This window comes from Myotis yumanensis, unplaced genomic scaffold (assembly GCF_028538775.1).
Source record: "Myotis yumanensis isolate MYYU_CA2020_CCGP unplaced genomic scaffold, mMyoYum1.0.hap1 SCAF_3, whole genome shotgun sequence".
Lineage (NCBI taxonomy): Eukaryota > Metazoa > Chordata > Mammalia > Chiroptera > Vespertilionidae > Myotis > Myotis yumanensis.
This window is the reverse complement of record NW_027223754.1, coordinates 17666386-17954743: the sequence shown is the minus strand read 5'-3', so window position 1 is coordinate 17954743 and position 288358 is coordinate 17666386. Positions and strand designations below refer to the sequence as shown.

At 38.8% G+C, this 288358-nt stretch overlaps 3 protein-coding genes and 1 pseudogene across 9 annotated transcripts in view; 3 read left to right on the top strand and 1 right to left on the bottom strand.

Annotated features, from left to right (window-relative positions):
* Positions 1–107361: 107361 nt before the first annotated feature.
* WRN (WRN RecQ like helicase) lies at positions 107362–237030 on the bottom strand. 6 transcript variants are annotated; one of them, XR_011470731.1, is made up of 35 exons: positions 236856–237030; positions 213507–213623; positions 212452–212564; positions 206564–206709; positions 205947–206095; positions 205073–205222; positions 203757–203826; positions 198575–198689; positions 193980–194352; positions 192610–192690; positions 189454–189589; positions 180875–180950; positions 179297–179364; positions 178290–178398; positions 177644–177712; positions 176212–176294; positions 171764–171870; positions 166208–166395; positions 162936–163110; positions 158482–158663; positions 156207–156308; positions 155835–155927; positions 151355–151496; positions 148018–148188; positions 147841–147941; positions 147005–147065; positions 146148–146221; positions 139808–139883; positions 139453–139565; positions 137374–137488; positions 132919–133050; positions 129552–129714; positions 122507–122721; positions 113285–115187; positions 107362–111203 (listed from the first exon to the last, which is right to left on the bottom strand). XR_011470731.1 is itself a non-coding variant. In XM_070408353.1 (34 exons), the coding sequence occupies exons 2-34, from the start codon at positions 213597–213599 to the stop codon at positions 115068–115070; spliced, it is 4161 nt and encodes a 1386-aa protein (XP_070264454.1). In that variant the 5' UTR covers positions 213600–213623; positions 236856–237030; the 3' UTR covers positions 111213–115067. The 6 variants fall into 6 exon arrangements, 4 of the variants coding, with proteins under 4 accessions (XP_070264454.1, XP_070264455.1, XP_070264457.1 ...); XR_011470730.1 differs by lacking the exon at positions 107362–111203 and adding an exon at positions 111213–111647; XM_070408353.1 differs by lacking the exon at positions 107362–111203 and having other exon boundaries at positions 111213–115187.
* On the top strand, positions 132019–132587 carry LOC139004870 (ATP synthase F(0) complex subunit C2, mitochondrial pseudogene; annotated as a pseudogene).
* A 603-nt stretch (positions 237031–237633) lies between the features above and the next one.
* Positions 237634–268819, top strand: PURG (purine rich element binding protein G). Of its 2 annotated transcripts, XM_070408352.1 has the most exons (3): positions 237634–237703; positions 238002–238877; positions 267960–268819. In XM_070408352.1, the coding sequence occupies exons 2-3, from the start codon at positions 238008–238010 to the stop codon at positions 268062–268064; spliced, it is 975 nt and encodes a 324-aa protein (XP_070264453.1). In that variant the 5' UTR covers positions 237634–237703; positions 238002–238007; the 3' UTR covers positions 268065–268819. The 2 variants fall into 2 exon arrangements, with proteins under 2 accessions (XP_070264453.1, XP_070264452.1); XM_070408351.1 differs by lacking the exon at positions 267960–268819 and having other exon boundaries at positions 238002–241232.
* An 18241-nt stretch (positions 268820–287060) lies between these two features.
* Positions 287061–288358, top strand: part of LOC139005857 (F-box only protein 31-like) — a 1647-nt gene continuing 349 nt past the window's right edge. Inside the window, exon 1 of the mRNA XM_070408065.1 lies at positions 287061–288358. This exon is cut by the window's right edge and continues 349 nt beyond it. Coding sequence (XP_070264166.1) covers positions 287061–288358 — 1298 coding nt within the window.

Here is a 288358-nt window from a genome sequence, read left to right as displayed (position 1 = left end):
CAAATATTCTGTATAAAAAAAGTGCTGCCCTAGCCAGTTTGGTTCAATGGATAGAGCATCGGCCCTGGACAGAAGGGTCCTGGGTTCAATTCTGGTCAAAGGCACGTACCTCGTTGCAGGCTCGATCCCCAGACCCTGGTCAGAGTAGTGTGGGAGGCACCGATTGATGTGCCTCTCTCCCACTGATGTTTCTCTCTGTGTGTCTCTCCCCCTTCCTTCCACTCTCTCTAAAAAAAAAAATCAATGGAAAAATATCCTCGGGTAAGGAGTAACAACAACAAAAAAAGTGCCTCTTTTAGTTTTCATTTTGCTAAATATTATTTACGTTCATATATATCCTTAACATATTGAACAGTTTGATTTACATTATAGTACATATTCTTTGCAATGAAGGAGAAATATCTAATTTCTATCCAACACTATAGAGTGTTGTTTCATAAAACATACAAACATATCCGCTTATGATATTATCAAATGTTAGATAAGTAGTTGGTGCTTTAAAAGCCTTAAAATTCTGGTCCCATTTCTCTATAAATATTTAAGAATATTTTAGTAATATTTGAAGAAATGGTTGGAGTTTTTATATGGGCTAGGAACACATTATTACTTCCTCATTTAAAATAATGAGATATGAGCTCCTGGAATTAAAAAAATTTTTCAAGAATGGCAAATATTTCAAAATGTTCACATTGATAATATATGTTATTAAATAAATTATTTCTGTTCTTTATAATTTTTCTGTTTTAGAGCACTCCCATATTAAATGATTCCTTTAGAATTACAAAAATAATGTGTTTTAAATGTATAGTACAAAAGCTTTGAAATAATTTTCACTTATATTGTTGGCTATACATATTGTTGGTGTTGTTATTCTGTAACTATTGTGTGTATGAAGGAAAGGAGTTGGAAATGTAAGTTTAACACATTTGTGTAAAAACTCTAGCCCTGAATTTGAATTTGGAGCATCACTATAAACTCTAGTTTTAAACTCTAGTTTTGTTCATAAAAAGACCTAGTAATAAGGAAAACCAGGGAAACCTGAGAACCTCCGGTGTCCATACTGGGGTCTCCAAATACTCCAAAAACTATTAGGAAAAGACACACTACCCACAGACATACACAGTTAACATATTTGAAAAGGAAATGAACAGATGAGAAAAACCCACCTAACTAATAAACATGAAAAGATGTTCAACCTTAATCAGGAATGTATGAAAAGAATAACATTTAATACTCATCACTGAGGGGAAAAATTCAATCTGACAATAAGAAAGGTTGGCAAAGGTACGGAGCAACACACTGCTGGTTTTGATTTAAAAATTTAAAAAACTCGGAGAATCAAAGATGGCGGCATAGGTAAACACCGGAGACTGCTGCCGCAAACAACCACTTCAAAAATACAACTAAAAGATGGAACGGACATCAACCAGAACCACAGGAAGGCTGGCTGAGGAGAGACTCTTCAACTAGAAGGAAAAACAACAGCATTCCGAGGCTCAGAGGAGGCGCAGTGTGGAAAATTTAAAGGTAACGAGGTGCGAGAGCAAAGCAGGCTGGTGGCTGAGGGCGCGGTTGTCGTTTTCAATCAGGAGGGAGTCTCAGACTCTGGGCTACAGATCCGGGCGAGTCTCTAGGGACCCAGACTCAAACGGGAGAAGCGGGACTGTCTGGCTACGGTCCCTCTGAGGTTTGCAGCGGTTGCTGGGACAGAGAGGCAGAGCCTCTGGGGATGGACTGAGAGCAGCCATAGCTGCTCCCTCCCCCCGCCCTGTTGAATCCGCCCCGCCCAAGCCCTGCGCAGAGCCATTTGCTGGATCGCCTTAGGCAAAGGCTAGATTAGCACCTCCCCAGAGGACAGAAGTTTTCCCACAGCTGATTCTCACAGCCAGTCGGCCTGGTGGTCAAATCCCTCTAGTATTAACTACAACAATTAAGGCTTAACCAGAACAAGACTGCGCACAAAGACCACAAGGGGGTGCACCAAGAAAGCATAAAAGATGCGGAGACAAAAAAGCATGACAGAAATGGAGGATATGGAGCTAAAAATCGCAATTTTGAAGGCTTGCAATAAACTTGAGCAGAGCCTCACGAAAACTAATGAGACCCTCGATGCTATGATAAAGAAACTAGAAAGTAAGCATACACGGACTGAAATAAAGATTATACCCAATAGCAGACCAGAGGAGCACAAGAATCAAACCAAAGATTTGAAATACAAAGAAGCACAAAACACCCAACTGGAAAAGCAAAATGAAAAAAGAATCCGAAAGTGTGAAGATAGTGTAAGGAGCCTCTGGGACAGCTTCAAGCGTACAAACATCAGAATTATAGGGGTGCCAGAAGATGAGAGACAGCAAGATATTGAAAACCTATTTGAAGAAATAATGGCAGAAAACTTCCCCCACCTGGTGAAAGAAATGGACTTACAGGTCCAAGAAGCGCAGAGAACCCCAAACAAAAGGAATCCAAAGAGGACCACACCAAGACACATCATCATTAAAATGCCAAGAGCAAAAGACAAAGAGAGAATCTTAAAAGCAGCAAGAGAAAGAGGCTCAATTACCTACAAGGGAATTCCCATACGACTGTCAGCTGATTTCTCAACAGAAACTTTGCAGGCCAGAAGGGAATGGCAAGAAATATTCAAAGTGATGAATAGCAAGAACCTACAACCAAGATTACTTTATCCAGCAAAGCTATCATTCAGAATTGAAGGTCAGATAAAGAGCTTCACAGGTAAGGAAAAGCTAAAGGAGTTCATCACCACTAAACCAGTATTATACGAAATACTGAAAGGTATCCTTTAAGAAGAGGAAAAAGAAAAAGATAAAGATACAAATAGTGAACAACAAACGCATCTATCAACAAGTGAATCTAAGAATCAAGTGAATAAATAATCTGATGTACAGAATGAATTGGTGATTATAATGAATCAGGGACATAGAAAGGGAATGGACTGACTATTCTTGGGGGGGAAAGGGGAATGGGAGATGTGGGAAGAGACTGGACAAAAATCGTGCACCTATGGATAAGGACAGTGGGTGGGGAGTGAGGGCGGAGGGTGGGGCGGGAACTGGGAGGAGGGGAGTTATGGGTGGGGGGGGGAAAGAGGAACAAGTGTAATCTGAACAATAAAGATTTAATTAAAAAAAAAGAAAGAAATGGTCTAAAAAAAAAAGAAAGCACATAGGAATTGGTTGAATAAATGTTTTGAAGTTTTCACATTTAAAAAAAAAATTTAAAAAACTCATTAAGATAAAAAAATTCACATATTCTACAATTCACCCATTTAAAGTGTGAAGAGATTTTAATATACTCACAGATTATGCAACTATCACCACAGTCGATTTTTGGACATTTTCATCACCTTAAAAAAAACTCCATAACCTTTAGCTGTCACTCTCCCATCCTTCCAGCCTCCCCTTCTGACCCAACTACTCATCCACTTTGTCCCTGTGCATTTCCCTTTCTGGACATTTTATAGATGGAATCAAATATATGGAATTTTGTGACTGGCTTCATTGTTGCTTTTTGTGACCAAATAATATTCCCTTTCATAGATATACCTCATTTTGTTTACCTATACATCCATTGATGGATATTTAGCGGGGGAGAGTTCACCTTTTATATGATAAACTGGCCATTATGAATAATGCTGCTATAAACATGCACATACAAGTCTTGTATGAACATGTTTTTATTTCTCTTATGTACATATCTAGGAATGGAATTGGAAGGTCATATGGTAACTATGTTTAATCATTTGAGGAAGTGCCACACTATACTGACAAAGAGGCTGCACCATCTTACAAGCCCACCAGCAATGTATAAGAGTTCCAATTTGTTGGCATCATTGCCAACACTTATTATCTGACTTACTGATTCCAGCCAAACAAAATCTACACAATTAATCTAATTACTCATAGCAATTAATCTAATTGGCTAATCAGATGCTATTCTATGTATCACCAGGACACAGTGAACCTAAATGAACTCTCTTGACAGGAAACAATTTCAGAATCAGAGAAAAAACATTCCCCTTTACCGATTACTAATAGGAAGAATGAGGAAAAAAACAAACCCTGCTACACAAGCTACCTCCAAGAGAAATAAACACACGCATGTATGCTCAGCTTGAATTTCCTCTGCATCTTTGCAAACATGATTCACTATATCTATTGAGATAGACCAAACATTAGGGTAGCAAGCCACATGTTCTTGGTCTTGTTAGTTGTCATTCATTTTGACCCGAAATTGGGAATTCTAATCTCGCTGCTGTCTAGGGCTCCTCCCCACACCTGCATAGAACACCCACTCCAGGAATTTCCATTTTCTTCTCATGAGTTTTTAATGCTCAGTAATAAAAAGTAGGTGTTCTCCTGACTGCATTCAGCAAGAATCTGAAAGCTTCGGGTGTGGGCAATCGCTGCACAGCCAGATGAAGCATTCACGGGATTGTCACACATTTTGAAAAACACTCACAAGGGAATGTCCCATTGCAGTTGAACTGTGACAAATAAATCCTTTTCTAAATGTCACAATCTTAGACTTAATGGGGTGAAACACATGCAAAATGGATAGGGAAAGCAACCAATTCTACCGCCCTCGGAACCAATATTCCCCCTCACCCCCAACAATTGAGGCATAAATAAATACTTTGCAAAGATTGTTTAGAAAGCTCAGATGCATACAGATAAAATGTGGCTCGTCATGCAAAATGCTGTTTGGCAAACTTGCTGCTGGGTAACAGCACAGCCAGAAATAGCTGTATGGTTGAATGATCAGTAATTCATCACCAAAAGACAGATCAAAAATTGCCCAGCCATATCGCATTCTAAATTTAACTACTAAAAGAACAAACCAAAGACCATAGCTTTTAAAAAAGATAGAGGGAAAGAAATAACAAAATTAATTGTTTGCATGGCCCTTGGTTTGGTGAGCTTGAGCAAATCCATCATTTCCAAAGAGGATACGTTGTAGTTGTTTATGTTTTTGTGACTGTAGGTAAAATTCATGGAAGAGTTGGCAAGAGATTCAAGAGAGAAAGAACCAAGCTCTCTGCCCTGTCGATTTTGTATTCTCAAAACTACGTACCAACTGTGGTACAAATTAGGTGCTCAGTAACTAGGTCTCCCCATCCATTTATTTTCAACTTAAAGCCAGACATGGTCTGTCTGCTGCCCCGTTCTCCCCCAACATCTCCTCCTCTGTCCTCTCTGCTACAGCCACATTCACAGCCTGCTGGTAGCCAGGCACGCAGCACACTCCCATCTCAGGGTCACTGCACTTACTCTGCTTGCAGAAACCATGTGGCTCCTCTCAACCATTCAGATGTCTTTTTCTCGGAGAGGCACCCCTCAAGAGCCCCTCTAAGAAATCAATGCCCTCCCACCCACCAATTACTCAATCTCTTTATCCTACTTTATTCCTAGCCACACTAATCACTCTCCATACTATATGGCTTATTTTTTATATTGAACACCCCCACTGTAATGTGAGATTCATGTGGGCAGAGACTTTGATTTGCTAACTGAAAGTCTTTGAAAACTAAATATCTGGCACAAACATTAGTTGAATGATTGCAATCACGATGTAGGATGTCAAGGGACTACTAGACTTATCAGGGGCATCACTTCCTTAAGTTATAGAAATGTCCAACCACTATGCTGTATACCTGAAACTCATACAATATTGAATGTCAACTGTAATTGGGGGGAAAAATGTTAAACATTACTTGAATAAATGAGTGGGTAAATCTTTCTGTATCACTATATTTCAGGGGCACTCTATAAACTGCATGAAGTTAGATTGCAGTTTTTAACCCAACCAGAGAATCTCTTCCTATTGATAGCATATTTAATAGTGAACATTTGTGAGATTACCAATAAAATTGGATTAATTTTACCATCTTATTTTTAACTGTGTAATTTATTTGTTTTTCTTTTTATTTTTTCCTAAATTTGGGGGTAGATTGAAATTTTTATTTTCTTCCCCCCAGTCCCTGGTTTATTTTTTTCTTTCTAAATTAATTTATTCTGTTTTTCTACAGATTACAAGAGCAATACATGACTATTTTATTATTGAATATATGATACAACACAAAGACGTGGTAGTAATCAGAATTCTAAGATGACCCCCAGTTTCCCAACCCCTGGTGTATATGCCCTGGATAATGCCCTCCTGAGTATGAGCAGAACCTGTGAATATGATTCAATAATAACTTGTTGGATTTGGTTGCATTCAATGGCAAAGGTAATGGGATGGTCACTCTAGTGATTATGTGACATAAGAGTCCGTCTTAGCGGTCTGAAAATAAAATCATCCAGCCAGCTCAGAGAAATAAACTGCCATGTTGTAAAAGGGCTAGGACCTGGGAAAATCCTCTAGGAGCTAAGAGTAAACTCCAGCAGACAACCAGCAAGAAAAGGGGACTTCAGTTGTACAACCACAGGTAACCACATTCTGCCAATTATCTGAATAAGCTTGGAAGAAAATCCCAAGCTCCAGATGAGAATGCAGCTGGGTGACACTTTGATTTTGGCCTTGCGAAATTGAGCAGAGAACCCAGATATACCATGCCCACACTTCTGATCTATAAAATGAAACTATAGAACAAATAGATGGGTCTTGTTTTAAGTCACTAAGCCCATGGTAATTTGTTATGCAGCAATGATAACTAATATGAACATCTACTAGATGTTCATCTGCCCCCTGGTTGTCAGTGCATGTCATAGTGACCTGTCGTTCCACCCATCATTCAGCTTTTCAGTCGATTTGCATATTAGGCTTTTATTATATAGGATAGTCCTCAGGCATCAAAAGGCAGGTGCTAAATTTGGTATTGTGTAGTAAAGAATTTAACCTTGCTCAAAGAGTGGTCTTGCTTTTGCCCTTAGCTCCTGAGAAGTAAGCACTAAGGAATGTCCTGTCTGAGAAGAGTGCCTTTGGCCATGTCAGATATTCCCCCACTCTGATTTATGGTAGAGGCTTTGTGTCATTCAACTGGTGGTTATCAGCTCAACTTCCAGGAGAGCTGGACACTGAGGTTAACCAACCATGTCCACATAACCAAGCCCCAATAAAAACCCTGGGCACCAAGGCCTGATGTCACATAGGAACATGTGGCACTATTCACACAGTTGGCAATACTATGTGTGTAGTGTTCACATCATCACAGGTGAAATTAATGCCGTCCATGACTGTTGGGAGGACAGCTGAGAGCTCCATGTTTTGAGCTTTTCTGTATTCTGTGTTCTGTCCTTTGTGTCTGCCCTTGGATGACTTTAGTATGTTTTCTTTTGCCGAAATAAACTATAACCATGAACATGGCAGCTTTTAAGTAAATTCTGTGTGTCCTTCTAGCAAATTATCATAGCTGAGAGTGTTCTGGGGGACCCCCAAACTTAAAGTTGATTTCAAAAGTGAGGGTAGTTTTGTGGACTACTTCCCTAATTCCGCAGGTATGAAAATATAAGCTACAAATTATTTGCATAGAAATTAGTCTTTATAAGAAACAGTAAAAGAATACCATTACCTGAGAATACTCCCTTGGGTGAAGTCCAAAAACATAAACCTCTTACTTTTTAAATTTAGAACTTATCTTGTAAATATATATATATATCAGGCCTTGACTAGTTTTGAATTAATGTTGGAAAACAAATTCTTTTTTTTAAATATTTTTTAAAATATTTTTTATTGATTTCAAAGAGGAAGGAAGAGGGAGAGAGATAGAAACATCAATATTGAGAGAGAATCATTGATCAGCTGCCTCCTGCACACCCTCTACTTGGGATCAATCCCACAACCCAACCATGTGCCCTTGACCAGAATCTAACCCAGGACCCTTCAGTCTGCAGGCCGATGCTCTATCCACTGAGCCAAACCAGCTAGGGTGAAAAACAAATTCTTATAATTCATTTTTATTTCTAAAATTATTAAGAACATACAATATAAATAAGAGATGAATCAACTAGAATGTAAACAACATCATCTGAAGCTGGAGTATTTCAACTTTTAAAGTCCATCATTTGGGACAGAGAGCTGTATTTTGACAAGCTTACTTTCTAAGCTTAAGAAGTAAATAACCCAAAGACACAATCTTATAGTACAAAAGGATAACATGACTGGATCTTTCTACTATTAATTTCAATTTTCCAAGTTTGATATACATTTCTAGGAATTATATGTATTTTTTCAGAATGTTTCAAGTAATAGAATAAAATAACCCAAGAAAAGATGTTTTCTAGGATTATGACCCCAAAGATAGATCTAAAGTCACTCTATAACCATCATCAAAGATTCAAGGAGGGCCTGGCTGGTGTAGCTCAGTGGTTGAGCATTGACCCATGAACAGAAGGTAATGGTTTGATTCCCAGTCAGGATACATGCCTGGGTTGCAGGATCAATCACCCCCCAGTAGAGGGTGTGTGGGAGGCAAACTTATCAATGATTCTCTGTCATCATTGATGTTTCTCTCTCTCCCTCCCTCTCCCTTCCTCTCTCTAAAATCAACAAAAACTTTTTTTTAATATATTCAAGCAGGAACGAATTTTTTTGATTAGTACAAATGAAGGACACTGTTGATCTAAACTCACCAACTTGGTATGAGTTTGAGACCCTCAATATTGTCAATATTTTAAAGTTAGACCCGAAACTCATATGATGAAAGTCTTTGATGTCCCCTTTTATGTTTCAAAACAGTGAGAGGCCTACAGTAAGAAAGAGTGCCTTGCAAAAATAGAGAGAGTGCCTTACAATATAAGAGAACAGTGAAGAAAATCTATAAAGATAGGGAGGGAAAAAGGCAAAATGAATAGTTACCTTCATTTATGTTAGTTCTATTTCACCCTCAATCTTGCTTTCTAATAGCTAAAGATAAAGATTAAATATTGTTTAAGTAATCCATAAATAGTTTGGTGGGTAATTGTTCGTTTATGTCAGAACCAATATTATGATCACGGGTATTACTCTTTAAATCTATTAGTTGAGCCAACTTCTCTCCTGGTATTAAGTACTTACATAGCAATATATCTGTGAAAATAGAATAAAAGTCAGTAAAAAAAACTCTTAACTTAAACCATATTATTAACTTTAATAATAATAATAATAATAATAATATGAATTATATTGGACTTATTAAATTGCTTTTCTTTATGAACATGAGTTTAAATGTCATTGGGATATCTAGGCTTAAGAAAAATAAGAAGAAAACAGGAAACTAGTTAATGAGATCTGAGTAAATTGTCAAATTAAGTGTTTCTAAAACAGAAACTATTTTTAATTTCTAATAGCATTTTCATCCACGATATCTAAGCAATTACCTCATTCATTAAAGGCCCTGTCAAGTGAAAAGCTTAGTGAGGTCTCAAGGTCTCAGAAAAACACCTAAAACCCATGGCAAGTTCATAGACTAATCCCTTAAAACTCAAAATATATGTCAAAAATACAGAACTCTAGTAGATACTCTCTGAGGGAGGAAATAAGATGAGGATAGGTCACCTTGAGAAATAAAGTAGTCAGGGAAAGAAAATCTGCAGGAAAAACTAATGAAAGGAATTTCTAGTTTAAATGGTAATGACTCCCAAATTTTGTACTAAAGGAAGATACACTCCTGGTAGAAACATAAATTGATACCTATTTCCGGGGGGGGCGGCAACTTTGTAATGTTCAACTTAGCCTTCAACTACACTGGACTGGCCATTGGCTCAAGGCAGATGCGCTGTGCATACTGTGCAGAGACTCAGGTCTTCGCAGCTTACCTCTCCTAGCATGAAACCTCTGCCTTACATGCCAAGACCCAGGAAGTCAGGGCTCTGTCATTGCACTGGGCATCGCCCCTGATAGAACCTCTGCCCCTGAGTGAGGTCTTGGCAGAAGAAAAGAAGAAGTGGAAAGGAAGACCCTGTTGAAGAAGTGGGACTTAGAGAATTAAAATAGATTATCAAAACCTGAGCAGATTTTAACTCTATTTCAGCAGCTATTCTAGAGGGCTCTCAGAAAAGGCCCAGAAAGGGCCTTGTATCCAACATGGATGCCCACTGTCAAGGAAGCTTTTAATAATAAGGTAGACAGCGAACCTCTCCTCCCCAGCTATGTATGAAGGAAGCTATGTGTTTATCAACATTCAATGTGTTTATCCCATTACAAAGGCCTTCCAAGCTACTGCTATTTGCTCAATATTTCCACTAAAAGAGCAATATAATACTACTAGAGGCCCCATGCACAGATTCGTGCACCGATGGGGTCTCTTGGCCTGGCCTGCGGGGATTGGGCCAAAAACAACTCTCTGACAAAGGGGTCCCGGATTGTGAGAAGGTGGCTCTCGGGTGAGGCACCCCGGAATCGGGCTCCCTCCTCTCTGGTTCTGGGTGTGTCACTGGAGAACCACAGCTGCTAAGTCACCATAGCTCAGCAACTCCTGCGTTGAGCATCTGCTGGTGGTCAGTGCACATCATAGCTACTGGTCGGAACATCTGCCCCCTAGTGATCATTGCGCATTATAGCTGATGGTCGAACAGTTGGACAGTCGCTTAGGCTTTTATATATATAGATCTTCATGGGCCAGCCAGATGCCTAGTAGAAGGTTAACTGTATTGGAAACCTTCCTTCCTGGGAAAAGTAGCCATTTGACCTCACTTATTTGGATTTGGATTTGCTTTTCTCCTTACCCTACTGCCACAAGGACCCCCATTACTGAATATACAAGCCTTATATACAAGCGTGGTGTCCCAAAAAACGTTGTTTCTGACCAAGGAACTGAGATTACAGTGAAAGAAAAGGCCGTAAAATAACTTTATCATGTGTCCCATCATCTGAAAGCAGCTGGACTTACAGAACATTATAAGGGGCAGTGGAAGACTGAGCCACTCTAGGTGGGAGAGAATATTTTGCCAGGCTAGACTGCAGTCTTTAAGGAGACCATGAATGTTCTGCTTCTTCCAGAGCCAGATTGCGGGTCCAGGAAGCAATGGGTGGAAGTGGGTGTGATACCTCCAAGAATTAAACCTAACAATATACTTGGAAAAACTTCAGACATTCTCATCGCATAACTCTATTATTCCCTCGTGTTGAAGTTTTGTTCACAAGGAAGGAGCGAGCCATCCTGTTGAGTTGCCATCAGGTTATTTGTGCTTCCTATGCCACAGGATGAATATATAAACTAAGGTGTTATAATATTTCCTGGTAATTGACACTATTTATAAAAAACAAATAAGGATGGGTGTGTTTTTTTCCCATAAGAATAGAGGAGAATGTAGCTGGACCCTTTCCTAACAAGTTTCATGGTCAATTTTAAGCAGATGACTAATGAAGCCCTACATAGACAATGTTTCAGGGTTATCCTGAAATTGGGTAATGAAATTGGACTGGGAAAGAGCCCAATTCTCTAAAGTATGGCTGAAGGCAAAGGAAACAACATCATTTTATTTACAGTTGTGTAATAGTGTAGCCATCTGTCACGCATAACTCTTTAAACCTACATTTCATTAGAATCAAATAAAATGAAAATATTAGGTCCTCCCCTTAACTAGCCACATTTCAAGGGTTCCCTGACCACAGGTGACTAATGAACATTTCTACTATTACAGAAACTTTTAGTGGGCAGTGCTGACCCACAGCCATATGACCAGTTGAAGAAATAAGGATCATAACCTCTATCCACACTTCCTTGCTATGAATATACAGGGTGGGGCAAAAGTTGTTTTACAGTTGTTTGTATGGAAAATAATATGATCTATACTAATAAAAGGGTAATATGCTAATTAGACCAGACATCTTCCAGACATCCTTTCTGATAAAGCAGGGGGTGTGGCCAGCCTGCAAACCGCCCTGGCCCCTCGCCCAGGCCAGCCCCACCCCAGCAAGGACCCCCATCCTGATCAGGGGTGGGGCTGGCCTGCAAATCTCGCGGCCCCTGCCCTGGTGGCCCCGCCCTCCAGTGGGGTCCCCCCACCCCAATCCAGGGCCCCCTTCAGGGCAGGCTAGCCAGCTCCCACCTGTGCACCAGGCCTCTATCCTATATAATAAAAGGGTAATATGCAAATTGACCCTAACGGCAGAACGACTGCTGGACCAGTCACTATGAGGCGCACTAACCATCTCTTGGTTCCTTTCCCCAGCCAGCAGGCTCCAATCACCTGATGGCCACCCGCTGCAAGGGCAGGGCCAGTGAGCAGGCGGGAACAGCCGACCTATTGGTCCCTTCCCCTGGCCTTCAGGCACCGATCACCCGATGGCAAACAGGGAACAGAGGATGGGGGGCAGGGCCAGCTTCAGGCAGCTGGGGAAGATGGCCCTGATCGCAGGCCAGGCCTAGGGACCATACCCATGCACAAATTTCGTGCGCCGGGCCTCTAGTAATTAATAAATACTAATACAGGAATATACTCTGTTTCACATACTCACAACAGTAAATCTACTTTTGCTCCACTCTGTATTTTAATCAAACTCCCTCTTCTTTCCTCTCTCTTTACTACTGTATGGTATTTAGTGTTTATTAATGGTAATTAGTCATTGTTTATAAAATATTGAGAAGGGCCAGGCTGGTGTTGGCTCAGTGGATTGAGCATCGTCCCATGGACCAAGAGGTCCAGGGTTGGATTCCTGGTCAGGACACCTGCCAAGGCTGTGGGCTCGATCCCCAGTAGGGGGCATGCAGGAGGCAGCCGATCAATGATTCATTGATGTTTCTCCCTCTCTCCCTTCCTCTCTATCTAAAAATCAATAAAAACATTTAAAAATAAATAAAATATTGAAAAGGGGTGGTGATAAAACTAGAGAAGATCTGAATATTATGCAGAGATCTGGGACATGGTGAGCGGTGCCAGCAGGGCCTTGCCTCATTATAGAAGCAGAAAGGCCAGAAACTTGCCTTCCCAAATACCTTTTAACTCTGTGAGAGGCTGGAAGTGTAAGCTTAGTCCATTATGTGGTCCTGCTTGGGGTGTTAATGTGAAGCACATGATGCTCCAAAGCAGAGACCATTCAGAAGCCACCTGGAAGGGATAGCATTGGAGCCCAGTGACAGAGCAGGAGCAGTCCAGGTGACTGAGGCAGTGTCTGGTGCAGTGTCCATGGGACACAGAGACCATAGCAGCAGCAGAGGCATCAGAGAGCTGCTGTTCCTGGGCATGGCCTGCCCTGTGACATGGATGCTAATGGCTTCTCTCTGTGTACCTGTCTTCCTTCCTATCAATTATGTGAACACCTCCTTATCCTTCCTTTTCTGACTAATTGAACCAGAGTCCATTTCTATTGTTTACAAATAAGAACTCCAATTTGAAAAAAAAGAATTAACAAAAGACTAAATATCATTTTCCAAAAACCAAAAGACAAAAATTTTAAGAGGGATGTTTATCTTTCAAAACATTGGAAAAAGTGAAAGAAAACAAAGCTTAGCATACAAAGTGGAAGCTATAAATCCAAAGAAAAACAAGGAGGTAGAAACTCTGAAATCATAAAATAAGATGACAGAGGCCAGGCCAAGCATACAAGTTATGATAATAAATTTTAATTATTTCAACTCCCCATTAAAAATAAGATTTTGAAAATCTATTCATATGCTCTTTAAGCTTAAAGAAACGCATTAAATTGACAAATGTTTTTTAAAGGGTAAGCAAAGTCTTGTCAGATAAATGAAATTAAAATAGAGAGGAAATGAGGCCCTTTTTATTTCAAACAAAATTTAATATAAGACAGAAAATTTCTCATGGAAAAAGAAAGGTCATTTTATACTCATAAATGGCAGAATCTACATAAATTTGTAATAGCCATGAACATTTATGCTTCATATAAAAGCATCAATTTATATAAAACAAAAATAGATTTGCTGCGAGAGATTGTAAAGTATCTCTTTCCACATTTTATAGATCTATTAGGGGGGAAGACAAATAGAGAATAAAACTGGGAAATGGAATAAATTTGATAGAATGAGCACAAATATGTCCATCTATTCCTCTTCAAATCCACTGAAATAACAATAAATAAATAAATAGTTAAAATAAATGTACAAAAGTATTAAAAAACAAATAATAGTGTTAATCAGGAGATCAGAAAAATTTTTTTCTCTATGGGGGATAAAAAACATTAATTAGTTTCCTTATACCTTGTCAGTTCTAACAACTGGACTAATAATAAAATTAACATAATCCGATTAACCGGAAATATTCAAAGTTTAATACATACAAAAAGAGAATTCACATGCAAATGAATGCCAAAGACAATGAAGTAATGTTGGATATATAGGATGTTTTGGAAAATGGGGAAGCAGGGTCTTAGATTTCAGAGATGAAAAGGAGCGATATGCACTTAATTTAGGAAAAGTGCAGCAAACATGGCAGGTGAACTTTTGTTCGGCGTCCACAAAAGCAATCAAACTGTGTGTATGGGGGTCAGACCAAAAATTTTGAGTAATCTTGGAAAGTGAAACATCGCTGATGACAGAGAATGGAGAAAGAGGAATTTCAAACCAAAACAAGTAAGAAAAATAAAAACAACTATGGACATAAAAGCAATTCTACATACTTCAGGTTAAGTTGAAGTCAGCAGATACAAAAGAAGGAAAGACTATGGGACAAACAATAGGATGATCATTCTAGAACTATGTTAGAAAATGATGAAAGGCAGACTCCTTTCAGTGAGCAGAAGATAAAAATGGTTTCTGCCCCCCAAGAATTTCCTCTACACTTTTATAAATGATATTCCTGAGGCTGTTTCTTAGCACTGTGGTTTGCAGTGTGGCTGTAAATTATAATCAGTTTGGGAATCTCAAAAAATCTCAGTGCCCAGGTTGCTCCCCAGACCAAGTAAACCAAGATCTCTGGGGGTAGGACAAATTCTTCAGTAGCTCCTAAAGCCAGCTGCCCAGGAGATCCCACTGTGCAAACAAGGCTGAGAACTACAAGCTGAGTAATAATGTGGGCATAGAGCCCTAGCTGGTTTGGCTCAGTGGATAGAGCGCTGGCCTGCGGACCGAAGGGTCCCTGGTTCAATTCCAGTCAAGGGCACGTATCTTGGTTACAGACTCCTCCCCAACCCTGGGGCCTGGTCAGGGCACCTGCAGGAGGCAACCAATCGATGTGTTTCTCTCACATCAATATTTCTCTCTTGTCTTTTCCTCTCTCTTCCACTTTCTCTAAAAATCGATGGGGGAAAAAATGTGGAAGCAGAAAACAGAAGAGCAGAGACCAAAATAATGCTATATTTCCACACAGACAGCAACAGAAAAAAAAAAAAAGAAAGAAAAAAGGAAAGGAAGCAGATGGCTCTGTCCTTAGTCTCTAAGTAAAAGCAGTGAGCACAGCTGTCTTCCGTGGAAGATCTGGTTGCCCCGACTTTGGGTAGATTCATTCAGTGAGTACGCCCCATCTGCAACATAATTCACAAACCCTCAGTGACGACACCCAGAAGATTATGGCCTCACACAACCTGCCTGTCAACCTACCCCATCTCCCCACAAGCCACCTAAGTACAGGATTCTGTACACAAAACCACCAGTAGGCAAAAGGAGAATTTCAAATAAAAACAGGAGCGACCAAGCAGAAATCTATGAACATTTGAGGAAAATCAATACCCATGAACAAGAGGAGGCAAACTCAACAAACAGCCTAACACAAAGGAAAAAAACTGTTTTCAAATGAGAAAAGTTAATATCCTCAAAGATATGAGAAAATGCTTCTATAAAAACATAAAAAATGAAAATCCTTGAAATTAAAAACATATATTTAAAAGCTCAACAAATAAGAAAAATAACATAATAGAGATTAAAATCAAATTGAATGATGGACCCATTTCTATAACTAGAACAAATATTCCTTTCAAAATCTCACATTATGAAAATGAAGCATATTATACTACCCAATAATCTAGAACCAAAGAAATATACTATATTCATATATGACAAAAAAATAGATTATCATTGAATAGAAAAACTATACCTCAAAAGCAGCTCTTTTTTTCTTGTATATTTCTAAATAATGTGGATATAGCCAAACTGGTTTGGCTCAGTAGATAGAGCGTCGGCCTGCGGACTGAAGGGTCCCAGGTTCGATTCCGGTCAAGGGCGTGTACCTTGGTTGCAGGCACATCCCTACTGGGGGGCGTGCAGGAGACAGCTGATCGATCTCTCTCATCGATGTTTCTAACTCTCTATCCCTCTCCCTTCTTCTCCGTGAAAGATCAATAAAATATATTTTTTAAAAAAATAATGTGGATATATACCCATATATTAGTCTATTTTACTCTGCATTTTAACCACAGCATTTGTTTATAAGTCTATATCCACTCCCTGACCATAAAAGAGCAGCACCCATTTGTGGCTCATCTTAGTACTCCAAGTACTCAGAACAACTTTCTGGCACAGAATGTATTTTTGAATGGTGAATAAAGGAACTTAAAGAATAGTATTATAACATATCTCCAAGTCCACAAAAGAATAAAAAATAATTCTATCACCATCTTTTGAGGCTGCATACTTACTTTTTAGTTTTATAGTTCTAAAATATCAAAACATTAATCTTTCCCCTTATGTCAAATCGTTTACTCAGTGAATAAACTGTCAACTCAGGGATTTTTTAATGTAATTTAAAGATTATCAAGGGATATCCATTAATTCTATCACAGTTCTTTTTGTGGATGGCTGAATTCCTAAATCAGAAAATGGAATAATCTAGTTTATCATTTAGAATCCCTTAGACTGCAATTTAAAGGCACCTCGCTAGAAATGGCTTCACTTTAGGAACTGATGAGCCCATATAATAAAAGTCTAAAGGTAGGTGGTTCCAGATTTGGCTAACTCAACCTTCAGTGATGTCTGGGCCTCAATTTGGCTTCTGTATAATTTTTGGCTTTTCTTTCATGAGCAAGATGGCAACTACAGTTCCAAGCATCATGTCATTGTACAGCGTCCAATGGCAGGAAGGAAGGGTAAAATTTCATCCTAACTAGGTGGTTCAGTTGGCTGGAGCATCGTCCTGTATACCAAAAGGTTGTGAGTTCAATTCCGGATCACGGCACATACCTAGGTTTCGGGTTCAGTCCCAGGTCTGGGCACCTATGGGAGGCAGCTGATCCATGTTTCTCTCTCTACTCTCTCTCTCTCTCTCTCTCAACCATTAAAACAGCATCCTTGGGTGAGGATTTTTTAAGAGTGGAATTTCTCCATGGATCTCTATATCAAGGAGAAATATCACTCTCAGAGCCTTAAACAGATGCCCCTATGTATCATTGGCTAGAACTTGGTGTTATTTCCACTTCAATTTAATCACCAGCAAAATAAAATTGACTTCTTAGGTTTAAAAAAAAGAGGGGGCAGGCAGAATCAATAATCTCAGTTCCACTGAGATGGAATAAGCATACTCTACCCTATCTCTCTCATAAATTACAATAAAAATCCTTGGACAGGATATATACAACAAACATTTGGATCTGTGATCCAGTTAACTTTGGTTTAAAGTCAAGCTTGAGTTGATTTTTTGCATCTGACTACCTGCTTGACTCTTGCCTTAGCTCCAGCCAAGGTGGCCCCTGGTTTGTCTTACTGTTTGGTTACTATTGCATTATCCTAACGGTTAGGACCTAACCCATTGCTAATTCAAGCTGGCCCTTCCAAACAATATCTCTTCTCCAGCCCTATTATGAGGTGGTCTGGTGCCAGCCTCCAGTTAGAAGCAACATATCACCGGTTACTGTTTTCCTCAGTTTCCTCAAGGCACCTAAATTTTTTTCCTCTAGCCAACCAAATTTTCTAAGAGTAAACCTCTTGTGTTCAGGAAAGACAAAAGTATCCAAATTCTTATTCTGAATATTCATATTATATGTTTAGCTTGACAAACATTTATTGAGCACCTATTCTATGCCAGAAGCTACTCTGCATCTTAAAGAATGAGGGGGGGGGGGGGAGACAAGATTTGTTTTATTTTTATTTGCCTTCTTGGTAGTTTTTGCTATTTACATTTGGTCTATTTTCCTGCTCCAAAAGAAGAGAAGAAAGTGGGAGAAAGATTCATTGCAAAGCAATAGACAGCTTTGAAGATAGTTCTGAAACGGGGTTGCAACTTCTGGTTAGAACCGGAATCTAAATTATTGCTGTTTCATTGGCCTTCTCTCACTTCACCATGGGTAATTGAAAGTAGACTGTTACCCTTTGATGAGAAATTACTTGTGCTATTGATCTGACTAGATTTCATTTTCACTTTAGTGTAAAAATGATTTCAGATCCAAGGCTGAAGAAGAGAATAATCTCTCGAATTATCTTTGGAGAACACAGGGTTTTAAATGGAGCTGGTTATTATTTGTTCATTCACATTACTTGTCCTCATGGAGTAGTTATCAAACTATGTAGAATAATAAGTTATATAGTTATTTCCAAAATACCCTGGCTATGGAAAATACAATCTGATACTGAAGGGGGCTGTTTCAGTTGATTTTCTGCAGAGTCACCGTGTTAAGGATGTCTTCGTTGTGTTAAACCTGGTTGTCTAAATGCCTTTCAAAGCCCATTTGACAACAGCAAATCACTTGTAACAGTGCTCTGAAGTGGAGAAGCTTGAAAGCAATGAGACCAGATGTCAAATTAAGAGGGCAGGTGACTCACAGTTTCTGACCTTCCTGCTCACAAGTTGCCTAAGAAGGTTAAAAAAAAAAGCACTAAATCACAAGAACATTGGAAACTCAGACTATCAAACAGTAATATTCCAAACTCTGAGGAAGAATTATGCACAGACATCTAAGTGAGCAAAGAGACCAACAAAAAAAAAAATAGTTAACTATTTTTATGCATAATCTACACTAATAAAAGAGAAACATGGTAATTGGCGTACGACCGCTACCCTTCCCATTGGCTAATCAGCGTATCCTTATGCAAATTAACTGTCAGCCAAGATGGCGGCCGGCAGCCATGCACTGAAGCGAGCAGGGAGGCTTGCTTCCTCCAGGGACTGCAGACTCCAACGTTCCCCGCCTCACTTGCGGGCCTCTCAAATGCAACTCTAAGCAACTATTACTATGTTGCAAATAAGAAGCTAAACAAAACCCGCTTTCAGTCAGCCCCAGACTGCAACATTGTATCCATGTTTTCAGCAGCGAGGCCTCAGAGCTAAAGCTGGCCCAGAATAAAAAAAAAAAGAAAAGAAAACAAGGAGCAGTTGGGAGCTTTTAGTCAACTGCCAGCGGGAAAACAGCCCTCAGCCCCTCAGCCAGCCTGGCCAGGCACCCCAGTGGGGGCCCCCACCCTGATCCAGGACACCCTTCAGGGCAAACCAGCTGGCCCCCACCCATGCACCAGGCCGCTATCCTATATAGTAAAAGGGTAATATGCCTCCCGGCACCGGGATCAGCGGAGCAGCGAGGCTCTCGGCACCGGGATCAGCGTGACGGGGGCAGCACCCAAACCTCCTGATCAGCCCTGCTCTGTGCCTGATAGGGGGGAGCTCCCCAATCCCCCAATTGCCCTGCGGCTCTGTGTGTGACAGGGTGCAGCGCACCAACCCCCTGATCGGCCCTGCTCTGTGTGTGACAGGGTGCGGCGCCCCAACCTCCCCCCCTCCACGGGCCCTGCTCTGTGTGTGACAGGGTGCGGCGCCCCAACCCCCCGCCCCCACGGGCCCTGCTCTGTGTGTGACAGGGTAGAACCATAACCTTTCCATCGGCCCTGCCCTGAGTGTGACAGTGGTGGCACCCCAACCCCCTGATCAGCCCTGTTCTGTGGGTAATAGAGGGTGGCGCCCCAATCCCCCTCCACGGGCCTTGCTCTGTGTGTGACAGGATAGAGCCATAACCTCCCCATTGGCCCTGCCCTGAGTGTGACAGGGTGCAGCGCCCCAACCCCTTGATCGGCCCTGCTCTGTGCGTGACAGGGGGTGGCGTCGCAACCTCCCCATTGACCCTGCCTTGAGTGTAACAGGGGGAGGTGCCCCAACCCCCCAATCAGTCTACCCTGAGCGTGACTGAGGGTGGCATTGCAACCTCCCGATCCGCCCTGCTCTGTGCATGACGGGGCAGCGCCCCAACTCCCCAATCGGCCCTGCTCTGAGCCTGACCAGGGGCTGCACCTAGGGATTGGGCCTGCCCTCTGCCACCCGGGAGCAGGCCTAAGCCAGCAGGTTGTTATCTCTCGATGGGTCCCAAACTGTGAGAGGGCACAGGCCGGGCTGGGGGACCTCCCCCCCCCCCCCGAGTGCACAAATTTTTGTGCACCAGGCCTCTAGTGTAAATAGTAAAAAATAAAGAAACTGCAACTCTTAGGTGAATGACTTGTTTTTCCCACAGGCAAATCAAAGCCAAATTACCATGAAGACTCATTGCTAGGTCGAAGGCAGTCTCAGTTGAGATTCTAAAACTATAGAAGCAAAAGGAATTTTTTTACCAGCTCTCTAACCAATGAAAATAATTGAGAAGCATAATTTATGGCTTGCCAGTCTCATATTCACCTAGAAGCCAAAGAGGCCAGATGTAAGGCCTATGGGCAACTTCTTTGTATGGCCAGCAGGGACTGGTCTTATGGAACTAGTTAGGCCTGTGTATCAAGGTCCAGAGTTTTATTGGGCAGGTATTTTACCTGATGATGTCTGGGATTGGTGAGTGGCCAATATTCTATTCTGATGTTTTAGATTCTAGAGTTTCAGACTAGTGACCTTATCCAGGGTCTGGTGACTTTAGAAAGGCAATGATTTGGAAAGTACGACAGAAGATATATCACCTCTTACTGGGCCCTCAAGGGCATGCTCTTGAGACACACCAAGTGCAAAACCAGGGATCAGAAAACCTTGCAAGTTTGCTGGTCTGAAGACATACAGAAAGAGGAAGAAAGTTTAGAGTTGGGAAATGCAAGGTCACGGTAAACGTGGGACACTCACTCTGCCACTCGCAAGGGGTTAAATCTGTGTCCCTAGAGAGATCCCACAATTAACTAAAGATTGGGGATCTGACACACAGGGATTAATGGAGATGGAAAAAATTAATTGGGAAATTGGAAATATATGATGTGGTCAATAAAAGAAAAGCTCAGACAGGTCCTGATGCTTGCCGTTCCCCATCAGGAGCTCTGAGAGAGAAGGCAATTTGCATGGTGGTGAATGAACCTTTTTTTCAAAATATGGAAATGTGAGTGTCACAATTCACCTATTGATGGGAGAGCTCTCCCTGTGGGGTTTAAAGGTGGTGGGACCAGAACAACTGGCATCAATTAACTCGTGTGCTGGCAAAGCTGAAACCGTACAGTATTTTTTTTCTCTTTTGGTTGGATGTTTTCTCTGCTTATCCCTTTTCAGGGCAACAGGAAGTCTTGGTGATGGTCTGTGACTGGTAACAGTAGAAAGGTTCCAGATCAGTAGTTCTTGACTTTGTTGTTTTTGTGGCACATTTTCTGAATGTTATAATTTCTTGGCATTCAAAAACACCAATGCTAACCAAGCCAGGAATGATTATAACACAAATACTACTGCGAGAAAATGTCTCACCCTCTTTGAAAGCATCTAGTTATTGCACTGCTCACATGGTCATGCTTCAGGACCGTGTCACTTTAAAACGCCCTCTTTAAGTCAGATTACGCTGTCAGCAGGCAAAGTCCTCACATGTCCCGCTTTGGCACCAACTTGACAAGGTGCTACCACTCATGCCCCTAACTCCCAGCATGGAGCTCTGCTCTCCAGCCCATTCGAGGGCCTGCTTAGCTCAGTGACTGACACAATGGACCGCATTCTTGCAGGGTGTATTCACAGTTGTAGCAAAAATAAATCAAAGGATCATAATACAGCAATGCAATGCAGCACACGTGGTTTGTGAATCTCTGTTCTACATTCATGTATCAAGAGGAACCAAGCGTAGGGCCCCCTGCTTTAGACACTGTTGTTCGTCTGTTTGTTTTGTTCTTTAGTGTTCTAAACTTTTTTTTTTTGAAAGTTCAGTAATTTTCTGAGCAAATGAGCTTATGGGGGAGGAGCATGGCACAAGCTGAACTAGGTCCCGCAGCTGGAGACGCAGGACTGAGAGCCGAGCTGTGCTTGTTGGGGGAGAGGGAAACGGACAGCAACTCCCAATCGCCCTGCAGTGGGTGTCTGAACAGGTCTGTTTCTAACATAACTAAGTCCCTCCCCCCATTTGCTCTAGAGGTGAGTTGTTGGAAAGCTTAGAACTGTCTGGAAGTCCTAACCAGAAAAGTGGCGTGTGGAGAAGGGGAGCACACCCTGGCTCCCTGGGCACTTGATTGAGTCACTCAGTCCCAGTGTCTGGTCCCACTGAGGATCGCGGCTCAGGCCCACTCCCACCCGCCCTCACCAGCATATCTGAAGGCAGCAGGGCTGGCCCTGGAGGGGGAGTCTCCTTTGACCTGTGGATCTCTAAGGAAATCTGAGAGGAGCCACCCACGGGGGCCACAGGGTGACTGTGGCTTGAGCCATGGACCCATCTTTGAAACATTTAGACACATCAAAATGAGACTTCACTTATAGTCTTGCTCCAGGTGCCACAAATCCGTGGGCCTGATTTTATGTATGGCGCATGGGAACAGGTCTAATGTGTTTGTAACTGCATTACAAAGGCTCTGCCGTGTGGTGATAAGAGCTTGAGCTTTACAAGCCTGCAAGTTCCGCCTTAAATACACCCATGGGAAACTGCCTGCTCCTACCAGTCACAAGACCCAAGTGCTGGGTGACGCGCCTCAGTGCACGGTCTGGGACCTCCTACTTCCAAGATCCATGCCTCCAGAGAACTGAGAGCGGGCTGAGAGCACTTCTTACCCCTATTTTCCTCCAGCCAGCCATAAAGTATTTCCTACCTGTCAATCCGTCTTCATATTTATGTCATGGGCATACAGTTTCCTTTGACAAAGGAGCTTTTAAAAGCTGCATGAAAGATACCTGCTGGGATTGCATGCTTACTGCCTTGATGGGGAAATTTATAAAAACTCAAACTGTGACAACCACACAATTGTTCCTGTGTTTTAATAACCCGAGAAGCAGCTTTACACCAAACCATCCATTGTCTGGGCGGCTGCATCAGGACTGGTATGAGGGAATCTGCACTGGGACGCGAGTGCCCCTGTCCGAACTCTGGCTCTGTGACCTGGCACTGGCTGGGTGATATTCATTGCTAGGTGCTCCTCCTATCGTGGCCTCAGTCTCCTCAGCTATAAAATGGAAATAAAAATACACTCTCTGTTTCCATCAGAAGGCTGAAACCGGAGTTAAATACTGTCATGGAAGTGAGAGTGTATTGTTTTAAAAGCAGATATGAAGTTTGGGGCAATTAAAGAAATTATGCAGATTTTTATTACTACCATATATAGCGGTGCTGTGCAAAAGAACTTCCCATGGCAATAGGCTGCACAGAAGCCACTTTATCGCACTGCATGTGGCCCAGGTGCAGCCAAAGATCATGTGCCAGGACTGGATTTGGAGGGAAGTTTTGCAAGAATGGGGAAAAACAAAAGTGATTGGAGCTCATCGAGCCAGTTATGGCGGTACCTCTGAGGGTCTTAATTCACTCCTGCTACTAATGCTTCTGGAATTCCCCAGTTCCCACCTTTTCTGAAGGCAAGGTCTTCAACGATTGCTTCTCTACTGGCCACCCTACATCGTGTCAATTAAATTATCTCCTTTTGCTTACAACCCAAAGCCTAACCAAAATGTATGACAACATAATTTCAAAATATTGTTGGTTTCAAAGCAAAGATCATGTGACTTCAAAGAACAGTTTCACAGATCTTCCAAGGGTAAAAAAATCTCTAGATTTGTTCAACTGTGTCCAAAAAAGATGTTTATCTTGTCTTCCAGTATGAAAAATACCTCTTTTTTAAATATTTGTTATTTTATTTCAATATTTTTTATTGAAACCAGAGAGTAAGGGAGTGGGAGAGAGAGAGAATAACATCAATGATGAGAATCGTGGATCGGCTGCCTCCTGCATGCCCCACATTGGGGATGGAGCCTAAAATCCAGGCATGTGCCCTGACCGGGAATCAAATCACGACCTCCTGATTCATAGATAGATGCACAACCACGAAGCTATGCCAGCTGGGTGAAAAACACCTCTTGAAATAAAAGTGCTTAGAGACATTGGTGAGAGAGATCCATGTCCAGGTACCTCTGGATCTTCTAGCTGAGTAGCAAATGGGTATAAATCAGGCACCTGTATAAAATGTTCCCTTTGGCCCGGCTGGCATGGCTCAGTAGTTGAGGGTTGACCTATGAATCAGCAAGTCAAGGTTTGATTCCCAGTCAGGGCATATGCCCGGGTTGCAGGCTCAACCCCCAGTGTGGGGCGTGCAGGAGGCAGCCAATCAATGATTCTCTCTCATCATTGATGTTTCTCTCTCTCTCTCTCCCTCACCCTTCCTCTCTGAAATCAATAAAATATATATTTTTATATGTCCCCTTTGTGGAGAGTGCTATAATGAGGACAAGATAGGTGACACTAACAAATGCCACTTGGTTCACATAATCATTTGCCGTTCCCCTATAAGGCCCAATAATTTTTGTCTTTTGTTTATTTCATCTCATCACATCTTTATTCAAAACCTTCCAATGGCTTCCTATTGTACTCAGAGTAGAAATGTAAATCTTAAAAAAAAAAAAAAGGCATGCAAGGCCCTGTAAGTATGCCCCTGGCTTACTTTATGTATTCTGAGCTTTCCTCTCTCATCCTACACCCTTCCATTCTTACTCTTGTTCAGCTGCTTCAGTCACATGTCTCCTTTGCTGCTCACCCAATTTGCCAGGTGAAAATAGCAGAATATGCCACCCCAAAATATGACGTAGGAGTTCAGGATACGCCACCCCAAAGGATGATGCTTTGGTATATTATTTAGAGCTATAGTCACCTGAAAAATAGCAAATGCAAGGAGAGAATTTCTCTGAACTCCCCTTATCTGCCTTAAAAGTAAGATCCCCCAAAAGGAACTCAGGTGTCACAGACCCCCTTCTAAGGGGTTTCATCCCAAAAGAGGAGATTAGAGGTCAGCACCGCACCCAGACAAACTTTGTCACAAACTATCATACCTCCCACCTATTCTTCCAAGAGCTCATTCATCTTCCCTAAAAATCATTTACTCTCCCTTAAGAGACCTACCTTCCCCCTTCCCCCTGCCCTTTCACTAGTAAGATGGTATTTAAACCTCAATTCTAAAGTCACTTCTTTGGGTTACTCGTTTTTCCTGGGTTCTGTTTATATTTCTCTTGTTAATCTGTATACTAAAGGGGTCTCAGCCAAGAACTCAGAAAGGTAGAGTGAAAACTAATTTTCCTCCCCATAAAAGTATGTTCCTGGATTGGGATTTTGCCCCTGCTGTTCCTCCACCTGGAATGCTCCCTGCTAGATACCTTCAAGGCTCCCTCACGCCCTTCTTAGTGCCAAGCCTATTTAAAATTATAATACTTTCCTAACCCCACATTTCCTAGTCCCCTCTTCTGCCATATATTTCTCCTTAGCACTCATGATCACTAAGCACACTGTAAACTTAACTTATTTATCTCCCTAACAACCTATCTCCTTCTCATTAGAATACAAACTTCATAAGGACATAGAATTTTGTGACTTTTATTCACTGTTCTGTTCCCTGCAATTTAGAGCACTACCTGGAATATAATAGGTGCTCAAAAAACATATTCTGAATGAACAAATCTTTTTTATACTATAGAAATTCACTTTCTATTTGTATTTCCCTCTTTCTCTATGTTTTCCTCTCTATATCGCCTCTTTAACAACTTCTGCCCACTTGGACTGATCACTTAGCTTTAAACTTCTTCATTCTAGATTAAAACATTTTATATTGTTGCCCTAGCCAGTTTGGCTCAGTGGATAGAGCATCAGCCCTCAGACTGAAGGGTCCTGGGTTCGATTTCAGTCAAGGGCATGTACCTCGTTTGCAGGCTCAATCCCGGAAACCAGGGACTGTGTGCTGAGGCAACCAACGATTTTTCTCTTTCCGTCTCTCCCTCTCCCTTCCACTCTCTCTAAAAATCAATGGAAAAATATCCTCAGGTGAGGGTTAACAAAACAAACAAAAAACAAAACATTTTATAATGTTTCATTTTATAAATATTTCTTGATCCCCTATTATTGAGAGGATAATACTAGGCCCTATTCTAAATACAAGGCTGTAGTCACTGTTAATGCCTCAGACCATATCCTCTGACCCAACTGAGTTCACCTACTGATAAGGGTAACAATTGCTGACCCGCAGACAACTTCCTACCTCTGTTTAGCTCCTGGGTCTCTCTTCTCAGCCAGAGGGCTTTCTCTGGCACCAAGAGACCTAGACCTGCTGCACTCAGTTATAACCAGAACTGTGGGACTAACACAGCTGGAGGCAACCTTCACCCAACGGGGGGCAGAAGTTCGTGGATCAGTGCCCCAGCCTCCCAGTCCTGGGACACACACTTTCTTGAGTGCCCACAGTGGTCACCCATTTATTAATATACCCATGTTGGGTGTCACCTTCTCTTCCTCACATTGCCATTTCCTCACTTGTGTTTCCTGGGGTCATCTCCCAACTCAACTACCTGCACCCAAGTCCTGGTCTCAAGTTTTCAGGAGCAGAAAGGAGGCAGGTGAAACCTGGTAGTGTGCTGTCTTTGGTTGGATTGAAAGATCCATAGGGTCTAAGAAGTACCTGAGCCCCTGTCTCTGAACAGAGAACTCACACTGTGACCTGAGAAGCAGCTGAATGGCAATACTGGAGAGGTTTCCTAGGTAACCCTGCAGCAAATTTGCCTGATACTTGTTTCAGCTGAAAGGGACATTCTTGGCCAGAAAGAGAATCTGAAATACATCTTTGTAGCTGTCCGTCTCGAGACGACTAATAGCTTACCGGGGCCTTCCACCTTCTCCTGCTCCACGGCATCAGCATCTCCTTGCCTCCTTTCCTCCGCTTCTCATTTTCACTCTTCCTCTAGAAGAGTGGGGTCAGGATGGATGAAGAGACTGAAAATATCTCTTAAACTTCCCCTGACTGCAGAGGATGCTGATCTCTAAGTGGGTCAGTAACTTGATTGGGATTGGTGCCTGAGGTGGAGTACACATCAGCTCAGCAAAGAGAAGAACAACGAAATCATTCAAAGCACATCTGAGTGGAGTTTGCCAGAAATGACATAATCACTGGGTGATGTCAAGCCCAGTACCTGGACCTGAAGTTGCTGCTCTCTATAAAATGCAGTGAAGTCTGATCTTTCATCATATCACATATTATAAACACAAATCACAGTTAACATGCGACAGAGAAGATCCTATCTTACTTGCAACCTCAATGGAAAGTTGCTTTTACTTAGGGTTCTTGTTTTTTGTTGTTGTTTTTTTGGTCCACTGCCATATGGAATAGAAGAGAATGCCAGTTTTTCGTTTTTTGTTTTGGGATTTTTGACATTTGCTTTATTCTCTTTCTGTTTTAGTTTCATCCAGTGTAAGTCGGGTGGGGGAGGGTGGTAAGAAGACAGAGAGTTAAATGACACAACACATCAGAAATCCAAGGTCTTACTCAAAATCACCATCCTGATGAGTAGTTTTGAAACCATGGTCCAAGAGTCCTAGTCTCATGACCACCGAGAATTGGGAAAGGATGGTATTAAACAGCAGAATTCTGGTCCCACACCTGCTTCACCAGAACTATTCTATTTGATGTATCAGAGACCTCTAAAAGATTTCATTTGAAAAAAAAATTCCACTGCTAACCTTAAATTTAAAAATATATATATTTATCTTATATTGTAATACTACCTTTATATATTCACTGCATGATACTCAATTAGGCAGTGTTGTTCCTCCATTTGTTATGCTAGGGAATCTACGCTTTTCACAGGTATTCTGGTTTGCTAATCAAAATGATAATTTATTTGCACTTTTTATTGTTTACTGGCTAGCTTTGTTGTGAAGGCACCTTCTTCTCCCATTTTCAGGAAATTCTCCCAGTTCACTGTGTACAGAATTGGTAAGGCCCAGTGCCATGCTCCCCTCAATGAAATATAAAGAAAGGAATCCTCTTTTTTCCCACCTCTGGTGACCACATGATGACATGGGTTCACTCAATAGGTGCAGAGATAAGTTTTGTGCTCATACTTGATCTAAAAATTAATACACACATGTTTAGTTTTTCCTATATATACAAAAACCTGATTTAGATTATAAATACTGTATAGCATTTATAATACGTAACATAACCAACTAATATCTGTATGTTTTATGCTTGCTAAACTTACAAACCCTCTAAGTCATGCTTCATGATCAATATGATTGGTCAAGATTTTTGTATGTAGATTTACTCTTACGTAAAATTTTTAGGGATAAACTTTGGATGGGAGTTGGGCAGCTGCAATTTTCTGTGTAACAACATCTTAATTAGAATTTAAAATTTGTGTAATTACCCTGAAGCTTCTAAAAGTTACTGACACAAACATCTCAAAACACAACTATCTTGATAAAAGCACAATGAATGACAACTGTTATTTATTAGAATTAACTTGGCTATGGGGTTTTTGGTGCTTAGCTTATGAGAAATATTAACAGCAGAGATATGAGTGACATGTGAGCGGTACATATCAGTCCGGATAGTTTATGCTACACTAATTAACAAACAAAACCCAAAATCTCAGTGGCCTAACGCCACCAAGATTTATTTCTCACTCATGCAGTTCTGATGTAAGATGGGCACCTATCCAGAGGAGTGAGCCCTGTCTTTCTGTCTGCCCTTCCAGAAACCCCTCGCATTGTCACGTGTCAACTCCTGTGGCCAAGTGGCATTCTATGACCCCAAATTCTTACAAGTCTTGGAAAATTTTTTAAATTTTGTAAATAAGAGTCTGAGCAGCATAAATACCAGCTGCTGTAGTGCTATTGCTTTATATTATTTATGATTGCTATTATTATCAGAATTTATAGCAATCATTAGCCAACAGCCATCCTGACACTCTCAGCCAGCAATCTGTCACCCTTCTCCTTGGTGGAAGGCAGTGGGAAGGACATGAGCAGTTACCCAGCACCCAAAGCTGTGGATGACGCAATCCTCCTGGAGAGCTGGTGAGATTGTGATTAAAAAAGAGAGAGAGGGAGAGAGAGGAGAGAGAAAAGAGAAGCAAAAACTAATGAAGGAGATCCGGCACCCTGTCAGAACTTGGAAGCCAAAGCCAGGGACCAAGCATTTGAGAGATTGGCTGCCCCCTGAGCAGCCATCATTCACAATAAACAACCAAAGAAGATACACCACAAAGGTGTGTTTTTTGCAAAGCCAGAAGCAACTTCACTTCCTTAACCCTGATTTAGTATTCACAGTGCAGCACCCATGCTTGCCCTATGACTCATAAACTAATAAAAGGAAGACCTCATCTGGTCAAGAACATAACTGCATAAAGCCAAAAGCCATCCCTGTCAGACACCGAAATTAACTTCACAGGTTAATTTTAATGCTTGTCAATTTACGGGAAACATTCTTTAGGAATGCAGATGCTCCCGTCTTACCTGAATCACTTACAATCTTCCCCTTAGCCCAGATGCCAAGGAATAAAAGACACAGTAAGTTAATTGCCATCCTGGTTTTGTGATGACTGTGATATCGATATTAGTATAGAGTCGGGTTTCTTATCTTTTTCAAAAGGCTTACAATCCATTATCTAATTTGATTTTTATGAGGACTCTTTACAATGGGACACTGTGTTTCATTTTCAGGACCATGAGGTAGCTGAGGAGAATAAGGTCCTATGTAGGATACAAATATCCAGCCCTAGCACAGTGGCTGGCACAAAGTAAACACTCAAAAGATTTTATTAAAAAATTAATAAATTCCAATTTGAATAATGCTGATAGAATCTAGGTACGGTGTCTCCTGGCTTTGTGTTCTTTTCACTTATGGAAATGTCAGTGCAGAAATACTGCTTTTTATGTATAACTTCAAATAAGAAAACAAGATCCAAAGTACACAGAGAGAGAGACAAACTAATCTCCTAATGCAATACATTATGCTGTCTATTTTTCAGTCCTATTTGCTGTCAGCTGATAGTACGAGGACTAACTACAAACAACTCTGCTTTTCATAGTTGAAACAGGTGTTTTAATATCTTTATAGGAAAGTGATAAACAAACTGCCAAGGCTCACAGAAGTGTCCCGAGCCTTCTGAATAAACTACCTATGGATAAAGGAGTACAGAGTCACCAGGTTAAAGGAGAGAGAGGAGAGATGGTAGAGAGATGGGGTTAGAGGAGAAGAAAAGGAGGGAAGGAGGGAGGAAGGGAAGGAGGGAGGGAGGGAGGGAGGGAAAGAGGGAGGGAGGGAAGGAGGGAGGGAAGTATTTAGGCTCTTCTGGTCTTGCACTTGCAGTCCACACTGGCCAGAAGCATGTGGGACACTCAGCAGTGTTTAACAATAGTAGTTTCTGTGGGACTTCTTGTGGGCACCTACCCCTGATAAGTTACTTCCCAGTGCACCACCCTCATGAGTAGCTTTCCAGCAAGTTCCATGGCATGATGTCTATGTCCATGAGTCTTTCTTTTTTTTCTTTGCTTAATCTCTTCACCTTCTCACCCAGCTACCTACCCCTTCTCCTCTGGCAGCTGTCAATCTGTTCTCTGTATCCATGGATCTATCTCCACTTTGTTAGCTTATTTTGTTCATTAGATTCTACATATAAATGAAATTATATGATACTTGTCTTTCTCTAACTGGCTTGTTTCATTTAGCATAATACTCTCCAGATCCATTCTTAAGTTCAAGGAATAAGCTGTCACGTAAAATATCTCACAGGGCAAAAGGAAACAGAGATTATAAAATCTAAACTATCGTTGAAGCTGCTCTTTGTATGGCAATAGTTACCCCACAACTTTCAGATGTTTTAGGTTCTTAAAAAATAGTATTTGGTTAAACCTTTTATCCTTAACTTTGCCTCTTGATTTTCCCCAATATAACTGTTATACTAGTATTTTATAATAATACTAGAGGCCTGGTGCATGAAATTCATGCACTTGTGGGGGAGGGGGGGTGTCCCTCAGCCCAGCCTGTGCCCTCTAGCATTCCGGGGGCAGTCGGATATCCTTAGCGCTGCCACCACCTCCGCTGCGCTTGTGAGCCATGAGCCTTGCTTCTGGCTGAGCAGCACTCCCCTGTGGGAGCTCACTGACCACCAGGGGGCAGCTTCTGTGTTAAGCGTCTGCCCCCTGGTGGTCAGTGCACATCATAGCAACCGGTCATTCCACCATTTGGTCAATTTGCTTATTAGCCTTTAATTATATAGGATAGACGTGAAGAATACTAGTAAATATCCAAGTGGGTAAGTGTTTTGCTAAAGGTCATCTAACTAATGAGTGTTGTTCTGGATATTTCCACTGCTCTCCAAATCCATTCTCCATCCTTGTCCACCTTTCTGTGCATCCTGGGCAGTTGGCCTCCATGGACCATGTAAACTGGTTTGCTTTGTCCTCTAGCTCCCAGTTGAGTTAAGTCAATGGGGGAGAAAAAGAGGAAATTACAGGGCAGAAGTGGGGGACTTATTCCCAAGCTTTCTTTCTGCCCACAGGTTGACAGAAGCTGTTTTCCCTACTGAAGTTCAGAAATGAAGACCCCAGCTTCTTGTCACAAAGCACAGAGGAAATATGGTTACAGCTCATACCACAGCTTTCTCTGGTTTCTCAAAACCATTCTCTTTCCTTGCTCCTTCATAGGCAGTAGTGATAATGGCTCTATACTACTGCTAGACTCAAGATACTTTACCATCTCTTACTAGTACATATCAGCCACCTCTGTGACTGCCCTCAAAGAAATTGAGGTAGAATGGGGTTTGAATTCAGGAGGTGTAATGGTACTCAGCTCAGTGCTCTTTCTACTGGACCACACTATATCCACATGCATCCTATGTTCTTGTTATACTACAGTGCCCCATACATGCTATATACTCCTTTCACACTGCCTTCATTCATAGCAATCCCCTTTTGCATTCACTTCTTCTGCCTATCCAACTTATATACAACTCCAAAGACTGTACTCAATTTCCATCTTCACTATAAGGTTTTCTTTGACCCGTCATTCCTTATGGGCCTGTCTTTTCTGATAATCATAGTCAGTATGATAACAATACTTAGTTTGACATTTAGTCATAGATTATCTTGAAATGTTTCTATTCATTCATATATGTGAATCTCATTCCCCAGCTACCTTCTAATGTACATGAATATGTTTTTAATATGTTGGGATAAAAGGGCAAAAAATAAATAAAGCTTGTTTTGTCAGATCGGTCAGGCTTTTCTTACACATATTCTTCTGTTTGAAACTGTTTCTTTGCCATCCAGAAGTGTAATATTTATTTGTATTGTCTTTTGTTTTTTTATGACTTATTTTTGAAAATATTCAACTCTTTACCCATTTTAGAATTTAAATGAGAACTTAGAAAATAAGCTGACCTTAAGGAATACAGAAACTACTGGTTGAACTCATTTCTCATTCAGCATTTGGAAATAAAATTCCTAGTGAGCGTAAAATGCTCAATGAGGAGAATGCACCTTTAATTGGCTAATTAGAAGTGCAGTCAGCATGCTTCACCCTCAGAATGAGAGAGAAGCATTTCAATTGCCCTGCTATTCCCTGAGCGTGTCGCAATTAACTAATTATTGAAGCCATTATTTCTGTGCTTGATTGGTCAGGCAGTCATCATGAAAGAGGCTACCAGCCTCAAAAACCCAAACCCAGAACTTTAAGTTAAGTTTAGTTTTCATGTTCAAGAAAAGGAACAAATGTTAATGATGGGGGGAGGGTATATATTTCTAGTCACACTGGCTTATGAAAGTTTTGTTTGAATTAGGAAAAAAGAGTCATAGTCTTTGCAACTTTTTTCAAATATTCTGTTCTCTTTTATTCATAAATTATCAAAACTTTTCCACATTTTAAATTTTATCCCCAAACGTTTTCTGCAAAGGCACAAAAATCTAAGTAAAATAGCTAACACTAAATATAATTTCTTTGTAAAAAAATAATGGTGTGTATAAGGAAAATCAGTTTTAAGCTCCGTTAAAAAAATCTCTCGAGAACAATATATTATCTGACATTTCTTGGAGCTAGGTATCTTCCATCTTATCACTGGTCATTACTTCTGATAATAGCATTAGGTCTTGAAAAATTGAAATTAGATGTAGTTTATGACCTTTCCATGGTGAGCTGCACCATCAGAACAGTGTATTGTAATGAGAATATTTTAGAAATTGACATCAGACAAAACAGAATTAAACTCACAGTTAATTCCTTTCCTTTTTAAAATAAGTTTAATCATTTGATTCTTAGAGTTTTCTCATCAAAAAATGGATATATTAATGCCTACTTTGCAATGTAAGTATTCAAACTAGGATAGTGGTCCATTAATGAAAATTTATTATATTAAAATTCATAGACAGAAAGCATAGTTTCATATATCTCACCTTCTCCAGCATTTGTTGATCACTGACTACTTTGTTATTAAAAAATTAAAAAAGACTCATGTCCTGGCCAGCGTGGCTCAGCTGGTTGAGTGTTGTCCCATGAACCAAAAGGTTGCCAGTTTAACTCATGGTCAAGGCACATACACCAGTTGCGGGTTTGATCCACAACCAATCAATGTTTCTCTCTTACATCAATGTTTCTCTCTCCCTCTGTCTTTGTCTCTAAAATCAATAACAACATATCTTTTAAAAATGTTTGTGAATAGTGCAACATTGAAAATGGCATTTTAAAATTCATTTTTTTAAAGACTCAAGATCCTGTCCTATGTGACCACAGAGAGCCCAGTCCCATATCAAGTATTTCAAGTAATTCCCTAGTGGCAAGGACTACCATTCCCTCTGTTGCTGCCTGAAGTCTGTTCTTTTGAGGGCCCACTCTGAGCTTCCCCTTGACCACTTCCCTGTTCCCACTTCCTACACTTAGTGTCCTTTCCCACTAGTCTTCACCTTACATCCAAGTGGAATGTACTCCTGCCATCAAACACTGCCAATACTGTTGTGTGTTAACTTTCATTTCAGTTTTAAGTTTTCAAGTATTAAGTTGTTATATTTATGAATATATTCTCAAATGCAAGTACCGTTAACTTCCAATCTCATAATCATATCTGAAAAATACTCCTAATTATAATTGACGTTGATGTAGTATTTGTACTCGAAGATTGTAATAGAGTGATTGATTCTCAAGGCCTGCTCTGTGGTGTTAGATTGGTGCCATCACTCCTTCCTTTTTATAAAGAGGTATAGGGAAACCATAAGACATAAGCCCAAGTCATAAAAATCCACTTTGTAGAAGCTTTTGTTGTTTGGGACTTGGAAGGGTGCTGGGTGGTGCTGTTTAGGTGCAACAGAGAAGGGACTTTCTTTTTATTTTCCCTTAGAGAGAGAAGAAGGAAAAGGGAGAGAGAGAAACATTGATGTGGGAGAGAAACATCAATTGGTTGCTTCCCATACACACCCCGACGGGGGAGCAAACCCGTAACCTGGGTGTGTCCCCTGATCGATAATCAAACCCACGACTTTTGGGTGTACAGGAAGAGGCTCCAACCAACTGAGCCACACCACTAGAGCAGGAAGGGACATTCTGGAATGGAGTCCTGGACAAGTCTAGCTCACAGAGGCTCCTGAAATCACTTAGTGGTCATTTCCCCATTTCTCAAATACTTAATTAGAATGGACACACTTCTAAGTAATCCATGGGTCAAATATTAAATAACAATAGAATGTAGGAAATAATTCAAATTGAATGATAATGGAAACAAAACACAGCAGAGTTATAAGATGCAAGTAAAGCAATGTTTTGAGGAAAATGTCTAGCTCTAGATGCTTTTTTTATTTGGGGAAAAAAAAGAAAGGTCTCATTGGGATAAACATACTTGGAAGCTGGTAGCACTATAACATTGGTTTTTTGGCTTACAGGTTAAGAGCTAACATATGGGGAAGACCAAGTGGAAGCTTCAGAAATTGTCCTATATCCTGGGGAAGAGCACTCTAGATTGAGGGGATAGCAAGTATAAAGGAAGCATTATACTTGGTAAGAAATAATAAGAAGGCCAGGCTGGAGGAGAGTAGGAAAGAGGGTAGGGTAGGAGGGGATGGGTGGCCAAAGCTAACTGTGGTTTGTAGACTTGAGTAAATGGGGAGCCAATGAAAGCTTTGAGTAGGGAAGTGACATGATACGGCTTAAATCTTAGAAGAATTGTTTTTGGATACTCCGTTGAGAATAGACTGCATAGAGGCAAGAATAGATGCAAGGGGGTCAGTTAAGAGGTTTTCAACATATTTTGAGGGAGAGATGATAGCGACTTGAAATAGTAGTGGTGGAGGAAGTCAGATGTGGATATATTTTGAGTATAAAACCAACAGAATTTGCTAATACATTTATTATGGTGTGTGAGAGAAAAAGAGTAGTATAGATTGACTCCAAGATATGTATTTTATATTTAAATGGTTTTCTCCATTTTATTGAGATACTAGAGGTCCAGTGCATGAAGTTGTGCATGGGTGGGGTCCCTTGGTCTGGCCGGCGATCAAGGCCTATCGGGCGGCCAGCCAGCCAGGGGGAAGGACCCTGGGAGGTTGGCTGGCCACAGGAGGTTGGCTTCAGGAGCGCACTGACCACCAGGGGGCAGCTCCTGCATTAAGCGTCTGGCCCCTGGTGGTCAGTGAGCATCATAGTGACTGGTCGACCAGTCATTCCAACCGTTTGGTCATAATGGTCACTTAGACTTTTATATATATAGATGTTTCACATATAACACTGTGGTTTATTGTGTATATATTGTGAAATGATTACCACAAATGTAGTTAACATCCAATACCTCACATAGTTACATTTCTTTTTTTGTTGATGAGAACTTTTAAGATCTACTTGCTTAGCAATTTTCAAATATACAACATAGTATTATTAACTATAGTCACACCTGGGAAGTGAGTCATCATGTTGTACATTACATCCTCAGAATTTACTTCATTTAACTGAAAGTCTATATATTTTAAAACCTTTACCCAATTTCCCCACTCTTCAGCCCCCACCTCTGGTAACCACAAATCTGATCTGAGTGTTTTTATTCTACATATAAGTGAGATCATACAGTATATTTGTCTTTCTCTCTTTGACTTATTTCACTTATCAAAATGCCCCTCACACATGATAGGATTTTCTTTTTTTGACTGAATAGTATTCCATTATCTATCTATCCATCTATCTATCTATCATCTATCTATCTATTTCCATATCCATATCCAAGTCCTTATCTGTATCTATCAGATTGTCTTTATTCATTAGACTAAGATATTTGGCTTGGGCAATTGAAAAGATGAAATTGCCATTTATTCAGATGGGAATATTATAAGAGAAATAGGTTGGAGGAAGTATACTAAAATTGGGGGCTTGGTTTTGATCATGTTAAGAGTTACCTACTGGACAGCTAAGTAGAGATGTGGAGTAGACAGTTACATATACACATCTTGAGGCAAGAATTTTAAAATAAATATGTAAGCCAGCAGTATAGAGATGGTATTTAAAGCCATACACTAGATGAGAACACCTGGGGACTGAGTTCAGATAGAGAATATATGTAAATATGTAGGTACTAGGCAGTGTGCATGTCCAAAGAACCTTTTAGAAACTCAACCTTAATGTCTGATGGGATTAGTATACTGTCCTGAAGCAGAAAGAAATTTCAGAGAGAATTACAGAAAAGTTTGCAGTCTTCAATATTCTATTAAATGGCTAAAGTGCAAAAAGTGAGAAACCATGGACGTAGTTACTATGGAGACTTCAACATTCCAGGACTAGTAACTGACTGGACCTAACTGTGACCTGGGAGCCCTATACAAGAGTTGGGCTGGCAACCAAAGCAGACTTTCCCCATAGGACTAAGCAACCTCTCTTGATGGGAAAGAGCCAGGTGGCTTTGTTTTTGTGTTTGTTTTTCAGAGAACCACCATCAAATTCAAAACATACTCAATTTTACCTTGTCTGATTTATTTATTAGAATCTGAAGTCCAGAACATTTTCCACAGAAAAAGATTAATAAGAGATCAAGATTGGCAGGATGAGAGAAGAATGGAGGTGGGAGTGGACCACATGGACTAGAAAGGGAACAAGCAGGAATATGGGGAGCTTGGAAAACAACTGTACAGAAATGGTACCTTTGCTAGAAGGATGTGATTAAAAAGGTAAGGATGGAAGTGCTGTTAAATGATGGGTTGAAGACATTGATTTATCTTTCTGTCATTCCCAGTTCTCACCGAATTGATGGTAAAATAAGTAAAACCATAAGGTTTTATAGAATAGGAGGAAGGTAACAATGGATAGGAGATGTCAACGCATTTTTGGAAGACTGAAAGCATAATAGAGGAAGATGGAAACAAAGTGTTGCTGAGGAGAATTTAGACCTCTTCAGGATTTGACAGCACAGGTACTGGAAGGATGAAATTGAGTCAGGGAGCTAGAAACAGGTGAGAAGGTCACCTTAAAGTTTCTATATTATACAGTCTGACCACATCCCCAGTCCCATGCGAGAAGTAAGACCTAAACCTCAGAGATTTAAAAATAGAGAGGGTCTGATTTAAGAGACGTAGAATATATATAAATATATATACATAAAGTATATATACTATATATGAGAAAAATTTATTTCATCTGTCTTATATATTTATCATGTACTCCTTAAATGTCTTTTAAAAATGTATGTACAATTTACTTTTTTCTATACTTTGTTTTCCTTATTGAGCTTTTCATAATAACTAATCTATATTAAGGTCCTCTTTGAGAGAGACATCCACAGAAGGGGCCTTTGGATTAGCAGTTTATTGGGATACAAATACTCTACACTCTGTACCCACAAACTTCTCTCCAAACCTTCTTTTTATGTACACTTCCCAACTAGATGTCCCTCACCATCTGGCCAAAACCATCAGCCATTTCTCATGAATTGAGAAAGATTCATACCTCAGGCAATCTTTCCATCTCAATAGAGTTGGCAACTCAATGTTCTTGGAAGGTCTGACTTACTCATATAATTCAGAGCTATTTGTAAACCAGGAAAAAATATGTTCCTTCTCTATCAACTTAATGTAGGGACCTCCTTATGAAGTCATAAATATGTGTTGATGGCAACATGTTAGAACAGTATGAGTAAGTACACTGGGAAGAGAAAGCAAACTCATACATTTTATGCCTTAATGTCTAATTGGATTCAATCCTATTTAGACCTCTTTCACTTGATTGTAGAATACTCTTGGGCACTCTAGTCTTTATGGCTTAGGGCAGGGGTGGGCAACCCCTGGCACGCGTGCCAAACATGGCACGCCAGTAACTTTTGCTGGCACACGAAACCCTCTCTTATAATCTTCCATTTACAATTTTTTTCTTAATATAGACTTTTTTCTTTTTCAGATAAATTCAGCGTAGGTGCATCTTAGATAAATAAATAATTTTACATAACAAAAGAAGTTATCTTAAACACCATAGACATGGATTGACGAGAGAGGGGAAGAGCAATTTCTATGCCTCTGCCTTAACTCTCCCTGCCTTCCTAGATCCGACCAGTGTTTTGGTTTCATCCACATACGCTTGTGAATCTTTGTTCTCAGTGATGAATTTTGTTAAGTCTCATAATAGGAGTAGCCTGACAGATGAAAGTAGTAGCTCGTGCATATTTCTGAAAGTCACGAAATATAAACCTGATGTAAATAAAAGCTCTGTCATCAGTGATGCAGCAGCAAAAGTCCCACTGATAATATCAAACAGAGTCATAAAGTTTTCTGTCGGACTATCAGTGTACATGTATACATTAAAAAATAAATGTATTTTTCATCATCATATACTGTGTTTTTGTCGCTCGAATGAATTTTATTATTTCTTCAAGGTTCTTCACATACGTACACCTTAAGAGATATCAAGTAGGCATAACATGTTCTCAAAAAATTAGGGTTGGCACGCAGAAGAATAATGAGTCAGAGATTTTGCTGGTTTTGGCACGCACTCACAAAAATGTTGCCTACCCCTGGCTTAGGGGATCAGATAATAATATCCAATCTAGGATGAGTCACTCCAGTTGCATGTTTACTTGATGTTTCAAGGTCAAGCATGAACTCTCTCCTGAGGTCTAGCAGCCACCTCAAAGTTTGCATCAAAAGAATATTTATTAAAGCTCTATAGGATTTTGCTGGGTTTTCCCACTGGGATTTGCTACAATCTTCACATAGTAGAGTGGTTGACAGTGCACATTTGAGAACTTGAATTTGTTGGATCCAAAGCTCAAGTGAAAGAGTTGCTCTGCATCTGAACAGTTAGAGAGCCTTCTCTTGTTCCTCGCCCACTCATGTTTGATAGACTTTTGAGTCACTCACTAAATAAACCAGTGTAGCCCACCCAGGTAAGTTATGTTTTCCATAAAATCCAAGTGAATCACAAAAATTGGTTAATGCTGCATTGGTGAGATTAATGTGCAGCAACTTATTTTTCATGTTGGAGGAGATAACCTAGTATGGCTCAGACCACTAAACTCCCAGAAACTTTATTGAAATTGCCTCTGAATTGGATTTATTTCTCAGTTGCTGACCAGCATGTATCTGGTACCTGCTTACTTCCTGTTCACTAGGTTCAATCAGCATGATATCAACATAGTAAACCAATGAAATGTTACTAGGGATGGTAAAGCAATCAGTTGTGGAAAGGTGAAATAACACTGTGTCAAAATTTTGAAAAGTTATTCAAATGAAAGCAAAATGCTTCTGGTATTTTATTTTTACTTGGAGGGTTAAATAAAAAGCATTTCTCAGAATAATATCAGCTACTAGATAAAATGGGGTTTGTTGATCTATCACAATGAAGAGACCACATCTGGAACAGCAGCTCCAATAAAAAAGTAAGCAATGATTCAGTTCTATCTTCCAAGACCCAGTTGTTTTCTGGACTAGACCAAATGGTGAGTTAAAACAATCACCAACCCTGTATCTTTCAAGTTATTCTTTGTAGCATTAAACTCAGAATTTTCCAATTTTAGTAAATGTGCTGCTAAGCAAGCACTAAACTCAGAATTTCCCAAAAGGATATAGTATTACTTTTGGTTTCCTATTTTGGTAGGGAAAGGTCGATCCAGGGACTTTAACTTGGCCCTTAGCATAATTATTCTTACTCAGTGGGTCAAGGAGCCAAATGTGGATATTCTGTCTGAATATATCTATTCCAAACATATACATAGAAACTAGAAAAATATCCCCGGAATAGATTTAGCATTCCATTGGACTAATCATGTGGGGACTTAGGTCATAACTCCATTTGCCACATGGCTTTCATAAACTCCCTCCCTGATTTGAAGATTGCACTAAGTGTGCTCTGGTTCTACAAGGATTAGCCTTTGGTCAGAACCAGTGGATAGGGAGACGCAACATCATAAAGATTCAATTGTGACTCACATATCATTGACCATTGTGATAGGCAAAGGTACTCCATTGAAGTGCAAATAAATGACATTCGTTTAATTGCATATCAATAGAGAAAAATGGATCTTGACACTTACCTAACCTGTTGCACAGAAATAAATTCCAGATGAATTGCAGATCTTGCCATGAGAAGTAAAACAATAAATTGCTTAGAAAAAATAGGAGATTTTTTTATAATCTGTGAGGAGAGAATTTAGGATAGATTCTTAATGGTGCACATAATAGTACACAAAAAGGCCACGATAAAGGAAAAGTTGATAAATTAGACCATATTAAAATTAAGAATGTGTTCATCAAAAGAATGATTAAGAAACTGATTGGGCAAGCCTCAGGTGGGACTTGTATTCATAATATGTAAGAATGCTACAAATTAATAAGGAAAAGGCAGAATTATCAATAGACAATAGCTAAAATATATGAACCCAAAAGAGCTTATCAAATAGTAAGAAACATAGGAAATGGTGGTCAAATAACTAGCCATCAGGGAAATGCAAGTTAAAATCATGATGTGACATTTACATATACACATATATAGTAGAATGGCTACATTGAAAAATATTGTAGAGGGTAAGTGTTGTCAAGGATGGGGTGGGTGGATAGGCGGCAATTGGAATTCTCATACACTGCTGATGGAAGTATAAGGTGGTATGACTGCTTTGGAACATTGAATATACAAATAGCCTATGACCCATTCGTTAGTCTACACCCACAAAATGCATACATGTTTTCATCAAAAGATCTGAAAATAATAGTAATAAAAATAAATTATGAAAATTGGTGAGCAGATAATATGTTCCAGTGAATTCTGAGAGTGGATCCTAAACCCCCATGGACTCATATTCATCTCATCACATTTATTTTTAATTCTGACCCTTTTTCTCCATATAATAGGACTCTCTTATTTTATAGTGGAAAATTTAAATATTTTACTGAGGATGCTAAATAGTTTTTTGGAGTTTCTTGCTTGATTCTCTATTGAATAATTTCCAGATATTTGCTCATTTGATCTTTCAGAAGGACAATTCATTTCACTGCCTTGCTATTTTTCCCTCAGAGCTTTCATGCTATTTTTTCTACCAGTATTTGCTGGCTGTCAAATGTGCTGAATCCTTTCAATTTGACCAAAGTATAGAGATAGCACTTGCCCCCGCTCTCTGCACTTGGTTTATGGTTAATTCCCTCTAAAATCTAACAGGTATTCATGTATGCTCTCCTCTACCATGAAGGCATCCAAAACACACTGCTTATTTCTTCAATATGTTGAACCAATGACACACAGCAAGTCCCAGGATGTACAATATCATGACTAGATTTCTTCTGGTCTTTATACCCATCCTGCACCGCTCCCTCCCTGACATGGAGCTAGTAGAACTTCGAAAAGCTTACATTCACAACTACCACGATATGTACCTATAAAGTATCCATAAACTTTCACTTTTGTGGCTTGAGGACTTTCATTTTCTTAGCCTTCCTCGTGTATGTGTTTTTTCTCTTCTATCATGATCACTAGCAGGTGGTTTTCCTTTAGGCACCATTTTTATATAATCACTTTATGAATGTTGCTTCATCTAGAAGGTGAATAGAGAAATATAACGCTATTTTGAGATGTGGGAGCTGGACCGTCAGCTGTGCTCACTCATTACTTAAATGAGTCATTTCAGTTCACCAACTTCACAGAGTGTGCAATACCAATTTGTACTTCAGGAGACTTTTTAATTTTAGAATTTCAAGAGTCTTACTGTTTTGAAGTTAAAACATTAATTAGGTTTTCCTTAATGATCTATCACTCTAATTAATGTTGATGCTTTCTCAGTGGAATCCCCACATTATTCAGGAATAGGAGATACAGGTATTTTGAAATACACCAGTCCAAAGGAAGACTAGATCCTCGGTAGAAAATTATAACCATCATTTCTCGCAGTATCTGGTTCCTTTATGTTAAAAGTTACTTCTTTGATTTACTTTTGTTAGGTGCTATTTCTTTGAATCTGTCCTCCAGCTCTATTTAGACCAAAGGATCAGCTGTCATGGTTTCTGTTCTTCACTTTTAGAACTCTAGGCTTTGTTTACATGGTCTTCTATTTTTGACACATTTTGTAAGAAAATAACATGACCAGGCTTAGGAATAGCTGTGAAATAAAGTATGTCTTCAGTGCCTCCAATCGTATTGTCTACAGTGCCCATACTTTCCCTTTCTATATTATTTCATTAAGTACAGTTTCTTATCATGAGATCCCTCTACCAGGAGGACTGAGCCATTTTGATGGTAGAGTATGATGTTACAGGAACATCACAATAACCATCTGCTAATGGAAGTGATGTTAGAGGAGCTGATACTAGATTGCTAGGGTGTGGTTTCTCAAATGAGAAAAAATAGGTAAGCTGATGAGCACATCTGATTTTTCATTTAGAGATATGTTCTTATAAGAAACTTCCAAAGAAGTAAGTACATTAAGATTTTCAATTCACCATGCCTTAAGCCAGTGGTCAGCAAACTTTTTCTAGCAAGGGCCAAATAATAAGTATATTAGGCTTTACGTGTCATATGATTTCTGCTGCAACTACTCAGCTCTGCTCTGGTAGCATGAAAGCAGCCATAGACTAAATGGAAACAAATGGAAGTGGCTGAGTTCCAATAACATTTTATTTAAAAAGCAGGTGGCAGGGGAATTGGCCAACAGGCAGTAGTTTGCCAACCCCTGGTTTAAGCCCAAGATGATCTATTCTCTTGGGTCATTTTCGTTTCATTCCTCCCATGTGTTCCAGTTCCCCTAAAGAACGACACTGATTAAAATAAATTATAATGAGTGTCCCACAGCATTGGCATGTAAAAACACACACACACAACTCTGAAATTTTGGGCCTCTTAGGAAGTTATTCTCCTGCTACTGAATCTAAATCTTAACTTTTGAATTGAAGTTATTTCTCTAGTCTCTGTATATGACTTTTGTTACTGAAGACAAGACATCCTCAAGCGAGGACAGATGCCCTAAAATTGTATCACCATCTGGTCAAACACAGTGGGAACCAGTTGTCTTTGAGGGCAAGGTGTGAACACCTGTTCTCTCTAGCAGATTGAAGATTTACTGTTTCAGGTATATAAAGTTGTATTTGCCCACAGCTATGGCAGTTAAGCCTATTTTTTAAAGCTTGAGCAAATACATCCTCAAGTTGGGCCATGGTCGGCTGATTTATGACTCAAGAACACTCAATTCCCACATTGGAATCTGACCAACAGTTACATTGTTCTGTACACTGCCTGCTGCTTCCTACACAGATAATTACCAGTGGCTAATTTACAGATGCCAGCAGGAACAGAAATGGAGTGAATGGCTGCCCACAGAGCTAGGAATTGGATTTTATCAGGAGTCATGGTGAAGAACGATTGCTCTAAAAAAAAAAAAGTTCAGAAAAGTGACTAGTTAAGAAATATGACAGCAAAACAACTTATCCAAAGGGCCCTGCAGTATTTAAAGGCATCGCTTTAGAGTTAGATAACCTGGATTTAACCCCTAATTGCTCCACCTAACAGACGGAAACTTGGCCTAGTTACTTAACCTCTCTAAGTCTCAATTACTCGCCTGCAACAAGAAAGCAATTGCAGGGTATGTTTCAAAGTTGTGAGGACTAAGTCAAATAAACACATGTAGACCATTTATCTCAGTATCTGGAACATAGTAAATAATGAATGTGTTAGTTATTATATTCTAATTCATGCCTTCAATCTAGTGTTTATTAAGTTTTCTTCTGTATTCAACAATCATAAAATCTCTACCTTCCACATTCATTCAAAGTTATTGGAGATTTCAAGGGCATTTAATTGCTTATCTTACAGAATAGAAAACTCCGCTTTGATAGTCAGTAAGAACATCTCACAATCACCCTCAGAATTGAGATGTAGATAAACAAAGTGGTAACGATAAAGTTATCGAAAGTTAATGCAAACAGATATGAAAACTGTTTACAGTTAATATATAATACAAATAATTTAATGTGTGGAAAACAGAATAGTGTCTACACATATGTGCTTAATGTATGCCAGATATTATTATTACTATGATGATGGTGGTGATGATGATGATGATGATGATGTCAGAGGAGAATGCAATTAGGAATAATAGAAGAAAGAGTGGGTTTTCATATGTATTGGATAGCATGACTTTCATTTTCACTTGATTGATAACGCTTAGCAACAGGTGCTATTACAATAAAAATATTAGGGACCTAATTTACTGATAAGAGTGCAAATGCTGGCATATTTAATAGGGTTCAGTATTTTTTCATTTGATTAAGAAAATGAGTATGTACCTTTTATCTTTCAGAGAAGCAACAATCCACAAAGACTCCAAAAGAACAGCAAATACATTCTGCTCACCAATATGATAGGTTATTTTATTCAATTGTTGACAAATTTGTGAAATCTGCATACCAGAGATGTTCTCTATTTTAAGAATTTTGACTGCTAGCCTGATAGGGATTTGACTTTCTATCTAGTACATGGTCAAGAAAAGGAGTCTCTTTTTCAAATGCAACTTCATGATTGCCATTTAATATTCAGGGAGGCAACGAACCTTATAGTAGCGATTCTTAACATCCAGGGAGAGCTTGAGAGTCTACAAAGAGCCATTATATCCATTACCCCATTTCCAGATGAGACAGGCTGCATGATTTCCCATATGGCTGTACTTCAGAGAAGCTGCTCACCCCGGGTCCCTCTAGTGGCAAAACCCTGAGGTGACTGCTCTTTCTACCACACCATCACGGCATTCTGTGGCTTTAGCTGAATACATTTCTTCTGCGCTTACTGGAAAGCACAGGGAAGATACTTCCTCTTCCCTCAGTGTCATCTGAAGGTGGAAAGATGAAGGCGGGGAGAACAAAGAGCAATGCTCCCTCACTTTTTTTTTTTAATTTACTAGAGGCCTGATGCACAAAATTCATGCAAGAGTAGGCCTTCCTTCCCCCGGCTGCTGGCACCAGCTTCCCTCTGGCACCCGGGACCCAGGCTTCCCTCGCAGCCCCAGCTTTGTCTGGAAGGTCATCCGGAAGGACATCTGATCTAATTAGCATATTATGCTTTTATTATTATAGATTTATTGAGCCAGGCTAGGCCAGCTCTTTATTTTTTTACCTTTTTTTAAAGAATGCGATTGCTCTCCTGTAACTAGATGCATTGGCACCCAGGTAAATCATAATAAAAGCAAGGAGCTGGCAATGATAAGGAAGACATCACATGGGGGACATTTGGGGAAGAGCCCTCTTTGGCCACTCTTTTTGTTTCTTTTTCTAAACTCCTCAGTCACACACTGAGACAATAAGGCAAGTCAGGAGAGCTGTTCTTGGCTTCTTAACAGCAAGCTAGGCTCTAGTTCATTTACTCTAACTGAGCTCGTTGCTGGAGGTGTCACCTGTTTGGAGGAAGGTCATTTCAATCAGACGGCTGCACCGAAAAGCCCATTTCCTCTTATTCCGCTAGCTATTGTGACAGTCTCAATTTTGAAGGAAACTAAACCCCAGTACAGAATGTCTGGCAGAATTGCCCAAGGGTCATGGCAAGGCCAGGGAAAATTTAGTGATCACATCACTTTTCTCTGGTAGAGGTCACAGCTCAGGAAAGCAGGGTCACGGAGTCAAGGAGTTACCGGTACACAAGTGTTTTGGTTTGTTTTTTATTTCCAGGGCACCTTATAGCCACCCATTTCCCTGTAGGCGGGTCCTGCTAGAGGCTCTCATGTTTTCTCTTTCTTTGACACTGCTTTCTAACTTCTTACACTATTTAAAAAAATACACTCCCTCCTCCCCAACATTTTCCCATTGCTGTTATAAACATTAAATCGATGGTCCTAGAATTTACCCCATTTTGTTCTTCCTTTGTTCTCTTTGTAATGTTATTTAACTTCATCTGTTGTCCCCTGTATTTTCTATAATAGGACTTAGTTTGTCCAGAGGATCAATTTGATTCAAATTCAACTTTTGGGGCAAGAATACTCCACAGGTGGGTCTGTGTGCTTCTGATCGGGCCACACCAGTAGGCACACGATATCTGGCTGTTCCCATCTCTGAGTCCCTAAGTAGCTTGCAGAACTTTGGACCTCGCCGTTTGTCATCCACTTGTGTGAGCTACATTGAACAGAGATCTCAAATGAAATAAACCTCTGTGGCCAAATACCTGGAGAAAGGTAACTTGAGAAAGGTTTTGCGGTACCTTATATGAAGAATACCTAAAGATATCATTAGAATATTAAGATACTGTAATGAGGATGGGGTGGGGCAGACGCTGATATGATGTCACAGTGGCGTGTGAAAACTGAACAGGAGACTGAGGCCGAGGAGGCAACTTATAACAAGAAAGCTACTAGTGTCCTTCAGCAAATGAGCATGCCTGTAAGTCTCTGGTTGAGACCAGCCCAGTGGCTTCTCTGTTTCTTCAGATGTTGATTTTAATTCTGCAACATCTACCAAAAGCCTATATGTTCAGAGAATTTGCTAGGTTTCATGGAACACTTAGGAAGGTGAACCAGTCAATTTCTATCCCTCAAGATGCTCATAATTTACTAGGATGACACGCAAAGTTGCTTCAATCTAGGTCAGACGGTGTTAAGTGCTGCAATAAAAATGTTTATGTCGGGGCCAAGGAAGCACGGTGGAAAGAATTACTAATTTCTGACAGACAGGATAAGGGAATTCACAGAGGATTGGGCATTTGAATTGGATTTGAAGAAGATACATGGATTTCACTCCATGGAAGGGAGAAGAAAGGGAATTCCAGTTCGCAGAAATAGCTTGAGCAAGATAAATATTTTAAAGTGTGTGATGCTTTCAAGAAATGGTCGAAGGTTCATTCTAAGGAAACCCACGGTACATGTCAATACATGGAAAGGAAGCCTAAAAGCTACATAGAAACACACCAGAAAAAGAAGGCAGAGGTTCAGATTGGGAAGAGTTTTAGAAGCCATGCTAAGGATTTTTGAATTTTAAAACGTTTTGGGAAACTTTTTAAGAAACATTGCAAAATTTATAATGCAATCAACATGAAAATTTTAAATTTTTCATCAACACCCGCAATCCTATACCTCCTCTTATTCTTTAACCCGATAGATGGCGCCATGCAGTTGGTCATGTTACAGATCTGGTCCTCAACCTCATTTCCTTTTTCCTCTAACTTACAGCAGTGGGCAAACTACGGCCCGTGGGCCGGATCGGCCCGTTTGAAATGAATAAAACTAAAAAAAAAAAAAAAAAAAAAAAAAAAAAAGACCGTACCCTTTTATGTAATGATGTTTACTTTGAATTTATATTAGTTCACACAAACACTCCATCCATGCTTTTGTTCCGGCCCTCCGGTCCAGTTTAAGAACCCATTGTGGCCCTCGAGTCAAAAAGTTTGCCCACCCCTGCATCTCCCACTTCCTGTCACCTATCCGGTGCTTTTCCCTCCCAAATACTTCTCAACCTACGCTACTCTTCTCCATTCCTGCTGCCACCCCATCTGGCTGAGCCACCTAGTGCAGCTACTACATTCATCACTTTCTGGTCCAAGGCAGTGTTCTCAGAAGCCAGGGCACATTTGGCATTGTCTGACGACAGTTGTGATGATCACAACTGGGGCTGGGGTGCTACTGGCATTTAGCAGGTAGAAACCTGGGATGCTGCTAAACATTTTACAATGCATAGGAGAGTCCCCAGACACAAAAAGAATTATCTGGTTCAAAGTGTCAATTATCTGGTTCAAAGTGTCAATTATCTGGTTCAAATGGCTGTTGAGAAACCTTGGCAAAGGGACATTCACTCTTCCCATCTGCCTTTTCCCTGATAAAATTTCTCCAAAGCAGTCTGTGTAATCTCAAAAATAAACATATTTTTAAGTGACATTTCTCCACAGTACTGAAACCCAAAGTGGACATCCATTTTAAACTAAAATGACAAATCCTATCAAATAAACCCAATTATTCCAATAATTAATTATTGTCTCAATGGTTAACATTAGGAAAACATTTTCTTAACATACACTAGTAGACAACTTTCTCTGCATTAATTTCTCTATAATGTGGCTGTATACCTGCTCTTGTTAATTTCTTTATAACTATTGTTTTTTACATTTAAGAATATGCTCACTATTAGAACCTGCATATATGATATTCAGTGTTTAGTAATCAAACTTAATTAAAATCCCAAGAAAGTAAAAACAATGCAAACAATATCACATTCACTAAACAAATTGACATCACAAAGGGAACAATAAAATGAAATTATCTCTGTTATAAACAGTGCTGCTAAAATTAGCTAAGCACAACTACTTCAAAACAAGCATTAAAAAATAAAAAAGTTACCTGCTTCCCAGATCTCCTCTCCTGATGAGATGGTGCAGGACCAAACTCCCAGTAGATGTGGGGGAAATGTTCCTTAATCTGAGGTAGGATTTCAAATGAAACTCCAGAGATAGTTGGTTTCTTCTGTGGGAAATGGATATAGTGGGGTATAACTATATTAAATTTATATAGTTTTTATGTTAAGCAACAATATAACAATGAAAATAATTGTGTCATATCCTGCTTAACATCCTCAATGGTTTTCTTTGCCACTGGAGTAAGTCTACATTCTTGCCTAAAACTTAAAAAGCCATGCAAGGTCCCATCTCAACACAAGCCATTCTCTCTGATCTTACGATTTGGCCTTCCTGCACTTCTTCCAGGTCCTTGCACATGTGGTGCTCACTCATCCTTTTATCTCTGCTACTTTACATGTGCTTTTTCTGTCTGGAACATTTATCCTTCCCCTCCTCCTAACCTTCGTGCCAGGTTTCTCTATCCTCCTTACTCTATTTGCTTTTGGCTATAGAGTTTACGTTTGTTGTTTTATCTACAGTGTTGGGAATTCCCAATATTTCTGTGAGGCTCATTTAAGTTTTCCAGAAAGTATACCCCCACCCTACCCTCAATTAAAAAACAGAACTATTAGAAGCAAAGTAGTAGTTTATGAGTTGTAAGTGTTGTGCTCCATCGAGACCATTTTCCTTCACTTACAGATTGTGTTTTTCATAGCACAATTATGATAGCATACACCTGAATGGAGCCCTCACAAACTATCATTCATAGTAAAGTAAATGGAATCAACAAGAAATGAAAGCAGAAGAGTACATCAGTAGGAAGCCGGAGGCCAGAATAGAGTTAAAACTCCTTGAAGATTCCACACAATGTTTTTAATCATTCTTTGATACTTCCATAAAATTTCCTAGGGGTGATCACTTTCTTTGTATGACACTAGATCCCATAGTTCAATAAATCTAGTTAAGATATTATCATCTCCAAGTTAATTATTTCTGGATTATTTTAAAAACTAACTCTTCCAAGGTGGAATATAATTTTCATCCTGAGAATAATGCTTTGACCTTCTCTTTAGAAAATTTAAAAATCATCTTAATGTTTAGTGATTGGGAGGCTGTGTTGCAAGACTCACCCTATGATATCAGGAAGTCCATTTTGGCTCAGTTTGAATTCTGGTTTCCGACAGAGCTGTGCCCTTGCTCTATAAGTCTTCTGAATTTTTAGCTGATACTATTAGGGAGTAAAATATGATAATCTGTCAAACTGTCAATGAATGCTTTCCTTAAATATAATAGGAGCTTTATGACCAAATAGCAACATTATTTGAATTTTACATTATTTGAATACCAAGTCTGCATTTATGTATAAGATACAATATTGCCCTAGCTGGTTTGGCTCAGCGGATAGAGCATCGGCCTTCGGACTGAAGGGTCCCAGGTTCCATTCCGGTCAGGGGCATGTGCCTGGGTTGCGGGCACATCCCCAGTAGGGGGCGTGCAAGAGGCAGCTGAATCGATGTTTCTCTCTCTTCGATGTTTCTAACTCTCTATCCCTCTTCTTCTCCCTTCCTCTCTGTAAAAAATCAATAAAATATATTTTTAAAAAAAAGATACAATATTATGCTATATATATATACAGGGGTGGGCAAACATGGGTTTGCAGTTATAAATACACAAAAGAGAGTTTATTATTGTGTTATTATTTATTAATTATTATATTATTTATTTGTATTAGAACTATAAACCTACGTTTGTCCACCCCTGTATATTATTGATTTTAAAAAATTATACCTGCCCTGGCTGGTGCTGCTCAGTGGTTGAGCATCGAGTCATGAACCAGGAGGTCACTGGTTTGATTCCAGGTCAGGGCACATGTCCTGGTTGCAGGCTCTATCACCAGTAGGGGGCATGCAGGAGGCAGCCAATCAATGATTCTCTCTCATCATTGATGTTTCTATCTCTCTTTCCCTCTCCCTTCCTCTCTAAAATTAATAAAACAAAATAAAATAAAATTTTTAAATTATACCTGGCTATTCAACTAGATGGTCCGTTTATTTAAGGGCAAACAAAACCTCATAGAGTGTGCTCTGAAATGTTTTGAATATTTGAATTCTTAGAACTAATACTTTTAAAATTCTGGGGGAAATGGGGTAGCATAATTGTTGGGAGCTCATTTGGAGTAAACTGTTATTTTGACCACAGAGAGAACAATTATGTTTAATACTGTAATTTCTTAGCTCAGAGAAACATATGGTAGCCAAGAGGGCTGGAGAGGTGTCAGAGTGGAACCTACTTAGGGTGTCTTTCTACTAATTATGGCATTTAACTAAAAAACAAAACAAAAACAAAACAAACCCAAAAAGGGTACACAGTGTGGACATGGCCTCCATTATTCAAAGGGATTAACATTAGACAGATGGTGAGCCTGAGAGAACTGCCCAGCAGTCAGTAGTTTTGCCTTGTGAGATAAGCCACAAGTGAATACTATGCTAATATATTACTCATGAATAGAATTAGTTTGGTTTGGCTAGAGTTCAACACAAAGTTGGGTGCTTTAAAAAAGAACATTTTGTCTTTTAATGTTGCAGATTTTATTTAATAATTCTGATGTTGTATGTCACCTTTCTCACGTGTTAAAGCCTCTTGAACTATACACTTTGATTAGTTAATTAAAACATCTAGAATGGGGCCATCTAGATAATAGGAGCAGACAATTTGGGGGCGAGTCTATATTCTAAGAACTGTATTAGATATTTTACGTATATTACCTCATTTCCCTCTCAACAAGCTCATACTGTGTATATTTATTTCTTCACTTAATAATATTCTTCCATTTTACAATGAGAAAACTGAGGTTCAGAAAAATATATTTAACTTTGCTAAGGTTACTGTTGTAGGTCTGCACATATAACTATTTGTTAAGATCCAAAATATATAGATATGATCTGTGATTCAGTAAGAAAAGATAAATGGTAGAAAAATGGACAAAATGCCTCTCTAGCCATTTTACAGAACAGTAAATATAGACCGATGAAAAAATGTAATCTCATGAGATATTTATAACAATAGGATTCAGGAGAAAGCAAAAGTGTGAGACTTTAGCTTTTTTTCATAAATAAGTTTATTTTTCACTCTTGCACAACATCATCCTTATTTCACTCTTCATTCGCCATCTTTATCTCTATCATCCACTGCTTAGCTTGATGGGCTGGTAAGTAAAATGTACTTTTGAAAGTCTCAAGTGGGTTTGTTTTCTTTGTTAAGGGTATAGTGCACCTTCAAGACACTATTTGGGTCAAATTCCTAATTTTTGCCATTATTCTCAACAGCAAATGAGTCATGCTTGTCAGTTAAATGGGAAAAATGAAGAAATTGATCAATTCCCCTAATTTAAAAATCATCAAGTTTATAATTGCACATCTTGAGCTGATTTTTAACAATAGAGACTTAGGTTAAGAGAATGAGTTGGCTTAGTTTATAGATTCATGCCTCTGGCCTTTAATACACACCCTCGTTTCCTATGCTACCATTTGTCATTTTCTGTATGTGAACAGTCAGTTCACTTTTCCCCAAACACTTGAAATTTTGACACAAGCCTGACACCATGGCAGCCACTTAAATTTTATTATCAAGGACAAAAAAATTCTGACTTAGCTACGAGAAGAAATAATGTTTCTATGTTTGCTTACTTAGAGAGTTCCAGTTCACCGGAGTGCCTTGTCTTTTATTGCTTGAAGCCCTTGGAATAGAGTAAATCCCCTGCCTCCCAGAGAGTCATTAGTTCCAGAGAATAAGGTTGTATGTTGTCACCTACATGCTCAGGAGGAATATTGCTAAAGGTTAGTTATTTTCAAGGGGAAAGTACAATGAGGTCATGGAGAAGTTTGCGAAAGAAGAAAAATATTGTATTGCATGATTGATAGTCCATATCGGACATAGGCTATTTTTCTTTTTGTTTTATATCACGTGATTTTTGCCATTCACAAATTCTGTATTCTATCTCGTATTCTGATTCATCATTCATTCAGTTTCCAACACATTTATCAAGTGCCAATTACATGCCAAGTCTCCTCTGGGGATTTATGAAACACGAGTGAACAAAACTAACAAAAATCCTTGTCTTCAAGAGCCTGGATTCCAATGGGGGGGGAAACAGGCAATAAACATCATGAATACGTGAATTAAATGGAATTCTGGAATCAGACAGGTAACATAGAGAAAAGGAACAGAGCAGGATAAGGGAAGGGATGTTGGATTGTTGACAGGGGATGGCTGCAATTTTGAATAGGGCTTTCAGGCTGGGCCTCCATAGGGAGGGGACATCTGAGCAGAAACTAGAGGAGGAAAGGGAGTGTGCCAGGTTGTCATATGGAAATTGCGCTCTAGCTAGAGAGAATAGTCAGTGTAAAGGCCCTGTGGCAGGGGCATGCTTAGTGCACTTGAGGGACAGCAAAGAGCCCAGAGTGGCTGGAGTGGAGTGGGCACAGAGAAAAGTGGTAAAAGGTGAATTCTGACGGTGAATGGCAGAAAGTGGTGGGAGAGTCAAGGGTGGGGCAGAGGTAGACAATCAGAATTTTGCAGACCATTGACATAAAACGAGCTTTTACTCTAAGTTAAGTGGGTACCTATGGTGAGAACAGACTGCTAAGGAGCATGTGAGCAAGAAGAGAGACCAGTTAAGATGTTGCGTCACCAGGGAGAGATGTAGGACTCAAGAGAAAGAGGTTAAGCATGACTTCAAGGTTTTAGCTCTGAGCAGCGCAAGAATGTTGCCACGGACAGAAATGGTGCTGACTACCTGCAGAGCAGGTTTGGGGGCTGGGGAAAGATCAAGAGTTTGGTTTTGGATATCTTAAACATGTGTTACCTATTAAAACTTTACATGGAGTTGAAGACAGAGGTTTGGGCTGGAGATATACATGCAAGACCTAATACACATTGTTGCATTACAAGTTGGCTGTCTGATTGAGATGGCCAAGGGGTGAGTACATATAGAGAAGAGATATTGAATGTGAATTACAATTTGGGGGGGGGGGTGGATATGTGAAATTGTATGTTATATGTGTTTTCATCACAATAAAAAATAAATAAAGTATAGAGAAGAGGTGACAGAGTGCCCGGGGCCCTCCAGGGTTAGGAGATCCAATAGAGAGAAAATTGATGATGCAGGAGAGTTTTCAATGCCTGCTTCAGTTTCCTTTTCTATCATGAATTTTACTCTCTTGTTTCCTTCGATCATTTCTCCTTACAGTGCATTTGTTCCTTGGCTTATCTGGCTGATACAGGCTTTGGAATGCCACCAATCAGCACCTCTGCTCATAATAGAGCAAAAGTGATTCAGAAGTAAAAAGAAGGCTGTGGAAACCGACAGCACATAATGGACGAAGCACTTCAGATTTTAACAGTCAAGCTTTGATTAAACATGAAGACCTGCTTTTTAAAAAGTTAAAGAGTTTGTGATTTACAATACAATTCTAGAAAGAAAGCATGGAAATAACGAGGCTGTCTGCTCCCCTGATGTTTTAGGGAGGTTTGGAAAGGGCCTGGTCAAGTGTGGGACCGTAATTTATGAAATGTAGAATTCACCTTCAGTGCTAGTGGTTTCTGTGGCCATCAGTTACCAGAAGCCAGAGATAGAATGGATACTCTGTAGAAAATGTCAGAGAGTGGAGACAAATGCTTGAAATACTCTAATATTGTTCCTGCTTTGTCGCCTCTTCTGTGACCTTCATCAAGTCATTTAACCTTCATGCTGAACTATTCTTCAAGTCCACACTTAGACTTGAGTTACCCAAGCTTTCACATCCCTGTTTGATTTCCCATACTAATGGTGCTCAACTTTTGGCACTCCTTAGGACACCATTGTCTTGTAATCATGGCAGGATTTTAGTTGTGGGATATTTTATGTTTAGGTTATTTGCTAAACAGCTATTTAAGTATGTGTGTGGAGGGGGGTGTTGTATGGGTGTGGAGGATTTCTTGCTTTTTCTCTTCCTTTCCTCTGAAGGAAAATGAAAAATATCTTCAAGTTGAGATCTCAGTTATGTAAGAGTGGCTATTCAGTGACTATGATACAGGAGATGCCTTAGAAAGAGCTATTTTGCAATTTTCAAAAAAAATTCTAAATTTCAATGCTGTTTCCAGTATAAACATCTCAAAGACTCAGAGTCTCAAAGTTCCTGAGCATTAACCAGTTTCTGGTGCCATTTCCTGCATATTAGTAGCACACCTTGTATTCTTAAGCTTCAAGTTTGAAGTGCTAATTAAATAAGAAAGACATAAAGACTATAAAGAAATAAGATACACTTGTGTTAATAACTATTGTTAACATTATTTTGTGAAAGCAAGTTTAATGACACATCATCTGTTCCCCAGCCATCATTTTACCATTTAGGTATGCTGGGAACTATGAGGACTTTTAATAACCTCCGATGCTTACTGATTTACATGCTTATAATTTGATACCAGCAAAGTATATCACTAGAGAACCCAGCAATGAAGCCATAAAATCTTCGATTTACATCTTGGGGCTATCGGAAATGAAATTGTTTTTCCTTTGTGGGCTGGCATTGAAAAAGAGACCTCAGCATTGGTGGGAAAGAGATTCGAGCTTGGTAGTTTCCAAGGAAGATCAATTTTCATTTATTAATAATATCTCCTTATGTGGTACTTAAGTGGAGGATAAATAATTCTGTCTGTACCATGGGTATTCTGTGGCACTTTTAAGTGCTTTTGTTAAGTGCTTTCTCATTTAGTTAGAGAACAGAAGTAGCTGCTAAAGAATCTTCGCTTAAGATCTGGCTGTAAATTATTGCTCCCCTGTAGCTTTTCTGTGCATATGTTTAGGGAAAAGGGGATTGTTAAGGGGAAAAAATGCAATTGTATTCTGCTTCCTTGGCTAGGAAGCACCGGTGTGAGACGTTTCTTGTAAGTCTGATTCTCAAACAACAAAATAAAGCTTTGTGGCAAGGAAATTGATTAAGAGGAAAGTACCGAGGTTAATGCCCTTTCCGCGGTGACAAAGAAAAATGAAATTGGTTTGCGGTTAAAAAAAAGAAGAAGAAAAACTAAACAGTCATTAGACCGTTATCAGGTTGCTATAAAAGCTGATTTTTTTTTCCTTCCCTAATGATGAAAAAATTCTTAGCAATTCATAGAAATGGCCAGTTCAGTTATTGATGGAATGGTTACCAAGTTCTTGAAGACAGAGAGGAGAACAAATGATCCCTTGTGGTTTCTACCAGCCCAGATCTAGTTTAGAAAACCAGGTAGTGAACTCAACTTTATAGAGCTCTAGAAAAATGGATCCGCAGTGGACAACTTGGGTTTAATCATCAGGTTACATAGTTCGTGAGCAATCGGATTTCCTTTCTTTGCCCTATATGACCCTAAACGTTTTTTCTTCTGAGCCCAGGGTCACAACTTTGAGTAATAATGGTGTCTGTCTGTATAGGGAAGGATTCAGAGGTCATATCATTGGGAAGAAAGATCTTAATTGATTAGTGATATCAGGAGGGAAGGGGAATGGCAATGTGTGAGGTGTCCATCATCCAAATTCTAGACCAGAGGTTGGCAAACTTAATCTGTAAAAGGCCACATAGTAAATATTCTAGACTTTCAAGGGCATACAGTCACTGTTGCAACCACATAGCACTGTCATGATAGAGCAAAAGTGTCCATAGACAATATGAGAATGAAAACGTTGATTATGACTGAGTTTCAATAAAACTTCACTTACAAAAACAGGCAGCAGGCCCGGTTCAGCCCATGGCAGTCATTTGCTGACCTCTGTTCTGTAGACGATTAACCAAGAGCTCCCTGAGTCAGAGTTGCTAGCCCTCTGCTGATGCTATCACATCCTCTCCAGACTCTCTCATCTTTGTGTAGGCGCTTCACACACTATAGAATCTATCATGCTTTCACCAAGACTGTTGGACAATGTACTTTCCCCAAGGGTAAAGGCTGCAAAAGGAAGAAAGTTGTGTTAGAGTAAAAGCTGATGCTTTGTCAAGGGAAGTATTTAGGTAGCATGGCTCGAAATGCATGTGTACAATCTGGCTACATTGGAAGCTAACTTCTGGAAGAATTGTCAGAGCATAAAATTAGGTCTAGCCGAGGAGGAATGCAAGCCCCAAGGTCTGACTAAATTGAGACAACAGGATGAAGGAAATTAACAGTGTGATAACTGATAAGCTTCAAAAATACAATGTTTTTCATAGCAATCAGTGCCTCTTGAGAATAAGAGTTTATGTGGTTTATTAAACCTTTATTGCTTGAATAGATTAGAAACTCATCCTGCACAATCGGAATGAAATGACTCCAATTGTAACAATACCTTCTATGATGCCTCCCAAATCCTGCCAAGTCACTCCTGCCCAGGCCTGACTCGGAACAGACTACCATTGTCAGCATGCTTCTCAGAAAGGAAACTTCAATCCACTCCTAGTCAGAGGGAAATTCTAGTTTCCTGCCAAGACAGTCGTACATTCTGGCCCAAGTATAAGCCAAACCGATGAGTTCCTATGTTACAAGATTTGAGTAATGCAGGCTCACCTGTTGAAAAACTTCTTCCTCTAAAATTTACTAAATTGCTGAAGCCGGTTTGGCTCTGTGGATAGAGCGTCAGCCTGCGGACTGAAAGGTCCCAGGTTCGATTCCAGTCAAGAGCATGTACCTGGGTTGCGGGCACATCCCCAGTGGGAGATGTGCAGGAGGCAGCTGATCGATGTTTCTCTCTCATCCATGTTTCTAACTCTCTATCTCTCTCCCTTCCTCTCTGTAAAAAATCAATAAAATATATTTAAAAAAAAATAAAATAAAATAAAATGTACTAAATTGCATGAGATTTCCAAAACTATAAAGCACCTTATCTCAAGTATGCAAAACAAAGGCACAGAGTACAAAGGAAAATAGGAAAAGGTGTTTTAGGATTTTTTTTTTCCAGTTATAGCAGAGAAAGAGTGGGAATAAAAATAAGGCTCTGAATTAGGCACATCAGTTACAAGAAAGAAGCCAAGATTCTTTTTGAAAGGGGGGAGACTTCCAGTTTCATGAAAAATCTGAAACCCAAGGTCTTCAGTGTTACTAATTTTATGGAACCATCTTTCCAATCTCAATCATTCAGAGTTATTGAAATAGTAATCACTTTTGAAAAGAAGGATCTAGTTGGAACTACTATAGAGAATGTATATAGTCATTGAATACCATGGAAGTATGGCAGAGTATAATTTTTTACATTATGGCTCAGGTGTACATAAAAAGTAATAATGCCCTTTATCTACAGTTGGGGACAAATGCAACTGGAAAAGGCAACTGGAACCCTTATTTTTGCTGCTGATAGAAAAAAATATAAAGTTATTCCTAAAGGTCTTTAGTCCATTTCAAATTAATTTAGTAGTCAGATTTCTTTTCAGGCCTGTTTGTTTCATTTCTCCAAAAATCTCCCCTGATCTTCCTTTCGTGCCAGGTTGGCATCAGGGGCACAGAGAAGCCTCGCAGCCTCTTGGTATCCTTGGTACAGTGTGGTCTTTCGCTCTGGCATCCTGCTGATATCTGCTTCCCCTCTAATCTCTGGGTTTGGGTGTCTGTTTTTATTTCATCCCCTATGAAAGTAAAGGTAGCTATCGTTACTTGAGGTTTATACTATCTACTAGAGGCCCAGTGCATGAAATTTGTGCACTGGAGGGGTTGTCCCTCAGCTCAGCCTGCACCATCTCCAATCTGGGACCCCTCAGGGGATGTCCAACTGCTGATTTAGGACCAATCCCTGCAGTCGGACATCTTTCTCAGAATTTGGGACTGCTGGCTCCTAACTACTCGCCTGCCTGCCTGCCTGATTGCCCCTAACCTCTTCTGCCTGCCAGCCTGACCACCCCCTAACTGCTCCCCTGCTGGCTTGATTGACACCTAACTGCTCTGCTGCCAGCCTGATCGCCCCCAACTGTCCTCCCCTGCAGGCCTGGTCACCCCCAACTGCCCTCCTCTGCAGGCCTAGTTGCCCCCAACTGCGCTCCCCTGCAGGCCATATTGTGACAACGTGGTGGTGGCCATCTTGTGGTGGCCATCTTGTGATGACGTGGGGACGGCCATTTTGTGATTATGTGGAGGCAGCCATCTTGTGATGATGTGAGGGTGTGAGGGTCAATTTGCATATTACCTCTTTATTATATAGGATATGGTTAGAGACAACCTTCTCTGCCCACCTGCTGATAGGAGCCCACCTTGGTTCTTGTTGGGATAGAGCCTCTGAGTCCTAACCAAGTCCTCTCTCCAGCCCCTGATGTAGGCCCTCGACTCACTGCCTCAACATGGGTGTGTGGTCTCCAGGCCTCGCCATTACACAGCAAACTGCCATTTCTGTCCTGTTGCAACTGCACCGTGTTGGCCCAGAGTCATCTTGAAAGGTGGTCCCCTCCCAAGAAACCAAATGGGAAGAGGAGCATTTCCTGTACTTTACCTCCTCCGACCTCTTTGGAGCTTCTGTATTCTCAAAGGTCTCCTTAATTCGGGTCTTAGAGCAAAGGCCTTAGGGTTGGGGAGGTCAGATCCTTGAAAGATCCTGGCACAGTCCTACTCCTCACGCTCACTCTGAAACCTCTCTTCTTCCTACTTATGGGATTTCCACTTTTCTCACTTGTCTGGTAGTGGCTGTCCTATGTCTATCTTCTGCACATCACAACAGACTGTTATCCTCATTGTTCCTACCCTCCCATACCCTTTAGCAGGGGTGGGGAACCTTTTTTCTACCAAGGGCCTTTTGGATATTTATGATATCATTCGTGGGCCATGCAAAATTATCAGTTTAAAAAGTAGCCTGCTTATATTTGGCCAAACATTTAATTAACTCACCCCTAATGCCTTGTCAGGACCAACCCAAATGGCTTTGCAGGCCTTATATGGCCCGTGGCCTGATGTTCCCCACCCCTGCCCTATAGGCTTAGGTGACTGACTATCCTGCTTCACCTGGGACTATCCTGATTTTAGAACTGAAAGTCCTATGTCCTTGGAAACCCCTTGGTCCTAGGCAAACTGGGATGGTTGGTCACCCTACCTGTGATAAGTTAGCCTCATGGCCAAGCTTTAGTAGCCAAAGAGCTTTAGGGGAAGGAAAACTGATTACTCAGAAAGGAACCACATGTGCAGAACTGAAAAATATTTTTCTTCACTATAGAAATAATAGCAGAAAGTTTGTTTCTATTACACCTAGCAACTAATTTGTTGAAAAGGAGCTGAAGTCACCGCAGAATTAAAATCTGGCTGGAAGCTGATTTGTTGAAAGGAACATGGCTGCCACATTTGTGAAAACTTTTCCTCTCACTGTAGATGTTTTTGATCCAGAATGCGGATCAGGTTCAAAGTTTTGAGCCCCTTGAATCATTTAAGAGAATATTTTACTGCAAAATAAACTGAGTCCTGAAATAAGTCTTAAATATAAACAAAATGGATATTTTCATTGTGTTAAAGCACTGTTTGTTCATTTTATAATAATGTTTGAAATTGAATTAAAGACGAGGATAGAAATGAAAACTATCAGTTAGTTACTAAAACCACACTTGATTTGGGGCAAAGGAAGTAAAAGGAAGCCCCGGCAGCGTATCTGGTTGTGGCCATGAGGAATCTTCATGTTGACGGGCAGTAGGCAGCCTGAGATGGGCTGGCCTGTGAGTGTCCTGGAGGGACCTAGAGGCAGAAAACATGGACCAGCATCTCAGGCCTGGCAGTGTCTTAAAGGCATATCCCAAACCCAATAATGATTCAGGAAACAGCAATGATTCAGTATTTCTAAGAGATGGTAGCTGCGTTCCAGGTGGGTGTGGATGAAGCCCAGGTGAGAGGACGAGGATACTGGGAGAAGGATGTCTGAGCCAGGTGGACAGCTGTTCAACATGGGGAGGGCAGGCAGTAGAATAACAGGGCATGGTTTATAGCAGGAAATAACCAGTAAAAGCAAGAAGAAATTAATACCCTAATACAAGTTGTTTTTCATGGGCATAATGGAGCAGAAAAGTGATAACCTGAGAGCACTTAGGAGCCCAGTGACATTCACTGGGGCTGCTGACATAGGATATGATCAGATGCTATAAAGACTTAGGGTATAGCCCTAGCCTGTTTGGCTCTTTGGATAAAGTGTCAATCTGCGGACTGAAGGGTCCCGGGTTCAATTTCAGTTAGGGGCACATGCCCGGGTTGCGGGCTCAATCCCCAGTTGGGGGCATGCAGGAGGCAGCCAATCAATGATTCTCATCATTGATGTTTCTATCTATCTCTCCCTCTCCCTTCCTTTCTGAAATCAATAAAAAAAATTATTTAAAAGACTTAGGGTACAAAGTGGGTAGACTTATACTATAGATTAACAGAATATGAGGCCACCATGTTCAAGTTCAGTTGGTCTGGACCCTGAGACTGGATGAGCCTTCAGTTGGAGAGAACTTGGAGGAGCAGGAAAAGTAAAGACAAGTACATAGGATTAGGAGCATACGGGGCCCAAGTGCTATTTTACTAAATTGCCTTCGAGGCTGCTTACATCCACCAGAAATATGTCACCAGAGTATTTGATTGAAGTATGAAATTAAGGGCTGGAAGGAATCCATTTGTTTACATATTCAGGTTTTTTAAACTATTTTTATTGAATTTTTTTTAGAGAGAGAGAGAGGAAGGGAGACGAGAGAGAAAGAGAAACCTAGATGTGAGAGTAGAACATTGATGGGCTGCCTCCTGCACACCTCCTACCAGGAATCTAGCCCAAAAACCAGGCAAGTGTCCTGACCAACAATCAACAATCAAACCAACAATCCTTTGGTGCATGGGATGATGCTCCACCAGCTGAGCCATCCAGCCAGGGCTACATGTTCATTTTGAATAAATAAATATGTGTTGGTTCTCTATTACTTGCCTATGTTGGGTGCTGGGGATACAATGGTGAAAAAATCACAGCAAGTTGAGGGAAGACTTGGATTCTTGAGAGAAGAGTCGGACAGATACACAGCTTCTCGTGGAGCTGTGCTAAGAGCATCAGAGAGGCTGTAGAGACCCATCGGAGGGGGCACCCAATTAATTGGAGGGTCACCCAATTAATCTAGGCTGGGTATGTGTGCGTGTAAAGGGCTTTCAGCTAGTATAACCTCATCTTACAGCGGAAGAGCAGAAAGATTAAGTAAATTATTTTATGTCACCTAACATCTTCTGCAGCGAGAACAGTCCTCAAGGACAGTGGTCACCAACCGGTGGTCCACGGACCACTAGCGGTCTGTGAGGTCCGAAAGGCTGGCGACCGCTGCTCTAGGAGATCCTAGACACCTGTTAGGTAAGGCCTGGCAAAGCTCTCGATGGGACCAGCGGCCCCAGCTCCTTCCTCCACCAGGGCGGGGAAGCACATATTCCCATCTCTCAAGGCCTGTAGGTGATATGAGCTCAGGCATGCAACTCCCAAGAGTGGCTGGCATGTGAGCTCAGCTCATTTCTCCATTTGAAAGGCCACTGTCTTGCTTGTCCTGTGGAAGACGACGGAGTTACAGCGTGGAAGGGAACCCCTCCTGCAGCACAACCCACGACATGGCCTGGCCTCCATGCACCCTCCATGGGGATGCTGACAACTTGGAGGACGGCGTGCCTCGTCTTGTCTTACACACCCCCTGCTGTAAGCTTCCCTAGTAAACTTATCTTCACGTCTGCACTGCATGATGTTGTGCTGTTTGCCTTCATCTATCCTGTCACACTTCCCTGCATCTGCTATGCATCCAACACAGATGCAAACGTTCAGGACAAAACCTTGAATGGGTGTAGAAACAATCCAGCACGAATCTAGAATTCAGTAAGGACAGCTCAGTGTCCTATGCAGATTGAAAAGCAGAGGATTGTGGCCCTACTTCATATGGTAACCTCCATCGGGAAATGAAGTAACTTACAGAGTAGGTGCTAAGTGTTCTGGTCACCTTAGGTGAGAAGACAAAATTAGAGAGGTAACACACTCTAGTGGAACGCCCATGCAGTGCTGGGAATAGGAGACCTATGATTACATTTCAGTTCTGCCACTCTGACTTTGAGTAAGTCACTTTTCCCTTTTGTTGTTAACCCTCACCCCAGGATATTCTTCCATTGATTTTTAGAGAGTAGAAGGGGAGAGAGAGAGAGAGAGAGAGAGAGAGAGAGAGAGAGAGATGAGAGAGAAAGATGAGAGAGACACATTGGTTGCCTCCTGGTTGCCCCCCAACCAGGGCCGGGGATTGAACCTGCAACACAGGTACAGGCCCTTGACTGGGAATCATACCAAAGACCCTTTGGTGTGCAGGCTCTAACTGCTGAGCCACACCGGCCATGGCTCACTTTTCCTTTTAACATCATTAAACATTGGCTATTATTAAGAATATTTTAAGGTTATTGTGATAGTTAAATTAAAAAAAAAACACAAAGTAACATAGTAGCATAACAGAGCTTAGAACAGAACAGATGCTTCATAAATGTTTACCGAATTCAGTAATGCTAAAACATACGCATTAATAGTAAAGAAATCCAAGAACACTCAAAACAGCATATCATCAAGTGTTAAATTGTGTGGAACACAATGGAGGAAGTCCTGGAGGCTTATTCACAAGTGAGCTTGATGAAAAATTAGCTGTCACATTCGCGTAATGAATTTCACATGGACTCAGTCACAGGATGCAGCCATTTGGATGCTGAACCAATAATTTTAGTTTTACATCAGATAAAAAGTATTTACATTTTTGTCTGTTTTTACAAGCAATATAGACACACGGTAGAAAATATGAATAGTCCAGAAACTTTTAAAATCAAATCAACTGCAAAACTCATTTCTAGAGATAACCATTATTTAAAAAGTGTACATATTCTCGATGTATCCTGCCTTTTTATACCCTACTTTTGTTTTTTTTTTAATATATTTTTATTGATTTCAGAGAGGAAGGAAGAAGGAGAGAGATAGAAATATCAATGATGACAGAGAATAATTAATCAGCTGCTCCTGCACGCCCCCTACTGGGGATCAAGCCTGCAACCCAAGCATGTGCTCTGACCAGGAATTGAACCATGACCTCCTGGTTCATAGGTTGATGCTCCACCACTGAGCCACACTGGTTGGGCACACCCTGCTTGTTTTTAACTTACATTGTATGGTGAGAAATTTCTCATTTCTTTTTAAATTTCTGGAAAACTGTATTTTTAATGGATGCAGAGTATAATATATTTATGGCTGTATTACATCATATTAATTCTTTTGTTTTATGAGAAATGTCTCTTTTCTTTTCTCTTCCTATTTGCAATGAACATCTCAAGAGATTCAGCGTTTGCCAGTATTTGAGAACATTTCCTTAGAATAGAGTCCTAGAGGTGGAATTGAATTATCAGGTCAAAGTGTAGGAGCATTTTAAGGTTCTTGATATGAATTTCCTAATTGCTTTCCAGAAAAGTTGTACAGAATATGTCTATCAGCCACAGTTTATGAACAAGTCACTGTGGCTATTGAGTTTAAGGAATTTGATTTTAAATTTTATTTCATAACTTTACATTTAAATAGCATGTGTAACTAGTGGCTACAATTTGGGACAAAGCAGGTCTAGAGTGGCTTTCTATGACTAGGAAGGGAGCCATGGAGGCTACAGGGTCAACTGGAACACCATCAGCTTCCTAGACCAGTGGTCGGCAAACTGCGGCCCCTTGAGTGTGGCTCTTCCACAAAATACCACGTGCAGGCACGCACGGACAGTGCGATTGAAACTTCGTGGCCACACTCAGGGGGCCAAAGAGCCGCAGGTGGCTCGCAAGCCGCAGTTTGCAGACCACTGTCCTAGACTATGGGAAAATTCCTCCCATAGGTGGCAATAGATTGATGGTCAGCCTCAGCATTTGATTTGGGAAAGTTTTACTATTTTTGTGTGTCTTTACAGGTATTTTGGTGGACACTTGGGAATCACTGCATGGAAGAATGTTAAAAACCGAGCATAAATCTACCATATCGTTCTCCCTCCCTCCCTCTCTTCCTCCTTCCCTTTCTTCCTTTCTCCTTTCCTTCCCTCCTTCCTTCCTCCTAACTATAAGTTTGTGAACAATGGTAAGAATTTTAAGGACAAAGTTTTATTCTACTTCCTTCCACTTTGGGCCCTTATGCATAGAAAAGTAAGTGTTGAGTTTTTTTATGGCAGGTAGGTAGATTAGCACATAATGAAGAAATGCTCTCTTTCAAATTCCAAGCTTTTCTCCTTAGCCATTTTACAACATTATCTTCCTTGAGGACATTTTGAAAGCAAAGAAAATGAATTTCTATATATTCCATGACGGGACTGTGTTTTTAGGGAAGAGCATTTATAACAAATTCACCCACTAATTGGTTAATTGATTGCATAATCCATACACATGGTGAGCTCAGTTTCCTGCAGATCTCTGTGCTAGTTACTGTGGAGGAGAAAGGGAATAAAGTGACAGATGCAGAGTCTAAAGGATACTTCTTTTTCTGATTTTTTAATTAAAATAATGGTCCACAACAGATAAAAATTAACACTAGGTTATATATTAAGCATATTGACTTTATGGTAAAGAATGTGGTTATTTGGAATTGGGACTGCCTAGAACAGTGATGGCGAACCTTTTGAGCTCGGCGCGTCAGCATTTTGAAAAACCCTAACTTAACTCTGGCGCCGTGTCACATATAGAAATTTTCTGATATTTGCAACCATAGTAAAACAAAGATGTATATTTTTGATATTTATTTTATATATTTAAATGCCATTTAACAAAGAAAAATCAACCAAAAACATGAGTTCGCGTGTCACCTCTGACACGCGTGTCATAGGTTCGCCATCACCAGCCTAGAAAATCTGGGCCTTGGATGGCTTTTATATGCATTGAAACATCTCTTGCTTGAGAAAAGTTGATGTTCTGAGGAAAGAAAATTTGCACAAAAATGTAGCCCTCCCAAGAAGCAATGTTGAATTCTAGGGGATTAAAGTAATTTAATTTTAAATTAAAAATTGATAGTTTTATGCCAGTTTTGAGAACTGCTCACAAACACAAAAAACTTCTTTAGTACCATACCTTTTCTTTATAATTATATCTCAGCTTCAATGTTTCAATAAGATTCAGGGTAAGTCAGATTGGGTGACACACTGAATTCTTACATTCCACACATATGTATTATATGTACTACATGCCAGGTACTGGGCTAGGTGCTGGTCCAGGGAGGAGAGGCCCTTGAACCAAAGAAAGACTGAGAATGGATTTACACTTGACATGAGTGGTTTCTGCTGCGGAGCGAGAACAAACTGTGAGAATCTTGAGAGATACTTGTCATCACAACAGGGCTAATGTGTTACTGAGTGCAGTAGGAAAGCTTTGGTATCTATCATGTTTAAGTCCTCAACAGACCTTTTTTTTTCTTCTGCTTTTGCGTTGGTGAGCCTTAGCATCAAATTGAAGCAATTTTAGGTGTAAAGGACGGAGTGAATGAAAGGGACGGAGGCTGGTCAAGGTTGCTGTGAGCCACATTGAGAACTGCTGCCCTAGAGGGTAAGTACAGTTTTTTGTACACTGGTCCTTAGCTTTTGTGTTTGCATCACACTTTCAATTATTGGAGGCTGCATGACAAAGGTAAAGCGATTGTAAAGCAAATACTGCTTCTGTTGTTGTTTTCTCAAAAGCACATCATTGAAAAGTTAAGAGATGTTAAATAGCTAAATAGATTTCCTTGAGAATTTTATGCTTCAATCTTCCCTAAACTCTACTGTGTAATTTTTAAGTCAATATTATGTCAAGTGTTTCATGACTAGGGAATATGGTATAATAAACTTAAGAGAAAGATTGTTTCCCAGTGAGAGAAACAGAATTGGCCTCAACTACATGCATGAATTTCAGATGCCTGCAGTTTATGCTTTGGAGGATTAGAAGAAAAGAGCTGCAAAATTACAGAAATGGGAAGCAGAGAAGTGTTACTAGAAAAAGTAAATGATTAGAGCATGTAGGCAAATAATCAAAGTACATGGAAGGGAAAAAATTTCTAAATTCAAAGAGGTCTTAAAACCTAAGAATGAACTATAAAAATATGGATGGGCAGCTAAGACTTGGAGGGAAAGGAAGATTAATAGAGGATCATTAATTAGCTCATGCTGGTTAAATTCACAATGGTGGCAAGGCAGGATTTAAAATAACACATTATGAGAAAATGTCAGCACAACAGTGAATTCATTAGAGAAAAATATCAAATATGTGGAGAATGTTAACATTCTATTTAAAAGAATGCTTATTTTAATGAATGTGATTGTGTCTAGACTACAGAAATGGTCTCCTTTTTTTTTGTCTTTTAAAAATATAAGATCCTTGAAGTGACATCCAGTCTATTAAAACAGTCAATTAAATTTATTTTTAGAACTTCCCAAACCATGGAGTATGACATTCATTCAAAGTTACCTCTACCCGCACTGTGAAAATAGGAGATATTTTTAGAGAAATCTCATTTCATAATAATATTTTATGGGAGAATGCTGTAGCCTATTTGTATACTTTGCTCCATAGTACAATGTAGTTTTGTAATACTGTTTTCCAGTACAGCCATATAAAAAATTCCTACTTTTTCTATCCAAAGGAACTGCCCAAATCCACAGTGATTCCCATATCTTAAGTTTTTCTCATCCCATTAGAGGTAATGACACACAATACAATCATTAAAGAGAATGGTGTAGAATGAAGTAATCGACTCTTAGGTGAAAAATTAAGTTATATGTATGCTCACTAATTAGATATATGTGTTGGCAAAAGTAGGTTTACAGTTTGAGTACAGAAATCAGAGTTAATAAGGCTATTGTAATAATCATAACCTGCACCTCTTTTTCCATACAAACAACTAAAAACCTGTTTTTGCCCACCCCTGTACATCTATAAGTGACTAACACATAGAATAAAATATATATACTACGCACTCAAAATGTTAACAGTGTGCTGTTTTCTGAGAGTTGGCAAAGATGGTGGTGGGGTTTATGATTACAGAGAACTTTCACTTTTTATGCTCTTTTATTTTTGTGATATTTGATTTTTTTCCTAAAAGTATGTATTCCTTCAAAAATTTAAAAATAAAAGTAACATTGCATTTTATTTATAGTAGAAAGTTTCAAAGGTAGATGTTAGAGAGAAGAAAAAGTTTTAATAAAGTTGGAAAGAGAAGTCATAAAAATAACTACGATTTAAGGTAGTAGAAGCAGAAATGTATTAGTATTATAGCAACATACTTTGGCATCAGGAACTATTTCTAGCTATAAGATTAGAAATAATCTTATACCTCTTTAGAATCATGGTGACAGGCACAAATTTCGCTCCTAGATTATTTTGTCTTTATGAATGAATAAAGGTGTAAAGTCAGGATAGAAAAAATCAAGTGCTCTGAGAGGTTTCAACTTATACTATTGGTAAACTTCTTTTTTTATCTTCATGGGGAAACTATTAAGAAATCAGTCAGGTGGGGCTGACCCAGCCCCCAACCTCTGTAGATAGACAAAAATGTCTAACTTCTGAGAATCTCTTAGCTTCATGGAGCAATGTCATCTTCATTCTCACAGGCGGGATGGCAGGTAGGAGAGAGGCAGAGATAATATGCGCTCTAAAAGGGTTAACTGCATAGCAGTAAGAGAAGGAAGGGCCTCCAAACATTATTTGGCAAATGATCTTAACAAAGGCTCCCATAGAAAAGGGGTCTGCCCTTCTCCAAAACAGAAGTCCGGTGGAAGCATAAACAGAAAATTACATTGGAAGACCCTGGGGCCAGCCTGAGATACTGTACTCACTAGAAGAGCAGATATTCAGTGCCCTGGTTAAACTGTTCAAGGAAGAGAGGCTAAATTCTCAGAATACTTGTTCTATGACTAGAGTGACCATATATTCCAGTTTGCCCAGGACAGTCCCAGTTAGCTTCTGCTTTCTTGGCATAGTTATGAATAGTTTCCTCTTCTACTCTAAAAAGGATCCTGAAAGATAAATTATAGGGCATTCTTCTTATGGCTGAACTGTTGAGGAAAAGGTAGTGGATGTGGTAGATGTTTGATTGATTGGCAAAACAGTCATTCCCAACCATCTTTTCTATCATCTTCCATTACAATGTCCAGGAAAGTGAAATACTCATTTTTGCAGCCTCCTTGCAGCTAGGATTGGCCATCACAGTTTTGAAAAACAAGAACTTTCTGGGGGAGGAGGAAGCAAGATGGCGGCGATATAGGCAGACGCGTCCCAGGTCTTGTCCCGGAGCAAACGGAGTAAGCAGCTGAAACTAATAACACCCACCCCGAATTGGCATTTTATTTTCTCTTTATTTTCTTTTGGGATTAGTGTTCTCCATTCTATTTTCATCGTTCCTTTAGCATTAATTTTCCCTATCTCAATTCCACCTCTTTGCTAAAACCCTCTTCCTTACTTTTCCCCTTTTGGTGTCCTGTTTCTCTTACCCTATTCCTGCTCCAGACCTTCCCAATTCCCTCTTTTTACCCCCTGTCTAATTCCACCCTACTTATATATCCTATTTCCAATCTACTGCTCTAAATCCTTATACACCTATTCTTTATCCTTCTTCACTTTCCAACCATTTTTTTTTCTCTCTTATCTTTCTATTGTTTTCTTGATTGTTGAATATATTGGGCTTTTTTTTTTTTTTTTTTTTTTTTTTTTTTTTTTTTTAAATTTGTTTGTTTTGTTTTGTGTTTTTTCTTCTTTTTTAGGACTGGTTGTGAGGTTGTTTTTCTTTTTCTTTTTCTTTTTCTTTTTTTTTTTCTGCTGGTTTTTCCCTTCCCTCCCCCACCCCACCCCAGCTATTTTTGTGCTTCTGTTTTCCCTTACCCCTCTGGATATTATTGGTGGTTTGTAGTTTGCATTCATCTCCAGGGATCTGTTGCTGGAATTTGTTGAGATTAGTGGCAGTTCTATTGGAGTTTGCTCCTCATACGGGGAGTCTCTTCCCCACTTCTACTTCATTCTCTTTTTTCGCTCTCTTTTTTCCCCCCTCTTTTTTCCCAATTCTATTTTTTCACTCCTTTTTTGTTTGTTTTTTTCTTATTTTTCTTTTCTGTTCTCACTTTTATCTTCTTCTCTTCTTTCTCCCTTATCCCCTAATTCTCTTAATTCGGTTGGTCACCTTTATTTGGAGTTATTAATATTGTGAATATACTTGTGTTCAGTGCCTGGTACGTTGTGCCTTGCTCTGTTGTATTTTGTGCCTTTAAATCAACGCAGCAGATCCAAGCAACAGCAGCCCCCTGATCACCGCAGCCTCCTGATCACCACAGCCTCCTGATCACCACACCCTCTGTCTGTGGAACAGCAACTGTACGTGAAGCCTCCCCACACCAGCCAGAAGAGCCAACACAGCTGTGAACAACACCCACCAGAGGAGCTGCTGCCAACTGGAAAGCAGCTGCTACCGCAACCGTCTGAGCAGCAACCACAACCCAAGGAGCCCCTGCCACCCAGGGAGCAGCCACTGAACACCTCAACATCTACATATGTCAGCGAGATCAAACATGGGTAGGCAAAGAAACCCCCAAAGGAAAGAAAAGGAGGACTCGCCAGAAAAGCAGCTAAGTGAGACAGAGATATGCAACATGACGGAAAAAGAATTCAGAATAAGGTTCCTAGAGTACATGCACCACATGTTCAAGAAGCAAGAAGAAACAGATGAAAAACTCAACTACTTATGCAAGAAGCTAGAAGAAACAGATGAAAAAATCAACAACTTAAGTAAGTCCCAAGAAGAAATGAAGAGTGACATAGCTTCAATAAAAAACTCCATTGAAAGTATCAACAGTAGACTGGGAGAAGCGGAGGACCGAATTAGTGAATTAGAAGACAAGGAAGCAAAACACACTCAAACTGTACGGCAAATGGAGAAAAAAATTAAAAGACAGGAGGAGAGCCTAAGGGAGCTTTGGGACAACATGAAACGAAACAACATACGAATAATAGGGGTGCCAGAACAACAGAAAGATGAACATGGATTAGAAAACCTATTCGAAGAAATAATATCAGAAAACTTCCCTGAGGTGGGGAAGAAAAAAGTCACACAAGCCCAGAGAGTCCCAAACAAGGTGAACCCGAAAAGACCCACACCAAGACACATCATAATTACCATGGCAAATGTTCAGGATAAAGAGAGAATCTTACAGGCTGCAAGAGAGAGACGGAAAGTAACATACAAGGGATCTCCCATTAGATTATCAAATGATTTCTCAACAGAAACACATCAGGCCAGAAAAGAATGGACGGAAATCTACAAAGTGATGCAAAGCAAAGGACTGAATCCAAGAATACTCTATCCAGCAAGGCTATCATTCAAAATTGAAGGGGAAATAAGAAGCTTCACAGACAAAAAAGGGCTAAGGGAGTTTATCACCACCAAGCCAGCCATGCAAGAAATGCTAAAGGGACTGGTGTAAAAGAAGAAATATCAAGCTCAGAAAGAAAACAGCCACACACACACAAAAAAAAGAAATGGCTACAAACAAATACCTTTCAATAATAACTTTAAATGTAAATGGACTAAATGCTCCAACCAAAAGACATCGAGTGGCTGAATGGATAAAAAAACATGACCCATACATCTGCTGTCTACAAGAGACCCACCTCATTAGAAGGGACTCACACAGACTGAAAGTGAAGGGATGGAAAAATATCTTTCACGCAAATGGAAAGGAAAAGAAAGCTGGGGTAGCAATACTTATATCTGACAAAGTACATCTCAAAGTGAAGGCCATAACCAGAGATAAGGAAGGCCACTTCATAATACTAAAGGGATCAATACAACAAGAAGATATAACCCTGGTAAACATATATGCACCCAATGCAGGAGCACCCACATACATAAGAAAACTTCTGGAAGATATCAGGGGAGAGATCGACAACAATACAATCATAGTAGGGGACTTTAATACACCACTGACATCACTGGATTAATCCGCTAGACAAAAACTCAGCAAAGAAACAGCAATCCTAAATGACTCACTAGATCAGATGGACTTAATTGACATCTTCAGAACACTTCACCCCACAGCTGCGGAATATACATTCCTCTCAGGTGCTCATGGGACATATTCAAAAATAGACCACATATTGGGTCACAAGCAAAGTCTCCACAAATTCAAGAAGATTGAAATCATAAAAAGCTTCTTCACAGACCACGATGGCATAATGTTAGAAATAAACTACAATAAAAACAACCCAAAATACTCAAACACTTGGAAGCTGAATAGCATGTTATTAAATATTGATTGGGTTACCGATGACATCAAAGAAGAAATTAAAAACATCCTGGACACTAATGACAATGAAAACACAACAATCCAAAACCTCTGGGACACAATGAAAGCAGTCCTGAGAGGGAAGTTTATAGCTCTACAGGCCTATCTCAAAAAACAAGAAAAAATGGTAGTCAATCATCTAACTCTACAACTCAAAGAATTAGAAAGAGAGCAACGAGAAAACCCCAGAGTGAGCAGAAGGAAGGAGATAATAAAGATTAGAGCAGAAATCAATGAAATAGAGACCAAAAAAAACAATACAGAAAATCAATGAAACCAAGAGCTGGTTCTTTGAAAGGATAAACAAGATTGACAAACCCCTAGCCAGGCTCACCAAGAAGCAAAGAGAGAGGTCCCAAATAAACCAAATCAGAAATGATAGAGGCGAAATAACAACAGACCCCACAGAAATACAAATGATTGTTAAACAATACTACGAGCAACTCTACTCCAACAAACTGGACAACCTGGAGGAAATGGACAAATTCCTAGAAAAATACAACATTCCAAAACTCAATCAGGAAGAATCTAAAAACCTCAATAGGCCAATAACTATGGAAGAAATTGAAGCAGTCATCAGAAAGCTTCCAGCAAACAAAAGCCCAGGGCCAGACGGCTTCACAGGGGAGTTCTACCAAACATTCAAGGAAGAACTAAAACCTACCCTCCTCAGACTACTACAAAAAATTCAAGAGGAAGGAACGCTTCCAAGCTCATTCTATGAAGCCAGCATCACCCTAATACCAAAACCAGGTAAAGACATCACAATGAAAGAGAATTACAGGCCAATATCCCTCATGAACATAGATGCCAAAATCCTCAACAAAATCTTAGCAAATCGGATCCAGCAGTACATCAGAAGGATCATACACCATGACCAAGTAGGATTCATCCCAGAGATGCAAGGATGGTACAACATCCGTAAATCAATAAATGTGATACATCACATAAACAAATTGAAAGAAAAAAACCACATGGTCATATCAATTGATGCAGAAAAAGCATTCGACAAAATCCAACACCCATTTTTGATAAAAACTCTCAGAAAGGTGGGAATAGAAGGATCATACCTCAACATAATAAAAGCCATATATGACAGGCCCACTGCCAACATCATACTCAATGGACAAAAACTAACACCATTTCCCCTAAGAACAGGAACAAGACAGGGATGCCCACTCTCACCACTCCTGTTCAACATAGTACTGGAAGTATTAGCCATTGCAATTAGGCAAGAAGAAGGAATAAAAGGCATCCAAATTGGAAAAGAGGAAGTAAAACTGTCCTTATTTGCAGATGACATGATATTATACATACAAAACCCTAGAGACTCCATCAAAAAGCTACTAGACTTAATACATGAATTTGGCAATGTAGCAGGATACAAAATTAACCCCAAGAAATCTGAGGCATTTCTATACACCAACAGTGAACTTTCAGAAAGGGAGATCAGAAAAACAATCCCATTTACCATCGCACCAAAAAAATTAAGATACCTAGGAATAAACTTAACTAAAGAGGTTAAAGACCTCTACTCAGAAAACTACAGGACGTTGAAAAAAGAGATAGAGGAAGACATAAACAGATGGAAGAACATACCATGTTCTTGGATTGGTAGAATCAACATCATTAAAATGTCCATACTACCCAAAGCAATCTATACATTCAACGCACTTCCCATTAAAATACCAATGGCCTTCTTCAAAGATCTAGAACGAACTCTCCAAAAATTCATCTGGAATAAAAAAAGACCCCGAATAGCTGCAACGATCCTGAGAAAGAACAAAGTAGGTGGGATCTCAATGCCAGATATCAAGCTGTATTACAAAGCCACTGTTCTCAAAACTGCCTGGTACTGGCACAAGAACAGACATATAGATCAGTGGAATAGAATAGAGAGTCCAGAAATTAGCCCGAACCAATATGCTCAATTAATTTTTGACAAAGGAGGCATGAACATACAATGGAGCCAAGATAGTCTCTTCAATAAATGGTGTTGGGAAAATTGGACAGACATATGCAAGAAAATGAAACTAGACCACCAACTTACACCATACACAAGAATAAACTCAAAATGGATAAAGGACTTAAATGTACGACAGGAAACCATAAAAATTCTAGAAGAATACAAAGGCAACAAAATCTCAGACATATGCCAAAACAATTTCTTCACTGATACAGCTCCTAGGGCAGTTGAAACTAAAGAGAAACTGAACAAATGGGACTACATCAAAATAAAAAGCTTCTGCACAGCAAAAGAAACCATCAACAAAACAACAAGAAAACCCACCTCGTGGGAAAACATATTTGCCAACGTCATATCTGATAAGGGCTTAATCTCCAAAATTTATAGGGAACTCATACAACTTAACAAAAAGAAGATAAACAATCCAATCAAAAAATGGGCAAAGGATCTAAATAGACACCTTTCAAAAGAGGACATTCAGAAAGCCAAGAGACATATGAAAACATGCTCAAAGTCACTAATCATCCGAGAGATGCAAATCAAAACAACAATGAGGTACCATCTCACACCTGTCAGAATGGCCATCATCAACAAATCAACAAACGACAAGTGCTGGAGAGGATGTGGAGAAAAAGGAACACTTGTGCACTGCTGGTGGGAATGCAGACTGGTGCAGCCACTATGGAAGGCAGTATGGAGGTTCCTCAAAAAATTGGAAATGGAACTCCCATTTGACCCTGTGATCCCACTACTAGGAATATATCCCAAGAAACCAGAAACACCTATCAGAAAGGATATATGCACCCAGATGTTCATAGCAGCACAATTCACCATAGCTAAGATCTGGAAACAGCCTAAGTGCCCATCAGTAGATGAATGGATTAGAAAACTGTGGTACATCTACACGATGGAATACTATGCTGCTGTTAAAAAGAAGGAACTCCTACCATTTGCAACATCATGGATGGAACTGGAGAGCATTATGCTAAGTGAAACAAGCCAGTCAATGAAGGAAAAATACCACATGATCTCACTCATTCATGGATAACAAAGACCATTACAAACTTTTGAACAATAATAGATACAGAGGCAGAGCTGCCTCAAACTGATTGTCAAACTGCAGTGGGAAGGCCAGAGAGAGTTGGGGGGCAGGAGGGAGGGGAGTAAGAGATCAACCGAAGGACTTGTATGCATGCATATAAGCATAACTAATGGACATAAGACACTGGGGGGTAAGGGAGGGTAGTGGTTTGTCAAGGGCGGGGGGGGGGGGAAAAAGGATACTTATGTAATACCCTTTGTAATACTTTAAGAGGAAAATAAAAAATAAAAAAAAAATAAAAAATAAAAAAAAAAAAAAAAGAACTTTCTGGGACAGTTTACCAATCTATTGGTACTAACTTCTCTTCTTCCTGTTTTGAATACGGAGGTGGTACCTGCAGTTACCTTGCAACCCAGTGAAAGGCCAAGGAGATCTCAGAGACTATTGAGCTGCTGATCTTATACCAGCAGTGAGCTAATCTGAGAACATATTACAACTCTACTGGTTGTAGTTTCTTCTAACTGGGGTTTCCTTTACCTGCAGCTAAAATCATTCCCAATATGCACAATAGGTTATTTTTTCCTTACTTTAGATTATTCCAGGAGGTATGCTAGACCTGGGAGTCAACCTCTCTTTTTGGTATGCAGCTAACTGCCCTTTGTTGAGGTCAAATCAGTCCTTTTAATAATATCTCCCGTTTATGGGTACTACATACAAATGCCAAAAGACTAAATGATTGAAAGAATGTATCTAGAGTGGGGATGAGGGGAACTGGAGGGAAGCAACAAGTTCTCTTCTTTTATCACAGGTAGTTATTTAGGGAACACGGCATTTACTTTCTGAGAACTTGAAGGACTGTGCATTTGGCAAGGACGACTAGTTTTCATCTGCCCCACTAATGGCTCAAAGGGAGGAAAAGATCAATCTGATGCCTTCGGGATACATATGGAGCTGAGGGCCATAGTTACTAATGAAGTCTTCTCCAAAGGCCCATTTGGATGTCTCAGCATAGGAGGTAAAGAGGCTGCCCAATCAACTCTTACTTTTCCAGGAGTCAAAAGACCCCAGATTATCTTGTGATCACGAGAACAGTAGAAGGATAAGATACTGCTACAATCCCCACATAGTTCAGGCTATCTTCCTAACCAAGGACACTTCACAGCTAATGGTGTACACATTCCAGACCTGCTGGGATGCAAACCTATCTGAGTACTGGTCCCTCTTTGGTGACATTCTGTGTGACCCTCATCACACAGCTCACACATTGTCATAGGTTCGATGTGTTTATCTTGCCTGGTTAGGCAAAAAAGAGAAGGTGCTCACTAACAGAGGTACTTTACTGCAATGCCCACATAACAGTTAAACAAGCTGTTTACACTGCTGAATTATTACTCAAACTACTTACAGCTTATATTTTAATCTGAACTAAATGAAGGTTAAAACATGCTTTAGAAAAATGCGCTGATTTCTGCATAATGTGTACAGTATTACACAAAGGGTTTTACTCAATTTTGGTGCATTATTTTGAAATGTCTCTCCATTTTAATAAAGTTATAATACTTATTTTAAAGGATACAGATAGCCCTAACCGGTTTGGCTCAGTGGATAGAGCGTCAGCCTGCGGACTCAAGGGTTTCAGGTTTGATTCTGGTCAAGGGCATGTACCTTGGTTGCGGGCACATCCCCAGTGGGGGGTGTGCAGGAGGCAGCTGATCGATGTTTCTCTCTCATCGATGTTTCTGACTCTCTATCCCTCTCCCTTCCTCTCTGTAAAAAATCAATAAAATATATTTTTTAAAAAATAAAATAAAGGATACAGATAAAAACCTTTAAGACAAAGGACCCAGTATATGCTCTCCATTCACCAAATGTGGCGGGTTTGATTCCTGGTTAGGGCACATTCCTAGGCTGTGTTTCAATCCTGGGTCAGGAAGCCTATGAGAGGCAACCGATCAATGTTTCTCTCTCACATCTACCTCTCTCTCTCTCTCTTTCTCTCTCTCTCTCTCTCTCTCTCTCTCTCTCTGTCTCTCTCTGTCTCTCTCTCTCTAAAATCAATATCCTCAGGTGAGGATTTTTTTTTTTTTTAAAAAGCAGTATCTTAGGAGTGTTCAATGGTTGTTACTGGCTGCTATTAGCAATATGCTGTAAAAGATGAGCTCAGGAAAGAATTGGCTGCTTTGGAAGGAGATATCAAAGAGAATAAAGTCCAGAAATTAAAGACCTTAGATGGTTGGAAAATGTTATTCTGCTGGACCTCAAAACAGTGAAAGATAAGACAAATGTTTTGAGTACCTGAGATCCATTAAAAATCGGCCTTAGGTAAAAATTCTTTCAGTAATAGCCAGCATTTACATATCTAAAAACTCACTCCTGTGCTATGCTAAATTTAACTAAATTGATCATTAACCTTGAGATAACTTTAGTGATTTAAAGAACTGCCAGAAGCTATGAAATTTGAATTTTATAAAAATATGTTCTGGATCAAATTCGTAGGCAGAGACCCTGGTCTGACTGGAGCAGACCGCGGTGGTGGTTAGAGGAGATGATAGGGGTGACTTTTCCCATGTGGGGGAGGAAGAGACTACTCTCAGAGTTCTCTTGGCTGGTCTAATAATTAAATCTACATGAGACGTTAGCCAAAGAAAATAACCAAATTTAATTACATAAGTATGCATGGTAACCCCTATTACCTGAGAGAGTCAGAGACCCCACATGAGAGGTTCAAAGCCAGTTAAAAGGAGGTGTATATGACACTCTGAGCTAAGGATGAGGTAAGGTACCTTGGGGCTTCAGAGGGGAGGAAGGTCATTCAGGACAATAAGAAGAGCAGATGTTCAGTAATTAGTAGTTTGTGCTGCCCTATAGAGAGGTCATAAAATGTTATTTCTGGTGATAACGCTTATCGTGGGAGATATAAGAGTTTCTTGTGAGCCTGCAGGGTCTTGATTGACTTCAGCTCAAAATAATTCACATGCCAAAGTGCCATTTTTGGGGAGGCCTGTTTTGGACCCCTATACTCACTGTTATGCCCAGATTTCAAGATTCCCAAGAAACCACATCAGGGAGCCATCCAATCCGATGCCAACGCTTAAGAATCTGTATTTCAAGCTAGCTTGAGCTCTCCATCCACCAGACTCACCGACACATCGGCTAGCCAAGTGGCCAAGAGCGCCAACCCCGCCCAGAGACCGGTTATATAGGGGGGGGGGTCGGAGTAAGGGGAGGAGAAAGGACTGTGCTCTGCCGATTGGCCAGGCGCAAGCCGGGTCCTGTTATACAGGATGTGGTCATATCTATGGCGCGCACTTCCCTTGATTGTCATTGGTTAGTTTAAAATCCCGGGCGTGGCCAGCAGAGGCCTGGGCTTCCAGGAAGAAGGCCGCACGTGGCCCCAACATGGAGGATACAGGCAAGATGGAGGGCATAGCCCTCGCCCTTTCACTCACTTAATCAAAATAATACATGTTATACACACAGTTATTGAGCACTTCCTACAAGGTGGTGGTGGTGGTGTGTCAGCTGTAATGAGAAGCAGATTGGGTATACAAGAGCAAAAGTAACACAGAGAGCTAAAATACAAAGTATAACATTAAAAACTGCCAAAAGAGTGGTAGAAAAATGTTATAGGATTTTAGAATTTAAAACAACTGTCAGCTAGAACATTGATGGAAGACCCATGTCATGCAAAGCATTTGACTTGGGCTTCAAAGGACAAGTAGGGCTTTGATATAAAGCAAGAGTGGTGGGCAAGGGCATTGTAGGTGAGTAGGAAAGCATGGTTAAGGCATGAAGTGGGGAAGGGTCCTATGTATTTAGGTGAGTCATATATAGGAGATAAGCCAGAGATTTGCGGGCCCTGGATTTGACACCAAGAATATGATATTTAGGTATTAATGTGGGGACTTTCAAATATGATCAGCAACATGGGCACATATGGTAGCAGAATATAACATCATCTGGAGAGAGAATAACGGAGAAAGAAGACCTGTTTGCAGATCATCACAATAGTCTTGGCAGTGGAAATGGAAAAGAGGGACACATGCATAACTTAAGAAATTTAATAGGATCAGGGAAATACTTGACTATGGGAGGCAGAGGATAGGTTCAAGATATAGAAGAATTTATAAGCCTTGATTTCTCAGTGTGGCTATACTTCTGGAAATATATGAATGCATTGTATTTTATAAGTAATGACCAATTTAGGAATCCAAAATCCTGAACTGGTCATTACTTTTCTTAGTTAAAATAAGTAATGAAATGTTTAAAAAAATATTTACAATCAGTTGCCCACAGAGGCACTATAAATAAGGACAAACATCTCTTAAAATTCAAGGAAGTGTATTTTGATGTCTTAGTATAAAAGTCTCTGTGTTTAATGACAGTCAGACATGTAAGTATATCTACTTAACCACCTAAATTTCTAAGTCATGGTTGCTATAGGGAATTATGATTGTTCACTTTAAAGTTATTGAAATGGTTGAACATTGATTTTGTCATAAAAAAAGACCTGGGCATGTTTGAGTACATGCTATGAGAACTGTCTTTGAGGCACTGAACCTGTTTTGTGGCGTACAAGCAGGAACAATAATATCCAGCTTGAAAAGTTGTGATGAATAAATGAATTAATGTATTAAAAGTGCTCAGAATGTAGCAAACTTTCAATACATGTCTTTGTCTGTTTTTGCTACTACTACTGCTACTACCATAGACATTTTTGGCTCATGTTTAATGTAAGTGCAAGAAAGAGTTCTAGGGAGATCACTTTGTGCAACTTGGAGGTCATATAAACACAATTACACAACATCAAAGATGAGATTAAGTCCCTCATAATGAAGTCTGGGGTTAGCCACCAACTCATGTGGCCTTTAGTGAGTGATTTCATTTCTGTGGGCTTCATTGGCCAAGTGAGGGGTTCTTGTTACCTGATTTCTAAGGTGCTTCCCAGCTTTATTTTTCTATAATTGTGTTCACTGGTCTCACTTCTGTATGGGGACAGGAATTATCACTATTTTATTTACCATTATTCCTAAAACCCAGCACAGTACCCAGTGCTTAGTAGGTCCTCAATAAATATTTGTCCCGTGAATAATACTGTACTTGCACTGAAGTTCATCTAATGAAGTGACCCATGGACTGGGGGAGATATGCTCCAAAGGTCCCAGCTCTGTGCAGCACTCCCTGTACCTCATGCAACTGAGCTCAGCAGGGCAGGGTCACTGGGAGTCGAAAGGACAGGCCAAGAGATTCACAAGGTTGGAGGGGAGTTGGTATCCACTGCATGCAAGTGTGGGGCAAGACCAGCCCCCATTCCAAAGCTACACAGCTATTCAATGACTGTCTGAGTGTCAGCAAAGTGGGAATAGGGGGAACATACCTCAACATAGTAAAGGCCATAGATGATAAGCCCACAGCCAACATCATATGCAACAGGCAAAAACTAAAAGCATTGCCCTTAAGATCAGGAACAAGACAGGGATGTCCACTTTTACCACTCTTATTCAACATAGTACTGGAAGAAAAAATAAAAGGCACCCAAATAGGAAAGGAAGAAATGAAACTGTCATTATTTGCAGATGTCATGACTCTGTATATAGAAAACCCTAGACTCCACCAAAAAAACTGATAAATGAGTTTAGTAAAGCAGAGGATATAAAATTAATCTCAGAAATTAGTGGCATTTTATACCAGAATAAACTATCCAAAAGAGAAGCTAAGAAAACAATCCCATTTACAATTGCAGCAACAAAAATAAGGTACCCAGGAATAAATTTACCTGTAAAAGACCTGTACTTGGAAAATTATAAGATACTGAAGAAAGAAATTGAAGATACAAAGAAGTGGAAGCATATACCATGTTCATGGATAGGAAGAATTAACATCATTAAAATGTCCATACTACCCAAAGCAATCTATAAATTTAATGCAATTTCTATCAAAATCTCAATGGTGTGTTTCACAGATCTAGAACAAATATTCCAAAAATTTATATGGAACCACAAAAAAACCCAAGTAGCCTCAGCAATCTTGAAAAAGGAGAACAAAGTTGGGTAGTATCATGTTACTTGATATCAAACTATACTACAAAGGCATTGTAATCAAAACAGCATGATACTGACATAAAAATAAGCTTATAGATCAATGGAACAGAATATAGAGCCCAGAAATAAACCTATGCCTTTAGAGTCAATTAATATTTGACAAAGGAGACAAAAGACTTTTGGAGTAAAAATCTATTCAATAAACAGTGTTGGGAAAATTGGACAGATACATGCAAAAAAATTTAAACTAGACACCTCTTTACACCATATACAAGAATATACTCAAAGTGGATTAAAGACTTACATGTAAGTCATGAAACCATAAAAATTCTAGAAGAAAAAATAGGCAGTAAAATTTCAGACATTTCTCATAGCAATATTTTTGCAGATCTGTCTGTCTCCCCGGGCAAGGGAAACAAAAGAAAAAATAAACAAATGGGACTACATCAAACTGAAAAGCTTTTGCACAGCAAAAGAAGCCATCAGCAAAATGAAAAGGCAACCCACTGAATGGGAGAACACATTTGCCAATGATATATTTGATAACGGGTTAATATCCAAAATTTTAAAGAACTTATACAACTTAATACCAAGAAAACAAACAATCCTATTAAAAGTGGGCAAAGGATCTGAATAGACACTTCTCCAAAGAAGACATACAGATGGCCAATGGACATATGAAAGAATGCTCAAAGTCACTAATAATCAGAGCAATGCAAATTAAAACCACAATGAGATATCACCCGACACATGTCAGAATGGCTATCATCAACAAATCAACAAACAACAAGTGTTGGCGAGGATGTGGAAAAAAGGGAACCCTTGGGCATGTTGGTGGGAATGCAGACTGGTGCAGCCACTGTGGAAAACAGTATGGAGCTTCCTCAAAGAATTAAAAATGGAACTGCCTTATGACCCAGTGATTCCACTTTTGGGAATATAACTGAAGAAACCCAAAACACTAATTCCAAATAATATATGCACCCCTATGTTCATTGCAGCACTATCTATAATAGCCAAGATTTGGAAGCAGTCCAAGTGCCCATCAGTAGATAAGTGGATAAAAAAGCTGTGGTACATTTACACAATTAAATACTACTCAGCTATATATATATATATATATATATATATATATATACATTTAAAAAAAAAAAAAGGAAATCTTACCTTTTGCAACAGCATGGATGGACCTGAAAAGTATTATGCTAAGTGAAATAAGCCAGTCAGAGAGAGACAAATATCATATGATTTCATTTATATGTGGAATCTGATGAACAAAATTAACAAACAAAATAGAAACAAACTTGAAGATTCAGAGACCAAAAGACTGGCAGCTATCAAAGGAGAGGGTGAAAAAGAATTAAGGAAAAAAAAACATAAAACATGCAACAGTATGGTGATTGCAAGAGGGAAAGGGCGGGTGAGGAGGTAGAAGATAGCAAAGAGGGGATAAATGGTGGTGGAAGCTGACTTGACTTTGGGTGGTGCGCACACGATGCAGTAGGCAGATGATGTGTTATATAGTTGTACACTTGAAACCTATATCAGTGATGGCGAACCTATGACACGTGTGTCAGAGGTGACACGTGAACTCATTTTTTTGGTTGATTTTTCTTTGTTAAATGGCATTTAAATATATAAATAAATATCAAAAATATACATCTTTGTTTTACTATGGTTGCAAATATCAAAAAATTTCTATATGTGACACAGCACTAGAGTTAAGTTAGGGTTTTTCAAAATGCTGACACGCCGAGCTCAAAAGGTTCGCCATCACTGACCTATATGGTTTTATTAACCAATCTCACCCCAATAAATTCAATAAATAAAATAAAATGGCCAAAAGAAAATAAATAAATACATACATGCATACATCTTTAGGAAAAGACTAGTTCACTGGATCCAAAACATACATGGCATTCAGACCCCCAAGAGTTATAACTTCCTTGCATAATATGTAGAAAGGACCAGTGAACTTTGTGTGACCATGTGCCCAAATAGAAAGCAAGCACTTTGACAAAAGCAAATATAAATGTTGAGCCATCACAGATAGATGGCTGGGGAGCCAAATAAGGAAAGGAAAGCAGAGAATCCTATCATTCAATCCAAGAACTGAAAATCAGCCTCCTTAATGCTATGAGGGAAAGTGGTAGTAACTTTGATTTCTAACCAAGTGTGCAGGGTTTTCCCCCCACCATCCAAGAAAGAGATGAAGTCCAGAACTTTGAACATGGTCTGAAACGCAAGTCTTTTGACATTAACAGCACTAAAAAAAAAACAAAAAAAAACCATATCAGCCTCTATATAAACCCCAAATGTTCAATAACAGACTCTTAATCATTGGGGGTCATGTAGGTGTTTCCTAATAACCGTTCTTCTTTGGTAATAATGGGGTTGACTGGATCAAGGAGAATAAAGGGAAAGATGAGGCGGTGGCAGCCTGGGAAAAACCGGCTAAGTGCTGAGGTATGACTATAAGCTTCCTAACATTGGACACCTTCCAATGGTTATAAGATAAACCCATCTTGCTGGAGTCTTGTGGGAATGAGGTAATCAAAATTATGCTAGTGCTTATTATGCATAGAATGATGAACAGATGTTTTCAATCTCTGAGGAGCCAACAAGTAGGAAAGGGCACACACTGCAGCATAAAGTATGTCACAGTGTTTCTGCAACTTTGTTGTGTATCAGCATTGCCGACTGAATCAGAATCTCTTGGGGGATGGAGGGGTGACATAATTTGCATATTAGCCAGCACCATGGGTGATACAAATAGAGGTGGTCTATGTGCCATATTTACGTAAACCCTGCACAGAAGTGAACCAGAAGGAAAAACTCTCTATGAGGTTGGGGGTGGGGGGTAAAATACTGGCGGGATTAAACAAGGATCCTGCTTTCTTCACGACCTGTGCAACGTTCTGAAAAGCAGACGGAAGAGATTTGGAGGCCAAACATGTCCTTTCAGAATAAAACCTCATTGGCAACAACAGAAGAAGGTCAGTAAGTAAAAGCTAAGAGGTCTAGACTGAGCATCATGCTGTTGAGTGCCTCAACAAATCACTTTACTCTGTACTTCTCTGGGCATGATTTTCTTCATGAGTAAAATGATATTAGCTTAGAATTTCTAGGTGCCCGTCTTAGTTTTCTATTACTTCATAACAAATTCCCACAAACGTAGCAGTGTGAGACAACACGAGTTTATTATCTCAGTTTCTGGAGACCAGAGGCCAGGCTTGGCAAGGCTGGATTCTCTGTCCCAAGTTTCACCGAGCTGAAATCAAGTGTTGGCCTGGACTGTGGTTCTAGTCCAGAGTCCAGGGCCTCCTGTCCTGCGCTGAATTGTGTCTCCACACAATTCATATGTTGAAGGCCTAACCTACTGTACTTAGAGATAGTGCCTTTAAGGGGGTAAAGTTAAATGAGGTCATAAAGGTGGGGCCCTTATCTGAGAGGACTACTGTCCTCATAATAAGAACAAACAACAAAATCTCTCTCCTCCCCTCCCCTCCCCTCCCCTCCCCTCCCCTCTTCTCTTCTCTTCTCTTCTCTCTCTCTCTCTCTCTCTCTCTCTCTCTCCATATGCTCTATATCACATTGCTCCAAGTTCACACAGAGGAAAGGCCATATGAGAACATAGTGAGAAGCCCACTGTCTCCAAGCCAGAAAGAGTTCTCACCAGAAACTAATCCTGCCAACATCTTGATTTTCAGAACTGTGAGAAATTAAATTTCTCTTCTTTAACCACCCAGTCTCTGCTGTCTTGTCATGGCAGCCTTGGCAAGTTCAATACATCTTTCAAGCTCACATGGTTATGGCAAAATTCAGTCCCTTGTGGTTGTAAGACTGAGGTGCCTGTTTCCTTGTTGAATGTCAATGAGACACTATTTTTTCAGCTCCTGGAGGCCACCTGCATTCCTAGCCATGTGGTCCCTTGCATCTTCAAGTCAGCAAAAGAGACATTCTCCCACTGAATTTCCCTCATGATTCAAATCTTTGACTTTCTCTGTCTCTGACATCTAGACCCAGATTTAAAGAGCTCATGATATTAAGTCAGGTCTACCCAAATAATCTCTCTGCTTTAAGGTCGATTTATTTGGGACTTTACTTAGATTTGGAAAATCTCTCTAAGTAGCACCAACATTCGCGTTTGATTGAACAACTGGAAGAAAGTATATCCTCAAAGTATTTTACCCTAAAATACTTTATATGCACTGTAAAAATACCTTTTAAAAGTGAACACTTGCAGCATACCTACAAAAGAGGAAAACAGAAAGAGAAAAACAGAGAAAGAGAGAACTTAGAATAGATTGAACATATATAAAATGAACAATAATATGATAGGTTTAAAAACAAATATTTGGGTAATTACAATGAATTTAGCCTTATAAATAGTCCAACTAAGAGAAAAACATTGGTAGATTTTAAGAAAAAATAACTTAATTTTATATTCCTTATAAGAAACATGTATTAAATCTAAAGACACCAAAAGGCCTAAAGTAAAAATTGGAAAAAGATTCACTATGCACTATACAAACACTAACCAAAAGAGAGTTTATAACATCACACAGAATAGACTTTTGAGCAAGAAGACTTATTACAGACTAGAAGCCAGGTGCACAACATTTGTACACTGGGAGTGGGGCGGTGCGGGGGAGGGGGGGAACCGAGGGGGCCCCTCAGCCCTGCCTGCACCCTTTAGCAGTCCAGGAGCCCTCAGGGGATGTCCGACTGGAGCGGGCCTAAGCCACAGTCAGACATTTTTAATGCTACCGCGGAGGTGGGAAAGACTCCTGCCTCCACCTCTGCACTCGCCAGCTGTAAGGCCAGCTCAGGGCTTCTGGCTGAGCAGCTCCCCCTGTGGGAGTGCACTGACCACCAGGGGGCAGCTCCTGTGTTGGGCATCTGCCCCCTGGTGGTTAGTGCACATCATAGCAACCAGTTGTTCTGCCGTTCAGTCGATTTGCATATTACCCTTTTATTATATAGGATGAGGAAGGATATTTTATAATGATAAAAGTACCATTTTAGTAGGAAGCTATGATAATTTAAAATGTGCACACACATAATAATATAACCTAAAAACAAATAAAGGAAACATTGTTAGAACTAAAGGAAAAAATAGACAAATTCACAATCATACTGAGAAAGTTTAACATACCTTTATGAAGAGTTGACAGGACAAGCAGAAAAAAAGAAGCAGTTAAGGATTAGAAAAAATTTAAAAACATGACATTGATCTATTTATACAGAACACTGCCCCTAGGAATTGCTGAAGACACATTCTTTTCAAGTATATATGGAATACTTACCTAAATTAACCATATATTGGGCCATAGAATAAGTCTCAATACATTTCAAAGGATCAAAATCATTCAGAATATCCTATCTGATCATAATAAAATTAAACTAGAACTCAATAACAGAAGTATGACTAGAAATTACCCACATTTTTCCAATTAAACAATACATTTTTTAATCACCAATGAGTCAAAGAAGAAATGACAAAATTTAAAAAAATATTTTTAATTAAATGCAAATGAAGGTATAAACGTACTGAAATTAGGACAGTACAACTAAACCTGTATTTAGAAGGGAATTTAGTCTTTAGAAAATATATCTAAAAGGAAAGAAGACTGAAAAATCAATTATCTTATCCTAACAGAGATACCAATAATTGGACTTGGGGCCCACCCTGTCCAGTCTGACCTCATCTTAAGTTGGTTACTACTGCAAAGACCCCGTTCCATCCAAATAAGGTCCTATTCATAGGTATCAAGATTAGCCTTCAGCATAACTTTTGGGGAACACAATTCATCCCACAACACAAAATATTGAAAATATGACCTTTCTAGCACATTTGTGTATAGATGCTAACTTAATCAAAACCAAGCAGATTTGTTGTGTGTTAAGGGCCGTTGGCAAAAACACTTGGCTTAAATATGTCAGCTGGGACTCAGAGCGAGGGCAGAGCCACGCCCTGAGGGCAGGACCAATCAAAAGATTGGACGCCACTCAGTCTGACTTTCCCTGCCGTGTTAAGGGGATGGATCTCATGATGTTGAGCTAGCTCAAGGCCCACCCAGATGTGATGTAACTTCCTGTAATTCAAGTATATAATAAACAGCTTTTGGTGCTGGCCCTCTCTCTGTGTCTGTCCCTCCATCAGAGGGCAGGCTCCTTCTGTCTGTCCCTCAAGTCAGAGGGTAGACACCACACCCAGCCCAAGCTTTTAATCTATTTTGTGTCTGTCTTTCATTATTCTTTAATCCCAAAAGCGCCTCCTAACTTGTACGAACTGGTTCACATCTCCCCCTCTGTGTGGGATGTGGAGAAGGGAGACCCCAGCCCCAGCCGCCCGGCATAGTTGTGGAAATTGATAAACTGATTCCATAATTAAGATGCAAATAAAAGAGTCAAGAATAGTCGAGGCAATTTTTAAAAAGAAAAAACAAAGTAGTCAAAGGACTAACACACATGCCAGAATGTCTAAAATAAAAAGATCAATATTGCCAAGTGTTAGCAAGAATGAAAGCAATTACAACTCTCCTACACTCCTGCTGAAAGGATAAATTGGAACAATCACTGTGAACGATTATTTGGTAGTGAGATAACACAAAGAATCAGATTGTCAAATCGGACTCAGAAGATTCAAAGGTCATATCCCATATCAACATATAATTACAAGGTAATTGTGACCCACAGGCAAAGCAAGGAGAGATTGGTGATCCATAATGCCACTCTCTACATTCTTCTTTGTCAAGTGAGGAGGATATAAGCAATGCATACGGGCATCACATATACCAGTGGGAGCTCTTTCAGGTGTGAAACATCTACATTTTCTATTCTGATAATTAAATAATTTAGATGACATTTCCTAAAAGCCATATTCCATAAGGCATACATTTTTGGTTTGTTTACAAAGAGCAACATAAACTCTTCAAGTATATGCTGCTAAAAAGCATTCCATAGATAAGAACTCTCACAGTAGTAAATACCATTAGTGTATCTGCCAGCAGGTCTTTCATTAGCATGTTTATAAAACGGTTTACCTGGGTCATTTTTCTTTCTTTCCCAGGCATCCCCAATAAAGAGAGAAAATTGATTGCAGGACTGCTGTCAGATCTCCCCTTCCCAGGCAGTATATCTGAAAACAGAATACATGTTTAACTTAACGCACAGCAATTCCACTCCTATATTTCTATCCAACAGAAATGTACTATATAGACAACAAAAGACATATATAGCAGCCCTACTGGCAAGAGCCAAAACTGGAAACAACCCAAATGTTTATCAACATTAGAAAAGAAAAATAAATTGTGACATTTTCATAGATGGATTACTATATGGCAATGCAAATTAATGAATTACTTCTATACCCAACAAACTGGATAAATCTTGCAAACACGATGTTGAATAAAATCAAGTATCAAAGAGTTTTACCTTATATAATATATAACTCCAGCCAAATAAAGTACCATAAAAGGGCAGATGAATCTATGGTGTTGGAAGTCAGGGTGGTGGTCACTTTAGGATGCATTAGCTGCTCTGTGGGTCATTGGAAGGGCTTCTGGGGTGCTGTAATGTTCTATGTCTTTTAAAATGGTGGTTATGTGTGTGGATTCACATTGTAATCATTTATTGGTCAGTGCAGTTATGATTTGTGCATGTTCTCTGTGTTATAATTTCTTATTAAAGGGGTTTTAGAGTTTTTTTGCCCTAGCCAATGTGGCTTAGTTAGTTGAGCATAGTCCCATGCACCAAAAGGTCACCAGTTCACTTCCTGATCAGGGCACATGCCTGGGTTGCAGCTCGATCCCCAGTAGGGCCTGTGCAGGAGGCAGCTGATAGGTGTTTCTCTTTCACATAGGTGGCTCTCTCTCTCTCTCTCTCTCTCTCTCTCTCTCTCTGTCTCTCCCTACCCCCTCCTTTCTTCTCTCTCTAAAAAAAAAATCAACAAAAACATATTTTTAAATTTTTTTTAATTCCCCACCACAAAACCTGCCCTCCCCATCTCATTATAAGTGAATGGCTTTGCTTCCTACTTCGCAGAGAAAATAGATGTCATCAGTAAAAATGCCTCATCTTCCTGCCCTACCTGATGGAGCAACCACTCTCCCTTACAAACCCATCTGCAACTGAACCTAACCTGCCTTTCCTCCAAGGCTAGTGGAAGAGCTAGCCCCCTCCTGCCCAGGGAAATTCTCCTTCTTTTTTCAGGATTACCTCCTTAAGAGCCTCAAGCCATGAAGTACTCTCTCCTCACCTCTCTCACTCGGCTTTGTCCTTCCCAGCAGCATCTGCATTTCTCATTCTGAAAAAAATCATATTGTGATCCTAGATCCCCCTCTGGTCACTGCCCCCTTATTCTTCTTTCCCAGTACCACTGCTTGAAAGATATATCTGTGCTTGCTTTATCTACTCATCATCTTATACTCCCTACTCACATCACTGCAATCTGACTTTGCCCCTGCCGTTCCACCAAATGCACCCTGACCACCTGATGGCTGGACAATAAAATGGATATTTCTCAGCCCTTATTTACTTATCTGAAGCAATTGGCTTCTTCTTTCTTTTTTTATTAAATATATTTTTATTGATTTCAGAGAGGAAGGGAGAGGGAGAGAGAGAGATAGAAACATCAGTGATAAGAGAGAATCATTGATCAGCTGCCTCCTATATGCCCCTAACCAGGAATCAAACCCTGACCTCCTAGTTCATAGGCCGTTGCTCAACCTATGAGCCCACAACCCTGCCCAGGAATCAAACCCTGACCTCCTAGTTCATAGGCCTTTGCCCAACCACTGAGCCACGCCGGCCAGGCATCTTCCGCCTTCTAGCACTGCACATTCCTCTTGGGCATTTACTTGAACTTCCCTGGCTGTTTCTTCACTGCAGAGGCAGTTCACAGTGTGGCCTTTGCTTCTTCAAGGCCAGCAGAAGAATGCCTGCCAGGCCCACCTTGGACAATTTTGTTAGACCCAGGTCTCACCTCCGGACTGCTCCATGGGGAGGCATTAGCTCTGGTTTAGAGATAGAGAGAAAGGCTCAGAAAGCACCTTACCCTAAGGCCAGAACTGAACCTCAAATTCTGGTCTAAGGCTCAAGTTTAGATTATTTCCATTTCTGAGTGTATCCCTTTTGTAAGTGAACAAAGAGAGAGAGAGGGAGAGAGAGAGAAAAAGAGAGAGAAAGAGAGAGAGAAGGAAGGAAGGAAGAAGGAAGGAAGGAAGGAAGGAAGGAAGGAAGGAAGGAAGGAAGGAAGGAAGGAAGGAAAGAAGGAAGGAAAACTACAAAATCTGGAAGCTACTGAACAGATCTCGGCCAGAGGATACTTGATCTTCTTACCCCTTCATTCTCTATACCTTCCTCACCTTTCCCGTTTCAACTACTCAGTACTTTAACTACATTACATCCCTATAACTTTGCTACACCATGCAATGTGATTACATCATATTCACAGATCTGCCCACACTCACAGAGTGGCTTAGACAAGAGCATGGGTCACTGGGGGTCCTCTTGGAATTCTGTCTACCCCAAGGCTCATCTCAGAAAGGGCTCCTAGAGAACAGATGTCTGAAGGGGAACTTGTAGGATTAATATAGACTTCACCAGGAAATAGAAGGGGGATGGATTGATCCCCACCCAACTGAGGGGATCTCCTGTCACCCTTATAAGCCACTGGACAACTTAAATGGCCTTGGCCCAAATAAGAAGTTCTGCCTGGAGTCAATGGCACCTCTGAATGGGAGGTTTTCCCCTGAAGGCAATGCCCAGGTGGCCTGTAGAAGGTGGACAAAGGGGCAAGAAATCAAAATCTTGAAAGGAATATGAGAGGTGGTGGTGTGGTGTGTGTGTGTGTTTACATTTATCAAAAGGAGTCATGGGCTTGAAAAATTGAACAATACTGCAGTAGATATCGATGCATGAACAATGAATGCATGATCAGATCTAGGTAAGGGGAAGACAGTGTGAAAGCAAGTGCAGGGTCCTGAGCAGAAGAGATCTGCCGTTCCCATCCCATTTCTTCCCCCCGTGTCTAGGTCAGTGTCTGAGCCTATTGGTGACAGTATCAGCTGCTGATTTTTGAACTCCTGTGAGTAGCCCTCTCATAACACGGAGCTGGATGCATGTTGTCTTAGCCTCACAACAATAGGAGGTAAAATGACCTTCAGCTTACAGATGAGGAAACTTGTAAGCATGTTTTTCGAACAGCCTGGCTGGTTAGTGAACAAGCTGGATTTAGGCCAAATTGTCTGACCCCAAAGGCTGTACTCTTAATGTGATTCTTAGCCCTCCCACTCCCAAATAACCCCCAGCACCAGCTCTGTGCCTCACAAGGTGAGAGGCTCTGCAGTCATCATCTCATTCACACCTCTGGACAGCTCCATGGGGAGGCATTAGCTCTGGTTTAGAGAGAGAGAAAGGCTCAGAAAGCACCTTACCCTAAGGCATAAGTGCCTGAACTGAACCTCAAATTCTAGTCTAAGGCTCAAGTTTAGATTATTTCCATTTCTGAGTGTATCCCTTTTGTAAGTGAAGAAAGAAAGAAAGAAAGAAAGAAAGAAAGAAAGAAAGAAAGAAAGAAAGAAAGAGAGAGAGAGAGAAAGAAAGAAAGAAAGAAAGAAAGAAAGAAAGAAAGAGAGAAAGAGAGAAAGAGAGAAAGAGAGAAAAGAAAGAGAGAAAGAGAGAAAGAGAGAGAGAGAAAGAAAGAAAGAAAGAAAGAAAGAAAGAAAAGAAAGAAAGAAAGAAAGAGAGAGAGAGAGAGAGAGAAAGAAAGAGAGAGAAAGAAAGAAAGAAAGAAAGAAAGAGAGAGAGAAAGAGAGAAAGAGAGAAAGAGAGAAAAGAAAGAGAGAAAGAGAGAAAGAGAGAAAGAGAGAGAGAGAGAGAAAGAAAGAAAGAAAGAAAGAAAGGAAAGAAAGAAAGAAAGAAAGAAAGAAAGAAAGAAAGAAAGAAAGAAAGAAAGAAAGAAAGAAAGGAGGGGAGGGGAGGGGGAGGGGAGGGGAGAGGAGGGGAGGGGAGGGGAACTACAAAATCTGGAAGCGACTGAACAAATCTAGACCAGAGGATAATTTATCCTCTTACCCCTTCATTCTCTATACCTTCCTCACCTTTCCCCTTTCTTGATTACCACCCCCACCCCACCCCCCACACACATACTCTATTTCCTTGAAGCATCTACATATGAAAGAATTCATCTTTTATACCTTGGGATAGATTTAAGATAATACGTTACCCAGGGATATGTACCTTTTTATTGATTTTGAGAAAGACAGAAAGATTTGTCGTTCCACTGATTTATGCATTCATTTGTTGATTTTTGTATGTGCCATGACAGAGATGGAACCCACAACGTTGGCATATCAGAATGATGCTCTAAACAACTGTGCTACCTGCCCAGGACTAAGGATATGTACTTTTAAGCCTCATTCCAAACTGTGGAATTAATGACCCTGTTCCCAGTTAATGAATTTTAGCAAACATAAGGGAAAATTGACAGGGAAGAGGACACCTGAAAGTTTGGTAATAGATTGTCAATTCACTTTTCTCTGGCTCTGTGAGATTGGATATCGCCTAATTTCCTAAATAAAAAGCACATATTTATGATATTATATATGTGAGATATATATATGTATGTATGTATATATATATGTCAGAAGTTTTAGGGTTTTTTTGTTTTGTTTAAGAGACTTGGGAATAAAGAGAAAACTATTATATCATTCTTATGTCTTAGGGCTTCTTCAAATCCCCAGTTCTTATCATTCAAATAATCTTGAAATGTTAAATTCTGTTCTTCTAAGGCCACCGATCATATAGAATTACTACCCTATGACCTCATGTAACCTTCATTACCTCTAAAAGCTTTATCTCCAAAAACAGTCACCTGAGGGGGAAATGCAATTACGTCCATGACCAGGATGAAGGGTATGTGAGATACGTGGGGTCTCAGAATGAACAGCAGCTGGTCTGGTTGCGGAACAGAATTTGATCATCATGTGATTGTGGCACCAGGTTGTCTAAATTAATCTTTATTGAGTGCTTTCTCAAACCAAGTTTCTTGAAAGGATAGGGAATAAAAAAGCAATAAGTTTCTGTAAGACACACATCAAGCAGTAAATGCCTAAATTGATTGTTCAATAGAAGGATTTATATTTTTTATTTTTTATTTTTTTTAATTTCTGTCTCAATTCTACACAGCAACCAGTCTTGACTTCCGTGTCTTCCTTTTGCTAACAAAATTAAACCAAGGAACTTCTGGGTGCACGGATTTGTGTTTTTGTGAACTGAGCCCGCCATCCAGTGGCTAGTGTGGAAATTGCACACGCAGAGCATACAGTACTTCAGCAAGTTCGAGATAGAACTGCCCCCCACACACCCTGATGGCAGCAGCAGGGGTCTGACCTGATTCAACTACCCACTAACTCAGTGATGGCGAACATTTTGAGCTCGGCGTGTCAGCATTTTGAAAAACCCTAACTTAACTCTGGTGCCCTGTCACATATAGAAATTTTTTGATATTTGCAACCATAGTAAAACAAGGATTTATATTTTTGATATTTATTTTATATATTTAAATGCCATTTAACAAAGAAAAATCCACCAAAAAAATGAGTTCACGTGTCACCTCTGACACGCATGTCATAGGTTCGCCATCACTGCACTAACTTAACACCGAGAAGCTAGAAAACTGGGGAACCCAGAGCCAGGAAACCTCCCATTTGAAGCCTGATAGGAAGGTCTTATAGGAAGAAATCAAGTCATGCAAGAGCAGGGGCCTCTGGCAGATTTAACCCCCTCCTCACAGAAAAGCAGGATCCAACCAACAGCTTATCCCCTCCCTGAAAGCAGGAATTATGGGGAAGAAATTCCCCTCACAACAGGCAACAATAATAATAGACACCTTCCCACCTCTTACAATACAACCCCATTCCCTCTCTCCCTCTTCCTCCGCGTTCCCCTTCCCCCTTCCCCTCCTCCTCTCCCTCCCCCGCCTCCCCTTTTATTCCCTCTTACTCTCCCCCTCCCTCCCCCTCTCCTGTACACCCACACATACACACGCACCTTTTACTCTTTTGCCTCAGTGCTGGAACAACCAAGCTCATAATGAGCTGGGAACATGGCTCTCTCTCAGGGAAGAAAACCTGTAGCATACCAGACTAGTTTTGCTTCCACTTTTGTGAGACCTTTCCATCTATATCTGTTACTGTTCTTTATGTATCTTCCTTGGGCTCATGTGGATGGTATTTTTGTACCTAAAGGACCTAAAATGGTCAAAATTGAACATTTAGTAAATTAACTTCTAGGACCAAGATTCACTCCCTACCTATTTCCCATCTCCAATTATGCTCAGCTGCACTGTCTAATGAGCTCCCCAAAACATGTGCAAGGAGCAAAAAAGACATTTTAAATCCCCAATTCTTTAGCGATAATATAAATATGCACCCGATTTAAACAATATGCATCCCCTCAAATACTAAGTGTCTAGAGAGAAATTGGACTCCAGAAATAAAATCCTCTTGTATGTTATGGCTGGGGGGGAAAAATGAATCCCTAAAACATTCCCCTCCCAAATTCTTACTTTGCTTAGTCTCAGAGACTCTTACCCTGATCCCTGGGTCGAGTCAGGTCCCTGCTTCAGAAGCCAAGCCTGGCTTTCATGGAATGAGTCCCTTCATCACCTCCCAAGTTGAAATAACCAAACTCAAATCTCTCCCTTAAACAACCTGTCAAAGAATCAGCTTAAAAAGGAAAAAAAAAAAAAAGAAGATACCAAGCATAGCACCAGGCCCAAAATGTAGAAAACAGAAATGACCAGCTCCTGTACCATAGTTACTCCAAACAAAAACAATCTTCTCCAAACCCAGTATTTAAAACAATCCCATTAGGAGAAATATGCTACCAAAAAGGAATTGTGACATTATACACCTGCTTTCCTAAGAAAAATAATTCATCATACCTATCGCAGCCTCTCTGAGAAAGGCATTTGAGACAACTCTGCCTCTAGCATGTTGGGCAACGACCTCAGGAGCTTCCCAGGTGAGATCAGAAACTGTTCCCCGGGGGGTGGGGGGGGGGGGGCGGCAAGGAGAAGCCTAAGAAAGAGATGCACCATCCAGATTGGCGGGTGGCAGGTTTAATAAGCAAGGGAACTTACTTAGGAGACTTGTTTTGGGCGCCACAGGATGAGTACCTCTCCACACCCACCTACCCACCAGAATCTTCTGTTAATAGAGGTCTTAATGGGGTTGAGTCCCGTACACCATCCAGATGGTCTCAATAACACTTTGCTCTCTCAAGGCTGTGTCCTTGGAAATGGCTCCGGCTGTGGGAAGGGAGGGTGGAACCTACATTCCAAGGATCAGGAAGAGGTGGGGAGCCTCTGATTGCTCGGATCCAGGTCCAGAGTCAACCAGAAGTCACATCCTCCCGTGACCTCTTCCAACACAGCAAAAGAGAGGGATTGGCAAGGTAGTGCCTCCAAGTCTCCAGGTTTTACCTGAGATTCTCTTTCTTCTCGGGGACTCATTCCACACATTTTAAAATCTTTTCACGTTCAACTTCCTTTTGAGTCTTGTGGTTCTGGCATCTTCCTACTTAACTAGTTAGAAGCCAGACGGGAAAGAGTGATGTTATAAATGGTATGCTCCTCAAACAAGTGAACAATTTACTAACAGTCACAAGAACCCCTCCCACGCTCAATCCTGACGGGAACATAGATCTGACATGTTTTATATCTGTCTGACCTGACCGCTAAGATCTCAATCTTTTTCCTAAAGAAATTCTCTTCTTCCTCCTCCAGCTCAATTAGCAGCCTTTTCTTTATTTTCCTTTCACTTTCCAACTACAGTGAAAGTAGGCCTGGTTTTATTGTGCTTCACTTAATTGTGCTTCACAGACGTTGTGATTTTTAAAAATTGAAGGCAATTCCCCCCCACCCCCACCCCCTAGCAAAAAAAAATAACAACTCCCATTATCGTGTTACTTCTTTATTGCAGTGGGCTGGGAACAAACCCACAATATCTCTGATGTACACTTGCATTCCTATTCTGAAGTCAAGCCTAAAACCCAATTTTGCCAAATCTATCTCTCCTTGAGTTTCAGGAAAAAACTTGATTCTTAGAGATACCTGTATTCTAGGCACAAGCCCTTCAATTTTCTTCTACATTCAGGGTTTAGCATAATTCAAATGAATTCACTCTCAATCTCGGGGGGGGGGGGGGGGGGGGGGGGGGGCAGGGGGTGGGAGATGAAATAATAAGCTCACTTTGAGGACCCTTGAATTTACAACATTTGACACTCAATAGTGAGAGACCCAGTTTTTCAGAAGGTAGTTCTTTGCTCCCCACACATTAGTATAGCTATAGTCTCTGGTATTGTGATTTATCTCATAGGCATATTTGTACTCTCTCTCTTTCAGGGCAGGATCAATATTTTCCCCCTCTTTTATTTACATGCCCTCAATTTACACCTTTGGTAAATGTCCATGTTTATTTGTTTATTTTGTTTATTTTTTATTTTTTAAATATATTTTATTGATTTTTTACAGAGAGGAAGGGAGAGAGAGATAGAGAGTTAGAAACATCGATGAGAGAGAAACATCGACCAGCTGCCTCCTGCACATCTCCCACTGGGGATGTGCCCGCAACCCAGGTACATGCCCTTGACCGGAATCGAACCTGGGACCTTTCAGTCCGCAGGCCGACGCTCTATCCACTGAGCCAAACCGGTTTCGGCTATTTGTTTATTTTATTAAAGTCAAGCCTGTGCGTTACCTAAAAAGTAGTGACTAATCATGAATCAGGGCTTCTGGCAACAAAAGACAATCCACCACTCTCATCCTCCTGTGCTGGCAGTCATCACAGAGAAAATGCTGATGGAAATATAAGAAAATATAGAAGCCCTGGCTAGGTGGCTCAGTTGGTTGGAGCATCGTCCCATACACTAAAAGGTGGTGGGTTTGATTCCGGGTCAGGGCATATACCCACATCAATGTTTCTCTCACTCTCTCCCTGTAAAATCAATTTTTTTAAAAAAAGAAAATATAGGAAACTCTACTTCTTACAACTAAAAATACAGCAGGAGCTTCCTCTGGAAAGCATCATCGCTCCTCTAGTAGAAAAGCAGGGAAACTGAAAGGCCTGAGGTTGCAAGAAGCTAAAAAAAGGAAGGTTATAGATGTCCTACTCCCTCATCTCTTTCTGTGGCCTCTTAAAAAAAAAAAAAAAAAAGCTCCTTAGGCCTGGCCAGTGTTGCTCAGTGGTTGAGTGTCAACCCATGAACCAAGAGGTCCCAGGTTCGATTCCCAATCCCTAGTAGGGGGCTTGCAGGAGGCAGCCAACTGATGGTTCTCTCTCATCGATGTTTCTATCTATCCTTCTCCCTTCCTCTCTCTCTCTAAAAATCAATAGAAACATATTTTAAAAAAGAAGAAGAAGAAGAAGCTCCTCAGGAAGTCTGTCCAATTTAAATCTTTTTCATTATAAATGTCATTTAAAGCTATTTAGATCACTACCCTAAGGAAAACTATTGTTTTCACACTCTGATGCCCTGAACTAATAAACGGGGGTAGTTAAAGGTGACATCAAACCCTGTACTGTTACTAGTATGATCACAAGCTCCAGTTCTGTAAGGTGTGGAGCACGTTCAACCCTAACGCAGCATACGAGGTGAAGGCTTTTCTAGTAAATAAACTCAGTGTTACTGGAGAGCTGCCCAAGTCAGATTCATGATTAGTCACTACTTTTTAGGTAACGCACAGGCTTGACTTTAATAAAATAAACAAATAAACATGGACATTTACCAAAGGTGTAAATTGAGGGCATGTAAATAAAAGAGGGGGAAAATATTGATCCTGCCCTGAAAGAGAGAGAGTACAAATATGCCTATGAGATAAATCACAATGCCAGAGACTATAGCTATACTAATGTGTGGGGAGCAAAGAACTACCTTCTGAAAAACTGGGTCTCTCACTATTGAGCTCTTGTCATGCTCACAGGAAAAAAATCCAGACAAGTGACAGAAAGCAGTGTTGAAGCAACGCAAGCTAATTTATTAAGGAAGCAAAGCAAGTGAATGTATTAAGAATACACTTGGCATAAAGCACAAGTAGGCAACTCAGCTAGTCTGAGTGCCCCTCCTGGTGGGGGTTCAAGAGTTTTATACCTTCCCCTCCTATAGGTTTCAAGGTTTCCCTGCTTGATAGACTAGATTCCAAGTTCCCCTTTTACACTGTTGTGACTTTTCCCAGAATTTATGATAACATCTGGTCATTTTATCTTGGCAAATCCCAAGACTGCTGACTTTTTTGTTCAATGGGAGAGATAAACTCCCCTTACTTTCCCCTCTCCCTTCCCCTCTGCCTGCCCTAGCAGCTATCTATCCTGCCTAATACAAGGAAAGATAAGTCCCAAAGCCCTTAGACCAGTGGTTCTCAACCTTCCTTATGCTGCGACCCTTTAATACAGTTCCTCATGTTGTGGTGACACCCAATTTCATTGTTACAAATTGAACATAATTAAAGCATAGTGATTATGTAGTTATATATGTGTTTTCCGATGGTCTCAGGCGACCCCTGTGAAAGGGTTTTTCGACCCCCAAAGGGGTCGCGACCCACAGGTTGAGAACCTCTGCCTTAGACATTGAACTTTCTGGTGACTCTGAGTGACACTGAAATGGATGTTTGTTCTGAAGACAGATTCTCTTCTCAGTCTCTTCCTCAGGGCCCTTATTCTGGGAGCATTTGGAGGTTGGATTGATAAGAACAGGCTATCAAACAATCAATGGGTTTGAAGGATGTAGAGGATGGCTATTCATCAGTCTGAGAGAACTTTAGATGACGCTGCATAAGATAAGAAGAACCCTACCAAATAGGGCCCCCATGAAACAAAGCATTAAACAGGCAGAGAGCTCCTTCTCCCAGGATATGGAAACTAGTTTTAAAGGAATGAGTAATTTAGAAATAAAGATGAATTTCATATTGAGCCTGAAGGGGTTCCCCTGGGGTCCTTTTAAGAAAGCTTGAGTTCTTTAAGAGCAGACTGAGAATAGAGAGTGAGTCACTCATTTCTCTCACAGATTAAGCACAAGCCTCCAGGAAGCAAGATACTGGCAGGCACCATTTAACATGACAAAAGGCAGAAAAGTCTCAGCTAAATTCAGTCCTAAAGGGAGGCAGGTAGCCAGCAATTCATTGTCTCAACACCCTGCTGTCACTGAGAGTGAGTCACTCTCTGAGCCCAGCTAGGAGGCAGCTCAGTGCCCTGAAACTGCATTTCTTCAGAAACCACCGTCTGGGCCAGGCCAAGACAGAACTGTGAGGCAGACACGTGTGCCCCTAGTATCTTCCCAAGGGACACTTTGGCAACCCCTTTTGGCTGCTGAGCAGAAGTAAAATATTATCTCCCCTTCTCTGAGATACATGAATCTCCTGATTTGTCTTATTGTTAAGACCATCCTTAAGAGAATTAGTGTAATCAGCACCTCTATCCATGTTACAAGAACATCTCCAAACCCTGGACCAAATTTGCATCTCCAGGTTGGAACTCTCTCCTGAATTCCATTCCATAAGTCATTCTTCTCTACTTTGCTACCAGCACATTTCAAAAGTGCCCCTAAACTCAACAGAGACACACTGATTATCTTCTCAACCCAGCCCTGCAACACCTCCAGTACCCCGCCTTGGTTAAAACACCACCACCCAACCACTCACCCAAACAAGAAACTGGGCACCATCCCAGGTTCCTCCCCTAACTCCAAAGCCCAATAATTGTATCATTTTAATATCTTTAAAATGTATCTCTTTTCTCTGCCCCCACCACTTCATTACTGGGAAGCAACCTTGGTTACAAAATTGAAGTCATTCCTTTTAGTTGTGATTTATTTTTTACTATTTAGAAGAATAAAAGGTTAATTATGTTTTACATTGGAAGATAATTAAATCTATACTAGAGGCCCGGTGCACGAATTCATGCACGGATGGGGTCCCTTGTGGTGGCCTGCAAGGATCAGGCCCCAGCCTATGCCCCCAGGCTCGGAGCCCCAGCTCATGCCCCCAGTCTTGCAGCCCTGCAGTCCCACCTGGCACCCTGCTGTGGCCTGGTGCTGCCTCCTTACCTGCTCCACCATCCCACCTATGGGGTGATCAATCAGGGCCGCCCCCCCCCCCCCCCCCCACCTGGCTCCCTCGGCACCTTGGAGCTGGGTGGTGGCCCCACTCCCCACTGCCACTGGTCACTGATGCCCGCCATGTTCCACACTGCCCCCTGGTGGTCAGCGCACATCATAGCAAGCAGTCAAACTCCTGATCGAACAATTTTCATAGTAGGCTTTTATTATATAGGATTGAATGTGAAACAAATGAGGCTTTGTCTGAAATTATTGAGAAATACCACCTTTACTTTTGTTAGCATGGTAGCTAGTTAGTATTAATAAAGGAAGGGAGCAAAGGGAATCAGACGTAATAAGCTGGGGATTTGAGTCGGACAATAAGCTGGCTTCACCAGGAAGTTGCAGCATTCAAGGGTCCCCAGGAGACCCCTGCATCCTCCACCCTCAGGACCCAGTCCCTGAAACAGGCAGGAAGGATCCTACTGGTCATTAGCCAGTATCACCAATGGAGGAATAAAAACATTTAAGGGGACATTTCTCTGCTGGGTGCATGCCCTGTAGGAGCCCAGATGGCACAGGGGCAAGTCCTTCTACTTAAGGACTGAATGTTTGTTTCCCCCCACCCCCTGCAAAAAAAAACAAAAATTCCTATGTTGAAGCCCTAATTCCCAATGTGATTATATGTAGAGAGAGAGCTCCAAGGAAGAAATTACCATTAAATGAGATCACGGGATGGAGCCTGATCCAATAGGATTAGTGTCCTCAGGAGTCCCCTGTTTTGTCAAATACTCCTTCTGTCTCTAACTTTGTTGTCAGCTGTCACTAGCAGTTTCTTTTCTCTTAAAATGTCCCTTCTAATTTGCTACAAAGTACCTGTCCCCTTAGCACAGTAGGCAGCACGTCAGTCTCATAATTTGCGACAAAGCTTTATTTTAAGGAATTAGCTGTACAAGCGGATTCTACATGGATGGATACTCCAGCAGGCCTCCCTCAGGAAAGCCTCGCTCCCAGATGGATGGTGATGTGGGTACATCTGGAAGCCCAGGCTCCGCACTGTCAAACCCCTCCCCTCATTCCACAGCTCTCAAGTCAAACTGTCACCTTTTTAAACTACTTCGAATTGCCTCCTGCCAATCCCCCTTCTAATAGAAACTGGTTCCCCACGCTTTCTTTTTCAACTGTTAAGTGTTTATATATTATTAATATAAATTAATCCTCTTCCAATGAAGGGTTGATGTCCCTTCCCCATGGGGCACAGCGAAGCGGGGCTGGCCCCTCAGAGATGGTGTTGCAGTCAGGGCAGCTGGCCTTGCATTCCCTCAGAAACCGGTCAGTCCTGCGGGCTGCCCCCAAGCACAGCCCTGGGCAATTTCCAGAGGGAGCTGAAGGCTGTCTTCCAGCTGCAGTCCCAGCACTTGGGGGACAAGTCCTTCCCCAGCATCATGGCATTGATGACAGAAAATAAGTGTAGAGCATGTTCGTGTACTGAAAATATCCTGCTTAGGGAGCAAACGCTCTAGCAATCACTCCTCAGAAACTACTAACAATAAAGAAAAGAAGGTGTTTTAAAGTGCTGATTCCTGGTGCTGTTATATTTAGAAATGAAGAAACAGTTGAGCTGATGGGGAGCAGCCCCTGAATGCTGATGTGACAATCTTCGGGGTCAGGGGACCATTAGAAATCTGTACCCAGAAATGTCAGAGGCAGTGGGGTGGCCAGGTGGCTTATTGCTTCGTCCCAGCTCGATCCTCAGGGAAACCTCAGATTTTGAGATTTCCTTGAGACACCAGTGGAAATGCGTGAGAGTTGGTTCCGGAACTGGAAATAGACCAGAGCATGGGACCATCAGTACGTTCCTTTGCATTTAAGAGCAGCTTCTCTATCTGTTCTAGGTTTAAACCCTGTGATCCCTGAGCCAGGGGGCTCTCCCTTGAACTCCAGCCAACTCTGGAAAGAGGTGGAGAAAGTTCCATGAGGAGGAGGGGGAGGGGCAGCAAAATGGAAGGAAGGGCAGAAGAGGGGAGGCGGGAGGGAGGAGAAAGGAGGAAAGGAGAATGAAAAAGCAAAATAAGCCCTCGGCTGGTGTTGCTCAGTGGTTGAGTGTTGATCTATGAACCAGAAGGTCATGGTTGGATTCCTGGTCAGGGCACATGCCTGGGTTGCAGGCTCAATCTCCAGTGGGAGGCATGCAGGAGGCAGCCGATCAATGATTCTCTCTCATTGATGTTTCTCTCTCTCCCTTCCTCTCTGAAATCAATAAAAATATATTTTAAAAAAAAAAAAAGAAAGAAAAAGCAAAATAAGACTGAAGGCCCTGACCAGTGGGTTAGAGCATTGTCCTGATAAACCAAGGTGTGGGTTCAATCATGTCAGGGCACATACAAGAATCAACGAATGAAGGCATACATAAATAAGTGGAACAACAAATCAATGTCTCTCTCTCTTTAAAAATTAATCAATCAATAAAATTTTTTAAAGGCTGAAAAGGGGGAGGATGCTGCCCCAGTGTCCTACCTGAAATCAGGGCTGTATGCCCTTCTCCCCACCTACCAACGCTGATTTCATACTGGAGAATAAACACCATTCTACCTACCAGTGTTGGCCTGGAGAACACAGTAAAGCTTTATCACACTTCCTCCCCAGCGCTTCTAGCAAATAAGCTACAGAAAGACACAAGTCCTGCACTGAAACCGAACCCTCCCACTTAGAATAAAGAAAGTGGGTGAGAGACAAAGCCAGGGAGAGTGACACCCACTGAGAACTGAGTAGTGGAAGCTGAAAGCAATCTTTTCCATTGACACTTAAAGTGAGACTGTGAAAAGGAAGCATCTATTTTTCAAGTGACTTGCTCTTTATAACAAAGTGTTCAATGCAGAAAAAAAGTTTAATAGTTCAGAACTAGCTTTGGGACTTCGTATACAGGAGCATTTCTTCAAAATGTTTCTCCTGCAAAAAACTGTACCCCATCTGTGGGAGAAAACAGGATATTTTGAAAGGTTGAAGAGCCAAAAAAAAAAAAAAAAAAAAAAGCATCCTTAGATTTTCTAAATAGTGTACTAGAAAATTCTCTTTCTTGCACGGAACGATCTCCTCAGAATGTTAAGCATACATTTACTCCAAAAGTAGATTACCGTGAGATTTTCATTTTTCTACTTTTTTTTAACAGGTCTCTTAGCAAGACATCCAGCAACCGTGGCCTCCTCTCACCCAGGTAGCTGAAAACTTTTACAGGTTAAGGCAGGTTTGGGAAACTTGCTTTTATGACTAACAATACAGTGAATTCCTATCATAATTTTTAAAATGTCATTCTTACATAAATTTAGCTAAAACTGGGGTAACCTGAACCAAACCACGCTTACAGGAAGGATGCTATGAAGTATGATCCTCGTTATGCAACAGGCTTGCTTCTTCCTCTTCATTTTACTGTTTGGAGTTCAGCCCATAAATGCCTAGAAACACTGTGGAATGATTAAAAGTAACTAGGATAGGCCATAGGTACTCAGAAGCCAATTACACAGTAGTTTTTCACACCAAGTTGTTCACTGTTGTCATTTCTGGAGAGAAGGTTTCTGTTTCCTTTCGTTTTTCTTTATTTTGATCTTAGAAAATCCTCCTGTTTGCTGGGGAACGTTCATTTTGTTATTAAACCATTGAAGTATTTTTTACATTCATGAACCAGAAATTTCATTGAAGAAATTGATAAGGTTGAACCATTTAGCCAAGAATATGCTTGAAGTTTCCACTGGGTAAAGGGGAAGGACTGGGGAGGGGGAACACTCTTCATAATTTCCTTTTCTTCTTACTAAATGCTGTTTCTAACACCATCACTGAGGCTGCCTCAACCGGGGATGACACCAACACCTCTAATTGCGGCCCATCTTACTTCTTTTATTTAAAAGAAGGTGAAAATGAAAAAAATAAAATAAATAAAAGAAGGTGACAATAATGTTGTCATTCCCATTGATATAAAAAATGGGTTCGCTTAGACAGACATTCCCCAGCCACCATAAAGTATTATACAAAACAAAAGCCCAGTTCTAGCAACATTCTGGGACCCTGGGATTTCAGAGGCATGGTGTCTCCAATTTAGTGACTTCTCCACCTCAACAAGGCCCTAACTTTTCTGTGACCTGTTTCTGTGGCTGGCTCCATTTTCTGCAGGAGTATGTCTCCCCAGGCAGGCATCGCCTGGCAGGAAGGGGCTCTCAGAGCAGAGGGAAGCATCAGATCGCAGCCCGTCAGACACCGCAGGAATAAATTGACTGCGCACAGCCTGTCACAGGCAGGAAGGGTAAATAAAGACGTATCACGTCAGCTGTGCTTCTGCTTCTAAACGTGCCAGTCTTGGAGGGTGCGGGCCCTGCTGGGATGGCAGCGAAGGTGTCAGTTCACGATTTCACAGGCCCCAGGGCTAAGAATTTAATTTTCTTTCCCATCAAGTTTTGAAGTGATATTTCTCTCCTTTTCTCAGGAGCACAGAGAGACTGACATCGATGCACAAGAGAGAACTGGTTTGTTTCAGGGTTAGAAAATTACCCTATTTCTGCTTAGCATAGACTTCTGTGAAATTCTAGGTACGGTCTATGTCAGGGGTGGGCAAACTTTTTGACTCGAGGGCCACAATGGGTTCTTAAACTGGACCGGAGGGCCGGAACAAAAGCATGGATGGCGTGTTTGTGTGAACTAATATAAATTCCAAGTAAACATCATTACATAACAGGGTACGGGTTTTTTGTTTTTTTTTAGTTTTATTCATTTCAAAGGGGCCGGATCCGGCCCGCGGGCCGTAGTTTGCCCACGGCTGGTCTATGTTGTACTAAATGAATAATTTAACTAAGGTGCTAAGAGGATGTAGAGGGGTCAGCAAAAGTCTCCACTTGGGCCCAGCTGGCATGGCTCAGTGGCTGAGTGTCAACCTATGAACCAAGAGGTCACAGTTTGATTCCTGGTCAGGGCACATGCCTGGGTTGCAGGCTCGATCCCCAGTGTGGGGCCTGCGGGAGGCAGCCAATCAATGATTCTCTCTCATCACTGATGTTTCTCTCTCCCTCTCACTTCCTCTCTGAAGTTAAAAAAAAAAGTCTCTACTTGGGTGGATCCATGAAAGCTTCCTGGTTTCCTGGTGGAGTGACCCTGAGCTGGACCTTGAGGAGAGAACCAGGTTTCACTGGATGGAGAACATTCTAGGCCAGTGGACGGCAAACTCATTAGTCAACAGAGCCAAATATCAACAGTACAACGATTGAAATTTCTTTTGAGAGTCAAATTTTTTAAACTTAAACTATATAGGTAGGTACATTGTTATTAACTTAATTAGGATACTCCTAAGGCTTAGGAAGAGCCACACTCAAGGGGCCAAAGAGCCGCATGTGGCTCGCGAGCCGCAGTTTGCCGACCACGGTTCTAGGAAGACAGAGAGCATGAAGGTGCTGGGCACCCACGGTGAGCGTGGGGCTGGGTGCAGGACACATGACCTGAACTCCTGGAAGATAATAAAACATCCTTTGGTCACTTTTAAAAATAGCCTCAATTCAAAAGCTGAAATACTTAGTCCCATATAATAGTGAAAGTTCCCAGACTTAGCTCAGTGTTGGATTTTTCCGTCCTTCCACTTTTGCTGACTTCAGTTCAGAAATGGGGAAGTGGGTGTGTAGTTCTCTGCCCTCTGCTCTCTCCTGGCTACCTCTTCCTTGCAGAGAAGCTGTGATTTCAGACCCCTCCTGGGGTGCAAGGGGGGGGCAATGAGTGAGGAGGTGTGGGATTCTTGCATCACGAGTGTTCCCACATGGGCCTGGCTGCAAGCTACACGAGATGTGGTGGTGCTTTCCACGGGTTCTTCAGAAGGTCCTCGAGGTTCCCGTGACCCCAGGGGCCTCTTGGCAACTCCTTCTTCAACCCTTTGGCATCCAGAGGCAGTGTCACCAGCCTCCTCATGCTGCGTTTTCCTCTCTCCACCAGTCAACCCTGCACAACAGGCCCTGAGAAGACCACCCAACAGGTCTCCCTCCCACTCGGCCCATGTGTTTCCACAGGAAACAGTCACACATCCTGGGCCCTGACGAATTCCAGGAGAGCAGGCGGCTCCCAGCACGAGCACCTCTCCTGGTTCTGCCCCCACAGCAGCTTCAGTCCCCCTGGGAACCTATGCAGGTGTCAGACCTAGTCCCTGTGTCTCTCACTGAGGGGAACACACTTCAAAACTACCCAATTGGCATCACGGAAGCCCTTGCAGGAGGTTGGAATTAGAACACCCTGTCAGCCCTTCTCCAAAGGAGGCCTGTCTGTGCACGTGTGTGTGAAGAGACAGAGGTAACTGTATTCATCAGGAATCCTCTGGAGGGAAGCACTGACTTTCCCCTTGAGTCAATGTCATGGTAAGTCTGGAGGCAGAAGGTGAGTTCCCGCCGAGGGCCTGGCTTGTGCCTACAATAAAAAACGAAAAACGAGGGAGGGCCCACGCTGCTCAGAGGGAAGAACCTGAAGTTCTCGGGAGAAATCTGGGTGGGGAGGAAGGAAAGGGCCTTAAAGCTGGGCACAGCGTGAGGACACCCCTAGTGATGTAACAGCCTCGAGGAGACTTTGGGAAGGACAAGAATATCCAGATAGGTTTACTGGCTGTGGAGCGTACAGCGTAAGCCCCTACACATGAATACACACCGTGTGCTGAAATCCTTAGGGAAGCCCAGGCGGCTCTTAAAGTCTTCCTGTGTGAATAAATTCCACTCCAACCGGTGTACAAGTTGGAAAGAGAATGCACTTCTTGACACAGAAGCAAAGCACATCCTAACAACCTGGGATTCTTTTGTTTTTTTTAAGTCATGGAGTGAACTCTTGATTTTTCCAAGGTACACTCAGCAGAGTCCAAGCTGAGTATGCCAAGATCACTGAGGGAGACAGGAGAGGTGAGGGGGCGAGGGGTGGTGACCAATGGACATCTGGGATATCGCGTATGACGGGAAGAATTTGAGAAAACTCAAAAAATTCTTTTCATCTTCAGGAGACTGTAAATTAATAGGATTTAATCCTATTCAGTACTGTTAGCTGATAAATGAAGCAGACACTGACATCTGGTGAGGCCCACCTGAATGGCCTAGGACTCATCAAAAGCAAGAAATAGCCCAACATAGTACAATGGCGGGAACCATTCTTCCTAGAGGCAGAGCCAGAGTTCCGCTAATGAAAGAATTACTCTTTTCTTCATCTAGGATTAGACTGTGTTGTTTATTTAAAAATTTTCCTTATGGACAGTTGATTAGTTGATTGCCTGGCAGTTCCATTGACAGGAAAATTACACTAGAAAGGAAGCATTGTTCACCTCCCTGGACTCCAGCCCATTCGCCTGCCTGGAAACGTGGGCAGAGGCAAATAGCAACATCTTTTCTGGGAAACTCATAGAGAAGCAAGGTGGACCCAGATAGGCACCAAGATCTCCTCCTGTGGAATGGGTATATGAATATAATTAAAAGGTAAATGGCAAAAGAGAGGGAAATTAGAAATAAATATAACAGAGAAAAAGTTCAATTCTTAACCCATAAAAATTATTTCATAATTTTATGTGCTTTTCAAAAGACCCCATTTTTAATGAATAAAGTACAATTAGCAAGAAACTCATGAAATAATGTTTGACTCTCACTAATAAAAGAAATTCACATTTTATATAGTAGTGGGACCATTTTTGACCTATCAGGTTGGCAAAAAATACAAAAGAATGATAATGCTAGTGCTGGTGAGAGGCTAAGGAAATGACTGAGTGTTCTATGGAGAACAATTTGATAATAAGTGTCAAAGCCTTAAAATGGGAAGTCGTGACCCTACAAGTCCATATCCAGGAATTTATGCCAAGAGGATTTTCATTTCTTAAAAGTATTTAAAAAGATGGCCATGGCAGCACGGTGACAACAAATAGCAATATTCTAAGTACCCAAAATTAGGAGAAGAGTTAAAAAAGCATGGCATGTCATGCAATAATATGCGGTGTAGCCATTAAAAATGTGTTGTGGCCCTGGCCGGTGTTCTCAGTGGTTAGAGCATTGGCCTGCGCACTGAGAGGTCATAGGTTCCAGGGCACATACCTCAGTTAGGGGGGCAGGGTGTGTGCCAGAGGCAACCAATGTGTCTCTCTCATGTAGATGTTTCCCTCTCTCTCTCCCCTCCCCACTCTTGCCCCGTCTCCCTTCTACTCTCTCTGGAAAGCAATGGGGAAAAATATCCTCAGGTGAGGATTAACAAACAAACAACAAAAATGTGAGTGAACATGACAAGGTGTCAGAGTCAAATTTATATCAAAGTGAACAAGAGAACAAACCCCTCATTGAAACCATAGTTAATTCTGAGTGGGGAGGATATAGAAATTTTATTTTTCTAATTGCATTTCTATTTTTTCTAATGAACATGTACTGTATTTGCAACTTTGCTTTTCAGTTTAATATGAAGAGAGTTGGTGCCAAGCTGCAAAAGGCCTTGTGTTCCAGGTGAGAGGTTCTTAGAGACCTTAACAATGCAGATAGGCATTTGCAAACACCTGGGAGCTTACTCCTGGCTTGATTCTCCTCCATTCCCCTCTCTACTGAGTTCAGCATCGCTTGAATATGGTCTAAATATCGAAGAAATAGAGTCCCGGGACCCCACAGGATGTGTGTGAACAGAAAACTTTGCTCAGAGAAAGGCTGTTTAAATGGCCCGTTTTACAGAATAAATTTAAACAATGAAAGACTCCAGGTGTTTGCTGGAGCTGCCACAGATGGGTGGGTTACACAAAAGACGTTTGGAATCCAAGATGGAGGTGTCGGAAGGTTCAGATTCTTCGGGGCCTCTCTCCTTGACTTGTGGACAGCCGTCTTCTCCCTGTGCCTTCACCTGGTCTTTCTTCTGCAAGTGTCTGTGTCCTGATCTCCTCTTCTAAGAAGAACACCAGTTTGTGTTGCATTAGGGCCCACCCTAATGTCCACATTTTAATATCATTTCCCCTTTAAAAACACTATGTCCAAAAACAGATGCTGAGGCACTGGGGGTTAGGCAGGAGACACAATTCAGCTCCTAACACACGGCTCTCCCGGGACTACGGTTATCACAGATGGGGATGGGTGTCCTGAAGGTGGGTCCCATGAAGGGTGGTAAGCAGTATGGTACTTAGCAGAGGCTTCAGAGATGCTGTCTACAGGAATTCAATTCTATCTTCAAGACACTTAGAATCTAGGTTTGGAGACCAGATGTAATGAGATCTCTGTTGGGAGGTAGGATAGGTAAAAAGAAAAAAAAATGTTTAAGAAGCTCCTTTTTAAACTAGGGAGCCACGGAATTTTCTCAGGAAAGGTCCAAGGAAGATTTCCAGTTGACAAGAGAAATAAATCCTATTATGCCCAGCACAATAGGAACTGGTTGACAGACTTATCTGAACTTAAATCCCTGCTGCTCTATAAATGAATGCACAGAGTCCAGCTTCTATGTGGCTCACAGAAACTGGCCCAGAATAAACACCTCTCTCTCCTTTAACATCTTGACACATTAGCTACAGACCTGAACCCAAAACCAGAAACCAATGATCTGGCTTCCTGTGCACCCTATAACCTGAATTACCAGAATTAACCAGTAGATGGTGCTCATGAACCAGTGAAGTAAAGGTTCCTTTAGTCACTCTCAGCACGAAAACAAGCCAAAGAAACAAAAGAAACTGTCTTTTTTGTTCATGTGTTGCTTTCATAATGCAATGTACAGATGACATATTATGGAATTGTCTACTTGAAACCGGTGCAGTTTTACTGACCAGTGTCGCCGCAATAAATTTAATAAAACATTTTTTAAAAGAAACTGACAGTTTCTTGCTGGATGCTTTAAACTGTATAAAATTCAAGTGAATCAATAAAAATAATAAAGTGCCCCCATTAGGTCCCAAGACAAAGAGGGCCTGGGGGCTTGAAAAGCCCATCGTCTCTAAGGCTTACAGAGTTCCAGCAGATGCCTTTTTCTCCTGCCTTGGCCTTGTTCCTCACTATCTTGCACATTCAGCACTCCACAGCTTAAGAATCCCTATCCTTAATCGGCTACAATAGGCCTTCGAAGAAATTAAAAGTAATTCATATTCAGAAATTTTAAGACTGTCTTAACAGATACTGATTCATGAAACAGAATATTACATCAACTTCCAAATATTTTATTATTCCAACTAAACTTAAAAGGTTCCCTTTTTAAAAGTTTCTGGGATGCCCATCCCTTTGCACCCTTCATTCAGTGAAAAATAAGTTACTTTGGTACACTGAGAATTTTACCCCTGAGCCCTTAAATGTCAGAATTACTTAACTCCCCTGTCATTAAGCAAACCACTAACAACCTTCTGATTACAATGGGGCTGCCCCTGTCACATTCTTATAGGCGAAGTGTGAGGATAGCTAACCTTTATTATTCCTACAGTATATTTAGCTCTAAAATGACTTCAAGGTCATTCCACGGGATCTTTCATGCTCTTAGTTAATTCTATCACAGCCTCTTTGAATAGGAAAAATCTTCTATTCTGTTATTTTAACAATCTGGTGGGAACACAGTGTTTTTGTATTCTAAACAACTGTCAGGGATTTGCCTGACAACACGAAGACAAAGTAATTAATACTTTCTGGAGGAGATAGCATGAGATATTCAGAAATTCCTTGTTTTTAAGAATGAACCTGAGACTGAGACTTGAGGCCTGAGAGTACTGAAGAATGGTGCTATACCTGGGAAATTCAAGTTCAGTCCAACTATTCTTACAGTAAATACTCTATGTGCTATGGCCATTTTGTACCAGTTACCTGCACCTGGTGATCAGGCAGATTCATACGGCAGAGCTTCCAAAACACACTCTGCTGGTGGGGAGGGGGCGCAGCCTGGAGAGGGAAAGAGACAAAAACCACAGGGGAACTCATGGAAAATGAGAACTTGGGAGATCTTGGAACTTCCGACTCTGCCCAGGAGCATGTGCTTTGTCATCCACTTGGCAGAACTCTGAGATTCTATATCCTTCGCCAATGAAGAAACGTTGTCTTCTGGGTCTATAGGAGGGCCTTTCTATCAACCACATGATGTACTGTTGTGACAACTGCACCCAATTGGAAGTAAAACAAAAAACCCTTATTGAGACAGATTTATTAACACAAGTGAAGAGAATTTGATGCCCCATGTATCTGAAATATCCAGTTATGTCTGACTTTAGGAAAGGCTTGAACTAGGAGCCCAGAAACATCACCAGCAACCTGATTTTGTGCCATGTTTTCACCCTGCCTACCTCAGAGCCAGCTTCACTAAAGGATGATTCCGCGTGATCCTAAAACTGCTCCAACGCTCCCAAGGTTCACACTTCTTTCCTCATTAGTAACAGCAGGGGAAAGAGCATTTTGGTTTAGCATTTCCATACAAATCCTGAGGTTCACTGTGATTGGAACAGCTGAGGACACGTGCCCACCCCAGATCCAAGGGCTGTTGCCAAAGACTAGCTCAGATGAGGTCGTAGGTGCCACCGCATGTCGAGGCCAGAATTATTCTCCTGCAACAACCCAAAGAGAAACCAAGGGCCACGTATGACGGAAAGGCATCAAGTCCACAACAAAATTCATTTTCTCTCTCCTTCTGGTATTTGCTGTGAGACCATTCCATATTTCATTTCAAAGTGGTACTTAAAATAGCGGAAAAACTGGAAGCAACTTTAATGTCCAACATGAAATTAGTTAAATAATTCATAGATGTCTTCTGTATAATAAAATATCATATAAACAGTTTTCAACCTCCTAGATCTCAGGACCCTATTATATCCTTAAAAATTATTAAGAACCCCATGGAGCTTTTGTTAATGTAGGTAATAGCTATCAGTATTTACCATTTTTAGAAATTAAAACTGAGAAAAAATTTAAAAATACTTATTAATTTGTTTAAAAATAGCAGTATTACATGTTAACATCAATAGTTTTTGGAAACCCCACTCCCAATAGTGAGAAAAGTGACATCATCATCTGGTTTAACAGAAGTGTCTGGATTCTCAAATCTGCTTCTTTATTCAATCTCTTTCGATATGCTGTCCTGGCCAAAGTTTATGAAGAAAATTTGATCTCAAACAGGTATGTGGTTGGAAAAAGGAGAAGTATTTTCATAACCTTTCCAGATAATTGAAGACATTCTTCTTTGAAACTATATCCAAACTGGACAAGTGTTCGTGTCTTACTGTGCTATGTTAAAATCCTTTGGTCCACTGTGCACTCTGAATGGATCTTTTGTCCATGCATGATTTTATTAAACACTAGAGGCCCGGTACACGAAATTCGTGCACAGGTGGGGTCCCTAGGCCTGGGCAGCAATCAGGACCAATCAGGTTCCCTGCCTCCCCTCCTCCTTCCCTCGCCGCCTGTGTCTGCCGCCACTCACCCCCAGTTCTGTGCCAGCCTGGGGCCCAGCCCTGATTGAGCGATCGGGACCTGCCATCAGGGGGGAGGGGCGAACCACCACCACAGCGGGTGGGTGGCAGGTCAATCAGGGCCTACCAGCTGGGGGGAGGGACCAGGAGGGTGGCCAGCAGGCCCCATCAACAATCGGGGCCTGTGGGCTGGGGGCAGCTCCTGCATTGAGCACCTGCCCCCTGGTGGTCAGTGCACGTCATAGCAACCGGTCGTTCTGGTCACTCTGGTCGTTCCATCCTAAAGGTGGCTTAGACTTTTATATATATAGTCTAGAAGCCCAGCGCACAAAATTGCTCGGTTGTGCTCGCAGCCCCGCCCACCCACGCCAGCCGTTGGTCGTTAGGGCAGTAGAGTCACATGCCTTTTATAATATAGATGTATTAATCATTCAGAAAATATTGGTTCTCTGAGTTATGCAGATCTTCTAACTGTTGCCAAAAATCAATAATGTTTAAAAAAATTAACCCTTTCCATCTCATTAGAAGAGTCTGCGTTATGGTATGGGAAGCTGTCAAACTCCTGGTAACAGATACAAGTTTTTCAAAATTATAAATTTCTCTAGAACTCTCCAATTTTATCATTGGAGACAAATAATCAGCAGTTTTCCTTGAAGTGAGAGGATGACTTTGCTCGGTTTTCAGGAAATGTTCACCGAACACCCACATCTGGCTAATCACAGTTTTCCGTCCGTCATTCTTTTCAATAGAAGTGGTGTTCCATGGGGACAACTCACACAATCAAAGGAGATGACCATCATGCTTTGGCAGCTGAAGAGCTTTATGCATACTGGCATTTCATCACACGGAGTACTGAAAAGGACTAAGAATTAGTACAATCAATAATTCGGTACCATTGCCTTGCTTTGCACTAACACAGCGGTTGCCAACCTTGTGGACCTCACGGACCGCCAGTGGTCTGCGGACCACCGGTTGGTGATCGCTGCACTAAAATATCAGTGGTTTTACTCCCTATGACTTTGCACCCTCATTGCAAATATCAACATAATACAAAAGGCAGATAACATCTTGGTATTATGAAAATAGTTTTGGCTTTGCAGACCCCCTGAGAGGGTCTTAGGGACTCCAAACAGTCTGCAGACCACACTCAGAGAATTCCTGTACTGCATAAAGCCACAGAACAGATTCTGTGGAAGATTATCAATGACAAAACTGTTCAAATAGAAATGACCAATAGAAAAGTGATTATATAAATTATAGGATTGAAGAGAATATTATGTTACTGTAAAAAAAACAATGAGATCAATATGTACTGACATGGAAAGAACTTCATGATATATTAAGTACAAAATTTGCTGCCGAAAATCATAGCATGATCTCATTTGTGTTAAAAAAAAAAAAAGAATATGTACAGATGCAAATGCAAAAGCATGTAAATGCAGAAGAACTGACTAGAGAACCACATGTCATATATATGACAGAAGTTACCTTCTGGTAAAGGCTGGTAATGGCATGTGAGGAAACAGGACTGAGGGACTCCTATGTTTTAAGTGCAGCTTGAATGCTTTACAAAGAAAATTCTTTCTTATATTATTCATGTAACAAACTTAGAAAAGAAGTAAATATAAGAAGTTATGGCAAATGTCATAAAAGGGGTTAATTGGTGGGACTATTGGTGATTTTTCTTTTTTTCGTTTTTCTGAAACAATCATGCATATATTTCTTCTTTATTAACAACAGTTATTTGTCTTTACCAAAGTCAATTAAGGCTATATGATCAACTGCTTAAAGCTATATTAATTATGTTTTACCTAAATCAGAGTCAAGAGTATGGGTTTCAGATATTTAAGTTATATGTATGACATTAATAGATTTTAGAATCAAATTCTGACACCCTCAAAAAATGTTATTAAGTAAACGAAGGCTTAAAATAGATTTACATATACTCTTCATATCATTCAGTATAAATAACATTTTTAAAGTTTATTATTTAAAAAATGATAGAAATATTGTAGAAAATGCACTTTTCTAGTATAAATGGTGTCTTTTGTTATATTCTTGGAACCCAAAATGTTTCACTTTCACAGCTCTGGTCCATTTAACAACGTGTAGAGGAGTACTGTCTGAAGAGAGTAAAGGCAATTTGTAAAATCACTGTTTTCCTCATGTAGAAGACAGAATCTGGGTAATACAGGAATGTTTTACATCACACACAAATATCACCACACAGCTACTAATCTGTTATCTGTATCATATCACACAAATTACATTTTCCAAATATACTGCTGATATAAAATGATTAGAAAACCGGGCAATAACAATTCTTAAAGCAATCTTAAAGGAAACTCAGCATTCTATGACGTACTCAGAAGACTCAATTTTATGGAAATTGCACAAGGCTGTTTTAAGATGCCAGCTGATTAGTGAATAGATGAATTTTACTTTGAGATTAAATAATTTTTAAGTTTACATATTATTTCCCACTCTTTTCAGAAATAAAATACAGTACCTCTCTTATAATACAGCAAGACAAACATAATTCTTCTGGCAGCTGCCATTTTAACTAAAAAGACCCTTCTTTTTTGTTTTGGCCATTGATTTATTGCTGGTAACAGCTAAAGTCTCATTTCCTTTGGCAAACCATTCAGGTAATTTTCTCTGTGAGGTTTTGGGTGAAGTCTATAAGAAAGAAACAGAAAAGGAATAACAGATTACTAAATACAGCCATAAGCCTTCTCTTGCCAAATAAAACAAAATAGTGAAATCTATACAATTTATTTCTGGATCAAAAAGTAAAAAAAGAGATACAAGATCACTATATCATTGCTTTAGGCAATTTACTTGCCATCCTGTGGTGTATGCTTAGACACTCAAGTACAGACACTCACTCAGGAAGGAAAAAGCTAGGTATCATTTCAGGTCTACGTCCCATAGTGTATATGACCAAAATGGCGAATTTAATGCTCTGAGGAAGATACACGCTTGGGTACATGTGTGCATGCACACACTGTTATATTAGGCATCTGAAAAAGCATGTAACTTCTACTCGTACAATTGTAGGCGGAGTAGAATGGTTTAGTCACCTTCAGTCCCTTGCAGAGTTACTGAGACATAGAAGATACTCAAATAAATTTGCCAAATAAATTTAAAATTTTTTTCATTTCATAGACTTTTGAGAATCTGCTAAAAATCTGCTAAAAAAAAGACAAACATATCCATGTACAATACTTTGCATAATTTTAGGGGCCCGTGTACCAAATGAAGCCTCAGAACCCTAAAAATCCCTGAAGAAAAATTGTTTTAAGAACCAGAGAGTGATTGTGCACTAAACAACCCACACATGAACAAAATAAAAGTTTTAAGTAGGTAAGTGTTCCATAAGGCTAAAATTGTATTAACTTGTGTTATCTTAGTTTGAGGACATGACAGAGAAATCATCCTACCATTGGTACACTGTGGAATCCGGCAGAGTTAGTTTAGTTATCAGAACTATTTGAAGAACTTTATGAAATGGTAGCCTCATCTCAGTTATAATGTCTGCTAGCCAAAGGTACAAAAGTATGGTTTATTCCATTTAAAAAATGAAGACTATACCTATATATTGTACATTAATGACTTACTATTTTATTATGTTTTCTATGTTTAAAAAATGGTTTCTAAATATTTAAGGATGGTGTGGGGGGGAGGAGTAAAAGATACTTGGCAAAAAAACTCTAAAGCCTATATTTAAAAAGGTAAAAAGTGCTCTGGCTGGTATGGCTCAATTGGTTGGAGTGTCATCCCATACACCAAAAGGCTGTGGATTCAATTCCCAGTCAGGGCACATACCCAGATCTCGGGTTCGAGCTCCAGTTGGGTAGTGTGAGGGAAGCAACTGATTGATGTTTCTCTCTCACATCAATTCTTCTCTCTCTCTCCCTCTCCCTTTCTCTCTCTAAAAATCAATAAAGGTCGTATCTTCAGGTGAGGATAAAATAAATAAGTAAAGCCCTAACCGGTTTGGCTCGGTGGGTAGAGCGTAGGCCTGTGGACTGAAGGGTCCCAGGTTCGATTCCGGCCAAGGGCATGTACCTTGGTTGCGGGCACGTCCCCAGTAGGAGGTGTGCAGGAGGCAGCTGATCGATGTTCCTCTCTCATTGATGTTTCTAACTCTCTATCCCTCTCCCTTCCGCTCTGTGAAAAATCAATAAAATCTATTTTAAAATAAATAAGTAAAAATAAAAATAGTAAAATCTGTTAGCTGTTCCAACTTAATTAAAGAAATCAAGTGTAGAAGAAAGGACTATTCACATTTTTGCAAAAGCTAAAAGTAAAAAAAAAGAGGAAAACCAAGATGGCGGCATAGGTAAACACCGGAGGTACAGAGGCGCATGCGGAGAGGGCTGGCAGCTGAGGACACGGTTGTCTTTTTTCAATCGGGAGGGAGTCTCAAGCTCTGAGCTCCAGTTCCTGGCGAGTCTCTGGGGACCCAGACTCATATGGGAGAAACTGGACTGTCTGGCATCGGTCGGAACTCGAGGGCAGCTTTCTCTTGGAGGTGCTTACAGCGATTGCCTGGACACTAAGAAGCAGGGCCTCTGAGGGCAGGACTGAGAGCAGCCATAACTGCTCGCTCCGCCCTGTTGATCCCCTGGGACCCTGCCTCGCCCAAGCCATGCATGGAGGCTTTTGCATATGAAAGGCCTGACCCTTTGCAATCTGATAATTACCTAACAAACTGCAGCTGACCCAAGGCCCCAGGGCAACTTGCATTGCGTCACAGCTGGCTCCTGCTGGGTAGCCTCAGGCAAAGGCTAGATTAGCACTTCCTTAGAGATTGAGGAGCCAGTATGCCCAGTGGTCAGAGTGGGACCATCCAGATTGCAGCTCCTCAGATTCATAAAGGACACACTCAGGGGGCAGACTCAGTGAGCACCAAAGCCCCATTGAAGCAAGTCTTGCCCTGGAGGGGTGTCTCCAGCACAGAAGTTCTCCCACTGCAGAGACAGCTGATTCTCACAACCAATTGGCCTGGAGGTCAATCCCTCCCAGTGTTACCTACTACAATCAAGGCTTAACTACAACAAGACTGTGCAAAAAGCCCACAAGGGGGTGCACCAAGAGTATCTACCTCAGGTAATTGGGGAGGCTGAGCCACTGGGCCCTATAGGACACCTAGCACAGAAAGCCACTCTATCGACACAGAGAAGCATAAAAAAAATGAGGAGACAAAGAAACAGGACACAAATGACAGAAATGGAGGAAAGCAAACTACTGGATATAGAGTTCAAAACCACACTTTTAAGGTTTTTCAAGAATTTTCTAGAAACCGCCGATAAACTTAGTGAGACCCTCAAGAAATCTAGTGAGACCCTCAAGGTTGTGATAAAGGACCAACTAGAAATTAAGCATACACTGACTGAAATAAAGAATATTATACAGACTCCCAACAGCAGACCAGAGGGTCGCAAGAATCAAGTCAAAGATTTGAAATAGGAAGAAGCAAAAAACACCCAACCAGAAAAGCAAAATGAAAAAAGAATCCAAAAATACGAAGATAGTGTAAGGAGCCTCTGGGACAGCTTCAAGCGTACCAACATCCGAATTATAGGGGTGCCAGAAGAAGAGAGAGAGCAAGATATTGAAAACCTATTTGAAGAAATAATGACAGAAAACTTCCCCTACCTGGTGAAAGAAATAGACTTCCAAGTCCAGGAAGCGCAGAGAACCCCAAACAAAAGGAATCCAAAGAGGACCACACCAAGACACATCATCATTAAAATGCCAAGAGCAAAAGACAAAGAGAGAATCTTAAAAGCAGCAAGAGAAAGATAGTCAGTTACCTACAAGGGTGTACCCATACGACTGTCAGCTGATTTCTCAACAGAAACTTTGCAGGCCAGAAGGGAGTGGCAAGAAATATTCAAAGTGATGAATACCAAGAACCTACAACCAAGATTACTTTATCCAGCAAAGCTATCATTCAGAATTGAAGGTCAGATAAAGAGCTTCACAGATAAGAAAAAGCTAAAGGAGTTCATCACCACCAAACCAGTATTATATGAAATGCTGAAATGTATCCTTTAAGAAGAGAAAGAAGAAGAAAAAGGTAAAGATACAAACTATGAACAACAAATACACATCTATCAACAAATCTAAAAATCAAGTGAATAATCTGATGAACAGAATAAACTGGTGATTATAACAGAATCAGGGGCATAGAAAGGGAGTGGACTGACTATTCTTGGGGGGGGAAAGGAGTGTGGGAGATGCAGGAAGAGACTGAACAAAAATCGTGCACCTATGGATGAGGACAATGGGGGGGGGGGTGAGGGCGGAGGGGGGGGTGGGAAACGGTTGGAGGGGAGCTATGGGGGGAAAAAGAAGAACAACTGTAATAATCTGAACAATAAAGACTTAATTCAAAAAAAATAAAAAAATAAAATTTAAAAATAAATAAATTTTTAAAAAAGTAAAAAAAAAGAAGCTGTTTAATATAGTACCTTTTCTCCTGAGCACTTATTTCCTCACAGGGAAGAGATGATCAGGAGAAGAGATTATTAGATTTACTATAATGTTTGCCTTACAGATAATAAATACTAGGAATATAAAGTAGCACAGATAAAAGGCATTTGGGTAGACATAAAATTGGCACAGAAATATTTATTATTCCCAAAAGACCTTAATATCTACATCCCTTGTAGCCACAGACAACTAAAGTTGCTTACAATTAGAGTTAGGCCCCTGAATGCATTTAGAAGAAGGAGAACAGCCGTAACTGGTTTGGCTCCGTGGATAAAATGTTGGCCTATGGACTAAAGGGTCCCTGGTTCGATTCTGGTCAAGGGCACAGAACCCCAGTAGGGGGCATGCAGGAAGCAGCCCATCAATGATACTCTCTCATCATTGATGTTTCTATATCCCCCTCTCTCTTCCTCTCTGAAATCAATAAAAATATTTTTTAAAAAATAGAACAGTTAAGACAGCAGTTCTCAACCTGTGGGTCGAGACTCCTTTGGGGGTCACCTAAGACCATCGGAAAACACATATATAATTACATATTGTTTTTGTGATTAATCACTATGCTTTAATTATGTTCAATTTGTAACAATGAAAATACACCCTGCATATCAGATATTTACATTACGATTCATAACAGTAGCAAAATTACAGTTATGAAGTAGCAATGAAAATAATTTTATGGTTGGGGTCACCACAACATGAGGAACTGTATTAAAGGGTTGCGGCATTAGGAAGGTTGAGAACCACTGAGTTAAGATTATAACAAAGCCAAACACTAAAACATAGCATGAAATCTAGGAGTAAAAACCTGAAGTCTTATTGTACCCAAATACCATGGGATAAGCAGGAACTTTGAACCCAGACAGAACTAGGTTAAGTTCTAATGGAGTCACTTGATAAATGAATGACCTTATGAATGCCAAGTTTCCACGCTTTGAACATTACCCAAGAACCACAGGAGGGATTGCTCTGTGAACCTGGACAAACTATCCTGAACCATGCCTTCTTTGGGAAGTGCAGGAAAATTCATTTCACATGAAAATGAGCAACAGAAAAGTATCACGGTCAAATCCCAGACACCAGAAAAGACTTTCTAAGACACAGAATAAAACTAACTTCTCAAAATGAGCTGAAAAGATTAAGAAAATAATTCAAAACATGAAAGAACACCATAAATCAAAATCAGAAAAACTCAAAACTGAGTGAAGAAAAGCTCGAGAGAGAATTAGAAATGAGAAGTAAAATTTAAGAAAAGTTTCCTGAAATAAACAAAATCTTAAAAACTATCAGAAAACTTTCTGAAATAAAATATTTACATATTTAAAGAACCCACTGTGTTCCTCTGTATATTAATTCACAGCTACCACATATCAAGATATAATCTTCCTCCTCTAAATATAGGCACAACTAGGCCTCTATCTTAACAACAATCACAACAGTTGTAAATCTAACAATGCACCAACAGATAAAAAAACTAAATCTTGTCCTGACATTATTCTCTATCAGAAGCCTCAGAATTATAAGAAGAAATACACGAAGGGATACAACCAAGTCAGTAGAGACAATGAATGTTAATACATGAAAGATCCTGAAACTAGGACTCTGATAGACAGCATTGGAGTAGTTTTCCATAGCAGGAGGTAGATGAAAGAAAAAATACTTTGGCTGGCTCACTCACCTCTTAATCTACTTTCCAGCCCCCAAACCCTTGTTCCCCTAAATGGGAAAAAAAGGCTAAATCCACCTCCCCCCCCCCAAAGTCTCCCCACTCTGTTGTTGGGAACTGATGTTATTTCAATAGAGGAAAAGCAAAATGCTGATGTGTGGTTAAAATAATACTTTATATAAATGTATTTCAATATTCAAGAAAAATTAAAAATTACACCTTTTTTTCTGTATTGATAAGTAGAAGTTGGAGAAAAATAAGGTCTTAGGCACCTGGTATAGATTTCAGAAATAAAAGGCTGGCACAGAAGTCAAATTTCACTAATATCATCCAACATATACTTTCGTTAATGTGCTTCTTAAAGCTAACTCAATTGTCAAAATAATGTAATGAATTCCAATAAATCAAATTTCATGAGGTTATCTGGAACAAGACTATAAACAAACCTAATTGAAGTACATCTACACTAATAAAAGAGAAACATGCAAATTGGTGTCACTCTGCTACACCCACCAGCCAATCAGAGTGACTATGCAAATTAACCCAACAAAGATGGCGGTTAATTTGCATACACAGGCGCAGAGCGAAGACTGAAGGCTCCGGCCGGAGTGAAGGCTGAAGACTGAAGAGGCTTGGCTTCTCGGCTGCAGCCGGACCAAAGGCCTGGGTCCCAGGTGCCGGAAGAAAACTGGTGCCATGCCAAAACCGGTTTGGCTCAGTGGATAGAGCGTCGGCCTGCGGACTGAGGGGTCCCGGGTTTGATTCTGGTCAAGGGCATGTACCTGGGTTGCGGGCACATCCCCAGTGGGAGATGTGCAGGAGGGAGCTGATCAATGCTTCTCACTCATCGATGTTTCTAACTATCTCTCTCCCTTCCTCTCTGTAAAAAATCAATAAAATATATTAAAAAAAAAAGAAAAGAAAACCGGTGCCAGTAGCCAGGGGAAGGAAAGCCTATTGCGCGAATCTTCGTGCAACAGGCTTCTAGTAGTTAAATAAGACCAGTTCTATTGAGAAAAGGAGTTTAACTGTTGGAAAGCCTAATAATGATTACGTTAGAACTGAAATGGAGCTCCTAATTCTCCAATATAAATATTAGTAACCGCCTACAACCATGGTGAATTTATCATCTAGGAACTAAAATAATTTTTAGTTAATTATTAGTTTTCACAAACACATATGGAGTCCTGTAATTTTTGACCTGGAAGATACTGAAGGCCAAATTTTCAAATGTACTAGCATACCATCATAGTCACATTGTCAAAGAATAGTATTTTTCTCACACCAGACACAGAAAAATAATTTTCAAAGCGGTTTTTTTTTAAATAAAATGTGTCACCCAAAATAATACTAAATTCATGGTCTTTCTCTGATCTTGCAAAAAGTGCACTGGCATACGCTCAGGACCAGGAACCATGATTATCCTGTACCTGAGCTGATGAATGAGAGAATGAAACACACACCAGTCTGGGAGGCATTTATACTAGAATTTGTTTTCATTTTCATTAATCACATAAACTGTCATATACTTAAAGACAGTATTAATTACCTATAAAAGATAGGTAATTTCTAGGCTATATAATATGAGGTAGAGAAAAAATTTAAGCTAATACTCTACACAATAAGCTAAAATGACAGACTATATTCACCTTTTGTCATGTAAAAAATCACTTTTCTCAGCTCAGAGTGATGAAAAGCAACAGAAATATAGCACACAGATTTAAAAAGTAACCTTATATCAGAATTTATGACAGTTTAAAAAATAGCATTCAAGTGTTAGAATATGCAAATTGAACAGACATTTTATGAAAATTCTTCGTATAATTAACACCTTGGTATCAGGGCCTACTTCTTCCTTGCTTCTCTTAGGGCTTGAACAGCTCGCTTCAGAGTTGGGAAAACATCTCTTTTTGTTGGAATCACATGAAGGTTGGCATAACAGTCTGTTGTCACAATCTTTTTCCAGGATTTCAATTGCCATATGGATAAGGTACGTGTCAATGTTTTCAGGAACAAACATTCTAATGAGTTTAATTTTATTCAACGCTGTAAAGGATGAAAAAATAAGACTTAAAAATATAATACACAGAACATTTTCAAAAACCCATGAGCTGGAATTGGTGAAATATTTTGGAGGAAAAAAAGGAGGAGGGTGGCCAAAGAAAATGTTCCTCTTTCAATGCCGCCAGTCCTACAGAACAGAAGTGGGGTAAAACGTGTCCCTTACTCCTGCACCACCTACACCCTTTACCTACACGATCCAAAATCAGGTCAGTGTTATGGATGCTGCGTAAATTATGTTCCACACTGTCTGGGAATCAAGGCCACCATTCCCAGAATTGTTTCTAAAGGAATTACATATGCTTCAAATTCCAAATATCAAGTTAATGTGTTGAAAATAATTTATTCTTAAAATAGAAGCTAACCATACCTGTAAATAAGATGCCAATAAAATGATCCTTTCAATGGATTTGGTAGCATAACAAAACACGTGAATTATTTAAAATGCATATTAGCAACTAAATTAGTTTCTTGGAAAAGGTGTATCTTATTTTCAGAATCAAAGAATTTTTAATTTTTGTAATTCAACAGAACTGATTCAGACTGTGTCAGTCTCTTCGCACCTTTACAAATTATGTAGCCATGCCTTACAGACCACTATTGATGTTTCAAGTACTTCCTTCCAACATCACATTCCTCTGCAATTCTCCAGCTTAGAAACTACTATTCCCACCTCTTCCTGTGATTTAAAAAACTGGTATCACACATTTCTGACACCCAATTCAAATTAACAGCCAGACACCAAGTGTTTTTAAATGACACTCTGAAAAGGTGATCTTTAAGTTACTAGTTTGCAGGTTTATATTCTCCTTCCTTCCAAAGTTCTTATCTTGCTACTCCAGGACAGGACTTCCCAAATAAAACTGCAGATTAAAAAAAAAAAAAAGTCAGGAAGAGAAGGTAACACAGCTAATACGTATTAGGATAGTGGTCTATCTAATTATTTGGCTTATACCAGTGGTCGGCAAACTGCGGCCCCTTGAGTGTGGCTCTTCCACAAAATACCACATGTGGGCGCGCACCTACAGTGCGATTGAAACTTCGTGGCCACACTCAAAGAGCCGCATGTGGCTCACGAGCCGCAGTTTGCCGACCACTGGCTTATACTGTTTCTAACTTTATTCTAACTTTAAAGCTTTGAAATGTAAAACTGATGCTAATCACAACCTTGGAAATATAAGATTACCTCTAAATGTAAAAAAAATCAGCAATGTGACTATCATACTTATCATCCAAACTAAAATTTTATTTGTCCCTTGGTCATATCATGCTAATACCACTGAAATTCTGCCAATCTTCCTACTTCATCATTTTTAAAATCATCATCTTTTGTATTTATCTATCATAATTTACTTAGAGTTCTCTTCCATTTGTTTTCAATTTTTCTTTGGGGAAAAAAAAGTTCGGATGAACATTATATTACAAATATCTTTCCAACTTTCTAGATTCTCAGAAGAGGGGTTGCTAGTTCAAAAGTTGTAATCTTTGATATATATTGCCAAACTACCTCTGTTACTCTGTTGTCGATACCAAACTACTAGCACAGTTACTGAGCACTTGGAATATGGCTAATATGGCTGATGAACTCAAATTTTTAATTTTAAGTAATTCTAATGCAAGTATGCAGACCTTAAGTGTCATAAGAAAGCAACTCATCAATGACTGATTTCTCTCGTCAGAAGCATGGAATCTTATTTTACAATGATGAGAAACTGTTATTTTATGACCTTTTCATGAAAAGCTTGACTGAAAGCCAAAAATTAAATTAAATTTAAAACTGATATTTTCAAATATGTTTGGAAATAAATTGGGTACCTTCATTTACTTTATTCAAATATGAATTTTATCAAAGCTTTATACAGACTAAGTATTTCAAATTTAAAAAATGTAGCATCAGAATTGAGATATATTATGAATATAAAATACCTACCTGATTTCAGAGGCTTAGTACAAAAAAACCTCATTAACAATTTTTATATTCATTATATGTTGAAATGACAGCATTTTTTATATATTGGGTTAATTAAATCATATTAAAATTAATTACATCTGTTTATTTTTACTTTTTAAATGTGGCTACCAGAAAATTTTAAATTACATATTTGGCTCATGTTACATTTCTTTTTGGAATAGTGCTGCTCTAGAAAAACCATTCAAATTTTCCCATACCCTAGCCAACTAATACACTACATTGTACTATTTTAATTTTCTTCTGTGGTATTTAAATATTGAATAAACATGCCTCCATTTCACTTAGAAAGAAAGGAACTCCTACCACTTGCAACAGCATGGATGGACCTGGACAGCATTATGCTAAGTGAAATAAGTCAGCCAGAGAAAGATAAATATCACATGATCTCATTTGTGGAATAAATGTTTTGTTTGATGAACAAAAACAGATCTAGAGATAGAGAAACATCGATCAGACCGTCAAACCTCAGAGGGAAGGCAGGGGAGGGTAGGGGGAAGGGGGAGATCAACCAAAGGACTGTATACATGCATATAAGTATAACCAATGGACACAGACACTAGGGTGGTGAGGGCACGAGCGGGGATTGCGGAGGCGGGAGGGGGTAATGGGGGGAATAAGGACACATATGTAACACCTTAATCAATAAAGAATTTTAAAAAAAGCTATTATATCATGAAAAAATAAATAAATATTGAATAAACAAATTATACTAGCACATCCTTAGTCTCATCATACTATAAATGTAAAACATAGAAACCAATTTTGGGGGATACAGCGACACATCTTGTATGATCATATCATCATTGGCTAAATGAATAATTTTAAAAAGAAAAAACAAGGTATTTTATTCCATTTGAAACTATTCCTAAAATAAGAATGTCTCTTTTTTCATAAAATTATGATATGTAAACATTTGCCTATGGTATTAAACTATTAGTGATTTAATAAATTACAGGTGTTATACTGTACTTAGAATATAATTTCAAGATATAATTAGATAATTTATATATTTACCTACACATTTCTTATAAGTACTCTTTATATTTTTATCTTAAAGTCATCCTACAATATACATATGCCAATAAGTGGCATCTAGCTGTAAAGATGCATGTTATTCTGCCCTAACTTTCCAAGCAGCTAAGTGTTAAAAATATCTACTGGAGAGTGAAATAATAAGCACTGGCTGCACTCCTTCGTTGCTTTAGAAGAGATCATATTACCCCTACTTTTGTTGCAGGTCCCTGGGAAGCCAGCCCTAATTTCCAAGCACATGCACATAAAGAACAGGAGAATGAAATTATTCAAAATACTATCCGGGTACCTCATTAAATGTCCTGCTTAATTTATTATTAAGCATAGTTAGAATCTCAACTCCACAAAAGCAGCAGCTTAAAATTATATAAACATGATAAAATTCAAAGAATAACAAGGTACAGAATCCATTTACAATATTAAGTTAGAAGGACAAAAATCTACATAGCAAATTAAAAATACTATTAAAAATACTCTATTTTTAGGTATAAGAGTATACCATAATAAAATATAGAAAATTCTCAATTTAGGATTGTATAACATTTAAATGCCAAACTTGTTCATTAAAATACCAAATTATAAAATATGGCTACAGTTAAATAAAAGATCAAAATAACATCTCTGAATCATTAATATACTATATATATCCTCATTTCTTATCATTTATGACACATTTTTCCAATAAAAGAATAGTTTTTAATCAAGGAAAAACAAGACTTCAAAAGCAAAATCTCACATCGATAAATTGTATCTTACAGGCTATAAAAGTACAATCAAAGGAAATAAAATTTAGAGCTCATGGTTCTTGCAATCTCAACTCTGGCTTTGGCGGTAAACTACAATAATATACTTTTTCATATTATATGTACAACCTACATATGGTATATTGACAGAAAAATGAAACGTGTCCAAAAGTATTCTACATTGGTCTTTGGAATTTCAATTTAATATTTATCTGAATGAAAATTTATTTGCAATAAGTATACAATGGTAAAGACAAATGTTTTAACTACTGTTATAGTCACTAATGATTACAAATGTTTTTCTCATATCCCTAATATTTGTTGAATCAGGCTGTGCAATTATAGAGAATTTTCCATGTTTATATATCTGCTGGATTTTAGTATTTCTTAATTTTAAAAGTAGTAACATAAGCAAATTAAAATTTTTAAATTCAGAATGTAGAGGGTACTAGATAGAAGATATTTAAAGATACTAGGTATAGCCCTAACTGGTTTGGCTCAGTGAACAGCATCATCCTGCAGACTGAAGGGTCCCAGGTTCAATTCCGGTCAAGGGCATGTGCCTTGGATGCTGGCACATCCCCAGTGGGGGGTGTGCAGGAGGCAGCTGATCAATGTTTCTCTCTCGTTGATGTTTCTAACTCTCTATCCCTCTCCCTTCCTCTCTGTAAAAAATCAATAAAATATATTTTTTTAAAATAAATAAAGATACTAGGTATATAAATATAGTAAACCATATATAATTAAGTATATTTATTTCACTTATCAACTAGAGGATTATAAACCCAAATCCTCTACCAGGATTAAAAAACTGCATATTTCTTTCTTTTAAAGAGTTGGCAACACAACTTTGACATGATCTAGTAAAAATGAAAGCTTGCTCTGTCATTAACCTTGACGTGAATTTAAAACAATTTACAATCCTCTAGGCCTCAAATTCCTATCTCTGAAACAGGATGCCAGTAGGAAAATGAAAATATAATGATTTCCAATTTCCTTTCCAAATAAAAAATTCAACAACTTTACAACTATATGATTTAGAAAGCAAATGAGCATCCCCCTCTATTCTTCTCCATAGCCAAATAAAGTAGATGTTGCCAATACTTGACTGAATAATAATCTTAAATCTCCCATTTTCCAGTCCATAGTTTTGAAACTTCCCTTCTGGTATACTTATTAACTTCATATTTTTTAAATTAGCTTCTAAAATAATAGAGTATTAAAGTAATTACAAAGGGTATATTTAGGAAGCCACCATATCTTGCCATCTACTTCTTCATCATGATATTCCCCATTACTGCTTATAATACCTAATACAATGTAAATGCTATGTAAATAGTTAGTATACCATGTTGTTTAGGGATCAACTTTCTGGAATTTTTTTTTCAAATATTTTCGATCCACAGTTAGTTGAATCCATGAGTGTAAACCCGAGGATCCAGAGGGCTAACTACTTACCAAGTGCCAAAGCATTCTGCGTAGTATCTAATTATTTCTCACAACTCTGTAACAAAGGCATATTCTCCCTCCCTGTTTAAGAGAGGAGGAAACTGAGGCTTGGGGAGATTGGGTAATTTGCCCGAAGTACCATAACTCCTTTGCTCTTACTAACTAGGCCAGTGGTTCTCAACCTTGGCTGCACATTAGAATCACCTGAGGATCTTTTTAAAATCCTGCTTTCTGGGCCTCATCTTCCGGAAATTCTGTTTCTTTGTTATGGGGTGAGGCCACAACATTAGTAACAAAGAAACAGAATTTCCGGAGGATGAGGCCCAGAAATCAGGATTTTAAAAAGATTCTCAGGTGATTCTAATGTGCAGCCAAGGTTGAGAACCACTGAACTAGGCTAACATCATCTGTCTTCAGAATTTAAGGAAGGCAGCTAAACAATCACAAACATGATTGTCAACAGGAAAAACCTGCCTATTCCAACAGCTCATCAAAGACACTCATTTCTCTGAGTCCTGAGAGAGGGGCCCTTACTTAATACACTTGAAGTCTCATTGCCAGGATTAGAAATTGCGTATTTTTTTCTCCTAAATAGTTGGCAGCACACGTTCTGTATGATATAATAAAAAAGAAAAACTTTAGTTCCCTGGATTCTACTTAGATGACACTGCCCAAATTTGCCCGTGTCTCTCCTTCCCCTATGCTTCATGGTTGACCGATAGAAGGGATAGAGGTGTTTCTTAGACCTTCAGACAAGTCTTGGTCAGCCTAGAATTAATACTGCCTTCTAAGGGGACTTGAATGTCTTTGTTCTGATCAATTGACTTGCTTTTAAAGGATGATCTTACTCCTCTCTTTTCCAAATGCTAGGCTGGGGGGCGGGGGGGATTGTATAGTTATTCCCAAGTGGGAAAGAATTTGAGATAAAAAAAATTATTTGCACTGCAGCCATATGCCCACTGCTCTGTCCTAACAGTCTGAATAAATTTATCAGATTTACTGAGTTATTAACACACCAGTTTATATTTGTACATTTAGGAAGGGAAATCCTCTAATGTACCTCATCCTATTTAAAAATGTCCGCAGGGCAAGCAAAGCGAGCACAGTTGAGGTTCTGCAGCAAAGTGACAAGAGGAAACCCTCCTACAAATGCCTAGCGACCTTGGCCCATCCCTTCAAGGTCACAGTGAAGTCCCACTGACTGTAATGATTAGAACGGCTGCTTAAGTGAAACCAATGACAAGGAAGCAGAAAGATTTAGGGAAAAACTAGGAGTAAGTTTTGGGGAATGAATATAGAAAAAACTGGGTATTTTCCCACAAGTGAAGAGGTAGAAATCAGGAAAGAATTAAAGTGCTCTGTTTTAGGATTGGTGTGTAAATTGTCATCTGAAGCTGAAAAGAAAAACATGAATTTCTCTGACTGAGGCTTTCCCCTGAGTGATAATGGGAAGAAAGACTGTTTTTCTAACACAATAAAAAACCTTACAAAAGTAAAGTTTTCATAGTAGCATGAAGAGTTGATGCTAAACTGAAAAATATTAGTGGATTGCTTGTTTACTTCATCTGGGTTCAATGACTCAAGTCATTAAGGCTGCAGACCAGGGTGGTGGTGATCACCTGAGTTGATGGGAGGGTTTCGGATAACATCAGTAATAATCTTCTGAACCTCTGGAGTCAGGCCTGCTCGCTCCATATCGACTGGGTAGCCAGCTTTCACCGCTTGGGATAAGTGTATGCCAACTGCTTCGAGAGGCAGAATCCTGTTCTCAGCTACACTCTTCTAGAGAAACAGCAGCAAAACAACCAGTCAGTTTTTTAAAAGTTTCCCCTGTACTGTATGAAAACAAAATGTCCAAAACCTTCGGGTAATAAATGTTCACTCAGAAATAAACAATGTACTCAACCTTCACTTTATAATAGTCAATTTCTTTAAAACTACCTACATTAGAGAACTCCAAGATTCTACTTTTTACAATTATTATACTGAATACAACATAATCATCCAGCATTAGCTAAGAAATCAATCCTCATCTCTCCGCAATTATTCACTTTAAAACCTATTAGTGGCAGAGAGTACTATGTTAAGTCTAAAAGCTGCCACAACCTTTGAAAATATAGTCAACTGTAATCCAATGTTCTATATACTTGAAATAATATATCATGTGCCTAGAATTGAATTAAACAATTGTGTTAAAATTGATGATACTGTTACATATTTCTGTAGCTTTTAAACAACTGTAGCTCCAAATTCATTTAAGATTATGTATGAGATATAATATTCTTTTAAACACTCCAAGAGTTTAGTCACTCGGCTCTAAATTAATTCGTAATACTCTCTTTTAATACAACCTGAAAGTCTGAATTTGGGTTGGATTTGTGTAAATGTTGACACTTCATAGAAAAGAGCCTTTAAAGCAATAATTTCATCCTTCAAAGGTAGGTTTTAAATTACTTTGATTAAATGTCTACCCTTTTCTACTAGACAGTGTATACCATGTGTGCATATCAGGGTTACTTGATACCAGGCATCAAATTACCTAAAACTAATTGCATTATTGCTCCTGATTAATTAGTCCTTAGGCATGTTTAATTTTGTAGTTAACTGGCAAGACCGTCTCAGACTCCTGGGAGGTAGAGATAATTACACCATGATATTACACAATAATATACAACCAAATAACAGCAAAAGACATAAATGAAGATATGCAACTCTTCACATTTTTAACCATGACTATGTAATATAATACATAAAACCTCATATCATGGATGAGTATTAGCATGCACTTTATTCAGAAAATTTGAAGGCTATACTACATTTTCTTAGAAATTATATTCAGTTATACCACACATATATGGTCAAATTATGCAATATAAGTATATTTAACATGTACATTTAAGTTACTACTTAAGAGGCAGAACTTTAATTCCTATTTATCATGTAATTTGTTTCAAAAATAGTACACTGGAATTATTTGGTTTCCTGTGGAATGGATTCTGTACTTTTAATTAAGGAATCTGACTATCAAATTAGAACATCTATTAAGTAATTAAAACAAGCTATGAATTATTTATTCTTATTTCTATTAGACTTTAACCAGTATAAAAAGTGTTTAATGTGGCCTAGTGGATGAAGACACAGAAGAGAAAAACCAGGCATTGGACTAATCAATTTATGGTCAGAGAGAATAGGAATTCAAATTAGTAAAACTTAGCTGGAAGCCTCATTCTATCTTTATTCCACTAGGATAAACTCTCTATTTTGTACAGAATGAGGCAAAAGTAGGTTTATAGTTACTTATATAGAAAATAATACAATAATTAATATATAATAATACAAAACTAAATTCTGTTTCATGTACTCACAACCATAAGCCTACTTTTCCCACACCATATATTTTAAAAATACTCAACAGTCTTAAGTATTTATGCCAGAACAGTGAAGAAATATTAAACGTGGCTATTTTTCACAGATTTTTTTTCAAAGAGCATCAGGCATGGTTAAAAAATAGAACAGAACTAAAGGATATAGAGTGAACAGCAAGTTTGGTGAATATACAAGTACGTACATATTTATATGTTTGTTTTTCACATTGCTCTGCATATTCCTTTTTTTTTAACTTAATGTGTCTTGGAGGTTATTTCTTATCCATACATATGCTGATAGTTTCTAAACTATTAATTCAATTTTTGTTTTGTTTAGTTTTGTTTTGTTCTGGTGATGACCTTCTTTATTTCAGACCTGGCCTGAATCCTAAACTGACAACACTGTCTGCACGGCTGTGCAAGTTCTCAACCTTGCCTACATTTCCAGTCTCACTAAGCACCCCTCTTCTCCTTACTCTTTGCACACCAGGCATATGAGACTATCAATTCCCCGGGTTCCTGCTTACCTGAGGCCAGGAGGCCTCCACATAAACTATTTTTTAATTTTTTATTTTATTTTTTTATTGCTTAAAGTATTACAAAGGGTATTACATATGTGTCCTTTATTTTTTTCCCCGCCCTTGACAATCCCCTGGCTTAATCCAATTTTTAAAAAAACAGTTTTGCCCCTCTCTGTCTTCTCTGCACTGGGAGCAGCTCCCCTCATCCCCTGAAAATGTATGCCTGCACCAAGTTTGTCTCCGACCCTCCGTGGTCCGGAGCACCTCTCAGCTGAGCCGGTCACTGTCTGCAGTGGTGCTGAAACGACCAGAGACACTGACAGATGAGAGCCTCAGCAGCTTGGCAGCCCCACGTCCCCTGACCTCGCTTATTTCTAGCCGTAGCTTCCAAACCAGTGCCATTTCAAGGGACATCGACACAGCAGCCAAGTTCATTGGGGCTGGGGCTGCCACAGTAGGGGTGGCAGGCTCTGGGGCTGGAATTGGGACTGTGTTTGGGAGCCTCATCATTGGTTATGCCAAGAACCCTTCTCTGAAGCAACAGCTCTTCTCCTACGCCATTCTGGGCTTTGCCCTCTCAGAGGCCATGGGGCTCTTTTGCCTGATGGTGGCCTTTCTCATCCTCTTCACCATGTGAAAGAGCTGTCTCCACCTCCCATAGTTCTTTTTCCCGTGTCTTGTCTGCCCTGTATGTTCCTTTTCCTATACCTCCCTAGGCAGCCTGGGGAAAGTGGTTGGCTCAGGGTTTGACAGAAGGAAGACAAATAAATACTGTATTAATAAGAAAAAAAAAAAAACAACAGTCTTACAATATGGCTGCTCTAATATCCCTGAGCTATAAATGTGTTTATCAGTACCTTGGATATAATCTCTAAAAGATAATCATGGTCAACCTATACTTGCTGTTTTTTTTACTCAACTGACAGAAGTAGGCTTAGCAAAAAGAAGATGACATTCTATTCTAAAATTAAATACACAATGAAACAATGTAAAATATTATAGAAGAAATGTACCCCAGGTCACAACTTTAATACTGAAAAGTTGATAAAATGTGTTTAGATAAATTAAAAAATTCCCTCTAATATGAATGTAACACTTACCAAAGACATCTTCTTTTCTTGGAATAAAGAATACGTGATGGCCGTAGACGGTGGGAGGGAGCATTCTTTGTCTTTTGCCACCAGGCTTTTCTTCTGTTCTTCTTGAGGATTTGTACTTGAAAAGAGATCTGTCTACAAAAGTTTAAAAGTAGCACAAATGGTGAATAATAATATCAACATAATGATAGAAAGGATATCAATATGATCAGTAGGCCTTAGGGGGTAAAAATAACAGAAATAAAACCTCCAAGGAAGAGGGAAAAATTCCGTTTTTATGAGGAGCTCGAAAAAGGTGTTTGGTGTTATTTTTTACATATTAATTTTAAAAGGAAAAATAAAGCTAGAAGGAATCAAATGTTTGTAATAATAAATGTGGCTGTAAAACTAGAAATTCGTAGTCTTTCCTTTAGCCAATAAGAGGAAAGAAAAAATGAACTATAATGTAGACCATTCTGCCTTTAAATATTAAATCCCCAAGCCCCCTAGAAGTGAATGTTAAATGAATAAATAAAAATAATTAATATTCAAATGTAGGAACTATAACCACAAATTCTGCTAACATATCTTAAAGAAAATTTCTCATTAACTACATACAGTACATTTAGTTAAGAAAAATACATACAAACTGTGGCTCTTGAAGCATTATGTAAATTCTTAAATATGATTCATTAAGACATTTAAAAGAAAAAAGGGAGAAAGGGTTAAAAAATAAAATTAATAAAGAAATACTAGGATTTTTTTAAAGCCTGAAGAAAGTAAAGGCCAAGTAATAGTTATGATAGAATTAGTATATGATATAGGATTCACATCGATATAACAACAGTTTTCCTCCAAAATGCCAACTTTACCTTCCAAGACGTAAGAACCAATACTAGATTAAAATAATTAAATCCAACAGAATTTGGCTTACTGTAACCCACACTAGTCCCTTGCTATCCTAAACAAAAAGGGAGTCTGCAGATTAGTTCACAGACACCTGGGACAACTGCAGCTTGGCGAACAGAGAAGCCAGACAACACCTAAGACCTAAGTTCTCCAGGTTGTTTCCAGGCACGGCTAGGCTTTCAAAGAACACATTACATATTTTATTAAATGAAATTAAAGTGTTTCCATCTGAGACCTTAACACGGTCAGAATTGACCTTAAGTTTCTAGGAATGACTAAAATCAAACTCCATTAGCCAGATTCTTCAGGATTACAGTGTAAGCTATACCTGCAGGCAACCATGGGATACCCCTATGCCAAGGTCTTAGAAATGTGATCACTGGGCGTTATACTGGCAAATGCATAAAGATGTTAAGATAAATGGAACAAAATCATGCCACCATCTGTAAATGTGTGACTAAAGTGTTTGGGAACATCAGCAAATTAATACGAGAGTAATAATCTCAAGAAGATAGGGCTAGAATGTGATTCTAGTAAGCAAAATATCTAATCAAATCATGCTCTATGTAGATAAAAAACTATGTGAACAGAGAACAATCAATTATGAAAACATAAGTAGGAAAGGCAGAAAAACAAAAGTACGCAATGCCTATCCAAGCACTGTTCAGATGAGAAGCAGCCTTGGCCAACTAGATTTGAATATTAAAGTTCCTTTGGCAAGTAGTGTGTAAGAATGCCTCATCCTGCTTTTGCTGCTGAGAGCCTATTTAAGACACTCTCAGGGTTTCCCTTGTTCGATTCCGGGCTCGCTAAACAACTTCAGATAAGCCAGTTTCTAAAGGAGAGAACACACTCGTTGGGTCAAGTGAAACTTTCCAGTTGTATTTCTCACTATAAATCAATTAATTTGCATTCTAATATATATACTTATATTTATATACACACACATACACATAAAATCAGGTTCACAGAGAAGAATAATGCAAATCTACTCCCCAAAACATAACTATTTTGTGACAAGACATAAGACTTTTAAGATTGCATGAATGAGGACTGAAACCCTAGCTAGACCATGGCAAATGCCACAGTGTGGGCAGCCAGCTAGGCTTCCCCAGAAAACATGTAATCTGTCTTGATACATGTTTTCTAAAATCTGCAATACACAGCTATTCTGAAGCTTTAGAAACAGAAATATGTAACACCTGCCTGTTTTATTTAGGCGTACTGTATGTTCAGAACACCAAATGCTTACCCCTAGGGTTATTTGATTGGAATTATCCTTTGTGTTAATGTGAGAATACAGCCCTGATAGTCTTCTGAAGTATGCAAAGTAAAATGCCAAAAAAGATTTGAAAAACACATTTTTTTTTGCCTTAGGTCAGAAAATTCAAATTCTAAAATGAGGCACCATGTGTATGATGATGTCATATAGATGAAAAAAATCAAACAGAAACATTTCTATTTTTCACCAAGGAGTAAACTAATATTCAACTACTATAATTTTTAATTAAAATTCCTAAATGATAGGATATGGATATAAAAATTACATTTCTTTCCCAAATAAAAGCTCATAAATATATTTCCTCATGTATGTATAGGTAATATAATGAACCACAAAGATAAATAACCTTATCAAAATGATTCCAACATTATTCAACAAGGGACTAGGATCTTTAACTTTTTTAAATTAGTTTGTTACAGGTATCATTATGATTATAGTATGCGGTTTCTATCTACTTTTTATGTATAGTTAAAAAAATAGTTGTCTCTTTTTAGGATTTTTTAAGTAGCTGCCAACTATAAATTCATCTTTGGAGGAGCTAGACATTTTTAAAACATTATAATTCTCATAACATGTATTTCTACAAAGTGATTTTAACTTCTTTTTCTTAAATGGCCATCTTAATGGGTTTAATCCCATGTCCTCATATTTATAACTTTTGACTTGTATTATGACAATACTTAAGTTTTGCTTCAAAATTTTAAGTAAATATGTTAAAGCTTAATGAAAGTGATGAATAACAAAGCTGGCTTAATAAGCACTAAAGTTGATTAATTTATTTCTTCGGTAAATGGTTTAAATGTGTACAACAGTGCAGGCATAATTCCTAACCACCAGAAATTAACAGTCATTTTCTCTATCCAGAAGGTTCAAAAGTTCCATACCTATCCTTTGGAGCGTTGATATTTTTACCCTACTTCAATTTACTCTTGAGGAGGGTCTGAGGAGGATAATTCTCTCATTATTAAATCAAACCACTAATTCATGAAGAAGATCCTACCATCAAGTGTCCAAAGAGAAAAGAATGTATTCAATCACTACTGGCATAATCTCTTTTTACCAAATTGTTAAAAAAAAATCCAATATGAAATATAAGGCATTTTCACGTGATGTCTTACATAAGCACTAGAGGCCCAGTGCACAAAATTCATGCACTGGTAGGGTCCCTTGCGCCTGCCGGCTGCCAGCCAGGTACTCCCTCCCTCCCCCTGGCCACCTGCCACCGCTGTTGGCAGGGGCCACCCTCCCTTCCCGGCCGGCCCCACTGCCTGGTCGAACTCCCAGATGAACTCCCGGTTGAGGAGACAATCTGCATACTATGCTTTTATTATATAGGATATTAAAAGAAAATTTAAAGTTACCAAAGATATACTATATTAAAAGAGGGATATGTTACATACAAAAAGCAGAAGAGTTTCTGCTTATAGTTACAGAATTATTCCTAAAGTGCGATCCAGTCACTGGAGTCGCATGTGGAGTTTAAGAAGAAACCCAAACAAGCCTGTGAAAATAGTCATACGTGGTGGAACAAGAAGAAATCAAAGGATACAAAGAAAGCGCTATTACGATGGACAAAATACCATGAAACCTACTTAGTTTCAAAAGACAGCATGACTGGCAGGGGAGGGTAATTAGGGATACAACAAACAATAAGAAAAATAGTCAGAGAAAGACAAGTACCATATGACTTCACTCATATGTGGAAATTAATAAACAAACTGAACTACCAAGCAAAATACAGACAGACTCATAGATAGAAAGCAGACAGACTGGGAGAAGGTGTGTGGAGGGACTGAGCAAAAAAAGAAAAAAAAAGAGAAAGAGAGAGAACTCATGGACATGGACAAGGGGGGGGGGGGGGGCGGGGGAGGGGAATGAGTGGAAGTGAAAGAGGGCATAGTGATGGAAAAATAAAATAAAATAAAATAATTTTTAAAAAGAAAGAAAAACAAAGTGGCTGAACCCTTTACCAACTGATAACAAGGATAATTTTACAGTTTTAATTTCTATCTGTACTTGAAGGTAAATAATTTATCAACCTAAAACATAGTACTTACTCAAATTTAAAAAAAATAAATAGCCTGGACAACTACTTCAGTATCATCTTAAAAATCAGGTAACTAACATGTTCTTATTAACTGATTTACTGTAGAAACAATCTGAATTCATTTTCTACGTATCTGGTGTGGAAATGAAAATAAAGGGAGAAAATGTTGCGTTTGAAGGGTGTTTTTGAAATTGTCAAAAATATTTATTCCTTCAGAACTCCTTACACCACAGTATTTTACCTGAACGCTATTTATTTGACAGAACTGTTTGATGACTTCCAATAGAGGGGCCAACATAGTAGCTTTGCCTTCAGAAACTCCATTGATCCTTTTCACATTTTCAACTGTAGTAGGTCTGTCATTTAAAAAAATTTAAGTCAATAAATCACTGAAACATTATATTCTAGCAACATAGCTGATATTTAGCTGTTTTAGTAATTTATGAATAAAAACTCCAGCACCACCATTACCACAAAAACACAGTACTAATTGGTAAATAGGCTATTATCATATTGTTCTACTCCATTACTGATCTTATCATTATTACTATTTTTATAGATATGAAAAGAAAAACTATGAGGTACTAACTGAAGACAACTAGGAGGCTAAGAAACTCAGAAAATTTCATGCAGTACTTATAAAGTGTTTACCTGTAACAATAAACCAAACTACTTTAGTCTTTTATCTCAATATTTCTTATCCAATATCCAACAGACTGTATAATGTCTCCTTTCTAAAAATATGCCAATCTAATGATATCAAATATTTTCACTGAATATTGCAAGGTGGTCTGTGATTATTTATTTTTAATGAAATACTTATTATAAAATAAAATATAAGTACTATGTAATATTAGAAAATTCTACACTAATGAAACATCTCATGGATGAAATTTAGTGACATAAGCAATTTTTAAAATAAATTTTTATTTTTCAATTACAGTTGACATACATTATTATACTAGTTTCAGTTGTACCACATAGTGATTAGACATTTATGTAACCTAAAAAGTGACCACTCTGATAACTCTAGTACCCATCTGACACCATACATAGTTAACAAATATTATTGACCTTATTCCCTAAGCTACAGTTTACATCCCCATGACTATTATGTAACAACATTTTTTTTAAAAGGAGGCATAAGAGGCAAAATTATCAAGGAACTATTCTTCGGAAATAATTTCTTCTAAATAGTTATTGACCACATAGTATTTAGTAAACATTGTGCTAGGTGTTTTGAAAGACACAAAAAGATGAGGAACATATTATTGTTATTCACAGAGGTAAAAATCTAGATGATATATGTATGTCACTAATAACAAAAAAATAGAGCATTGTGTGATAAGTGCTGTAGAAGCATCTTTAAAATTTATATTTAGAAGTCCTTTATGAATAACAGAGACAGGCATTACTTTGCTAATACAAACTTCATGGAGAAAATAATAACAAAGCCAGATTTTGAAGAATTCCCTAACAGGAGTTTTGGGGAATCAAGGAAACTACAAAGAAGAAACACCATCGTAAGTAAGTATATGGAGGTTGAAAAGAGGTCTTCAACAAATGGCAAAAAACCTAAACAAGATAAACCATTTAAAATTTTGTGACTCGGATGGAAAAGTAGGTTTAAGTTCATACATGGAGGGCCTTGAATTGTAACCTAAAGAAATTAACATACTGGGAATCTAGTTAAGCAGAAGTATACATGATAAAGATTAATTTGGTAGTCTTATATCAGATGAAACAGAAAGAGAGAGACTGAGGAAAGAGTAACTAGTTAAAAGGCTTTTGCAATAGGCCAAGGGTAATGGTCCGAACAAACATGGTGATACTAAAACAAGGGAGGAAGGCAGAGGAGACATATCAGAAACATTTAAATGAAAAAGTCTAGAAACTTCAGAGAAAAGTAAGAAGAGGACATAGGTTAGAGGAGTGAAAATATTATCATCGGTTTTTAAACATACGTGATTGGGCACATCATGATCTGACTAACAAAAACAAGGAATTCAGAAAGAAGAGTTTTGTTATTTGAATGAAATCCATGTGAGGAGTGTTTGTGGATTATGACAGATTGTTTATGTACTGGGTCTGATTGCTGGAGACAGTTGGTCTCCATTCATGTAGAAACCTGAGCCTAAAGCTCAGAGAAGGGATCACTGGTAGCAGCATGAAGATTTGGAAGTCACCAACGGATGTGACAGATATCTAATCCAACAGCTGTGACAATTAGAGCCATAGTCATTATCACTTAAGATATGTTTTACAAACCTATTATGTTAGAAGAAAATTAGGTTAGAACATAAACAAATAAATAGTTTACCTCATTTTGGCCATATCCAACAGTATCTTATTTGTTGCCAGGATAGCTGGAGGAATATCCAAGTTATTGGCAAGTTTCTGCCTAGCTTCTAGCAATTTGCCATATAATACAGTCTAAACAAAGAACAAAGAAACAACTCAATATCTAAAAAAATATACTTAGAAAAATCTAGTCCTTCATTTTAAGAGCTTCAGGTATTAAATTTTCCCTGATGAAAAAAACAAAACAAAACTGAACTCTATCTCAGACTCTTAACTAAGAACAATTTTTTAAAATACTGGCAACAGAATTTCAAGCATGCATAGAATCCTGACCATCCTCTCAAAAACTACCTGCCTTTTTACAAAAGTCATACCTGAGTCTCCTGCTCTTGAGCCGAAATAACAGGTTCTGAAGACTTGTAAGATTTTCCTGGTGATGGCACCGTGATGCTAAAATATTTAAAAGAAAATAAATAATAAAAACTCTTCTTTCTCCAAGTTCATTTTTTATTTCACCCCAAGATGAGGTATATTTCCAAGTCTTATGCTAACTTGTATTCTTCCCGATACCAGTAGGGCATTGTTACTTATGTGGCAGCTAAGATTTTAAACATCTGGGGTCAAATACATTCATTACAATGGTAAAGTTAAAACTGTAATATGAGTTCATCACAAAATTGGTGTACTTAAGCATTTGCCACATCTTCCTTCTCAACCACATACTTTGAAAGAAAATACTCCTTCCCTATATAGAAAATAACATTTTTTTTGTTTTTCAGCCAAGAGGGATACAATTTATGATTCTCTGCTATGATACTACTGATCTTTAGATAGTGGGGAACATCAGCATGAGATTAATGAAATTATCCACAATATTCTTCAAAAGAAAACAAAACTAAGCCAAAAGTAATTTTGCTTTTGACTCCTAAAAAAGGATAAATAACATCCAATTAGCAAACAACATGGTATGAAAGGTACTAGGCAGCAAACTAGATAGAAAATCAATATCTATAAGCACATCTCATTTATTAATTATAAAGAGGAAAAGTTATAAAAATGAAACTGTATAGAATATCTTATATGAAAGACACCAAATTTAAATAAATTCCTGCTTTTGGGGAGAAAGGGAAGAACATGTTTGCTATTTAAGAATTATAAATTTCTCTATATCAAGAATTCAAAATTTGCATGTAAAGGAAGATTTCATTTTTACAATGATCAAATTCTATCACTAAAATTAAATAGATTTGAATCCGAAGAAAAATAACTACAGTGCAAAAAAATCAGTAATATCAGGTTACTCAAGAAAATTATAAATGTGTTTTAAATAATATAATTATATTAACCATCATCTTATCATTTATGGGAATCTTTATAATAATGTACTATTGCAAAATGGTATTTTAAGTTATTTCACAAATAAATTTTATTATCATATATACTAGCAAAATTCTGGGTAACATGTTCCTGAAGCAGAAATACACATGGAAAATGTTAAATGAAAAACATTTTGCTTATGAATATTATTACAAGTACAAAGGAGAAAGGTTCAAAATAACTATAATGAGTATCATCAAAGAAGTAAGTGGAGATAGTGTATCCATGAAACAAAAAAAGATTGCTATTAAAGAAAGAAGAAAGAGAGCAAGAAATAGCTCATAAAAGCTAAATATGTGATAACTATAATACTTACATACACAGCCCATGGACACAGACAATAGTGCAATAGTGTGGTGAAGGCATGAGTTGGGGTAGGGGTTGGGCAGAGAGGGGCAAAGGGGGAAGGAATGGGGAATATTTGTAATACTGTCAATAATATATATATTATTATATATCCTATATAATAAAAGCCTAATATACAAATTGTTGACCGGGAGATTGGGAGTTTGACCGCTCACTATGATGTACGCTGACCACCAGGAGGCAGCTCGGAACATGGTGGGCATCATCGACGCGGCGTTGGCAGCGGAAGGCAGTGGAGGCACTGCCGGACCCGACGAGAGTGGGACCACGGTGGGATTGTGGAGCTAGGTGAGTGGGTGATGCCAGGCCAAGGCGGATGTAAGCGGTGGCCCTGATCGCCCAGCAGACGGCGACCAGTGTGACTGCCCAGCAGAGGCAACCAGTGGCAGCAGCAGTGGGGGATGGGGCCACCACCCGGCTCCCAGGAGCTAAGGGAGCCGGGCAGGGGCTCAATCACACTGCTGATCACTCCGCAGACAGCGACCAGCAGTGGCTCTGACACTTCCATTACAGAGAAAGGGCAAATAGCAATATTAAAATATTTCTTCTAATTATTTTCCTTTCAATGTGCACAAATCTGGGCACCGGGACACTAATATATATATATATATATATATATATATATATATATATATACACACACACACACACACACACACACACACACACATATATATATATTTTTTTTAAATAAAACTTCATTAGATGGGAGGGGATATAAAGTCAAAGAACTCTCCAAAGAGAGTAAACAAACAAAAAGAGTTTGAAAAAAGGGAGAAAAGCAAGATTAGTAACAGGAACACTAAAAAACAAGCAAAACAAAGACAATTATTATCATCAAAGAAAATTAAGTTAGTGGTGGCCATAATCACAGTTTGGCTTCATAGTATATAATATTTGAATAGATGTAACAATGTAAAAACAAATTATTAATGTGACCAAAACTTGAAATATAATTATGTTGGAGAGGAGGGGCGACTGAAGGAGGTGAAAGAAGGGAAGGGGGAGATAAGCCCTAATCTACCATTATAGGATGTCAACAGAAAATTTCTAAAACTGTTAAGTCAAAAAACAGTAATCTAAGCATGTCACTTAGATAAATGGTGGCAAGTACCAGAAAAACCAGCTGGAACATTTGAGGGGGACGCTTCTACAGAACAAAACCAAGTGGGTTTGGGAAGGGTGTGAACTGGTATACATTGTTATGTCTTTAGGTATCAATTGACTTTAAAAACCATGCACATGTTTTGTTGTTGTTGTTAATCCTCACCTGAGGATATTTTCTCCATTGATTTTCAGAGAGTGGAAGGGAGGGAGAGAGACAGAGAGAGAAACAATGATGTAAGAGAGACACATCGATCAGTGGCCTCACACACTCTCCCTGACCCAGGCAGGGGACTGAGCCTTTAACCAAGGTATGAGCCCATGGCTGGAATTGAACCTGAGACCCTTAAGCCCACAGGCTAACCCTTTATCCACTGAGCCAAACCAGGTAGGGCTGCATGTATTATTTTAATGAAAATGCAAGTGAACTTTAAAATAATAGTTATTAATAGGTAGCATCTTTCTCACTTCCGTAAACCAATCTCATATATTAAAATTAATTTCTGGACCACTCAACAGGTACCTCAAACTCAGTGTGTCTATCACGAAACTCTAATTTTAACCTCACTTCCTAAACTTTCAGCCCCTCAACACTGTGTTCCTCTTATTGCCCAGGGAGGGAAATGACAACACTTGCACCTGCAAAGACAGAAACTTAAGGGTTATGTTCAAATCCTCCGTTTTCCTTAACCCACCTATCTTTTCAATCACTGAGCCCTAACAATTCTGACTCCTATCTCTCTTACAAATCTATTTCTCTCCACATCCACTGCCACTTCCCTCATCTAAAATACCACCATCTCTTGCAAAGGCTGCTGCATAGCCACTTTACCTGTTTGTCTACCACCCTGATCCTGCTGAAATCCATCCCCCCCACTCCAGTCATCTGTCAAGGATCTGCTCTCTGGGGTGCACAGGACAAATCCATCTGTGCTGGTAAAGCTTGTCAGCTAAAAATGGTCTTTTACATTTTTAAATGGTTAAAAAAAAATCAAAAGAACATTCTGTGACATGTGAAAATGATATGAAATTCAAATTTCAGTGCCCACAAATAAAGTTTTATTGGAACATAGCCACGTTCATTCATTTTACTATCATCTATGGCAGCTGTGAGGCCATAATGGTGAAGTTGAGTATATTGAGACAGATAGCACATGGCTCTCAAAGCCTAAAATATTTACTATCTGACCCTTTACAGAAAATGTTTGTCAGCCCTGTTCTCAACCATACATTTGATTATGTCACTGTTTTACTTAAAACCTTCCCTTAGCTCCAAACTGCCTTCATGATCAACCTGAGTGCTTCAAAGGAACTGCATATCCTGGATCCGCTTTAATTCTCCACCCTGACATTTTACCACCCCTTTGTTTCCCTCTACCAGGTCATCGCTAGCGTTCTGTTGAGTTCTTCAATCATGTCATATGCTCTCATTTCCGGTTTTAGTATGTGAGCCATTCCTCTGCTTAGAAAACTTCCCCTCACTACACTGGACTGACTTAAACTTAAGCCTCAAATGTAACTTCCAAAATGTGTTTCCAAAGTGTTATGACCCTGGATGTTTATGCTCCCTTACCTGCACATCCCACTAGAGCAGTGGTTCTCAACCTTGGCTGCACATTAGAATCACCTGGGAATCTTTTTAAAATCCTGATTTCTGGGCCACATCCTCTGGAAATTCTGTTTCTTTGTTACTAATGTTGTGGCCTCACCCCATAATAAAGAAACAGAATTTCTGGAGGATGAGGCCCAGAAATCAGGATTTTAAAAAGATTCCCAGGTGATTCTAATGTGCAGTCAAGGTTGAGAACCACTGCACTAGAGTATAAACTAGTCTCTGTTATTTTTCCAGTATTCCCCACTGAATCCCAGTGCCTACACTAGTAAAAACACAGTAAATGTTTAGATGAAGAAATGCTTCAGCATGTTGAGTGAATATACTGTTTTGTACACTCCTTAAATCTTTTTTTTACATAAAACATAACAATCACATACTACATATCCAAAAAAAATAAACTGTTTGGGGCGGGAGACTGGTATTATGGTAAATGTTTATGTCAGATCCAAAGTAGTAGTATCTAAGTGAGCAAATCATTAGAAAATGAGATTAAAGCACATTAATTTTCTTTCATCCAATATGTATGTAAACGCTAGAGGCCCAGTTCATGAAATTTGTGCACTTGGGGGGGCCCTCAGCCCAGCCTGTGCCTCTCACAGTCCAGGAGCCCTCAGGGGATGTCCAGATGACAGCTTAGGCCTGCTCCCCGGACATCCTCAGCGCAGAGGCAGGAGAGGCTCCCACCACTGCCGCTGCACTCACCAGCTGTTAGCCCGGCTTCTGGCTGAGTGGCACTCGCCCTGTGGGAGCGCACTGACCACCAGGGGGCAGCAGTTGCATTGAGCATCTGCCCCCTGGTGGTCAGTGCATGTCATAGTGATCAGTCGTTCTGCTGTTCAATTTGCATTTTAGCCTTTTATTATATAGGATAGTCCATTTAATTTGCAATTAAGTCCTAACAAGTTTTTCAAATGCTCCATCTTAAGACCTTCTGTAATTCTGTACTTTCTCCACACTTTTATTAAGTCAGAAAGTCAAATATTAAACTTGAAAGTACAATACAGGGGTGTGCAAAAGTAGGTTTACAGTTGTGAGTATGCAAAGCAGTTTATTCTTGCATTGTTTATTAATTATTGTATTATTTTCCATACAAGCAACTGTAAACCTACTTTTGCCCACACCTATAGTACATTGCCTTTATCTTTTACCAACTCTAATACCTACCATTTTATGTTGCCATAAAGTCTTTTTTTTTAAATGTGAGTGAGAATATCTATTTCATACAAAAACAAATAATTAATGTTTAGGTGAAAATATATATTTCATACAAATGTAAGTAATTAGTGTTTAGATGCTAGAGATGGACAAATATAGGTCTGCAAGTCAGCTTTGCCATTAACTGTATGCTTAACCATTGGTATCTTCAACTATAAAATGAAGATATATAACAGTAGCTACATCATAGGTTGTTTTAAGAATTCAATGTTCAATGAGGAAAAAGAGAGACATATGTAATACTTTAAACAACAGCCGAAACCGGTTTGGCTCAGTGGATAGAGCGTCGGCCTGCGGACTCAGAGGTCCCGGGTTCGATTCCGGTCAGGGGCATGTACCTGGGTTGCGGGCACATCCCCAGTGGGGGATGTGCAAGAGGCAGCTGATCGATGTTTCTCTCTCATCGATGTTTCTGACTCTCTCTATCTCTCTCCCTTCCTCTCTGTGAAAAATCAATAAAATATATTTTTAAAAAAAAATACTTTAAACAACAAAGAATTTCAATTAAAAAAAGAATTTGATGTTATCTACACTAATAAAAGAGTAACATGCAAATTGGTGTCACTCCACTACGCCCACCAGCCAATCAGAGTGACTATGCAAATTAACCCAACAAAGATGGCGGTTAATTTGCATATGCAGGCGTAGAGCGAAGACTGAAGACTGAAGAGGCTTGGCTTCTCTGCTGCGGCTGGACCAAAGGCCTGGGTCCAGGGTGCCAGAGGAAAACCGGTGCCAGCAGCCAGGGGAAGGAAGGCCTATTGCACGAATCTTCATGCAATGGGCTTCTAGTTACATATAAAATGCTTAACACTTAGCATAGAGTATGGCAAACAATAATACCCACAAGGATTAGCTATTATAATAAAATTATCAGTATAATTTTATAGGTCTGTTTAAAAATTATAACATTGGAGACTTATGCTTTAACTTTCTTTTGCCAATGAAATGGCCACATGTCCACTAGGCCTTTCTCTTTAGGACAGAGAGAAAGTGCTGATAAAGTAAATATAGAAAATAAAAATTTTGAACTGTACCTTTTTGTAGGAATGTTACTCCCAGAAGAAATTTTATCAAGTGCTTTGTAGGAATACATCTTCTTCAAGTTAGACTGATTTTAAATATAAAGAATTCCATTTTTAAAAATTAGAAATTTCAAAAAACTTTTAAATATGAAGAAAATAAGAAACATCTTACAATGACAATTCTTCCTCTGACTAACCAAATTATCAAATAAATTAAGTTCTTGATTACTAACTTTTAGGGTTCTAAAAGCAGTTAGAAATGCAACATAATGTCCCATTCCTCCCAAATCTATAGAAAATATATGATCAAAAGGATTCTTTGAGACATAGCAAGAGCCCAAGTTATAAAAAATGATTCGATTACATTCTGCATTACTTTGATAAAGCAGAAAAAGCTCACCAAAAAATTTAAATCAGCAGATTTTTCTATTACCCCCATGTTCTAATTAGCTGAAGTCTGCCTCTGGCTATTTCATCTGTAATAGTTATCTAAGATCCAAAAACAAAGCAAGAATGTTGTATGTGTGTGACTTTAATCAGATTATTCAGAAACCAGGCTTATTTTTCTATCTGCTATACTAGTATCATAATATGTAAACCCACACACAAAACTTCAAGACAAAGGAGTTATAAAATAGGTTTAAAAGAATCAAAGTGTTACTTTCTCACATACTTCTATTAACCCCAGAAATCATGTACTGCACATTTTTTTCTGTTCATATTACTTCTCCAAATTTTATGTTCGGTTATGTATGGCATTTTCCTCTTTAATTGGAGGAGAATTAAAATATAAAATTTTAAAATAGAAGTGAAAATGAAATAAATAAAAAATGAAATAAATAAGAACCACCTCTTTAATAAAAACAAACCTCTGCAGTGGGCACCTGATGAGAGGAATGCTGCTCAGTGCCTGGAGACACAGTTTTAGAACTGGAAAACAATAAAGTTCAATTATCGAGAATGTTAAAATGTAATTATCTAAAATGTAATAATCTAATATCCTGAATGTAATTATCTAATCATTGTATCTCCATGCTCAGAAAGGCAGATGAGATTAAATTACTTTTAGAACTGATGATTTTTAAAATTGATTTTTTTTTTCCCCAGAAAAAGCTCTGGAGTGTTTTAAGCTCTTTAAAGTTTAAAGTTTAAAGCAGAAGCTTTTTAAGTTTAAAAGAAAAACTGATAATCTAATGCACAACACAGTGATTATAGTCAACAAATACAATGTTATAACTTCAGAGTTGCTAAGAGACTAGATCTTAATTTTTCTCAACACAAAAAAGAATAATTATGTGACTATGAAAAAAGATGTCAGCTAAGGCAACTGTGGCAATTATATTGCAATAGATAAATGAATCAAACCAACACACTGTACACTCCATACTTAACCAATGTTATGTCAATTATATCTCAATTTTTAAAACCTGGTAAATGACTGATAACATGTAAAGATACTAAAAGGTAGTCAACAAGTGTATCCCCTCCCACCCTGTACACATCAGCAGGAAATATGGTATATGGATTCTTCAACATTGACCTCAATGCTGCTTTTTTCATCAATGAGAAAGCAGCTTTCTAAATACTATCCTCAACTACTTCCTATCAACCAAGAAAAGTGTTCTATGATTTATCTTTCTCCCACTGACCCAGACCCCCAAATGTAAAAAAAAAAAAAAAAAAAAAAAAAAGCTGAAAAATGAACCTTGGTAGATGAATCTTCCTTGGGCACAATTCTTCATTAACTTGAAGGATAAGTTGCTGAGGAGATGATCCTGAATTGGCTTTATGAAGCCAATTTCTACCCTATTGAATGCAAGAACAATCTCTTAATGCATAGTGAGGAAATTTAATCAGACAGGTAGACTTCCACAGTGTTTACCTTTTCTGTAAGGGTGCAAATCTTTACATATTTGTTACGCCCAGAAACTTCTGCCAAGAACCCCTCGGTCATGAGGTGATAGGAAAAAGCTCTCCACCAACTCCTTGTTCGATCTTTGCCGCTGCCAAATAATTTGTGTCTACGATATCTATCTGGAAGACGCTGTGAATTCTGGAATCAGGAATAAAAAATCAGTCTCTAAATATGCTTATTTACTGAAACAGGCTAAATAAAACACAAAGCTGTCTGTTGATCCTTTGTATTTAACACTAAATTTCAGCTTTAAAAATCTATAAAATTTTTATCCATCCTGCTTGCTCTGAATACTTAAGTCACAAATAAAAATATAATCAAAATAGTGTTCCTTTTGTGTCTTAAAAGTAATGGCAGGAAATTTCAATTTCACACATAATTCACATGCATTTCCCAATGTATGGGTTTGAATATGTTTGAAATATTTAACCTTTGATATTTAGACCCTTTAGGAACATACATTATTGTGTGAAATCAGTGATCATAATCTACAGCCCTAGACTACGAGTATGGGTGTTAATGGCAGTGTGTGTGCGGTGCAACAGCCCAGTTTACTTCACCCACTCAGATATACCACTCAGGAAAAGTAGGTTGCTGCTTTTGAGGTATTTTGTCCTAAGTGAAAAGAGCATTGCAATGGCAGACTCTTCCTGGCCATCAAGTTCTATAAATGTGGGGAACCCAGTCTGTCATGTCCTCCAATGGAGGTGCCTCGCCCACCTTCACTCTTTATGAAGTACTTTTCCAGTTACTTTGCCCTCTTACTACCTCTTTTATTCATCCCACACATTTAAATATTACTTTCAAATGTATATAGTAGTAAATGAACATGGGGATTTAGGGAAAACTGCTCCTATTTAATGTATGTGTGGTGTACATGGCAGACTGTAATTCAAGGGTCATTCTAACCTTCAGCCACTGCAACTTCTACCACAGAATGTGGGAAGTTACAAATACTATTTCTCAAGCTCCCTTCCAGCTGGGGTTCTGAATATAATTTAAGTTCCTCTAATCAGAGGCATTTACGTGACATCTATAAGCAGAAAAGTGAGGCTAGGTGACTCTTCTGCTGTTTTTGCAGGTGCATGACTGTGGAGCTGTTTGCTTTCCACAGGAAAGTGTTAGCAAGAATCTAGCATACAACTGCTAGCTTCCAAGTAGCAAGAAGCATCCACTTTGTTGACACAGATCACACACAGCAGGTTTGGGGTGGCTCCCAGAGCAAGAGAAGTAGAACCTTTCTGGTTGTTACAGCTCCCTGTTCAGTGCTATGTGAGGTCAGGTGCTGTATTGGCAGCTTCTAAAATTGACAAATCGCTTCTCGATCACAGAAGAGGCAGCAGCTTGTGGTGGATTATTTTGTAGTAAAATCATATCAACAATTCTATGAGCTATTTAATTAAAGGTACCCAGTAATAAGTACCTTTCTGTTTAAATTGAGTGATTATGAGCTTTCTAATATAAACACTGTATTTTAGGTTGTATTCATGTTCCAAAACATTCAGTCCTTGAACACGTCAAGAGGTTAGTGTTTTCAAAACATTTTAATATAAAATGCAGTCTGAAATTTTAGGAACAGGTAGAGCCTGTCATTCAACATTTTTACATTTTGTCTGTATTCAAAGGCAAATACGTACAAATATTATCTCTTTAAATAAATTCCTAGAGTTCCGAGTTTAAGATATTTATCATCTTACAGATCAAAATGACATACAAATATATTAATTTTGTCTAAATTCGTTAAGGTGTATAATTTACTAAATTCCCAAAAGAATTATATTTATAAATTTTAAAACGATATCAAGATCACTGAAATGGAAGGGAAAAAAAAACTTGCCTTATTTTCACTGTAGTTAATGTCTACAAATTTTCATTAAGTAGTACTTTTTAAAAAGTTTTACACCTTTACCTAGCAAGGGTAATATAAAATTTCACAAAGAATAAACTTCTTAATTTGAGGACTCCCAGAAGAGACTGTCAGTATAAGCAGAATGACTTGGTTTTCAAATAATAGGTGAAATCTGATCCCTCTTGTGACCAGCACAAGTTTGTCTAGGAGCCCACTTACACTTATTTGTTGATACTGGATACTACTGGATTAAACCAAATTATAACAAGGATAATTTTTATAAATTATAATTCAACTGGGATACACAGGTTTTGAAAATGACAGAGACAGAAGATCTTTTCATAGATCTCAATTATATTTAATCTATCCTTTTCAACTTAAATTCTTTTTATAAAAAAATGAACTCATACCAGCTAAAACCAAGTTCCTTAGGCACACTATTATTAAATTTCTAATCTAACTTGTAACTTAAAGTAAATTTTTAACTCCATTCCGAATCTAAAATATCGGTACCCAAAAAGTTAACATGTTTTTAACATATTTCATTAAAAGTACTTATGACTAACTAACATGTCCCTTTCTAAGCAAAATAAAAACTCAGAAAATATGTACATGAAACATTCAGGTATTTAACAAATAAATGCTTATTTTAATTCTATATATAAAGTGAGAATTTTAATTTCTACTTTTAAGTACATTTTCAATAAATATATATATTTGCAAAGAATTTGATCTCACTTTTGATTTATTCAACTAATATAAACATATAATACTTAGCTTTGCTCTACCGTCTTCTAGATCAGGAATAAAATCATATAAACAAAAGGACTACAAACAAAGCTCTTTATTGCAAAGGTCGTGACTTATGTTTACCTGCAATTGTCAGCGTAATATTGGCACATTAATCAAAAAAAGTAGCTGAATTGACTATTTATGTATTGGTAAAGTGAAAAAAAGAAAACTTCCTTGGAATTCTAAGTACTTCTGATAAGAAACAGAATAGAAGGAAAGAAAAAATATATACTGCCAAATACTGCTTTTACTAGTACAATAATCGCTGAGATTAAAGTTTTACTCAAAGAATTTATTACTTTCCAGAGCACCAAAAGATACAATTTTGTTCTACTTGTCCCTTGACACAATGAAAGTTAACTTTTTTAAAATTATCCTAAGAAAAACCAATCTAGGGATTATCCAACTGCGATGTAATAAACTTGCTTCCAGCCTGAGGTTCAGAGCTGAACATCAGCTTGAAATATGAAAACAGCAGTAGATATGATACACACAGCTTCTGTCAAGAGTAATGAATGTAGTCCTTAACTGGAACTTAATATGACTCTCGGTGTTTCTAATAACTCATCTAAAGCCAAAGCTACAGTCATAATGCAGCAAACCTCTGAAGAAAAGTATAATAGGAGTAAAAGAACTATGAAGGTGATTCACAGATATACTTACAGATCCTTGGAGAAATAAAATTGGAACCCCAACTCCAAACATTTCTCCTAAGATGTTCACGGCAGATAAAAGCTGGAATGCTTGTAGACCAAAGTCCTGTGGCCTATCATCTGAGTCATCAATGGAAAGGCAATTATACAAGCTAAATAAAAATAATACGTTAGAGAGCTTAGCTAAAGCATGTACCTAAAGAAATAAAAATATAAAATATAGTGTAATAAATAGCCAAGTAAAAAACATTGCAAATGTGCCAACTGCTTCAGGAGCTATAAAGTTCATTACAGCCAAGAGCACATGAAGTATATAAAATATGAAATGAAAACTATAATGTAGCATCACAGGTATATTATAGTGATGGTTCTCAACCCTAGTGCCCTAGAACCCATTTCACAGGAAGCTCCTCAGACCAAAGACAGAAGGAAAGGAAGTTCAAGCAATCAGAGAGCAGAATTACAGCTCAAAGAGCTCACATTACTGATTATATCAATACTAGAGGCCCGATGCATGAACTTCATGCAAGAGTAGGCCTTCCTTCCCCCAGCTGCCGGCACCGACTTCCCTCTGGCACCCGGGACCCAGGCTTCCCTCACAGCCCCAGCTTCATCTGGAAGGACATTCGGAAGGACGTCCAGTCTAATTAGCATATTATGCCTTTATTATTATAGATTATTATAGATTGGACTTCTGTGTTAGGTTTTGTTGGAAGAAGAGGTTTGGTATCAAAAAAATTTTTTTGACTTAAAAACAAATCTATGCAATAAATTTTTAGTTTAAACTCTGATGACTGTAAACTATGACACACAGATGATAAACTTTTCATTTAAGTCCTTTTTAGAAGTTAAATTCCTAAGCCATCCTTCAGGTAGATTTGAAGTTATCATTAGTACAAATATGAAACCTTTCAAGCAGGTTGAGAACAAAAGGACTCCTTAGAGAAAATCTACTAATAATGTTCAACTACCTAGTTCAATTGCTTTCTTTATAATAAATATCTTTGAAATAGCAATACAAATATATTCAGTATCCAAGATATAATATGCTTAGGGGAAAAAGGACTTGTTTATGGTCTGAGCTTCTTTAGTAAGATACTTAATTTTCTTTTCCAAGTATTTAAATTCCCACAAAGTACCCCTGGCGCTATTTTATACAAGTTTTTAAAAATATGTTTTTATTGATTTTAGAGACAGAGGAGAGAGAGGGCAAGAGAGAGAGAGAAACAATGACTGGCAGCCTCCTGCATGCCCTCTTGAGGATGGAGCCTGAAATCCAGGCATGTACCCCAACTGATAACTAAACCAGCAACCTCTGGTATACGGGATGACGCCTAACCAACCGAGCACACCAGCCAGGGCCTTACAAGTTTTACTGTATATAACTGTAATTATCAGTAAGTTTTAAAAATGTTTTAATTTCCAGTTTTACATCTTCTTTGATCAATGAGTTATTTTAAAGTGTCATTTTCAATTTTCCAAATGAATGAGAATTTGTTTATCCTCTATCTACTTCTAATTCAGTTGCATTGTGGAGAAATGTGGTGTTTGATTCCAGCACATTGAAAACTTTCGAGACATGCTATCATCTGGTACAGGTGTGAGAAAACTTTTTTTAAAGGGTCAAAGAGTAAACATTTTAGGCTTTGTGGCCCATACGGTCTCTACTCAGCACAGACAGTGCAAAACGGCCATAGATAATACATAAAGAAAAGGGCATGGCCCACGTCCAGAGCTTGCCAATCCCTGCTCTAATACATAGTTGATTTTTTATAAATATTCCATGTATGTGTGAGAAGTGTAGTCTCTAATTCAGTGCTTCCCAACTAGTGTGCTGCAAATGGATATAGGTATGCTGAGAGGTTAATCACTCAGACCTTAGGGGTCTGGACAGAACCCAGACTCAACAAGCCTCGGATGCTATACAGATATTATCATGAACTATGTAGGCATGAAGAAAAATGTTTGAGATACATTGTTCTAATGGCTTGGTATAAGGTATCTGATAAATCAAACTTGTTTCTATGTTGACCAAATTTTCAAGAGCTTACTAATTTTTTGGTTGCTTAACCTGCCAATAATTAAAAATTTGTATCAGACTCCTACCTTGATGGTGGATTTGTTGATTCCTTCCCGCTGTTCTGTCAATTTGTGCTTTGTAAATTTGTAGCGTTGTTGTTTTTCAAGGTACACAGAACAAGTCTGTCCCCTGGGTGAAGGAACCATTTATCGCTACAGAGAGAACATTTCCATCCTAAAGAATATTTATTTTGTCTAACAGTAATATAGTTACCACACCTAGGTATACAGTTAGTTCAACTAGGTATATCATTTGTTTTTACTATATTTTTCAATTAATATTCAGTGAAATTGATGGTATGTCTAGATGTGTGTAAAGTTTTACAAATTTAAACACATCCATGGAGTCAAATGCATAGACTCATGTAACCACCCCCACAACTGTTACCACCATAATCAGGACACACAACAAATTCATCACTGTAAAATACTCCCTTGTGCCATTCCTTTGTAATCATACCTTCCCCTTCCTAAAACCTCTGACAACCACTGATCTTTTTTTTCATCCCGATAGTATAGTCTTATGTTTGGGAGAATACCATATAAATGGAATCACACTGTAGAAATGGCATTATTTCTTCTTGTAAATGTTGGTATAATTTGCTGTTCAAACCATTTGGGCTAGGGAATTTATTTTCAGAGGTCTTTTTAAACAAGGATTCAATTTCTTTAACAGTTGCATGATTATTCAGGTTATCTATTTCACTGTGGGTTTCATTAGCTTGAGGTTATCAGGAATTACTCCATTTCATCTCGTGCAGAGTTACTCATAGTGTTTCATTATTTTTATGTCTGTTGGGTCTGTAATGAAATTCCTTTCATTCCTGATATTGGTAGTCTGTGTCTCCTGTTTTTTTGTTATAAGTGTTTATCAACTGTATTGACCTTTTCAGAGAATGAGCTTTGGAGTTCATTGGTTTTCTCAATTGTTTTCCTGTTTTCTATTTCATTGCCTTACGCTCTTATCTTTCTTATTTCCTTCCTTTTGCTTCCTCTTAGTTTACTTTGCTCTTATTTGCTTCTTAAGATGGAAGCATAATTACTGATTGGAAACTTTTATTCTAAGTATTTAATGCTCTAAATTTCCTTCTCAGGATTGCTTTAACTACATGCCATATATTTTATAATCTAAATTTGTCATGGTTTGTTTTTTGACCCAGAATATGGCCTGTGTTTGTGAATGTTCCATCGGCACCTAAAAAGAAAGTGTATCTGCTACTGTCGGGTGGAGGGTTCTATAGAAGTTAATTAGATCCAGTCTGTTGACAGTCCTGTTCATTTCTCCTATCTTCTTACTGATTTTGTCTACTAGTTCTATTAATTACCAAGAGAAGAGGTTGAAGTCACCCGTAATTTTGGATTTCTTTATTTCTCCTTTCAATTCTGTCAGTTTTGTTAAATATATACACATATGGGGATTACGTGTTCTTGAATATGATGGTTAACTTTATGTGTCAACTTGGGTAGGCTCTGGTACCTGATTGTTTGGTCAAACGCTAATGTAGATGTTGCTATAAAACTATCTTTAGATGTGATTAATATTTACAATCAGTTGCTTTGAATAAAGGAGATTCCCTTTGGTAATGTGAGGGGGTCTCATCCAATCAGATGAAGATATTAGAGGGCAAAAATTGAGTTTTGCTGAAAAACAAGGAATTGTGATTCAAGATTGTTAACATAGAAATCCTGCCCAACTTTCCAGCCTGCCAGCTTGCCAACCCCCACAACTGCATACGCCAATTCCTTAAGTTCTCTGTGTGTGTGTGTGTGTTTGTGTGTGTGTGTTTCTCTGAAGAACCCTGACTGATACATTGGTAGACTGGCCCGTTTATCATCATGTAATGTCCTTATTTACCTCTGATGATGTTCTTAGTTAGGTCATATTTTTAAACCAATTCTGAAAATGTCAGCCTTTAAATGGTGTTTTAGACCATTTACATTTAATGTAACTGTTGCTATGTTTAGATTTAGGTCTTCCACTTTATTGGTTTGTCTTTTTATAAAGCAAAATACTCTAATATTGTTTGCTTTGTCATTTATTTAAATATCTTTTTTTATTTTGTTTTCAAAAACTATAATACATGCCCGGCTGGTGTAGCTTGTGGTTGAACGTCAACCCATGCACCGAGAAGTCACCAGTTCGAATCCTGCTGAGGGCACATGCCCGGGGTTTCAGGATCAATCCCCAGTAAGGGGTGGTGCAGGAGGTAGCCAATTGATGTTTCTATCTTATTGATGTTTCTATCTCTCTCTCCCTTTCCTTCCCTCTCTCTGAAATAAAAATACATTTAAAAATAATGATATATAAATAACTATAATACATATCATTCATCAAAAATTCAATTAAAAATTATTTGCAAAGCAAAAGAAATAGACTTTTAGAATGTTCATCTAGAAGAAGAAATATTTACCTGAATTTGCAATTATCACAGCATTTTTCAGTTCCCATAATACCCAATGAGGCCTTTCGTAGTTGTTTATCTTCAAAATGAGACAAGATGAGTCTACCCAAGAGAAGATTTAAAATTAAATAAAAGAACAAAAACATATATGTTAAATTCATTGCTAAAAATAATGAGGTGAATTAATTGATTCACCTGGGACCTCATTATTTGGCTTCAGTTTACTGAGGCAAAAAGAAAGTTGCCTTAAAAATTCAGCACATATTCAACACCAACAAAATATTCTTTCTAAATACTTCTAATTATTTTGCAAAATTTTTTCTTAAAAGAGCACCACCCATAAATCAATGTGATTAATTGATATAAATAAATAATACATACTGTCGCCTACATCTGCTGGAATGGAGATATTTTTCCATCTTTGCCATCATCTTTAATTTGTATAATCGAAACTTTTCATTATGTATCTCATTAAGGCGGTGCCTGTCAATTAAAAATATCACAGGAATATGTAAAATTGCATTAGTGATTTTGTTACTTTTTAGTTATCTAGTTATTATTTTATCACTCCACACCCCTATCAAGACAAAGACCACTTCTATCATTCCAGAGTTATGTGCCCCTTGCCAGTCAATGCCCCTCACAAGAAGCAAGCATTTTTGATTTTTTTATGAAAATTATTTTTGTAAGAATTCTACCTGTGTCCAAGCATCAATTTTTAGCTATCTTTGAAAAATTTTTATAAACCCTAAAGTTTTTCATTTTGATTTATATGCTACATGCTTTTGGGTAATCCTTCTACTATATATATATTTTCACCTTTTCCCAGTTAAAAGTTATTTTTTTTCACTTATGTTACAGGAGAAACTAAAGCAGTTATGTAAGGAATACTAAACGAGGTTCATGATCCAAACATGAAATTAGATCCCTTTTAACTCTTCAGAGGATTTCTCTTTGTATTATAGGGCGTTATTATGGGACACCAGTAAAGTATCGGAATGAAGTTCCTTCCTCAAACAACTAAAACTGATGTGTTTTCTATAAAGTTAAATTTATTTTAAATGGTTAATAACGCCAAAGACATGTTTGTTTGTTTTTAAGTTAATGCTGCTATAACTCATCCTGACTGTTTCTTCCAGTCTTTTGTGAAGAAATTCTACGAATAGCAGATATCACATAATGACAATCTCCTAAATATATTGCACATCTTTCCAAGAATTCTTTCCAAGAATAAATAGAAGTTTGAGTTGAATATGTTTTGGATATTTCAAAGGAAAACAATGATTTACCTATAAGATCTGGGTGATAATACTGATCGTCATCTAAACAGACCTCACTCACTCATATTTTGACTATCCGAACTTCTGACTGATAATAATACCTCTGTACAACTCTCAAGGATGACACCAGCAGGGAATCCAGTTAACTGATTTCTGCAAAGTCTGAACACACAAATGATGTCTTATTCAAAACATTCTTATCATTTGACACCACTAACCACCCTTCCATATACAGGCAGGGTCAGTTCCAGGCCACCACAATAGAGCAAGTATCACAATAAGCATGTCATAATATTTTTGCTGGGGAGGGCCTTGCTTTCAATTTTGTAAAAGAAGCAAACGACAAGTGCTGGAGAGGATGTGGAGAAAAAGGAACACTCGTGCACTGCTGGTGGGAATGCAGGCTGGTGCAGCCACTATGGAAGACAGTATGGAGTTTCCTCAAAAAACTAAAAATGGAACTCCCATTTGACCCTGTGATCCCACTTCTAGGAATATATCCCAAGAAACCAGAAATACCAATCAGAAAGGATATATGCACCCCTATATTCATAGCAGCACAATTTACCATAGCTAAGATCTAGAAACAGCCTAAGTGCCCATCAGTAGATGAATGGATTAGAAAACTGTGGTACATCTACACGATGGAATACTATGCTGCTGTAAAAAAGAAGGAACTCTTACCATTTGCAACAGCATGGATGAAACTGGAGAGCATTATGCTAAGTGAAATAAGCCAGTCAATGAAAGAAAAATACCACATGATCTCACTCATTTATGGATAATTAAGACCATTATAAACTGATGAACAAAAATAGATACAGAGGCAGAGCAACATCGAACAGACTGTCAAACTACAGTGGGAAGTCCGGAGAGGGTTGGGTGGGAGGGATAAGAGATCAACCGAAGGACTTGTATGCATGCATATAAGCATAACCAATGGACATAAGACACTGGGGGGTAGGGGAGGCCAGGGGAAGGTCAAGGGGAGAAAAAAAAGGAGACATATGTAATACTCTTTGTAATACTATAAGCAATAAAACAAAATTAAAAAAACAAAACTTGAGAGCACCCAAGGAAAAATAAACAGCTCATCGGTGCACAATATTAGGAAATCATTACACGGGATCTGTGTTACATTCCCTATAGAATCCTGATTTAGTTAATTCTTCATACTAAATAAGGTCTGGCTAAAATAGGTCCTCTCCTCTGGGTGGCAGCACTTACCACAAATGTTCTTAGATGTCCTCTGTTTCTTTTTAAATGCACTTAAAGCACATTACTTGAAATTTCTGACGCTGCCTCAAATGCTTTCAAAACTTATATGGAAAGAAAGAAAAAAAATCTGCAAGTGTGAAAGCAATACATGTTTTTACCTATTTAAGCAAATGTCTGCTGGAGCCCAGAGTAGGTGACAAGAACTTTGAAGTCCATCCCGGCCAGCTCTACCTATCTCCTGGTAATAAGATTCCATTTCCTTAGGCGCACCATAATGGATGACTTTGCGAACGTCCGCTTTATTAATGCCCATTCCAAAAGCTATGGTAGCTACAACACACTGAGAATAAATAACAACATAGTTTGACAAACATTTAGCAGAACTAAAATCTTACATTTTTACCTTTTAATAAGAATCATTAGTTCATTAGCTAAAGTCCTTGGCATAAAACTGAACTTATTATGATTTTAACCAATCACTTACAGATTAAATGATTACCCAACCAATTTACAGATTAAGGATCAGTGATCATAAATTAGAACTTGTTTCCTCTCTATAAAAATTAAAAGTGGTTTTTCTCTTTAGCAATAAGTACACGTCACAAAAGAGGATCTTAAAATAATTATTATATTAAATGAGACTTTTGTGTTATGAAGTTTCAAAAGTCCTTACCTAATTGCATAGTATTGTAATATTTTCTAACACTGTTCTAAGATGAAAGGAAGTGACTCATTAAAAATGGTAAAATAAAACATGAATTTATCCCTGCATCTTTAAAAGGATAAAACTAGTAGAACAGCTAATATATTGTAGTATGAAGATTTACATAATTGGAGAAATTTAAGGGAAGAATTAATGACAAGAACACAAAAAACTAAATAAAGATTTTTAAAAGTATTAATAACAATACATGAAGTTGCGCAAGAAAAGTAACTATAATATACTGCATGGCTTAGCAATAAAAACCATTTACAGATAAATAATTATGTATATATATTTGAATATATATTGACTAATCAAAATTTTTATACTAATATTGATAGGAAATGAGGTTAGATATAAATAGGAGGAATGAGGGGCTGATGCTTTTCATTGTAGATGTGTAGAGCTATTTAGATCTTAATGTACATGCATAACTGATAAAAATTAAAATACCTTTAAAAATGTGTTAATATGGACCAACATTAGCAAATAAAAAGAAAATGCTGAACAATAAAGGTGAGAGAAAAATAAATATAGGTATGGAAATATGTTAAGAAAAAGCTTTGAGTGATTAAGAGTAGGCAATTTTGCTGTATTTAAGAGTAAATAAGCAACATCATTCTAATTTTATTTTTTAAATGTTATGTCTTATTTAATTTTTCCAGCTTTATTGAGAGATAATTGACATTTAACATTGTGTAAGTTTAAGATATATAATGTGATGGTTTGATATACATACCTATTGTTAAATGATTATAATAAGGTTACTTAAGACATTCATCATCTCATATACTTCATTTGTGTGTATGTGTGTGTGTGTGTGTGTGTGTGTGTGTGTGTGTAGAGAACTTTTAAGATTTAATTTTCATCATACGATACTAATCTTAGATGAGACCAACCTATTCTCTCAGGTGTAAATACAAGATATTTTACCAAATAATTAATTCAGCCCTAACCGGTTTGGCTCAGTGGATAGAGCATCGGCCTGCAGACTGAAGGGTCCCAGATTCGATTCTGGTCAAGGGCATGTACCTTGGTTGCGGGCACATCCCCAGTAGGGTGCATGCAGGAGGCAGCTGATAGATGTTTCTCTCTCATCGATGTTTCTAACTCTCTATCCCTCTCCCTTCCTCTCAGTAAAAAATCAATAAAATATATTCAAATAATTAATTCACAACCTCATTTCAGAAAGATAAGAAATTCAAGCCATCTTGAAAGCACAAATAAAATACAAAAGAACATAAAACTAAAAGTTAGGATTAAAAGTAAAAATGAATGATCATAGACTAAAAATGCAAATCTACACCCAAAGGTGGTTAGATTGGGTTATGAATAATCAGAAAGAAAAAAAGTTTTTCTACAATTATAAAATAGAAAATACTAAGATTCTAAGGATCACTCAGTCCAAGACATTAAGAGCCAGGGAAGTGAGCCGGGAAGATGAGCTCTACTTTTATGCTCATACTAAAGTATAAATCAACTATAAAAAGACCAGAGTGTGAATATTGAGAATTCTGTATATGTATACATTCAATAGGCACTCAATAAATACTCAATAGCAAGTAGTCAATAACAAAAGCACCAAACTATTTTATATAGATGAGGAAATGTATTTTCATCCTCTTTAGAAGGTGTGTGAGAACTCTCACTTCTTATGTGAAACTTTAGAATTCTTTATAATGGCAAAGAAGGAGTACAATGCCCAGTTGTCAGACACAAGAGAAACCCTAATGTCAGCCTAGGGCAGTGGTCAGCAAACTGCGGCTCGCAAGCCACATGCGGCTCTTTGGCCCCTTGAGTGTGGCCACGAAGTTTCAATCGCACTGTACATGCGCGCCCGCACATGGTATTTTGTGGAAGAGCCACACTCAAGGGGCCGCAGTTTGCTGACCACTGGCCTAGGGTGACACAATCAATATTAATGTATTAATTTTCATAATGTGGATAAAAACTTGTGACATCCTGCCATAAAAAGGGAAAATATAACAGCACATACATGCATATACCCTTCCAGTATTAGGTTTGATTGGTGATTGTTGTGAGGCTTTTAAAGCCATTTTAAGAGCAATATTTCAATGAAGCTGCATATTGGCAGGAAGCCCAGAAGCATCCAACAAGTCTCCCAACACAACAAATTATATGTAGATAAAGTTTGTACTCTCTCATGTCTCTTAGGAGATGTTTTTACCTAAATGAACAATGAGCAATATACCATAATAGATGAAATCATGGTCAGTTAATGGCTCAAACACTGATGGTAAAGATTCAGTAAGCAGCAGCTAATACATTTTTAAAATATATTTTTACTTATTTCAGTGAGGAAGAGAGAGGGTGAGAGAGAGAGAGAGAAACACCAACGATAAGAGAGAATCACTGATAGGCTGCCTCCTGCACGCCCTCTCTGGGGACTGAGCCTGCAATCAGGGCATGCACCTTTGACCAGAATCAAACCCGGGACACTTCAGTACACAGACCGATGTTCTATTCACTGAGCCAAACCAGCCAGGGCCAGTTAATACATTTTATCTGACAATTTTCAAGCTCCTGAGATAATAAAATAAAAGTATAAGCGTTTAAGAATATGGATAAAATCTCTATTCTAGGCAGTTGTGATAGCTGTTCATATCTCTAAAAAGAAGAGGAAGAAAGAGAATAGATACTTTCAGGCAGATGTGCATTACAAGACAATTCATAGAGAATTTTATAGGGAGTGCACACACACCAGACATGAGGTAAGTTGTTTGAACAATACTGCTTTGGGGTGGTTAACAACGACATACAATAGGGAGAGCTGGATAGAGAGGAGGACTGGCCCACAGGCTTATAGTGACTGTGGATATGATGTTGACAGGATGAAGTTGTTGACTTAAAACCTACTAACGTGGCTTGAATTTAAATCTTTCCAAATATTCTGTATGGCGCCCATGGAACCAGGATTCCAATCATTACAGTTTGAAATTATTACATAACTTCAACCACTGTAACTCTTCACAGTAACTTCATGGATACCCTTCCTCTCTTCAGTTTTTCTCCTTCAAATCAAACCTACTTAGTGTTACCAATCTCATGTTTCTATAATATATATCTTGCCCAGAAACACAGAATAGACGGTTCTCAAACTTCATTCTGCAAAGCTCTGGGGATTATACGACGCCCACAGGACTGTCTTAAAGATAAGGAGGCTCTTGTACCCCTTTCTCCCTCACATCAACTTTAATAAGAATTATTCTACTTTAACCTGCCTTACCTATTATATAAAATTTCATTTAAGTAAAAAATTACAAGGCTAAAGTAGTCTGGACAATGGAGAGGCACTTCACACCAATCCCAGCCTGCCTCTTTGTAAGTTTTAAGGCCCTCTGCCACCTGGCCAACCAACCCACTCAACTTTCCTCAGTCTCTAACAGTTCCTCCTTCCTTTGTACCTTTACTCTAAGCCATTCCTACTCCACACTCTCTTTCTCTCCAACCATTCTGAACTATTTACAACTGCCTACACCCTCATTTCATAGGGCTTTGCACATGCTAGCCCTCCTTCCTGGAATTCTATAAACAATTTTCCTTTTCCTTCTTCACTTACTGGCCTTGCACACTTGACAAACTTCTATTCATTTGTTCAGACTCTACTCAAATTGCTTCTTCCTGGGTAGACCATCCCCATTATTAACCCACATAAACAGATAGCGTCCCCACCTCTGTGCACCTAGGCACTATGTACAGGCTGCTAGCACATACATGAATATACCCTGTAATAGTTTGTTCACATAGCTACCTCCCACATTAAACTCTGATTCCCTTTATTAGAGCTGTTTTATGCTCAATATAAAGAAGGCATTCAATAAGGATTTGGTAAATAGAGGAATATGTTACTACTATGGAGGATAGAGAGTAATGATGATCAATCTTCACCTGAATTTCATCTCTCATGAACTTATGATGAACCTCTTTCCTTGAACTATTATTCATGCCTGCATGGTATGTTCCACAGGCTAAGTTCAATTTCCTAAGTTCAACTGTAACTTGTTCTGTCATTTTCCTGGAAGGACAATAGATGATAGTTGGACCTTCAAATTCCCAGGCAGAACTAAAGAAAAAGAGCATAAGAACAAATATATATATATGATTCAGACCAGTTTAAATTTCATCTATTTAATTTTTCCTTTTTAAAATTTTAATTTCATTTTAATTAAATTTTAATTTAATTTTCCTTTTAGTAAAAGACTTAAAGGAGAAAGCATAAAGAAAACAATGATATATTTAACTACATAAAAATCTAAAACATTATGGTGGGTCAAATGTGAAAATGAATTATGTTAAAACCTAAACACCTTTGACTCAGTTTTTGTCCAAATTAAAACGAGAGACAAGTTTATTTATTTAAGCAGAAGCCTTGATAAAAACTTAGAAACTATTGGAAATGCAATTTCCATACTTTTGGAAATACAAAGCACTAGTTTAACAATTAGTCTTCATTTACATAAGGTAAGTAAATATTTACATAGGAGAGCAAATAAAATTTATAATACATTATTCTTATTCTCTCTTATGATCATAAAATTGAGTTTCTATGTTTACAGAAAAAGCAAAAGCTTTCTTATAATATTAAAAGATCATTTTTATAGTTCAAAGAAGTACTTACTAGTAATCTTGAGACGATGACTGTCATAGACAATATTTATTAGAAAGTCTGTTTTAAAAACCTGTGCTTATTTACTAAAAGTGTAAATGATGATTTCCATAGACCTTATTTAATTCCTTAATATATTCATTTCCATAAATACATTCACTTCCATAAATACATTCATTTATGATGACTTAATGAATATAAAAAGAATGTTCTATTTTAGATTTAGGAAAGGTTATTTAATTTCTAACACATATATCCTTTGACACAATTTCAATTTTAGTAATTTATTTTACAAATTTACTTACACCTTGGCTAAAAGACACATATATACAAATATTCATAGCAAAAGTATAATAGTGAAAAATAATCTAAATGTTCATTATTATATACATTCAACTATAAAATACTAAGCAAACATTAAAAAATAAATGTAGCCCAGCCAGTGTGGCTTGGTGGTTGAGCATCAAACTATGAACCAGGAGGTCATGGTCAGGTCACATGCCCTGGTTGCATGCTCAATCCCCAGTAGGGGGCATGCAGGAGGCAGCCTGTCAATGGTTCTCTCTCATCACTGATGTTTCTATCTCTCTCTCCCTCTCCCTCTCTCTTCCCCTCTAAAATCAATAAAATATTTTTAAAACATTTAAATGCACATAAAACCTTCAAGAAGGACTATGGCAAAATAATTAAAAACATAAATAGAGGGGGGAAAATCAGTGAGTAATTACAGAGTATTACTGAATAATCTACTCAAAGAAATTTTTAATAGTGACCAAATGGGGCTTCCATATCAAAAACTCATAATACATAACTTCATGGAGTGAGATAAAATACAAATTATTACTTCTAGAAATTATTTTTTAATGTGCAAAAATCTCACTTAAACATTTTTAAGAAAAAAAAATAGTTAACCAAAATGTGGATATTGTAATATCCTATACATTAAGACCCTAATTTAAGAAAACACAACTTGTTATGAAAAGATAGCAAAGATACTTAAAGGAAAAAAAAACAGTAAAAAATGGATCTGCTGTGAAACTACTTCTGCATAAATTTAATAATACTGAAAACTAAAAGTGCATATCTGCACAGTACAGACACAGAAAAGTTTATAAAGCTGAATGACAAAATATCAATGGTGATTACAACTGAGGAATGAGACTGGAAGACCAAAGTACTTTGAAATTTATATGTGTCTATATTTTTCAAATACTGTGTCACTTTTTAAATTTTTAATAAGGAGAATACATAACAATTTGAACTTATACAGCAGTAAAAACAAAAGAGTAAAAATGTCTAATACCAAAGGATTCATTACTTTGCCAAGTCGTTTACTTTTTTAAAAGGCTGTTATTCCCTCACAATTTCCAAAGGGGGAAAATCTATCTTCCATTAGATTAGGGAGGTGAGAGAGGCTTAGCTATCAAATTTAAATGTATCATGAATATAGAAAACAAGGTCAGAATTTAAGAAACATGTTAGCTCAATGAATAGAAAAAATGAGAATACTGATTTTTTTAAAATGGCAGAATTAAATGAAGGAAAGAAAATGGAAATAAAAAGCAATACTTTGAAGTTTTAATACCCTCCATCTCACTGCTCCTTAAGAGGAAAACTTCTACTTGCCTAAGATCTGTAGAAAGCATTCTGACTCCCAATGATTCCCTGCTACAATTACCCTTCTTGGGGGACTTAGAAGGAAGTACAAAATCCTCCTTGACTTGCTTTCAGAAAACCCACTGTCACATTAAATAGCAAAATCTTGGATGGGCTTGAATGTTAGGCTAAGGAGTCCGGACTTTAGCCCACAGGCAAGAGGGAGCCACCAGAAAAGAACACCAAGATTTGGGGATATGCTTTGAAATGACAAATCTGAAAATTATGTAGAGAATGCAACAAGGAACACTGAGGAGGAGGTAGGTCACTCACATAAAGTGCCTAGGATAGTACTTGGCACATGATATAGTCTCAAAAGTGTTTATTAGAAGATGACTTTACAAAATTCCCTAAAACTCAAGTTTGTCATATAATTAGTGAAATCGATAAAATTCAGATATAAGACTCATTTTTTTACGTGTTTACTTGTCAATTATTAAGAGTGTATGTCCTACTGGGCTGGTGTGGTTCCGTTGGTTGAGCATGGTCCCATGCACCAGGAGGTCGAGGGTTCAATTCCTGGTCAGGGTACATGCCTGGGTCCCCAATGGGGGGTGTGCAGGAGGCAGCCAATCGATGTTTCTCTCTCTCTTCCCCCCTCCTTCCTTTTTCTCTCTCTTTCTCTAAAATCAATAAAAACATATAAAAAATCTTTTAAAAAAAGATGAATCTTTTTTGTCCTATTCAAGCAACAGCCTGAAGTATAAAAATATTAGAATTCATTTCTTATTTCAAAAATTATCGCAGTCACTATTTTGATCATATAATGCCACGCTTGACTTGAACCATAGCTAAGTAGAATTTGAAGTATGTTAAGAACACATTAGAAAGAAATAGTAGAAAAATAAAATAATTTTTTTTTAAAGTTACCAAAATTTATCAACCATGAAATCCTCACCTTGTTTTTTGGACAAGAAATTGCTTCAGATCCTGAAGGATGTTTCCAGTTTTTTGTCCAACTTCTAAATACAAGTTTGGTCTATCAAAACCAGTACAGGTAATCTGAGGATTCTTCAGGTTTAAGCAACGGACAATGTCTTCCCGGATGGAGGAACTTGCAGTAGCAGTGAGAGCAACTATTGGAACCTGAATGAAGTTCATCAATTTTTCAAAAAAGAGAGAGGTCATTAATTCCTAAAAATTCTACTGCCTTTTTACAAAGACACTGTGAAACAATGACAGAAGAAGTAGTGTTTAAAAATGCAACTTTCAAATTAACTTTTTTTGAGAAGAAAAGAAACTTCCTACTTATGTGTTTCTCGGCCTCTAAAATACATTTACTTTTTAAAAATCATGAATCATTTAAATAATATACTAAATCCATTAAACTTCAAAATGTAGTCTACCTTGCCTTATTAAAAATTAAGGCTTCTTACTAGCTATCTACCTTTCCATTTATTTTTTTTAATATTTGTTATATGTATTTGTAACCATGCTGCTATAAATGGGGGTTCTATTATGCCGTGTTTTTTATTAATCTGTAATTCACAAATTATAAACTCTTTCATTCACTGGAAATCTAACTATGCAAAGCAATGAATCTTTTTTGTCTCTGATATTAAATATATTGGTTTATAGCTTCTCAGATCTAGAAGCAAAGCTCTCAATGACCAGAATATCCTCTCTCCAATTTCACTAAGTAAATCATGACATACTACAAATAAGAAAAATGCATAAAATGAAACATCTATTATTAATTGATTCCTTGAGCAACCAAGTCATGTTCTATTTTCAGCTTAGCACAGACGTTTTGACTGGATTAGCAGCCAAAGCTGGAGATACAGCACATACCAGGAAAAATATGAATACATAATCTTTCAGAAATGCTAAATAAGTTATAACAACATACCTCCCATGAAACTAGATTTAACATTTGTTGTCCCTATTCTCATAGGGAGTTATAATCAACTATGCTATTGTTTCATACTCAGAAAAAAGTGGACTAGGTCTTAAAGTTGTTCCTAAATCATTGGCTGTTCTATATCCAAGAATACAACTTTCTTAAAATATTCTCTTTTTTTTAGAGAAAGAGAGAGAGGGAAACATCGATTTGTTGTTCCATTCTATTTATGCATTCATTGGTCTTCAATAGTTGATTCCTGTATGTGCCCTGACCAGGGATCAAACCCACAAACTTGGTGTATCAGGATGACACTCCAACCAACTGGGCTACCAATATCCTCATAAAACTGCTCTCAGATACACTACATCTACTTCAAATTTCAGTGTAAGCAATTCTCTTTTATGTAAGTGAAAATGTATGTGCAATTTGTAAAAAAAAAAAAAAAAAAAGCACTTATAGAATTTGAAAAATAATTTATTAAAAACTAAAAACTACTTTTACAATCAATATAGCTCTAATAAAAAATTATCTCAAAGTTCATGTAAAAAGTATCAATTAGGTTTGGGAGTCGGTTTTTTTTTTTTTTTTTCATGGAAAAAATGTAACAAAACCAATTTGACCAGGTGATTAGCATTTTTGCATTCCCTATCCTTAAATTATTTAAAACAGTAACCCCCAAATTAACTTCATTAATTTCTGGTTTATAATCAGACAGTTTTCTGAATTTAAAGAATACCTGCCTTACAGTTTAGAGATGAATAGGCCAATTTATAAAGAAGTTAGTTTCTCTAATCAAACATATAAAATAAAAATATTGATATCAAATATAAAACTAAGAACAAGGGAAGTTTAAATATCAGGCATTCTTGGGACATGCACATTCTCACCCACACAACAACAAAGCATTTTCATCAATTTAAGTGCTTTACTGAAACAATTTATAAATGCACTAATAAAATACCTGTTGTTTAACTGCATATACAGATAAAGAAAGAAGTTTCCAGGATAAAAACTATAGGAAAAGAGGGTTTAGTTTGGTCCTAAGTACTATATGAGTGGATGGGCAATGCATGTCTGAAAATAAGGAAAGGAGCATGAAACATGACAACTCTTAAAGAAGTTAACAGAAAAATCAGGCAAAATAGCAGCACATTAGTGAAAACCTCTGGCTTAGACTCAGTTGCCTGAGTTCAGATCCTGCCTTTGCCACTAACTAAATGTGAGATTTTGAGCTGTTTGTTTTACTCTCTAAACTTTGGTTTCCTCATCTATAAAATGGCTACAAATAACAGCAACAATCTCATGAAGTTATTGTGAAGCCCAAATAAAATAAAACATATTGTGTCCTGAACATAATGCATAGTACACAGTAAGCACTCAAAAAGTTTCAGCTATTACTGTTATTGCAACAAGTAAAAAGAATTCTATACAAGAACTCCAGAGCCCTGGGCACTGCTCCCAGATTTGCCACTGACTTTGGCAAGGGCTAACTTCTCCTGGCCTCAGTTTTTTCATCAAAATAGAGAGAACGCTACAAGATGTTAGACTCTCTTCTAACAAAAATTCCCATTTGCCACTAGAAAATCCCTACTCAAGTGACCTGCTAACAGTGAAAAAAAAATCACAATAAATTCAGTCTTTTGTCTCTAAGGTTCTAAAAGGTTACAATTAAGAATGTTGCTTCCATAAACAGAAAATAGAATAAAGTAATGGAATATATTAAACTTAAAGAAACAACAATTATTTACATTCACTTCAGAAATGAATAGAATCTTTCCTCTTAGAAGCTTGTTGTGCTTTATGACATTTAAAATTTATAAATGAGGATAAAGCTTAAAAATAATATATAGGTTGGTTATGAGAAAGGTGACCATACATCCTGGTTTGCTGGGACGCTCCCAGTTTATGCTGTCATCACGACATAATTATTAATAGTTTGCACCCTTTAATTGTCAAAAGCAAACTGGATTGGATGATAATTATACTGTCACCTATATAAAGTTCTTAACTCATAAAACTCTTATTCTTTAAGCTGGCAAAAATGTTTCCTTGGTAATAAGTATCAAGTTTTGTTAAAACAAACAATAAAATAGAAATTAATCTTGTGACTATAAATTTAGGGATGACTTAGTCATATATATACTTCAATGGTATACAACTACAGACTCAGAGAATATAACTATTCCATCTGCTTCTAAATTTGGGTCATGTTGCTAATTCTAACTCTATACTCCATAATACTAAGGTAGGACAGTAAGAAGCTAGGAAAATTCCTAGGCAAGAGGAATGGGGAAACTGAGACAAAATAATTTAACAAAACCAAACAATTTGAACAACTTACAGACAGCAAAACCTTATCTTCCTTGACCAAGGACACTTGAGAACAAATGGATTCTACCTCTCCTCCCTAACCAGAGAATAAATATCTTAAATTACTCTGGTTGGAGAGATAGGCAACAGAGACCCAATTAATGCCAGTTGTACCAGCCAAACCCAAGGACAGATGAAGTCTGGGGAACAAATAACAAAAACCCGATTCAATCCAGACAGACCCAAGATAAAAGTAACACAGTAAAGCCAACCAAAGTATAATCCCGAACTCCCCTATATGCTCATTCAGATGAATCAGCATATTATAAGCGCATCTGAAAAGCTGATGAATATTCTTCTGAAACTCTCCCTCCCTAAATTTCGCACCCACGGAAGAGAGATAAAAACCCTCAAGACTAAGGATGCCAGTGTGGATTCTCTCTGGAGTGCGCCCAGGACCTTCTCAGACATGAACTTTTTATTTTCTTTCTCCTAAAATCTAAGGGCGCCCACAAGACTTACAATCAGGGGAGCAGCGGAGCTCCTGGGCTTCCCCCTGAACCTGTCTCCAAAGTCCTCTCTTCCCTGATTTGCCAGGGAGATAAAAGTGGTTCCCAGTGGCTCACTTCTTCCACTATGACCTTCCCACTGAGCAAACAGCAGTCTTGCCTTGGCTCACTTCTTTCCTATAACGTGTCTAAGAAGCCAAAGCAAAGCACTACTCTCTCCTGTTACTTCTTCTACCTCAAGCTCTTCCTTAGTTTCACTGACCTCAGCTTTAATAAATGTAATCTCAAAATCACCCGGACTCATGTTGTGAAATCTTTCCTACACACACTTGGGCTGGTCTGAGGCAGACCCGCTGCGGGCAGTCCTCGTCTGTTAACATTCTCCTGCTTCATTCATTCATTCCAATTAGTTACAGAGTGTGTACTATACACTGATCTTTGTGAAAGGACTGGAGAGAAAGTAATGGAAAGAACCACCATGTCTGCTGGATCTCACAAGTTCTCTTATTTGGACTTGATGGGATTTTAAGACTGATGTAGAGCTTTCTGCCTAGGTGCTCTTTCTTCTGACTCTCTCCAAATTGGAATCTTTATACCAAACAGTTTAGTGATTTATTTGCTATTTTTTAATTTATTGAAATAATGTGGTGTGAAGCATTGCAGGTTAACACCAATTGTCCCAGTGTAATTGCAGTGGGAAAGAGAAAAAAAAGACACTGAGAACAGTGAGGAAAATGGGAGTCCCACAACCACCAGGTGGCATTTCTCACCACTTAGCTAATAAAAAGGATTCCGGAAAACACTAGGGGAAAAAGATTTCGGAGCCATTGCTTGACAAACACTCTGTGCTATACTGAATCATCCTAAGAAATGAAAATTTTCCAATGGAGTCCAAAGTCAGACATAATAAAAGACTTAAATTCAACACTAAAATGTGTTTAAGAGCTGCATAGAATATTTAAAACTCCTCTAACACAATCCTTCTAGATTCAAAGGCCTAGGAAAGGACTACAGAAGCATCCAAAAGCTTATTTTTTTAAAACCATTCTAAATTACTAGAAAGCAGTCCTAAGGTACACTGGCTTACTGACTTTCACCATACAAATATCTTCTTTTTCTATACATGTACCATTAACATTATTGATCTTCCTATATCATTCATACTGTTCCACATAACACTGATTGTTTGGTGTTATTGCTCCTATTTTTATAGGTATGAATCTAATCTCCTTTACTGGATTATGAGCTATCTTAGGGCAGAAACTAAGTTTTATATTTATTTCAAATTGTTTGCTTTAGAAACTAGCAGTTTCCCACTGTGTAGCTATTGGCCAACTCTTCTACTCACTACCTGTGGGAGAAAGTTACTTATCTATTATCAGCTTCCACATCAGATTCATTTATTCATTTACCCAATTATTTATGGAACACCCACAATATGTCATATACTGTTCTAGATTTCATAAACCAATCCATCAAAAACTCCTCCCTAATAGGAATATGAGAAATACTGAATGTTGGAGGAGGGGTTAATTTGAAATTTTCCTATGGTGGCCTAGGAGGCCTAAATAAGTAATATTTCAGCAAAGACCTGAGAGAAGTTAAGGGATCACACTATGTGAATTACCTGGGTGAAAATATTCAGGGATAGGGAAGAGCAGGTACAAAGCCCTAACATAGGAGCATGCTTGGCATGATTGCAGAAAACCAAGAAGAAGGTAGCTGGAACCTAGCAAATGAGGAGACAAATACTAGAGGATGATATAAAAGACATTGTACTTGGCAAGCTTACCAACGGGAATGCTGCCTTTAGAGAACCCAACTCCCTGAATGAATTTCTAAAGTCATGACCCCACTCAGAAATACAGTGAGCCTCATCCACAGCAATCAGAGTAATACCTAGTAAAAGAAGAAAAAGAAATAAGTGGGGGAAATAAAGTTCAAAAAGGAATAACTTCATCTAAGTCAATATTACCTTCTTCACTCAAAATATATATTACAGAAAGAATAAGTAATCAAATCAAACTATTTGGTTCATACAAAAACACAAGCATAAATAGCATCAGCTAACACCAAAAATCATTACTGAGAAGAGCGGGAATATATAGATAAAAAGCGTATGGAGGAAACATTTACATATCATTATTCCTCAGAAAAATGAAATACTATTACCTGCTTCAAGACTATCACTCATGAACCATCTGTAATGGTAACCCCCCAAGAAAAGAGCTGTTCCATTTTTCTTTGATAATACTTTTAACTTTATCTCTTCGATTAGCCATCAGAAGATAGATCAACACATTTCTAGTGAGATTAGGTGCATGACTACCCATGATTGGTCACATTTCATACCAGAGAGTTCCTCTGAAATGCCAGTATTAAAACACAGTAGATAATAGTACCTAACATTTATTAGTTACTCTAAAGATTAAATTAGATCATTCTCACATAAAATGCTAAAACAGGGCCTGACACAAAAGAGATCTCAATTTAAAAAAATCATCACTATTATTATATGGTTATTAAATGTTCACTATGATCCAAACACTTTTCTAGGAATAAAAAGATTAATAAAATGCAATCCATGATCTTGGGGAGCTCATCATTCTAAAAGAAGAGGGAGAGATTCAAATAAATAATTTAATTCATTGAGATTACCAACTCTGATAGAGTTGGAGGAGAAAGAAGGCAAAAAAGAAACCTACTAAATATGAGTAAGGTAGGTTGATTAGCATCAAAATTCTCTGATTACTATTGAGTGCCTAAGGAAAATTCAATGTTACCACTATAGTTATTTTGGCTTTAGAAACTAAATAAGCCAGATTTAGGTTAAAACAAAGATGGTGGCTCCTCCTTTATTTTAAAACCTTCCTTAAAATTACAGGTTTGGCCCTGGCCTGTGTGGCTCAGTTGGTTGCAGGATAGTTCTGTACACCAAAAGGTAGCAGGATGAATTCCCAGTCAGGGCACAAACCTGGGTTACAGGTTCAATCCAGGGTCAGGGTATGTGCGAGGGGCAACAGATTGATGTTTGTCTCTCACACTGATTTCTCTCTCTCTCCCTTTCTCTCTCTCTCTCACTCTCTCCTTTCCTCTCTCTAAAATCAATTTTTAAAAAAGTTACAGGTTTGACTAACTACCTTTTAATGAAGCTGAACTTTGTCCCTCACAATGAGTTTAGGCAAGCTTTTGCCAACTTTTACTTTAAATGTGCAAGTCCAAGTGTCTGACCAAGTCCTATACATATTTCATTTTGGCATTCCTGTCACTCAAGCCTTATTTCCAAAGTTAAAAGACAATTACAAATGTGTTTGATTTTAAGAAGTCTCCTACAAATTATGTTTGCTGCTTCTGTTATAAATCCATACTACTTAAATAATGTAACATTTATCATAAAAAAATCTGATTAACTAAATGTCAGACTACTGTACAAATAAAATTCTGAATATATTCACTTTTGTGAGCATTTTACAATTTCCTGCAAACAGAAGCCAAATAAAAATATTTCCAAAAGAATGCTCAACCTTTTGTTCAACATTGAGAGGCAAACAAAAAGAGCATTTTCATCTATAATATGCAGAGAATTCTGCCACAATGCTTGCAGTGTTCATAATTTAATCCATTACAAATAATAAAAATAAAAAATTAGAACTACCTCTCAAAGGATCTAAGTACAGACTTGAGCTAATTACTAACTCCATCAAAGAAAATGCTAAAACAGACAAAATACATCCAGACCACTATGGACACAGACCCTAGCTTTTTACTATAAAACCAGGCAATTTGTGTCTCTAAGGTAGTTAGGCTTAATCTAAAGTAAAATATTCACAAGAACTTCATACAACCTAATAAGAGACACACCAAATTGCAATAAGGGAGTTTAACAGCTGATGGGTGTGCTTTTTGGCAATATATTTAATCTAGTGTTATTTTCTGCCTTCATTTTTCTGTTGGTATTTAACACATACTAAAAAAACACAAATTTGTTTTCATTATACCATGAGAAAAATTGTTAACTGTTAATTACCTATAGAGTTATATGCAAATAATCATTAAATGAGATAGTGCAATGTTGAAAACTCTGCCTGTGTGAAATGATTTTAATACATAATTATATAAAACTAGAGGCCAGGTGCACAAATTTGTGCACCAGCAGGGTCCCTCGGCCTGGCCTGCGGGATCAGGCAAAAATCGGCTCTCCAACATCCCCCAAGGGGTCCTGGATTGTGAGAGGGCGCAGGCCAGGCCGAAGGACCCCACCAGTGCATGATTGGGGCCGGGGAGGGACACAGGAGGTTGGCCAGCCAGGGAGGGACCATGGAGGGCTCCAGGGCATGTCCATCCCATCTCGCTCAGTCCCAATTGGTTGGACCCCAGCAGCAAGCTAACCTACAGGTTGGAGCGTCTGGTCAACCAGTTGACTGTCTGTCCCCTGGTGGTCAGTGCATGTCATAGCAAGTAGTTGAGCATCCTTAGCATATCATTAGCATACTAGAGGCCCAGTGCAGGAAATTCGTGCACTCGGGGTTGGAGGGGGTGGGGCGTCCCTCAGCCTGGCCTGTGCTGTCTCGCAGTCTGGAAGCACTTGGGGGATATCAGCTGGACATCCTTAGCACTGCCACAGAGATGGGAGAGGCTCCCGCCACTGCGGCTGCACTCGTGAGCAGGGCTTCTGCCTGAGCAGCACTCCCTCCCATGGGAGCGCACTGACCACCAGAGGCAGCAGTTATGTTGAGCATCTGTTCCCTGGTGGTCAGTGCATGTCATAGCGAGCAGTTGAGCGGCCTTAGCAAATCATTAGCATACTATGCTTTGATTGGTTGAACAGCCAACAGGACAACCAGACACTTGGCATATTAGGCTTTTATTATATAGGATTATGCTTTGATTGGATGAATGGATGATTGGATGACTGGGCACTTAGCATATTAGGACAACTGGACACTTTGCATATTAGACTTTTATTATATAGGATAATTTAATATTAGAAAACTAATATTGGTTGGTTCTACTGAATGTTTGAAATATGTGCATTTACAATAGAAGCCTTGATAGCAACTCTTGGATAGCTGAGCTTAACCATCAAAAAAGAAATAACAGACAAAAAAATTTTTAAGTACAAAAAAATGGTGTCAGCTCTTGACTAATTCTATATTTAAATTTTCTAGGAAAAAAGCTCTAACTTATTATCTAATTTTTTAAGTTAATTATACTCACTGGAGGCAAATAATCAAAGGTACTATGGTTTTCAACTCTGACTACACATCAAAATCACCTGTGAAAACCTAAAAATGCCAGGGCCCGAGCATAGGCATTTAATCAGAATTTTCACAATGGAAGGATCCTATATTTTTCAAAAGTCTGAAAGGTGATTCTCTTGAACAACAAGGGTAGAGAATCACTTCACTGACTTTAGATTCAAAATATATTTTTTAAAAATTATAATTTCATAGAATCTAAGACTCAATACTCATTCAACAATACATGTAAATGCCTACTATGTGCCACATACTGCACCATGGAAATATAAATAAGAATTTTTTTTCCTCAAAAAGTTTAGAGTGTAACAGAAGATAACATACATAAACTGGTAATTATAATACAGGACCCCACGGTACTTTCTATGGCAGAAGGAATTCCAGTCTTCTATGGGATAAGACAGTAGAGACACCAAGTTGGAGAGTCAGAGATTTCCTGGAAGAGTTAATCCTATATAAAAGCGTAATATGCAAATCGACCGCATGGCGGAAGACCGGTCACTATGACGCGCATTGACCACCAGGGGGCAGACATTCAATGCAGGAGCTGCCCCCTGGTGGTCAGTGCACTCCCACAGGGAGCGCCGCTCAGCCAGAAGCTGGACTCACGGCTGGTGAGCACAGCAGCAGTGGCGGGAGCCTCTCCCGCCTCCACTGCAGACGGTCAGTAAGGAGCAAGAGGTCCCAGACTGCGAGAGCCCTGGACTGCAAGAAGGATATCTGACTGCTGGCTTGGGCCCGATCCCCAGGTCAATTGGGCCTAAGCCAGCAGGCGGTCATCCCCCCAGGGGTCCCGGATGCAAGAGAGTGCAGGCCAGGCTGAAGGACCCCATTACCCCCAGTGCACGAATCTCATGCACCAGGCCTCTAGTGTTTAAAATAGACTTTAAGAGAAGTGAAATCCAATATCCATCCATAAGTTTAACTTTAAAGGGTAGCTCTATTTAATAAATACTAATAAATATCCTATTGTATCACTTACCTATATCAGCCTGAAGTTGCTGAAGCAGGTACAAGTTACCTGAACAGAATTCTGGAGTTAAGTAAACAATTCGGTATTTGCCTCTATAAAAACAAAACAAACAACAAAAAATAGGACAAGAAATAGTCTACAATAAAGAAAACAATAGCCTAATAGATTACAACTTAAAACCAAAATACCTGATAAATTTTTAAACAATACATTATGCTAATTACTAAAAACTAAATATTGTGTGTATGTGTGTATGTATATATTGTTCTTTGATTTCACTTCAACTCATCACCAAAAAGCTGGCAATGCCTGTCAGGGAGTACTCAGTGATAAGGTACTCTCTAAAATTAATAAACATGTCCTCGGATAAGGATTTTTCTTAAAAATTTTTAAATACCATTGGTATTTAAAAAACTGCTGATACATACAACAACATGGAAGATTCCCAAGGCATTATGAAATTCCCAAGGCTGAATGAAAGAAGTCTTACACAAGAGTTCATATTGTCTGACTCCATTTACATGAAGTTCTAGAACAAGCAAAACAAAAGTATTGTAGAAAAAAACTAGAAGAGTGGTTTGCTTTAGGTCCACAGTGGTCATCAAACTGCGGTTCGAGAGCCACATGCAGCTCTTTGGCCCCTTGAGTGTGGCTATTCCACAAAATACCACGTGTGGGCATACACGTACAGTGCGATTGAAACTTCTCGGCCCATGCGCAGAAGTCGGTATTTTGTGGAAGAGCCACACTGAAGGGGCCAAAGAGCCGCATGTGGCTCGCAAGCTGCAGTTTGCCGAGCCACAGTTTGCCGACCACTGCTTTAGGATGAAGGGTAAAGGATAAACTAGGAAAGAACATGAAGGAACATAAAAAAACATAAAGACAGTAATGCTATATATCTTAAGAGTTTGAGTGACATATTTATATGCATTTATCAATACTCAGTAAATACATGTTTACTGTTTGTATAATAATATACAAATATTTATATTAATATATCTACACTTATTTCTCTGTGTGTCTGACAATTTTATTCTAGTAAGGAATTATGTCATAATGAGATTAGTGGGGCAAGAGATCTAGAATCTAATCCCTGCTCAGTCATTAATTCATTGAGTGAGTGATATGGGGCAAATTACTTTGAACCTCAGTTTCCTCATCTGTAAAATGGAGCAAAACTAGATAACTCTCCAAGTTCTCTTCCAAAATCAAAATTTTACAATCCCATGATTACAATGTTAACATTATAGTTGAGAACTAAAAATAGATTTCTTTCAGTTTGAAGGATTTTAAAATTAATAGTTCTGTAAATGCACTATAAAAAAGACAATACATTTTAAAATCATGGATATTTTGTTCATGTGTTAAATAAAAAATTTTTGTGTACAAAATTTTCTCACATATCCTAGACACCTGATCAGAAATCATATAAATTACTCACAGTTTAACATCCTTTAGAACATTTTGTGATTGTGCTGATCCCAGAAAACAAGCTGAAATGTTGGACATTCTATAAGGAAAAACACACACACATAATGAAGCCACGTACATACACACTACAAATATCAACTTCATTCTTAAGTGAGAAGGAATAAAGAAATATTATTTAAAAAATACATTCCTCTTTGCAATCCTCGCTCTTTTTATAACTTACTAATTTGATAAACAAATTCCTTCCACGGCCATATTAGAAGGCAGTTTGTTAAGGTGGTTTTTGTTTTTTGTTTGTCAAAAAGATTGCAAACTCAAATTAAAGATGTTTAAAATTTTTTCATAACTAAAATATAGGGTTCCATGTACACACTTCATACGGAGAGAAAGAGAACAGAATTGTGAGATATGCAATTTAAACTGGCATAAAGTTTGGTTTTAAAAAACATTTATTGGGGCCACCTGGTAGCCTTGAATTACAGAGAACTTAAGAAGGTAAGTTCTTCCACTAACATGTCATTTATTACTTATAAAAATAAAGTAGCACTTATAGTAATCTGTTCCTGGGAACTAGATTTTAAAATACATGATAGATTAGAATTTTCCTTCACAGGAGAAGAAAAAGGTGATAATGTGGCAATAAAAACATTACTTACCTAAGCTGGAGTACTTGGTCTTCCATCAAAGAAATAAGAGGAGAGATGACAAGGCCAATCCCGCCTACATAAACAGGTGGATACTGGAAGCACAGACTCTTTCCATAGCCTTGAAATAAAAATAATATACTCATTGAAATAAAAATAAAGCCTTCGTACTTTGATTTCTTCTTACAATGCACCTGAATGAGATAAAGGATCACTTACTAATATGCTATCTTCGTAAGAGCTAATTCATGCATAAATTTAAGCATCTACTCTCAGTTCACTCTCTTCTATATTTCACGCCACCTGTAGTTGTCCCCATTACCCATGGGGGATATGTTCCAAGACCTCCAGGGGATGCCTGAAACCATGGATAGCACTGAACCCAATACATACAATCTCTTTTCCTGTACATACACACCTATGATAGAGTTAAATTTATAAATTAGACATAGTAAGATTTTAACAATAACTAAAAATAAAGTAGAACAGTTATAACAATCTCCTGTTATGTGAATGTAGTCTCTTTCTCAAAGTATCTTATTGTGCTATACTCACCTTTTCATTTAAAGGCAGCATTTTACAGCTTCTCTCTAGCATGTCCACATTACCAGCATCACTACTCTTATGCTTTGAGGCCATTATTAAGTAAAATAAAGATTACTGAGACACAAGTACTTCAATACTGTGGCAGCAGATCCAATTATATAGAGACGGTTACTAAGTGACTAACGGGCAGGGGAATAGTGTGGATACACTGGATAAAGGGACTGTGAGAGATTTCATCCCGCTAGTCAGGATGGTGAGCATTTTAATTATGAATTATTTATTTCTAGAATTTTCCATGTAATATTTTCAGACATTGGTTGACAGCAGGTAACTGAAACCACAAAAAGTAAAACCATGGGTAAAGGGGGACTACTGTTATTTGCATTCTGAAAGTTTAATGAAAGAACAGGCATTTAAAAACCTTTACGTTTTATTTTTTTAAGTATTAGGTTATTTGCTTAAGCACAACTTACCAGTTGCCATGACAACAACATTATCTCTTCTTTCTTCCAGTACAGAATGAATCACTTTCCACTGAACCCTGGAGAGTGAAAACACAAAAGGCTGTTTTGTTTTACTACCAAGAAACCCAAGAGACAAGTTCAAACCCATTTAATTTTTCCACTTCCTCTAATAGAATTTATTTTACATTTTGGGCTTCAATATAAAAATGTCTGAACCCTAGAACTTTAAATGTAAGTTACATGGATGCGTACATGTGCACTTAAGATCTGCAAATGTACATACACTTAAGGTTTGACCATTTCCTTTTATGTAAATTTCACATTAAGAGAAAAATAAATAAATATTTAACTACAGTTAGTGATTTATATGCTGAAGTACTCCGGGGGAAGTGGAACGATATTCACATTTACCTTGAGAAGCATTTTAAAAATTGGATGAAATAAGGAATGAGTAGAGAGATGATCAATGAGTATGTGATAAAGAAAGTATATTAAAATGTTGAATATACAGGTATTCACAGTAAAAAAATTCTTTCAACTTTATTGTTCATCCTCAAACATTTTTTTAATAAAATATTGAGGGAGAAAATCAATTGGAAAAGTGATCTTCCAGTATGCCGATAACAACCTATTCTTCCTTATCTGAGTGCTAGTTACACAAGGTGCCTAAATTGTGAAAATTCATTGATCTGTACATTTATATGCACTTTTCTGTACGCAAGACAGTTAATTTTTTTTAATTTTAAGATCAACAGGAATAATTTTTTATTTTTCCATGGATTCAATTTTAAATTCCCAGAAGAGAAAAATATCCAATGTAGGTATCGACATTCTTATTAGTTTTACTCAAATTTACTTGTTCCTCATCTCATTATTATCTCTAATAATACTTGTAAATGTGCCCCCTTCAATGTTAATACAGTTAAACATGTTAAAATGATAAGATTATCATTGTTCTTCAAACAGTTGTCTTATGAATTTCTGTAACATCGGCATGCTATGGACAATCAGATGCACAAAATAGGCACATGGATACATACTTAACGGAAAACAAGTCAGCATTAAATTAAGATTCATTTACTAGTGTATTAAAACTAGTTTCTACCCAGAACTCTCTATGGTAAGAAAAGCCAATTTTCCTTGCTTATAAAAATAATGTATACTAGGTAGACATGAATTTTATACAAATATTACTTCAAACTAACTTTGTAGGCACTAATAGGAAATACGGTGTAGCATATATAAACTATAGTAAAGTTGTACTACTACTGTTAAATGGATGGATTATTTGCCTTTTTTCTCTTGTGAAGAAAATAATAAATATGCAATTTAATTAACTGAGCTTACAGCCCTGTGGGGTGTGTCTCAGTTGGTGGGATCGTCTTATGCACCAAAAGCTTTCCGGGTTCAATTCCCAGAGAGAGCACACACCCAAGTTGCGTGTGGAGGGCATGCAGGAGGCATGCAGGAGGAAGCTGATGGATGCTTTGCTCTCACATCGAAGTTTCTCCCTCTCCCTTCCTCTCCCTCTAAGAATCAATGACAATAATAATTAAAAATTAAAAAACAAATTGAGATTACACTCACGGCTTAAAACTGGAATGGCCAAAGTAGGTCTTGAGGCAAATAACTTGCTTTTCATTGGGTCCTGGTATTGAATGGTCTTAAAATAAAATAAAATAGGTACTTATATTAAAACTAGAGGCCCGCACAAGTAGCTCGCTTCCGCTTGCCTCAGCAGGTGGCCCCGCCCATCGCCCCTTGTAGCTTGCTGCCCTGCCCTCGCCCTCTGCAGCCCTCTGCAGCTCCTAGCTCTCCACCACTAGTAGCTCATGCCCGCCCCGCCCTGCCCTGCGAGCAGCGAGCAGCGAGAGCCACTGCTTGTTTGGTCGTGACGGCCACGGGCCTTTTATGTAAGAGATAGACGTTCATACGGTGAGAGGGAATAAAAGTTTTACTTCATTGGCTTCTTGTAAAGAATATAGTGATAAGTACCAAAGGTTACTATTTTCTGTCTTTTAAATCCAACCAATTTAGTCCTCTGGGCACCAGTCATGACTCCAGGTAAACACCTTAACAATTACCTAATTCTAAGGATTAGAACTTTATTGAGGTTCACGCTTTGCCAGCACTGTAAAAAAAAAAATGATATTTTGGAATTTGCTATCCCTCTAAAAATCAACATTAGACCCAACCATAGCAAGTGATACACCAATCCAAATTTTATAATATAACCAACTAATAGTAACCAGAAATTAGATTACAGTCATAAATGAAATCCATTGATAAAATAAAATCTTCATCTTAGTTACCACTCCACCTAATCTTTGACCAAAATTCTCGTTGCATAGCACAAGGGAGATATGCTAACTTTACTCTCAGAGTGGCCAAGAAAGAGCAATGAAAAGAATCAAGATAACTCATCTCTAAACAAATGAGAAGTCATTATACTTCTCAGCTTTAACAATTCTAAATAGAATGCTAAATTGATTTGGATAAAACATATATTTATTTAATTCAAGAAAGCTAGGGGGGAGAGAGAGAAACCAAGATGGCGGCATAGGTAAACACGGGAGTTTGCTGCCTTGAACAACCACTTCAAAAATACAACTAAAAGACGGAATGGACATCATCCAGAACCACAGGAAAGCTGGCTGAGTGGATGTTCTACAACTAGGAGGAAAGAGAAAAGCATACCGAGGCTCAGAGGAGGCGCAGTGCTGAAGTAAAATACTAAGGTTCGGAGTGCATGTGGAGCGGGCTGGAGGCTGAGGGCGCGGTTGTTTTCAATCGGGAGGGAGTCTCAGGCTCTGAGCTCCAGTACCGGGCGAGTCTCTAAGGACCCAGACTCATACAGGAGAAGCGGGACTGTCTGGCATCGCTCAGAACCCTAGGGCAGCTTTCTCTCTGTGGGGCTTGCAGCGACTACTGGGACACTGAGAAGCAGAGCCTCTGAGGGCAAGACTGAGAGCAGCCATAATTGCTAACCCCGCCCTGTTGATCCCGTGGGACCCGCCCCGCCCAAGCCCTGCAGGGAGGCTTTTGCTGGATAGCCTCAGGCAAAGGCTAGATTAGCACCTCCCTAGAGATCCAGGAGCCAGGAAGCCCAGAGGTCAGAGTGGGACCATCCAGCTTTAAGCTCCGTGGAACCATAAAAGACACACTCAGGAGGCAGACTCAGTGAGCACCAAAGCCCCATCGAAGCAAGTCTAGCCCCAGAGGGGTGTCTCCAGCACAGAAGTTCTCCCACCGCAGACACAGCTGATTCTCACAGCCAATTGACCTGGAGGTCAATTCCTCACAGTGATAACTACAACAATCAAGGCTTAACCACAACAAGACTGTGCACAAAGCCCACAAGGGGGTGCACCAAGAGTGTCTACCTTAGGTAATTGGGACACTTAGCACAGAAAGGCACTCTATCGACACAGCGAAGCATAAAAAAATGCCGAGACAAAGAAACAGGACACAAACGACAGAATTGGAGGAAAGCAAACTGTTGGATATAGAGTTCAAAACCACACTTTTAAGGTCTTTAAAGAACTGTTTAGAAGCCCTCGAAAAGACTGGTAAGACCGCCGATAAATGTAGTGAGATCCTCAAGAAATCTAATGAGGCCAAACCGGTTTGGCTCAGTGGATAGAGCGTCGGCCTGTGGACTGAAGGGTCCCAGGTTCGATTCCGGTCAAGGGCATATATCTTGGTTGTGGGCACATCCCCAGTAGGAGGTGTGCAGGAGACGGCTGGTCGATGTTTCTGTCTCATCGATGTTTCTCTCTATCCCTCTCCCTTCCTCTCTGTAAAAAATCAATAAAATATATTTAAAAAAAAAAAAAAAGAAATCTAATGAGACCCTCGATGTTGTGATAAAGGACCAACTAGAAATTAAGCATACACTGACTGAAATAAAGAATATTATACAGACTCCCAACAGCAGACCAGAGGGTCACAAGGATCAAGTCAAAGATTTGAAATACGAAGAAGCAAAAAACACCCAACCGGAAAAGCAAAATGAAAAAAGAATCCGAAAATATGAAGATAGTGTAAGGAGCCTCTGGGACAGCTTCAAGCGTACCAACATCCGAATTATAGGGGTGCCAGAAGATGAGAGAGAGCAAGATATTGAAAACCTATTTGAAGAAATAATGACAGAAAACTTCCCCTACCTGGTGAAAGGAATAGACTTCCAAGTCCAGGAAGCGCAGAGAACCCCAAACAAAAGGAATCCAAAGAGGACCACACCAAGACACATCATAATTAAAATGCCAAGAGCAAAAGACAAAGAGAGAATCCTAAAAGCAGCAAGAGAAAGAAAATCAGTTATCTACAAGGGAGTACCCATACAACTGTCAGCTGATTTCTCAACAGAAACTTTGCAGGCCAGAAGGGAATGGCAGGAAATATTCAAAGTGATGAATACCAAGAACCTACAACCAAGACTACTTTATCCAGCAAAGCTATCATTCAGAAGTGAAGGCCAGATAAAGAGCTTCACAGATAAGAAAAAGCTAAAGGAGTTCATCACCACCAAACCAGTATTATATGAAATGCTGAAAGGTATCCTGTAAGAAGAGGAAGAAGAAGAAAAAGGTAAAGATACAAATTATGAACAACAAATACACATCTATCAACAAGTGAATCTAAAAATCAAGTGAATAAATAATCTGATGAACTGGTGATTGTAATAGAATCAGGGACATAGAAAGGGAATGGACTGACTATTCTTGGGGGGGGGGGGGGGAGAAAGGGGTGTGGGGGTGAGTGAAGAGATTAGACAACAATCGTGCACCTATGGATGAGGACAGTGGGTGGGGAGTGAGGGCAGAGGGTGGGGTTGGAACTGGGTGGAGGGGAGTTATGGTGGGAAAAAAGAGTAACTAATGTAATAATCTGAACAATAAAGATTTAATTAAAAAAAAAAAAAAAAGAAAGCTAGGGGGAGAACATTTTTTTAACATCTTCATATAGTTTCCACCTATAAAATGTACCTTAAATTTCCATATTATAACACTGATAAAATCTAGCTCTAGAGGGTGTTCTACTTCTTGAGAAGATCCATAGTTTATCATAATAGATGCTATTACTTCACTTAAATAATAGGTTTACTTAGTGGATTCTTACTATAGTTAGTATACACAGTATAAAAATCAGTCTATTTTGCTATTTGACATTGTGCCACTTGTTTTAAGCAATAAGCGCCTGCAAAACAGATACTATGTATCTATCCCATCTACACTAATAAAAGAGAAACATGGTAATTAGCGTATGACCGCTACCCTTCCCATTGGCTAATCAGTGAGTATATGCAAATTAACTGTCAGCCAAGATGGCGGCAGGCAGCCAGGCACTGAAGCGAGCATGAGGCTTGCTTGCTGTGGACTCCAACGTTCCCCACCTCACTTGGGAGCCTCTCAGCTGCAACTCTAAGCAACTATATACTATGCTGCAAATAAAAAGCTAAACAAAACCCCAGAAATCAGCCGGACTGAAAGCCAGGCAGACTGAAACATTGTATCCATGTTTTCAGCAGCGAGGCCTCAGAGCTAAAGCTGGCCCAGAATTTAAAAAAAAAAAAAAGAGAAAACAAGGAGCGGTTGGAAGCTTTAGTCACTCGCCAGCCGGAAAACAGCCCTCAGCCCCTCACCCAGACTGGCCAGGCACCCCAGTGGAGACCCCCACCCTGATCCAGGACACCCTTCAGGGTAAACCAGCCAGCCCCTACCCATGCACCAGGCCTCTATCCTGTATAGTGAAAGGGTAATATGCCTGCCAGCACCGGGATCAGCGGAGCAGCGAGGCTCCCGGCACCGGGATCAGCGTGACAGGGGGCAGCGCCCAAACCCCCTGATCGCCCTGCGGCTCTGTGTGTGACAGGGGGCGGGGCCACACCTCCCTATCCGCCCTGCTCTGTTCGTGACAGGGGAAGGCACCCCAACCCCCTGATCAGCCCTGCTCTGTGCCTGATAGGGGGGAGCTCCCCAACCTCCTGATCGGCCCTGCTCTGTGTGTGACAGGGTGCGGCGCCCCAACCCCCCCTCCCCCACGGGCCCTGCTCTGTGTGTGACAGGGTAGAGCCATAACCTCTCCATCGGCCCTGCCCCGAGTGTGACAGTGGTGGTGCCCCAACCCCCTGATCGGCCCTGCTCTGTGGGTGATAGAGGGTGGCGCCCAACCCCCCTCCACAGGCCTTGCTCTGTGGGTGATAGGGTAGAGCCATAACCTCCCCACTGGCCCTGCCCTGAGTGTGACAGGGTGCAGCGCCCCAAACCCTGATCCGCCCTGCTCTGTGTGTGACAGGGGGCGGTGCCCCAACTCCCCTATCTGCCCTACTCTGTGAGTGACAGGGGGGAGCTCCTCAACCCCCTGATCGGCCCTGCTCTGTGAGTGACAGGGGGCAGCACCCCAACCCCCTGATCGGCCCTGCTCTGTGTGTGACAGGGGGTGGCGCCGCAACCTCCCCATCGACCCTGCCTTGAGTGTGACAGGGGGCGGTGCCCCAACCCCCCAATCGGCCCTACCCTGAGCGTGACTGAGGGTGGCATCACAACCTCCCGATCCGCCCTGCTCTGTGCATGACAGGGGGCTGCGCCCCAACTCCCCAATCGGCCCTGCTCTGAGCCTGACCAGGGGCTGCACTTAGGGATTGGGCCTGCCCTCTGCCACCCGGGAGCAGGCCTAAGCCAGCAGGTCGTTATCTCCCGAGGGGTCCCAGACTGCCAGAGGGCACAGGCGGGGATGGGGACCCCCCTCCCCCCGCCCCCCGAGTGCACAAATTTTTGTGCACTGGGCCTCTAGTCTACACTAATAAAAGAGAAACATGGTAATTAGCGTACGACCGCTACCCTTCCCATTGGCTAATCAGCATATCCTTATGCATATCAACTGCCAACTAATATGGCGGTTAACCCAACAAAGATGGTGGCTAATTTGCATATGCCCAATGATGGGAGGCGAAAGGGGAAGGACTGAAGGCGGCAGGCAAGAGCTAGAGGGTGGGCAAAGGCCGCCTTTCCCCTCCCCCAGCCGGTGATCGCCATTGGAAAGCCGGGCAGCAAACCCGACCCCAGGGGCCAGGGTTGCCGGCTGGCCTGTGCGGAGCGATCCCCATGGCTATCGGAGGGTGGGAGGGCCCGGGAACAGGCCAGGCGGCAAGCATGGCGATTGGAGGGCAGAGCTGGGGCGCAGGCCCAGCGGCAACCCGGGACACCCCAGAAGCCACCTGCCCGCCACCCGTGACCCTATCAGGTCCGGGCCACAGGCTGGCGTCCATGTACAGCCACAGAAGCCGCCTGCCCACAGCATGTGCAGCCACAGAAGCTGCCGGCTCAAGCCTGTGTACAGCCACAGAAGCCGCCTGCCCGCCGTCCGTGACCCGATCCGGTCCCGGGTTTCAGGGCCTGGCCCGTGTGCGGCTGCAGAAGCCGCCTGCCCACAGTGTGTGCAGCCGCAGAAACCTCCGGCTGGCGCCTGTATGCAGTCTGCAGTCGCAGAAGCCGCCTGCCTGCCGCATCCCACTATGATCCACTGAGTTATGGGGCCAGAGAGCAAGGAGAACTTCCGCCCCTGAGTCAAAGTGGGGAGCGGAGGACATGGCCTCCTCTCCTAAAGTCGCCAAAGGACAGGACCTAACCTAAGCCACATCCTCTGAGACAGCCCGGCAGGCACCACTGACCCTCTCTGCAGGCCGGGCCCCCCTCCCCCTTCCCTGCACAGCTCCCATAGCTCCCCACTGGCTGAGTCAGGCACAACAGGTTTGCAGCCACAGGCGATTTAGCAGCTAATGAAAAATGCGAGAACGAACAAATGAAGCAGCTACTGCAGTGGGGAAAAGACGTTCATCAAATTCGTTGTCTCTGAGAAACTGAGGCAGCCAGCACAGGCCCCTGCACAGGATGAGGCTTCTGCTTCTAAAGAAATGTCCTGGGGTTAGAGGTGAGGGGGTGCTGCCCTTCCACTCTCTGAGCTCTCAGAGGAGTCTGTGCTCCCCCTCCTGGTATTCTTAACACCCAGAGACCCCTCCCCAATCCAGGGCAGGAATGTTCCACGCTGACCGCCTCCAGAAAGCAGAGAACAAAGAGGCACTTCTTGACTTCAAGCCTCTAAACCAGTGGTTTTCAACCTTGGCTGCACATTAGAATCACCTGGGAATCTTTTTAAAACCCTGATTTCTGGGCCTCATCCTCTGGAAATTCTGTTTCTTTGTTATGGGGTAGAGCCACAACATTAGTAACAAAGGATGAGGCGCAGAAATCAGGATTTTAAAAAGATTCCCAGGTGATTCTAATGTGTAGCCAAGGTTGAGAACCACTGCTCTAAACAGACTTGACCACTGTGGGCAAAGACCTGCAGCTGAGAGGGGACAGGTTCTGGGTGCGAGGTCCAGAGCATGGAAGGCCTCCTGGGGAAGCAGTGGATCTGGAAGCCTGTGTGCTGGGTCAGAGACACCCCTGCCTCCCACCCTCCCCTGCCCTGCACATAGACGTGCCTGGACTGGGGTGAGGAGGAGAAGGAGAACTAGAGGGAAGGAACACTGAGTGTTTGTTGGCGGCCATGTAAAAAGGACTGTGACCCTCCCCTCCCACTGAGTCACTCCCTAAGGCAGCAGGAGACGGAGGGTCTGAGAGCAGCCACACAGCTTTGTGGCCATGACCAAGGCACCAAGATGATGTCCATGCAACGGGGCTGAGGAGGTGTCAGAGGACCTCACCCCAGAAAGCCCAATAGCTCTTTGTGTGAGACAGAGAAGGTGGCAGGGAGGGATGAAGAGAGCGAATTGGACTCAAGAGGCCTCAAGGCCCAGATGAGGAGAATATACCAGGGGTCAGCATGGACTTGAGCTCTGAGGTGAGGGTCAGGTGAGGGTCAAGGGCACTGGGTGGGGGCCAGTCCAGACAGAAGACTGAGGTCCACATGTTCTTGACCCTGCTCGGTTCTTTGGCACCTCTGCCTGAGATATAAACTGTCTGACATGGAAGTACAACTCCAGAGAAGGGGGTGGGGAACCTAAGTTAAATAATATTTTGTTTTTGTTTTTTCACTTGGCAGAATGGGGGCTGAAGTTGAAGTTAGGTTTGGTTACTAAACAATAAAGAAAGCAACATTTCTTGCACACCCGACTGTGTGGTCTGAGTTTGCTGCTGCCTATAAACCGAGAAAAAGTTGTAAAATGAAGTACTAATCTCTAAGGTTTAGGTCAGACCAAGGAGTAGTGCCACTCAGCCAGAAGCTGGCTCATGGCTGGCCAGTGTGGAGGTGGTGGCAGGAGCCTCTCCCACCTCCATGGCAGCACTAAGAATGTCTAACTAACAGTTTAGGCCCGATCCCGTGGGGGCCTAAGCCTTTAGTCGGACATCCCCCGAGGGCTCCCTGGCTACCAGAAGGATGTCTGACTGCAAGCTTAAGCCTGATTCCCCGGGGAGTGGGCCTAAGTCAACAGGTGGACATCCCCCAAGGGGTCCTGGACTGCAAATGGGCACAGGCCGGGCTGAGGGACGCACCCCCCCCCCCCCCCACCGAGTGCACAAATTTTGTGCACCGGGCCTCTAGTCTATCTATATAAAACCCTAATATGCAAATCAACCAAACAGCAGAACAATGGGCTGAACAACCAGTCACTATGACAAGCACTTACCACCAGGGGACAGACGCTCAATGCAGGAGCTTCCCCCAGCCCACAGGCCCCAACTGGTGGCTGCGGTGGCGGGGCCAGCGAGCGGGCAGTGCCAGGCCAAGACAGGTGCGAGCGGGGGCCCAGATCACCCCGCCAATAGCCTCACAGATCAGCCCTGATCGTCAGCCAGGCCTAGGGACCCTACCCATGCACAAATTTCATGCACAAGGCCTCTAGTTTATAATAATGTTTAATATCAGTCATTAATTCTTTACTAATAATTTTTTATAATTTTGAAAAACAAAATATAAAATTCAGGATGACAAGTTTCACATCACCACAGCCACCAAATGACACTTCCATTACTCTACTTTTATAAATAGTAAGATTGTGCTTTATGAAGACCAAAACACTAAGGGATTTAATGACAAGTTTATAGGAATTAATCAACTACATGCCACAAAACCCTTGACCTCCAAAATATTTATAAACTGGGCCCGAAATTAAAGTCACTGGTAGGTATCAGAGGTGAGTCATTTCATATTTCAGTGCTTACCTTCATTTTCTTCTTCCTCTTCAATAGCTTCATCCTCATCTTCATCTTCTTTACAAGGAACATTCAGATTGCTTTCCACATCCATGCATTTTGAATGAATTGGATCTACTGTGCGACTGTTTAGGTTTTCTAAAGACTGGGAGTTTAAAAATAATTTTAAAAGCAAAACCATAGACAATGTCGTATCTTTTTCACCAAACACAAAAAGAGTATTATTAACAGAGCCTACAATTTTGTTCAAAGCTGGCAGATGTGCAAGCAATTACACAAAAGAACATGTGTGCTCCAATTTAAATATGTGTTCAAAAATGGTTTCTAAGGCAAAAGGCCAAAGATGGAATCCTTTCGGCATAAACAGAGGTCATTAATAGCATATAAGGAACTGTACCTAAAAGAGTTATCATAAATTTTGAATATTTATGATTTAAAACATTTTTTCTTCATCATACGTCAATGTTTTCAATTCCTAAGAGGTAGATGCAGATTTTAATATTATTTTTGTAATGAGTTTCTCTATATTTACACGTCACTCATATTCTTTTTGAGTAAGCATAAGGTTTAAACTATAAGCAAACAATAAATGTGTTTTTGATATTGTCAAAACACCAACAAAAAGATTCAAATACTTTTAGGCAAGAAATATTACAAATGTAAAATAAAGTTTTTTGTTTTTATTTTGTCTGACAATATCTGATTTCCTTTCCTAAATGAAGATTATGTAGTTAAAGACTGTTAGGATTTTTCAAAATTGTTTCATTTGTAAAATTATTTACGGAGAAGTGACAGGAAGAATTATTAAACTACAGTTCTAATTTTCTCCTTTTATTAAAACTTCCATTTAATAAATTTGACTTTAAAGTTTTTTTTAAAGTATATTCGTTTAAGGCCTGGAAAAGGAAAGTAAAAGTTCTGTTCCTGATTGTTTATTCAAGTTAACAAACATACTAGAAAAGCATTTTAAAAATAAAGTTCTCTCACATGGGCACCAAGTTGTCATCTAAGAGGTTCCATATATAATATGCTTATAGAAATCTATAAGTATCCTATAAATTCACTACCTAAACAGCATTCTTCAGAGAAATGGTTAATTAATAAAGGAATATGATTTGGCACTTATGTTCTATTATTACTATTAGCTAATATTTATTAAACAGTTTACAAAATGCCGGGCTCTACTAAGCTCTTCAAAAGTAACACCATATGTAAGAACTACAACTGTTAATTTAGAATAAAAAAGGCTAAGAAACCTGCTCAAAGTCACACAGCTAATAAATGAGAAGCTGGAATTAACCCACATCTAAATTCAGAATTCACATTCCTAATCACTACCCAGTACTCTGCCTCAAAACTAAAGAATCAGGAGCCTAATCTCATTTCATTTTTAAAAAATATCACATCAACCTAAAAATAAAAAATAGTAAGTACACATAATTGTGAACTTCTGCACTTCATTTTCACTTAATTTGGCTGAATTCAGACTTTTCGTTCTATCATTCTTGATCCACAGACCTGACAAAAAAAACTAGAGGTTGGGTGAAGGGGTAGAAAATAAAAAAATTATGCCCTGCCCTAGCCGGTTTAGCTCAGTGGATAGAGCGTCGGCCTGCAGATTCAAGGGTCCCACGTATGGTTCCGGTCAAGTGCATGTACCTTGGTTGTGGGCACATCCCCGGTGGGGGGTGTGCAGGAGGCAGCTGATTTGATGTTTCTTTCACATCAATGTTTCTAGCTCTCTATCCCTCTCCCTTCCTCTCTGTAAAAAATCAATAAAATATATATTCCTAGCGGCCAGTTTAGCTCAGTGGATAGAGTGTTGGCCTGTGGACTGAAGGGTTCTGGGTGCAATTTCAGTCAAGGGTGCATGTCCAGGTTTGATCCCCACTGGGGACATGTAGGAGGCAGCCGCTGAATGATGTTCCTATCTCTCTCTCGCTCTCCCTTCCTCTCTGAAATCAATAAAGATATATTAAAAATAAATAAATAAATTAGCTATAATAATAAAAGTGTAATATGCAAATCAACCGAACGGCTGAACAGCAGAACGACTGTCTGGATGACCACGCTATGACATGCACTGGCGCCAGGCCAGCCAAGGTGGGTGTGATGTGATTGATGAGGGGGGGCCCGCCATCACCCCTCAATCGCCCCGCAAAGGGAGGCCCAGGCCACTGGCCGGTGGGACAATCAATCAAGGGAGAAGTGGGGACTGGGGTTGGACATGGGCAGCACCAGGCCAAGGTGGGTGCAGGTGGGGGGCAGGGCTGAGGCCGGCTGCCGGCTGCCGGCTGCCGGCAGCCAGAGGGAAGCCCAGGTCCTGGCAGCCAGAGGGAAGCCAGTGCCGACAGCCAGAGGAAGGAAGGCCCATCTTTGCATGAATTTTGTGCATCAGGCCTCTAATAAAACAGTAATTTCCTTTTGATAACAGGAGAAAACTGAACCATTTACATTAGAAGATTATATATAATAAATATAAAATATTCACAGTAAATAAAACCAAAGAAAGAAAAAAGAATACTGAATGTATAAATACAGAACTTCTATATAAAAGGGGATACACATGAATGGCAAGAAAGAAACCTATTTCAATACTGGAGAGCTGAACCACAATCCACCCTCAAGGAAAAGATTTTTAAAAAGTGACCTAAGAAGGAACACAAAAAACATATTAATATGTCTTATAGTTTGTAAAGATTAGTATTCTACTACTAAAACATTAATCATAGAACATATCCTATATAATAAAAGCCTAATATGCAAATTGACTGAACAGCAGAACTGGCAGAACAAATGGTTGCTATGACATGCACTGACCACCAGGGGGCAGACATGCAACACAGGAGCTGCCTCTAGCCCGCAGGCCCCAGGCCAGCCAAGGCGGGTGCCAGTGACCCCCCCCCCCCCCCAATCGCCCTGCCAGTCACCCCACAGATAAGCTCTGATCATCGGCCAGGCCTACGCACCCTACCTGTGCATGAATTTCGTGCAGCGGACCTCTAGTAAAGTATAAAGAACTATGAATTGGAAAGCAAAATCTAATGTTACATAATTGATAGCAATCTCATTGTAGTGGAACCAGTTTAGAATTAGGCAATTTTTTAGTTAATTAAATGTCCTTTGGAAAGAACTGGAAGTAATTTTCCATAATTTTAAACATACCTTAAGCATCTCCATTTCTAAATCTTCATCACTTTCAATTATATAAGATGTATCTTCTTCATTATCCTTGGAAGATAAATCCTTTAAAAAAAAAAGGATTTAAAACATTAATTTCAGTTCCACTGACTCCATACCTCTCTTCTACAAAATATTCTCTTCTCTAAGATAAATTTATAATACATATTTATATGTTTCTATGATAGAGAGACAGAAGAGAAGGAGGGTGGTAGGGAGGAAGAAGGAAGGAGGAATTAACATAGAAACAAAAAAAAAAACAAATAAAAAGAGAAAGAAATATAATCGGAAAGATAAAAAAAAGAAACATTAAACTTGAAATAAAGCCCACACTACAAATGAGAACACAATGTCAAGTTCAACTATCATTAAACAATGTCAAACTGTGTTTCCCAAACTTTTTGAGCATAAGAACCTCTTTGCAAAGTTGAAAAATTCTACACAAAGTCGGGATCAATCTATGATCATAAAAATACCTTTAAGTAAATCAGTATTTTACAAATAGCATCTACATATATTTGAAAAACAATGTCAGATAAGTTATTTATTTAGCTACTGCTATTTAGATATGAGGAAACTTTACAAAATTTTGGCAATCCCCAGAAAGCAAGTGTCTAACAGCACATGAATCTGCACAAAAGAAACCCACAGAAGACATATGGAAGAAAGATCACCCAAAAATGTCTAATCTTTAAACGGTAAGTAGGAAAAGAATGTAGAACCTTAATTAACCTGAAAATATTAAGCTTAAAAATTTTTTTTAACTCTTTCACATTTTAAATGAGGTACTTCATGGATAAATAAAAAATGCTACTAATTATTACATAATAAAAAATGGCAATAATTAGGGTAAATAATGTCAGTCAGATCATGAAATCCTGATCATAATTCTGAATCATTATATGAAACATCATTTCAAAGTATACACATAATATGAAATTTCTAAAAAATTAAAGGGTAACACAGATGTTAGCAGAGATAGCTATTAGGTAAAAGGCAGGAGAAATGCTAAAATAGTAAATTGCAATAAATGTGTGCTGACACTATAAAATCTTTCCACTGCAAAACTGTAAGATGCTGCTTATTATACTAAGTCAGAAGTAGCAAAATATGGCTCACAAGCCAAATGCAGCTCACTTTTTGCTTTTGTTAATAAAATTTCATTGAACCACCGACAAGCTCGTTTGCTTACATTTGTCAATAGCTGCTTTCACACAGAAATGGGCAGAATTGAGTAGTTACAACAGAGTCTGTGCGAACTACAAAGCCTATAATATTTACTATGTGTCCCTTCACATTAAAAAATGTGCCAACCTCTACGGGTGAATGAAAATTGTTTTATCTTTATTTAGTACCTCAGGAGATTTGCAAGTAACATCACTAAGGTTCTTTTCCTGAGCCTGCTGTTCCAAAACTTGCAGTTCATATTCTGTAATATCTAACGACATTAGACAACCCCCTTCTGTATTCTCGTTCAATTTATTGTGTTCTAGTCCATCTTCTTGTTTCACTTCATTTCCAAGCACATTTTCTCCATCCTGTGTAATTAAATTATCAAGTGTTGTGTCCCATGTCTCCTCTTGTCTCTGTTGTACTCCACCAGCTGGATCTTCGAATGATAGGAAGTTAAAATTAATGCTGGACCTAGGTTCGGTCTCAGGAGAACCGAGTATCACCTTCCTCAGTGAATGCAGATTTTCTGAAATATCCTTCAATAGTATAGAAACCCTAAAAACATGTTAAGAAAGGTTAATTCAGCTTTAATTGCATAAACTATAAGGACAAGTTTTAATGCTTTGGGACAAATAGCTTTCTAAACTGACCTTTACTTCAAGGACACACTGTTTTGTTTTGTTTTTATTTTTCAATTACACATTGGATATTGGATTAAAGTTGCTCTTCATTCCCTAATGCCCACTATAGACTTATAGCTGGTAGGCTACTCTCTAACCAGCAATGCACCTCTGCAATCAACAGGTGACTTATGTTTATTAAGTGCAGCAGCTTTTGGTCCCAAACTAACTGTTTATACCAGTCATACTTTTTTTTTTTTTAATATATTTTATTGATTTTTTACAGAGAGGAAGGGAGAGAGATAGAGAGTTAGAAACATTGATGAGAGAGAAACATCGATCAGCTGCCCCCTGCACATCCCCCACTGGGGATGCGCCCGCCACCCAGGCACATGCCCTTGACCGGAATCGAACCCGGGACCCTTGAGTCTGCAGGCCGACACTCCATCCACTGAGCCAAACCGGTTTCGGCACCAGTCATACTTTTTACCACTGCTAGAGTATAACATGAGACACACTATCTTACATATTGGTTATAGGGCTTATTAAAGCAATTTTTAGTTAATAAAAATAGAAATTAAAGGGAGAAAAGGGATTCTGTTGAGCAAAGATAATGTTATACAATTTAATGCTTTTGTTTAGCTCTTCGAATTTTTCTGAATTATAATCAATACTTAATAAAATATGACATGACTTTTAATTTTATTAAATTTATTGGGGTAACACTAAGTTTCAAGTGTACAATTCTATATACATCCTCTGTATGTTGCACTGTGTATTCACCATTCAAAGTCAAGTCTCCTTCTATCATCATATATTTAACCCCGTTTATCCTCCCCTACTACCCCCATCCCCTCTGGTAAACCATACTGTTGTCTGTGCCTATGAGTTTTTCTTTGTTCATTTGTTGTTTTCTGTTTATACCACACATACGAGTGAAATCATATTGTCAAAGTGACAATAATCAAAACAGAATGGTATTGGCAGAAAAGCAGACACACAGACCAATGGAACAGAATTGGTAGCCCAGAAATGAACCCACATATATACTGGCAAATAATTTTCGACAAAGGAGTAAAAAACATACAATGAAAAGAAAGAAAGCCTCTTCAATAAATGGTGCTGGGAAAATAGAAAAATCACACGCAAAAGAATGAAACTAAACTGCTATTTGTCACCATACACAAAAATTAACTCAAAATGGATCAAAGACATAAATATAAACAATTAAATACATAGAAACCATAGAGACTAAACTTATGGGCCTTGGTCTTAAGAGAGGATTTTATGAATTTGACCCCAAAGATAAGGAAAGTAAAAGCAAAAATGAATTAATAGGACTATATCAAACTAAAAAGCTTCTGTACAGTAAAAGAAACCATCAATAAAACAAAAAGGCACTCAACCAAATGAAAGAAGGTATCTGCAAATAATGCCTCGGATAAGGGGCTAGCATCCAAAATACATAAAGAACTCATACAACTCAACAATAAATAACAAATAATCCAATTTAAATATGGGTAGAGGACCTGAACAAACACTTCTCCCAAGACTTACAAATGGCCAACAATATATGAAAGTGTTCAAATTCAACTATTATATGGAAAAGGCAAATTAAAACCATAAGAGATACCACCTCACACATGTCAGAATGGCTATTATAAAAAAGATAAGAAATAACAAATGCTGGAGAAGTTGTGGAGTAAAAGGAACCCTCATACACTGCTGGTGGAAATGTAAATTGGTAAAGCCACAACAGAAAACTTTATGGAGGATCCTCAAAAAATTAATAGAGCTGGGTATCTACCCAAAAAGTTTGAAAACATTTATTCATAAAGATATATGGGCCCCTATATTCATTGCAGCATTAATCACAGTGGCCAAGACATGGAAATAACCTAAACGTCCTTCCATGGATGACTGGATAAAGAAGATGTGGTACCTACATACAATGGAATACTACTCAGCCATAAGAAAAGATGAAATACTACCATTTGCAACAACATGGATAATCTAGAGGATGTCGTACTAAGTAAAATAAGTCAGACTGACATGACTTTTAAAGTTTCATATTGATGATTCAAATAAAGATTTGGTCATTCGTGGGAATAAACTATCAAAAGTTCTGAGTTATTTCATGAGTTATTTCCATACTGAAAGCACCGTTTTAACCACACTCCAAAGTTGGGCTCAAGCTTAAGTTGCCAAAGTCAACATCAAAAAATCAAAAACAAAATTAAATTCAAACCTAAAAACTCACTAATTCTAACACTCTAAAACTCTTCAAATCTTATAAAGAACATTTATCATTAATACATACATATACACATATAAGACCTGTATGTAAAACATTAGTAGGAACAGATATGCGCCCCAGTTTAATTGTTAAATGCATGGGGAACTCGACATATAAACATAGCAACAATGACACACAAATTGACAAGCCTGTAAGGGCTCATTTATCCTGTTAACGTCAGAGAATAACACATTTCATGTAGGATAATTATTTACTCTAAACACATCAAAAGTTGCACTGCCTTCTTCAATAATGCATAGGATTATTGCATTATTCCTTCTTTCTTAGGAGTATTATTATGTATTTTAGTAGCCTACAGACAATCTCAGCACCCAGCAGAATGTCAAGTACATAAAGGCAATACCACAAATACGTACTGAATTTAAATCAATGACTAAGTAGTATTGTACAATCCAATACTTTCCTAGGTCCACTGCAGCATAAAGCTGTTCCCTTGTTAACAAACCTCAAACTGCTCTATTTTAAGAGTCCTTAAATTTTTATAGTTTTGTCCTCCACTTCGGAGCTAATTAGCTATAACTTCCAGCTGTTGTCATGTACATATCACCATACCTGGTCTTTAACTGGATATCCAAGCTTGTCAAAATGTATCTATCGACAGAAAGCAAATATGCTCTGACTGTGGCCTCATGTACAGTACTCCACTGGAAATACAGTTAAGTGAGCTTGAATTCATGTTTATGGCATGTATTTTGGCTGTCCAAGGCCCTTTTTCATTCCCTTCTGGTTCTGAGGTATAATTTAGATAAATGAGGCATTACTGTAGACTTATTACAAAGAACCCGAAATCAGAGATTTATCTAGTTCTTGTTTTGACAATAAAACTTTTTAAGATGTATCTTTACTAAAAATGAACCTAGTATTTTCCATTCTCAAGTTTTAAGGGAACCTATATATCTTTGGCATTACAAAACAAAGCATTCATAGATATTTTAATTGCTGGAAAAAAATCAGAAATGTACATAAACATCATGGAGGGGAAAAATGAGATGTATATCTTTCCCAAAGTCTCAAAGTTACATAAAAACTACTAAAAAAAATTGCTAAGAGGAAAAATGACTTTGAAAAAGAGCTGAATTTCTATATCATATTTGAAATCTCTCTATCACAAATCTCATCCAGCAGAGAATACATTAACATTCATTTGTCAGTCAGAATTCTATTTTAACTAACTGCTTCATATTTCTACAAAGTAATTCTGCCTCAAAATTATATTGCCACATTGTAAATCATTCACTGTTCCAGAGCAATCCTGCTTTTAGAGATTTAACAAGGAAGCCATTCAGCAATTAAGACTAGGTCAAGGCCTGGTTCCAAAAGGAGTTAGCTACCCAGCACCAATCAGTCCTATGTCCTATGTCTATTAATCCAAATATTTCAAGTTATCTCTTTCATTAGCTATAAAGTGATCTTTTAAATCTGAATGTGTCTTACTCTAATAGTCTGATTGGGTAGAATTCTTACATAATAATCAGATAATAACCAGAATAATGAAGCTAGTAGGTATATGAGTTGCTTTTATTTATAGATTTCAAGTGAGCAAACTGTAATGAAATGAAAGATGCCCCAAAACACAAAGACAACTTTGGATAATAAATATTTTCCTTCAGATGGACTTATTCATTTTATTTTGCTTTGCTTCCTAACATATCCTACAAAGCAGACAGAAAAACCCTTAACTTTTTGATGCATAATTTAAAACTGGAAAGATAGTTCTCAAATTTATACAGTGATCTGTGTGCCTGTATTCGAGCAAACTTATATAAGTCTACCTTAATGAATAGTAATTCTTTATATGCAATAAGAACTAACAGAATTGATTTAAAAAATGATATTTAACCTCTGTGGATTTTCCAATTTCCTAAAAGTGTCAGGAAGATGCTTAGCCAGATCCATCATCTCCTCAGAGATTGAAGTCAATTGTTTCTTCACATCACTAGGTAGTATTTCTTCCTCTGGAAAAAAAGAGTCAATATTAATTTGCAAGCCACAAAGCAGATATATTTATTTAGTCATTTATTTAAACAGTATTAGGGCTTACATTTTCATTTTCTTTCTTTAAATAAATGGCAACAAAAGACCTCCTTATCCTGTCTCTAAATCACTTTACTTCCCTTTCAAATTTTACTATTTAAATTCTAGAATAAATTCAATATGATCTGCATTCATACATATTACAACACAGTGATTATCAACCAGGGCAGAAAGGAAAGACAGAAATGAGAATCTGAACCCATCTGCACTATTTTAAAATCAGAAATTAATATAATACCATACGGGCTGCTTATTAAATATAGTTTGGTAAAACAAAGCCTTACCCAACAGCCATTCCTTACTGCCCTCATCAGTCATCAACAAAATAAAATGCAAGCTTTTCTAACCACTGATCATCTTCCAAACATTCAACTTCATTCTGTCTGGCACATATTCTCCATTTACACCACAAAATCTGTTCTCATTTCCCAAACTATTCCCCAGCTTAGAATTTCTTACTCTTCATTACCAATTCTCTTGTCCTTCAAAAAGTCCAGCACTTCGGAGGCATTTAACATCGTTATTACTAATTGCTGAAGTTATCTTATGATCTCAAAATCACATCCTCTCATTCACGGAAGATTTTCAGCACCTGGCTCACTGTCTTTCCCTTCACTGCTGCTCCTGTGATAATTCCTAGTGATTTCAACATTCACAGAAGTGCTCTACCTAAAGTGTAGCATTTTCAGTTCCCTAATCCCTCCATTTCCATCTATCTTTTCCTCAACTGACCTCAGCCACCCATTCCCACAGTCATCTATAATAATAAAAGCCTAATATGCTAATTAGACCGGACATCCTTCCAGACGACCTTCCAGACTAACCAGGTCCCGGGTGCCAGAGGGAAGCCGGTGCCTGCAGCCGAGGGAAGGAAAGCCTACTCTTGCTCGAATTTCATGCATCGGACCTCTAGTGACCTTATAACTTCCAATGAAGTCACCACTTCCAAACTTTAATTGTAAGCATTCCACCCTCTGAAGACCAACATGCTCTCTTTCTTTCAAAGATGCTTTCCCCATACAACAGTTCTCTCACAGTTTCAAAACCAAATCCATTGACTCTACCTTTTCCTTACCCATTATCCTTCCCACTGCCACTCTTCACCATGTCTTACTTTCCTTGCTTACCCATATTAATCATTCACTTGTATGGACTCAGCTCTTTTGCTCCTTCATCCCTCCATTGGTACTTACCTGGATCAACCCCCTACTCTACTGAAACCCAGCTTTTTTACCTACTTCATGCCTGGACCCAAGTAGTTGAATATAGATGAAAATAAAACACAACTATGATGACTCACAAATGAAACAAACTATGATGATTCACCTCACTTGGTTTTAAATTCATGACATAGACCTCCCACTTTCAGTAATGATTGTTAATCATTCTACATTTCCCACTTCCCACTCTCAAGATGACTATTTCATACTTCTTTTTTTCTTCCAGCCTCCAATATCAGCTTGTCCCTCCTTTCACTCAGGGAACAACTCACCTCTTATTTCACTAAGAAAACAGAAACAAGAAGAGAACTATCTCATCTTCCCGCCCCCATCTGCCAGTTAGTCTGTATAGAATCACTACTCCCATCTACAGCAAAATTTCTTGAAAGAGTCCTCCATACCCACTGTCTGACATTTTCTCCTCCCATTTTCTCCTAAACTGACTCCAAGTGACTTTCACCCCCACCAGCACAGCTGTTTTTGGAAAGGTCGCCAATGGCCTCCCACTGTCAAATCTAATACTTAATTCTAGTTCCTCATCTCACTCAAACTCTCCAAGGTATTTCAAACAGCTGGTAACTTCCTCCTACTTAAACCGTTTTTTTTTCACTTGGAGTCTGAACACACCTCCTACACTTGCTCCATTATTACCAGTCCTCTCAGTAATCTTTGCTGCATTCTCTTCCTCCTGGATAGAGTCCTCTTTGCTGCCCTTGCTGTCAATACCTGGGCCTCTTCTGTTCTTTACTCCACTCACTCCCTATTTTATCTCACCCAGTTTCACTGTTTATCTACCATCTGTATGATTCCCAAGGTTACATCTCCAAAGTCAACCTTTCCCCTAACTATGGAATCACATTTCCAACTAAGATATCTTCTTAGACATCAAAAAGCATTAAAATTCAGCCTGTCCAAAATGTAAATCTAGATTTTTTTTTCTCACCAAAACGTGCTCCTCCCCATAATCTTTCAACTAACTGATCCTTCCCTTCCATTCACTCAGTTAATCCAACCAAAATATCTTGATTGTTCTCCTGGTCTAAACATCTCACCCCTTATGCAGAATTCATTAGCAAATCCTTCACAATATAAATCTTCAAAATATATACGGAATCTACCACTTCTCATCTCTATTGCTAACAGCCTAATCCATTCAATTATTGTCTCTTGCCTAGACTATTACAATAGCCTCCTGACTGACTTCCCTGCCTAAACACTTGCCCTCTTATAGCAGCCAGAAAAAAATCCTTTTAAAATAAAATTTTAATCATGTCATTCTCCTGCTCCAAATCCTGTAAGGGTGTTCCCATCACTTATCACTGTATTTATTTTAATTAATAAAATATGAAGTCAGATTCATAGCCTATAAGGCCCTAAATGATCTATCTGGCTCCAGCTACTTTTCTAGCTTCATTTCTGCTACTCTCACCCTTAATCATTTCACTTCAGTTATACTCACTATTCCTCACACAAGGCAAGCTATCACCCTGAGAGGCTTTGCTCTTTCTTCCCTCTATGCCTGCTATCTCCTACCCTCAAATATCCATGTGGCTCCTTCCCTACCACTTCCATCAAATGAAGTGAAGGCACTTGGTCGTTTCCTTCAGTGAATTTCCCCTGCAACCAAAACAGTGCCTGAGCCATAATAAACATCCAACAAATATGTTACAGAAACAAATATTCCCTTTCCAAACCAAGCTTCTAAAAAAAAGTTGTTTACACCTGTTTCTCACATTCCTTAGATCTAACTTAGTCCTCTGTTCATGTTAATATGATTTCCACACACACCATTCCACTACTCCACTAAGGTTATCGCACCTTCATGTACCAAAGCCTGTGGACCCTTTTCTGTCTTAATGGCAAATGCCCTAAAGGACCACTTTCTCATTGAAATGCTCTTTTGTCACCCAGTACACCAAAGCTGCTGTAGTAAAAGGTTACAAAAAATTGCCATGTTGCCAAATCTAATTATTAAGTCTCCAGTTTTTCAAACTTTCAGCAGAATTTAAAACAGTTGATAACATCCTCCTACTTAAAACATGTTCTGCACTTCGCCTTCTGCACACCACACCTCCTAATTTCCTTCTATTCTTATGGCTACTCCTCTCTTGTCCCCTCCTCCATGCGAATATTAAATACTAGGAGTTCCTCAAAGAGGAAGGGAGAGAGATAGAGATAGAAACATCAATGATGAGAATCATTGGTTGGCTGCCTCCTGCATGCCCTCTACTTGAGGGAATCAAGCCCGCAATCTGGGCATGTGCCCTTGGCCAGAATCGAACCTGGGACCCTTTAGTCCGCAGGTCGATGCTCTATCTACTGAGCCAAACTGGCTAGGGCTTAGACCAGTGATGGCGAACCTTTTGAGCTCGGCGTGACAGCATTTTGAAAAACCCTAACTTAACTCTGGTGCCGTGTCACATATAGAAATTTTTTGATATTTGCAACCATAGTAAAACAAAGATGTATATTTTTGATATTTATTTTATATATTTAAATGCCATTTAACAAAGAAAAATCAACCAAAAAAATGAGTTCGCGTGTCACCTCTGACATGCGTGTCATAGGTTCACCATCATTGGCTTAGACCCAATTCTTTATCTCCAACTCCCAATTCTTAATTTTTAACTCAAACTGTCTTCCAAGTTACAGGCTGTATATCTAAGTGTCTACTGGCTACCTCCACTTTGCTATCACACAGGCTTCCTTCATTTAATATACATAATATCAACTGTATGACACCTCATCCCCAAATATTGCTCCAACTCTTCAATGCTCTTCATCCCTGTTGCTCATGCCAACAACACAGAAGTGATACTTGACACATGGCTCTCATCTTCAACATCAAATTCTGTTGAGTCTACTGCTCTACTGAATCTACTCTGAATCAATCCAAGCAACCAAGTCAGATCACCATCACCTCTCACTTGAATTACTGGCACAGCCTCCTAATAGGTCTTCTTCCCACTGGGACCCCTGCCTCCTACAATCCATTTTCTGCTCTACAGCCCAAGTTATTATTTAACGTAATTCATGTCACTCTGTGGTTTAAAACCCTCCATAACTCTTAGGAGGAAATGTAAACTCCTTAACATGACTTATGTGCTTTTCTTTTTCTGCCTCTGCTTCATTCCTTACCCTGTCATATTCAATAGCTCATCACACTGCACTACTTTCAATTGCCCATAGATACCAGGATTTCTCTTTACCTCTGAAACTTTGCACCTGTTACCTCCTGTGCCTGTAACACTTTTCCTCTGCTTTTCAGCTAGCTAACTCGTGCTCATAGGTCTTGCCTTAAATATCACTTTATCCAGAAATATTCTCTAATACCTCCAAATATGCACGGGATGCCTCTCCCATGTGCTAACCACAGCACCTTGTTTTCCCACATCAAAGGACTCATCTACCCACACTGCAACTACCTTTTTTATTCATCTTTATCTCCCACAAAACGAGAGGTTATCCTCTCAGGAAACAGATTCACACTCCTGTATCCCCACATAGCGAAGCTACAAAACCCCAACTACAGAAGCCTAATAAGCAGCAATGCTACGGAGAGAAAGCAGAAAGTCCTGCTTTGCCACAGTAACATGCCAGAAACCCTAAGCCTTGGCCAAACAGTTGTTAAACTAATGTCAAAACTGCTCAGTATTCAAGAAGTTGTAACAATACAAAATACTTTGCACAGGTGTGAATATTATCTTTTTTGAGCTAAACCTCACAAAAGAGCAAAGTCAAATTTTTTATTTTTAGATCATAACATACCTTTATTTATGGAAAACAATTGCATAGCATCACCCAAAATTTGTAATTTTTGATAAATGATGAAACCAGCCTATGGGGAAACAGAAAAATGAAAAGAGCATACTAATGATCCCCAAAATTATGACCCATCTTTACAAAAATTCAAAACAATGATTCCCAAAGCACCCAAAAACCTAAATTCAACCCATTATGTTATGCAGAGATATAAATGTCTTCATTTATTCACCACAACAATTATGAGAATGGAGAAAGTAAGCAGCCTATGCTTTAAAATAAATGTTTAAGTTCTCATGTTTTAATATCTAATATCACAAGCAGGTATCCAACCAAATAACTCAGGAATGGAATTTAATAAAATACACTCAAGAGAAGTATATTTGACTACAGATACCCATTACGCCTATTTCATTAAATCAGCTGAGAGTATTAATAGGTGTATAAAACAACCCTCCTTCTGGCTACTGTTAATACAATCAAGTCATACTGATTTTCCATAAGTAAAAATGCTACAGAATTTGAGCTAGCTCTCAACAAGTTTTATGATTTTTTTTAACAGAACATAAAGGACAATTACCAACCTATTTTCCAACAAAACTGACTTTTTTTGTTTATAAATAGAAGGAGTTTCTATTCCTAAAAAATAGACACACACACCCTCTCCCCCCCCCCCCCCCCAAAAAAAGGGGGAAAAACGATATTCATGTACAAGTGGAAGTATAAATTAGGGAAAAAGAAGTTCACTGGAACATAAAATATGCTGCTTGAAAAAAAAAATACTGATAGTGCTATATATAAAGATAAGCCCAGATTTCACTACGTACAAATATATAAATATGAAAATGCATCTGACTAACAGCAGTGAAAACTAAATCTGGAGGCAATTTTTCTAAATTTTACCACGTTTTAAATATAAATATATGAAATAAGGCCAGCTTCCATATAGAAACTGTCTTGTAATTATTTTTATTCTGAAGATGCTTATAAATCAAACATATCATCAATACCATTTGTGCGTACTCAGTCTCAGCTTATTCGCCTTTCATGTTTTCAAAGAACTCACATTTTTTACATACAGATTGGACATTATTTTGGCTTCATGACAATAAAAATAACTAGCATTGAACAATCTGCTGATTGGTACTTGTTAATTAATATTGAGACTTAACAGCTTCACTAAATGCTTTCCTAACATTTTTAATGCCAAACTGATTTGAAATATCTTAGTTGAGTTTGTGCCACTAACACAACAAATTTTTTAAAGTAAATTATGTTAGGTTTAAAATATACATCATAGTCTAAAAATCTTTGGTACGTACATAAGCATCAGTAGCTGCATACAGTTTCTGGACCTCAGTGAGAGGATAATTTTTCCAATTGCTACAGCGGATAGACTTGTCTTTAAGAAGCTGTTTACCGAAGAGGTGTTTAACCAAACCATTGAGGCTCCAAGTCTCTGTACTTCTTAGCTAGAAATAATGAACAACCAACATAGCAAAAATTACTCCCTTCTATTTTCATATATTCCTAAATACTACCAAATGACCATGCTATATATAAAGTTGGAAATATTATACCAAAATATAAAGCATAGATAGTCTTTAATTTTGTCATTAAAAATTTCATTTGCAGCCTACATTATAAGAATTTAATTCCCCACTGTAGTTAAAATTCTTAGACTATAAAAGTATTGTTCATGGAAAAGAATTGAATAGATTGGTACGCTTTCTTCTTCCCAGCCATACTTGGCTAAATATGAGAATTTAACCTAATGACTACATTAATAAAATATGTGAAATATGGGTGATGGAATTGATGGTCAAAGTTCTATTGATGGTAAGAGCATCCTACCACAAGAGCTGCATTAGCCTCTTCCTTTAAAAAAAAAAAAAAAATGGTATTGGGTATTGATATAAATGGATTAACAAAATAAACTTAAAATACAGTATTTACATTTGAAAATATGTGAAACAGTACTAATATGGGGGAGGTACTTACTTAAAGAAACTATTTGCTAAGACAATAGATTAGAACTGAAGGCTCTCATTATGAAACACTCACTTGGGACTTCTTTATTACAAAACCATACAGCTTAAATTATTTCTTTTTAAAGTCTAACATTCAGATTGAAGGGACATTCTATGAAACACAAATTTATCTTGTTTGTGAAAATAATATATGTATTATCACTACCTTTTCATTGGCAACATCTGTTAGCTCCACGAAACTCTTCAATTTGATGTCAAAGTCACGTAGAAGTTTCCACTGATCTCCTTCAATTCCAACACCAACCTTTTTAATTGCTTCATTTTCAAGCAACATTTTTAATCCCTGAGGAAAAACTGTAACATTTTATTATCATTTTCATAGGCTCTATCAGGTACGATGGATTCATTTTCTACTTCTGACATATTATATTTTTATATTTGTATTTATGTTCACGTTAAGTCAAAATTCAGAAACACATTCACCTTGAGTATTTTCTTTTTTACCTAAAGCAAAAAGCCCTGATTGATGACAAGAAAAACAACTACTTTGAATGCTACCTCTGCTAACACTAATGGTATATTTCTGGTCCTTTGCCCCTCTAAACTCCAGTTCTTTACCCTCTAAGCAGGAATAATCTCAATGTCTGAAAGAGATGTGAAAATTAAACAGGGATATGAGGGAATCAGGTGGAACATAAATACTTAAATAAACATAAGGTAATGAAAGAAGTGCCAGCTAATTCAAGAACTTAATTTTATAGGGAAAAAGTTAACATAATTATCTACAACATAAAAAATGAAACAAAGAGAAGGGATACCAACCTGACATAGAGGAAATATGAAACAAGTAACATTTGCTCTCTGACACACACAACTGAATTAGTGCAACTCTGCTCAGTTTCCCTTTACTGTATACTGGTGGCCATTCCATGTCGAATCCTACCACATCTCCATCAGACAGACTCATGCTACAGGGGAAAATAGTGCAAATTAGTTGTATTAAATGTCAACTTCTGCATAACTAAAGATGGCATTCAACAAGTTAAAAGACAAGCCACAGTTGGTAGAAGATACCTGTGATAAATACAACTGCTAGTGAATAGCCAGAAAATATGAACAAGTCCTTGAAAAGTTACACAAAAAACACACACAAATAATCCAGTGAAAAAAAGGAGAAAGACATGAACAGTCAATTCCCAAAAGGAAGTCCAAATGGCCAAGAAAACCAAATAAGCCCATGAAGACATGAAACCTGACTAGAAATCATAGCAATGCAAATTAAATCTATACAATATCACAGCTATCTGACCAGCAAAAGTTAAAGCCTCACAACATCAAGTGCTGAGAAGGATATCTACCCGTGGGACCACTCATATACTGGTGAAGGTTTAACTTGCTAACATCCTCTTGGCAAAACCTTTGACAATCTCTAGCTAAAGATGTATAAACACTATCGCCTGGCAAGTTTTTCTCATAAATATATGAAACTCTATGTGCACCACCAGACAGAAATATCTAAGGATGTTCATTATAATACTGTTACTACTGACAAAAATTGACACAAACTACATTTCCATCAAGAAGGGAATGGACAAATTGTGGCATAATGAAATAATAAAATATCAAATAAAGGTTAAAATAGAACTATATACACCAAAAAATCTCAAAAACATAAAATGTTGAGTGAAAAAGACAAGTGGCCAAAATATACATATAAAGTGAGAACATTTTTTAAAGTTTTGAAATAGGCAAAAACTATATGATATTTTGAAGCATAAGATTATGAATATTATAGAAAACGTGAGGGAGTGCTAAACATTGACCTCATGACAGAAGTTATCTCAGTGGGCTGTGGAGGGGAGAATCAGAAAGGGCATAGAGGGGCTTCAGCAATATTTCATTTCATTTCTTAATAAAGATTTGAAGAAAATGAATATTAAGATTTGATAAAGCTAGGTGGGATATATATAAGTAGTGCTTATATTATTATCTATTACTGTTTACATTTGTCTGTTTCACAATTTTTAAAAATTAAAAATGTATTTTAAAAACAAATTTCAATGCAATTTCTGCTTTGGGTCAAGATGGAATAACAGTGATCAGACATACCTTTCTTCCCTGAACAAATAAAAAATTGGACAAAATAGCCCAGTCAGTATGGCTCCATGGTTGAGCATCAACCTATGAACCAGGAGGTCATGGTTCAATTCCCAGTCAGGACACATGCCCAGGTTGGGGGCTCAATCCCCAGTCGAGGGTGTGCAGGAGGCAGCGGATCAATGATTCTCTCTCATCATTGATGTTTCTATCTTTGTCTCCCTCTCCCTTTCTATTTTTGAAGTCAATAATTTCAAAATAAATCTATAATAATAAAAGCATAATATGCTAATTAGACTGGATGTCCTTCCAGACTAGCTGGGGCTGCGAGGGAAGCCCAGGTCCCGGATGCCTGCCAGCAGCTGAAGGGAAGCCTGGGTCCCGGGTGCCTGCCGGCGGCCGGAGGGAAGCCTGGGTCCCAGGTGCCAGGGGAAGCCAGTGCCAACAGCCAAGGGAAGGAAGGCCTACTCTTGCACAAATTTTGTGCATCAGGCCTCTAGTAAATAAATAAATTGGACAAAACATATAAACAATAGTTTTCAGACACTTGTCAATAGGCAGTATAGGACTGTGCTCTCTGAGGGAAGGGAAATAAAGGGTGAGCCCTGCTGCCACCCCAGCTGTCTGCCTGGAACACTTTCCAGACAGCAAGAAGGGAGAAGATCCAAAGCACAGCACTGTGTTGGGGAGACAGGGTCACGGCCAGAGAGGTTGAAGCAGGGGGAAGTTGTGGGTGGAGTTCTAGAGAGGAGGAAACAAGGCAGGTACAGACATTCAAGCACAGAGTGAAACTATGAGGCTGGACAAAGAACAATCAGTGAAAGTAAGCTTAACAATTCCCAGGGCTTACATAGAAATAAGAGGCATTCAAGTTCAGAAAAGTCAGCGAAGGGATTCTTGCTGATCACCTGGAGCAGTCAGCAAAGACACCAGAAGGCTCACACCTTATTAGATGGCTAAATTATTCCCTAAAGTAAAAGCTACTGTAAAAACCTACCCTGGCAAAGCTTAAAAGTGAGCCTCAAAATGTAAAGCTGATACTGCCCATCAGAGCAAAGCTCCTTTCTTTGAAGAAAAACAATAAAATCTGGCATTCTACAAGATAAAATCACAATGTCCGATCAAAAATTCCCAGCCATGAGAATACACAGAAAAATGTGACACATAAACTAGTATAAAAATCACTTAATAGAAAAAAATAATTAGAATAATGAAATTAACAGACAAGGACATTATAAATATGCAGACTATGTTCAAAGATTTAAAAGAAAACATGAGGCCTGGCCAGTGTGGCTCAGTGGTTGAGCATCCACCTATGAACCAGGAGGTCAGGGCTTGATTTCCAGTCACGGCACATGCCTGGATTGCGCGCTCAATGCCGAGTGTGGGGCGTATAGGAGGCAGGCAATTGATGACTCTCTCTCATCATTGATGTTTCTATCTCTCTCTCCCTTCCTCTCTGAAATGAATAAAAATATATTTTTTTTAAAAAGAAAAAGAAAACATGAATATGATGAGAGCCAAAATGGAACATACTTTAAAGTATATAAGTTCTAAAGAGGAAAAATAAAATTAAAATTAAAATTTACAGGATGGGATAACAGGACAGACACTACAGAACAAAATAAGTGAATTTGTAGTCATGGCAAAAAAGACTATATACATACTGAAACACAGAGAGAAAAAGAAAGAAAAACAACAACAAAAAAGACTGAAAGGAAAGAGAACCTCGGGACCAATGACACAGTACCAAGCTATCTAACTTGTGTGTATAGAGAGTGCCAGAAGGAGAAAAAGAGTAACAGGATAAAAGAAAAAAATTTTGAAGTTTTAAATCTGATAAAACTGTAAACAGATCCAGAAAGTTCAAGGGAACTATAATGGGAGTGAGGACACCTGAATGCTATTCCTAGAATACACCCACCACCAGAAAACCACTAATAAGTACCTTATTTTAACTCTTGTTCTTTTAACCCAATGTAAAATAGTTTAAAACAAAACAGATATAACAACTTCTAAAAAGACCTGAATCAATTCCCTACTACTACTCCATGTAAAATAGTTCCAAGAGCTTTAAACTGAATTATTGCAGAGTCTTACTTTAACAAGACAATTTTTAAAACTATTAACAGTCATTTCAAATGTTATTTTAAGGACCATCTGCTGTAATAGTTGTTAACTAAATTCAACAGAGCCAATCACAACCATTATTCAATACTACTATGTTGGTATCTACACTAATAAAAGAGAAACATGGTAATTAGCATACAACCGCTACCTTTCCCATTGGCTAATCAGCATATCCTTATGCAAATTAACTGTCAGCCAAGATGGCGGCCAGCAGCAATGCACTGAAGCGAACAGGGAGGCTTGCTTGCTCCAGTGATGGCGAACTCCAACGTTCCCCGCCTGACTTGCCGGCCTCTCAGCTGCAACTCTAAGCAACTATGTTGCAATATAGAAGCTAAACAAAACCCTAGAAACCGGCTTTCAGTCAGCCGGGCTTCAGCCAGCCGGACCACAACACTGTATCAAATACAGAAGGTAAAGGCCAGAAACCTGCTTTCAGCAGCGAGGCCTCAGAGCTAAAGCTGGCCCAGAATAGAAAAAAAAGAAAAAAAGAAAAAAAGGAGCGGTTGGGAGCTTCAGTCACCCGCCAGCCTGAAAATGGCCCTCAGCCCCTCACCCAGACTGGCCAGGCACCCCAGTGGGGACCCCCATCCTGATCCAGGACACCCTTCAGGGCAAACCAGCCGGCCCCCTCCGTGCACCAGGCCTCTATTCTATATAGTAAAAGGGTAATATGCCCCCCGGCACCGGGATCAGCGGAGCAGCAAGGCTCCCGGCACCGGGATCAGCGTGACAGGGGGCAGCGCCCAAACCCCCTGATGGCCCTGCAGCTCTGTGTGTGACAGGGGGGAGCTCCCCAACCCCCTGACCGCCCTGCGGCTCTGTTTGTGACAGGGGGCGGGGCCACAACCTCCCTATCTGCCCTGCTCTGTTCGTGACAGGGGAAAGAGCCCCAACCCCCTGATCAGCCCTGCTCTGTGCCTGATAGGGGGGAGCTCCCCAATCCCCTGATCGCCCTGCGGCTCTGTGTTTGACAGGGTGCAGCGCACCAACCCCCTGATCAGCCCTGCTCTGTGTGTGACAGGTTGCGGCGCCCCAAACACCCCCCCCCCACACGGGCCCTGCTCTGTGTGTGACAGGGTACAGCCATAAACTCTCCATCGGCCCTGCCCTGAGTGTGACAGTGGTGGCGCCCCAACCCCCTGATCGGCCCTGCTCTGTGCATGACAGGGGGGAGCTCCCCAACCCCCTGATCGACCCTGCTCTGTGTGTGACAGGGTACGGAGCCCCAACCCCCCTGATGGGCCCTGCTCTGTGAGTGACAGGGGGCAGCGCCCCAACCCCCTGATCGACCCTGCTCTGTGTGTGACAGGGTATGGAGCCCCAACCCCCCTGATGGGCCCTGCTCTGTGAGTGACAGGGGGCAGCGCCCCAACCCCCTGATCGGCCCTGCTCTGTGAGTGACAGGGGGCAGCGCCCCAATCCCATGATTGGCCCTGCTCTGTGAGTGACAGGGGGCAGCAACCCAACCCCCTGATCGGCCCTGCTCTGTGCGTGACAGGGGGCGGTGCCCCAACCCCCCAATCGGCCCTACCCTGAGTGTGACTGAGGGTGGCATCGCAACCTCCTGATCTGCCCTGCTCTGTGCATGACAGGGGGCGGCGCCCCAACTCCCCAATCAGCCCTGCTCTGAGCCCGACCAGGGGCTGCACCTAGGGATTGGACGTGCCCTCTGCCACCCAGGAGCAGGCCTAAGCCAGCAGGTCGTTATCTCCTGAGGGGTCCCAGACTGGGAGAGGGCACAGGCCAGGCTGGGGGACCCCCCTCACCCCCCCCCCCGAGTGCACAAATTTTTGTGCACCGGGCCTCTAGTACTGTATAATAAAAGGCTAATATGCAAATTGACTGAACGGCAGAATAACTGATTGCTACAATGTGCACTGACCACCAGGGGGCAGACGCTCAATGCAGGAGCTGCCCCCTGGTGGTCAGTGCACTCCCACAGGGGGAACACTGCTCAACCAGAAGCCGGGCTCACAGCTGGCAAGCGTAGCCCATGGGAAGTGGGCGTAAGCCATCAGTCGGACATCCCCCAAGGGCGCCCAGACTGCGAGAGGGGGCAGGCCAGGCTGAGCGATTTCCTCCCCCCGCCCCCAAAGTGCATGCATTTTGTGCACCGGGCCTCTAGTTTTCCTAAAATATAAAGGGGCACTCGGAATTTGAATAATTCTTGCATTTTTTTCCTAAGTTGGTGAAATAAACATAATATATTCAGTAGTTCTATCTTAAGTGTCGAAAGTAAAATAATTAGCTAAAGTAGTACAAAGGCTTATGAATGAACAAACAGGCAAACAAGTAATTTAATTCAGTAATTTTAAGTTTTTACTTAAAAAAGAATTAAAACTTATCAGTGATATTCTACATATATAAATAATTATCCATTGAACACACCTCAACTGCAAAACTCAGTATACTTCAAATATTACATTAGTAATCTTCTAAGGTCCAAATTCCAATGAAAATAGGAAATTCAAGTCTCTTACCTAATATCTTCTGATAGGAAAGAACAATCATTAGGTTCATAACTGTACACAATGGATCCAGTGAATTCCAAGTAGGGGAGGTCATCTTCAAAAACACTCTTCTGAACAGATGCCTTGAGTTAAACAAAATGACGAAAAAGTGCAAATAAAGTTCACATTAAATAATAAATGTTCATTGAAATAACAAAGCTCCTTGAAACATTCAAATTATAGTTCTAAGTTTTAATAACTAATATTTTATAGCTTAAGTCATAAAGACAATGTACCAAAGATAAAGCCATCCACTGCACAGTTATTTTTCTAGCAAGTGTATTTGCAAACTTCTAATGCCATTTTCATAAAAACATTTATTTTATTGATTTTTTTTTCCTGTAATTATATTAGTACTAGAGGTCCAGTGCATGAATTCGTGCACTGGTGGGGTCCCTTGGCCTGGCCGGCGATTGGGGCTGATTGAGGCTGTCTCGCCCAGTCCCAATCAGGCCGATGGGGCCTGGCCGACTGGGGAGGGACCGTAGGAGGGCTCCAGGGTGTGTCCAGCCCTCTAGCCCAGTCCCAACCACCTGGACCCCAACAGGAAGCTAACCTACCGGTTTGAGCATCTACCCCCTGGTGGTCAATGTGCATCACAGCAGTCGACCAAACAGTCGACATTTAGCATATTTTGTTATATAGGATTCAAGATGTAATAATGCTGCCAATAAAATGCTAAAGACTGGTTGGTGGATCTTAAATCTATGAGGACCTAAATTTGCTCAATCATAAAAATTCAGCAAAGTAAATACTGTTTAAATTATATGAATTGCAACAAACTAGTTAGGTCAACCATGCAAACTAGATAAAAGAGGAAAGTACAGAGTAAGAATTCTCATTTTGTAAACCCAAGTGAAAGGTAATCCCCTTCACTCAATCAATGACTAGATTCTTGTTCATTTACACAATAGCTACTCTAACTTAAATAATGACCTGAAGTTTAAAAAAGGACTGACTGACTCATTTTACAGTCAAGTTTACATAAATTTCCCACCTGAAGGAAAAATTGATGAACTACATACCTTTCCTTCTTCTACAGCACACCTCTTATTCTGCATAGACATCCAGTCAGGAAGTTTCCGCTGCTGTAGGGTTTCCAATTGTTTTTCATTCATCTTTAAAAGGTTTTGTTGCAAAATCTGAAAAACAATTACTTAGTGAATAAATAAATACAATCTTGGAAGAAAACTCAGAGTGAGGCCTGTCGCTATTACTAAAGAACCAAACAACATATATGTAGAGTCAGTTATAGCATCTCGGCCCGAATCAAAAAAAAAAAGAAAAGAAAAAGAAACAGATTCAATGTAAAGTATAATCTTTATCTCATTAACAATGAGAATCCCTGGGTGTATAAATTGCTATGAATTTTTTGACATCTTTAATTTTCTTATTAACTGACTTAAGATCTAAGTAAACTCAGCAAACATATTTGTTCACAAGTCTACTTGAAAAGGAATTTTGAGACAAATAACAGTTTTTCTATATTAAGGTTTTTTCTTTCTTCTCTCTTTTTTTTTTGCTCTTGGCCTAGCAAGTGAATAAGTTCCCCTAAGAATAAAAGTTTCCTAAAGGATATTTTTTAAAAACCTGTTACTAGCCTTGAGGTATCTCCTCAATGTAAGTGGAACATCAAGAATGGTTATAGAAAACAATGAATAAGAGAACCGTACATATTCACTTTGTTAAAGGTAAAATGGATCCATACCATCATGTGACTTATTCTAAATTGAAGCAGCCTTAGTTCTTAATAAAATTTTCAAGTCCCAACCATTTCAAATTTCTATTAAAGGGGCAGCAGCTTTGAACATACATTTACAGGTTCTTATAATGAAATATGAGATTAATTTGAAATAAAACAACTATGTATTATTTAGGAATAGCCTGTCATCCTTATTGATATTTAGCAATATAAACTCTGAAGAAATTAAACAATCTAACAAGTATCCATTTTAATTGCTCATTTTCCCAAGCATAAACCCCAAAACTGAAAATATTAAAAATTTATGGAAGGAAAATTTTAAAGATTACTTTAGCAAAATTTTCCATATAGAACAAACTCCACCACTCTCATGCATTGGGAGGGAAAGGGTTAATAGCAGCCTAGTAACTCACACTCCCTACAAGGCAAAGAAGGAATAAAAGACCACAACCACCCCAGGCCTGTTAGAATATGATCCTGATAAGCCAAGGTTGCAGTTAGATTTTAGGTCAGGAGATATATAAAAATCAACCAGTGAATGCATAAATAAGTGAAATAACAAATCAATCAATCTCAATCTCTCTCTCTCTCTCTCTCTCTCTCTCTCTCTCTCTCTCTCAATATATTTAAAAAATAAGGGATTTCAACCAGGATCCTAATAAACAAAGAGTAACTACCTAGACAGTCAAGTAAGCTGTGTAATTAAGAAAATAAAAAAGAGCCCTGGCCAGTGTGTTCATTAGTTAGAATGTTGGCCGAGCAGTGGAGGGTCACAAGTTCCACTCCCAATCAAGGGCACATACCTGGGTTGCAGGTTTAATCCTCACCACAGTAGGTCAGGGAAGCAACCAATCCCTGTGTCTCTCTTCTCTCTCTCTCCCTCTCCTCCTCTCTCCCTCCTTCCCTCCCCCATCCCTCCATCCCTCACTCACTCCCTCCCTCATTCCTACTCTAAAAATCAACAGAAAAAATATCCTTGGGTTTGGATTAACAACAACAACAACAACACAGGAGATCCCAAAACCTAAATAACTTCCTTTGTGCAATTTTTTGCACACATTGCTCAAAACTATTACAAAATCATAACATATCCTAATGCAGAAGAAAAGAACATTTCTGGAATCTGTGTCTAACCGCTGGGGTTCCTCCAGAAAAAAGGAATATTACATCTGTACTTGGTGCTTGCCTGTATTCTTTGAATCATTAGCAAAGTTTGGTGTTGGGTAAAATCTATGATTCACTGAATCAGAATTGACAACTCAAGTCTTGAGTGTTACCATATGAATTATATGTAATAAGATAAAATATGTAAAAATGTATATGCTTTATTCACTGCAAAACATTATACAAATGTTAGTGGTTATTCTTAAGTTTATATTTGCCACAAATGAAAACCCTTGACAGGAGAGCCAAAAGTTGGTCTTCAAGTGTGTGTTTTGTGTGTGTGCATATGTGGTCTGTTCTTAATCTTAAAATATATTTTATAAAGCTGGAAAACAAATTTTTGCTACACAGAGTAGATCATTTGCAAAACTGCCAGAAAATTGAGATTTCTGTAAATAATACACACTATAAAAACAAACTATAAAATCTTGGAATTCTGAATTAATTAATTCACACTGCCAAAACAAAAATAAACTTCAATAACTCTTCCCTGTAGCCACCTACAATGCTAAAATCATTTTAATTTTAAATGCCTAATTTTCAGATGTAAATACTCTCTTTTGCACATAAAATTCTGTCTAGATGCTTCCAGGCAAAAAATTGAAAGTAAACTTCTGTACAAATCTAACATCTTTGTCAAGTTTACTTAGATCTTGGGACAGATAAAAGGCATAAAATTAAAGCTGTAGAATAATTTGCAGTAAGGAAATTCTTCAACATACATGAGGGTTTTAATCATTGATCAGAAAGATTTTTCTTGGAAGGGCTAAGTCACTGAATAATAGAATTTTTATTTATATACTGAGATGTTACATTGTTGAGTATGATCTTTGACACATCTTTTTCTAAAATCAATTCTTATCATTTCGTAATAATTCACGTTGTAATTAAAGGATCTTAAATTTCTCTTTTAAGTAAATAAAGTGTTTTGAAGTGTTTTTATTTGCTTTGGACTTTCCTGGAATCATCTTACCTATCCATCTAACACAATCTGCCACTTGTCAACCTTTATCACTTTTTTAAAGACTGTCTTTAAACAACATACACCTAGAACTTTTGTTTATTTTTTTCTGTGTTTTTCTGAATAGCCCAATTTGAACATGTCTGTCTTTCAATGGGGAAATTCACCTCATTCACAGTTAGTGTAAGAACTTGAGTTTTCCCTTCCATCTTACTTTGATTAGTATTCACCTTACTTTCTTTAGTTTCCTCTTATTGTTTTTCTATTTTTTTCTGACTGGATGAAATTATCATTCATACTTTTTTTCCCATTGTCAGTGTTAAAATTTCACTTTTTCCATCCTACTATCACTGTACTATCTGAACAAAACAATAAAACTAAATTCCTTCCCCACCGAGACCCTACATTTACACCGTCTCTCTCTACCCAGCAAGGCAAAACTCCTAAAATGTTTTCACTTCCTCACCCTATTAACTGTTTTTTGCTGTTTTGTGGTTAGTTTTCTTAATATTGTTCATATAATTCAAGAATCCTTACTATTTTCTAAGCACTTATGTTATCTCACCATCCATTTAAGTATAAATGTATGTGTAAATTTAAATATATACCACAATGTACTAGTATATATTGCTTACTCCTATATATACCAGTTTCCTCTTCCCTTTATCTTGCCCTTTCTTGAATATCTCTTCTGACTCAATTGTTTGGTTAGCAGACTTTTTTCAATTATTTTCTTCAGGTGAAATATGTAAATAAACTCTGATCAAATAGGAGAATGATGCATTAGCTCAATGCAGCAGTCTTTCAGTTGTTTGTGGATTTTTTTTAACGTCTTCTACCTTTTAATGATGAAGTAAGAAGTCCATTGTTACCCTGGCCAGGTGGTTTTATTGGTTGGAGCAACGTCCCAAACACCAAAAAAGTTGCAGGTTCAATTCCTGATTAGGGCATATATAGGGTGTCCCAAAATTCACACAAGATTTGAATTTTGCATGAGCATTAACAACAACATCAAAAAAATAAAAGCCTAATTTTACTTGGTTTATTGAATCATATGCTAATATCTGTTACCCTTTGATTTCAATCCCTTCAATTTGATAAGCATTATCAAGTACCAATTATGGCCCAGGAGCAGGGACAATGAAGATCAATGAAGACCACGGCTTTGCGTATGTGCCAGCAAAGTTGTGGAGGCCATTTACCCGATGTGCTATTCCATACATAACCCTATACTGTATACTTTATGAATCAATAAAAAATTTACAATTTTTAATTATAAACCTGTGTTTTCTATCAAAATTACTTCTTGCGTGAATTTTGGGACACCCTATACCTAGGTTGCAGGTTCAGTCTCCAGTCTGGGCACATATGGGAGGCAGCCTATCAATGTTTCTCTCTAGCATCAATGCTTCTCCCTCCCCCCTCCCCCCACTCTCTCTCTCTCTCTCCCTTCCTCTCTCTCTAAAATCAAGAAAAAACATATCCGCCCTGATCGGTTTGGCTCAGTGGATAGAGCGTCGGGCCTGGGGACTGAAGGGTCCCAGGTTCGATTCCGGTCAAGGACATGTACCTTGGTTGCGGGCGCATCCCCAGTAGGGGGTGTGCAGGAGGCAGCTAATCGATGTTTCTCTCTCATCCATGTTTCTGACTCTCTATCCCTCTCCCTTCCTCTCTGTAAAAAATCAATAAAATATATTTAAAAAGAAAAAGAAAAAACATATCCTCAGGTGAGGATTAAAACAAAAGTCCATTGTTTTTCTGATGCTTTTTTCAGTTGTGAGTAATCCCTTTTTTCCATCTGGGAGCTGGAAAGACTCAAGGATTTCTATGTTTTAAAGTTCTTAAGTCTGTTCTCCTTGGGATCAGTGAGTCCTTGGGAAGAACTCCTTGCCAAATCTTTTCTTAAGATCAGAAAAGTTCCCCTTGCTATGGATTGAACCGTATCTCTCCCCCCAAAAAAGGTATGTTGGAGTTCTAAACCTCAGTATCTCAGAATGTGATTTAATCTGAAGATAGAGCCTTTATAGAGGTAATCAAATTTAAATGAAGTCATTAGAGTGGTTTCTAATGAGTGGTGTCCTTATAAAAAGAGAAAATTTGGACACAGAGACGGACATGCATAGAGGAAAGATGATGTGAAAAAATACATGGAGGAGACAGTCAACTACAAGTCATGGAAAGAAGGCCTGAAACAGATCCTTCCCTCACAGTCCTCAGAAAGAACCAACTCTACTAACTACTCCAAAACTGTGAGACAATTTCTAAGTCACCCAGTTTGTGGTAATCATGGAAGCTGTAGTAAACTACCCTTATTACTAAGTTAATCAACTGCCATATCTATTCTTTGATTTCCTTCTACAGCTTTTACTCACATGCTAGTGAATTTTTCCCTGCATAAATTTCTTCTCCTAGTCCCTATTTTTTCCTTCCTGACTACCACCTCTTTAATTTTGTTCTGTATTTTAAGATACTTCTTGCACTTAATTTGCAAGATGTTAATTTCACTCTCAACAGTGACACTCCCCTTTCAGTATGGCAACAGAATTTTTATAATGTTAAGATCTTGACTGTTCTAGAAAGTTTCTTTGTCCCCTAGTTGAGCCTCCCTAAATGTGCTTATTATTTATTTCTTTTGCAAAAACTATAATCTAAATAGTTCAAAGAACTGTTTGAATAGGAGTTTCCTATTCTGTGTGTTGTATTGTTGTTTCCACTGATACTGGATTCCTTAGGTGAACTATTATTTTACTGGGCCTGTATAACTCTATTTACCATCAGCGGTCATCAGCCCATAGCATCCCTCAGGAAGCTGCAAACAAGGGACCAAGAGACTGTTAAGTTTTCTACTGAACCATCAGGAGGCTATTTCTCTATTCACAGGTCTCCAAAGTTGCAATCTCGAGGGCTAGCCCGCCAGCACATTGAGCCCCTCAATACAACTCCTCTAGAAGTCCTCTGACAGGAACGATCAAGTAAGCTTCCTAGGAACCATCAGTTGCTCAGTTCACTCAACAAACGTCTATTTATAGTTTTTATCTGTAGTTTTTGGCCATATCTGTTCTACAACATTTATTCTACTGAGTATTTCATTTAGGAATTGTTTTAATTCCTTTCCTATTCTCCAATTTTCTTTTCCCACCATTTTCAGTTCTTGTATAAACATAAGTTCTATTGAATCCATTGATAAAACTTATAGGGACTTCATTAAATTCTTATTTTGTTTATAAATTATTTTTTATCAAGGGTCAATTATTCACCTTAGTGAGCTTGATATCTGTTGATTTTCTTCAAATACATGACTCTCGATTGCCTACTTAATTTATAAATGAAGGCCTACACCAGGAATTGACAACATTTTCAAGTTCAGGGCACATCCAGAAAATGAACATATTTTTATGGCACACTGGGAAGGGCAACTAGGAATGTGATATAAAATTTTGTAAAACTTCTATTATATCTTCGTAATAAAATTAAAATTTTCAAACTCTTTAAATAAAAAACTTGAGATTAAACACAACTTTTGTATATTAGATTTTATGCTTATAAAGGCTACACATAACTCCTGATTAAGACTTTTTAACATTATTTTAATATTCTATCTAGCAAGCATTGCAAAGAAGCTTTATTAGCACAAGCAGTAGCAAAAGGAAAAAGAGGAAGTAGCTTAGCTTTAATACGCTGGAAACTCCTTTTTCATGATTAACCAGACTTCCAACAACTCAGTCTCTTTAAATTGTACTTCAAGAGTGCTAAAATCCTTCAATTTAATAGCTTCTCCCTTTCTTCTGAGAAGTATGTTAATTCCTTCTGATGATGTAAGTAGGTTTTGAATACAAATGAATTTTTTTTATATCAAGTATTTCAATACACTGCTAAAGCTCTGTCTCAGGCACACACTGACTTCACTTTCATTAATTCTTCTTTAGGATTCAAATAACACCCATTAAACATCACTTCTAAAACTATTTTAACTTTGCTCTCTCAAAGCTGAAATATTACTCTGAGCCCATAAACTTTGTCAGTACACGTTAATTTATATCCACATGATCATTGCACTTTTAAATTAATTCAAGTGCTCAAAATGTCAGTTAAGGATATCATTTTTTGAAGCCAATAACTATACTCCAACAATCTGCAAAGTAAGAATCATTCACAGAGAGTAATTTAAATTTTTCTTTTTAGTTTATAAATCTTCCTTTGGACTGTCGAGACTTTTTAGCAATGAAATAACTAATCACATTTATTCACCTAATGCTGAAAGAAGGCACTGTAGCAGCTTGGATTTCATTAGGCTCATCAATTTTATGACATCACTGAATGTGGAATTCAGAATTACAGGAAATTTTAATATTACAAGAGCTTCTCTGTGAATAAGATATCAGGTGTGTGTTTTTTCGATTGAACTTAATGTAAAGGCTTTATAACTTTCTGTTACTACCAATTCCCAACTTCCACCATTCCATTATATCTTGTATGTTTCAAAATACTCATTGTTTTCACTTCGAATATTTCATCCTCAGTTGATTTTGGAACTTCTCTACCAAGTAAATAATGTTGTTCCAGGTGTTTTTCTTCAAGAATTCTATACAGCCTTCTAATTAAGGGGCACTGCCAATATTTATGGATTCACATCTGCGACGAACACCTTTTGAATTAAATAATGTTCTGGATTAGTATCGTCTTTATGAGAAAGGCCAGTAAGCCTGGACAAGTGGAACACGGAAACTGAGGCAGACAGCTGAACAAACTAGCAGAGCAATTTACAGCAGATACAGAAGGTCATCTCCCTGCAATAATATCTAGGCCTCAGTTGTATTTCAGCCCCAGACCCAGAAAAGCAGCAAAATGGGGTGGGGGCGACGAGAACCAGCTGCAATTACTCAGACCCCCTGCCCTGACACTGACCGATCAGTGGAAATCAGGGCCCTGGGGAACCACACCTAGAGAACTGTTTAATATTCAGCTAATACCCTCCCCTGAGATTTCCACCTGAGAGAAAGAGATAAAACCTCAAGACAAAGGACCCAGGCCCAGCTCGTGCTCACCCTCAGGGGAGCACCCCAATCTCACCATTCCCTTTCCCCTCTCTTCCCTCACTTTTTCCCCCATAGGCTTGCATCTCCTAAACCCTAAGGGACCCTATGAGATTTGCAACCTGGGGAGCAATGGGCAGAGGCAACTCCTTGCAGGCTAGTCCGTTGAACCTGTTTCTAAGGCCCCCTTTTCTCTGACTTCCCAGAGAGGTAGGGCAGCACAGCCTCGGTTCTCCTGTTGCTTCTTCTATGCTAAGCTCCCCCCGCCCTTTTTTTCAATTCTTTATTGTTTAAAAAGTATTACATATAGTATTACATATGTCTCCTTTTTCCCCCATTGACCTCTCCCCGGCCACTCCCACCACCTAGCACATGCCCGCACCTTCCTGGTGTCTGTGTCCATCTAAGCCAGCGGTTCTCAACCTGTGGGTCGTGACCCCTTTGGGGGTCGAACAACTCTTTCACAGGGGTCGCCTAAGACCATCGGAAAACACGTATATAATTACATACTGTTTTTGTGATTAATCACTATGCTTTAGTTATGTTCAATTTGTAACAATGAAATTGGGGGTCACCACAACATGAGGAACTGTATTAAAGGGTCATGGCATTAGGAAGGTTGAGAACCACTGATCTAAGCCCTTTCTTGTTTTACATCCCCAGCCTTAATAAATGTTCCCTCATAATCACTGGACTCGTGTTGTGAAATTTTTCCTCCATGAAGTCAAGAACACACACCTTACCGACTGGTCCTAGGCAGACCCCCAAAGGGCCAGATTTGTCTTTGACTAATCTTCAACGTATCTAAAAGAACAACTGAAATGGCAATTTTTCCATTTCCTTTTCCTCACTGCTCCCAAACAGTGTTCCATACAGGCAGGAACAAAGAACAGTGAGGTATCTGGGCTTTACTAATTTTGCAATCCTGTAACTAGTTTCTTTTTAAAAAATATATATTTTTATTGATTTCAGAGAGGGGGAGAGAGATAGAAACATCAATAATGAGAGAGAATCACTGATTAGCTGCCTCCTGCACACTCCCTACTGGGGATTGAGCCAGAAATCCTGACCAGGAGTTGAACAGTGACTGCCTGGTTCCTAGGTTGACATTCAACCACTGAGCCACACCAGCCAAGCCAACACCTATATTTTCTTTATTGAATCTACTGAATTATATATGTCAAACCATTAATTATTTTTAGATATAAGCACTAGTTCTTTAAATTCTAAAGTCAAACATATAATGAATCCTATCAAACTCAGGCTTGACAAATTGTCACATCAAAAGCCCATAATAATTAAAAATTAAATAACAAGCAAAAAAACTAACAAAATTGTTTTCCATTAGAGAACACTAAATACCATAAAGTAATAATCAGCTAACACTCATGCTCTTTTCTATCTTAACAGTATAATTCTGAAAATTAAGATAACTTTATGTACACAAACACATATATATTTCCTGATGATTAAATAACATATACATACACAATTAAAGTAATAATTAGAGAGGAAATTATTTAACAGAAAATTCAGGAGAATTACTACATGTTATAGCCACAACACAACTCTTTTTGGCCATGTTTAGTATGCACAGCCATACATGTTTCTGAATTCAAGTAGTTTAGAAAGGATCTACATAAAGAATATTAAAATATAATTTTGCCTATTATAAATCTTTAAATGTTTGTTTTATAAGATGCTTTTATATGTTTGAGAGCTATAAAAATATGTACAACCATCAAAATCTTGCTAAATTACTTATAACCTATATCACTATATACAGCACAAATTGGAAGCCACTAACTTTGCTCCAGCTATCTCTTGCAAAAGTCAGAATGAGCCCAGTGTTGCTAGACCTTCCAATTTTTCAACAGAAGACAAAGAACTAGATCAGTGATGGCGAACGTATGACACGCGAACTCATTTTTTTGGTTGATATTTCTTTGTTAAATGGCATTTAAATATATAAAATAAATATCAAAATATACATCTTTGTTTTACTATGGTTGCAAATATCAAAAAATTTCTATATGTGACACGGCACCAGAGTTAAGTTAGGGTTTTCCAAAATGCTGACACGCCGAGCTCAAAAGGTTCGCCATCACTGAACTAGATGTTACTATGCTGTCTTCCATTTGATATCAATTTCAGAGACCCCACCTCTCAATTAATAACCTCTGCTGTGAACAGATCAATCCTAACAGCTGGTGTGGGTAGCCCTAAAAATATTTTAAGTCAATACCCTTCACAAATCATTCTTTGGGTACAGTTTTGTGGGTACACTACAGAATGAGTGGATCTTCAGAATGGACCATAGCTCCTTCAACTCCACCCCCATCCACTTCTGAGCCTACTGTGTCATCTCATACTGGCCTGGAGCATTACTGCACTCTATGGCTCTGAGAATCATGCTAGGAGTACCCACCCAGCAAAGTATTTATTTCCCAAGCTGCGGAATCGTGACTAAAAACCATGAACCCAGAGTAGGGCACTGGCCCAGTTCTTCCAGTCCCTCTACTATCAGTATCACCATAAGCATTATTTAACAGTCAAAATCTTTTAATGACTGGTTTGATGGTCTAGTACAAAAATTAGTTTATCTAACCAGAACCTAGGCTAAATGCAAGCTAAACCATCTTCCTACAAAAGGCAGGCCAAGGAAGTATTTTCATGTAATACAAAGATTTCTCTCAAAATACTTCTCTAGTTTTTATACCATTTTACCCATAGTTTCATTTTTAAGAATCTTACAAAAATAACCAGCATTTCCCAGAAAGATTTCTAACAAGGATAGTCATCCATGTAATATATAATATTTAAAATATACATCATATAATATTTAAATATAAAGTATACATTAAATATATAAAATATGTATTTAAAATGTAATATATATTTATAATAAAAGGTTGACAACAAAGGAATATGATTAAATAAGTTATCCCGTAAAATAGAATGCTATGCAGTTATTAAAAACATGTTCTTATAATTTATCAAGTGAAAAAAAGCAAGTTAGACTAATTTAAAAAAATAAATGTATTTGTATATGTACACATATTGCATAATGTATAATTATATTAAAAAATATATCATATATTTGTAAAGGTCTGGAGAAATATACACCAAAATATTAATGGTTATCCAACAACTACAGATGGTTTTTAATTTTCTTCTTTATACTTTTCTACATACTCCAAATTTTCTATAAGAAAATGTGTTACTTAGTAGTGGGGGTGGGGTATGCCAGTAAAAGAGGGAAAGATTTTTCTTCAATGAACAATCAAGGCTACTTTTTTTTATACTATAGAATAAGAGTCAGCAACTTTTCCTCTAAAGGGCCAAACAGTAAACATTCTAAGCTTCATAGACAAATTGTCTCTGTCACTACTATTCAACTCTGTCATTGTAGCACAAAAGCCATGAATGGCACCTGAATATGCACAGCTATGTTCCAATAAAACTTTATTTATAGATAGTGAAACATGGATTTATATAAATTCTTTCAATTTTTTTTCAGCCACTTAAAAATATAAAAACCATTTAGCTCATAATCAGTACAAAATCAAGCGTCCAGTCAAATGTGGCCCACTGGCCAGTTTGCCAACTGCTGCTAAAGAACAAGACAAAATGCTCTAAGACTAGAAAATGTCCAATGCTGCTCTATTAACAACCCACTATAGCTAGTTTTTAATAACCATAATACATTCATAAGATATCTAATAAAGATACAACTTCTTAATAAAGCCGTTTTAAAGAATAGTTGCAAAATGGACCTATGATAGCTAAATTAGTGGGCTTGTTATAGGCTTAGTAATATTAGTCAATTAAATATTAAGAGTTTATCTGCCAAAATTATAGCATATTTTGAAAGAAATTGATCTTAAGTGATTTTATTTGACAGCAATTAAATAGTAAAACAAGCTTTCTACTGAAGGCACTTCTAGTTCATGTCAATAGAAATCACAACAGTAAAATTTAAGTTAGAACAATATTAGGAAAATTAAGACCTATAACATTCCTAATTAACTAAGAAGCGGTAGCTTTCTAATAATCTAGCTTTTAAAACATACTTTAGACCAGTGGTTCTCAACCTTCCTAATGCCGTGACCCTTTAATACAGTTCCTCATGTTGTGGTGACCCCCAATTTCATTGTTACAAATTGAACATAATTAAAGCATACTGATTAATCACAAAAACAATATGTAATTATATATGTGTTTTCCGATGGTCTTAGGCGACCCCTATGAAAGAGTTGTTCGACCCCCAAAGGGGTCACGACCCACAGGTTGAGAACCGCTGCTCTAGACTTCACTCTAGAAGACTAGAAATTCATCTCAAGAGCACAACAGTTTTCCACTTAGAATGGTGTTATCTTCTAAAGAGTGGGCAGACTTAACACCAGTCTCAAGAGAAAATTGGGTTGCAGTGGATTAGACCAGAGATGTCATTTTTCCTAAAACCTCGAAGGTAAGGAAATTAATACCTATTGTTACACAGTAACTGACTTGCCTAATTTCTTGAGGGCTAAACTGAATAAAGTATCCCAACCTTTTTGAAACGCATCCCAAAAAAGAAAATCACACTGGTAAATTCAATGGCACATACAAATAACGATTTCAAGTCCAGGACAAAATTATCAGTAAGTAGTTCAATGCCACAATTTTATACTCCCCAGGGATTCAACTAAGGGAAGACAGACACATGCCCAGAGAAGTTGGGGTGACATAGGGAATGTACTTCCCTGTCAATCATACCTGGTGACAGAGATGGTTTTGCCAGAATGGGTGTGGCCCCAAGCAGGAGAACAGGAGAACGTTTGGGAATATATAATCCCCTAAGCAAAGGAGTTTACTCTCTTGGGACTCTTGTTCCTCTGGGCCCGCACTCTTGGTTCTTTTGTATTGGCCCCTATAGCCCACGGCCATTCAGGCCCCACACACAGTGGACTAATGGACTGCAGCAGGAAAACACAAGCTAGGCTAGCCTGATGTGAACTGGACCCGGCTCCATGGAAAGGAAACTGGACGCTGGCTCTAATTTTAGCTCCACTGAAGCCCTAGCTACACTTCTTCTATGACTGGACTAAGGAAAATGGGACTTTGGAAACTCAGCAGTGTAAAACTTTCTACTATATCTCACCCTCCCATGGGGGCCTCTGGAAATGCTTATTCAGGGATATTCCAAAAACCGTCCAGGAGCAATCGGGGGAGACAAGGCCTCTCCTCTCCTGTAACATATGCATACACATAACCTATACTTTATTATAGAAGACTAGAGGCCCGGTGCACGAAATTCGTGCACGAGGGGTGGGGGGGAGGGGTGTGTCCCTCAGCCCAGCCTACACCCTCTCCAATCTGGGACACCTCAGGGGATGTCCGACTACCCCACTGGGATCAGGCCTAAACAGGCAGTCGGACATCCCTCTCACAATCCAGGACTGCTGGCTCCCAACCGCTCGCCTGCCTGCCTGCCTGCCTGATTGCCCCTAACCGCTTCTGCCTGCCAGCCTGATCACCCCTAACCACTCCCCTGCCAGCCTGATCGGTGCCTAACTGCCCTCCCCTGCTGGCCCGATTGCCCCCAACTGCCCTGCTCTGCCGGCCCAGTCACCCCTAACTGTCCTCCCCTACAGGCCTGGGCCCCCCCCAACTGCCCTGCTCTGCCGGCCCAGTCACCCCTAACTGTCCTCCCCTGTAGGCCTGATTGCCCACAACTTCCCTCCCCTGCAGGCCATCTTGTGGCAGCCATCTTTGACCACATGGGGCGTCCATCTTGTGTGTTGGAGTGATGGTCAATTTGCATATTACTCTTTTATTAGATAGGATGTAATTTTTTTTTAATCCTTCCTGGAAGTTATTTTTTCCATTGATCATTAAAGAGAGAGTGGAGGGAGAAGTGGGAGAGAGAGAGAAACATCAATGAGAGAGAGACACATTAACTGGTTGCCTCCCACAAGCTCCCCAAACAGGGCTTGGGATCGAACCCACAACCGAGGCATGTGCCCTTGACTGGGAATTGAGCCTGTGATCCTTTGTTCCCAGGCCAACCGCTGTAACCAAAGAGCCAACGGGCCAGGGCTAGTAATTTTTAAGGTATTAACTGTATTGTTTTTGACAATTCTTTTCTACTTTTCAATGCACTAACAGGAATAGGAGGTATAAGAGAAAAACAAAGAGGAATCAAAGAATCCATGACAAAGCCTTCATTAAATTCCCTAAAGAGGCCTTCAAGACTTTCATTAAACTATTGATAGATTTCTGCTAATCTTAATTTCCATCCAAATAACCTAAGCAAGCAAACTTAAAAAAGCTAAATTAAACTACCTATTAGCATTTGGTTTGGCTACAGTAAGTCACTGCAATTTTAAAAATTTAACAGGATGATTTTTTTTGAGACCTAGCTCTTTATAAGTACCCACCAAATTCTCATTACTGTCAAATATTACATAATATATAATTTGTATTATTAATAAGTATAAATAAAAATTTGTGTTAATGAAGTCAACTGAAATAAAGTGTTGTAAATGGAACCAACCAAATAAATACAATGAAATGCCATTAAAATGCTAGCAACAAGGGAAAAAAAGAAAACCTCTCTCTATGCTGTGTCATTGTGAAAAGCCGCACTGCCCATAAACCAGAACGGGACTTGACCTGAACTGAATCCATGGCACAGTGAAGTGCTTTATAACTGAATTTCACTGTCCAACTGAATAATTCATTATTTTTAATGAATTTCCTCTGTTCTGTAAGTAGCTATAGCCAGTCAGCAAAATCAACCATTATAAACTGGGAAACTGCAAAGAAAGTTTTCAAGTAAGTCCATTTAAAACCTGCTTAGTCTGCCTATTTTCCCTTTTATATTTATTACTGTTAGTTCCTATGGCTTGAGATGAAATTTTATAGGACTCATTATCAAGTGGAATTGATGGTTGCCTACACAACATCCATTCTATCCTACACCCTTTTTTACAGTACCATAAATTTAACTCAGATAATGACCAGTTACCCACAAAGCCAATGTGGGTAAGAAAAACTGTCCCCACTCCAAGCTCCCCTGGTAACCCCATTCCCTTTGCCACAATGGTGACTCAGAAACTCAGGCCTAAACTGGCATTCCCTTGGATTTGGTTTGAGAAAAAAATATATGATTTAATTCAAGCCAATGACCCAACAGGGGGTGTTTGGGGAAGGGAGAGTGTCTGAGAATGGCACTGTCTTGCTCTTGTAAGAAAGCTACCAAAAGAGATGCCCTCTATTTAAGAGGGGAAGCCACTGTGATGAAAGTTAGCCTGAGGACAAAGCCAGCACACAGAAGGCAAAGATGAGAAATGAATCTTAGTCAATGGACTAAACCAGTCTTCAAGTCAGTTCTACCTCAGCCTTTAAGTTACATTTTAATAACAAATTTCCTTATCTTTTAAGCCTGTTTGAATCAAGTTCTGTGCTTGAATTGTAACTAATACACAAACATAAATGAAAATAAAATTATGTGGTCAATCCTTTTCTTCCTTTAATCCCTTATCCTATATAATAAAAGGGTAATGTGCAAATCGGCCAAATGGCAGAACGACCGGTTGCTATGACACACACTGAGCAACAGGGGGCAGACGCTCAATGCAGAAGCTGCTCCCTGGTGGTCAGTGAGCTCCCCCAGGGGGAGTGCTGCTCAACCACAAGTTAGGCTGATGGCTGGTGAGTGCAGTAGCAGTGGCAGGAGGCCAGACCGAGGAGACTCCTCCCCTCCCCTGCACAAATATCATGCACCGGGCCTCTAGTTTTAAATAAATTATAATGATAAACAAAACAGCCACATAAACTTATAATTATAAAATTCTCATAATCTCATAGTTTAAAAACCTTTTTAAATAAGAATAAAAATCAAAATAACATTAAATAACAATTAAACAGAAAATTATAACTAAAGGGGAGTGAGTGATATTTAACTTTCAGATGCAAAGCTCTTCATTGGGTTGAAATTCAGCATTGCCAGGTAGAAGGAAAAATGTATAAATTTCACAGTAAAACCAAGTGAAGTGTGGGAGGACAAGTGAAAGATAAAAATGGAGATTGGGTGAAAAAGAAGTTGGAAAATTAATACACAATTCTAAAAGTAACCATAAATTTAGCCAATATATTTCTTCCATAAGAACTTCTAATACAATCTCTTCAGACAGGCCAAGTATATGTAAAATTAATAAAAGAAAAAGAACAGCAATTTTATGACACCTCCAAGAAGGCAAAAGTTATCTTCTAGTCCAGTGGTCAGCAAACTCATTAGTCAACAGAGCCAAATATCAACAGTACAACGATTGAAATTTCTTTTGAGAGCCAAATTTTTTAAACTTAAACTATATACGTAGGTACATTGTTATTAATTTAATTAGGGTACTCCTAAGCTGGTCTTTGCTAAAAACGTCCTCAATCTGATTGAGGTACGTTCGCTGAGGTCGACCCCTTCAAACTCTCCCATCCACACTCGTCTTGTATACTTGTTTCGTCTATCTCCTTTCGTTCATCCTCTCTATATGTCCAAACCATCTCAACATACCTTTCTCAATCCTCGACACTACATCTTCTTTCACTCCACAACGTTCCCTAAAATTAACTTAATAAACTTTAAAGTTTTAAGTCAACTTCGCACTGTACATGCGCGCCCGCACGTGGTATTTTGTGGAAGAGCCACACTCAAAGGGCCAAAGAGCCGGATGTGGCTCGCGAGCCGCGGTTTGCCGACCACTGTACTAGTCCAATTATCTTTCTGCTATACTTCAGGGCCTTCAGTTTATGAATGAACAGCAAAAGCACATCAGGTGCCAATTAATGGATGATGTCTCATGCTTGTAACATCCCAATTTCCAGGAGAAACAACAAAGCTTTGATATTTTTTCCAATGGCTTCTAATTCTCCTACCATAGACCAAGAAGTTCCCATATTTCTATCTTCTTAGCCTCAGAAAGACCTAAAGAGAGGGTGAATCCCTGCCCTCCTCTGAAGAGCTAGCCTATCAGACTAATGGTGGAAGAGATCAGAAAAATGCAGTGACAAAAACACAGGAGTCAGAAAGAAACATAGGCTTGAAGTAGGCACAGGATGGAAGGTCACTGGTTTCACTTATTTGGGGAAAAATGTGAAATTATTCCAATTTCTTATTTCTTACGAAGAAATTATTCAAAAACCATCTTTTTCTTAATCCTCCTCTATATTAAGCATTTTATCAAAAAAAGAAAGACAATCAACTTTAAAAGAAGGTGACTGCTATCATTAACCAGCTTTTACAAGAGGTAAGCTTAACTTTTACCAAAAAGCTAAAGTCTCCTAAAATAAATAATCTTTCCCCAGGAACTCTTTGAGGGCAGGTAATTTATCTATTTGATTAAAATCAGCAAATATTCCTGAGATGACCAGATTCAAGATGAGCATATCCAAATTAAGTACTTTTTTATCTGAGCCAGAATCAATTAGAAAATATAACTAACATATCTAAACTCTATTAACTAACATATCTAAACTCAGTAACAGCAAAAAATGACAACCTACTAAGAAACAAACCTAAGGTAAAATATATAAGAACCATCTTAAAAATGAGAAAAGTTTACTAAGACATAAAAAAAATAGCTAGATAAGATATACTCAGTTCCTGGACACTTAGTCTCAAAATAGTAAATACTATATTAATTAAGTCAATACACTGAAGAAGCAATACCAAGAAAAATGTCAGCAGGATTTTCATGAAACCACACAAGTTTATATTTCAGTTCACTGGAAAGAGAAAATGTTCAGAACTGTAAACATTTTTTGAAAAATAAAACCAATAAGGGAAACTTACTCTAGCAAATATAAAACAGCACAAAAACAACAGTAATCAAAATAGTGTGTAATGGAGATACAGTGTTTAACTCGAGATATAAATCAATGGAATAAAATATAACATGTCCAGAAATAGATCCATGTAAATATAGAAATTTGACACATGATAAAGGAAGCATTTCTAATCTTTAAGAAAGAACAAAGTATTCAATAAATGAGTCCAACAAAACTGTCTACAGTTCCAATAAACCATTATCAGCAAAAATTAAATAGATTCATCATCTACAATTTTTGCAAGAGAACAGAAACTGGCTCACCATTTTCAAAGACGTCTGGTAGAAGTTATCAAAATTTTAAATATGCATATCCTTCAAGCCAGTAGCTATATCTATCCTATAGAAGTACATGTACATATGCCCAAAGATGTAAACAAAGGATATACATCAAGCATGTCAAACTCACGGCGGGCAGCTTGAGTTTGACATGCTTGATATACGTTATGTCAGCTGTAATATAAAAATTCTAAAAGCAATTAGTACAGTAAATTAATAGTTAAACAATGACACATCGGTAATATGGCATAATAAATAGTAAAAGAATAAAATACAACTATATGTATCAAGATGATAAATTCTGTACATATGTGCTAAGTGAAACAGGAAAACGAAGTGTGAGTAATGCCATTTAAATTTTAAAAAATGAAATTGTGTCTATGTAAATGCAAAGAACAATCCAGGAGGATTCATATCAGTTAATAGGGGCCCTTACAGGGGGAAAAATAGAATTGAGGTCAGGTATATGAAGGGAGAGTTTTAATAGTCTATAGTTTCTTGTTTGTTTGTTTTTTCTCAATAAGCAAAATAAATCAATCTCTCTCTCTCTTCCTTCCTTCCTCCCTCCCTCCGTCCCTCCGTCCCTCTCACTCTCCCTTCTTCCCTCCTTCTTGTTTACCATACCTCTTTCTTTCACCCTAAGAGTAATCTGAAGGGCCTCTGTAAATCATGAAGGTAAAAGTGACTTATAGTTTTCCAATTTGGGATCCTAGAATAAACAGAGTCTATCTGTTTTAGTAAAATCAAGAATGAGAGGGGCAAAAAGATAATACTAGGAAAATAGTAACAAACTCATTTAGCAGTCCCCACCTGGGGCCCTCAAGGCCTAACGGCAAAGCATTTTGAATAGTATGACCTCAACACCAGTACCAGGAACGAAACCCAACTGTTTTAAAGCCAATAGGGAAATCCCATTCCCACTGCCACAGGGCTGTTTCAGGGATACGAACTACAATCCAAGTCTCAGTTTTCTCCTCTCCATTTCCTATCCGTAATTCCTAATACCAGATCCAAGGTGGACCAGCTGCAGCAAAGCTCAGGATTCTCCTTCCAAGGGAAAGAATGCGTTTGCTCCTGCTAGATATAAAGAAAGAAATACAAAGGATGGATGCTGGTGCGCAGCCATCTTACAACCACACAAGGAATCACCCTGAAGAAAAAGACCTTCATGCCTTCTTCATGGAAGAGGGCCAAGCACAGGGCCAGAAAAATCGTCAGAACTCTGAACTTGCCTGATGGTCCCTCTACCTCAGGATGTGTCAAGTAACTAGACTAATAAATAACCTTTCATTGCTAAAGCCAGTATAATTTGGTTTTTCCATTAACTGCAACTGAAAGCATCCCTGTTGACGGAATGGGATAAGTAACACCTAATGCCAATTCTTGATCTGATTTTTTGAAACCTGTATAGAATTCCATTTTCTTTATCTGTATTGATAGTATACCCCTATTGATATTGATATCCCTACTGAATGTTAACTATTTCCTACAGATGACAGGTTGCTTACAAATTTTATCACAAATAATGTTCAATGAACACCCTTGTGCGTACCTTCAGACATTCATATTATTATTTGTATAGGACAGATTCCTAGATGTGAAATTACTAGGTAACAGTGTACTCCTTCTCTGCCTGCCTTCTCACCAATAAATTTTTCACAACCCTGAGAGATAAGGCAAGCCACAGAAGAAGTCTACACAGGATCCAAGGAAGCTGCATTATAATAAGCATTTGGTGAAGAATTTCAAACTGACAACTAAGAAGACTTATGTCACCTGCCACTGTTACGAAAACACTTTGGTCAAAGAATAAAAGTCCATGAAGGGCTTATGAGTTGACTATGAGTTACCATGTAACCATATATAACTCAATACCTAACTTTCCAATATTAGATAGAGATCAAGTTGATGGTTCTTGACTTGGGTGTTAACGGACCATTACCATCATCACCATCACCATTAATATTGTAGACATTTATATCTATATCCTATATTTCTTTACTCCTTTTACTTACCCAGAGGGTCACAAGCTTTAATGCACAATATTTGAGAGTGTCCCTGTTTTCTGACTAGCTCTCTTCCAAAAATCTCACCTACACCTTGCTCCACTCATCTGTTCACATGAGGATATCATGTCACTACCAGTGACTGAATCCTTCCATAATCTCAGTTCTAAGGATCTCACTCTCCAATCATCATTATCTCCTATTTTTCAAGTTCATTCCCCCTAGAAACTCAACTCAAACAATCTTTTGCTCCAACTGGGACCTATACTCCAATGATCCTAGTACCTTTTCACTCTGCTCACCCTGGATAGTCTTTATTTCCTCCTTGACCAATTTTGGTTTTTTCCCCAATTACAGTTGACATTCAATATTATTTTAATAGTTTCAGGTGTTAGACATACCTTGACCTTTTTCACCCAGCCCCACTTTCTCCTCCCTTCTGGCAACCATCAGTCTGTTTCTGTTTTGTTTGTCCATTTATTTTGTTCTTTAGATTCCACAGGTAAGTGAAATCATCCGGTATTTGTCTTTCTCTGTTTGACTTCACTTAGCATAATACCCTCTAGGTCCACCCATATTTTCACAAATGGTAAAATTTCATTCTTCTTATGGCCAAGTAATATTCCATTACAAATATGTACTACATCTTCTTTATCCAGTCATCTTCCCCTTGATCCCTTTAAATTAAAAAGTTATAACCATTTCCTTGCATAGTCCCTTCACTTCAAAATCCATCTCTGGCCCTGACTGGTTTGGCTCAGTGGATAGAGCGTCGGCCTGTGGACTGAAGGGTCCCAGGTTTGATTCTGGTCAAGGGCATGTACCTTAGTTGCAGGCACATCCCCAGTAGGGAGTGTGCAGGAGGCAGCTGATCGATGTTTCTCTCTCATCGACGTTTCTAGCTCTCTGTCCCTCTCCCTTCTTCTTTATATAAAATCAATAAAATATATTTTTTAAAAAATCCATCTCTGCCTTCATCGTTCTCTCTTGGCAAAACTCTAACCCTGATTAAAAACAAGTTCTCTGCCAACTCTGTGCCTGCAGCTATGCAGCTGAATGTAGATGAAAAACACAACCATGGTGACTGGTCTCACCTTAAATTTGTGACCACCAACCTCAAGTGGGCCCTTAGTCTTCCTAGCAATTCTACAACTTTTCACTAATCTATTTACATCCTCCCCTTCCATTTCATACCTTCTCCTCTCTACTTAAACCTATCACATCTCTTTCCCCATCCTCATTCTCAGCTTATGAGGTTGCTTCACATTTTCCTTTAAGCCATCAAAAAGGAACTTACACAATTCCTACCCTGGAAAAAACAAAACAGAAACAGACTCACAGATACAGAGAACATTTACCAGTTGCCAGATGGAAGGGGGTTTGAGGGTGTTGACAGGCCTGCAGAGGACACTGGCCTAGAAAATCCTGAACAATAAAGTGGCCCCAGCCTCATTTCGTGGAATAGCCAGTGGTCAGTCACCCTATCCCGCACAATAGGAGGCAGTGACTCCCGAAGGCGAGACAGCAGGCCAAGAATAAGGCCCACAGCCTCAAAGACCAGCACTAATGGGTCTAAAGGATAACAACTCCATCTAATCAGACCAGATCCCCCAGCCTCCGCCCCTTGTGGTTTTGGCGCGTAAAATTCAACCCCAAGGACAGTGGGGGCTGATTCCTAACCATCCCAGGTGGTGGCTCCATCCCCCCACTCCCTCTAATAAACTTCCCTCCCGTTTGCTTGCTGTGTCCGCCTAATTCCTTGAGCAACTCCAATCCGACAGGTATAAGTGAAAAAGGTGAAGGTGAGACCTTTGTAATTAGGAAAGGAGGAAAGGGGCCAGACATTACAGGCGTGTTCCCTCAAAACAACGTTAGAAGGGGACTGGACAAAGGGAAGACAGGCACATGCCCAGTAAAGTTGGGACAACTAGGGAAGGTACTTACTGTCAGTCATACCTGGCAACAGAGGTCATTGGCCAGAATGAGCACGGCCACTGTAAGGGAGTGGAAATTTGAGATCTATAATCTCCTGAACAAAGATGTTGGCTCTCTTGGCACACCTGGCTCATGGCTCACACTTGGCTTCCTAGCATTCTCCCTGTGGCCCACTGCCATGTGGACCCGCCCCCCCCCCCCCCCCCCCCCACACACACACACACACACACGATGGACAAATGGAATGCAACTAGCCTGATGCTGTACTGGACCTGTCTCCAATATGGAAAGGAAACTCCAGACACTGGCTTTGCTTCTAGCTTTACTGAAGCCCCAGCTACACTCCTTCTATGGCTGTGCTAAGGGAAGTGGGACTTTCGAAACACAGGGATTTAAAAATCACTTGTAAAAAAAAAAATAATAATAAAATAAAAATCACTTGTTCTTCTGTGCAAGTCTCAGAAAATTCTTTTTCTCGGGATAGCAAGAAATCCAGCAGCACCCAGTGGGGAAGAGAACCCGCCACTTCCTCCGATATCAAAGGGATTAAAAAGAACAAATTGGTTGGTTGTTACAGAATAGTCATGATGAGGATGTAAAACACAGAATAGGGAACATAAGCAATAATATTGTCATAACTATGTATGGTGTCAGATGAGCACTAGATTTATCATGAAGATCAATTAGTAAGTTATATAATCACTGGGGTGCACACCCGAAACTAATATAATATTGTATGTAATATTGTATGTCAAATGTAATTGAAGAAAAATATTTTAAAAAAACATTAAAGACGCCCTAACCGGTGTGGCTCAGTGGATAGAGCGTCGACCTGTGGACTGAAGGGTCCCAGGTTCGATTCCGGACAAGGGCATGTACCTGGGTTGCGGGCACATCCCCAGTAGGAGGTGTGCAGGAGGCAGCTGATCGATGTTTTTCACTCATCGATGTTTCTAACTCTCTATCCCTCTCCCTTCCTCTCTGTAAAAAATCAGTAAAATATATTTTTTAAAAAAAACATTAAAGACTAAGTGATTTCAACTTAAAATATCCAACATAATTTTGCTCAATTACACATCGCAAGTTATTTCTCTTGCCTCTGTTGTGTAAATATGGAGTGGCTCAATCCCGACAGCGGTCAAGACCGAATGGAAAAGACACAATCCTTTGGGCAACCAGTTGCGCAAGGCGGTGGCTGGAGGGGCCGGGAGGCACCCTGTCTGGCTGCCTGCAGCTCTGAGAGGGCCTGCAGGGGGTCGGGGCCGTTTCCGGGGTGCTCGGAGGAGGACGGAGATTCCGCTTCAGAGGACTCTCCCGCACCCCTGACGGAGGCCTGCTCTGCGGGCTGAGCACCGCCAGCGTCGGAGCAGGCCAGTCATCCCCCAGGTTCTGGAGCTGGCGGAAGCAGGGGTGGGGAGCACACGTTACCCGGAGAAGAACCAGTTCAACGGGCCTTCTTCAGCTGGAGCATGTGTGGAGCGCCACCACGGCACGGCCTGGAACCCATGGCATCCAGGATAGGCACCAATTCAACACATTATTCCCGCGCCTCACACCGCACGCCGGAGCGCCAAGGCGCACACTCAGAGCACCAAGAGACCAGCCTGCCCCACCCCTTCCTCCGGAGCCCGCCCCGCCCCCGTGCGCCACGCCACGCCACGCCGCGCCGCGGGGTTGCAGCCCTCCCATCACAGCGCCGCTGGCTAAGCGGTGCGCATGCGCGGGGACTGGCGCTGCCGCAGAGCACTCCGGGAATTGTAGTCTCTGTGCGGGAGCCGCGGGCCTCGAGAATCCTGCATCCTGGCGGAACCTGGACAACTCGGAACACTCTAGACACCCCGGCCCTTCTTCCCATCTTCACACCTGTCCCGTCACCTCGCACTCACTCGCTGGGCTTCGGTCAGGGCGCCCCCCAAGGGAGAGCGCGAGATCCCCGGGTCTTCCCATCAGCGGGCTGTGCTGGAGGAGGCGGGGTCCACTGCCCGCCCCCCCGCCGCCACCCTCTCCGCCTCCCACCCCCTCCCCGGTCCGTGTCGGGCCGGTGCCCGAAGAGAGGCGGCGGTCCCCGCAGCGGCCGCAGGAGGGGTGGCGGTGGGCGCCGCAGGCGATGCCCCTGCCCTGCTGCTCCGGCGGGGGGCGGTGCGATCGGCGGCGGCGGCGGCGGCGGGGCAGCAGGCGGGGGGCGGCGGCTGCGGCGGCTGCTGCAGAGGGGCCGAGAGCTGGCGGCGGCGGCGGTCGTGAAGGGCATCGGCGACGGCGGTGATGGCAGTGCTGATGTGAGTGTCTGCTTGGCTGGGAACCCCGGGCTGCCGAGCCCGAGCCCAGCGCCCGGCGGCGAGCGGGAGCGGGAGAGCAGGGGCGGCGGAGGGATGCTGCGCGCGCGGTGCAGCACCGGGGATGCCGCCGGCCGCCGCCGACCGTCCGGCTGGGCGCTGGGGCGGCCAGCGCCCTGGCAGCCGAGCCCTGCGCGGGGGTCCCGGGCGGAGGCGGGGGCAGCCCAGGCCCAGGGGCGTCTGCGATTGTTCTCAACACCCTTCCCCCACCCCGCCCCGTGTGTCTGTTTGTCACTTGCAGCTGAAGATGGAAAGAGCCAGGCGAAGGGGAGGCGGCGGCGGCGGCGGCCGCGGCCGTGGAGGCAAGAATGTAGGGGGCTCTGGCCTAAGCAAGAGTAGACTCTACCCCCAGGCCCAGCACGCCCACTACCCCCACTACGCGGCACTAGCCGGCGCGAATCAGCCCGGGGGCGCGGCCGAAATCCAGGAGCTGGCCTCCAAAAGAGTGGACATCCAGAAAAAGAGGTTCTACCTCGACGTGAAGCAAAGCTCCCGGGGCCGATTCCTAAAGATCGCCGAAGTCTGGATCGGCAGAGGCCGGCAGGACAATATCAGGAAGAGTAAGCTGACCCTGTCCCTGTCGGTGGCCGCGGAGCTGAAGGACTGTCTCGGTGACTTCATCGAGCATTACGCCCACCTGGGCCTGAAGGGCCACCGGCCAGAGCACGGCCTCGGCAAAGAGCCGGGCGCCAGGCGGAGACAGAAGCACTTGGCACCCTCCCCACCCGTGTCCGTGGGGTCCGAGGAGCACCCCCACAGCGTCCTCAAAACGGACTACATAGAGAGGGACAATAGGAAGTATTATCTGGACCTGAAGGAAAACCAGCGGGGTCGCTTCCTGCGGATTAGGCAAACCATGATGCGCGGGACTGGCATGATAGGTTACTTTGGCCACAGTTTGGGCCAAGAACAGACGATCGTCCTCCCAGCACAAGGAATGATTGAGTTTCGTGATGCCTTGGTTCAGCTCATCGAAGACTATGGCGAAGGGGACATAGAAGAACGAAGAGGTGGAGACGATGACCCGCTTGAACTCCCCGAGGGGACTTCTTTCAGAGTGGACAATAAAAGGTTCTACTTTGATGTGGGCTCTAATAAATATGGAATTTTCCTGAAGGTAAGTGAGGTGAGGCCACCTTACCGTAATACTATTACTGTTCCGTTCAAAGCTTGGACAAGGTTTGGGGAGAATTTTATCAAGTATGAAGAAGAGATGAGGAAAATATGCAACAGCCATAAAGAAAAGAAAATGGATGGCAGAAGGGCCAGTGGTGAAGAACAAGAATGCCTCGACTAGAGTGAAATTGAACTCCATCAGGCAAAATTTAAAAATCATAAATTGGCTAAAAGTACTGATCCGTAATCATTTGAAGAAGTTTTTCCTCTTTTTTGGCCCTTTGTTATTAGTAATACCTCTATAGTTTATACTTCAAGGAGTCCGATTCTCATGTTATGTTATACATAGAACACTATAATTCTTATGGGAATTCCCACCTTCCCAGAGCTAAATAGTTTAGCTACTTCATCTGCTCCAGACTATTGAAGTATGCAAATCAGCACAGAATGTGACATTCTGACCTTCTAAATACCATAACTAAGATTTACATTGCACTATGACATAATCCTGAAAAAAGATACATATATTTAATCTGGAAGTGTGAATTACTATTTAACAAGTTCCCCAAAAAAGTATCCCATTCCTTCTTCATTAAAAGCTGCTAAGCTTCCTATAGGACAGTTACCACAGAACAGAAATTGACCTCAAGTATAATATAAATATATTTATTTATAAAAGTACAAGTTGAAATATATTAATTGTCCATTGGATAACTGAATATTAAACAGTACCATTAAAGAATAAAATCTTAGACTTACTATAGTATTCCATAATTTAAAATTGTGTGGTAACTCTACAGTTTATAGTTGCCATATCAAAGCTATGGGAGAGTTTTAATTGGTTATTCTAAGTTAGTTGCAATCCCATCTTCACTCCTGTTTATTGATTGTATCATAGATTTTTATTGACTTTCCAAAGTTTCAGGAATTACTTTTATGTCATTATTGAGGGGAAAGCGTCATCCCATGGCTTTGCCATGGAAATTTTGTTGTTTTAGCTTTTCATGCTAATTTGAAGGTTGTGAGAGGTTTTTTTCCCAAAATATATCATGGACTCAAGGTGTTATATTTTATGCTTCTTCTTTAACACTATTTCAGAGGGGTTGGTGCACCAGTTAACTGATACAAAAATACATCTGTAACAATATATTTTGGTAGCACTTTTGCAATTGCTATCCTTAAAACTGAGTCAACACTTCCAGTATAAACCTGATTTTTACATGTGTTTTAATTCCAAGGGGGGGGAAATGATTTTTCTAAAAAACATTTAGAATGTAAATTTTCAGCCTGGGAAAAATATTATTTGAAGATTGGTTATAAATATATTTGAAAGGAAAATTCAGGCATTTTCCAAGGTGCTCTTTATAATACTTAAAAAGGTTTACTTTACACAAGACTCACCCATTTACATGTATTAAAAATTACTTTTCAGTAAGTGCCACAGCAGTTTTTCAACACCTACGCAATTTTTTAAACAAGTGGTTATAGTGTATATGTGTACCAACCCACCCTGTATTAACTGACTGATTTCTATCTGTTGAGCTGCATTTTATTCTGAATGAAATGATTGTCTTTTATCTTGGCTGTATTCCCCTCCCACACAGTAAGTCCATAATATCGTGTTTAAGGGCCAGACACTGATTTCAACCCCCAAATATAGCTCTCATTGATGAGAGCTGGCTGCATGGATTGAGATCAGAATATAGCTCTTCTTTTATATGCTATAAGTAACTTGAGGTTATTTTAACAAATTTTTTTCCTTCAGAGGTTTGTCCCCAAATACATTTAAGGAAGATCATTAAGGAAGCTTTATGGTATGAATTGAGAACATTAATTTCACGGGTTTATGTGACTTAAAAACAAACATTCAGTAACCCAGACATATATGCTGGTGTTGGTTTGCAGATTGTATTTCACATTTCCTCAAGTAGTTTGAAGGAATGTCATTAGTGCATTATAATGGTGGACCATCTGGATCACTACAGAACAACTGAAGGTTAGAAGATAATGTTAGTACTAGAGTTAATAGCACATGGTGGGTATTTAGACTCTAAAAGTATCAAGGATCTTTAAACAGTCCTAACTAAAGTAACTATTGTAGGTTTGATAAAAGTCGTTTTGGGTATATGAAGGAGTGGTATGCACTTGAATTATTGTACTACTGATTGTTATTGCTGCCCATCATAGTGCCTATTAATAATAATCAACCTGTCAGATTTTGGCAAGCTGGAGCTGTGAATATTCCAGTATTTGAGTGTTCCTATCACTATTGTTGTGACTGTATACTCTCTCTTAAAACCTTCTCTTCTAAAATATTTATATCCGTTAAGTCTAAATGATTTCTTTTTTGGTTTTTAGTCTGATAAAATTTGAGTATGTCTATATATATATATATATATATATATATATATATGATTGTGTGTATGTATATATGTGTTATATATATATATGTATATATACATACACACAATACTATGTCAGATTTAAAGATAAATATCCTTAATTTATTGTATATAAATATTATTAGTTTAATTTTGCACTAATACTTAAGTAAAGAGTTCATTAAGCAGCCAAATTTTCTAATTGTATGTATACTTAAAAGTTTTTACCATCTCAAAGCTACAGATTGGATAGATGTTTATATACCATCTATTACTGGCAACTGAATATGCTTTAGAATCATTAGCCTTCTGCCAGTCCTTTTGTTTCATTTTTTCATAGTTAATGTATTCATTGAAAAATGAAATTATGCTATTTTTTTGATACTTAAGATTCCCAGTCAATCATTAGCCATAATCAAATAAGATCCAGTTCAAAACTCTGGTATTAGGACACGTATTGCCATGTATCTTGTAAAATAAGCTACTATTCTTATCTGTGCAATATACATTTTATTTATTGTCATTTGTGACATAAATGGACTTGCAAGTGTACATGGTAGTCTTCAAAATAACAGGATCCCAGCCTTGAAGACATTAAACTCTTAAGGCAAGAGGATATTAGAAGTCAAAACACGAGCATTAAAGTTAGTAACCAAAATTCCTAGTTCACTGTACAATTGTAAAACACTGGTGATGTTTGCACATAATAACCCAAGCATAATGTGGTACAGACTCAAACTGTAATAATATAAGCTAATAGTATGAAATTTGGAAACGGGTTCCTCATAATAGTTGGCAGTGTGCTCCTAGCAATTGAAAGCAGCACTAATCTGTTGCTTATATGCAAAAGATGCAATGTATTATAAAAGTATTAATGTTCTGCCACATTTTATAATTTTTCTTGTTAAAGCCCCAAATTGCCATGTCCCTTAAACTTGAGTCAAACACAAGCTTATTTGCACTAAAGAGCATGGCCAAAAAATAAATGACAGGGTGGAAAAGCTAGTTGGAACCTCTTGAAATAATTGGTTCTAATGGGAGAATTTCACATTTGTCTATTTGAAAGCTATATGATCCAGGCAGACAATCTGTCAGTTCACTAATTTAATAATGCACTTTACCTTTTGTATATAAAAGATGTACATTTATGCCACTTGACAGGTGGGATGTGTTTCAATTACTATGTAGTTAGAATCTATAGGAAGATCTCTTGCATGCATATGTTTGTGTTGGAACTGCTATACTAACAAGTTTCCATTAAATTGATGTAATGGAGAAGGAGGATAGAAGATGCTTTTAAAACAAAGCCCAATACATTTAACAAAGAATTTTAAAGTAGAGTTCATATTTGTATTTTTAAGGACTAGAATCAATTAAAAAACAAAACTATTTCTAGCCCAGATTAATATTACAGTTGAGACTATATCTAGTTGAGACTCCCCATAATACCCTAAAAGTTAATTTTTGGAATTTGTGCTGACAAATTTTTTTGAATGATTCTGTTTCATTGTTGATATGTGTTTAAATGACTAATGAAAAGACAGTATATGACTGTATTAGAATTAAAAGTATGGTTGGCTGATCTGGTGTCATTAAGAAAACAGCCAGACTAAAGAAATAAAATTTCAAATTGAGGAAATGCAAAGTGCCTAAGGACAATTGCTGAGATAAATATATTATTTCAAAATTTGCAGAAGAACTAACTTTCACCAAACACAAATAGTATTGGGGGACTTATTGTATCCTTTCATCCTAAAATTTTCCTGAAATGTACATTTGAAAACTAGATCATTGTTGCTTAATAATAGGTTGTATGTACTTTACTAAGAAACACTGTGTACTAACAATTCATTGAGAGTATACTATATTTACTGCATTCATTTTATATCTATGGATAAGAATACATTATAAATAGTCATCCTATCTTAATATAATCATGTATTTATATTGTAATTTTGCAAATATTTTCAGTAAAATAAACATTTATCTGAGCTGCACAATTTGAAGAGGATAAAATTGGAATATACTCTCAGACACTCATTTTGAATAAGCAGCTACCATTGAAAAATGTATTATCATTCCTTTAGATTTTGTTTTATGGTTTATTTTAATATTTAAGTGAATAGGACTTAATTTGAATTTTTAAGTGGTGTCCTGAAAATAATTTTTTCATAAGTGTAAGATTTCTTTTCCTGCTTATTTCAAAATGTTTTTCACTAGAACTATTTATAAAAATCTGATTCCAAGCTTTAGGTAAAGACTTTGCTTAGTCACCACATAGTGTGAAGTGTGTCTTTACCAAAACACCACACATCTTTGGCGGGATAAAATCTAAAATAAACCACAAAGAGAAGTTAAAAATTTATTCTATGCCAACAGAATAATACAGGCATAATATTTATCACTGCCAAATAGGATTCTTAAAATCTCTCTGAAGTTTCCTTAAAGATTTCTCGAATTTCATAGAGAAAGTAGTGGCTAATGACTAGCCCATGAGAGAAAGAGAATAAGGATGTTAGCATGCTGTTAAGACAATCCATAGTCCACAATGTTGTAGCAGTGAGGTACAGGGAAAATGTGTTTTCCCAATTTAATGTCATGTGAAAACTGAGTTTTTAGATTACAGTTACTCTGTTATGAAGTAAATTTACCCAAATTTATGTAGGTGGGTCTTAGAAAAACAATGTGTTAGTGTATTTTTTTCTATAATGTGGAAAAAGTCTTTTTCTTAATTTGACATGACTTTTTAAGTAATTTAAATTTATTTTAGTAGTGGGTTTTTAATCAATATTTTTTTATATGGAAAACATAATATTTAGAATCTACAGATGGGTAGAAAATGAAAAGTAGCAACCAATGTTACCAATTTCTTGTATATCTTTCTAGAGTTACTCTGCATATACAAGCATATGGATTCATACATACATCCTTTTTAAACATACAAATTAAAACATATCACATACACTATCCTATACCCAGTAGTATCAATTTTAGATCTGTCATTATAAGTGGATTCTTTTCTTTTAATTTTATACTGGTACTTGATCTAGCTAACATAGCATTTAATTTGAACTATATTATTACACAAAGAGAACCTTAAAATTTTTAATGAATCCCATTGGTATTTACTTAAAATGCAAATACTATGTGTATATGTTAATTTTAAAATGTATAAATATTCAGTTTCCCTTCCCTATGCCTAGCCATCTTGCCTTCCTATCTTCCCTCTTCCCAAAAAAGTATTGATCTTTTTCCTGAAGTAATACAGATCAGGGCCAGCAGAATATTAAATTATTTAACCACATGTTATTTTAGATTAACTGGGTTCTCTAATGGAAAACACCCATATCAAAAGTTTTAACAAATTACCACTCTTAGTCCTATTGTAGTGGTTCCGTTACTACTATCTTATTCTTTAGAAAAAAGGGAATGAGTTATAAGCGCAAATAAATACTAGAATTATAGCAAAAAATTATGTTATACTCTATTGAAATCATTTGATTTATTAACATGAGCTTTAATGTTTTTGGTGAGAAAGACATAAAGTTATTATGAATAATTCATTTAGCAATTTACTCAAATCCAAGACTAAACAAAGGGATAAAACTAGTCCTGATTATTTAAAGCATTGATTCCCCATTGAAGGACCCAGGGCCAGTCAGATATCCCTGGGACCAGAAGATACCACGATGATTTGGGGAAAGAGTAAAAACTTGGGGGCTATGATGTCGCAAATACAACTAAACCATCTCCATTCTCTGCTAGAAAAATATAAAACAGCAAATATAATTGTTTAAAAATGATGTTACATAATTATTATTCCTGAAAATATGGACAAAACTACTTTAATAGTTCTCCCCCAAAATAATAATTTTCTTTTTATTCACATCAAGGGGGCATTTAAAGTCGCTTTTCTAAGGACCACCAAGGAAAATTGTTATGTGAAAAAGTAAAGGTTTTATACTTGAATCCTGAAGGATACTATCTAATAATAAATTAAAGCAACCAGGGTAAAAGATCCAATCCTATTAGGCTTATCTTAAAGAATATATGGGTTGAGAAAGAAGTTTTTTAATGGGTTGGTTTCTGTAAATTTTACAAAAATGTTAAAAAGGTTTGAAAGAAATGTAAGCATTGGTTTAAACTTTAGAATCATATCTCCATAATTGGTGTCATGATTTTGTTTGTAAAATGAGAGAGGTATTGTTAGAAAACAGGATTCTCTTAAATATATATTTTTAAAACATAAAAGAGTTTGCTTTTTTTATTTTAATGACAAATAACTATCCTTTGCAGAATCTATAACGTTGGTAAAGATATCTGGGTATTTACTTGTTTAACTTTAAAATGGTTTATATGTATTGTTCCTTATTTGAAGAGAGGGATCATAAAGGAAGGTAAATTCATCTTCAAAATGAGTTTTGGTTAAAAAATATTAACAATTTCCCACACTAATCAAGGAGTTTCCCATATTGGTGCTTTGTGGTAATATATGTCTTAAAATTTTTACTTTCTTTTGAATATCTCTTTTGAGTAATTTCTTATTCTGATTGAGGCCAGTGGCATCTACCAGTAAATAAAAACATATTCATAATGAATTAGTACTTCCACAGTGAAGTCAGATTGTGATGTGAATATGAAAAAAATACTCACTTAAATGGAATATATAGTTTCTTCTTGAATGTTGTTGACTTTTTTCTAAAATTGAATACGAGTTGTCTGTCTCTCATTTACCCCATTATACTTGGTTTCTGTGTTATTCCATTCAAAGTTTTCATTGTTCCCAGGAAATAGTAGGGGTAAAAAAAAAAAGTGGGGGGGGTGGAGAAAGTAATCCCTAAGAAAAGTGTTCATAGTGTATAAAAGTTAGAGTTGCTCAAAGTGTAAGATTGGGGAGGGGTCACTTTTGTTGGTTTTTGCCTTTATCAAAATAATGGTATAAATCTGATTATTGTATTTGATCTGATTAAAGTCAGAATTTATTTTATCTGAGACTCCCCTATAATGAAATACTTAGTTTTTTTTTTCTTTTCTTAAAGGAAGTGGTTCTATTGGATAATACTCTTCTTCAGGATATTCTTTGTTATTTGTTGTGGATTTAATGAGGTTGTTACCTAGAGGTGGCTGATATAAAATGAGAAAGAGAAGAGAATGGTATCTCCTGGTTATTTTGCTTGCCTATAACAAAAGAAATCAATCTAACAGAAAAAGAAATAAAAAAATAAGTCATTCTCAAAACTAAATCCCTATTTAACCTTTAAAAGAGCATTTGAAAAAGAATAATAATACCTAATTCTGCCAGTGAATGGCCTGGCCTAGAGCAAATGATGTAACTTTTGTTAAATGGCTTCCTTATATGAAAAATGAACAAGACTGTGCTAAAAGCTAAGGTTCCCTCCTATTCTAAACTTTCATAATTCTACTAGAGGCCCAGTGCGTGCACCAGTGGGGTCCCTAGGCCTGGCCTGTGGGGATCGGGCCAAAACCATCTCTCTGACATCCCCCGAGGAGTCCTGGATTGTGAGAGGGTGGTTCTCAGGTGATGCACCAGAATCAGGTTCCCTCTTCTCTGGTTCCGGGTGCATCACCCAAGAACCACAGCTGCCAAATCACTGCAGCTCGGCAGCTCCTGCATTGAGCATCTGCCCCCTGGTGGTCATTGCACATCATAGCTACCAGTCAAACAGACAGTCATTTAGGCTTTTATATATATAGAACTGATTAGCCACACACACACACACACACACAATCTGTTTAGCCACACAAAATAAAATTTTGCTATTTCTTTTTAAGGCCAAATTGTTGTATACTAACTACATAGCTATACTATGCTTTGATTTTTTTAGAGAAGTATTTTTATTATCTATATGAGGTCTCATTCTTTGGAATCATCACTTGTTTCTACACATTCTATAATCATTTCTCATATTCAGCATGACAAGAGAACTTTAGCCCTTTACGGTCCAATGTTATTTTTGGAATTCAAACAGCCTGGTCCAAATTAATTGACGGGATTGAATGTTGAACTTTTTAATGTTCTTATTGCTCGACGTTGGACCTGCTCCTAGCGCCTGGTCTGTCGAGTCAACCTCGAGGTTGGACCGAAAAGGGTTAAAAATAACATCACTTCTTGAAATGTCATTGCTTCTGAAATAGCTATATATTACATTGCTAAATAATACACTGCAACTATCTTTGCCATGGTCCCTGAGATTCAAATACTGCTTTTGACCTTTTTTCCCTTGGTCCTATTGAACATTACAAATAATGACATTTAACAAAGAAAATAAGGAAGGGCACTGAACTGCTGTGAACACTATGGTTCTGTTTTAGAGGACCTATAAGTAGTATGTAGTATGTGCAAAGATAAAACATTATAATGGGTTTGTTTATTTGCTTTTATTCTTGAAAAACTGTAAAGGTTGATGATTGGAGGGGAAGAGAGGAAGCACACAAGGTTTCTGTCTTAGAGGCATTTATTTAGGCACCCTAGTCCTCCAGTTTGCAGTGCCACCATCACTGTCTATAGGGAAGATTAAAAAAGAGTGACACCTTTCTCCTTAGACATCTCTTTCTGGTACCTATTTGTTTATCAAAGACAATGTTTAAGAGTAACCAAAGTGTGTTTTGCAGTGTATATACACATATGTAATTTTGTTAATTTCTTCCCTCGTTTTCCTCGCTCCATACGCTGTAACCTGTTGGAAGTGGGTAAAAACACAATTTCCTCCCACTATGACCATGGCCCTAACTCCGTCCTATTTATTTGTTCAGATAACAATTAAAACAATAAAAACTAAAGCTGCTCTTTGAAAATTTAGAAATTGCCCAATGAACTAGATCTGTGGTCGGCAAACCGCGGCTCCTGAGCCACATGCGGCTCTTTGGCCCCTTGAGTGTGGCTCTTCCACAAAATACCACGTGCGGGCGCACACGTACAGTGTGATTGAAACTTCGTGGCCCATGCGCAGAAGTCGGTATTTTGTGGAAGAGCCACACTGACGGGGCCAAAGAGCCGCATGTGGCTCGAGAGCTGCGGTTTGCCTAGCACTGAACTAGATCTATAGACTCTGAGAAGGAAGGGATAATACTTCACTCAATTAATTTCAACATTCTTACCATATTTCTATATAACATTCCACTTGGACTGGAAGGTCAGTTATCCAACTCTTTAATACTCAGTGGATCTTCAGAAAATATTTTGTCTAGCATGATTTACAGGTGATTTCAGAAATGAATTAGCCTTTAGGAAAATTGCATCATGACCATTTTTAAAGAGAAGGTGGTAACAAAAGGAAAAATCAAAATGTATTAATACTAATAAATATTACTTATTGAATACTGACCATATACTAGGCATTGCTGGGCCCCTTATATCTACTATTTCTAAGTCTCTTAACAACCGTCATATCATCTCCATTTTAATATATTTTCCCAGAGATTTAAAAACTGGTTCGATATTTCAGAGTTATATTTGAACCCAAATTGACAAGCCAAAGATTGTGCTCATTCAGGCTACACTGCCTTTAAGACTTAATCTGAAATTTAGTCTGCTAACTAATAAATCACCACTATAAATAAATCTGCCTCAGATTACTGGGAATTATCTTTCCCAAACTGTCTCCTATAGATGGGTCTAGTCAACAAGAGACATATACTTGCTTATATGAGGGTTCCTCTAGTTGGTTAAAGGATGGTGCTAATAAATACAATTTATTTGATCTTAAGTATAGCTTACATATTGAACCTCTCATTTCAACCAACTATTTGAAATAAATGTCAATAATTTTTAAAGGCATCAAATGAACATGTAGATGGATCATCTCAATTCTACCCTTAAGGGCAGAGAGAAGACAAATTACTCTTCACCGTAGATCTACAATTTTATTTTCATGAACCAAAAATGAATGGTCATGTTAAATCAGTTGTAAATAAATCTTATCAATATTAGTGAGAGTTTTATTGACTTATTGCCACTTTTTCCTGTCATCTTACTCTTCCTACATTGTTCATTTTCATATTTAATTACTATGTTTCCTCTTCTTTAACTCCCAACAGATAAACTGAAATGACTGCCCTATTTATAGGTAGACATTTTTTTCCACTAGGCCAGTGGTTTTCAAACTTTAGTGTGATTAAGAATTACCTACAGGGTTTGTTAAACCATAGATTGGTGGCCCCCACCTCCGGAGTTTCTGCTCCCTAGGCCAGCAAGGGAGGCGCGGGGGGGGGGGGGGGGGGGGGGGGGGGCGGGGCGGAGAAGAGAACTAAAATTTTTCATTTCTGACATTCCCAGGTGAACCACTGCAGTTGATGTGGGAACCACATTTAAGAACCACTGCTGTAGGTTGATGTGATTTTAGCTTAGCTACAAAAGATAGTGAAGGAGGAACATGGTCAAAACAGCTGTAGCATCTTAGAAAGAAGATTCAGTGCTACTCATTCTGCCTTGAAAAGTTTACAAATCTTAAAACAAACATTTTTTATAAATTGACTAGAGTTTAGGTTAAATTTGTTTTCTTTCCTTTTTATCCTTTCACTATATTTAATAACTTTTCTTTGTTCCCTCTGATTTTTTGACAGCTGTCTTGAGATCATTCTGATAGGAATGAATAATTATGAATCTATATATGAAAAGCTTAGAGTTCAAATATATGGAGACAAGCTTATTTTTAATTTATTAAATAATTCTGGGGTATAAATCTTAGTAAGGAAATTGAATAATTTCTATACTCAAGAATTATTAATACAAATTTAGTGAATATTAAATATTAGGACTTAAAGAGAACTTACATTTCATAATGTCATGTTGCTCAGATGGTTCATAATTACTTATATAGGCTAAGTAAACAGAAAATAAAGGCTAAAGCTTAAAATGCTGATTATCTCTTAAAATATATGTGGTAAATATACTAATTTCTTTTAAAAAGCATATATTTTCACCATCTTCCTGTGTCCTATGTATACATGCAGGAGAGAGGAACTATATATATACTGTGTTTATGGTACTTTTTAAAAATTAACAGTTGAACCCATTGACTTAAATTTAGAAATACTCTACCTGAATTCCCATTAGCATATTATTTTAAAATGTAACTAATATATTTTAAAATAACTTACGTTTGCCAACCTGTAGACATTTTACAATTATGTTGGTCAAAATTAATAAAACCATATCTTGTATGTAAATCTATTCATTTAATACATATGACTACAAATAACCTCTTAATAGCTATCATTCTAGTGGATCACATCCTAACAGAAATACTAAATTAATTCATTTCTAGAGTTTTGGCAGTTCTGTAAGTTCATTAACTTCTTTTTGTAACTACTACCCCTTCAATGATTAGTGCTCCAAAAGAATGAATGAATTTCTAATTGTGAAAAAGATTAACCCCTGACATAACAGAGATAGTGACCAACTCAAAAGGATCATTGCAGATAGTGTAACTTTCTTTTCTCTATTCTGTTTGTATTATTGCTACAACTTAAATTTTAGATTTAAAAAATCTAAGTCTTAGAATTATAATTTGAGTAGGCTTCAGACAGAATAGAGATTAATGGCAGATTTATAGATTTCAACTCAACATGAGAACAAACTTTAAGAAGCAGTGTTACCTCCATGTTGCCAGAATTATTTAAGTCAGAGACTGTTTAATGTAGGATGCTAGAGGGAATTAACAAATCAGAAAAGAAATAGATTGTTATTATCTTGAAGATTCTTATCGACTCTGAGAAACAGGATTCTGGGGAATAATACTTGGAACTCTTGTATTCAGGGTCTCTGTTAATTTACCAAGTTGAATAAAGAAGTGTGAATTCGATTTTTCTAGTATTATTCTGAAAACATTAAGAAAGACTTTTTTCCTTCCGCCCCTTGTTATTGAAAAATAATATAAGAAACAGTCTTCAAAATTTCATGAGCTTAACTAATTAAATGAATTAGTTAAGATGGGTTTTATGAAATCTGCACTGCAAAATTAAGTCTAGCTTTTCTAATTTTTATGAGAAAATTTTTACTTAATCATCTTTTAGAAACAGTTATAAAAACGAATACATTTATATTGCTACTCGGGAGTAGCTGCTAAGGATTTATTTGGGAAGACATGAGAGATAATACAGTAAATTGGAAAATCAAATGATTGGATATTAGCAAATAAAGTTTATCTTTATAAAAATCCATATTAAATTCTAGTTGAAGGTTGAAGCAATAAAATATTTTCATTCTTTATTTTTTTCTCGCACTATTAATTTAACTTAAGATGGAAAAAACCAACATAGTTTGCTAATTTCATATTAAATTTTCTGTTTTATAAAATAGGTTTTCAAGTGAGTTGATTATTTCTGCAAATAACATGTGTGATTCTCTCCTGGAGAGTTTCAGGCTTTGTTAAGGATAGATGGATAGTTGTAGTGATGATATGTAAATTCAGGGATCTAGTATGAACCAATATGAAACTCAGTTCTCACTTGGAGGGTCCACTTTTTCTTGTCACTTCTTCCAGTCAGCTGTGCTTTCTTCTGGTACTGTAACATTTCCAAATTTCTAGTGGACAAATAATACCTTTTACAGAGAGACCTAAGTTGAAATATATTACACCAAAGTCTATAAACTATATCTGTATTACAACATTTCTAAATATTTAGCTAAGTAAATTTTACTGTGCACAAATATGTGTGAGTGTGTGTGTGTGTGTGTGTGTGTAAATTATAAGGAGAACCCAGTCCTATCCCAACCCTTCCCCGCCCGTGGAGAAGTTACTACAATCGATTGTTAACTATAATTGATTGCCTTAACTTGCTATATTGAGAATTTGAAATCTGCATCCAGAAGGAAAGAGAAACAGCACTCGTGCCAAATATTTGCTATTTGTCATCCCTGCTTTAGAGCTGAAAAGTTCTCATTGTAGCTCTAAAAATTTCGATAGTAGCCCAACAGCTGGCTCTTGCAGCACAAACTACCATTTGATTCACCTTGGAATGTGTCTATTCTGATACTTCAAAGAGATTGCTTTACTCCAACAGGCCCTCCTTTAAAACAGCAGAGAATCTTCAACGCACCCCTGAGGAACTCAAAGCCTCATGGCCATGATGATGTCATCAAGACGCCCTTAAGCATTAAACTCCATATTTGCCTCAAATGAGGTCTAACCTTCCACTAAAATGACAGCAGTTTCTCCCTTTGAAATGTAGTTCAGTCATTCTCAAGTACTAGTGTACATCGTGCATTGCAAATGTAGGTTCTGGATCCCATCACCAGAGGTTCCGATTTGGTTCATCCAGAGTGGGGTTCAGAAATTGCTGTTTGTGATACAAGTGGACTGCTAGCCATTCTTTGTCAGGGACCTAGACTTGCAGCCTTTTATCCATATCATTTTTTTCAGCTGGAATTGTTTAGGTTTTAATACTGTCAGCCATAAGTAACACATGGGAAAATGAGTTTTTATCATATTAAATAAATAATATCTAGGGCTCACTTTAAACACAGAGAAGCTAAATACATAAATGCAAGTATGTAAGGTTTCGTACTATCATTTTGGCTAGCTTCCTGGGCAACAATCACGGGGAATGCTGGTTTCTCCCCCACCTCCTAAACTCATAATGCAAACTACTTGACATTTCACCACTGAGTGTGTGCTCCCCAGGTTTCCCAACCAAAACGTTCTGCGTCTTTCCAGCCTGAAATGTTATTTTCATAGGTGGTTTATCTTTCATTTTCTCACAAGTTGACCCTCTAAATCTCAAATTACTTTCTCAATCCTTTTTTTTTTTTTTTTAAGTTATCTACTTACAATTTATTGGATGTAGAAAAGATATCCTTAGTCAATCTGAATACCTTACTCTCTGGTCTTGTTTGAATTTTTTTTAGTTGTGGTTAAAAAAGAAGCACACATAACATAATTTACCGTTGTAACCATTTCTTATTATATTAACCCTTCTTAACTATTTTTAAGTATTTTGTTAAGTATATTCACCTTGTTGTACAACACTCTCCAGAACTGTTTTTTATCTTACAAAACTCAAACTGTCATCCCCTGGCAACCACCATTCTATTTCTCAGGCTTTTTTTTTTTTTTTTTTATAAGCAAGATATTTGCTTATCCCTTCTCCCATCAATAATGGGTCTATAGTTATTGCCACTTAGCTTTCCAAGTATAATCCTTATAGTATTCCGTATTGTAATTCTCACATGTAAAAAGGTTTACAATTAAAAGCAATTGTACTTATGTTAAGAGATTTTTTATAGTCTTTGGGTGTCTGCAAATACAGGATAGTTTATCCTGGAATCTTTCCACTGATTTACAGGGAAAGTTAACCCTTGATTTCCCATGAGACCTACAGGACTCCAGAGGGATATTTTGTCTTTGTTTGCTTATTGAAGGTTTGAGGTTAGAGGGCAATTAGGCATAAAGCCTGGAATATCTGCATATTTTTGCTATAAACATTCTAGGGTTGTTTTCACATTACTTATGTAGTAGATTGGAAATTTTTCTGGAATTGGACAGTGTTATTGTTTAACAAATGATTTTTAAGTCTAGGCTTAGTACAATATAACAGTTCCCTTCAAGCAGCTTTATTAGAAACATAATTTGGGAGGAAATAGGCATAAATAAAAATGCATTTCAGCAAATGGAGTGTTTCAAATGTTATTTTCCAAATCATTAACAGTAAGAAAAACCACAAGCAAAGAAACATTCTTCAAACTCTTATTTTTTCCAAAAGCAAAAAGGTTGTCTTCTGTAATTAAATTTTTTAGAAATCAATAAAGTTTGAAATCCTGCAAGCAATATCCATGTAACTAACCAGAAATGCAATAATTATGAGCATTATGCTTATGATTTTGACGTAGAAAAAGATCTACCTTTTCTTGGCCTAAATTATCTTGGAACTAACACAAAAACTAGTTGATTATGATTCTTGGATAATGATAACTGAATCTTTCTCCACTTCATTAATATAATTTATAATATCAATGTATTATGATTTTTTTCAGACAAATACAACTTACTTAGAGCAATTTAAAATAATTCCATAACTTTTGTAGCCCCTAGATTTTTCTTTAATGATCTGCAACATGTAGATAGTATTTACTTCAAAAGAATTCTTTAAAATTGAATCTCATTATTCTTTGGATTTCCATTATAAAACTAGGAATGTGTTCTTAGTAAGGAGAAAAATATATTGAATGGAAAAATTTAGTGGAAAGATTGTGGTATATCTGGCTGAGTAACATACTAAGCAATTACTTTTTTTCTTTGCAGAGCTCCCATCACTACTTAAGATCGTTCTTCTGTGCTCCCCATTATGACTCTTAAATCACAGAAACTCACTTAGCACCATGCAGTCCTCCGGGCACACGCTCTCAGCAGCCTAGAACTTAACCTCTCCTCTGTAGTGTCTAACATAAACTAGGCACTCATGTTTTGCCAGTAGGACTCTTTAATATAGTAAATCCAGCCTGAAAATGCCCCGAGTTCTGAGCCTTTTTTTTTTTTTTTTTTGGACAATTATCTACCTACTTTATCAATTATAATATTAAGTTTACTTAGACTAAAGGATGCCGGTTTGATTTATGACTAAAGCTAGTTTGCATTCTTCTTCTTCGAGTATTATTAAACTATTCCTATTTAAGGGATCCTTTGGGTCATTAGGTAACTATGTGCGATTTGGTTTGTTAATCACCATTTATTGACTCTTTTTTTTTTTTAAAAAAAAAAGACTCAAATATTAAATTTAATAACAAACCAAGCTGGGATTCAAGCAATACCTTCCATTAAGGTGATTTGCTTCTGAGTTGAGACATATTACAGAAAATCTACATTATATTTGGTGGAAAATTTTTAATATTTTATGTGGAAAATATTTTAGGTAAACACAAAACTTGATTCTTAACTTAGATTTTCAATAATTTAATTCTAAGTAACAACTTAGTTTTAATAATTTTGTTACAAAATAACTATAAAGTGAATGTGAATGCTAAGTTACTTGCTATATGTGTCCTATAATTAATAAAACCAAAACAATTTTAGTTGTGTATTATTTGGACTATTGTTTCAAGCATTCATGGCATTTAAAGAATCTCACCTCTGCCCTCCTGGCATACAGCCGTGTGGTACAGAGGCAGGGGCGCTGTGATGCTGTGCAGAAGCCCTGGCTCAGTGCTTTCCAGCTGGGCTTGGAGCGAGTCAGTTCACTTCTGTGGAACCCAACTTGCTTATCAGGCAATTGTGGGGATTGGATCAGAACAGATGATCCCTAAGAACCCTTTCACTTTCTGTATCCCTGGAGTCAGAGAAACCTAAAGTTACCTTTGACTTCCTTCTGTGGCCTTTTCTCATTTTCCTCCACATCCTCTTTGTTTCATCTGGCGTTTATTGACCATCCTTTCCTTCTTGGCATCCTTCAGATTTCATAATGGTTGCTTCCCTAAAGTGTTTCCGCTTTAAGTTGCTCAGAACCCTCTTGACCCTACCACTTAATTTTTTTATCTCTTTTTTGGCCCCGTACACAAAGCTTTAAATAAGCCATTCTTCCAGTTCCAAAGGATGTTTTTAAGACATCTTAATCAAGTCTAAAACTTGATTAAATATATTTAAAATGTTAAGCTTAGTTTCCCATATAAATTCTTATCATCTTAACTTGAATTTAAGCTTAAACTCAGAGACTGTTTCTTCTTCTTTTATGTTCCTCTCAGTACCTAGCACTGTGTTCATGACTGAAATAATCTCTCTTTACCTAAAAACCACTGTTCTTGTTCTCATTTTGCCTTAGAAATCTTGTTTCTTCGGGATCACAGTACTTAACAGACAAATCAAAATGGTGACAAGTGGGAATGAAAGTGATAATTTTAAAACCTGATAAGAAATACTATGTCACTTTATTTCAAAGAATGACTCACAAATTAGGGTGTGGTAGAATATGAGATCTTTTGTTTATTGCACATCCTGAATTTTACTTCAAAAATATCCTTTCCCTTACTTTATAGATAAATGATCCTGTTCCATTTACTCAGTGGTTACTCTGTCCCGGGCTCTATGCTGAGGAATAGAATTACAATAATTTACAAAATAAGAATATTCCACTGCCATTAGCTTTAAGTGTGCCTTGTCCAAAATTATTTGATTCAAAGCAGCTGTTGTAGCTTAATCAAACTGTCATCTTTTTATTCAACAGATATTAATCTGATTATCTGCCACGTGTCAGGCAGTGTGTTGGTGTATATGAGAAGTGTGTTTGATGCTATCTATTATAAAATGCTGCATGTTATTTTACCTTGAACAATTTATCTTTTAAATGTGAGTAATTATCTATATTCTTTTATACTGCTCAAAATATATTTCATTGATGCAAATTTAGAGAACTACAGTGATACTATTTTAAACAATGATTCCGTCTTCCCCATGCCAAATCTTTTTTGATGTCCTAGGGTGAAAATAATAATCTGTTTCATCTCGTGTGCCTACTCTATTCAAGCTGTGATGACTTCCTGAGCTCTAGGTTGGAGATGATTGTGAAGCCCCATGCAGGCTCATCATAAAAGGTTGCTGTGATTTATCTGTGTGAGCATGGGGAACTGAGTTGGGGAGAGGATGAGGAATACAAGGAGTAGGGACAGTTAATATCACATATTTGCCCTCCCTTCCCTAGACTTTTATATTCATTCTTACTTTCATTTAGTTCACTCTCATCACACATAAAATGTCTTCACAAAGTCCTTTTCTGTCCATATGTGTTTTACAAAACTCCGTCAGTGTTTTCAACTATGAATATTTCACCAACGTCTTAACCAAATGAAATAAGCCTGATTCTACCATGATTGTAAAACAGAAACCATAATAATTTTCACGGTAGATACATTGCAATGAAGAGCCAATAATGGATAAACTCAGTTACTTACTGGTACAACAGATTCATTTGTCCTAAAGATTTTTCCATAACTGGCCGTTAATTCTGAAATATTTTCTAATTAAATTAAATTAAATATAAAAAGAATATGGAGGGGGAGAGAATATGGAATTTTGAATTATAATAATCCTATATAATAAAAGGCTAATATGCAAATCGACCCAATGCCAGAACAACTGGTCACTATGACACACACTGACCACCAGAGGCAGATGCTCAATGCAGGAGCTGCCCCGTGGTGGTCAGTGCGCTCCCACAGGGGGAGAGCCAATCAGCCAGAAGCCAGGCTCATGGCTGGCAAGTGCAGCAATGGTGATAGGAGCCTCTCCCACCTCCACAGCAGTGCTAAGGATGTCTGACTGACAGGGAGCAGGCTTAAGCTGTCAGTTGGACATCCCTCAAGGGCTCCCGAACTGAGAGAGGGCTCAGGCTGGGCTGAGGGACACCCCTCCCTCAGCCCCCCACCCCCGCCTGAGTGCACAAATTATGTGCACTGGGCCTCTAGTTTATATGTAATTTCACATATTTTTCAAAATTCTTTTACATATTGCATCTCATTCTGATGAAAATACTGAGTTAGGTTAGTTTAGTTCAATATCACTAACCTCACTTAACAGATAGAGAAAGCAGGGCCAGGCAGGTTATATGACTTACTGAGATCATTTAGTGACATAATCAAATGCCAAGGTTTCTAGAGAGCCCACCACTCATTGAAACCTTCATAATAACACTATAGAAATTTTAAATGATAAATTTCAAATCAATTTGGTACAATTAAACACATGTTTTATAGCTAATTTAAATAGTTTCTTTTTAAATGTATTCTATGTATTTTCTTGTTTTTGTCACATCTCTAGGCTCAATTCCGCAGTCAACTATTGGGTTTAGCCCTGGCAGAAGGCATAGCAAGTCATTATATTGGTATTTGGTGTACAGAAATACCACTTGCCTAGATTCAGCCTCTTCCCTTGAAATCATTGAGTCTTTGATCTCTCTCTATCATTTAGTCTTACTGCCTGGGCTTTCCACCCTAGTGAGCCTTCCAGGACTCAATCCTAATGACTAAAATATGATAAATTCCTTCCTGTCCTGTTGACCTAGGTCTTGTCCTGGCACCTACATTGCAGGGTAGCCTTTAAACAAAAATGTTATTTAGAAAATTGTATACATGAACCATCACACAGCTAACCATTCTATTAATTACCTAAGTTTTTATTGTTCACTCTAGAGAAGCAAATGATGTCCTTTAATGTCATTAATTGAGTTTTTAAAAGAAAAATTTCATAGCTAAAAATATAGGTTATCTTGTACCAATTTATTGTTTTACAATTGTATCAATTTATGCTTAAGTGATTTTTATGTCACAATAGCAGTAGCAGCAATAATGACCTGTGGCGTAAGGGTTTCAGAGCAATGGTTTTTTTTGTTTTGTTTTGTTTTGTTTTGTTTTTAGCTAATTAAGGCTGTGCCTGTGCTTTTTCTTTTCAATCATACTGAATTTTTAATATGCAGTAAGGAGCCAATATGTGAGGTAGGAGATGGCAATTTGAGGGAAATGAAAGCATTCATTCATTTATTCAACAAATAGTTATTGAGTTTCCTCCCATAGGTCAGGCATTATGCTAGGGAAATTGCTTCCTTTTTTTTTTCCTTTTTTCCTCTAATCTCGGGTGGAGATGATGATTAATAGTAAAATTATATATTTTAAATGTTTTTGTATGAAATGTGGATTCAAGACAGCATGAACCTTTGGTGGGTTTGAATTAGAATTGGACAACGAAATAAATTGGAGAAATAATTATCTGACTTGATTGCAGTTTTAATTTTGCCCATGAATACTTGTCATTTCAGGATATTACTATTTTCTTCTCAGACCAATAGACTATTTTTTACTTTTTTATTTCTAGAATTGTCAGATAGTGTTACAAGGTTATTTCTAGAGGAGATTGGGAACTCATGAGATATTTTGATTTTGCATGTAACCTCTTTAAAGCTGATGAACACATGGCACCTTGGGTTTGAAATGGTGAGGTAATCATATATTAGGCCCAATTACTGGCATTCAAAATGGTTTTAAAATGTGATATAACATGTATATACTTGATTATGCGCCAAGCAGCATAAGGTAAAATCTTGTTTCCGTCCCACCTACATGTTTCAAGTTAATTAGTCTCCTTGCCATACTTACTCCACCAGTATCGACTCATCCTTGGAGAACCAAAAAAGAAAAAAAGAATGAAGGCCATACAGCCACGATCACTTTTAAGTAACATTTGAACCAAGTTTTTATTGATTTTTATGGCTTTAGAAAGTAGTATTTTCAAGTAACAGATTTGACTGGGAAAACCTTTTCTATCCTTAGGTACCTTTTAAACATAAGATGTTTTAGGTCCCTCCTTAGAACCGATAACAGTTAGTATGATCCATAAAGGAATTTGTCTTCTTTTTTCTTCAGTAACAAAAACCTGTTTTGGTTCAGTACCCTGATATAAATTCCATGTCTTCTGTACACTATTAGTCATGGATCCCATTCTAGGATGTGTTGCTCTCAAGGGGATAGTGTGCAGAGAGAAGTTTTGAAATACAAAAAAGAAAAATGCCACTCAACCTCTGATGCTTCAGCAACAATATTGTGTTTAGCAGTAATACGTTTTAACATTTTTATTAAGGTATAATTTACATAAAATGAAATACTCTGATTTTAATATATCATTCGGTGAGTTCCATGAGTATCAATACAGAACATTTTTCTCACCCCAGAAAATTCCCATGATCCCCTTCCCAATCAACACTCCCACAGTCCCCCCATCCTGCCTTCCAAAAGCAATCACTGCCCTTATTTCTGTTGCCACGGGTTAGTTTGTTTTGTCTATTCTGGAATTTTTCACTCAGCCTAATAGTTTTAAGATCATCCACGTTGTTCGGTATATCAGTACATAGTACCTTTTTGTGGCCGACATCTTTTTAAAACAGGCAAGAAACAAGCAGATCTTTACTGAGTATATTGACACATACCACTATTAAAATCATGGCAGCAAACCTGTAGTCATAATGGAGGGAGCAAAATAACCTCTAATTTAATATTTAATGATAGTACTCCTAACACTCAAAGAACTCTCCCACCTTAATGCTATATGCATCAAGAGGTACTGTTTTTGGAAACTCTAAATTACTCTATTAAAAACAGAGATGCTGGGCAGGTGCATCGAAACATCCCTTTAATGTGACCTGCTTTAGTGTAGAATTTATCCTAAGTCTCATTTCTTACAAAAAGGCAGTTACATTTGAATTACCAAGAGAATCTCATTACTATCATTTAGTCTGTAGGAGGTCTTGCAGTGCTACCATTCTAAACTTCAAGGATGTATGTTCTAAACTATAAAGATGATTAACTACTTTTGAGCAATATGCAAGAATTCTCTAAGCGATTTATCATCATTTTAGTTGTAGCAATTAATTTTAATTAACTGCCAATGATGTTTGTTGCCATGTGGAAAAATGAGACCATGGTCCTTGTTCCCATCTGAGTATGAGTAATGATGCCAGTTTAGTGTTAGAAGGGTATGGGCCTGATTTCCAATGAGTACATGCTGCTTGAAGGGTTTTGAAAAGTCCTTCCTTACCATAAATTAAAGCTGATAGTAAGTCATCTTTTCTACCATGTATTTATGGTTCTGGCTAATAAAAATTAGATGTTTGCTTCCTAGTTTGGGAATTAAGAATGTTTGTGTTGCTTCTCAGTCAAAATGTTCTAGTTAATTGTCCTGTTTTTATTAACATGTATACTAGTAGCAATTTAAGTTAGAGATTCAAACTTAATAGCATAGCTATTGTTTTTCTACTGATATGTTTAAAACCAGAACTCTAATTTTTATAAGAAACTAGAGGCCTGGTGCACAAATTCATGCACGGGTGGAGTCCCTCTGGGTGGCCTGCAGGGATCGGTCCGAAACCCACAGTCCAACCCTGCCTGCAGCTCCTACCTGCCGCTCCCGCTCATCCCGGCCCCACTATGCCTGCCGATCAGTCCCGATCAGTCCCAATCAGTCCCGATCAGTCCCGAGCCATTAGCCCTGCATCTGGCGCCCTCCCAAGAGGAGTGGCCTGTGGGATCGGGCTGAACACCGCTTTCTGACATCCCCTGAAGGGTCCCAGATTGTGAGAGGGTGCAAGCCAGGCTGAGAGACCCCATTGTGCACTATAGGGCTGTGGGGGGACCACAGAAGGGCTCCAGGGCATGTCCAGCCCATCTTGGTCAGCTGGACCCCAGCAGTAAGCTAACCTACCGGTCGGAGCATCTGCCCCCTGGTGGTCAGTGCACGTCATAGCAAGCAGTTGAGCAACCTTAGCATATCATTAGCATATTACACTTTGATTGGTTGTTCAGTTGTTCTGCCATTCGGTCTATTTGCACGTTATCCTTTTATTATATAGGATAGTGTTCCCTTCCCCTCTTTGAAATTGGAAATGAGGCCTTGAATGTAAGGCCCATTTTTTAGGGCACACATTCATATAAAGTAGTAGGAGTAGGAGCAAACTCCAAGCTACTAATTTTGCTGGCAATATAAAGTATGCTAATATCCATATTATATTGATATAATTTAAGCAGATGTATCCAGGATTTAAAAGGCTTTACATGGCATTGTTGTAAAAGAAGTAATGGTTTAAAGGCAATTTTTAATATTCACAACTGTGAACAACTGTTCAAAAGTTCCAAAACATTAAACATTTTTAGTTTAACTATTGTTAAAAATAAAATAAACTTTGAATACTGTACAGATTCCCATCTTATCAGAGGAGGAACCAATCAGCACAGTATAGAATTTTAGAATTCAGAGAGACTTGACAGGATCTGGTTTAACCTCAGCATTCACCTAGTCACCAAAATCACTATCTTTACAAGAATCCCACCTTTTCTGCACTAATTTCCAAGAAATTTAAGAGCCACTAGTTCCCAATTCCTTTTGCTATATATGTGTATCTGTCTTTTCATTCCCTTCTGACATTCTCCATATTCGTGTTGTGACTGAAGCTGTGAGAATTATTTCTTTGATTCTTTATGCCTGAGTTCGCTTAAGAAAAGTATAGCTTATCATATGCAGAGGCACAACTTTTAATTCATTTATTTTTTAATATATTTTTATTGTTGATAGTATTACAGATATCTCCCATTTTCTCCCCCCATTTCTCCCTCCTCCAAGCCCCTTCTCACATCCCCAGGTCTTCACCACCTTATTGCCAGTGTCCATGGGCTATGCATATAAGTATATAAGTTCTTTGGTTTATCTCTTCTTATCCCCCTAACCCCACATCAAGGTATGTCAGTCTGTTCCATGACTTCCTGCTTCGGGTCTTATTTTGTTGGTCAATTTATTTTGTTCATTAGATTCCACAAATAAATGAGATCATGTGATATTAGAAAAGGTAATTCTAAATTTTAGAAATAGTTGTAGTAACAGTCAATCATATCATTGGTACTCTGGTGGACACACACCATGTGGGCTTTGCCATCATGATTTAAGAGTGAGTAACACTGCCCTATTGTGTAAAATGAGTAAGACTACCTACACTGTTGTCATGGAGAAACAAGAGTGGGCAAGCACGGCTTTTCCGTTGTGGGAGGTGGTAGTGAGGGGCAAGTATGTTGATGTTCTTTGTTCTATTTTCTCAATCCCATTTCTCCTTTATTAAATCAACATATTTATTTTGCATACAGCATGAGTTAAGCGCTCTGCTAGGTCTGGATATACAGCAGGCAACAAGATCTAGTCTTTGGCCCCAGGGAGCATGTGGTATAGATTCATAGCATAGGGCAATGCTAGATACCTGCCTACAGGGCAGAGAACATACATATGATCTTTTGAAACCCTGTGTAGCTCCACCACTGCACAAGCAATTTATTAACTTTGCCTTTCTTATAGCAATACAATGAGAAATAACTATTATAATTAATTGCAGGTATATAATTAAATGCTGTAAAAGAGCTGAATAATAGAAAACAAGATTAAATGCTATCGTAGGAATGAATGATTCTCATAGGTTTGTTCAGTATTTATGTTATCACTATAGGACTACTACCAGGGAAAAACTAAATTAGGTAAATACAATTGCCTACCTTTTGCAAAGTCAAGAAAATATCTGTGTATTAGCAAGAGAGATTGTGGAATCTTATATTATTTTGGGTATTACATGAGCTAACTCAGGCTGGCGTATCATATGTAGTGTGTAGTTTCCACATGTCTACAGCATCTATTAAGAGTCTGCATTTCAATGTTTATTTGAAGTAATTCTCTAACAATTTTTAAATGCTGCCACTATCCAAGACTATTATGTACCAACAAGGGATTATTTTCTAATACTCAGAAACTATAAGAAGGTATGTTAAGTCATATAGAATGAATATCTAAAATTTCTGTGATTCACCTATCAGTATCCTGGGTTTGGGAGGAGTTGTTATCAATGATTTATCATGTCTGACCCCTTTTGATTTTACTTATGTTTTTAATTTTTGTTAATTCTCTCAGAGGACTAAGATACCAATTTATATGCCATTTTCCATCTTCAGAAGATGAAGAATTTATAGAATTGGGTATTTCTTTTATATGCTTTTATATACTCATTCTTTATACCCAAGATTGAGATTTCAAACTATTGAAAAAGGAAAGGGTTCTCTTTTGATAGTCATTTAATGTTCCATGATGATGAACTATTCCTAATTTTAACATTAGCACTTTTATATTTTTACCAGCATTTTCACCCTCATCAAATGAGGTCCTACACCACAATGTTTAGCCTGTGGCATAATGGAAGACAGGTGTCCTGTCATTGAGAATCATGATCTTATAGTCTCTCTTTCCTCTAAAGAATATGATTGACCGTAACCAGTTTGGCTCAGTGGATGGAGCATCGGCCTGCGGACTGAAGGGCCCCAGGTTCGATTCTGGTCAAGGGCATGTACCTTGGTTGCGGGCACATCCCCAGTAGGGGGTATGCAGGAGGCAACTGATCGATGTTTCTCTCTCATCGATGTTTCTAACTCTCTATCCCTCTCCCTTCCTGTCTGTAAAAAAATCAATTAAAAAAAGAATATGATTGGAGGAGGGGGGTCTCAGATTATAATGACACATATCTCTAGTTTAACTTCATCACACTCAACAACAAAAAATGTTTAAAAAATGTTTAAAATTTAACTTTATATGCATGCCACTTAATTTCTAAATATATAGTAATATAATTATTACTTGGTAAAGAGATCTTAGTTTTTATTGTCTTCCCCTGACTTAACAAGTTTATTAATATGAAAAACTTTCACACACTTATTATTTTATTTGTTCTATATATTGGTGCTTTGGTTTTTAATGTCATTTTGTTATTACATTAGTTCTATACATTTCCATTTAGTTCTTCTATTTAGAATAGAGACAGAAGCATAAAAATTAATAGCCAATGCATTAAACATTCATATGCTTCATAGGAATGAGCAATTAAGGCTAGAAACCTCAGTGTTTAATACTGTTCTCAAAACTCAGTTATTACATGCATTATAGCTTCAGTGATTAAAGAGAGTAAGTATAATAAGTAGTCAGATTAAAAAAGGATAAGTAAACCAATATGTTAAAAAAACATATGTCTGTGCATTGCATGGCAGAGTATTACTAAAACTTACCTAAATAAACTCTTGTGATGTTTTTAGATTTTATGGCAATGCTTTGGCTAGACTTAGATTTGAATCTCATCATGACCAAGGTTCTAACAGTTATTTTTTTAAATGCACTATACTGTATTTAGGAAGTTAAAATGCATCGTCCTGGTTATATTTGTGCCAAGTTTGTGAAACTGTACTATACTATTATGAAAAAGGTAAAACTTTGTATGTACTTATATTTTGAAAAGTAGCATTGTGTGCGTTAAAAAAAAAAAGTAACTTGTGGCACTTTGGTAAAGGAATGTGCAATTAGAAAAGTTTATGCCATTTAAAATTGTTTTAATTCCCAGGAATTGCCTGTACTAGGCTTTAAATTCAAAACCAAAACCAATTTTAAGACTAGCACTTTTTCCTACTGGTAGTTCCTCTTTTTCTAATTATGTGGAACATTTCATTTAAACCATTATTTGCAGCGAGTTTGAACTTGCCTCCTTCATCCTAACCTCAAAACCCTTTCATTTAAGGAACATTTTAAATTAATCCGATGGTAATTAGCAAAGCATTTTAAGTATCATGGCTATTTAAACATGTGCCTCACGTTCCTAAGTTCCTGAAATATAATATTCAAACATTTTAATTAGTTTTTATTGCTCATAACCAATTAAGTAAGTTGATGTCCATAAAATTGTAATTTACCTTAAAATCTGAAGCTGCCAGAACAACTACGTTCACAGCTGTGCTTAAATACCCTCATATCCTCCCTAAAGAGTTAATAAGAAGAGAATTCTGTATGATTATGGCTCTTATACATACTTCTATGAGGTGACCAGTGTTTTACTGTGACACACTCATGGTGGGGTAGAAGCATAGAAATGCTTCAACATTAGATGTGAGCATCAATACAGATTTTACACAAGCTGTTGCAATAAAACATACTTATTGTGCTTGTATTTGGAGAATTCATTTCAGATTTTGTATAGTCTTTTTTATTTGAGGCTGCACAATCATTTTAAGTGTAAAGACAACAGAAGATATACATGAATGAAATGATGGCCCTGTTTGCCACGGGATTAAATATTCTGTTGAATTTTTGAGGGTTATTGGCTGCTATATATTATGATATAAGCTGGATTGTTCAGAAGCAACATGTGAGTCTTTTTTTTTAATATGTGAGTCTTATGTACAAATCACAGCATTTAGAAATTACACATCTTTTCTTTTCCTCTCAAAATGAATTCAGAATATACAATTCAAATTTTATCTCTTTAAGCTCCTAATTATTAAGAAATTACCTAAAATGGATTAAAAGATTAAATGAAATAAGGATTACAAAAGAATGCTAATTAATTACAAAACCCATATATTATCAAGCTTCTGATATTATAAAGCCTTAAAATATTTTAGTGAAAAGTTAATTACCTGGAAATGAAGGCACTTTATGACCTTGAACTACTTATTTATCTGTATAGAATTTGTCTAAAGTACCATAAAATATTATTTATCCTTTTATAAATGTATCCTACTTATGTGTCTTTCTAAAGCTTCTTATGTAATGTAGTAAGTCAAACTTTAACTTATCAGAAAATAGTATTATATAATATAACCAATGAACAATACAGAAATAAAACTCGAGTAACAAAAGTGATGTGATAGTGGCAAAACTGTTACTCTAAGTCTTACAATCATTTGAGATTACAATGTTAACTTTTAAGGCATTTTCATTGAACAATTTTAGACAGCTTTTGTTTTTTAAATCTTATTTTTAATTGGTACTATCTTGTATTAAAATGTTGGTCCAATAGAAAGGTAATCAAAACTAGTAAGCTGGCCTGTCAAAATTCGATTTTGTTTTATTTGAGGTTATTTTAACGTAACCCTAAAACATTAAGAAATCAGATCTGTTTCTTCTATGCTCAAGTCAGCCATGCCTGGAGAATCAACAAATTGAAAATAGTATCACGGATGTGTTGCTGTGTATAGCTGTTTTCTCTTCAGAAAATTACTAGTTCATTTATATAATGGATTTGATTCAACAGAAAAGCAACACATAATTTCTTTTTAAGTGAACTTTTTTTCTCAAGTGAAACCTTACATCTTCCTGACATTTATAAGGATAGGCTAGCTTTCCTCCAAGAATGTTTTTCAACAGAAGAACATTTCAAAGTGAACAAACCTTGCTTCCTTTTTTGTTTGGGAGCAGTTCATTTAAGAAAAAAACTATTTGTCTATAATTTTACTTATCTTTAATTTTTTCTCTGGGGTGATCATTCTTTCCATCCCTAGTTTAAGATGTTTTACTAAATATAAATGCTGCTTCATAGAAACAGTTATCATTGTGGAAAGGAGTCAAGTTTATTAGAGGTCAGTCTTCTCTAACCAAGGACAGGCTAAAGATAAATTCCATGCCAATTCTTTCTTTTGTTTCTTTTTATAATAAGATATATTAACCCAAAGGTGTGTTATGTCATGGCATGAACAATCTCAAATGTACATCTATTGAGTATTTTGTGATGCTGAGTAACTGAGTTTTCTCAAATTCTGTGATGCTAAATATTTTCCTTAGAAGGTTTTGTTTAATGTTAGATTGTTGTTCTGAAAGATGTTGGTCCTAGTGGGGTTTTTTTTAAAAAAAAAAAAAACTTGGAAAACAAATAAATGCATGTATTACAAGTATAGAAATGGTGAATTGTAAACTTACCATATAGTGCTGAATCTATTTTCAAAAATGTTTTGCTGTTAAAATATATAATATAAAATTGCTGCCATACTGTAATTGAGTACTTTTTCCTACATGACCCTGTTATCACTATTCCAGAATTAAAAGTTGGGCAGACACATGATTGACTCATATGTCTGCATGGATGCTTCAGGATATATTCTTCTCTTGGTGACTGAAAATATATTTTCCTTGGCATCAGTGCATTGAGATCTGAATATACCTGTACTATCTATTCTTATTGCACATTTCTTATACAGTAATCTTCTAATATGCCAAAATTGGCCTAGACCCAACTTAAAATTGAGGGTTTGTTACATGCTTTCTAACAGAAAGGTTTTCAGTGATATTCATTATGGGTTTGTACTGTGAAAATAGTGAAATTCTCTTTAAAACTTCACATATGCTAAATTTAAATTAATATTTTTTCTTTAGCTCACAATTTACCCTAAATCCAGAGAGAATATCAACCCTTTTCACTGTTGTCAAATCCAGCCTAAGGAACAGCCCTATAACACTACAAAAACAGTTGAGGAATAAGGAATGTCTCTTATGTTACACTTCAGAATAAAGACATTGAGTGAAAGAAATGAACTGAAGTTCAACGCGAACGCAAGGCTCCTGTACTTGACATTCCTCCACGGAAGGGAAGACAAATGTCAACACCATTGGCATCCTTTTCAAACTGATCTTATGTGGAGTATCTTCGACCATGCTGGAGTACTTCTTGACTCTTATCAGGTTTTTGTTTTACTTTGTTTTTTTAAAATTTATCAAGTGTTTCAGTTTAAAAAACAACAACATTTGCCAACATTGCGGTAGAGAGACATAAATTTGAAAATACTTTCTTAAGAGATCATGTAACTATATAACTCTGAATTTAAAAATTGAGGAGGAGTGATCATTTCAGTCCCCTGCCTCTCATGAGAAACATGTTTTTAAATCTGTAACTGCTTTAGTGTTAACAGGGTACAAAGTGTTTTTTGTCCTGTATTGTACTTAACAGGTTCTCATCGATTGGTGATTGTATTGTACTGTATGAAAGCAAATCATAAATTGCCTTGTATTGTTTCATGTCCCGAGTTTTTCAGTGATGCATGTTAACAGTTAGGTCCTAAAATTCTGTGGTGCTAATTCTTCCATATCCAATGGTGCTTTTGTGGATGCTAACTGCACACATGCTGAACAAAGCTTGAAGTTTAAACTTTCTTCCCTTCCTCTGTTTATATGAAGTAAAATAAAATAACTTGAATATGTCTCAAAGTATCACTGACAATCTAATAAAGTGGTTTATATGTGTGTAATATTACTTTGGATTCTTACTTCTTTTTCAGAATGCAAATTAGTTCTACTGGGCCCTCATATGGATCAAAATTTGATCTTACCATGTGTTTATTTTGTTATTTAATTCATGCCCCCAAATTTGTGGTATCTTTGGGAATTTAAATCCAGTTGGCCTGGCTTCTCAATTCAAGTTTAGATCAGATCTATAAAAAACTAGGCCTCTCAGACCTGAAAAATATGTAAGTTGAGGAGACCAAAAAATGTGCCATTAGAGAGCATTTGTTTATTTTAGTACTTTATTAATAATGTTTTATCATCTGGCTGAGACATGAGGTAACATTTGCAAGTATGCCTTCAAACTTTTATTGCAAGTCAAATGGCAATGCAAAGGTTATTCGTGTATGCTGATATCTAAAGTAAATTTCCACTCCACCTATATGAAAATAAGGAAACAAAATAAAATTGGAACTTTCCAGGACAAGCTGAATGGCATAAACCCATGCAGTGGTCTTACTGCATTCTTAATTTTAGCACCTGCACTAAGAATCACACAGCATTGGGACAAGTGAAGCTGTTTTCCTCATGGAGACACAGCGGTGTTTCTCCTAAGCCAGAGATAAATTCAATATGAAGGCAGTCTGCAAATGTTCATTTTGACCTTGGTATTTTGCCTAAAAACAATGGGTGACCATCAATTTGAAAAGAAAAGATCAAAGCAAATCTGTTAAAGCTCCTCAAGCAACAATCATTGATCTCAAATAGATGATCAAACCTATCAATCTAACCTAGTGGGTCCAACAACTGAAATATTCTCATTCTGCTATGGATCTTTGTTATGTAAAGAGTGTAAGGTACAGTAATTTTTCCTCAGATAGTTATTAAATCATATCTAACTCCTAACATTAGAAAATGAAGTTTAGAGAATAGAGGCCTGTGAACACTGGGCGTGCACCTCCAGGACTATCTTGAACAAATGCAGTTTTTACTAAATCACAGCCTCACGCCAGATTTTTGTAGTGAACATTTTTGCAAGTGACTTTACAGCATTCCATTTTATTAAACTGGCAAATAATAAATGTGCTACAAAATAATTCCAGGTTTTCTTTAATAAAAAAGAGACCTATAGTCCTAGAAAGTAGGTCTAGGAATATTTTAGAGTATCTTTATTTCTGTGGTAATATTTTGATGTTAATGAAAAGAAAAATTAATTCTAATTTTATGAAAGGATGAGAGAATAAATAAATTGTTTTTGGGGGGAAATGTGCATATTAATCTACATGAAAAAAATCTCTAATCCCCACACTTACCAGATATATGTGTTATTGTTCATCATAATATTTGTCCCACCTAAAAATTATTTTCACAAAATATTTTGGTTTTTGTATGAAATTATTTTTTTAATTATCAATCTTAAATAAAATGAGTATACTTTGTAAGTTGATTCTTTTAGGAAAAGTATATAGTCTCTCCTTCTTCAAGTGAAACCATTATTTAAGCTTTTCTAGAGTTACAAAATTGTATTTGTCTTTATTGTTTTATCAACAATATTTTGATAAGTTGTGTTTTCTGTTTCTAAAATAAGAATTTCCCTTGGGAATCTTAAGCTCAAGGATTTCATCTATAAACCCTGAATAAAAGTACTTCCAATAAAGATCCAGATGTTCTCCATTAAAGAAGGGTTTTTTGAAATAAATTTCATGTACATTATAAGTTTAACCCTTATTCATCTTAAGAAACTAATTTTTCTCATCAGAAATTGCTTTGAGTTTGAAAATGGACAATAATAATCTTTATTTTTTTTAAAAGAGCCAATCTATAATTTACATCAAGCATGTCAAACTCAAAGGCTAACATGGGCCAAATAAACAAGGCTTAAGTTTATGTGGGCCACAAAAAAAGCAAAAGCTTCAATTTTCATAGAAACGTAAGTTTATTTTGATAGAGACATGCTAAATGCAAATGGCTGAAATAAATGAGTAATCATTGACATAAAATAATAGAACATTTTAATAAAAATTAATATTTTTTCTTGAACATTAACTTACCACACACCGAATAACTGCACAAATTAATAAGCGTAATGCAAATAAGCCTATTTTTCTTATTCTCCAAAAGCAAAATATTTCCTGTTGCGCATACCAAACAAGTCAGTCCAAAACTAATGAAATGGCAATCCACTGCTAGTATTAGTGGAGAGAAATGGTGCACCGAGCAGAAGGCATGGAAGGGAAATGAATGCAACATGATTCTAGTAATCGGTCATTAGCAAACATTGTAGTTCGTTATTAATAATTATGTATAACAGGATATTGTAAAACTTAAGTTATAAAATTTTATTAAAACATTTCTTACGTACCGTTATATTGGCTGGGCCGCAAAAGTATTCGTTGTGGGCCGCATGCGTCCCGTGGGCCGTGAGTTTGCCATGCTTGATTAACATCATTTCTGAGTTGTCTTCATTAATTGTTGAAGTAGGTGCCTACTGAGTTCACACTAAGACTAAGTCACTTTTCTTACACACACACACACACACACTTTATCCTTGGGACAATGAAAAGTCTCCTTGGGAAAATAACTATAAAGTAATATAATTCACACAAAAGCAAATGCGTGGTGCTAGTTCATAAGACTGAATAAACCATAAAATGCAGTGAGCAGAGCATTACACATAATCTCCCAAATTAATCTCTGATATTCTGGGAGAGGTAGCTAAAGCTTACACTTTTTGCAAAGCATAATGTTTGCCTTCATAAAAGACTTAATGAAAGAATGACTCATAAAGGTAAAAAGAACTTTGAATGAAAGGGTGGACCCATGGTTTTGTGTATTTAGAAGCTCAGTTTTATTAGTTCATTCTGGGTAAATACACAAGAAATTCTTTTTAACAAAGTCATATAGAAAGCACATGGAGCATCAGATATCCAGTCGAGAAAATCCATTTACAACCAAAAATACAGTGTTACTCCTACAGAGTAGGACTGAAAAGAGACTGTGTAAGAAGTGGACTTTAAATTTTGCTTTATGCTTTTAAAATTATTTAATGATAAGCAAGGGTTATTTTTATAATTTTAGAAATGAGTTTTTACAGGAAGGAAATAAATGCTAGATAGAAAAGAATACCTATAATCAACTGATCAGCACATCCTCTTTCTAGTAGGAAAATCTATAATAATAAAAGCATAACATGCTAATTAGACCAGACAGCCAAACGACCTTCTGGGACATCCTTCTAGATGAAGCTGCAGTGGCAGGGGCTGAGGCAGAGGTGGTTATGGGAGATCAGGCAGGCAGACGAATGCTTAGGGGTGATCAGGCAGGCAAGCAGGCAAGCAGTTAGGAGCAGTGGTCCCAGATTGCGAGAGGACGCAGGCCGGGCTGAGGGACCCCCGAGTGCATGAATTCGTGCACTGGGCCTCTAGTCTATTTATAAAATCGAATTAATGTAATAATGTTGTTTGACAAGTATAAAGTCACATGGGAAATAAATAATATTAATGAAGAGCATCATGTTATGACGGGCTCCATAATACAGACCTGCTAGGAAACAGAAATAATCACATCAGCTCATCAGAGCAGTCACCCCAAGGGAAAGCTGGAGACCACTGACATGTCCTTATGCTTTGAATCTTTTCTTCTAGATGCCATGCGTCACTTTCAGTGTGAAAATATTATTGCTTTCATAATATAATTAAACTACATATTGTTTTATATTATAATGATTTTCTGCTCCTTAATGATATACCATTTTATAATTATTATTCAGCATTCAGCATTATCTTTACTTATATAGTCACTATATATTATTACATCATTATGTCATATCATCATTATATCATTATTAGTAATACTTATTATTATTCATTAACAATAATTATCATTAATCATTACTATCATTATGAATATTATTCATCATTAACAACAGCTTCAAATACAATACCCCTCTGACCATGACCTTCTCGATAGAGATTTTAGAAGCATCCAAATTCAAAAATAGCTATAATGAAAGGTCAAGGCCCTCCTCTCTTGCCCTCATGGTAGACCTTGGCAATAGATCATGGCATTCTTTACGAAGGATCAGATGCAGCTCTAGAATCTGTCTCAACTCAGCACTCCTGGCAGCCACAAGTTGACTAGACTTAGCATACATGCTTGATGTATTTGCCATCCTGCCTTAGATGCCCACAGGTACATATACAAACCATCTGGCTGTGTCCTCCAAGAAGCAGATTCCAAGATGGGATTAGATGTGCAGAGATTTACTAGAGGAAATGCCAGTGAGGGAAAATGGAGAAGGAGCTGGTGGAGGAGCCATCAGAAGATGATACAGACCTGTCACCTCTGAAAGAAAAGAAGAAACTAGGAACGTTTTTTGGGGTTGTTTTTTTTTTTTTTTACAGTTCTAAGAAAGTTCCAGCCAGGCTATGGACAGTCCATAAGCCAAAGTCACCCTACAAAGGCAGCCAGCATCTTACAGATATGAACATGCGTAGTATCCCTGCCACACTCGGGCATTGGCTGGGAGAGGCCATTGGGAAGCACAGCCTCAATGCAAACGTGGTGATAGATTTCAGAGGCCAGCAGCTGGTCTCTGAGTCAATTAAGGGAAAACTGAGAGATGTGTTTTTGTGGCCACCACAGGCTTCTGTTTACGCTGCACAGATCTACATCTCCTCTTAAGTTGGAGGACCACCTTCTACGTGGTCCCTACAAACCTTGATTCCTGAAGGAACAACTCGGAAAAGGGAAGTTGGTAGAATAAAGCACAACCCCTGGTGCTGCATTTGATCTCAGGGCCACAGCTGGAACTTTTTCTCTTCCTCCTCCACCATCATTCTAAATTACCCCTCACCCTCAGCCCTCACATTGGCAGGACTCAGCGGTTTACCTGGTGGTGTGACTCAGCCTTCGCATGTGAGGGGTCTGATCTCTTGTAACCATACCCTTCTCAGGCCGAGGTTGCAGCACAGTTCCATTAGCAGATGCAATGGGGCTTGGAAGTACCAAGAGACTGCGAGAGGGGACCATGTGGAGTCCAGCCACATCTCTTTCTCCCTGCCCTCGTTGCTTAAAGCAACACTATCTCCTCCTACTGATGTGGGTCAATTGTGCTGGCCCAAGCTGTGATTCCTTTCCTAACCTGCTGGTTCCTAGGCATGAGGAGTCCAAAGTGCCCAGGCAGCAGCTGTAACTGGCAAGAATGTCCCCCCATATGGGGACCAGAACCTCCAATCCTGCAGAGCCCAGAGCTGAGGGGACAGGATAAACCAATACGTCTTTTACTTTGGAGAAGAAATCCTCACCATTGGATTTCCTAAAAACTGCACTGAAGTGGCAGAAGCCTGGATTTTCACGGGGTGCATTCTGGGGTTCCCGCTTCCCTCTGCCTCTCTATCCTTCCTCGATTATAAGGACTAATGAGCCGTGTAGCTTGCACTGTGGCAGAATCCTTTCCTACTGAGGGCAACTCAGAAATTTCCACTTCACTGAGTGCTGTCACTGCTTTTTCTCCATTTCTAAGAACCACCCTAGCAGTTTGCCCCATTCCCTGAGGTTCTTGTCAAGGTAAAAAAAAATCTTAGGTCCTGAGAAAGTTAGATTTCAGGTCCCTTATCAAGCACTCTCAAAATACAATCCAAGGTATATTTCTCTGGCTTCTACCCGTACATGCTATTTCTTGCAGCTCTTCTGAAGTATAGTCTCTTTCCTTCTTAATAATTCCCAGCATGTACCCACCCAGGTTATGCTGGGACTGAACCCTGGTTCAGACAAGGAGGAGCTAAGGGCAGCTACTAAAGGAAGCACCTGTTCCTGGTGAGGGAGAGGTCTCTGCAGCATCCTTTTTTGTTTGTGTGTTTGTTTGTTAATCCTCACCCGAGGATATTTTGCCATTGATTTTTAGGGAGAGTGGGAGAGAGAGGGAAAAACAGGGAAAAACAGAGAAAAACATCGATGTGAGAGAAACACATTGATTGGTTGCCTCCTGCACGCGCCCTGACCAGGGCCCAGCTGGGGAGAAGCCTGCACCAAAGTACGTGCCCCTTGATCGGAATCGAACCTGGGATCCTTTGGTCCACATGCCGATGCTTAACACTGAGCTAAACACTCTGGAGCTCTGCAGCATTCTTTTAGCATGGTAGACGTGCTATCTCCATTTAAAGGAAGGGTGGGACACCTCTGCAAACCTTAAGGATTTGGGGGTCAAGAGGTAATCCTGCCAAGATAGTATACTCAGAGGTATCCATTTACAAGTCCCCATCCCACTTAGGGTCCCGCTTTTCCCCAACCAGCACCCTGACCTTGGTATAACAGATCGGTCTTGGCTCAACATTCAAACACCTGGGGATCTCTGCACTTGTCTGAGTTTCTGCCTGTTCAACTGTGACGGCTCTTTCACACTACAGGAGGTACGCTATCAAAAAGACCCTCTGGCTCCCACACTTCACCATTAACTTCCTGTTAGGGCTCTGGATCTCTCATTATTCCTGTGCTGGCATCAATATAGCTTAGCAATAACCAGTCGACCCTGCTGTCTTTGAGGATATTGTTCTCTCCATAGCTTTCAAATGCCTTAATCATCACACCTGCAACAGCTCCTCCTTTGCCAGGTCATTTAGGAGTCACCATCAATGAAATCTTTAACACTTGAGTCACCACCTTAGGATAGGGACTATGTCCCACCTATCAACCAGGTTAACATCCTTTTTGCCCACTGGATGGTCAGTGGGTCAGTCCCAAATCACAGTTTTTTCTTGGATCATTCTTGGTACCACTTGTGTTTGTCGAGGCCAGTGGTTGGCAAACTCATTAGTCAACGGAGCCAAATATCAACAGTACAACGATTGAAATTTCTTTTGAGAGCCAAGTTTTTTAAACTTAAACTTTATAGGTAGGTACATTGTTATTAACTTAATTAGGGTACTCCTAAGACTTAGGGAGAGCCACACTCAAGGGGCCAAAGAGTCGCATGTGGCTCACGAGCCACGGTTTGCCGACCACGGGTCTAGGTTATCTGAAAAGCAAAAGCTAAGAAAGAATTAGTTATGTAAGAGATTTATTGGGGTAAATGCTGGTGTGGGAAAATGAGGAGCTGGAGGAAGCTGGGAGAGCCATTGAGCTGATGCTGATCTGGCCCCTGTGAAGGAGAAAGGGAAGATCTCAGGCTGCAGCACTGTTCTAAGGAAGTTTTGGCAAGGCCCACAGAGAGTCCTCAAGCCAAGATGCCCTCAGAGCAGTCCTGTATCTTTCAGAAACGGGTCTTCTTTCATTTCCCTGCCATGAGCAGGGGAAATGGGTTTTGGTGTGAACACAGTGATGGAAGTCAGAGCACAGCAGCTGATGCTGTGGTTAATTATCCTGCAGTAGATCTGGGAGGCACATTCTCACGCCTCTCACACAAACACATAAAGGCCTTTGTGATCACAAAGAGCTCATCTCAGCCATTGATGAAGTGTTGATTTGAGAGAGGCAAAATTTTGATCCTTGGAGAAGAACTAACCTAATTGGAGTCTGAACTGACCAAGAGTAATAAACTTAAAATAATATCCTATATAATAAAAGGGTAATATGAAAATTGACCCTAACAGCAGAACCACTGGGAATGACTGGTCACTATGACACACACTGACCACCAGGGGGCAGACGCTCAATGCAGGAGCTGCCCCCTGGTGGTCAGTGCAGCAGTGAGCTTTGCTCAGCCACAAGCCAGGCTGACGGCTGCCAGCACAGTGGTGGTGGCAGGAGCCTCTCCCGCCTCCTCAGCAGTGCTAAGGATGTCCGACTGCAGCTTAGGCCTGCTCCCTGCTGGCAAGTGGACAACCCCTGAGGGCTCCCGGGCTGCCAGAGGGATGTCTGACTGCCAGCTTAGGCCTGATCCCCCAGGGAGCAGGCCTAAGCCACCATGTGGACATACATCCCCTGAGGGGTCTCAGACTGGGAGAGGGCACAGGCCGAGCTGAGGAATCCACCCCCACCCCAGCCCCCCCAAGTGCACAAATTTTTGTGTACCAGGCCTCTAGTTTTAATATAATTGTCTAATCACTGTGCTGTATACCTGAAACCAATACAAAATAATATTGAAAGTAAACTGTAATTAAAATTTTTTTAATTTAAAAAATGTTTAACTTTTAAAAATATTTCAATATGCAAATATTTCTTTCAATATAAAAAAACCTAAATTTGTACAAAAAGTGAATATAGAGTAATTTCCATGTAATCAAAGGATAATTTTTTAAAATATATTTTATTGATTTTTTTTACAGAGAGGAAGGGAGAGAGATAGAGAGTCAGAAACATCAATGAGAGAGAAACATCGATCAGTTGTCTCCTGCACACCCCCCACTGGGGATGTGCCTGCAACCAAGGTACATGCCCTTGACCGGAATCGAACCTGGGACCTTTCAGTCCACAGGCCGACGCTCTATCCACTGAGCCAAACCGGTTAGGGCAAAGGATAATTTTTTAAAGATTTCCTATATGATGTAACCAATAGCAAACTTTGCTAGCATATTTCTTTAATAAAGAAATATAAAGGTCAAACTTTGCTAGCATATGTTTTTAATCATTTAGGTCTTTGATTTTACTTGATCACAAACGTTATATATGTATTTTTAAATCAAATAGTACCTAAATGTATTACTTAGAAAGTAAAGGTCATCTATAATCTCACTCTTCAGAGATTGCGCTTGTTAACAGTTCAGCGAATAGTCTTCCAAATTTATTAACATATGTATTAACATATACATTAATTTTTAAACAAAAATTGTATTTGACTCTACTCAAGTACCCAATATCCAGATTATTTTTTTAACATTGCATTTTCTACTTCTCATAGGTGTTTTTTTCTCAAAGGTTTTTTAAAGTAACATAATTTTAATTGCAATATAGTAATTCACATAACATAAAATTCACTATTTTAAACTGTACGCTTTAATGGTTTACTGCATTTACTATGTTGCGTAACCATCACCACTATCTAATTCCAGAGTATTTTCACCTCCTCAAAAAGAAACCCTGTACCAATTCCTCCCTTCCCACAGGACTTCTCAGCTACTAACCTATTTTCTGACTCTATGGATTTGCCTATTGTAGAATTTGACACAAAAAGAATCATACAATCTGTGGCCTTTTGTGTCTGGCTTCTTTCACTTAGGATACATAATGTTTTCCAGGTTAATCCACATTGTAGCATGTACCAATGCTTTATTCCTTTTTATACGTGAATAATATTCCAATGTATGCATAGACTATATTTGTTGGTGGGCATTTGGGTTATTTCCACTTTTGTACTATTTTGAGTAATGCTGCTGTAAAGACTCATGTATGAGTTTTTACACATACACATGTTTTCAGTTCTCTTAGATATATACCTAGGAGTGGAATTTCTGGGTCATATGGTAATTCTGTATTTAGTTTATTGAGGAACTATTGTCCACAGTGGCTGCGCAATTTTCCCCTTCAGTAAGCAAACTATTTTTTAAACTTAGGCATCCTTCAGTGTATAAAGATTAAAAACATTATTTTAACAATTTTATATTCTGTTGTATAAAGACATCAAATTTATTTAACTAATCCCCTAATAATGGGAATTGCATTGTTCTCAGTTACTTACCATTTCAACTAAGCTCTATTAAATATATTTTACAAATACCGTAACAAGTGAAGTTACTTGGTCAAAAGAGATGCATGTTTTAATTATTTTATTGAGGTTCTAGAGGCCCGGTGCACGAATTTGTGCACAGGTGGGATCCGGCCATCCGCCCTGATCAGGGCTGACCGGGCCAGGCCAGCCATGGGGGAGGGGCCATGGGTGGTTGGTCGTCCAGTCCCGTCCCTGATCGGGATGGGGGGGTGCTTGGGGGTGGGGCCAACCGGGGGGAGAGGTGGCAGGTGTTCGGCCAGCCAGCCCTGCCCCCTGGTCAAACTCCCAGTCGAACTCCCGGTCAAGGGGACAATTTGCATATTAGCCTTTTATTATATAGGATAAGTGACATAAAATACACTTTTCTATATTTCAAATGTACAATTTGGTAAGTTTTGGTTTTGTATACAACCATGAAACCATCACTACAATCAAAATAATGACCACATTCACCACCTGCAAAAGTTCCCTTCCAGTCTTCACACTCATCCTCGTTCTTTCCCCAAGCCCCAGGCAACCACTGACCTACCTTCCATCAATATAGATAAGTTTGCATTTTTTTAGAATTTTATATAAATTGAGTCACACAATAAATATACTCTTTTTTGTTTGGATTCTTTCACTTAGCAAAATTATTTTGAGATTCACTCAAACTGGTGTATGTATCAATAGTTCATTTCTCTTATGCCCAGATTTCAAAATCCCCAAAGACAGACCACCAGGGAGCCGAGTCCGATGCAAAAGCAAAGAGTCATTTATTCAAACTAGCTAGTTTGGTCCCTCTGCCTCCCTCACTGACACAGTGGAGTGACAGGAAGCAAGAGAGCCCAGAGTCTTGGGAGAACAAAGAATTTATAGGGCTTGGGTCAGGGGGTGGGGGCTCACTCGTACCACTGATTTGGCCGATTCCAGTTGGCTGAGTGAGGGCCGGTGGCTAATGACGCAAGGGCAGGGTGCAGCTAGGGTCTGGTTACACACAGACAGAAGCTGGCTAGCATACTTTTGGCCTTGGGCTAGTTTCCTTGCGTTCCTATTGGCTGAGATAAGGGCTGGCTGAGCAACTGATACATTCTATGGCTTTTGCTTGAAGAGGAGTTAGGAACACGGTTATCAGCCCCGTTCTGTCCTTTCAATTTCTTTTATTGCTAAGTAGTCTTCCTTGTATTGATGTAGTAATTATTTTATTTATTAATCTATTGACGGGCATTTGGGTTGTTTTCAGCTTTTGGTTAGTAAAAATAAAGCTGCTATGAAAAGTTGTATTCAAGTATTGTTATGTACATCTACTTTCATTTCTTTTTAGTAAATACCTAGGAATGGAATGACTGGATCACATGGTAAGTATATGCTTATCTTCTTAAAAAACTGTAGGGGCCTCAAGAGGGCGTCTGCCCTGGGCTGGGGCTGAGAAGACGGTGGTGCTGCCCGCTGGCGGACGGAGGTCACTCAGCTTCATCCATCGCAAGGCCGCACGTGTGCTGGGGCCTCCAGTTTATCGCACACTAAATCGTTACCTATCTATGCAAACACCTTTCCTCTAAGTAAACCGAACCCCGCAGCATGGTGCCTTGTGTGAGTGCTAACATTTTGGGCTGTGTTTGGATGCCACGGTTTCCATTTTCAAGGCTATAACAAGTACTATGTGGAGCTGAGGCATCGGACCACCAGACGTTACCACTTGGTTGAATGTGTCCACTGTGGGCGGTTTGGGTGACGCTGTAACCATTCCACGCCCTGTGACCTCTGCTGGTCACAGCCACTCAGGAGGCCGAGGACTGGGAGAAAGGCTGTGGCCGCAGCGCAGGGCCAGCCTGATGCTGACATAGTGTCCACTCGTGCAGTGAACAAAACCAGGCTTGATCCTTGAGCTCCTGGTCAGGTTTATCCTTCTCTGCTGAGACAATGTAGTTGGATATCTAAGGGGGGAAGCTTGATTTACTTTAAATACTGTGAACGCTAATGATGTGGAAAATATTTTTTAACTTTAATTTTCTGAAGTATAAATTATTTATGTAAAAATAAAAAACTGCCAAACTGTTCTCCAAAGTGCTGCTCCATTTTACATTCCCACCAGCAATTCCTCCACATCCTCACCAATATTTGATATGATCAGTTTTTCTAAATTTCCCCATTTTTCCTATGAATATAGTATGGTACCATTTTCACAAAAAGAAGAAAAATGCTATACATTTATATTTGCTTACACATACAGAAAATATTACTGGAATGACATAGTGGAAACCGTTAACAACTGCTGCCTTAGGGAAGCAGAACTATGTTATAGATTAAGACAAAGACATCTTTACTATACAGACTTATTTTTTCTGAAACCATGCACTATCAATTCAAAAATAAATTAGAAAAAAAAAATGAATGTAACCAAAAAGAAAATTCCAAAAGAACAAGTTACTTATTCAAACAAAATTTCTCATTTCTAATTCCATACTCACAGAAATGGCCACAAAAGCCCTTACGCATTCATCTTCAGGATCTTCAAAATTAGTTTCAAGCAAACTTAATTTATACAAGCTCTTCTCTCTCCCTCACTACTTTCCCTTCCATATATACATTTTGTCATTTCCAGTAAAGTTTTGCTTTTGTTTTTCTGATACAATCCCACAAATCTTTTCATGGTCTCTTTGGTTGTTTGTTTTACTTTGACCATTATCCCCATGACCATGGGCCAACAATAACCTAAGCTTCTTCCTCTTAGGAAGTGAGATGAGAGAAGATTAGAAACAATTATAATCTAACTAGAGGCCCGATGCACAAATTCGTGTACCAGTGGGGTCCCTCGGCCTGGCCTGCGGGATCAAGCCAAAACTGGCTCTTTGACATCCCCCGAGGGGTCCCAGACTGCGAGAGGGTGCAGGCCAGGCCAAGGGACCCCACCGGTGCACAATCAGGCCAGAGAGGGACACGGGACCCGGCCAGCTAGGGAGGGGCCACAGGAGGGCTCCAGGGCATGTCCAGCCCATCTCGCATCAGCCAGACTCCAGCAGCAAGCTAACCTACCAGTCAGAGCATCTACCCCCTGGTGGTTAGTGCACGTCATAGCGACTGGTCAACTAGTTGACTGTCTGCCCCCTAGTTGTCAGTGCATGGCATAGCAAGCAGTTGAGTGGCCTTAGCATATCATCAGCATATAACACTTTGATTGGTTGAATGGATGACTGGATGACCAGACACTTAGCATATTAGGCTTTTATTATATAGGATGTATTTTTCTTTCCTCCTTTTTGTTTCTCCTTCTTAGTGTCACTATCAATTCTAATGTTTTAATTTAGTAGATTATCTCCAGTACCTATGACAGGGCCTAGCACATACTTGACACTCAGTATTCATTGAGTTGAATGAAAGAATGAAATGAGTAAATGAATGATACATCCTGCCCCGAGATGAGCTCATTTTTTTCTATGCAACCTTAAAACAAATGCTCCCACTTCCAAATTTTAGGCGGTCCACAGCACCTGTATCTGTCCTAAAGATGATTTGGAGCTACCCTGCTTTTGGATGGAGAAATATGTTGTTAGATGCTCGCCACTATGGAGATATTTTGTCTGTCTTATTTTGTTATATTTTACTAGATCACCAGTTTATTATAAAAGAATATAACTCAGAAATAGCCAAATGGAAGAGATACATAGATGGGGAAAATAGGACAGAGCATTTATGCTTCCCTGGGTATACCCCTCTCCCTACTCATACCCCACATGTCCATCAAAGAAGTATTCTAGCCTGGTGTGGTTCAGTGATTGAGCATCGACCTATGAACCAAGAGGTCACAGTTCGATTCCTGGTCAGGGCTCATGCCCGGGTTGCAGGCTCAATGCCAGCAAGGACTGTGCAAGAAGGCAGCTGATCAATGATTCTCTCTCATCATTGATGTTTCTCTCTCCCTCTCCCTTCCTCTTTGAAATCAATTTAAAAAAAATTTTTTTTTAAAAAAGGTAAAAAATTGTATTCCAAATCCTATCCTTTGGAAGTTTTATGGAAACTTCATTACCTAAGCATGGTTGATTAAGTCATTGGTGATTGAACTCATCTCTAACCCCTGTCCTCTCCCTGCGGGTGGAGGGTCTGGAAGTTCCAAATACCTAAACATGCACTTGGTTTTCCTGGCAACCAGCCCCCATCCACAAGACTTTCCAAAAGTCAGGCCATTAACATAAACTCATGTGTGGTTAAAAAGGGCTTGTTATGAATGAGATACACTTAATCACTCATATTACACTCTCATCACTTAGGAAATTCAAAGGGTTTTAGTAGTTCTGTGCCAAGAATGGGACAAAGACCAACACTACGGGGATATCCCACATAATTGCAGAGATAGTGTGCTGTGCTTTGAGTTTTCTCTGAATTCTCTAATCTCTCTGTCTCCCATTACTGTTGAGGGTCAAAGCAATTTGGCATGGTATGTACTAGCATGCATTCAACACCTCTCTCAAATCAGCTGGAAGGCTAGGGCTGCTAAATTGGAAAATGTCCTTGTCTTTTAGGACATCTATAACTTCCTGATTTGTAGGTGTCAAAGCAGAAGAGTGAAAATTTAAAAATTTCTTGACAGTTCTCAAAGGAGACCAGAGTGAAAGGTTAAAAACACCAACACCTACCAAACAGATTCAATGTCCTTTCCTCCATCTAACAAAGTGCAGCTACAAACAAAAGGTAGGTCATCTTTCTATATATATTCTGTCCTCTGGCTCCTGCCCAATAAGCAAAGGTCTACATACTGAAAATCACTAATTATACTCTGAACCCCCCAGATAGCAAAACAGCAAATATGTACTAGGAAAGAGCTTCAAGTTGAAGCCTGCTTTCTGTTTAGCAGAAAACACCCCCTCCTACTTAAGAAACTAGTATATCATTTCTTTATCACAGACCCATCATGTGCTAAGACACTATGTTATTGCCTTACACATAAGTGATTTTCTTTAACCTATCTCCTTTTGTGTATGTATTTGTTCATTCATTGCACAACTGGTAGCAGGCAAAAAAATTCTAACAGGGATTTATCCCTCTTGACTGGCCTGGGTCCTCATAATGTGGACAGAGAAAATGAAAAGTGAGTGTAATCGGCTTTGACTTTCTACAGATGGAGCATTGTTATTGAAATATAATGTCTTTCTCTATGTTGTAGTTCCTGGTTTTGCAGGATGGTTTGGTGATTGAGCTAAAACGAGATGCACAGCACCAGCCACTTCAATTCTCACTTGTTAATTATACTGGGAAACATCGCACCCTGTGTATGGATTTGAAATCACTGGCCACATCCCAACTTGTGAAAGATGAGTTATAAACAATCACATGTCTCACCACTGAATAACACTAAATGCAATTATGTGGTTTTGCTATGTCAGTACTTAAAGTGGTATGTGCTCCTATGTGCAAATTTGTTGGGGGTTAAAGGGAAATAAAAGAGGATGGCTCACAAACATCACTGAAATCTAATTTTAGAACATTTTCATCCCTTATAAAGGAAAATCCATACCCATCAGCTGTCAATTCCTATCCCCGAACCCACTTCTCAGCCCTAGGCAATCTCTAATCTATTTTCTGTCTCTAAAGATTTGCCTGTTCTGGACATTTCATACCAATGGAATCAAAGCTCATCCATGTTGCAGCATGAATCAGTACTTTACTTAAAAAGAAAGCTTCTTAAATACCCAAAATAAATTCTTTGTGAGGTAATGAAGAAGGCATATTGAAGGTAAACATGTAATTTAGTTATGCACAAAAATATCTTATTTTGGTTGTGTCAAGGTAGGGATTTTATTTTTTTTTTTTTTTTGCACATTTTGATAGACAGCTGTATAATTTAAGTTCCGAAAACTATAATTAAAGAGAGAGACTAAAGCAAGCAGGACATGTTTTATACCTTAAATTTGGTAATATGTTTCTCCATGTCTGACAATTCATGGATATTATTGAAAGTTAATAGTTTTAGTGCACTAACACAGAGAAAATCTGAAGGACTGAAAGAAAATGAGTGCTTGAAAACTGATGCAGAGATTGATTTTCTTTAATCAAATACCAAGCAGAGGTCTGAAAACTCATTTTAGAGCAAGAATATTCAGTTGCCTCATAAATAATACAAGGTCATAGGCTTTCAGTTGTGTAAAGGAATGTGAAAAATATCATGCCAACTGGCAGCTGCCCTGAGGGCACCAGGCAGCGATAATATCTTTCAGCAATTCGCCCCTAACTCTTCTCAATTTTTCATAGGGCCCTTCATGGTTCTTTGCTCTTACCTTCCCTTGACTTTCAGTTGCCTTCTCTCCCTATCCTTGAGCTGCTCTTCTATCACCTGATGCATCTTGCAGGGAGAAATTGAATACAAGTAACCAGGCACAAAATGCCCAAGTGATTTATCCAGAAGCCTAAGTGACAGCAGCATTGTGGTGGGCTTTGCTGGGCTGCACACTAGGCCAACGAAGCCTTAATGAAGGCTTCAGCAAATCAGGAATGCCAGAAAAAATTAAAAAATGTATGTTTAATGTTATCCTCCCTCCCCTTCTTACTTCTTTCCCTTCCTTCCCACTTCCCTCCACCCCGGCCTTTCTTTCTTTCTTGTTTCCAGATGCTCTAGCCACTCTAGAGAGAAAGGATCCTCTTAGTCTAAGACAGTGGTTCTCAATCTCTAGCCCTTTAAATACAGTTCCTCCTGTTGTGACCCAACCATAAAATTATTTTCGTTGCTACTTCATAACTGTAATGTTGCTACTGTTATGAATCATAATGTAAATATCTGATATGCAGGATGGTCTTAGGCGACCCCTGTGAAAGGGTGGTTTGACCCCCAAAGCAGTCACGACCCACAGGTTGAGAACCACTGGTCTAAGACAACATTCATACAGACACATACATCAGGATTCTGTCGATTTTTCTATGTTCTACCTGCAGGTATGGAGGGCACCTAAAATATTTCACCAATCAATAAATCTTGAAATTACCCGTTTCTAGCTCTTCCTGCTATTTAACAAGTCATGTAATTATACCAGTAAACAGTCATTCTGACACTCGCTCTACTAAATAGTTGAGTAACTATGGATCACAGAAACACCATCTGTGTAGGAGAGCCACCCCTGGTAATCTCCTATCAGAATGCACTTAGGTTGCAGTTTAATCTAAATAACAAACACGTTATAAAACTCATTTTATGCTAAGTTATCTTAAAGAAAACTATAGACATCCTAACATAAGAACTGCACCATAAACTTTTCCTCCTTTTGAATCTCAAGTCCCCATCTAAGTCTGACTTGTGAACTTCTGTATACCATGCACAGCATGCAGGTTTTTCCACAGGGCCTCACGTTAGAGGAGTTCAGGGATGTTCTCCATATGACTGTGGTGAAGGGCAGAATGAACAGCAGCAAGAGCCAGGAAAGTCAATCCTCCTTTCCTTTGCCCCCACATTCAATCAGTTGTCGAATCCTGCCATGATTAAGTTTTGCTTCTCCCAAGTACTTTCATGGCCAGTAACCTAGTTTGGGCCCATCATCCTCATTGGACTCTGCTAAAACGCAATGACTACATCTAACCAGACTTTTCACATAGTAGGTGCTCAACAAATATATCAGGGGATGAATCAACTGAATTACAAACCAGAATCAAAACCAGAAAATGTGTAACAAATAAAGCAGGAGTAATCACATTAGCATTGTCCTTCAATATATTTAAGAAACAGCACTGCAGATTTCAATGGAGAAATCAAACTTGTTACATAATAATGCAAATATACACGGAGGTATACCTATTAAAATTCATTGTTTAGAAAGCTGTCTGATGACATCAATAAAAGAGTTAGGTTGCTATTTGCTTCCATAAGATTGCTTTATTGGGAACATGTACAAAAAGTGTCCAGTTGTTCAATAAATTATTACTGAGTACCTACTATCTGTTAAGCACTATTGAAAGAGCTAAGAAAGCCAGTCCTCAGGCCGACGCTCTATCCACTGAGCCAAACCAGGGAGGGCTGGAAAATGTTTTGTCAGTTCCTCAACATGATAAATCATAGAGTTACCGTATGACCCAAAAGTTCCACTTCTAGGTACATACCCAAGAGAAATGGAAACATGTTCACACAAAATGTTGTCCATAAGGTTCATAGCAGTGTTATTCATAAGAGCCCCAAACTGGAAACAACCCAAATATTTATCAACTGATGAATGGGTAAACAAAATGTGGTATACCCATACCCTAGACTATTATTCACCAATATAAAGAAACAAAATACCAGGACGTGATATAACATACATAAAACTTTAACATGTTATGTTAAGTGAAAGAAGCCAGTCACAAACGACCAGATGTTATAACTGCATTTATGTGAAAGGTCCCCATAGGCATATCCCTGGAGGCATATCCCTACAGAAAGCAGATTAGTGACTGCCCAGGACTAGGGCTAGGGTGAGAGGACAGGGAGGGAGCGCTGGGAAAGAGAGGCAAATATTAATGGGTATGGGTTTCTCGGGAGTGTTGCTCAAGTCCTATAAAAGGCTCCTCTCTTGAGGGGGCGTGGCTAGGCCCTGAGCGGGGCGTGGCTGGGCTCTCAGGCGGGAAGGTTCCAGCATAAAGCCGTGCTGCAGAGGTCTTCGCTGCTTACAGCGCCAGGCATGGAGGAGGAGTTTGCTTGCCTCTGCGGCCCGGGCCCTTCTCGAGGACGCCAGTGTCGCCAGCAGCGCCTGGGACCAGCTGCGATGGTGGCGGCCGACAGCAAGCCGGCCCCGGCCCCTGAAGGGCAGCACGTGGAAGCGGACATGGCGGCTCGGTCCTCCGCGGGGAGTGGAGGGATCTGGAGCCCCATGCCACCCCGGCCGCCCCCACACTGCTCGCTGCAGGACCTGCCTCTCGAGCTGCTGGTGGAGATCTTCGCCTCGCTCCCCGGCACCGACCTGTCCAGCCTGGCCCAGGCCTGCACCAGATTCCGCCGCATCCTGCACACCGACAGCATCTGGAGACGGCGCTGCCGGGAGGAGTATGGCGCTGGCGAAAACTTGCAGAGCCTGGGGACGATGGCTGTGTCTTGTCGAGAACTCTATGCCAACTTGCTCCACCCATGCAGGCACATTTTGGGATTGTGGCAGCCAGATAACTGGCCCTATGGAGGACTGCTGTATGTAGTGGTGGACGGCCCATGCATTGTTGGTCGCACGTACCTGCCTCTCCATGACCCCCGTGTGGATGACTCCATGCAGTTCAAGCCCGCGTTTAGAATTCGCCTGGCAGAGGGGAAATCGGCCACAGTGGAGTGCACGTACGGCCACCGAGGGCCCCACGGCTGCCACATGCAGATTCGGAAGGACGGGCTCTCCACCCAGTGCAACCTGGCGCACCACCACAGGATGCCTGGTGGGAGCCGAGAGGATTTACGCGCCTGGCTGCGGGAAGAATGGGGGCAGACGCTCGAGCACATTTTCCAGGAGGACAGGCTGCGGTTCGTCCTGATGAAGCTCATCGGCCATCAGTATGACGACTGCCGGAACTACCGCCGCATCTACCTCTCCCCGAGCCACCCGGAGGACCTCATCAGGCCAGGCCTCTTCAAAGGCACCCACAATGCCTACAACAGCCTGGAGGTTGTCATGCTCAGCTTCCATGGGAAGCGCGCCAGGGCCACGAAGGTCACGGGTGACCACCGCGTCCCTGCTGGGCAGGAGATGGTAGACATCCACCTCAGGCACCGCATCCAGCTGCCCGATGATGTCTTCAGCAACTTCAACAAGTACTCCCGCCTGGTCCAGGAGGTTCACGAGCAGGTGATCCAGGAGCAGCAGCAGCAGCAGCAGCAGCAAGAAAACAGCACTGAGGATGGCGAGGGCCATGGCTGGCTGAGCCCTGCGCAGCCCAGTGTCGGGGAGTCCGGGACTGCAGCTTTGGAGCAGCAGCCTGTCCAGTTTGTCCTACCTGCGGG

What these genes read in the sequence shown, in the direction of transcription:
- WRN (XM_070408353.1), bottom strand. Translation starts at nt 213,599, where the DNA reads ATGAATGAAAAACAATTGGAAACCCTACAGCAGCGGAAACTTCCTGAC. An exon ending in ATCAGGTGCCCACTGCAGAG is followed by an intron (nt 146,222 to 147,004) that starts GTTTGTTTTTAT and finishes ATTTAAAATCAG; the next exon opens with TCTAACTTGAAGAAGATGTA. An exon ending in TTGGATATGGCCAAAATGAG is followed by an intron (nt 137,489 to 139,452) that starts GTAAACTATTTA and finishes TTTAAATGACAG; the next exon opens with ACCTACTACAGTTGAAAATG.
- PURG (XM_070408351.1), top strand. Translation starts at nt 238,008, where the DNA reads ATGGAAAGAGCCAGGCGAAGGGGAGGCGGCGGCGGCGGCGGCCGCGGC.